At 41.2% G+C, this 246,999-nt stretch overlaps 12 protein-coding genes and 2 long non-coding RNA genes across 26 annotated transcripts; 9 read left to right on the top strand and 5 right to left on the bottom strand.

Moving 5' to 3' along the window:
• Positions 1-6,503: 6,503 nt before the first annotated feature.
• On the top strand, positions 6,504-11,484 carry LOC133001358 (uncharacterized). Its single transcript, XM_061070960.1, has 5 exons — positions 6,504-6,750; positions 7,048-9,245; positions 9,431-9,491; positions 10,066-11,364; positions 11,457-11,484. Exons 2-5 carry the CDS (start codon positions 7,217-7,219, stop codon positions 11,482-11,484), a joined length of 3,417 nt encoding a protein of 1,138 aa, XP_060926943.1. The 5' UTR covers positions 6,504-6,750; positions 7,048-7,216.
• An 8,810-nt stretch (positions 11,485-20,294) lies between these two features.
• On the bottom strand, positions 20,295-77,876 carry adamts6 (ADAM metallopeptidase with thrombospondin type 1 motif, 6). The gene is made up of 24 exons (XM_061077228.1): positions 77,777-77,876; positions 77,284-77,672; positions 75,075-75,249; positions 74,204-74,427; positions 73,743-73,826; positions 71,609-71,754; positions 68,153-68,196; positions 64,959-65,064; positions 62,703-62,849; positions 56,016-56,157; positions 51,210-51,317; positions 47,812-47,957; positions 45,921-45,984; positions 42,004-42,106; positions 40,476-40,609; positions 37,069-37,192; positions 36,257-36,337; positions 34,183-34,346; positions 31,785-31,923; positions 29,650-29,779; positions 25,395-25,599; positions 25,134-25,310; positions 22,017-22,176; positions 20,295-20,404 (listed from the first exon to the last, which is right to left on the bottom strand). The coding sequence occupies exons 1-24, from the start codon at positions 77,874-77,876 to the stop codon at positions 20,295-20,297; spliced, it is 3,402 nt and encodes a 1,133-aa protein (XP_060933211.1).
• Positions 77,877-85,896: 8,020 nt separating this feature from the next.
• On the top strand, positions 85,897-88,608 carry LOC133011451 (placenta-specific gene 8 protein-like). The gene is made up of 5 exons (XM_061079184.1): positions 85,897-85,963; positions 86,180-86,286; positions 86,686-86,810; positions 87,864-87,972; positions 88,097-88,608. The coding sequence occupies exons 2-4, from the start codon at positions 86,202-86,204 to the stop codon at positions 87,966-87,968; spliced, it is 315 nt and encodes a 104-aa protein (XP_060935167.1). The 5' UTR covers positions 85,897-85,963; positions 86,180-86,201; the 3' UTR covers positions 87,969-87,972; positions 88,097-88,608.
• Positions 88,609-89,560: 952 nt separating this feature from the next.
• Positions 89,561-94,887, bottom strand: cops4 (COP9 constitutive photomorphogenic homolog subunit 4 (Arabidopsis)). 2 transcript variants are annotated; one of them, XM_061068239.1, is made up of 10 exons: positions 94,779-94,887; positions 94,162-94,241; positions 93,898-94,049; positions 93,672-93,775; positions 93,428-93,581; positions 92,731-92,881; positions 92,470-92,640; positions 90,847-90,980; positions 90,575-90,659; positions 89,561-90,164 (listed from the first exon to the last, which is right to left on the bottom strand). In XM_061068239.1, the coding sequence occupies exons 1-10, from the start codon at positions 94,850-94,852 to the stop codon at positions 90,031-90,033; spliced, it is 1,239 nt and encodes a 412-aa protein (XP_060924222.1). In that variant the 5' UTR covers positions 94,853-94,887; the 3' UTR covers positions 89,561-90,030. The 2 variants fall into 2 exon arrangements, with proteins under 2 accessions (XP_060924222.1, XP_060924230.1); XM_061068247.1 differs by having other exon boundaries at positions 90,847-90,962.
• A 3,151-nt stretch (positions 94,888-98,038) lies between these two features.
• On the top strand, positions 98,039-108,606 carry lin54 (lin-54 DREAM MuvB core complex component). The gene is made up of 14 exons (XM_061072395.1): positions 98,039-98,137; positions 100,504-101,294; positions 102,332-102,443; positions 102,625-102,755; positions 103,360-103,515; positions 103,755-103,956; positions 104,062-104,135; positions 104,226-104,420; positions 104,525-104,616; positions 105,062-105,133; positions 105,476-105,578; positions 105,674-105,811; positions 105,933-106,135; positions 107,074-108,606. The coding sequence occupies exons 2-14, from the start codon at positions 100,536-100,538 to the stop codon at positions 107,273-107,275; spliced, it is 2,439 nt and encodes an 812-aa protein (XP_060928378.1). The 5' UTR covers positions 98,039-98,137; positions 100,504-100,535; the 3' UTR covers positions 107,276-108,606.
• Positions 108,607-109,462: 856 nt separating this feature from the next.
• On the top strand, positions 109,463-110,524 carry LOC133011649 (uncharacterized). 2 transcript variants are annotated; one of them, XR_009680760.1, is made up of 3 exons: positions 109,463-109,689; positions 110,142-110,189; positions 110,399-110,524. It is a non-coding gene; the product is annotated as an uncharacterized LOC133011649 (long non-coding RNA). The 2 variants fall into 2 exon arrangements; XR_009680759.1 differs by having other exon boundaries at positions 109,463-110,189.
• A 1,274-nt stretch (positions 110,525-111,798) lies between these two features.
• Positions 111,799-131,820, top strand: sec31a (SEC31 homolog A, COPII coat complex component). 4 transcript variants are annotated; one of them, XM_061072331.1, is made up of 28 exons: positions 111,799-111,963; positions 113,476-113,555; positions 114,648-114,771; positions 114,921-115,119; positions 115,215-115,310; positions 115,399-115,539; positions 115,637-115,779; positions 116,333-116,432; positions 116,553-116,714; positions 117,176-117,328; positions 117,431-117,661; positions 117,759-117,833; positions 117,969-118,010; positions 118,919-119,251; positions 119,733-120,366; positions 120,524-120,702; positions 120,784-120,910; positions 121,064-121,209; positions 121,559-121,732; positions 122,626-122,898; positions 123,988-124,089; positions 124,646-124,742; positions 126,264-126,644; positions 127,788-127,846; positions 128,001-128,276; positions 128,886-129,005; positions 129,103-129,174; positions 130,200-131,820. In XM_061072331.1, exons 2-28 carry the CDS (start codon positions 113,477-113,479, stop codon positions 130,377-130,379), a joined length of 4,698 nt encoding a protein of 1,565 aa, XP_060928314.1. In that variant the 5' UTR covers positions 111,799-111,963; position 113,476; the 3' UTR covers positions 130,380-131,820. The 4 variants fall into 4 exon arrangements, with proteins under 4 accessions (XP_060928314.1, XP_060928306.1, XP_060928321.1 ...); XM_061072323.1 differs by having other exon boundaries at positions 127,998-128,276; XM_061072338.1 differs by lacking the exon at positions 123,988-124,089 and having other exon boundaries at positions 127,998-128,276.
• Positions 131,821-132,494: 674 nt separating this feature from the next.
• On the top strand, positions 132,495-137,503 carry tmem150c (transmembrane protein 150C). 2 transcript variants are annotated; one of them, XM_061079297.1, is made up of 9 exons: positions 132,495-132,561; positions 132,657-132,752; positions 134,170-134,251; positions 134,446-134,499; positions 134,589-134,624; positions 134,718-134,785; positions 135,767-135,894; positions 136,036-136,213; positions 136,542-137,503. In XM_061079297.1, exons 3-9 carry the CDS (start codon positions 134,178-134,180, stop codon positions 136,721-136,723), a joined length of 720 nt encoding a protein of 239 aa, XP_060935280.1. In that variant the 5' UTR covers positions 132,495-132,561; positions 132,657-132,752; positions 134,170-134,177; the 3' UTR covers positions 136,724-137,503. The 2 variants fall into 2 exon arrangements, with proteins under 2 accessions (XP_060935280.1, XP_060935273.1); XM_061079290.1 differs by having other exon boundaries at positions 132,495-132,565.
• Positions 137,462-142,015, bottom strand: enoph1 (enolase-phosphatase 1). The gene is made up of 6 exons (XM_061079277.1): positions 141,674-142,015; positions 140,447-140,548; positions 139,903-140,105; positions 139,261-139,393; positions 139,003-139,126; positions 137,462-138,484 (listed from the first exon to the last, which is right to left on the bottom strand). Exons 1-6 carry the CDS (start codon positions 141,755-141,757, stop codon positions 138,345-138,347), a joined length of 786 nt encoding a protein of 261 aa, XP_060935260.1. The 5' UTR covers positions 141,758-142,015; the 3' UTR covers positions 137,462-138,344.
• A 2,811-nt stretch (positions 142,016-144,826) lies between these two features.
• Positions 144,827-151,800, top strand: LOC133011505 (heterogeneous nuclear ribonucleoprotein D0-like). 6 transcript variants are annotated; one of them, XR_009680748.1, is made up of 9 exons: positions 144,827-145,312; positions 145,456-145,624; positions 147,719-147,880; positions 148,121-148,252; positions 148,387-148,486; positions 149,065-149,220; positions 149,302-149,398; positions 149,741-149,842; positions 150,645-151,800. XR_009680748.1 is itself a non-coding variant. In XM_061079265.1 (8 exons), the coding sequence occupies exons 1-7, from the start codon at positions 145,146-145,148 to the stop codon at positions 149,370-149,372; spliced, it is 954 nt and encodes a 317-aa protein (XP_060935248.1). In that variant the 5' UTR covers positions 144,827-145,145; the 3' UTR covers positions 149,373-149,398; positions 149,741-151,800. The 6 variants fall into 6 exon arrangements, 4 of the variants coding, with proteins under 4 accessions (XP_060935248.1, XP_060935231.1, XP_060935223.1 ...); XR_009680749.1 differs by having other exon boundaries at positions 149,741-150,730; positions 151,551-151,800; XM_061079265.1 differs by having other exon boundaries at positions 149,305-149,398; positions 149,741-151,800.
• si:ch73-234b20.5 (uncharacterized protein LOC449923 homolog) lies at positions 151,240-153,498 on the bottom strand. 2 transcript variants are annotated; one of them, XM_061079318.1, is made up of 3 exons: positions 153,402-153,498; positions 152,508-152,678; positions 151,240-151,594 (listed from the first exon to the last, which is right to left on the bottom strand). In XM_061079318.1, exons 1-3 carry the CDS (start codon positions 153,402-153,404, stop codon positions 151,457-151,459), a joined length of 312 nt encoding a protein of 103 aa, XP_060935301.1. In that variant the 5' UTR covers positions 153,405-153,498; the 3' UTR covers positions 151,240-151,456. The 2 variants fall into 2 exon arrangements, with proteins under 2 accessions (XP_060935301.1, XP_060935293.1); XM_061079310.1 differs by lacking the exon at positions 153,402-153,498 and adding an exon at positions 153,010-153,187.
• Positions 153,499-156,671: 3,173 nt separating this feature from the next.
• LOC132999379 (aryl hydrocarbon receptor-like) lies at positions 156,672-180,842 on the top strand. The gene is made up of 11 exons (XM_061069042.1): positions 156,672-157,041; positions 162,047-162,225; positions 170,478-170,590; positions 170,682-170,771; positions 170,863-170,983; positions 171,591-171,712; positions 173,196-173,398; positions 173,560-173,669; positions 173,773-173,914; positions 174,806-176,357; positions 177,850-180,842. The coding sequence occupies exons 1-11, from the start codon at positions 156,983-156,985 to the stop codon at positions 177,943-177,945; spliced, it is 2,787 nt and encodes a 928-aa protein (XP_060925025.1). The 5' UTR covers positions 156,672-156,982; the 3' UTR covers positions 177,946-180,842.
• An 18,613-nt stretch (positions 180,843-199,455) lies between these two features.
• On the top strand, positions 199,456-240,044 carry zswim6 (zinc finger, SWIM-type containing 6). The gene is made up of 14 exons (XM_061077010.1): positions 199,456-199,882; positions 222,236-222,592; positions 224,112-224,260; positions 224,378-224,528; positions 226,047-226,226; positions 227,316-227,492; positions 227,582-227,728; positions 228,637-228,777; positions 230,904-231,164; positions 232,090-232,225; positions 233,240-233,397; positions 235,389-235,552; positions 235,631-235,712; positions 237,861-240,044. The coding sequence occupies exons 1-14, from the start codon at positions 199,456-199,458 to the stop codon at positions 238,721-238,723; spliced, it is 3,393 nt and encodes a 1,130-aa protein (XP_060932993.1). The 3' UTR covers positions 238,724-240,044.
• LOC133009503 (uncharacterized) lies at positions 208,414-213,212 on the bottom strand. Its single transcript, XR_009680545.1, has 3 exons — positions 213,152-213,212; positions 208,778-208,849; positions 208,414-208,691 (listed from the first exon to the last, which is right to left on the bottom strand). It is a non-coding gene; the product is annotated as an uncharacterized LOC133009503 (long non-coding RNA).
• Positions 240,045-246,999: the final 6,955 nt, after the last annotated feature.

The raw sequence follows: 246,999 nt of genomic DNA, 5'->3' as shown, positions 1-246,999 counted from the left end.
CAGATACAAACATGTTACAGAAATGTTCTGCAAACTGCTCACAGTAGACTCAAGCAGTATATATCCATTCTCTGATAAAGTTGAAATGAATGATTTTAACTGCACAGTAACCCTTAATAAATAACATTATTTTGATTCACAAAATCCAAATCATTATCTGGATCCACATCAAATTTCACCTGATTTTTCTTCATAGATGTCTGGATTATTCTTTATAGAAATTCACAAAAATGACGTTCAATAACCCCTATCTCTCTTTCATGTTAAAGAAAGTGAATAAAAAATCCTGGCTCTGCCCATTTATTCCTATCTGAACCAAAAATTGAGGGGATGTTTCTTGGCCCAAAACGCAACCTTCCACCAGTTTCACGTTAAAAAATAAATCTATTCCTTTCACTCTCGTCGACACTGAAATCATCACGGCCTTCATTCGCTGCTGAAACACAAAAAAAGAGGATAGGTGATATTCCAGTTAAATATTCATCATGCATGAAACAAATAGGAAATTGTGGCTGCTATTTCATAGAATATGCTTTAAACCATGAGAAGTCCAATGCAGACTGAAAGTATTGTCAGACGGTGCCCGGGCCACTAGAGAGACCGATACTAAACTGGCACTTATTAAGGGAGCAAATAGGCATTTGTTTTTTCCAAATAAAAACGTCAAACTATTCCTTTAATTCACCAGAGACCACCGCATCACTCGCCCGCTTGTTTTTGTCAACAGTATCTGCCACACTGTCGTCCTCGTGTCACCACTGGAGCAGTCACAGCTTAGAACTATTCAAACCAAAGACTCCACCTGCCTGTGGTGGTTTCTGGGGGTAAACGATCTGCCACTGCCATGTGTGAGACCAGGAGCTGTGTTTGGCCGGCACACTATTTTTTTACTGCACTTCTGGGATTATGCTTACATTTTCATTTGGAACAGGAAGGAGAGTTAATTTTACATTATGAGCCCGGCCTGGCTCGAGCTGCTGCAAATCTAAAACAGGTGATCGAACTGACTCGGTGCTGCTGTGTACAGGTCAGGGTGAATTGTGCCACTGATGCGTAACTCCCAGAAGTACTGAAATGAAAGGATGGGTTCACATTTGTTTACTAAATCTGCATCAAAATAATCCTCTCATGCCTGTTTGTGCTTGTCGCAGACCTCGGTCTGTTAAAGAACTTCACAAAACTCAGCAGAGGCTAATATGAGACTCAAGCAGTCTCTAAAATATCATCTGCATATGTCTTATTAAAAGCTAACCTGAAGAATGCATCTATATGTGTATTATTCATATTTATCCATTTCTTACACAATTGTTGAAGGAGCATTTAGATCCTTCACTTCAGTTAATGTACACCAATCTGCAAAAATACTCTATACTTGTAAAAGTCCAGAATTTATAATGTTTCTCAAGAAAACGTGTGTTAGTCTGATCAACTTCAACTTTACTTAAACAAATAAAGACCTTATAATGCAGACAGATGACTGAATATCATTACAATATTCTTGCATGCGTTAAACACAATTTCTCTGTATAATATGGATTCTAATGATTAGTTTCTTTCATTAATTGACAAATTACTGTAAAATATTCCAACACGCATGTGACAATTACAGATAGCTAAATATATATATAAATATATGTATAATCTTAGGGAAATACATGAGAGGTGATGGAAACAATTTTCAAACTATATAATAGTTTCAATTTGATGAATCAACTACACAGTTCAGCTCAAATATAATATAAAGTTATTTAGCTTGATGCATAGAAAATCTTTATATGTAACATATAATCTCCTTGCGTGTTTAAAGTGTAAAATTGGAATTTGTGAAGAAGCTTGTTGTCAGATAGATTGTGTTTACCCTTGAAATCTGATGTATTAGTACCTCACAGTTATAGTTTAGTACAGTACTTGAGTAAATGTACTGAGTTATATTCTACAACTGCACTTTCATTGCAGTTCTTGCAATAAAGAACAATTACAGCAAACAAAAACTGTTTCAGTGTCATGTCACTAAATCTAAATCCTGTAACCTTCAAATATTAATTTTCATGAAGGTGTACAGAATTGCTTTGTCCACTCAGGGACCAGGGTGGTGTAATTCTTCTCCAGCACCAGCAGGAGATCTTTATAACGTTCCCCGCTGTCACTGTGCCCGGCTCGGAGCAGGAAATACCACTGTGTGCTGCTGGTCACGTGTCTGCCAGGGATGAGATGGGATGGTAATAGCATTATCATGCTATTCTTCAACCACCGGCTCCTTCTGCCCTTGTGGCTAAGAGCTAAATATAGACAGCTAATCCTCCGCATCTCATGGAAATTCAACTAACACCTCTTTTGTGACATGGATCACTTTTCTCCTCCTGTCTTTCCTCTTGTGAAACCAGAAGTGACAGTACAGCACACGCTTTCAGCTTTTACCTCTTCCTTTTCACACTTCAGGTTTAAATGGTCCCTGGATTTATGTAAGTCATGTGTTGAAATAGGTGTGTGTAAGCACATGCCTGACCCCTGACCTGCGGCCCGGGCCATGAGTCCTCCCTCCACAGCTAATTCCCCCGGGTGTGATGGACGGAGTGTGCAGGAGAGCAGCGCTCGGTTACCTAGCGTGCGTTCATTGGAAGGATATTGATGAGTTTGTGGGATCAAAGTGAAGATGGTTTGGACAGTCACGGCAGATTTTCATGGTTAATGGCGAGTCATTCCCATGTCCAAGGACAGAGCAAAGAGTTAATTTGTCTCTGCTGCAGGTGTTCTCAAAGCCCAACAGCTTTTTTCTCTGCCTCTGTTTTAAAGGAGAGGTCTGATTCCATCCTCAAACAACATGAGTACACAGAAAAAGTTCTTCTTGATAAATACTGACCATCCTCTCTCTCTCTGTTGCTCTAATGTAAGTGATGGGAGGACGATGAGGACTGTTTGAATCTGGTTGATCATTAGTCACTTTTACCGTTTCAGAAAATAAGCTGTGACCAGCATTAACACAGACCAAACAAACAGCCCATTCCAAACAGGCAGGTTTCAAATGGCCACTGCCCTAGTTTAATAAATAACCCAATTACTCCTAATGCATTATGTCAGTTATGCTGACATCTTCTTTTTTCTAATCATTGCTTTTTTGTGAAATATCTGAGATTTCTTTCAACTTTTGGCCTCATCGGTGAAATGAAACCCTCTGAAAAGAAAGTTTACAGGGGAAATGTTTCTTTGGTGGAACTGCTAGAGCTCATCTGAATCGTTACAAGGAGCAAAGGCTATAAACTATTAATCTGTCACTATGCATTGTGTTTTATAAGATTATCGTAAACGACTAATTGAATCTGAACAATAAAATGAGTTTATTTTTTACTTCTGCCCACCTCTGCATTGGAAGCATGTTTCGAAGGGATATCTTCATGACCTGTGTGGACAGAAGGAAGAATTATTCACTCATTGAATGTACACATGGGGATGTGGCTGCTGTTTTAAGACAGACTTGCTTTAACATAAGCTTGTGCTTTAATACGCTTTACTTGGATACATGATGTGCTAATGTCACTGATCATATTTCACAGCTACTTTATAAGATTTATTTTTTCAAACAGGCCAAGTTTCTTCTCCCTGATCACACCGCTCCTGCCCTTTTTTCCCCGCCACAGACGATGGTTTTCCAAAAGTGCTTCTCCTGATACATCAAGAGAAATCCTGCCTGGGCTCTTGTTGGAAAAGACTCATATGATAGAGTATTACAATGCAGTTATTGTTCGGCGGTGCTGCAATGCTCAGTCTTAGGGGGGGGGGGGGGGGGGGGTTGGTGGAGGTCTTGGTCTTGGTCAAGCAGTGGTGGAGGAAGTACTCAAACATTTTATTTAAGTAAATGTAAAAAAACAGACAAAATGTACTGAAGTAAACATCATCAACCTCATTAACTTTTCTACTCGAGCCAAAGGAAGTATTTGTAAAGTACTAAGTCGCCTTTTGCCTAATGCAACGGTGAACTACATCATTATTGAGAGTATTACTCTCAGCCTCTTCTGAATCCATTACAGATGTTTTTACACCAGTGATGCTGCTACAACAGGGGGCGAGGTCTAATGTCATCTGCCTAGTCTGATTGGCTTGTCTCTTTATTGATTACTTTTAAAAATGTAACAAACAATGCGAACAGCATGTAACACAGTTCATTGTAAAAATGTAGTAGAGATCCCAGATGTTTGCTGATATGTGTGTCTGTAGTGGAGTAAACGTAAAAGTACCCAAAAATAAAGTACAGATACATGAAAAATGTACTCTACTTAAGCAGAGTAACTGGTTTAATGTATTTAGTTACATCCCACCACTGATTTCAGGAGTCAGCGAGATGCCAGCCAGTGCTGTGTGATGCAGAAACTGTTGGGACATTGAAGATAATATATTCATTCCTGCACATCTTGCCAAACATGAGGTGCAAGCGAGGCCTGCCCATGAAGTTTCCAATACCACAGCAACTGTACGGGACTGATCAGGAATGAATAGTATTTCTCAGAAACGGAGTGAAACTAGTGTAAACAAGAAATTAAGCCCAGGACTACAACAAAGACCAAGGTTAGACTCAAACAAAACAAACCACAGGAATACAGCACTCTGCCCCAAACTGAAAGAATATTTAGCATTGAGTTACATGGAAGGTAGTTGTTATCGAACCCCCTGGCTGGACTTAATAAAATATTTCCATTTAAGGTCTTGGTAAATTTATTCCTTATTGTGAGCGATTATTAGACAAAGAGTTACCATAAGTATAATATTGTGTTTTGGTGAGAGCCCACAAGTGGGTTGCTGGTAGAAACCATAATGTGGTTTGGCTTTAACCTTGAATGTTGATTCCAACTAGTTACAGACTACAGCAGTGCTCATGTGGCCATGCTGATTAAAGTAAGTATGGATTCAGTTTGCAGTTGTCACCGGTAGAAATCAGTTTATTACTTTTTGATCAGTGATGTTTTTTGTGTGGATGTTGGTCAGATGCACCATGATGGTTTTAGCATCCAGGTCAAAGTACTATGGTGGCCAGAGAGCTCAAAAACACGTGTAAATTGTTAACCCGTTCAGAATCCAACTCATGAGATTGGCCTTCAGAGAAACCCCTTAGTATTCCTGCTGCTGTTGTGAGAAAATGTTCCCATCTTACTCTCCTGAAAGATTCATTTAAATCTGTAAGTTACCCCAAGTTGATAGATAATAATCACTGTCCCACATGTTTCCCTTTATCAACCTCTCAGATCCTCAAGACCCACATGGAACTTTTTCCAGCCTCCATGTTTCCACTGCACCTTGGCTGAGCACACTCTACACCTGATAAAAGCCGCAGTGCACTCTCTGACCCGCCTCACAGTTTGTAAATCAGGATCCTCCAAATGCAAATCAATGAAACATTGACGCTTGTGAGGGCAAAAGGTCATGTATTCAGAGTCATTGTTTTTTCCTGCTGGATCTGAGGTATGTAACCTTACAGCCCTGGGCAGAGAAGATAAAAGGGAGTCGTAGATGGGAAACAAGTGGCTCGCTATCTGCCATTGGATACCCATAAACAAACACAGGTCACGTTTGTTTCTGAGTCAGCTTCCTCCATTATCACATTCACTCAACTTGGTTTTCCCCTCCAATTTGTGTCAGTATGAGTTGATGCATCTCTTTACTTTGTAAGTTTGTCTGTTGAAGAAAAAGCCAATTTGGGATAGGGGGTGGGGGGGTCGATGACACTCCCAACACGCGACGGACGCAAAAAATGAAAAAAAAAAGAAAACAAATAACTGCGTTAAAAAGCGGTGTCACACACATTGAAGACACCAACGAAGATAGGTATGATCAGAGGCAAGAAAAATGTCCGGTACACAAAAGGAACAGTAGGAACATGATTTCTGGAAGTAGGAAGTAGGAACCGAGTTGACAACGTTCTAGCGACTGCACGAGGGGAAGACACAGAGTCAATAGGTTACCAAAATAAAATAGGAAACACGGAATGTAATGACAATAAATAACTTAGGTAGTCAAGCGAAATGTAACAATAAGAATCGCTGAAGGTGTCTCAAGGCTTTAAACATGATCACATGATCTCTGCTGCGGAATGAATATGTCACTTCTTGACTCTATCTCCTATGCCTCCCTTTAGCTTATTGTCTTTGCCTTGCGTCATGTCAAATGCACATTTACTTTCCTTTTCTTGATGAACTGTCTAAGAAGGTATACAAATATATATATATATATATAATATATATTCATATGTTTCTCTGCATCTTCCAGATAGATAGTGAAATGGAACCCATAAGCCATAGCCGTTTTATGAGCTGGTGATATGTGGTGGTTCTGTCTTTCAAGCCCATATTTCTGGAGGAAAATAAATGAATTATATGAAGTTGTTTTGGGATTTCAGTAACCATGACGCAGAGCGAGGGCAATTTTTATGGTATTTTCAATATGCATGCACAGTCTTGATAAGGCACCCGCAATCATATTTGTTGTCCCTACAAATGTCAATTTATGATTGTTACGTGTGTGGTTGTTTTCCTGTGTCTCCCCTCTCATTCTCTGCAGGTCTCACACCATTGGCTGTTCCTCCACCATCGTCCAACCCCCTGTCCAATCTGGGAGCTGTCTGTTGGCCAATTAGTGTCGTCAGGCCTTGATAACTTGCACCTGTTTTGTCTCCATTGAGAGAGGCCATTGTCTGCCTGTGTGTGGGCTGTGTGGAGCTGTTGCTTTTTGTTTGTGAGATGCCACCGGGGTTTAGGTGAATAGGTAAGACACCCTTGGGTTTACACTGCCCTCACGTAGACCATACTCTGTTATCACATCAGGTTAGGAGCGGGGCCACCCTCTGTATGTATTAGCTAGGTTGTATGTGTGCACTAGTTAGTTGTCACTTTATCTTGTTTTCTTTGCTTTGGCTCCGCTTATAGTTCCCTATTCCCCTTGGCGGATCGCTGGCTAAATAAAACACACTTACTGATCCAGTTTGCTGTTGTGCCCTGTTTTGTTGTTCTCCGAGTCAGCCTAACAGTAACATGTGTTATGGTTCCCCTACTCCCCCCCTAGACGTAGCAAGCTAACATCCTGGAGCCGTAACATATTTGGGGGCTCGTCCGGGATCCTCATTGTAGGACTCCACGTCGGGCTGGCTTAGAGGTGTTCGATGCAGGTGTGCACATAGTGTAGCTGGTTTGTGTGTATAAGATAGGCAGTAGTTGTTTTTGTAGGGCTCGTTATGGAGGCTTTTGATTTGGGTGTCTTTTTGGCTGATCCGTCTATGGATCGAATTGACAGATGCCGGAAGGCTGATTTATATGCCATAGCGGCTCATTTTGAGTTTCCAGTTCAGGGGACCCTGCTCAAAGCGAGACTTAAGGAGTGTGTCGTGGATATGCTGGTGGGCAAGGAGGTGCTTGGTGTGAATGCGGCTTCTCCTTGTAGTGATGATAGGGAGGACATGCAGGCTGGGGCAGAGGCTAAGCCACCCGCTACCTTACCACGCTTTAATCCGTTGTCACCTACTTTATTAATGTCGTCTCAGGACGCCCGTCTGAAAGTAAGGTTGGCCCGCTTGCAAATGGAGGCTGAGCGTGGAGAGAGGCAAGCTGAGCGTGAGCACCATCTGGAGATCCGACGGATTGAGGCAGAGAAGGAGGTGAAACTACGGAGGTTGGAATTGGAGGCTGCAAGTGCAGCACGTTCACCCCAAACCACCCTCTCTTCTCCACTAGCTAGCTCATTTTGCACATTGGATGTGACTAAACAAATGGCGTTGGTTCCGCAGTTCCGGGAATCGGAAATCGATTCTTATTTTGGTGTGTTTGAACGCATCGCAGTTTCTATGCAGTGGCCTAAAGAGGTGTGGCCCCTCTTGCTTCAGTGTAAACTAACTGGTAAAGCTCAGGAGGTGTTGGCGTCCATTTCGTTGGCGGACAGTCTAGATTACGAAATTGTTAAAACCACTGTTCTTCGTGCGTATGAGTTAGTACCTGAGGCATATAGACAAAAATTTAGGAGTTGCAAAAAGTCTCCTGATCGTACTTTCATGGAGTTTGCTCGAGAGAAGGCCACCTTGTTTGATCGGTGGTGCACCGCCACTAAAACTACAGATTTTTCCTCTCTTCGAGAATTAGTCCTGCTGGAGGAATTCAAGAATAGTGTATCAGAACGTATAGTAACATACTTGAATGAGCAAAAAGTGGTGTCAATGTCCCAGGCAGCTGTATTAGCGGACGAGTTTGTACTCACCCACAAGCCCGCTCATTCGTTCTCTACCTCTCCAACCACTCAGTTTCGCAGGTCAGTTTCGCTACCTTTACGTTCTAGGGAGGAACGGGAGTGTTATTATTGTCATGAATTTGGCCATTTAATTGCTGACTGTCAGCTTCGTATGAGAAATCATCCACCGCCCGTTCAACAACAAAAGGGGGTTGGGTTGATAAGTACAGTTTCTCGCTCTGTGGCAGTTATGCCGAATGTGTGCATTTCTGACCTTCCTGACCCCAGCTACAAACCATTCATTTTGAGTGGTCTTGTGTCACTGACCGGTGATCCAAAGGAACAGCAAAAGGTTCAGATTCTCCGTGACACTGGGGCGGCCCAGTCGTTTATCCTCTCTGATGCAGTGCCATTGTCAGGTGATTCATTCTGTGGTTCCAGTGTTTTGGTTCAGGGCATAGAGATGGGATTTGTGCCAGTCCCCTTGCACCTGATACATTTAAAATGTGATTTAGTCAGTGGAATTTTCAAAGTCGGGGTATGTCATAACCTGCCGGTAAAAGGCGTTCAGTTTATCATGGGCAATGATATTGCTGGAGGCAGAGTGCTGCCTATGTTGGAGGTATTGGACTGTCCCGAAGCTAACGCTGAGGATGAGTTAGCCGAGAGATTCCCTGGGATTTTTCCGGTGGGGGCTGTTACACGGGCGCAGTCCCGACCATTGAGTAATGTGGTTGACCTGTCTGACTCCTTTCTTGTCCCAGTGGGGGACGTAAATGAGGTTACTGGTTCTACCTCTGTGCCCCCTCCACAGCCTGATAAGAACAGTGCCGTTGAGAGTGCTGGCCTTAGTCTCGACCCATTGCCTCTACCGATAACTCGTGATAAGCTGGTTGCTATGCAAAAGATAGATTCTACACTGGAGCAGTGTTATGGGAAGGCTGTTACTCCGGGTGGGGATATCGACGGTAAGGTGGGTTACTTCCTAGATAATGCTCTTCTCATGCGTAAGTGGACTTCATCTCTTGATTCAGAACGTGCCTGGAGTGTGATCTATCAGATTGTAGTGCCTGTTGCATATCGACAGGATATTCTATCACTTGCTCATAGTCACGTATGGTCTGGTCATTTAGGTATCACGAAAACCTATGACAGGATTCTAAGGCACTTCTTTTGGCCTGGACTGAAACGTGATGTAGCTGCATTCTGTCGTACTTGTCATACCTGTCAGGTCACAGGAAAACCAAACCAGGTTATTCCACCCGCTCCTCTCTGTCCGATACCCGCGTTAGGTGAACCTTTTGAGCACGTGTTAGTTGATTGTGTTGGCCCATTGCCTAAGTCTAAGACTGGTAACCAGTTTTTATTGACGATTATGTGTGTTGCTACACGGTATCCTGAGGCTATTCCCCTTCGGAAAATCACTGCTCAGGCAGTGGTCAAGGCTTTGGTTAAGTTTTTCTCGACGTTTGGGCTCCCGAAAGTGGTGCAAACTGATCAAGGAAGTAATTTCCTTTCTAACCTTTTTGAGCAGGTGCTGACATCTTTGTCTATTACACACAGAGTTTCCAGTGCCTACCACCCTGAGTCTCAGGGTGCTCTCGAACGTTGGCACCAAACGCTTAAATCCATACTGCGAAAGTACTGTCTCGAGACCGGGAGAGACTGGGATGAGGGTGTTCCTTTTGCCTTGTTTGCGGTTCGTGAGATCGTTCAGGAGTCCTTAGGGTTTAGTCCGGCTGACCTTGTTTTTGGACATACGGTACGCGGCCCTCTCAGAGTTCTGAAAGACCAGCTTATCTCGGGTAGTGCTTCTTCTCAAAATGTGTTCACTTATGTGAGCCGGTTCCGTGAACGGTTGCACAGTGCCTGTGCCCTCGCTAGGGAAGCTCTGTCCGCCTCACAGAAGCGGATGAAGCGTCACTTTGATGAGAAGGCTGTCCCACGTTCACTGCAGACGGGTGACCAGGTTCTAGTTCTGCTTCCCATTCCCGGATCCTCCCTCTCTGCCCGTTTCTCCGGTCCTTATTGTGTGGGACGGAAGTTGAGTGACACAGATTATGTGATACAGACCCCAGATCGGAGGCGCAAGACAAGAGTTTGCCATGTTAACATGCTTAAGTTGTATCATGCAAAAGTTACTCCTCCTGAGGACTCCGTAGAAGGGTCTACGGGTCCCACAGTCAAGTCTGCCGTTCCAGCTGTATTGGTTCCAGGCTCCTACCAGGTTCCTGAGGGTGACGAGGATGGATTGGAGTTGCGGAGTGCTCCTCAGCAGACCCCTCGGTTGTTGAACTCTCGGATGCTGTCATCTCTGGACTCGCATCTGGCCTATCTGGATGAGGAACGTAGGGCTGACATGGTAGCCCTAATACGTGGGTTCCCTTGTCTGTTCGGTGATGTTCCTTCCCTGACCAACGTTTTGAAGCATGATATAGATGTGGGAGGTGCAGCACCTATCAAGCAGCATCCATACCGCATTAACGCTACGAAAAGGTTGATCATGTCGCAGGAGGTGTCTTATTTAGTAGAGAATAGTCTGGCGTCTTCGAGCTCTAGTCCTTGGAGTTCACCATGCCTCTTGGTACCCAAGCCTGATGGCACGTTCCGTTTCTGTACGGATTATAGGAAGGTGAACGCAGTCACGGTTCCTGACTCGTACCCGTTGCCGCGTATTGATGATTGTGTGGACACCATTGGGTCTGCCCGGTATGTGACAAAGCTGGATCTGTTAAAGGGATATTGGCAAGTCCCACTTACTGCTCGTGCTTCGGAGATCTCCGCATTTGTCACTCCAGACAAGTTTCAGCAGTACTCAGTGATGGCGTTTGGGATGCGGAATGCACCTGCCACTTTCCAGCGCTTAGTGAATATTGTTTTAGCTGACGTCCCACACTGTGCTGCTTACCTCGATGATGTAGTTGTGTATTCGTCTGATTGGGCTGCTCATGTAGATACCTTGACAACAGTGTTCCAGCGTTTGGCGAGGGCTTCCTTGACGCTGAATTTGGCAAAATGTGAGTTTGGTAGGGCTACCGTTACTTACCTTGGTAAACAGGTTGGGGGTGGTGAGGTGCGCCCCGTGGAGGCTAAGGTGACTGCTATCACTGCCTTCCCAGTGCCCATCACCCGGCGTGAGCTGCGCCGCTTCTTGGGTATGGCTGGGTATTATCGTGGGTTCTGTAGGAATTTTTCCTCTGTTGTCGCCCCTCTGACTAGTCTGCTGAGCCCCTTGGTCCCGTTTGCGTGGTCTCCAGATTGCCAACACGCTTTCGTTTCTGTTAAGACTCTGCTATGTAGTACCCCTGTTCTGGTGGCTCCTGACTTTGAGAAGCCATTCAAGATGGAGGTAGACGCATGCAATGTAGGTGCCGGTGCCGTTCTTATCCAGGAGGATTCCAACGGGCTGGACCATCCGGTCTGCTACTTCTCACGGAAGTTCAATGAGTGCCAGACACGGTACTCTACTATTGAGCAGGAAGCTCTGGCTTTGCTGATGGCACTCCAGTTTTTTGAAGTTTATTTGGGATCGAGTTCTAGGCCAATTGTGGTCTACACGGATCACAATCCGCTGGTTTTTCTCCACCGGATGTATAATCAGAACCAGCGCCTCATGCGGTGGGCGCTGATTGTGCAGGGGTACAACCTGGTGATTCGTCACAAGAAGGGCTCCGAGAATATGTGTGCGGATGCCCTTTCTCGTGTGTGATGTTTGCTCTTATGGGTGGGGGTGTTACGTGTGTGGTTGTTTTCCTGTGTCTCCCCTCTCATTCTCTGCAGGTCTCACACCATTGGCTGTTCCTCCACCATCGTCCAACCCCCTGTCCAATCTGGGAGCTGTCTGTTGGCCAATTAGTGTCGTCAGGCCTTGATAACTTGCACCTGTTTTGTCTCCATTGAGAGAGGCCATTGTCTGCCTGTGTGTGGGCTGTGTGGAGCTGTTGCTTTTTGTTTGTGAGATGCCACCGGGGTTTAGGTGAATAGGTAAGACACCCTTGGGTTTACACTGCCCTCACGTAGACCATACTCTGTTATCACATCAGGTTAGGAGCGGGGCCACCCTCTGTATGTATTAGCTAGGTTGTATGTGTGCACTAGTTAGTTGTCACTTTATCTTGTTTTCTTTGCTTTGGCTCCGCTTATAGTTCCCTATTCCCCTTGGCGGATCGCTGGCTAAATAAAACACACTTACTGATCCAGTTTGCTGTTGTGCCCTGTTTTGTTGTTCTCCGAGTCAGCCTAACAGTAACATGTGTTATGGTTCCCCTACTCCCCCCCTAGACGTAGCAAGCTAACATCCTGGAGCCGTAACAATGATATTACCTACAGGCAGATCCTTTTGCCTTCATAGTCCTTTTTTTACTGTAAAAAGAGAGCAGAGGCGTAGCACTATTTAATAAACACACAATAAAACAGGATGACTAATTCCTTAATTAAACAGTTTGTTATGTCAGACCATAAGAACAGTTACAAGCTTCTTACAGAATATATATCAAATAGGGTCAACATCACAGTGGACCATCAAGGTCGCCGTCGATTCCTAAATGGGATCTACTAGATGTCCTCCGTACGGCGAGAGTGAAGGACATGTGGGCTATGACACAGTGACAGAAGTGACATTTCCATGGAACTGAACAGAGCCGTGTAGCTTTCTGTGCTCTGACTACAGCCCCATTATCATTTGTCCTCATTAGCCTGCTCTCATTTATTAGTTGAAGGCAGTTGGAGCAGAGGAGGCTAAATCACGGCGTAATTCATTCTTGATGGATTTCATAATGCTCTTGAGAGAGAGGATGTCCTTAAGTATGCTGTGCAAAGAATAGGCTGTTCAGCATCTACCCAAATGATGACACACACACACACACACACACACAATATTATCCAGACTTATACAACCAAGCAAAAGCTCTTGGCTTTTCTCCATTGGCCTAAGTGATTGGCTATTGATTTGTTATACACTTAATCCACTTACCTGCTGCCTTTCCATCTGGCAGAGGACGGCACAGAAACAAAGCGACGTCGCTTAAAGGTGACCCAGCTTCCTGTTGAACAACAACACACTCGGGTCCTGAAGGGTCAATGGCTCGGTATGACCCTTCCCTTGCTAACACTCGATCTGGTGTCAAAGTCAAGATAGCTTTGCATCCGATCATTTTTCTGAAACCAACAATTTAATGTTGGTTGGTGACAAGTGGCAGGCGAGTGGAAATGAAAAGCCAGCGAAAACAATTCCCATTTTTGCGAATCATTCCTAGTCCAGCAGCATTTCTTCTGATTAGCACTTTGTATTTTTCGCTAAAGTACAAATCATTTACCATTTCGGGTTTTTACCAACCTCTAACAACTATTTACCAGGTGTCAAGTTTGATGGATACCACGTAACAATGCCACACTTGTAAATCTTTGTAGGTTTTATTTACCAGATGAGGAGCAGTTACACGAAAACTTTCCCTTTGGAGACAAACTGGCCAATAGCTGCACCACCTTGTTTGCCAGTGACACTTGGAAAAACCCATCAAGAAACCATGCATAAGGTATGTTTTGGTACGGCATCTGTTTGCGCAATCCTGTTCACGGTGGAGCTCTCGACGCTGGAGGAAAAACATCTTTGAACCAGGCCATGATGCACAGCTCAAGCATTTCTCATCACATCTTTGAAGGTGTGAAGGAAAAAACACATCCTCCCGGTGTGTGTGGTGGGACAGCTCTTGCCCTCTCCTCTGCAGCCAGCACCCTTGTGGGCTTTGATCTTATCCACAGCAGTCCGGTCTGGGTGTCAGCTGTGGGAAAAGGCAGTGGGGCTTAACAGGCCGAAGCCAAGTAGATAGCAGGTGCTGGAGCCTTGACCTTCCCATCCCCAGGCCAGCATTCCTGCCTGTCAGACCCCCCCAAGTCCGTGCATGCACTGTCTCCAGCCACACCATCTGGAGCTGTTTGTCCTGCTGCACTGTGTTCAAATTGAAGAGCGTCCAAAACACTTCAAGCACTCATCGATGACACCGCAGTACCACGGCAGCTTTGATTAGGAGCGATAAGCCCATAGAGAGCCCTGAGTTATGTTGTTCATCGCTAATCCTCACACCTCCCAGCCAGAGAATAAATGCACACCCAGGCACTGGCTTTAAGTTTAGAGCTGTGGTATGTCCCCGGGACCACAGCCAAGGGTAATGCCACGGGTGTCTGGGGTCTCCAACTCTAAAAGTGGAGGCAGGTGAAGGCAGATGAAGAGACATTGTAAAGCAATTTTTTGGCCATTGACTACATTACATCAGCCTTTTCAAGCATCACAATGATTGTTAGTAGCAACTTGCAAATAGTGTGTTCTATCATGCATAGAACAGGTATTTAACTACTAACAAGCTCACAGCCAGTAGTTTCCATTTGAAGTGCAGAATCTTGCAGACAAGGAGAAATCTGTTCCCCATCCTCTGCACACCTCTTATCATAAGCAGCATGTGAGCTCCAAGGCTCAGTGGCCCAATGTACTGGGAAATCACCTTGTCACTTATTTGTTCGCGTACACATGGTGCATGTCAGGGAGACAAATATTATCTCGTCGACAGGTCAACATTCAGGAATCAGAGAGTCTAACTGTTCTGTCACATTTTCTTCATTTTGTTGTAAACAGTTGTGCTGGCAGTGCCTCACTGTGTAGTGTAGTCTGCAGGGCTGCTCTCAGCAACTATTTTCTTTTGCCTGTTTCAATTCCAATGGATTTCCAATAAATCACCACCATTCTGTTGAATCTCTGGCCGGGAAAAATAACTCGGAACAACATTTCCATTTCAAAATGGGTGAGTTTTCAAATTTGAAACGGCTGACCAAGAGTCATGATGACCTCGGAGAACCAGAGAGTCCAAAACTGAGGAATCTATTCAATCACACTAACAGACCTTCTTCTGTTGGAGGAAAAACTGCTCCACAACATCATCAACATGATGAGTAACCACACTGTCCCAATAGTAACCAAGCTTACCTAATGAGTTCACTCCGACCGTTCTTTTGTGCAAATGTTTCATGTGAAGCCACCTCAGTGTTTGTGAAGTAATCTATGAAATCCTTCAGCCTGAAGTTCTTTGTCTCTGCAGATTAGGACTAATATAATCTCAGAAACCTACAGATGGCCCGACACATGATGCGGAAGCTGGTTAGTCCGGACAGCTTTATTTCCCCTCTCGAACAGATTACCTGGGGACAATAAAGAAAGAGGAAAGATTCTCTGGAAATATTGTGACTGACTAGCTGTAGCTCAAATAACCCAATTTAGCAGTTAGTTGCCCCGTTTAACAACTCCACCAATGAGTGTAGGCACTATATCACCAAGAGTTTGTAACCAGATATGCCACCAGATGAATTTCTGTGAGCAACATTGGCACAGTTCCAGAATGAAATGACTTAAGTTATATCTGATATTAGTCAGGGCTCAGCAGCGTGGACACAACCAATCATTGCCAAATTTACATCCATCTGCAGCTGCTTTTATCTGGATCATAACATGGAAATACACATCACACGAGCACAGCGCCAGTTGCTGCAGCCAGAGGTGATGAATGCATCATCTTAATTGTCATTTGACCCAAAATTCCCATGAGCATTGCATTGTTTTTGCAGGAAAATTGCAATGCAATGAAACAGTGATTGAATATGTGCAGCCTGGTCCGTGCAGCTGCACTGGGGCGGTTCTAACCATCGCTGGAAAACCTCAACGGTTGAGGGTTAAAGTCCCGGCCTGCAATGCTCTCTCCATTTAATGATATTATTCAAATGTCAACTGAGCTTTTGTTCCCTCGTAGAACCTGGCCTTTTCTGGTGTGACCAGATTCTAAGACTGGCAGCGATACAGAAATTAAGATAAATACCCTTAAAGCTGGGATGTGTTGTTTTGAGCTCTTTTCCTTTAATTGCCTTATAATCTGGAGGTCTCATGGCCAAATGTGTGAACACAGTAACCCTCTGACGGTGTTAAGTTTCTCAAGAAAAACCTATTGTTTGTGTGTTTAATCTACAATGAGCTATCATCGGCGAGTGGGCAAATGTTTCATGTGAGGCGGCTACATAAGGGCTGTCGGTCCATCTGCAGATACGGGATCCCTCGGCCTGAACTCCATCACCTTACTTTTCCCCCTCTCCTTGTCGCCCTCAGCTCTGCAGGTTAGGGCTAATGTAATCACAGACCCCTGCAGACGGGCCAGCGCGGGAGACAGAAGCCGGGCCAGACATACAGGTATTCTAAACTGGTTACATTAGACCAAACAGGCCATCTGTCTCCCTCTGTAATTGGACACTGTGGATTAGAAGGAGACGGCAGGGTTTCCCAGCCAAGTGGGCTAGTTACTGTTTATTTGGAATTAATTACCAAGGAGAGTGGAAACCTCACAGCTCCCTAAGAGTGAATCCAGACACTTGAGGCCGGGATGAGAGGAAGGAGAGCGCCATATCCAGCTCTATGGCAACAAAGCAGGGACAGTTCGGAAAGGTGTTTCTGGCCGCTGACGTCTTGTCGTGTTTGAATCTCAGCTGTTGATGCAGCCGGTGTGTTGGAGATGAAGAAAGGCTTTTAGAGACTTCTCCAATTCGGTCACCCTAAACTAAGGCAGCGAATGAAAGGGTTTCTTCAGCGGTGGTAACGGGTATCCTGGTGTGATGCCACTAGCTGCTCTCATGCTGTGGGTGCTTTCCAAGAGTTGAGTGAAAGGACAAGGGTATATATCTCTTAAAGCCTGTGAGAACCGAGCATCTACCCTGGCACCAACACTTCTCATTTGATCCTCAGAGCCTGTTGGGCTTTTTCCTCTCACAGAAATCACGGTGTACATCATCAGAAAAGTTGCACAGACATGTTTTGGTGTGTTTGGACAAGCAGGGAAATGAATGAATCCACTAACGCCGTCTCTTTAAAAGCTGCTCTTTTTATTGTATCTACTTAAAAAAAAAAAAATGTTGGTGAAGGGCTGTATCACTGCATTTTGTTCACTATGCTAAGTTTCAGTTTGCATGCAGTGAAATAAATGTACAAGTGAGACAACGCAATAAATTAGCATATAATTTACATTTGAAAAAAAAATTAGTAACAGTGTACCAACATTAATACCGAATATAAAATATACGCAACTAATCACATGATGCTTTTCATTTCTGTTGCAATTTAGGTACAGGTAATAGCAATGTGACATTCAAACATCCAAGTTCACAGCAATGAGTACCAGTTTGATTGATTTCACTTCTCTTGTTCTGGAGGCTCCATATCCCACAGCCAGTAGATGAGTTAGTCCAAGCGATTTCAAAATGCCTCTCAGCATCCACTGTCCTTTCACACCTGCCTCACTCGAGGCTCGGCAACCACTGAAATCTGCCTGACGTCGTCATACTGAAAGTGGCCACAAAAAAGTAGCAGCAGCAAAAAAATTAGAAATAAGTTGTTAACAGCTTCGATGAGATCCTGGCCCACTCCTACATTGTCTCTCAGATTTCTCAGACACGCACTGTACCCCCACGACAAGTGTGTGATGGAGACGTCTCATAGGTTGTTCCCTTTCATAACCCCTGCACCAGCAGAAATGTCACCTGGGTAAAGGGTTCGGTTACAACTGGGCTGAGTGTCCATTTTGCTGGTAGCACAAACAACAATACGCGGTTAACAATGAAAAATTCCCAGTGTGAGGTATAAACAGATACAAACAAAACAATAACATGACCAGCATTTACCAACAGAGATATTGATAGGATATTATTTCATATTGTTTGGATCCAGCCTCACTTTTAAGCACACTGGAGAGGGTTGAATGGAAGCACCTACTTGATAGCACCAGAAGCCTGGGAAGGCCGTAACCCTTTAGAGCAGAGCAGGAGGAAAAGAAGAGGTAAACACAGTACTCCATGGAATAAAAAAAAAAAGTAAAAAAAGGATGGGAGGGGGAGGGGGGGGGTGAAAGCACCACTGAGTTGGCTGTTTTTGTCTTTTTGCCGATGCTGAGAGAAAAGGGAAAGACGATGAGGAGGTAACTTTATCTGGAGCGGGTGTCTGCAGCCTGGATACGTGGTCTGGCAACATCGCCGCAATTAATCTGATGGGTGAGTATATTTAGCACTGGCCCCTTTTTTAAAGGAATAGTCAGCTTATTTACTTTTTTGCAGACTTAGATGAGAAGACCATTACCACTCTCATGTGTGTACCCTGAATGTAAAGCAGCAGCGACTTTAGCTGGAAGACTGGAAACATCGAGCCCGGCAGCACATTAAGATACAAAGAAGTCTGAAGTTCTAATTTACAACTGTACTGGACATTGTACATTTGAGCTGGGATGTAAGTTATGTTTGGTGTAACAGCCACATGGGCTGCTGCGTTCATCACATGACGCACTGGGGCCTTGTGAAACGGTAGCTAAATTTTTTTTAAATCCCCTGAAATGTCTTTTGTTAATTTCAAAATTAGATCTGTTTGGTTTAAAAAGAGTCTTTTGGAGATATATAATTAAATAATTTTCCTCCGATTCATATGTGAGGGGCCAGCACACTGAACAAGCAAATGAACCTCAGTGAACTGAATGATGGAAGTCACCAACAGGATGTTACTGCCTTGTTGCTGACCATATAAAAGCATATAATGTGATAACGCATTGTTGACTGTTGAGCTGTTAATAAAATGTATATATAATAAACTTATACATGGTGCTGGTCTCGGAGAGTTTTGCGTTAAATTTGCTTGAACTTGCGCTTCCTTCCTTTTCAGGCTACATTCCACAAAAGGGATATTTCTTAACCTTAAGGCCGAGCCAGGCTAGCGACTACAGCTTCACTTTTAGTGCACAGACATGAGAGTGGTATTGATCTTCACCTCCAACTCAGGGCAAGAGGGCAAAAAAGCACATTTTCCAAACTATCCCTTTCACTCTTATCAGTGCTGAAACCGTGACGATCACATGACCAAACAAACATCTGATCCAAAAACCCTCCAGCCTGAAGATATATAGGAAATAGTGACTGCACTGTGATCCCAGCAAACAAGCTGCTTCATAGCATGTGCTCCTTCAAAATGAATCCTTCAATAGTGAACTGAAAGCTCCTCAATGGGATGTTTAGTAAAGGCCAGTTTGGTAACAGTGTTTCATGCGGCCCAGGCACCGTCTGACAATATCTTCATACTACTGTGGACTGACACTGGGTGAACTTTAATTTGAGTAACTAAGGCACCCGACCGGGGAAATAATAAGATGGAATAAAAGCTCACCTATAACCACTTGGTATTTTCTGGTCCAGGATAAACATTATATATAATATACAAATCCTTACACTATATAAGGGTTTAACATATCTTACAGTATGTAATATATCTTATTCCAGCACAGAGACATTGAAACTCAATCACATTACATTCCCTTCCATGACAGTAGGCTACTATCTGACAAAAACATGATCAGAGGACAATATCTCAGCTCTGTTTGGAATTGTACAATAAATATACAGTACACCGATGGGGTTTCTCTGTCGTATTTGAGCGGTAAATTGTAAATAATAGTATTTACACGAAAAAGTGCACCGAAGCCAAAAGTCTGCCTGCCAATAGCACCATCACAGTCGTCCCAAAGACACGAGTCTGACACTTTCAACTCCCGTCCCCCTCTTCTGTTGAGGGGTCCTCCCCCCCCCCGGTCGTTCCGTGTCCGGGGAACATCCTGTGTGAGCGAGGTGTCCAGCACTTTGGATTCATAGAAACAACAAACACGGAGGAAGACTAACAATGATATCAATAATTATTATTATAATAAAAATAACATCACCAACAAATAATCTTCTAAATTCCACTTCACAGAAGTGAAAAAAAAAAAAAGTTTGTGTCAGCGTTATGAGCTGAGCAGTGGTTTGGATTCCACCATGATGGAGGGCAGGAGGGTCAGGTGTGGTAGACAGGGATGTCCTTTACTTCTCTCCACCTCGTTCACCAGCAGCTCCTCTTTGTCCATCTTCCACTGGTCCAGAGTTTTATTTTCCAGTCTGCCCTGTTTTCTTCTCCTCTCCCTTTCAGTGCTGTGTCCGCCTCCCTCCACCTTTGTTCCTGCCTTTCTCTCCGTCTACGCCTCGTTCTTGTGCTCCGGGGGTCAGTGTCCCTGGCAGGTCTTGCAGCACATCTGTCTGAAGTACGCTCGGCTGCAGAACTTGAACTTCAGCACCAGCGGGCAGTAGGCCACTTTGTTTACATCTTTGCATTCTGGGGAGAAAGTAAATGAGAAGTGGGTTAATTTAATGTTTTTAAGATTTTAAGAGGTGAACTGCTTCTAGCCCCAGGTGTGCCTCCTATGTCATTGCACATGTATCTCTGTCCGGTTGTGTTTTGTTGTGTTGTTTTGCATGTGACTGTTGCAAATGGATGAACCCTCTAATTTGAACTAGATGACGCTGATCTTGCGTTGGCACAGCTCGGAAGATCTGGTGCTCTGGAGGTATTTCTAGAAACGAACGCATGTTAAAAACACCACAAAAGAAACAAAAAGGCAGAGGATGATATGGCTGAATATGACTTATTAGTTAACAATAAATTAAAATGTTTCAGTATTTTATAGCAAAAGTTTACATGGTGATGATTCCTCATGACATAATTGATTAAATAAACATGGCCTGGAAAGGTTGGTTAAATAAAAATGATTAATTTATGCACCTAACTTTAAGGGTTTCTGCTAGCCAGTTTGCTGCAGGTCTGACGTTGCTGACTGAAACTCCACAAAACACCATTTAAAGACCAAAAATGTCCAAACAAACACGTAGTTCATAGGTTTGTAATGTCTCCTGACATCCTAATACTGGCAACAGCTGCCAAGACCTGTTTTTAGAGGACGCTGCATTAAAAGTCCAGCAGATCCATTATTAACTCATGTTTCTTTGTAGGCTAACTTTTTATTTTTAAATAAAACCTCACTGTACAACAGAGAATCAGGTGCTCAAGGTAATACACGAGAGGCACAAACTTGGTCTAACCTGCTACATCAGTGCTGGTGCATCTCCCTCAGGCCTTAACATAATAAAACTATACTTGGACGCGGAGTCTGAAGCTGAGACAGATCCTGGCCTCGTTCAAAAACTGGGCTTTCTGCCATCCCCACCATGCAAACTCAAATACACACACAAACTGCTCGCTGGATGCCGGACAGGCAGTGCTCTAAATGCCTTATCACGATCAGAGTGTCTTCCCTTATTAGGCTTTGGCCCCTGCCTCCACAGAGCCAAATGAAACGAGACATTGCCTCACTGCTGTCCGTAAAGGAACAATTAGCCTACAGCTAATCCCATTAGCCAGCCTGTAAACGCTGCTCACGTTTTCCATTCAGCCTAATCGAAAGGGCCTTCTCTATGCATCTGAATAGCCATCCATCATGTGTAAGTGTATATGGAGGGTTGAGCTGTTTCGCTTTGACCAGGAGCCAACCTCACTGGAAAGATTAATGTAGCTGGCAAAGTGTAGAAGAGTGTGTCATCCAAGTGTGTTTAGGTCATAGTAGAACAGTGAAGATGAAGATAGAGACAGTTTATAACCTTTCCAGTCGGGGCTCTGCACATATTGTACAATGGGTATTCACATAAACCATCTGCCTTCGCATTTGAAGGGAGCTGCAGGTTTAAACAGAGACCTGCGTCTCTTTGGTGACCACACACTTTCTTCTTGGCTGTGATGAAAACTGAAAGCCGACAGCTCGTCACACAGACAAGTCGAGCCAGAGCTATTAGAATGTGATGGCAGGCTCACACATGTGCTTGCTGTACAGCACAGTGCACTACAGTACAGTACAGTACAGCGCAGTACAGTGCAGCATAGTACTTAATCTTACCGTCGCCATTGGAAATGGGGGAAATGGCATCACACTTGCTCTCACACTGCTGCATGGTGGTGGGCCGCAGTGACTCTGCACAATCATTCGATGGCTGCCCGGTGTAGGACAGACACTGCACTGTCCTCATCTGCTGGCCCAGGCCGCACTGCGCCGAACACTGCAACAGAAAAACACCATAGTAAGACTCATTGCATATGCAGGAGAGAATTCATCAGCAGAATGTAACAAAGTAAGTGAGAACCATCTTTTCCTGCGTGAGAACTGGGCAGAGTCGGAGCCTGCCTGCACCCAGACACACTTTCAGTCAGTCTGAGGGATCCCACCACAAAACACTGCACGACAATCAACCAATCATCAGCAAGTACACAGCTAGAGTCCCTTTGCCTTTTTTACTTAGTCCCCTGGCTGCCTGTCAATGCTGTGTGATCCAACCCATAGTAACCAGGTCAACAGCTTCCTTACAAGTTTTCTCTGTGCACAAAAAGACAGCCTTTTATGTCTGTGTGACATGAGTGGAACAGAAAATTACCACTTGTTTCTCCTTGGAGAGAGAGGAGCTTCTACCAACACACATAGCGAACATTTTTTTTATTCTCGTAATATGTTTTGTCTTTAATGTGAATTCCCGTTATGGTATCCCCAAACATAATGGTTCTATTTGTTTTTCCTCCACCGACCCATCCAGTATCCATATCGCTTATCCATTGTACTTATTTTCTAATGTATAATTTATTCATTATCCTTTGTTACAATTTTTAACAGATGCATGGACAGTCAACATTTCAAGGTCTTTTGATAGCGACTAGATTATTTGTTTATTGCTGGTGGGTAATAATGCTCTATGGTGTGGAACAACAGACCCCATAATTTGTGGCCTTTGTGAATGTAAACAGGAAGTATAATGTTGCTATGGAATTAATGAGTTATGCTGTAGGCTGCAACTTAAATACCCCAACCCCCTTTTGCCCTATATTTGGCAAATTGGCACCAATAAAAGTTTGCAGATGAGCTATGAGCAGTTCCAGTTTGTAATGCATCAATGACTGTAATGACAAATATCACTGGATTCTGTCTCTGAGCGAGTTGTGATCGACAACGTCACTGCTGAGTCCCAGCTGCTGCTGCTTCAGAGCACTGATCATCTGTTCTTTCTAATATCTTGCATGTCCAAATCACATTCATTCAACTCTGCACCTCGTTGTGGCCTTAACAAAACACATGTCAAGTGTCAAACCGACAAGGTGAACGCTTCTAGAGACATGTGTTCCACATACAGTGTTTTCTGGAATTATTAGATTAGATTAATTTAACACTTTATTGTGCTTGTTTTTAAATTGTCGTCCCTAAATATTTCCCCCCTCTTTTCATGCTGCTATATTCTATCAAGTGCTGCTTCAACATATCGTCCATGTTGGCTGGATTCCCTCAGAGGAGTCTCGGTTTGATGGACTCATCTTGACAGCACAACTAAGAGAGAAAATCATTTCTGAAAGTTGTTGTACTTAATCCAAAATGTGCACCTGCATGCCTTTTGTCTGACTCCTATCCATGTGCCAGTCGTCATAAAAACTTGAGATTGATTATATGGGTGGCCATTAAACTCTTTTGCAATGGAATAAAAAAAAAAAGAAACAAAGACAGACTATGAAAACAACTCCAGGAGGTGCCAGCACACATTTGGCAGAACAAAAGTCTCAAATAAAGTGGATCTCCTAATAATGAATCTACTTTGGAAGCGCTGAGAAATAACACACCTGTCAGCCATCGCTATGTGTGTGCCCACGTTGGAGTGTGTGATGTGAACCCAACCATCAACAACCCGCCGCCTCCCGCTGACGAGAGAACTACCAGGCTTTCTGTCACCTTTGCTGATCCTCTCTGGCTGCCTCAGATCAGTGAGCCCGCATGTCATCCCTTCCCAATTAGAGAGTCTTTATTAGGGCCCGCTGCCAGCCATGACAGATGGTGTACGTCAATGGCGTGACTTAAGTGGGATTTGAACTGGTTTTGGCCTGAGAGACCAGGCTTTGTGTAACTGGCAACAACCTCCTCTTTCTGATGCTTCAGGGCCGTCCAGCGAGGGCGAAGCTTGTAATTACAGCCAAAAACAAAAAGAAGGAGAAGAAGAAGAGGTGGATACAGGGGGAGAGGGTTTCACACACACACACACATACACACACACATACACACACACCTCTGCGGTGCATGAGAAAGTGCTGCGTAAGAGCAGACTCCAGCTGTTGCTCTACGAGGCGTTAGTGTTGGCTCGGCGTGGCGAGGAGCCCGGTCTTTGATGGACCACGCTGAGGTTATCAGTCAGCTCGGCTTTGTTTATGACTGTTATTGGCACTGATTGAATTGTAAAAGTGTCTTATTGATGTTTGCGAACGCACATGTGGCCGTTATGAGGAGAAGCCAAGGGAGTGCTGCGACCCAGACTGCCTGACTCCTGACCTCTAACCTGAACAACACAGCACTGACACCATGACATCTCCTCCGCCGGAGTATTAGTCATCCGCCCCACCGTCCTCTAAACATCAGAGCACACTGTTTAAAAATTCCACTTTTACACTAAATTATTAACAAATTCTGCAAAATAACAAGCCATACTTTTTGTAGATACAACTTTTCCCTGACGCACGTTTTGCTGGCGTCCTCTTGCTAACATGAGTCAGCTGTGTTATAAAGTTCAACAGCTTTTGCTGAGCGCTCTAAGCCATGTCAGGGTGAACCCGAGAACGCTACTCCTCGGTCTTCCCCTAAATCCTGTTCCTGGAAGTGATAGAGAGGCCTGGTCCGAGGCAGAGATAAACTTCAAACAGCCAGGAGTATATTACTGCCACTGATCACACACTCCAGGCCTATGGGAGCACTTGGACTCCAACACACAAACACAGCCTCTACGCACACACACACACGTCACAGGCCTGCTTACAACCCCCCAACCTCTGTGTGTCACCCTGGTGTAAATTATATTAACCATTGACCGACACATGGAATATATCTGTGTCTTTTAAACATTCAAGCTATCCCTTTAAAGGATTAACCAGCGTACTGCTGTTTGGGAAGATCACTAAAATCTGTTCTGTGACGTGAAGGAGGTTGCTGTCCGACCTGTCCCCATTCCCCAGGGATCCAGCGAGGAGGAGGACATCGTCCCAAACTGCAGCGGATTCGAACTGGAGGTTTGTTGTGGCTCGGGCAGTGGGCGGGCGGGAAGGTCTTTGTCAAATCGCTGCTCTTGCACAAGGCGATGCGGTGCTTATAGCCGGGCCCACATTTAGGTGTGCACTAAAGAGAGAGGAAGAGGTGTAAGAAGAGGAAGAGGGTCTACACAGCACAATGAGGCCAAAGGGTTTCAGAATGTGGTCTTACCTCGGACCAATCCAGCGTGACCCACTTAGGAGGGCAGGACTGGTTGTTGCAGGACTCTTGCTCGATGGGCCTGTGAGTCAGACAGTGGGTGTCCTCCAGCGTCTCCTCCTCGGCCGGCCCGATCTTCCTGATACACAGGACTGTCCTCGTCCTTATCCCGCCATCGCACGTCTTCCCGCACTCCGACCAGTCGCCAATAAACCACCTGAAGGAAGGGAACATGACTTCAAACAGACGAACCAAAGATAACAGCTCAGTCGTAAAACTGTAACGGACGAGTTTTTCAGAGTTGTTATTCTAGTGTGTTACTGTTCACAACCCGTGGTTACTTCATTGCAAGAAGGATTTTGATAATTTAGGAAAAAGTGTAGAATCACATTTAATAACACCTAAACTCTAGGCTAGATTTCCAAAAAGGGTATCAGTCCTAAGTACTTTTTGGTGCCAACTGAAAAAGTGGGTTAGGGTTAGGGTCAGTGGCGTTTCTACCTAAGGGGCAGGTGGGGCAGTGCCCCCCCTGGTGGCGCTGGTGTGCACAAAGCTAAATACTGCATATCTGAACTTTGTGGCAAAAATATATTTTATTTTATTTTATATGCAAAAAGAGTGAATGTGTGTGTGAATAAACGAGACTCACAAGCATTATAGTCTTGTTTTGGTGTCATTTGATTCGTTTATGTTTCTGTCTGTGAGTTTGATTTGTGAAACGCTTCCCTCTTGCCGTACGTCTCTGGTGTGGGCACACAGGGGAAGCTGCAGACCAGTGCTATGGGAGCACCAATCAGCGTGAAGCACACAGGCCACTGTTAACATTGCAAGGTTGTGATTATGCAGATGAGCCCCACGACGTTCCCAGAGAGCTACTCGCTCCAGCGTCAGCGTCACCCGGAAACAGGCTGACGCTCCGGTTCGACGTCACCTGAGCTAACAGGCTAACAGGCTACCTCGGCAGTGAACACCAACCGGGTCTGTGGACAGGTTCACTCACATCGGATGAATAATACGTTTTGAAGTCCTGCTTGTTCTCCTGGCAGAGAGGCTGAAGACGTGTGAGCTCCCGTTTCTGAGGTTAGTCAAGTTTAGTATTGTATTAATCTGTAATTAGTGATTCAAAGGGACGTGTACCTGGTGGTTAGCTTAGCTCGGCGGCTAGCCCGCAGTCAGGCTACATGATCCGGTCCACCCAGCAGAGAGAAGCGTTAGTTTATGAGGATGAGTCGTTGGAGAATAAGCTTTGCAATACTAATAATGTGGAAGAACTCCATACAGTAAATGCATTGTCTTGGTAGTGCACAGTTTAATCCAAAACCATATTCAAAATCAGTAGTTGAATATCCACAGAAAATAAAGATACAAACTTTGTGTAACACTTCCTCTACAATAATGCCATATTTTATGTTTCCTATCATTTTATTAGGGACGGACGAGCCTGAAGGACACAGCTGTGCTGAACGTGTTCTGCCTCTTATGGCAAAGAAGACAAATAAAACACTGGGTTCTTATTTAAAGTGTATCAAATCAGGAAGCAAAAGATAAACATGGTTCTAATAAGTGTTCATTTGAATATATCATATATAATGAATATAGAAATAAACTCTTTTATCCATAACACTAAGCAATGACTGCCAACTCTAAACAGTTGCAGGCCTTCTTTAGTTAAGGGAGGAAAACACAAAGTGTTGTGCAGATGAAGCTGATGCATGTCGCCTCATGTTGATAATAATAAATTCTGCAAGTTATTTGAGCTATGTGTCTGTCTAATCTTTTTACTTTGTTGCAATCATTTTACTTTAATGCTGTATTATAGGCAACATCTTTGTGTCGGGCTGAGCGCTAAAGCATGTGAAATGTATTTGAAATAGGATTTCTGCTGCCTGCTGGCACTCAAAATGCAGCCCATAATATATCTTACTGGTGGTCTATATAGGCCTACTGCTTATAATAATCAGCTACCTCTATTTTTGTGACGGTGACATGACGTCATACAAAATTGCCCCACCAGAAATTTCAGGCTAAAATCGCCACTGGTTAGGGTTAGTATCAAAAACGGTCCAGTATAAAAAAACGGGGGATGAATCTTCCGAAAATACATTTTTATACCTCTCAAAGTTAGAAACTGAAATTAAAATATTGAATCTGCACTAATAACAGAAACCAGGGCCCCAAATACCCAGATGACCCTAAAGGATCTACTTTATGTCGATTATATTGGACAGACTAAACACCTTTTGAGTTTTTATGACAACTGAAGGCTGCCACAGGTTCTCTTTCATGTTTGGAAGGGGCGGTTGAGGTGAGGGGGATTCAGCTGAACATGAAACTTCACCACTAGATGTCACTACATTCTACACACTGAACCTTTAAGTTGAACACTTTTAAATGACTCTGATGAGTGTTATCACTTGTGACCGGGCAGACACGTCACCACCATGTTGCTGACTACGCTCGAGTGTCACGTGTTGGGCCATGCCAGCCCGCTGAGCTTCTGACCTCCACAAAATTAGACCTGGTGTTGTTCTATCCCCCGTCCACACACTCCAGAATTAATATCATAAACCTGCCCAGACAACGGCCTTCCAAACACATGCAGCCTGTAAGATATTACATCATCCGGAAGAATGTATACAGAATTAACAACGTGTTCAAACATCTGTTCGCTTTCATTACTCCAGCCCATAAAACTCGGGCTTTTCTAAAACAATCGTGTTTACATGGTCGGCTTTTGTCGGCCTTTCCTGGGGCTGCATAAGAGCGTCAGCCTTCCTGACAGGCACAAATGCCATGTGTGCAGTGTAACTCAACACACACGTGCACCTCCACAGTATTCAAGTATTAATCACAACAAATGAGATTGCACAAGTCTGCAACCACTGGATACAGATGTGGAAATACATAACATTTAGACTGTGATTAGAGGGAAACTAATGACCACTTACACAGTGGATTTACGATACTATCAGTTGCTTTGGCCGACGCCCAGAAGAAAGACACCGACGCTCCCTCTCGCACACAAATAATCGTTAGATAATATGAAACTAATTAACGTGATGTATTGAATCCCTCTCTCTCCAGACGTGATTGAAGTGAGTCTGGCCCGTGCTTCCAGCTCCAGCGCGGGGTTTACGGACATTTGGCCACCAAACACGAGTTCATATTCCACCTGTATACGTGTATATTACCCCTCCAGGATCGGCAGAGACGCCAAAACAATCAAACACAGGTGGTCATTTTCAAGGCTCTTATTTTTGGCACGAGGCAAACACTGAAAATAGTTAACATATGCAGTTATAAATCACTGCCCTTTTATTTTATTATTTTCTCCCCAACACGTTTTCCAACAGGGCTCATTGAAGTTGAATTAATATCAGCAGTCAGACACACTTTTATGTAGGGTTTTCCTTTTGAAAGCATTAACTTAAAGCTGCCAGACTCCATATTTGAATACGAACAATGGATCAAATGTCCATGTGTAATGTGACAGGTGTTTGCTGGGAGTGACAAACCAACAGAGCGTTATCAATCGACGCAGTATTCCTCAGTGGTGCGTCGCATTTTAGCATCTCTTAGCTCTTTGTTTTGGTTTTAATAGTCAGACTGCACTGTTTTGGTTTAGTCCCACTGCTGTCAGCAGCCAGACTTCATGTCTTTCAAATACAAAAGTTCACAACTAAGCAGGAGAAGAGGTCTTGGATCAAATTGATAACTGATTCATTCAATATTTTAAAAAACTGCTGATTTAAGTCTTTCATAATGCCAAAAATCCTCTGTTACTAGCATCTAAGGAGTTTTTCTGTGATTAATGTAAATTTAACTTTAACAGATTTTGAATTTTCAGCCGGACAAAACAGGCAGTCTGGAGACTGTTTTTGTAAGCGGCTGTGGCTCAGGAGTTATGGCGGGTGGTCCACTAACCAGACGGTCGACGGTTTGATACCCATCCTCCCCATTCCGCTTGCCGAGGTTGCTAAGCCCTAAATTACAGCTGAGGGCTGTGCTGGCAGTGGGTGAGTGTTGTATGATAGAGAAAGTGCTGCACATAGATGCACTGAATGAATGGATGGGAATGGGTGAATGGCAAAACTGTGGAGTAAAGAGCTTTGAGTCGTGATCAAGACGAGAAAAGTTCGAAATAAATACATAGCATTTACCATTTTCACTCGTTTCTGACACTTTACAAACAACTGATATGAATAATTAATCAACTACAAAAGCTGTGAATTGATACGGGCAACATTTAAGGTTAATTGAAACGTACTCTGGGGGACACGGCTCAGTGTTGCAGTCCCTCTGGTTCTCTGGAGGTTTGCCGTCTTGGTCACAGTAGCTGTTCTGCACCACCGAGTTGTCGTCCAGCCTCTTACACACCACTTCCTGCTTCTGGGAGCCTGCACGGAGGGAAAGGACTGATCAATAAGGCAGCAGAGGGCTCAGCTGATCTCGCACATTAAATCACCTCAGAAACATGGAAGCCGGCCGTCGTGTCGAGCGCTGTGTTTGAGCGGACATGGTATCACTTTCAGTCTGTAGCAAATCCAGACATGTAAATTCCTGATTCTTTGCAGGATATCTTGGCAAATCACTTTTACAGAGCAGAGAGCTCTTTACTTTGGCTTCTAATGGAGAGAGCGAGGGCTACTGTATCTGTGTCACAACTCCCACTGTGTGTGTGTGTGTGTGTGTGTGTGTGTGTGTGTGTGTGTGTGTGTGTGTGTGTGTGTGTGTGTGTGTGTGTGTGTGTGTGTGTGTGTGTGTGTGTGTGTGTGTGTGTGTGCCATAGCAACTCAGAAAGGGTCTGTTTGGACCCTCGTGGGACATATCCCACAGCAGACTTGTCTAGCAGCTGTAATGAGATATGGATGCGTGTGTGTGTGTGCGTAGTATAGAAAATGTACCCATCTGTTCCAGTGAAATACAATTTGGAGGAAAAGTGCGAACCATGGGGTAAAGGAGTTTCAGTTGTAAGGCTGTCAAAAGGTGTTTTTCATAGATTTTATTAGCGCAGTGATATATTAAGCAACACTCCATGATTAGCTGAGTTTGCTGTATCGAATGGGAGCATGATTAAATTACATTTAACAGATTTAAAGCTCTGTGCGATCAGAGACACATAGTAGACACAAAGTAGATCATTTGGATCAACAATGCAAAGGCATGTTTACGACGCTGGAAGGCCATGTGTGCTTCCTCGTCTAAGGAATAGCTTAAAACTTCTGCTCTGGTCTTGGAAATCCTTCCTCAGAAAAACCCACATGCTTATTCAGTCATGCTTTTACAAAATATTACAAACCCATCCAGGCCACGCTTGACAACTGGGAAGAAACACTGTTTATTGTTACATGAAACCCATTGCTTTTGGGCTAAAAGGTTTGGTTTAGTCATTTTTGAGGCCATGGTCAGCATTTCACTGCGGTTTCAGATTTTGAATGTTTGACTTTGGAGGACAAGCGTTCTGGAAGAGCGGCCATATCTGTGTGCAGCTCTGGTAAACCAGAAGCTATGCCGAGCAGCTCATTCACAGAAATTACACCATATTCATTACTCTGGATAAAATATGGAAAATATACATATTGAATTTATTAGAGGGCTGAATCTCCAGGCTATAAAGTAATGATTTTGGAAACCCCTCTCAAATTATGATACTGGGTTTCAACACACTGCTCTTCAGCATTTGTGGAATTATTGGTTGGGGGAGATTTACAGAATGACACACACACACACACACACACATACACGCACACACACACACACAAGATGTGAAGTATTAAATATTTTAGAAGGTTGGAAATATTCAAAAAGACTTTAAACACCCACAGCATGTTAGGGCATTCAACACCAAAATGCTTGGAGTGCTATTTTTCAAAAGGCAACGGGCCACCGGAGCTCAGCAGAAGGTCGACACTGAGAAGACAGTATCCTTCCCTCATAGAAAAATAAACTTTGATAATGAAAACTTACACAACAGTTTTAGAAAATCTGTGTTTATGAAGAAAAAAAGTCATATTGTATGACATGTAACTGGCGGCTAGACCGCGCTCTGCTTAAAATAATCTGTAAAACGTTGGAATTGATTAAAAGATAAATAACAAACTATGTAACATGAGAATAGAATGCAGTAGGTGGAATGATTCTGTGTTTGGCACCTGGCAGAGCTAAAGAAAGTAGCTGTTATTTAATCAAGAGTAGTTTAAAGATCTTTGGAAAAATGAGCTGCCACTGTAGAGGTTTTGCTTTTGACAAAGTGCATCTCCATGCACCTGTTTAATGCACAGTTTCAATAAAATCCATATGAAAATAGGAGTTGAAAAACAAAATGTAAATGTCCACTCTGCTGAATCTGGGTGAAAAGGAGTAAATCGATAAAAGCAAAGTGCAAGTTGCAGTGCGACTCACCTCCAGCGCAGGTAGCCGAGCAGTCAGACCAGGGCAGGTGGTGCCAGGAGAAGCCCACCTCATTGTCGCCACTTCCTGTGCGCTGGATGGGCACGTTGAACTTGTAGCGTATTCCCATGTTCTGCTCCTGAAGGAGGACCTGAAATAAGGAGAGACGCAAAAGAACAGGTGAGGACAGAGAAGGAGAAATAGTCTGGTTGAGCCAGGAATGAATTAATAGTAAAATATCTATGTTTGGTATGACAACATAAAAAGTTATTAAATCAGGTATTTGTGTGCATTCCTACAGAGCTGAGTTGAATTGCTAAAGCTGCATCCGATGTGTTTGTTTGGATTTTGCTTTTGTGCAACAAGGACAGAGCCAAAATCTGCAAACACAACACTGACTTATTATGAGACAGTTGTTATGACTGGAGTGTAATGTTTAGAGTTGTGTTTGACACCAGACCAATGTCCAATCCAATGAGTTCATTCTTTTTTGATGGAACCAGCTGAGGAGACTGTTGTGTTCTGTAAAACCAAAACAATGAGGTGAGCGATGCTAAGAATATCTGTGGAGAAGAGAGGAAGTACAGAATCAGGTGTTAATCCCCTGTGGGTTTCTCACTATGAGTGAGCCCTTTCACATTACACATATTAATGTGATGCATTGTTAACATACAAATATTGATCACTGTAACTTTAAATGCAGTTTGAACAGTCCAGATCAGTGGGCCCCTGTTGGGCTCGTAGTATTCTGCTGGATGCAGAAACCGAGGAAGTGAGGCACAGCTTTGAAAGCCACAAAGAAATCGCTAGTGGTGGAGTGGCTGGTCTATTCCAAACCGTGCTGTGTGGTCTGGTATTTTCAGCATTCATTACAAGGCAGAAACCACCGCACATCACAGCCAGAAAAGGCTCAGTTGTCTCGCATCAACACGCAAAAACGTCACGAAACCCATTACAAAAATAGGTGTATCTATGGTTCTTAACATGCACGTGCACACTGTGCAACCACACAGTAGACACTCACGAAGCCAATTGACACTGCGTTTGTGCTCAGCAAAATCGGCATACGAATAGCTTTCAACCCCAAACCGCTGGCTGTGGGTGATCTAAGGTTAGACCCCGATTAGACTGACGCAGACCAACAGCATCAGGGCTGCCTCACACATATCAATGCGGAGCCGCAAACTGAGGAGTCACTTAAGGTTTCCCAGTTTACAGAAGTCGTGAAGAATGTGTCGCGGGTCTCAGGCGAGAGTGACACCAAGTCAAAAAAAGTGGTGTGATGTGAGGAAATAGGATTTAAAGTATTCAAAGTTATACAAACATTTGTTTCTGCCGACATGTTAAATATGAATGGAACTTTTTTTTTTTACACCAGCGTGCCTTAAAGAGAGAAGTGATCTGTGCCTAAACGATGAAAACATCAAATCACTGAGCTTCACATTCAGTTGTGTGTCTGTCGCTGACAGTGAGCAAAGAATGAAACATCACGTTAGTTCTTGCAAGACACGGAGTTATGTGCTCAGATGTCATAAGTTGTCAGCTTCTGATAGGTTAATGGGTGCTCGCAAGTCGCCGACCAATCACAGCCCATTCTCTCAACAAAGTGGTCCCTTAAAATACGACCCCTCCTCACCGATCCCTGCTCAGCTACACTACCACTCATGCTCTGCTGCCAGCAATTACCTCCACCACCCCAGCCTCCACCTTTTTGCACCAAGTCCAACATGGTCTCTGTAAATGGTATTTATCTTGCCTGCTTACGCCCACCAGGAGGTTTTTTTTTGCACATGTTCTCTGTTTTATCTTAGCATGCTGCTTGGCTAATTCAGGGAACATCCAAAGAATGGAGCCATCCACTCCAAGCATAACTGTATTCCCATTGTGCAATAAATGGTTTAATCATGACAAAGTATTCCTGACTGAACTAAACATTATGTTTTGGAGAAACCTGATTAAGAACTCTGGTCCCAAAAGGAGATCATGGTTCATTTTTCTAACTACGATGCAATACTTTTGTCCAACATCTAAACACCTAGGAAGCCTAGAAACATGGGTAGTTGTAGTGTAGTATTTGGAGTCAGCTGCCATGCCAAAGCTATGCCAACATCAAGTATCCAGGAAACCTGTGTATCTCTTCAGTCGTTTTCACACAATTGGGTCCAGACTTTCCCTGGATTTGCCTTTCACACAGCAGGATTCAGGTTAGGGGGGGAGTGGGAAGCAAAGGCATTATGTGGCTGGTAGGAGAAACTCCCGAGTAATGTCAGTGCAGAATAGTGTCCGGAGATTATCGGGAGATTGGTGCAATTCTGAAAGCAGTTTAAGTTAAAGAACTCTGAGGAAAATTTTAAAGAAAAGAAGAAGAAGTAGGAATTTACAGTGAGGGAAATAATGAATGTTATATTACCATGACGACCAGGATTTCAGTGGTAGCTCCAAGCGATTCTAAAGACTCCGGTTCATCAGTGGGTCTCTTATAGTGGAAAGCCGTCCCGGCGATGTCGAACTTCCTGGGCCAGTCGATGGTCCACGCTCCATTGATGTAATAATCATCCCCTTCAGATTTCAAAGCTGGGTGATCACAGAAAGAGAGAAACACTGTGAAAAAGGCTTGAATCAAAAGCAGACAGGAACGGTAGCTGAGGCAACAGGTGAAGACAATCATTCGGTATGATGTCATTGCCGCGTTCGTCTTCATCACCATCATCATCATTTTCAGCCTCCCTGAAGCCACTGACAACTCGCTATCCCTCGACAGACTGAGCAGAGACACGCTGTATAATGAAGACACTCACGTGCACCGACACGTACATTACGTCTAATTTAGGGAGAGAAAGAAAACACACTTCAGGTGAAAGCCTGGACGAACCTCATGAATACCACTCTGTCTGGTTGTCAAAACAAAAGTTGGTCTCCAAGCACAACAGATCTGAAAATATCCACATTTCCCTGTATTGAAATGGGGCCAAATTGGGGAGAAATGATCCAAGCGCTCTCTGGCTCGCGCTCTCCAGACTCCCCTGCTGTATTTAAGTGAATGAGATGGGCAACAGTTTACTCAACTTTAACGCATCGCAGTCTTCTCGATAAATTAATTATCAGCACATCTGGCTCAGATAGTGAGCATTGTGATTTTATTATTCGGAGCCGTGCAGTTAACGCAAATCCTCACAAGACGTGTACTGTGTTTTGCAACGTCTCACTTGGTTTTTGCTTTCACAAAATACAAAACATAAGAGAAAAAAAATTATGAAAACCTGACCTAAATAGCAAGGACTCAGACAATGCTACAAAAGCAAAACATTATCTTTATCACCTTGGTCACAGATGATATTCATAACAAAGTTACAAATTGCTTGGAAGGGAAAATCAAGTCCAACACAATACCCAAAATTTCACTCTTTAAACTTTGATATATAGACATCATATCCTCCATAATCCTGGTGGACCAGGCAGCTGTCACCACGGCCCTATAAATCTGATGCAGCTCTCCGGTTCAAAGTGTAACCTAAGCCCTCCATCAACACCATCCGCTATAAATTCAACACGCTGTCACATGTCTTTCTCTGGCTAATGAAAAGACACAGAACTGGCCTAATTTAATCCGCTCGTTTGATTGTTTTGGTTCTGACGCTGCCAGTGTTACAAATAGTCTTTGTTTAGTCTGGAACAGAATGGGTGAGTTTGATGCCAAGACCATCATCATCACAGATTTTTCTGTTTTTGTTTTTTTGTTGTTTTTTGTAACAGACTGTGTTATTGCTTCACATTAGGCAACGGGAGAATAAATGATGGCACTTTCAAATTTTTTCTTGACAAGGAAATCCCTGGAAATGTGGTTGTCACAGAACGGAACAGATAATATGAAACAGCTTGATTTTGCAAATTGCCAATTCATAACACTGCAGAGTTTGCAGTGTCTGCTGAGATTTAGGGATAAATGATGAAACAAGAATAAGAGTCTAAAAAGTTGAACGCAGTGGTGAATTGAGCTTATTCCAGATTTAAGGAGGGTATGATGTGTTCAATATTCACAAACTTACTTTCGAGCTAGCTAATAAGCTACATTTAGAGCTATCTTAAGTTTTGCAGATGCAGTATTTGGACACCAATAAGGATAGACAACTATACTGTTCATACTGAAATTCATCAAGCAGATGTTGAGATATTTTACTGGAGAGAATATTTTGACCTGTTAATAGCACTTGAGAAAATGTAAACGGCCCAATTAAGTCATTAGTAAATGTCAAATTCCATGCTAATCTGTCCTAAACAAGAGATTTTTACTGGAAAGCAATATTGTCAACTTTATCATTGCATCGGAAGACAGGTTATTAGATTGCGAAAATCATCCTCTGATGGCCATGAATGTTTGTACCGATAGTTGTAAAGATATTTTGCTTTAAGCCGCAAGTGTCAACCTCATGTTGCTGCTTGACGAAAGGTTTTAGTAAATAGTGTATTTAGAGGCCACTACTTACCAATATAATTCTTTGACATGGCAACTTCCTTAATCTCGATATGCACTGATCCTTTTGGGATCTGGACCACCTCCATGTAGCCTGGAAGAGAAGAACAATTCATTTATGTGTTGTTTCGCCCACACAAACCCAAATCCTAATTCCCACGTGACATATTAAACATCAGAGGAGACAGAAAGTCACATATCATTTTAGGTTGGAGCATCTATAGAATAAATTCCAAATCACCGAAAAAGGACAAAGAAGGCGGACAAAACAATCCCCTCCTTTTTTTCCACACACACATGCACACACACAGTATTTTTAGATGGTTTACTAGCCATACCATAGAAGGAGAAATATGTTTTCTCTCTCCTTGGCCCCTATAGACGATCTCAGGCTACAGCCAACACCAAGCTCGTATCTCTACTTCTGATTTCTTCACTCGATGAAATGAATGGGGGAAATATTATGTTTTGATCTTTATTCTAACAACCTAATTCTAAATAGCCCAAAAGGCATGCGCTGTTGGTGAGAGACGAGGTGAAAGGTGAAAAAGGCACTTTTCCATGAAAGATTATCTTCCTGGCTCCTGGGATGTGTTGGATTTCGGGCAAAAACTATTTTACCAAGAAGAGCGATGAGTTATTTAGTTTCCTTTACGGTCATCCTTGGTTTGTCAAATGTGGTCATCAAACCTAAACACACTCTCTGCTGCTCCTTTTTCACACTGAGCGACTCAAAGACGTCTGAAAGCGGCTGGAGCTGAGGCGAAAGAACATATTAGTCCCCCTAATCCTAAAACAGCGTGTCTGGAGTCAGGTATGTTTTACCTCCTCTGGGTAAAGACTCGTTAAAGAGTCCCTCTGTGGCCTCGCAGGTGCTGCCATCCCCTCCACACACCCGGCACCGATCTTCTTTAGCATCAGATCCCAGGATGTTGTCGCAGCCCACGTGCTTGAGAGAGACAGGGAGCGTTGTGTTAATTTCAGACAGGACGATGTATTCAGGAATCTTTAGGTCCAATTTCAGAGCAGAGGCTTCAATACATTTGTTGTTGTTTCAATGTGGACTAAACAGATAGAATATAAAATAATACATTACAAAATACTGAGCCAATACTGCAAATAGGAAATACTCCCTGGAGCAACAAATACATATTGATCCACAGCTAGAAATAGTCCCCTGCAAAGGTACCCAGTTGTTTTAAACAAATTTTGAATCACAATATATATTTATGGCATTTAAACACGCAACTTTTCGGGGACAGACAAACACATTGTTGTGGTTATTTTTAATGGTATTTGCTGATAGTAGAAAAAACATCCTTATCCTTTCTATAACTACACTTATACATCTGTAATCACTTATTACCTAGCAGGTTGATTATAAGAGAGCTCATAAAAGATGATGGACTCAAAGTGTTGAAACTCGCCCATCCAACAGATAAAAACTTGTTGACTTCAAATAAATTTTAATACGGAGGCCGTATGCAGCCTATTAAATATTCATCTGTGCTAACTTTGTTGTGATTGCTTCATCATTGCTCGATGGGAACTTCAGTAGATTCTGATTGAAGGCAAAAACTGTGTTTCTGTTATTTTCCTATTTTAAATGCTGCAACAGCAACAATCGTTGGACTTATCAGGACTGGACTAAATCATTTTGTGTCTTTAAAGTATTTTTTACTGTTTCTTTGTCTGTGTACAAAGTATGTATCCAGTTTAAACTACCATGAACAATTCAATCACCCTGCCCCTTGACATAACATTGTAGTAAAACAAAGAAAAGAAAAAAAACTAGAAAAATACAACTGATATATGTATTTCACACTTATCTAGTATATGCATTTTAATTTTTATTCTAGTGAGTATTTATAGTGAGTTAAACAGATAGTAAATTGTCAACTGCAGCCTAACCCTTTTATGAGATTTAATGGACCAAAAAACTAATCAATTGTTTTAGAAAACAGTTGAAGAGTAATCATTGATGAAAATATCAACTAGCTGCATCTCTCCACTATACAGAGCAGCGAGTGACTATACCAGACACAGCTCCAGTCTTTAAACTGTGTGATAACAGCTTTGTCAACCTAATGCTGTGTGACAATACAACTGGGAGGATCACTGCTGTCACTGACATCTCCACTCCTCCTTTGGACCTCCCAGGTTCTCTCTGTTCTCTATCACTATCTCTCCTCTCACTCCCTGGGTCATTTGAAGTCCTTCTCTCTCTCTCTCTCTCTCTCTGTTCTCTCTCTCTCTCTCTCTCTCTCTCTCTCTCTCTCTCTCTCTCTCTCTCTCTCTCTCTCTCTCTCTCTCTCTCGCTCTCTCTCTCTCTCTCGCTCTCCCTTTCTGTCTCTCCAGCACATGTGCAAGACCTTCGCAGTTTTTAGCGGTTCTGACATCTTTCCAAGTAGACAGTGTTCCAGAGATTTATCATGTTGCAGTGAACCCAGAGAGCCAGCCCCTGAAATAAAAACGACATGCTGGTTTCAGACTGGAAATAAACCTGCTATGTGCCTTTGGTAGGGAATATTCCACCACTCAGAGTTCTCTTCCCATTAAAACACACACCATGTTGTGTTTTTATATTAGAATCAGAGTAATGTTGTGGGCACGGGCGCAAGAGTTTCACGCCAAACAGGAATCAAATTGTACGGTCAGGTGGAAGTCAAAGCAAATACTTAAAGTGAGGCACCAAAAAGTTATTTCAGCTGCATCTCAGAAAATCCACGAAAAACCTTATTTCTCCACACACACACACACACACACACACACACACACACACACACACACACACACACACACACACACACACACTGTATAAGTGATTTATGCTCATGAAAACAAAGACAGCACCAGCTGCCAAATCCTTCTGATAAAATACTCTTTTGCCTTGTTATTAAATCACCCTTTTCCAAATATATATAAAATCATCATTCAATAAAAACAATGATTTTTGTGTTTTATTTATCACAAAACAATCCTGGTCGAGGCTGCAGAGCCCTGATAAGAGTCAAAACGAGCAATGCCAGTCATTCGATCACAATCAGCCACAATCAGCAGCTCAAAGTCTGATTGTTCCGCACCGGAGAATGGTGCTGTTTTTTTTGCAGCCATGTTTATGCAGTCACTATCTCCCAAACTTGAGGCACAGAGGCTGAGGAAACCTTTGCTAGGCCAGCTAACATAGAAATTAAATGTCACTCCAACTTTAACTCAACACAATGTCAGTCAAAAACATTCACAATAGGCCAACGAAGATGATGTCATACTGTGTCGTGGCAGCAGACGCATAATGTTTTTTTATTACATCTGACATACATTTCACGTCCAAATCAATCATAATATTGGATTTAGTTTGGAGAATTACTGGCATCAACTTTTCATTTCATATTCTACAAATCTGCCTCATTTGCCCTCATTTCGCAGGATTGACCAGATCTAGAAATAACATATTCTATTTAAGGAGGAATTATCATTTTATCCAGTGGTTTTCAAACCTTTGCAGTTAAAAGATCCCTTAACTGACACAAAGTAGACCACAGACTCAATTTGACTTTGGGTTTGGATGTCTTATTTCAGGAAGTGTATGAAATTCAGGACCGAAATAGTCATACATTCTCTCAGTGTGTTACTTATGGGTGAAGTTATGGAGAAAATAAATGATTCCCTTTTTGCCACAGAACCCCTGGAACCCCTCAAGGACACTTAGCGGTGCCTTGACCCCACTATGATTACCCCAGCTAAACTATGAATACAGAATTACAACTCAACATGAAAGTTCATTCTAGACCTTGGAAACAGTGGCTGAAAACAAGTTGTCTCCAAGGTCCACTTTCCAGATTTCCCTAAAGCTTTACTCTGTATCAGTTTGTGACCTGGGAATAGAACCTTCACGTGATGTCCATCATAACTATGTCTACTGAGCAAGACAAAACATAATCATTTAATTTCTATCTCGCTATTTCTTATGTTGCCGGGCTGAAGAAAGAAGAGTTTATCATAGTCTGAATAAAGTTATATTTCCAAAGCTCCAGGTATTTTGTATATCAGACTAAAAAACAGTGTACTCATCAAAGTAAATTCTCAGTTTTGTTTTCTCTTAAAAATACATTTGGCTAACCTGGCCGTCTCTTTACAACCCGTCCACTTCATCTGATCAATTCCCCATTAGATCTTTATTAATTGGTGCTCGGGTGGTCTGATATCTCGGCAACAAGGCACTGCTCCCTTACCTTACACTCTCCATTGATGCAAATGTTCAGAGAGTCAGCCTGACATCGGGTGCCATCTATGACTGCAGGGGAGCGCTCAGTGTAGAAGTTGTAGCCCTCTGCCAGGCAGTTCAGAGCGCAGGGCTTCACACCACCTGGGTTACACAGACAGAGCTCACAGTTATCCACAGTTCACTCTGCACTCATACAACACAAAAACACAGGCAACACAGCACAAACCCTAACAGAACCTATTATGCGAAGACACTCGTCTCGTCCCGGGACTTGCAGTCAGCTCTGGGAACTCCTTTCAACTTGTCGACAATAATAATCATGTGGACTAGAGACGGAGGTGCTCAGATCTAAACCCACAGATATGACGTCACTGTAACACTGACACCATCAGAGACGGGACTGGCTGCCAGCAACAATTACACTGACATCCAGGCGCAGGTTATCCAGTGTTTGTACATGACAGCTCCCAGCCCGCAGAGTGCTGTGAGGCAGGAGCTGATGGATTTGACAAAACAGACCCTAGTGATAAAAGAGATGTAACTTAAGCCTTTCCATCACTGAAGGAAAATAAAAGCCATGTTTGCATGTTTCAAACTCTTACCCCTTTTTTTCTTTGAGCTATCTGTGTTTTTAGTCAAGTGGATATTTTCCATGATCTGCAGACATCAAGGGGAAAACTTAGGCAAACAAGGCCTGTTCTCCTTCACTGCTGCCAATAGCTGTGATAGTACAATTGCATTTCCACCCATTCTGGCTCAGCTAGATAAGTGCTGATCCAGAATAGACCAAAGAATGAGCTCCAGCTCTTGTCCTGGGAGATTCATGACATGAGTTGTGTCAGGACATTGATATCTGTCCAAGATTTAAAATCTTCCAGGCTGGGCCAGCAGCAGATTTGACCAGAGAGGCTCTTCAATCATGGCACAGTGAAGAGGAATCTCAAGAATTCTTTAGTCATCAGAGACACCTTCTCTCTGTCAGTGTTAGCTGGGTACACACGCAGGTCATGTGTGGCACAAAAAGAATGACAGGGAAGCTTTACAGCACGGCACTGAGAAACATAGAGATTGAACACAACAACCTTCTCACGAGCACAAACTTGTAACATAACTGTTTCTAAAGCAAAGAGTTACATATCACTTGAATGAAGCTATTGCACCCAACAAAGTAGTTCACTCATTAATTGTTACAAACTATGTATAACCACCATAACACTATATGCAACTGTGGAGTAACTAACTAAATGACAACTGGATTTCAAATTAGTTCTGACTTATTCTATAATGCATGGAAACAACTTACTCTGTAATACCTTCAATTAAGTTTATTACACATTCATATCTGACATGTTTTATTTCGTCAGTTATATTACAGCCACAGTCACTTTTTGTTTAGTTTCAGGTAGCAGAGTTGGAACCAGCCAGACCCAGTCTAAATTGCTAAACTTTTAATGGTTCACCCTGATTTTTTAAGTTCCAAACTAAGCTTAACACAGAAACTTATCAAGATTTTACAAACTGCTGTCATGACTCACCTCCAGTGTAAGGCTTCCAGTTGTAGTACTTCCCACGGAAAGGCAGGCTGTCGAAATCGGCGCACTGCTTCTCTCGGAAGTCACGGGATCCTGCAGCACACGCCTACGGAAGGAAAAAGAGTGAACATTTTAACATAATTCGGCCTGTTTATGACTGATCAGTATATTTGACATTAACGCTAACATTTTGAAAGCCTATGCTGCTGCTCCAAGTACAGAAATGCCTTTTTTCGTTTTTTTCTCATTTTGTTGAGTCATCTACCGACGACAGTCAATTAGCTGCAAGCGCTCAAGGAGATTCATGCTAAGATACTAAGAATATATTTTTTACATTTAAAGACAGACTAAGACTGTCAGAGTGGCCTCTTTACATGTTATTCACCAACTATCTTTTTTACCAATCTTGGATCATCATACACACATTATGAAGAGTTCATTATTTGTAATATCTTTTCCTCCTGGAAGTTGCCTGGAAACAGTGTTGTTGTTTTATTCTGCTGTTATGGCCATAAACATTTTCATAAAAAACAAACTAAGTAACAAAAGGGAAAATAAACTTGCCTAAGTTGATCCATCACATTGAACATCAATCATGCATCACAGTGAGCCAAAGTTGTGAGTGAGCATTATTGTTGTAGAGTTAACAAATGAGGAAGGTTGTTCTGGTGGATTACACAGCTCAAAATGGTTTAGAGACTCTGCCAATTCATTTTATTATCATACACCAATTACCAAAACCCCATAAATGCCTCAAACTAAATGAAAAACATGTAAATATGTGGAGTATGTGTTAAAGAATGGGGGAAATGTATGCTATTTGTGTTAAACCTGCAATCACACTGGAAAGGCCCTTTAAAATCTTTACATGCAGGCGAGCATGCTGTTACCATTTGAGTAAGTGAATTAGGGTTAGGGTTAGGGTTAGACATCATTTGTATAGACAAGACTGTTACTAACCAATGCACAAAAGATGTCACAAGATGTCACATTTTATTGTCGGACACTAAAACAGACTCGTTCCTTGGAATCCCTAATTGAGAGCAGTGTGTATTGTATTCGGAGAGATTGCTTTGTTTTCATGTGTGGATTTATGATGGATAATGAAGCACTTCTTTGGCTGGGTAATTAGAAACATAAACCCAGCCAGAGGAGGGAAGAGCCCAGCACAGGGCAGGCTGGTGCAGACCTGGTTCTGGCTCGGATTGCGGACTGATTTATCTGGGATGGGACTTCACTATGTGGATGTTTCTCCAGTAAGAGGGGGTAAAAAAAAGTGGAAAGAAGCATTTTATTGGTGTGAAAAGGTCCTTAGAAACCCCCAAACACTCTCCCCCAGGACAAATAAAAGCTCTCAGGTCAAAGCTGTATTTCACATGCTGAAAGTGTTCCACGCTGGAGCGGGCCACAGGGAGGCTGGGCCACTTTCATTACCACTCAAGTGTTTTGCCAATATGGCAGCTTTAAACTTGCACATCAAACATGCAGAATGAGTCAGAAGAGACAAAATAATATTATTACAAGTGTGTGTTGAAATGACAATGTACAGCCAAATGATATTTGCATGTGCTAACAAGTGCCTAAGGGAAGGAACCATTTAAAATCACATAATCGGGGCCGCAAGTAAGAATAGTTTTCTTTTTCAATTAACCTGCTATTGTAACATTGATTCCACCCAAAGAGGTCTGCACATTTAAACATCCAGAACCAGAGCATGTTTGGTGTTTCTTCTTCATAAATGATTAAAATGATTCATAGGTGGTCAAAATGTTCATTGCCGTTGATTGATTACATATTATATGCGACAACACCAGCCTGCGATAGCTCATCCTCAGACTCAATGAGGAGCTTTTGTTACAAACTGAAAAACTATTGGAAGCAGTTCATGGTGCCCAGAGGAAGAATCTTGATATCTTTGGTAAGCCTCTGATATTTTTCCCCTAGCGCCACCAGCAGATCGGCCCTTTAACTTATCCTGTAATTATCCCCTGATGGACAAAAACAACATTTTGAGGAAATATTAATGATTAATAATAATAATACAGGTCATCTTGGGGCTTTCTTTTGCTATTTTCATTGAAATGTCTTGATAAATGTAATTTGGCACAGGCATTCACATCCATCACAGTATTTATTGTGATGATTATGGTAATACATTAACTTGCATCATTATCAGGTCAAATTTAAATTTGTCAATGACCAAATGTCTGCAAAACTAAACACTAATAACAAATACAGCCTCACAGAGCCTGTCGTGTGGCTGTAGACTCTGAGTCTTAATTCATTGTCTTTCAAGTCCCTCAACTTCATGGCAGTACGACACTAACCTTATGGATAGCCGATTAGAAAATGATCCTTCCTCAACTCTGATGTGGAGTATTATGTTAATGGGGAAGCCTTTTGATGTCAGAGCAAACACAGTACTGACAGGAAGGAAGGGAGGCACCATCAACAAATAATATCTGATGGTAATAGTGATGAGAGGGAAAATAGCTGGCATATAAACATCAAAATGTATTGTGTGTAAGAGATAGTATGTGTCATTGGATCTATAGCTGGTGCTCACACACACACACACACACACACACACACACACACACACACACACACACACACACACACACACACAAACACACACACACGAACACACACACACACACTTCCCTGGACAAGGGGTTGTCAGTGTGATGAAATAGACGTTTGGGTTGTTGTTTATTTTCCAAAGAAAACACTCAGTGCTTGGTCTCTGCTGTTAGGCTTTAGGTTGAATGTCCACCAGGACCCTAACTATTTAAAAAAAAAGGCCACCTAGAAATAGTTGAACTGAGATCTCAACTTGCAGCCATGTGAAATATTTATTTAAAGCATTGCTCCAGACCTCAAAAAAGGTCTGTGAATTGCTTTTCATGAAATGCACTCTGAAACGGCCATCATCGTTGACTCAAGTGAAATGTCACAAATAATATATGAATTATTAAGTGACAAAGAGAGGAATAAGCCAAGAGTCACAAGGGGAATATAGAATCACAGCCTTGTACATTTGTATCATCATCTATCCTGCGTTCCAGGAAGAAAGCGTGTCAGACAGCTCAAAGGTGACTGGATGCTGCTAGCTGATCTCTGCGCTCCTTGTAGAGCCATTCCTGGGATAACATGTTCTGCAGGAGGAACACAGAGCAGCAGAGAGGTGGTGCAGCAGTCATGCTGTGACAGGCCAAATCCATCCCGACACAGAATGCCTCAACAGACCGACTACCTCAGTCCCTTTACAAACCAGAGCCAATCCACTTTTCTGTTCTTTCCATATCCATATCTTTAACTTCTGGTGGATGTTAATGACTATTATAAAAACAAGGAAGAGGACACAACTTCCTATTTTTGACCAGGTCATAAGGCCACTGACTCTAAATCAATTAAAAAGTAGATCTTAGGCACAAAGATGCATTCAGCATTAACTGGTTTACTGCCTTACTGCATGCTTTCGCAGTGTATTGGCTTGATTTTTTCTGTAGTGAAATCTTTTTAGGAGAACGAAGGCTCACTGGCTGTGAGGACCGGGTCTCTTGAATGATGCAACCCCTGTATTGAGACACAGCTAATGTGACAAATACTCACAAGGTCAATAAGGTAGGGTAGCCCATAAGTAGTCTGAGTGGCAAAACCCAGGGCAAAAGAAGTCTGTGTGTGGTACGGTGACTGCTTGTCTTGCCACTCACTGCTGCTCATTACGCTCATTGTTGTGAGTGCACAGTAATAACTGAACACAACTAAGATCTTCTCTTATTTGGAATATGGCAGTTTAGAGAGGGTTTGGTAAGAATAGCATTCTGAAACTGTAAGTGATATGAAGCCCTTTGAGTTGTACACTTTCCTCTAAAAACCAAGCAGACAGCTTAGAACAAAGAAATTAAGAAACTCACGTCAGTGTTACAGGATCTGTAGCGTTTCCTCTCTCCAAGGCAGTACTTGCCTCCCCCAGACGGACTGAGAGACACAGGAGAATTGAATGAGCAGGGGATTGAAAAGTGAGAGGACATTTTCAACACATCACATCGAGCACCATAAATGCTCAAATCACAAATGAATTCTCCACAGAAACAGTCTGCGGGATGCTGTGAGTGTGTCAGGAAAGGTTTAGTGACGGCAGGTCATGAAACAGGCCTAAAAAAAAAAAAACCTGCCAGAAGTCTGTCTGCATTTGCTGCTTTGCTGAGCATCTGCGCCAATGATTCATTCATGAAATCCAAGCTGTCCTAAGAGCTTTTAAGTGTGACATGACATTTAGATTTGGGAGGGAGACTCAAGTGTGTAACCTCAGAACGATTCCCGACTCAGTCCTTTTCCCTCGTCCACTCTTCAGTTCCCATCTACTGCGTTTACGAGTTGTTTTGCTCTTATCGTCTCTTGCCTTCTTCTCATCTTCATTAGCCTCCCTTTCCTCCACTTCACTGCAAAACAACCCTGAGACCGGCTCTGTAATGAATGAGTTAATGGCTGGTATGACTGTGTTTTCTCTCTCACCCTCCTCTTTGCACTGATGCCTGAGCCGGGGCGATCACCTTACACAGGTGTTCCACATTATGCCGGTGCCTTCTCCTCTTTCCTGTCTCCCCTGCACCCCCCCCCCCCCCCCCCCTTTTCCCCATCCGTCTGGTTCGCCCTGGCTCTTTCTTGTGTCTTCCCATGACGTGTTTGACGTAATATCTAGCTTCCAAAACAGTGGAATGCAAACACTGAAGACGGATAAAGATCCCAGACGTCTAGCTGCCAGACGGAGATGCATTGGACAATGCCTTGTCTGGTGAGGACACACAGGAGGCCTTTAAACACAACCAGAGAGTAGTGTCCTTAAGTCCATCTTAAGCCATCAGACCGTCCTCTCCATAAAATCACCAAATCGCGGATGAAAACTAAAGCCAGTGCACTTGTGTCTTGATACACTAATATGGCATAACATTTGTCTTTGAAGTGATATCAGGTTAATAAGACTGATGTAGAATTATGTTTGGGGATGTGCTTGCCTTGATTGAAAGTGTAAGACATTCTGCCACACTGGTCCCCCCCTTACTTTCTACATTTTAAATCCACAGAGGCTTTCTCCCCTTCTCTCAAGAGTGGGTTTCATATCTTTGGTAAATGAAGAAGCAAATTCAGACTTTTAATCACAGCTATTATGTCTTTCTTGGATTTGACAGCTCCACCTCCTTCTACTCAAAGCAAACACATATGTACCTCGTAACTTTGGCTTGACTCAGCATTTGAATGCTAATAGCACGTTAAATCTCCCCCTCATTTCCCAAGAATCTCTTGAGAGACTAACTTTAAATCCGCTTTCAAGTACAGAACAATCGCATACATGGTGGGATCTCTGAAGCCTTATTTGAAAGACTGTGTCTTGCCTGGTGCTTGTGGATCAGAGAGCATCAAGAAAAACATATATGAAATTGTGTGAAGTTACAATTTTGGAACCAGTGTACGGTCTGTTGTACCACAGCTTGAAACAGGCTATTTTGATGGGTCGTATGTTTGTCAATATAAAAAACTGTGAGACAATAAAAGGTTAATGTTTAAGAACAACTCTTCCCTTTGAGCTTTAAATGAAAAGCTATCAAGGCAAGGAAGTACACATATACCCTTGTAAATGTTTCATTACCAATTTGCTTCTAATTATCTGTTCTAGTATCTTTACTACCACTCAGACGCACACAAAACCACACAGCATGCACATGTGCACATACACACAAACACACACCTGTAGGCAGGACCTGGATGTGTGTGTTCAGCTTGCTGTGGCTTACTTTGCCTACTTACGCTGGGCTGTCACAGTGCCTCATGGAGGAGGATACACCGCCCCCACAGGTCCTGCTGCACTCCCCCCACATGGACCAGGGGCCCCAGCCTCCGTCCACACTCTGAGGCCAGGTACCGAACCCAACACACTCCCCCTGGTAGCACCACTGGCCGGGTGGGAACAGCGAAACACACACAGAGAGGGGGTAAAGTTTGGTTAGTGTGCAGAGGGGTTGAATCTTAAACAACAAAAACACAGAGACACTAAACACTGTTTTAGAGACTTCAGCTAAGACTCACAATAACATGCAACTTATCACCACACGGAAAAGTGTCAGTCTTACTGTTTTCCATGAGCTCACAATAAATGTATGTGCGACTGCCTACAGGGAAATGCAGAATATACATACTGACTGACTGTTTTCCTTCAATAACAGCTTCTCTCTCCCTCCATTGCAAAACACACTCTAAGAGGAACTTGTGATTACACTATTACCCACCCTATTATTACAATTCTGCATTAGTCCTGTTATTTCCTACCTATCATTTTCCATTTTGTTTTTGCCTTCTTGGTTTCCTCCTTTTGAGCATCATTGTTGTACAGTTTATCTGACTCAATTAGGTTGCATCCTGCGTATTGATAAAGGATTAGTTGTTTTTCATTGCCTTTCTTTCCAAGGGTTAAATATGGATAGTGATATCAATGTTATTATAAAGGTTATATTAATGCAGGATCCTAATTGTCTGTTTAAAACTTAAATTCATGACAAATAGCTTTATTTTACTTTGACAAATATGAGCAGTAATTTGACCCTAATGTTAGTCAATGCTACAAAACTCCAGGTAAATATTGATTTAATGATTCTGCTCCAGTTGTGCTGGTGTTACAAGGTGTCATTCAATAATTGAATGTTTTTAGGCCTAGGTGAGCCGGGTCATAGCTAATGGCTTAGCTTAAAACCTGTAAGCAGGACGTAAACAACGACCTGCTTCTATCCGAAGTTCATAAACACAAACATCTCTAAGACTGACTTATTTAAATGAAAATGTTTAATCTTTAATTTTTATTTGTTTTAATGTAAAAACAAAAGAACGTTTTAAGACAGAATTATGGGTTTGAACTGTTTTACTCTGTGAGCAACATGTTTTGCTATCTTTCTGAAATTTTTTCAACTAAACTATTAATTGAGAAAATAATCAGATTAATTGATAATTAAAAAAAATCATGCCTTTATGCTAATATGTACGATACATGCAATTCATAGAGGGTATGTTGTAATGGACAATTTTGTGACATTGTTACTTTTACAAGATCACAAGTGTCTGAGCAGTGAAAAGAAATGAAGACATTTCTGGACACAGTGACATATTTCTGTGACCTGTATGATTATCTTAGCTTTTAATAATGTTCTTATAATTCACCTGCACATGTTCCTTCCTTAACCATTATGATACCGAAGCTTCATTAACCTCATCCGACTGATCAAGCATGTTTTCTTGTTCTCTTGTGTAATGTTTCCAGTGTAGTGTGGCGTGGTTTCAGAGGTAGCTGAGGGATTGAAAGCCCTGTCCATCGTGTCAGTCGTGTTTTAAGCCTCGTACTAAGCTCTCCAGAGATCCAGAGGGAAGAGGGGATCAGAAACAGCCCTTTGTCTCTCCAACTGTGTCAGTAGGTTAAGAACCCAGAGAGACGGGGACAGTCAAGGTGAGGGCTACGTTGGGCCACTGTCCTCTTTCACAATTACTCATTCACATCCTGAGTCCCTATGTAAACAAGATTAGCTGTGGGAGAGAGGAGCGAGGACACGCAGTGATGGGAAGAAGGGCAGAGGCAGCAGGACACAGAAGGAAGGGAGATGAGGTCTGCTTTCTGAAACAACCTTGGAGTATATCTGTGTGAGTCTATGTGAACACAGTAGAAACACCAAAAAACTCTCCATTGGTCAGTTTCTGCCCCTCTCCCACCTCCTGCTACCCTTCCCCCATTCTCTGCCCCCCTCTCTCCCTGCTCCTGTTGGAAGGGCCTCTCTCCATTACACGCTGGGTGAGAAATGGCTGACATTCATATTCCTTTGAAGCTGCCCCCGGCAGGGGCAGACAGGGTATGCCACCGGCTCTCCTAAAGCTGCTCCAAAAGCTGTCCCAAAGCCCCCTAGGCTCAACCTGGGGCCCCCTGTGTTGTCCAGGACCCTGTCCGTGGGCCCCGACCCTCAAAGGCTCCACTGAGCTAATGGTAATCACGGGTGACAGCTCGTGACACTCTGCTATTCTTCCCTTTTAGACCTCGGACCATCCAGTGACAATGGCTGCCATAATCCGTGTTAAAACTGTCTCCCTAACCTGGCTGGCATCAACAGCGGGCTGATGACCTAAAGCTTGGCCTGCTTGTGTGTGTGTGTGTGTGTGTTTGGTAGCACCCACTGCATGAGTGCACACGCAGGGAGCGGTACAACCTTCCCAGAGCGGAACAGATGCAAGCTGAGCCAGTGAGGTACCACTAACTGAGGCTAATTGCCTCACTTAGAGCAGAGTAACACAGTGCTCATTTCACATCACCAGGTACTGCACTATCCGAAGCTCAAAGGGTCGCTCCATCCAAATGACAAATACACCTCATGTGGTATTAGGTCATGCTGATAGTTAAGATTATTTAATTATTTCAAAACTGTAAGATTTCTGTCTCTGTTAAAAATGTCAACTCAAATCATTAAGATGAGTCGACACCATCTGATCAAGTCCCAGTTACTCGGAGCTAGTAAGACGGAGCTTTCAAGGGAAATTCATCCAAACAATTTCTTGGGTAGAAAGTTCTGCCCCTGAAAAATATTCACAGTGCGGTGTTTGCATTATCTAGACTAAAGGCCTGATCACACCAGCATAAATGTTGGGAAAAGGCATTTGAGTACAGGAGTCTTACTGAACAAGTGTGCTGTTCACATAATAAAAACAAGGTCAGAGGTGTGTGTTTGAATGTCAGCTAGCTTATTAACTTCTCCCTCCTCCTCCTGATCTAACAAGGCCTTTTTTTCAGTACATTTTTCCTCATTCATTCATCATTTAATCCAAGACACGTGAACATAGTCCATGGTGACATCAATGCCATCAATCAAAACCCCCAAAACACCAAAATATTCAGTTTTAAATCATTAGAGACTCAGAAAGTGAGCAAGTATTCACATCTGGAACCAGAACAGAAGCTTGAGCATCCCACATTTCTTCTTCATTAAATAACTTTGACAATTGATGATCAAACTTGTTGGGGATCAATACTCTGTGGATCCTCTTGAAATTCTATTGACAGGAAAAAGTTCTCCATTGTGTTTGGGTGAAGGAAGAACAAGTGAAGGATATATCAGAACCCCACCCCACGAGTTTTTCTGGTAAACCTTAAAACATCTGACAAGGATTTGATGACTTACCCCTTTCTCGATGCTGCCAGTTTGGCACAGAGTCCCCTCTGCAGCCGGGATACTGTTTGTTACACAGCGGTTGCTTTTGCTAAGGCACCAGAGCTCTCTACACACTTCCTAGGAAAGAAGGCAAAAGCAAGTTGATCAGAATAAATCAATTCAGCAGACTGGAGGGTAGATTGTTGAATCGGGGTGAGACAGATTTATCAGTAGCCTTAGGTGATTTTCCTCTTAGAATTTTTTCTCTGATCCAACAGCTAAGAGATAAACAAAAAAACACCACAAACAGCATGGAAATTGATCTACCCAACTCCAGATCAAATCAGAGGACGAGAGGAGTCGATGAGACCACATCAACACTGCTGAGAGGCAACTAACTGCAAGAGCCCATATGCTTTGGATCATGTGCATCTTGAGTACCTAGTGCCAGGGGTCACTAGGTGCTCTTAATGTTCTCTTATGAGAAATGAAGAGTCAGCTGGATCAACACCATGACTAACATTTGCTCACGTTCAGCTCAGGACCACATGAGACCGTGACATCAGTTCAAGAAATCCCATCTCTCCTGCTTACGGGAAATCAAGAGTGAGCAATAGGCCTCCCAAGTCTTAGATAAAGACGAGTTGTAGGCCGAACAAATATCTTTAGTATTACTGAGTGGTCTGAAAAAACATCATATCTCTGTCTTCTCCTGCTCACCCCTCCGTTTAGGACGTAAGGAGAATCCATTTAGATTACTGAAGGAATGGTGTGTGTGTGTGTGTTCGTGTGTGCGTGTATGTGTGGGAAGATAGCACTAAGTTGCCCCCAAATAAATAAAACCATAAAGTGAACACATGTTACAAGGACAGCTCTGCACAACCTTGCATTAGATTTCCCATTAAACTGAACTGGGTTCCCTCGCATCTCCACTTCAAAGGCTTTTACAGGACAATTGTGTGCGGCAGAAGAGCAGGCCCATGAAAAAGAGTTATGATCCCACGCATAGATTCTGACCCCCAGGGTCAGTAAATATGCCACGGCCCTGCAGCTCCCTGAGCCTATCCAGATTAAATAAAGCAGCAAACTGCCACTCTCTGGTTGCAGTGACTCCACTCTGCCAGCTGGTTTCAATAACCTGACCCACTGCTCCATTCACTATCTGGGCCCAGCTGAAAGGTCAGCAGCCAGGGCCTTAACGAACATGGATACGTGCCTGATTGATTTACGCAAAGAGAGAACAAGCTGGAGCTGAAAAAAACAGGCAGAGGCAGTCAGTAAGGATTTTTGCTAATAAAGGCCAACAAAGGTTTTTTATTTTTCATACGTTCAGCTTGATCAGGTTTGAAAGCACACACACAGCTTTGTCTGGAAGCTTTGAGCACATGCAGGCTTATAGTCAAACTGAAAAGTGGGAAGAAGTCACTAAAAAACTAATTGTCGCTATAAATTACACAAATTTCTTCTGTTGATGTCTGTGTTACTCTTTTCACCTCTGACTCAGTCTCGTGCTGTGATTCAAAGTCTGAAATACCCCTGGGGTTTAAGGATCTTTAAAGTCTCAGAATTTATAGCAATCTTTGACGGCTTCAGGGGCCATATTCAGTGAAATATGGCTTGTTATAGTGTTCTGCATGAGTGGTTCCCAACATCTTATACTAATGTTCCCTAAATATAAAACAGTTTATATTGAGGTTTGATTTTTGAATGGAGTGGTTTATTTTCACTCTTAAATGTTCGGTTTGATTTGATACTGATTTGAGTCAGTCCCAAATTTTGCCACAGCTCTGAACATTGTAGCGTCCGAAACTGCTCGTCTGGTGTCGTCCAAGTGTCCGTAAGCCACGACATTCATATTTGACTGGAAACTATGTCATTTTCACCATGTTTAAAGCCTAAAAGTCTCCCAGAAGTGGCTAAGCTAGCTGACGTTAGCATTTCGGACATTGGAAGACATCAGTGGACATTAAGGCTAAAAACAAATGACGCCGTTTCGAGTTGAATATGAAAGTCAGGACTTACGGACACTCGTATGACCCCACAGGAGCAGTATGGAGGCATTTAATGATTTTTTTCTGCTGTTTTTTACATCTGAAGATAGTTCACAAATTTCTTCAATTGTTTTGGATTTGGCTGCAACACTGTTTATCCCTGAAACACCAAACGTGTTTTGTGGACTCAAACTCTTCACCCACCCCTCCATTGGTATAGTGGTAAGTAGATAATGGGTGGACTTTCATTTCTGGGTGAACTATCCCTTTAATGTGTGAAAGGTAAACTCTGGAGAAAGTCCAGACCCAATTCTGCGACCATCCTCTGTACTTTATGTCTGAAAACGGCTTGGAGTATGAACTGAATTAGCAGCCAACTAACATGCTCACCACAATGATATGAACAAGAATTTATTAGTTTAATGTTTGTCATGTTCGCCATATTAGCTTAGTATATTAGCAAGCATGCTAACATTCGCTAATAAGCATCTAACACAAAGTACAGCTGAGGTGGATGGGAGTGGCATTAGTTTTGCAGGTATCTGTTCACAGACGTAAGTGCTAGACAAAGTGAAATTGTAGCCAAAAGAAAAGTCGGCAGAGGACCTAAATTATTAGGCACGTATCCTCAGAGAACATGAGTGTTTGTACCAAATAGATAGAACCATCCATCCATCAACTCAATACATCCAATAGTAATAGATATTTCAATCTGGAACACAGTAGGGGACCAGTCAACATGTAGACATTATCTTCCCTACAATCATGCAGCCTGCACAAACACACACAATGACACATGTATGATCACAAATGGTGTAATCCCATCCTAAATTATGGAAAAAACACCAACTCCCAAAAACATAACCACTCAGATTCACTGGTTTTGTTACTCAGCTGCTATTACTTGTATTTATGTGCCTTTATAAAAGATGTCTAACAACTGTTTGGGTTGGGAACCACTGCTGCACATCGCTGCTCACACACCAGTTGTACAGGACACACCAGGTCATGTGCGGTGGTAAATTGTCCACCCTGTCCTGAGGATAAATAAATATGATGTAGATTAAAGACCAGAATATCAGTTTGTTCTGGTTAAAAACCTTACAAATCATTTTCTTATCTTTCTGCATGAAGCCATAGGAATTGCAGGTTGCGCAACATGTTTTTTAAGAGAAAATATTAAAAGGACATTATGACTGTTTGACATTATTTATAGATATATTAGAGATAAACTTTGATTTGTTCAGGCTAAACTTCTCTGCCTTTCCCATCACTGTTCCTCTGTATCCTCTGGAGTCCACAACAGTTGGAAAACAAACAAAATACTCAACTCATCAATACTCAATGTGGAAAAGTTCAACAGGTTATGCCTGAGTGTTAGATACAGAAACCAGACTATTCCATTCATTCCCGTAAGCAGTCACAGAGGGCATCTCTTTCACAGATGGCTCTATGAAACAGATCTGATTGTCAGATGAAAACCTCCAATCTAGCCCCATTGAATCATTGCTGGAATCCAATCCGCTCATAAATCTCATAAATGTGTGTCTTTCATGCTGATCTAAAACCACAATTATGAGCTTATGTGCCAAAATGACAGGGCTTGATTTGGGGCCTGTTATAATCTGCTGTCAGATACTTTTTTCAATGAAATGAAATAACTACATGATCTCAGCTAATCACTGCCCCCCCCCCCTTTTTTTTCTTTTTCCATCATGTGTGCAAATATTTATGTTGAGCAAAACAATGTCGCATTATTGTTCATTATATTGGATGTGGATTTCTGCAACCGTTCATTTTACCATGTGGTTGCTGCTTGTCTTTCACTGCCTGTTTAACTTGTATGTATCAGGGTTTCCTCATTATCCAGGCAAGAGGGTGAATCATTATCATCACAGGACAAAAAAATTGAAAAACTCAGACAAGGGTCATGTTGACTTTTATCCATCATCTCTCTCTCTCTCTACAGGAAGTTTAGGGAGACATAAACTTGAAGAAAAACTGTTAATATCAGCTACACATCACTCACATCTTCAAATAAGAGACAAGACAATCACATTCCTTTGATACCTGTGCTCTCTTTGTCCCAAATTTAAAATCTCTGTACTAAACTAAAAGTAGTTTAGTGTCATACGTTAATCAGGAACGGTTTTATAATTGATTAATTATATATGTGATTTTCAAGCAAAAGTGTCAAAACATGTCCTGCAGCCAATCAAACTTCTTTCTTCCCCATTTCCTTTTGTTCCAATCAATTGTATAATATCCACAAAGGGCATATCACAATCTGCTCTCTGTATCTGGATTTGCTTTTGTCAGAAATATAATCAGAGTAATGCAGAAGGTAAAGTTCCAGGTGAATGTCAAATTATTCTGCAGTGTCATTGATCAATAATTAATAATAACCTCTGAGGTAAGATGAAAAAGGAAGCTATTAACAAGATGGTCCCGCACTTCAACTGCTCGGTTTCCCATTCACTGTGAGGTGCTTCATCCTGCACAGCCAAACAAATAAAGTGAATATGATGACAAGAATTTGATGAGGAAGCATGATGAATTTTATAGACTATATGTACTGTTGGCTACCTCGGATTATTATGATCTGATAATTAGCTGATATTAGATTGGACCCTATGAGCATTATTTATTCATATTTGTGCATGACCCTCCACTGGTTTTAAAGGGAACACCAGTCCAGTGTGTGTGTTTCAGCAAATCAACCTTGAGATTTCTTTGTCTACATCGTCCTATGTGAACTTGTTGAACATGTAAGAAGAGTCGCTTTGGCTCAGTGAGAAGAGAACATGTGACCAGTAGAGTGGCGTGAAAGATGCTGGTTTCTTACCCCATACTTGCACTGGCGGGAGGAAGTCCCGTACTGGAAGCGACACTGCTCGTCTGCGTCGTACACCTGCCCCGGGGCCACTGTTGGGTACAGGAAGTCTCGTTTCAGAGGTTCATTGTCCAGACACGTCCCCCGACCTGAGCTGTCAAAAAAACAAACCTATAATAGGATTGTTTCTTACACAAAGGAACCTTTCTATACCAATAAAGTCCCCCGCCCCCCGCCTCTTCTCTATTAGACCTTGGCAGGTGCTGTTTGACTCATTTAATTTGACCACCAAACTACCACTGTAGGAAGCTTGTCAAAGATTGAAAATGACATGTAATTCATGTTGATATTACACATCAACACCTGCTAATCAAAGGGAATGTTGAAGCACAAGCCGAGACATTTTACCGGAGGCGAAGGGGGAAGGCTGTCGGCTGATCTGCCTGTCTCAAAGCACAAACTCTCTCTGATTATATGGCTCTGCGCGCGTGTGTCACTGGTTGTGCTGGATCCACGGAGGAGCCAATAAAATGACAGAGCAGGGAAAGAAGGAGAAGAGTCTGGAGTGAGCTATGGGTCATATGTCCAGGGCCTAGGATAATGTTTAGTCTGTTTTGTCAGATAGAAATATGTGCACTCACAGAGAACTCTCAGAAAAAAAAAACACACACACACACACCAGTTTTGTATTCTAGCAGAAAAAATAGTTTTGTGTCTTTGGTGTGTCTGTTTGTTTTGGGTTAAGATGCATGTCTGTGTTGCTGTATGGATGCTTTTTCTCATCCCATCACCAAGGGCCAAAAAACGACTCACAGATTATAATTCTCTATTATTCTTTTGACCTTGTCACCTTTTCTGTGTAGGAGACTGAAATCATACAATAAAACAAGTTCCAATAAACAAACACAGATGTATTTCATTTCAAGCTCATCTCTACTTCTCCCTGAGTCAGAGGATTCAATCAAGGCAGAAAATTTTACTACAACTATTTACTATTTTCCAGCTGTGGCAGCTGCAACATGCAGTGGATTTCTTCCCATCCCTCGAAAGGAAAAGTGGGCTTGGTGACAACAAAAACGCAGAGCTGGGCTTTGTGATTGAGCAGACCGAGACTTGGGCCCAGATTACAAGAGAGGAGATGATTGAGGACTGAAACTAAGAGACCTTTAAACAGATGATTCACTCAAATCCCCCAAAAATATCTCCTTATCTCACTTACTTTTAGTTATATGCAAAGAGACTAGTTCTTTGTTTATGTTTTCATCTTTGAGTTATTTGTCAAGTCATGTCTCATTTGCATTACTTGCATGTCTTGTAATTTGAGATATATTGTGATATTTGTTCAAATTATCTTTTAAAAACGTCCCAATATGCATGTATTGTGAGTAGTAGAAAAATGTATTTCAGAGGGAGTTGCAGTTTAGATTGATTGGAAGTGTTTCAAACAAAAGTAATCTCACTATTTAGTCTGATGTCATCAGCATAACATTTTATAATTTTAGATACTTTGCCCTGGAAAGTTCTGTATATATTTATCACAAACTGTTTAAAAAGATGGATGACGCATCTCCACTTCCACTAGAAAACATAAGAGCGCGGCCATCTTGCCCATTTGGAACCAGAGTCTGCACAATTGTGAATTAGGGGATTGAGCAGCATTGTCTAGGTCCTGCCGATACACACCCTCGACCAATCATGACTCAGTTCTCAGCTGTCAATAATTAAATTTTTTACATCATCAAATAACTAATTAAAACCAAACTTAAGAAAATTAGACATTTGACATTTTTGGTTGGTCCATGTCCCATCAACTAACAGTGTGGAGGTGGGATTTATGATACTGAAGCCAGCCACCAGGTGGCGAATGAGAAGCTTTGGCTTCACTTTTGGAGGGGCCATCATGTTCATCTTTATATCTAGTCCATGTTACATAACATTACTTTATTAATAAACAGCATTCCTAAAAGGTAATAGCAAGCTAGTTAGCCTTGTAATTTACCTACGTCACATTTACCTAGCGCTTGTAGCCCATGTGCAATTATTTAGTAACAGCTACACTTATTTATGTACTTTTTTTATTTAGTGATTTGTCAGTCTCCACTTATTAAACACTTACATCATAAAAAAGCAAAGTGTTATAGCTGGAGTAACAGTCTTCTGGTAAACAGTATGCATCCTTTACCTATGCAACTTTTTTTTCAAATATTATTCATTGTTAAGTGATGAACTGCACTGTCTATCAAATATGTTCTCTGGGACAATATTGTACAAAATAAATCAAGACATCTGGAACGTGCTGTTTGTTTTCATTTCAGAGCGGCAAATTCAAGAATGCATTTTAAGCTAAACATAAAAGCTCCAGACTGAGAGGAGCAAACCTTTTCTCCCTTCCTTTTTTCTTTCATTCTCTTGTCTTCCTCTCTCCATCCACTGATCTCAGTTACTGAATGGAATAATCCTATTTCTTGGCTCTTGTTCCCCAGAGGACCCTCTCATCACAGAGAGAGCCTCTGAGGCCCCCAGACTCCCTTTGCACTGAGGGCAAGCCTCACTATTTATTGGTTTGGAGGGAGACAAAATAGTCAAAGTTTAAACATAGGGGCTATTATTTGACACAGTCGCAAAGGCTTCCTGTCTGGTGGATTCAGCCAAATTCATTATGCTGAGCGGAAATATCCTTTAATATGCAGGAGCATGGGCGTCCTTCGGACTCTGACACCGGTCATTCATGTAGATATTAACCGTCCCGCTTGGCTCCAACCAATGATGACACAGCAGCATGATTAAATCCAACTGACCTAATAATTATCATAAGGCACAAGTCACCCAAGTCTATTATCAACAGAGCACATGGTCTCAGTGAGTTTAATAACCCCTAAACCGCCTGCCTTTTAACATTTATTGCAAACTGGCATGCAGACCTGAGAGAATAAACTGTGAGTGAACTGTGAGAGCATTCAGAAACCATTACTAAAAAACCCAAACAAAGCCGCACATATTGCTCGAGCAAGATGGTGAATCTAGGCCAACACCACAGCCAAAGTTGTTTACTTGGCAAGGAGAAGCACGAGCGATATCCAAAACCCTGATTGAGGGAGAGAAAGGGAGGATAATTGGAGTTTACAGACAGAACCCTTTTGTAAGAAACATAAAAGCTTAAGGCAATAAAACCCAAATGAAAAGACAAAACTCAAGCAACAGAGTGATACAAACGGAGGTATATTAAACAAAGCAAAGGGTGACGCTGCTCTGAGACGCAGTGAAACAACTTTGTGTCTCCCTGTCCTTGGAGCACAGCCTCGGTCGTCCTCAGATACTTGAGCCAGAAATGGACGGGAACCCGACGGAGCGGCAGAGAAGCGGCTCTTTGTGTCCCAGCTGGAAGCTGGCATATAATACTGTCATCTCTGTCACAAGTGCTGTTCACTAACGCTCCTTTAACAGCTTTCAGCCGGAAACATCATCTGACAACCGCAGCCGCTATTATCCGCTTTCTTGGAGGGCCTTGCTAACTAAACACGAATGCACAAACACACACACACACACAGAGAGACACACCGCAGACTTGCAACACATCCCATCAATACTTCACCACAGGGTTGTGTATTATTAGGATTTGTAAGCCGCATTCAGGTCTTAGTGATGAGCGATCAAGCTAAACACTAGCGAGAAAGGTCCTCTACGCAAAGACTGAAAAGGAAAGATTTCTGTGTTCAGTGTTTCTGGGTCTGTGACCAAAAAATTTAGATAGTTGGAACCCTGTCTGGTTCTTCTTTGCAGGGGCAAGCTTAAATATATGGGCTCTATTATCAAGAGGACAATAAAAGACAAGACTAAAAGGGAATAATGTGCTCTGCATCTTTCTACCACGGGCAGATCAGAGGAAGCCAGAAACATGTAAGTCTTTATACATGAGCAGACATATTAGCACAGCAGGGTAATGGTTTTAGAGGAGTGGACTGGATGTTCCTGTTCCCAGCTCCTGAGGTAAGACTCTCTGTCACTAGATTGTGACCTCTGACCTCATTCGTAAGGCAGGTAACAGTCCAAACAAAACCGTAAACCTCTTAACATCTCCTTCAGATTTCAAATCAGGATCAAATCAAACCTTATTTTTGATACTATGTATGGTCAGCTTTTAATTTCTAAACTAGACTTTCACTGTACTTACATTCAGAACTACCTCTCTTACTTGGTAGTTATGCCAATAGGCATGCATTTACATTTCATCAATAACTTCTCTGGTCATGGAGTTTTTTATTGTGAAGCAGCCACAGGAACTTTTCGTTCCAGCAGCAACTCCACCAAAAATGTGGTCATATTCTGCATTTTTCAACGGCATATCAGTTTTACATCTTGCAGGGGGTCAGACTGCGGTTGCAATTATTTTTGACTGACATCTGCATTAAAACAATGTGATTTTGTTTGGGTGCACTGTAAACGGACACATCAGCTGCTCCTCTGTTCGCAGACGAAGACGTTGCTGAAGGAGCGTTTTCTGTAATATTGAACATGGTGTCCTAACATCAACCAGGACTGAAATCTAGAGGATTACAACTTAAACCACACCTGTTATAGCATAAAAATCCGATTTAAGTAGAACTTCCTTTCAGACAGTGATGTTGCCAATGTTTTTAAGTCAGCAGCAGTGTCCTGGCATGAACCTTCAGCTGTTTCCCTCTCTATAGGATCCTGTTCAACTTCACTTGGAAGTAGTCTGCTCTTTTAAAGGCAATTACACCAGCCACCACACATACCTGACAGTATGTTCAAATTTATAAGTTGATTTGGTACATGTTTGAGCCAACGTGCCTATATTTAAATTAGCATCCATTTGGAGACATATTTCTGGACACCAAGTCTAGTTTTCACACTGCTTGTAGCTGTGTTTTGTTCTCCGCCAATTCTTTAGGGGAATATTTGTCTCTTTAACTCTTAAGTCCACTCTTATTCTCACTAGTAAGTTTTTAGCGCCAAACCACTGGGGTTATCAGAGCCTTTGTTTCCACTTTAACAGCTGCCTGATAGAATCAACACAGATGACAGCAGTTGGGCTGAATCAAAACAGTAAAGTTGCAAAGAATAAAACAATGAGGTAAGACACTGAAAAACTCAAACGGAGGAATTGGATTATGTGTCTTTCTCACTACAAGTGAGAAACACATTATACACGCCAATTTTATCCATTGTTAATACAAAAATATTGATTAGATCACCTCAAATGACACCGTGACTCACTCGGAGCTTTGTCTGGCATGTTTTTCCAATTTCTGCTGAACAACTTGGTTCTGTCCGCTAGTTCCACTGAGTCAGCGTGGCTCTTTGCAGCAGTTTACAGCCATCATGCCATTGCTGCGAGCAAGCCATTTCAGAGAGCTGCTGAGGAATCCTTGACCTCATTCTCTGATAGTTAAAGCAGAATAGCATGCTTCTCATTTGAGAGAACAATCCTGACCACTTTCTGATTGTTATTCCCAAACAATGAAGCCGTTTCCCAGCAGTGGCTGAGCCCTCTCAGGGAAAAAGTATAATGCACTTTTATAATTCACTTTTCAGTGGAGCAATGTCCGTCTTCACTCAACAGCAACCAGCCGTCCCCAACGTGAGAGCAAAAAGAGAGTTGTTTGAGACCAGGCTGTTGGGATTCAGGGATTTTGTGACTAAATGGGTTGCCATGATTAGTGGAGAAGAAAGAGAGAATTTAATTTGTATTATTTATTTATTTATTTCCTCTCTCCACTTGAAATTAGCTGAGGAACCCAATTTAATGCTGCTCATTCAGACAAGGCAGTTTCAGCCAATGATGGTTAAAGGTAAGACATTCTTGTTCAATCAAACTTTGCTCAAGTTCTTCCACCAGTTCTCTTCAGGTCATAGTGCTACCCAATGAAACAGCCCATGTTTCTTACAGTATTGTGCAGAACCAATGAAATCAAGGATGCATTGAAATCAACATGGCTGTTGCAAAGTGTACAATGCAAATCCACTAAACGGTATAGGTGTTTGTAATTGTAATGCCTTCCTCAATGTCTCCGTCTCCACCCTCTCTTTCCCACTGATGGTTCACAACATCTGGTTGGTAAAAAGGCTCAGAACGGTTCAAAATAAGTCCTGCATACTGGCACAGAACCGGCTCCATGTTGGTGTAAAGGCGTAGGGGTGTCAGTACTACCATCGTCACAGTATCACCACATCCTTCATATCCTAGACTCTGGAGGCCTTCTAAATGTTTTTTATCATTCCAGACTGGCAGGACTACTTCTACTGAAATGTCACGGTGTTACTCTCCTGTTTATTTGTGTGCTCCAATGTGTTGTCGTCTTTGACCTATCCACTAAACAGTGGGGCAGTGGTTGAGGGCAGCTGGCCAACACGTCACCACCAAGGACCACACGAGCTCTAACATCACCCGCCTTGTGGTGCAGGGATGCATGGGTGGAAAGCACCCAGTTATCATACACGGCCACAAGGAGGTCTGGCAGGAGTCTGAGTGATGACATGGATGTGAATAAGTGGGGAAGGACTTTCATATAAGGCAGGCTAGCGGGTCACCACAAGGGCCCGCCAGTGGCAGGAGGGTTGTGAAGCGAGACGGCTGCAGGCTGCACCTTTTTCTGTACTCCACACACACAAACACACATGGAGGCAAACCCAAACACACTCAGACAGTCCCACTGGGAACAACCATCATCCACTTACTCGAGAAAGCTGGTGATGTAGTCTTTGCTGCAGGCAGACCAGGAGAAAGGGTTGGTGTTGGCTGTTATGTGAGCGGCCATCAGCTTGGCTGTCTCGTGGCCTTTGGTACCGCAGGAATTCCCGATGCCATCATGGTTCATCCCAAAACTGAAACACACAAAATAAATGGAATTAATGTCTTTGGCAGTTTACTGCTCAGTTTAGATGGAATGACATTGGAAAGTCCAGCATGCTAACTGGAGGATGTCTCCCTCACTGGCCCCGGCTGTAATGTTCGAGCTCTGTGGCACTGAAACAGCTGTGTGGAGGAGAGCCACGGGTCAAGGGTCAAACTCTGTCTGGAGCTCGGCAGGAACGAAAAAAGTTCTAATCACTACTCTGATGCCTGCTTGTCAATCACCGCCTGCAGGTCTGAGCAGGCCGTGAGGTGGGAGTCTACACCAACTGGAGCAGGGTTGGGGATGAGGTGAGGAGGGGGGGGGTCCTTTAGATCAGTGGCCTCACCAGAGAAAAGAGAGAGAGAGGCCCAAAACCCAAACACCTCCCAACCCTGTGGTGTGTTGTGAAAGCTCCTCAAGAATTTATTTTACACTGAGGGCTGAAAATAAATCATTTTAACAATTCATTAAAAAAAAGCTTATCTGTCTGGATATCATTTGAGAGAAAATCTCAAGTTTCAGCAGGATGTCAAAGCTTACTTTTCCTTGCAGTCCAGGAGCACAAATCAGGTCTAATGTATATAACAAACCCAACCACATCGCACAGTCTGAACCTGTTTTTCTAAGGCTGGCGTTTATGACATTTTACCCTACTCTGGAAATAAATCAGCCGAGTTGAAACCCCACTGCAGTGTGTTTTTTTTATACATCCTCTAGAAGCAGAGACTATTTTTACAACTGCCCCACAACAGAAGCAGACATGAGACATAATAAAGGAAATCGCCATCTTGCTGAACTCTCTCGAGGGGGATATGTAGACTAATACATCATCATTATTTTGCTTTATATTCAGGAAGAAAGAGCCAGAGGTATGTAGACACTGACATTTACATGAGGAAATATGTGGAGATACAGTTCAAGTCGTCTGCTGGGGGAAAGAAGGGGCTACATGCAGGTCTGGCGAGACCAAGCAGTCAGCTATGTTTGTTTAAGAGCAATTATTAGAGCGCACAGTCGTGAAAGCGATAGAAATTTTTACAAGGATCTGAAGCAAAAGAAGGAATCTCATTGGTAGTAGTGTGGACACAGGTCCAATGAGTTGGATTCCAGTCGAGTCATGAATCTGATGAATGTGGACTCCACTTGTCAAAATCACAAAAGACTAACAATTTGAATTTGAACTTCACCAGCAGTGCCTTGTGATTTCACTTGGACTTCAGGGTTTTTGACTTGGAATGACTTGATGTCCCACACTGTGAGGCTACACCCCGTAAAAGTGGTGTCTGAGCTCATTATTAAGTAGGCATGTTAACTGAGTTCACTGTCTTCTTCTAGTGCGTTACCTTGCTAATGTTTGCTTATAAGTACCAAACAATTAGGAATATTGGAATGCGTTAGTTTTGCCTGAGCGGGACACAAATGTAAATCTGCTGCACTAAACGTCAGGAGACAATCAAAGTCATTGGGATTCCGAAGATGAAGACAAAACAATTGGATTCAAGCAGGAACATCTGTGTTATCTTTTCCTAAATGTGTCATACAATTTTTTTATGTCCTGCTCGGTCCAAGTCGCATTCACCATTCTCTCTTAACGAAAATGTGACATTTGATAACTCACAATATCAGATGATTAATTTGCCATAAAAAGGTTGCCTGTTCGTTCTGTCTGTGTGAAGGTGGCATCCGTAACAAGAGCAAACACCATTATTCATATTTGAGAACCAGGGAATTCAGTGAAATTTTGGGAAATCGATTAAGCTTAATTATCAAAATGTAACCATAATCCGTCAAATGAAGTGTGTTTAAACTTCAAATTCACTGATTACAGCATTTTATTTGTCCAAGTGTTTCTCCTCATAGAGAAAAGCAGATTATCTGTGCATGGCCGTGCATTTTTTAAGAGAAAATGTTTAACATGTGAAATTCAGTGAATGTGACAAGTCCTCCTTTTTCTCTTGTACATGAATTTGACCTGTGTGGATGAGTGCTTCTTGCTCAAAACCCATTTGCGTTGTCCCACCTCTTCCATTTGTATCATAAAAGTAAGGTCAAGTTCGATATTTTGTATTGGGATATCTTAAAAAGTCTTTAAACTCACTTGTGGCCAATCTCGTGCGCAATAGTGAAAGCGGAACTGAGGCCGATGTCTTCATTGATGCTGCAGCTTCTCTCCGGCTCACACATTCCAGCCACTGACGCCAAGCCTGTCAACAAAACACACACACACACACATGCCAGACAAACACACAAACACAGGGTGAGGACGTAGCATTCTTAGGAGGCATGGTCATAAAATTGGGATTCCACACATATGATCAACTTCTTTACAGCAGTGCTGAAAGACAATATGCTGCTATACATTCACTTTGGGGGTGTTGGAGAGTTGAGTTAAGCATCATTGGCAAGACAGTTTTTTTTAAATTATTTCTTGCAAACTACAGAGACTGCAGGAAAATGTCTAGACATGGGTTAGATTTATACATTTCAATTCACGGTAACAAGGATCACCAGAACGCAAGCCAAGGAAGGGAATATAAGAACCCCCTGACCAACACCGTGCCCCAACAGAAAGCCGTCAGAAAATATACATGTTTTCCTCATTTTTCAGAAGTGGGGGTAAGAGAACGAGGGAGAGGGGGAGAGAGAGAAAGGGAGAGGAGAAGGGGTTTAAAGTTTAAACCTCTTCCCAATCCAGGTGTCGCAAGTCCTATTTCTCCTAATACCTGACAGGTCAGATAGGGAGACAGGAGGCAATCCTTCACAGATTACATCTACAGGTGACTGGAGAGTGGATCATATGACAGCCCAAAGCAGGTGTGTGTGTGCGCGTGTGTCTGTTTGTGCGCATCTGTTTGCATGTGTGTCATAGGAGGATGTGTGTAACTGTGGGAAGGAAAGAGCATTTCAATTTTTTTGTTTCCACGTAGTAATATATTTCATTATTTTCAGGCTAAGGACACTAGAAGACCTATAAAATGTAAAAAACCTAAAAGGTCAGTCCACAGTATTTATAACAAACACCTCTCACTTAACTCCTTACTCTAAAAAATCTAATTTATTTGAATTTCCATCTAATTTGAAGATTAGGAACTGGTTGCATCAGGATTAACAGCCAGTGGAGTTGATCTCTAGTCAGGTGTTATTAAAGCTGGAGAGCTGAATTTCAACAAATTCAAGTTCAACCAATACTGGTTAAGCCGAATCAGCACCGGGTAAAGCGCTTTGTATTTCGCATCATGCCAAAGTTAAAATCTGGTTTCCATGGCAACGTTTCCACACTGTGATGTGTTTTTAGGTCATCTAGTGATGATTGGTTTGCCAGAGCTTAAGAGGAGAGCAACTATTCTCAAGACGTGGGCAACAGGCACTAGGAGGGCGGTGGAAAGACACAGGTATTTTTAAACAAAGTTTCCTTGCTGGACATAAAAAAGGGGATGAGGGCAGACACAGATTTCACCTTGGTGCTCTTGGACAAGTTGGCATTTGTAAAATATCTAAATCAGCAGTTGTTGCATTTAATCTACCCCGAATTCTCAGTTCTTGAAACTGCAGCTTTGCACACCACTAATGAGATAACACAATTAAAATCAGACCAGTGCATGGAACATGATGAAACTTACGGTCACCACTTTTCAATTGGAACTAATTTCTCCTGAAGGGGAGGAGGCATATAACAATAAAACTAGATGTTTAAAGTTAGGTTGTTTTAATGTATAAATAGGGCAGATAAAACGATATAAACACCTGTCAAAACCCAAACAACAAAAAACAAACAGATTTGAGGGTCTCCTTTGTAATTTGTGTCGACTGACTTTTTAAATTGATCTCAAGAAATTCAAATTCCAGTCAGAGGCCAAATGAGCGCTTTCTTTCTTTGCAAAGCGTGATATGGATAAACTTGATGAACCATCCCATTTGCCTACAGTGAGCCAAGACATAAATCATGTTTTCTGGTCAGCGTCCCTGTATAGTTTGCATGAACTCTGGCTCCCTGTTAAAGTGGCATGGCTTTTGTATCCTCTTTGCTAAGAGGCTAAACAAGAATAGACTCGCAAATCAGGAGGCCACTGAAACCATTACTGCAGGGAAAGAGGGAGCCTGGAGGTGAAGAAAGGAGGAGGAAAGGGAGGGTGGCTACTCTACGATTAGTTTAAGAATGTGTGTGTTTGTGTGTGTGTGTGTGTGTGTGTGACTGTGTGCACGCACAAGCATTGGGTGAGCGCAGACACACACAAATCGCATTGCAAGGGTCTTTCTTTCTTAACACTGGGGTGGACTGTGTATTATCTCCAGCCCCGTGATTACTCGCCGACCTTAAAGGCCAGTGAACTGACCTGGGAGCATGATCCCCGAGAGGAGAGGGAGGACGGGGGGGGGGGGGGAGGAGGGGTGGGGTCAGGGTGGTGGTGGTGAGACTACGAGGAAGCCAAGCAGATGCCAGGGCAATTAAAGCGACCGGGGAATGTGACGAATGCGGTCAATCTGTCAAACCACCCCTGAAGTCACAATATTACCTTCAAGATATACTGTGGTGCCTGCAGGGCCTTTACAAAGATAAGATGTGGAGAGTGGAGGGCCTGGGTCGGTGGGAGGTTCGAGATGGGGTGGCGTGGGGGAGTTGAAGAACAGAGGGAGAGAGATGGGTGTGTGTGTGTGTGTGTGTCTGTGTGTCTGTGTGTGTGTATGCCATTGCCTGCTGTCCTTCTTCCACCCCCATAACCTACACCACCGGCATATCACCAACTCTATCTCCCTCCTGCATACTCTCACACTCCCTATAATTGTCCTTTTCCCCTTCCATTTTCCTTTCAACTCCTCCCCTTCTTCTTTCCCTTCTCCTCCTTCTGTCACTACTCTCCTCTTTAGCCACCTGCCACCCCCCCCACCCCCCTGAGGTAAACACCTCAGACCAACTGGGGCTGGAGGCAGAGGAAAGAGAGAGAGACAGACAGGTTTTATAAATTGGAGGCCATGCAAGGAGGTGACCACGGCTGTCCGGGATCGGCACTCCTGGCCTCAACCAACAGAGGAGAGCCACCGAGGACCTATAATAACCCAAGTGAAAACATCCCTCTGGTTCTGTCTGGTGCTCTTCTAAAGGGAGACTGCATAGGCTGCAGAATAAGGTTTGTCTGAGGACACGCTGGAGGTGAAAATGAAAACCTCTCCAGAGGGGGAAAAGAAAAAGAATGAGCTCCTACACCAGAGAATCATATAGTATAAGATTACCTATTTGGCAGGAAAACACATGTTAAAGCAGTGTATAGAAACTTTGCTCTTCAGTCCACTCACCTAAGGTTCCGCAGGGTTTGTTCTTGTAGGTGCAGATGTCATATCTGGAAAAAAAAGGGGAAAGAACAGAAACAATTGCATTAACTCTACATTTTTTATGTGTACAGTATTGTCTTCCACTGGCACTTTGCCGCTCATTCTTTCCATGTTTAATCACAGTCTGACCAGATATAATCTCAACCTTTAGCATAACAATAGCATGTAATGAAAGCTGCGAAAACACCTGGTTCACTCCTTCCATCTATAGCATGAGCCTTTGGCAAAATGTCACACGGCTAACACAGCAAATGTCAATGAGAATAAAGTGAAAAGCTTCGGTCATGCCGTGTCCCAACTGCTAACTCCCGTAACTCACACACAGGTAATCCAATAGAGCCAAGGGGGAAAAACAAGGCCTGAACACTGTGGGCCACATCATACATTTAAAATGAAAGATCCAATCATTCCTAAAGCTTTTAATCTATTAAAAACAAGGGCACAGCTGATTTAATTTCATTCTCCTTCCTAGCGCTCCTGCCATAAACTCCTCTTCCTTTCTTCGTTGCTTTCCCTCGGTGTCGCTCCCTCTTTCACATCGGATTAGCGAGGTTCAACCATGACCTCGTTCAGGACATCTATTTGTTTTGATGTATTTCCATAGTTTCCCCTTGTGATGGGACACATTCCAAATAAGGCAGAATGGTAACTCAAACTACCAAAGAAGCAAGAGGGGTAGAGCGGGTCGTCCACTAACCAGAAGTTCAGTGGTTCATTCCCAAGCTCCCCCCATCCCATGTGCTGGTTTGTCCTTGGACAGGAAACTAAACCCCAAATTGCCCCTGTTGTCTGTGCCGGCAGTGTGGGAATGACGTGTGATGGAGAAAGTGCTGCATTTAGATGGCCTGTCAAATGGATGAATGGCAAAACTGTGATCTAAAGCTCTTTAAGTGTTCATCAAGACCAGAAAGGTGCTACAATAATACAGACAATTTGCCATTTACTGCTGCGTTGATGAACAGAGTTTTGAGGAAGGTTGAGTTTAGTGTGTCCTGCTGGTCCGTCTCTACAGGGGAGCGGCACTGATCGGTGTTGATGGAGCAGTAGTAGACGTAGAATATAGTGATACTTAATGCAGGAAGAATGTCCACCTCTGTGAATCTAACTAGACCAGGAAGGCCTCAGTAAGTAATGATTAGCATGTGTATAATGACGACCTGTGGATACATAATTAGAATACACATCACTAGAAGTATGCAAATAGTGACCCTTCATACACATAATTCGTATTTTACATCAGTGCTTTTACTTTATTTTTCACAAATCTATCCATACACTCTACCAGTAGATAGCAAGTGAAACATTGCTATCTATCCAACACAAAAGATACATGCTCTTACATATGTCGCATGTTCCCAAATTAGTATTCACAATAGTATAATCCTATGCCTTGAATCGGAGGCTGCAAACACTTGTTTTCATTATCAATTATTCCAGTGAATATTTATTCATCATTTAGTCATAAAATGCTTTTTCTTTAAACTGCTTTTTCTAAAAGTGACATGTTTTCGAATGACAAATACAATGAGTTGATGAATCTTCAACTTAGTTTATATTTAATCCAGTGTTGAATGAAGAAATTCAGTCACAGTTTCAGCTCATTACTAAAAGTCCTCTGAGGTGAACGCTGCAAGCATCCGCCATCTTTAAATCTAAACCTTTGTAAACGCATTCCTCGAAGGAATGTCAGACCGCTCCTCCAGACATGGTGGTTAATAGAAGCTTCCTGGTGTCGACCATCAGCTATTTATACTATCTCCAGTGTTAGCATCACTGAGCTCAGCTGGGGCCTCCTCCCCGCAGCTTATTATCTCATTATCTCTCGCCTACGCTTTGCCTTGGTTTCACGGTTCACCAATGCTATATTTACTCAAAGGTTACCTATGTCCCACCATATTGGAACTGACTCGAAACACTGAGGTGAATCAGGGGTGTGGCTACCCACCAGCATAGAAAGTAACTGCAGTGTTGATGTGCGCCATCTACCGGCAAAAAATATTGTACAAATTTAATGTCTATGCCACCTCCAGGCAATGGGGAAAATTGCAGTTTGGGAAATTTCAACTGAAATTGTTGATTTGATGATTGCACTAGATTAAGGGTTATGAGCTATTACAAAACAGGTCATCACTTAAGTTATAAGGCGCCATTGTCTGGTCCACAAATATCTACGTAAAATTTCAAAAATATCTAGAGAAAATTTTAGCTCATTTGTTTTGGCCTAGGCTTTTTCCTTATAGCACCTAGCAAAACGTTTTAGCCAGTTGAGCTTCGGACAAGACTGAGTTAATCCTAAACTTAAATTTTCCAGGTCTCGATTGAGATGATATTGTTAGTCTGTGCCTGGTTAGTGTAGAAATAGGCTATTATTGCTAGCACCTTAGCTAAACAAGGTTTTAGGGTACTGTAAGTGGCGAACTTTACATGTGTACATCTGTAATGCTAAACTGTTGCTGCTGCTGTTACTTTCTTCTTGTTATGGGTGGTGCAGGTTGGCATGTGTAGACCTGGTCTAACAATTACCAAATTACCCTTTATGGAGAATATGGCTGCTATATATGGATGAGTAAGCTACAAAACAGTTCCAATAGATGTTTGGTATCTCTAAGCGATGAGAATAGGACCATGTTATATCATGTTCTACAGAAGGACTAGAAACAATTACAGCCCCTGAGATAAATCCCATGACTGTTGTCTGTAGACACCGCTAAGCTACTAAGTCTTTGCTGCTGGTTCTTACGGAGTGACGCTAACACCAATAATAAAAACGTGAGCCAAAGCAGCTGGAGAAAATCAACTGACAGACAACAAGCATGAACACACTAATGATAGAAAGGCTGTTTTGTGCAGAGCCTACGGAGTCAAACATCTTGGCTTTAGCCCATGTCAATCATAGAACGCCATCCTCTCTTTAAACAAAACCAGTGGGGGGAATGTACTCTTCAGTTGCTAGGTTATGTAGCCAAAACAGTTCTGGCAACAATGAAGCCTATTCCAGGTAATGACAGAGTTTTGCTGTTTTATGGTAACACCCTTAACATAAATTGCAGCGTGACAGGTAGAGCGAGTATGAAACAGCACATTGTATTTTCAGAACTGAGGTGTTTACACCCATCGGATTTAGCGGTTACAGGTTGAGGGTGTGCACAAGAACCGGACTTTTGGAGGTTTCACTGCCGTACCTGCTGGCCACCTCTATTAGCAAACACACACATGACTACACTCTGAAGCTGAACCGTGACTGCACAGCTTTTATGAGCCAACAGTACAGAAAACAACCTGCAACCTATTTGCTCAAAATTAGGAAATTAGCACTACTTCCAATGAAAGTAGCAGCCGAAAGAGCAACTCAGCAGCATCATTATACTGGCATGTGAGGAAAATGTAGTCCATATCCCGTAGATGAGAGCCTACACTTACCGGGTGATTAGGACAGCGTTGTCATGATGAGCCATCCCATTTTCAGGAATACTGTTGCCGTCGCCGTGATGAGACAAGATGGACTTCTGCCACTTACAGAAACTGTCCAGAGACTTGTCAGCATGATGGTTAATCTCCAGGTTAGGCTGCAAATTCAACACAAGCAGCACATGCAACCGTGTTACACGTGTTACAACTACCATAATATCAAACCTTTACAGTCTCTTCCAGTGCATTACAATATCACATCGTAGGATAATGTCATGTCTTACTACGTCAAAACACATTGTGTCATGTATCATGGGGTGTTGTGTTACGTTCTTTAAACTGTATTGTGTTGTGTTGTGTTGTCACATTCATTATATGATTTCCTTTTGAGCGTGTTGTATTGATTCATATAGAATTGTGTCATCTTGTATTCACTGTGTGAAAGAATGCAATTAATGGTGTTGTGTCATATAATTTACTGACGTTATTCTGTTGCATCGTGTGCCATGCCATGTCTTATCCTGTCTTATCTTGTATTGTATCATACTATGTCATATTCGATTGTATTGTATCTTAACATAGCGTGTAGAGTCAGGTTGTATCATTCGGGATATTATTTAACTGTGTCATGTTGTCATGGCAGATCCAGGGGTGGGGCCAAGGGGGCAATGACCTGAAATCTGATTGACTCCCCCGAGGTGCGCCTCTCCTGTCAGTTGTTTGTTTTTACTAGTCACTTAATAACAACAATAACAATTAATATGACAATTTGTATATCCCTTATAGTAAGGTTATCACGTTGTGCTACATGATGTCATATCATGTAGTGTCTGGTTGTATAATTTTGTGTTGTGTTATAATAACATGTTGTACCCTATTCTGTTGTATCATGTCATGTCCCCTTATATTGTTTCCTATTCTTCTTCACATCACTCTAAAGTACTAAATACCCACAAATTCGAAAAGATATTTTTCATGGAGAACACTTGTGGACTGATTGACAGCAGTTGTAATAAAGATCAAAGCGTGTGGCATGGTGGTGTCACATAGCTGAGCGACCCTAGTTCAGTTTTCAATCACAGGCAGGGACCTTTATTCCATGTCACATCCTTCTCTCTCTCTCTCTCTCCTCATTCTCTGTCCGTCACAATCGTCTACTGTCCAATAAAGGTAACATCGAAGACAAAGTGACACTGAACTATCATGTGTTGACAACGCTGACAACACTTGAACCACTCCAGCCGCCTGAGGGGAACGGTTGTGTGTGAGTGTGTAATTCTGGATGAATTATTTGAAGGAGGACTGAACTGGGATCAGAGGGAGGTTGGAGAACAAGTTTTTGGCACAGTGTAAACTTTTTTTGTGTTTGATTTACGCCTATATTCAGTACTGGTGGAGGTAAAACCTTTTATAGCAGGAGAGAAGATACTCTATTTGAAGCTGAAGCTGAGATTTTATAAAAAGCAGAAGTGGAAAGTAGGAAAAGAACTGGGGAAGTTGTAGTGGAGTCTGCAAAATGAATCTCCTTATGTACTAGTTATAATTATATTAATCTATTACAAGATGAAGATGAGCTGAATTCAGCTTGCAGCTCAACAGCCAATGAGTGATTCACTGTCACCATAATATGTTTTGAGGCTGTATTTTCTATTGAGCTCATCCCAAACCAGGATTGACAGACGAGCCATCCTTGTGGATCAAAGTGCGGCTTCACTTAACATGAAAACTGGATTTTTGGACCTGATGCTACATAAGGAGCTTCTACGACCCCCTTCTGAATAAAACAGATGCCAGGACACTGTTTCTCCCATCACACATACATACACATGTACAGTGCATGTAAATGCTCCCTGAGGGAAGATGCTTAAGCACATCTTTTATCTTAAGCGGTGGCCATATGGTGAATAGTCTCTCCTGTCTCCCCTTCAGCCACAGCAATCACATAAAAAACTGCAGCTCAGTCACGCCAGACGTATCAGTTATATACTCATAACACATGAGGTTACAGACGCTATTAAAAAAAAAAGGCTCATGGTAATAACTGTGGTAATACTGCATTGACAGTTCAAAGTTATGGAAATTAATAAATTAAACTGTGACACAGAGAAGGGTTCAGGAGGAAAATGTGATTTTTTTTTTGTCTTACCTGATCTTCAGTCAGAACAATCAGCCGGGTCACAATAACGTTCACAACATTTCCTAGACTGGCATCACGGTAAAGTTTGGCAACCTGACCTCCAGAAAAGAAGAAAAGACACAAAGTCAGACAAATTGTGTCCATATGTCACAACATCCAATCTGCCTTCATAACGTACTTTCAGTGGCCACACTAGTACAGTAATCAGCAAATATTTTGATAATTGAATAATTGTTTGAGACATTATTAAGAAAACTGCATAATATTTGCTGGTTCTATCCTCTTCATTGTGAGAATTTGTTGTGCATGTTGTTACACTGAATGTTTATCAGACAAAACAGGATATTCAAAGCCCTTACTTTGGGCTGCTGGGTGACATTTTACAAACAATCAAACAATTAATCAGATAACCTCAAATGAACGGATAAATAAGACAGGACAACATGACCAAAAAGTAGGATCAAACTTACAATATTCATTACAGACAAGATGTAGTGCTCAATGTCTTTGCGTCCATGGTAACCGACCATCATTTTATCAGCGACCACTAGCGTCTCCACAAAGCGCTCGGTGCTGACAGAGCGTCTCTGTCTGTGAGTGCTGTTCGAGCGCTCGCTGTCGGTTTGGGGAACAGGGGACGAGTGGACAGGGGAAGTTGTGTTATGCTGGAAAGGTGCACTGCTTTCAATGAGGTCTGTGGACGACAGGGAGACAACGACAGATTATTGTAAATAATGAAACAACAATTTACACCAAGATCATAATGCATCATTTTTGTGAGAGAGCTAGTTTGTGTGTGGTTGATGCACATAGGGAATCTGCCCCTTTGAACCTTGCGGCTAAAGCTTTTTGCTTTATGACCCAGATGCTCTGGGAAAAAGCTATAAGGTGGTACATGTTAGGGCATGTTAGCTTCCTGGCGATGACAGCCTTTGCTGTTTCTTATAAGACCTTGGCCCAAATACCTAAATATCCACCTGGTTCTTTTTCCAATTCGTCATATCTCAGCAGTCCGAGTATTTGGGGGCACTGGGTTGTCTATATTTCAAAATCTGAACATGATTATTGGCTCTATAAATAGTATTTGTTCTTCAGTAAAAGTCAGAGCCAAGTTCGCTTTATGCAGCGAAGTGCTTTTTATGAAAGCTGGAGGGAGACTTTCTCCAACAGGTTGAAAGGTGTCCAGGCCAGCAGCAACTATAGCACACAAGAGGCCCGGTCATGTCTACCAGAACCTGGGCCTAGAACCAAACCAGCACTTCCTCTAACCTACTATGTATAGTTCTTCCTTTACGTCAGTTCTACCCACACAGAGTCCAACCCAGATGGAGGTTCACCAACCTGAAATGCCACAGCTGAACTCCTGGCTATGCTCTTGCGGTGAGGGAATGGCAGACATTTTATAAATAACATGTTGCTGTGCTTCTTCCAGGTTCCATTCGCTGGAGGTGGTGGAGGATATGTTCTTTAATGGCTCTATTAAATACTGTTCTTCCTCTGTTGTTATAACACCATGCTTGGAAAGAAAACCAATGAAAGAAACAGGTTACAAACACAAGCAAACATCAGCATTGAGGTGAATGCATATATCTAAACAATGCAGTGGGGGGGGGGGGGGGGGTACATGTTTAGTAGTTATTATTTTGTACTTTCTATTAGAAGGAAACCAACAATTTTACACATGACGTTCAGTTGTGTGTGTTCAGACAGACTGCAAAGCAAACTTTAGATTCGATGTGATGCATACAAACTGCAAAGTGAAAGCTAAAGTCACGAGTTCTGTTACAAAAATCCAATTTTGTAGCTACGCTAATAACTCAAATTTAACTACGACATAATTTTGTAAATGTTAGACTGCATACATACAACTAAAATAGTTGAAAAGATGGGATTTATAAGAGTGTTGTCGAGTTGTATGAATAAAACTGACAATGATGACATCATTAAATCTACTGTAGGGAAGATTTATTGAGAAAGTTGATTTCAACAACTCACATTGGATGCTGTGCTCAGCAGATAGCTCACAGGCTACTGATAGCTAGCTACTGCTAGTAGGCTATTGTTGGCTAGTAGCTAGCGGGGTGAAAACAGCCTTTGCTTTCACACCCTCAAGAGTTGTAAAAAATTTCCTCTGTGGATAAATGTAAATTATACATTTAAATATACTATTATACATTTCCGTAACTCTGACAACTTAAGCTGAGATAACCCTGATCATTCTGATTCTTAATTTTGATGATGTCATCTCTTTACAGCAATCTGACACTAAAAGTTGTAGCCATAATGTTTGCCATATGTGTACAAACATGACAAATGTTATTAAGTTGCATTTTGGGAAATGTAGGATACAGCATTTTTTAAGTAAGACTTATACTTGGGGCTAAAGATCTAAATCTTTTGGCATTCCTTGTACATTGTATCTGCTGCATGACTCAAAGTCTTATATAGCTGGAGTACCTCTTCGAATAATATATGTCCATTCATGTAATCTCCTCTTTCTGATAGGGCACATGCACTGGTACCCCAAAGAACCTATATTAAAACATTGTTCTCTGCCTTCCAATGCCAATAGAGAGAAGTCCTTTACAAAAAACGTTTGTACACAACAATAGTTTGATTTTGTGAAACCCACAATGACAGTAATAAACCCCACATCACACTAGCAAACAGAAACATATTAGACTTTTTAATGGTGAGTGATGTCAAGATCCCAAACTGTGCAGATCGCTGATTACATTAAAGTGCAGACACATTTTTGTCCATTTTTGGTGTTCTTAGAAAAAAGGGCAAACACTAATTCAATTTATGATACTCGTGTGGGCCTTGCCAACACATTTGGCTTCAGGTTTTCTCCACATGATTACATTTGACAATAAGAAGCAGGGCCCTTTTTTTCCTTCTTTAGAGTTATTCTGAAGCAAGGAGGGATAGCGGCTATTAAAATTTCTTCCAATTCCTTGATTAGCAAAGAGAAGCTGGACAGTCACACAGTCTGAGGATAAAATCCTGAGGACTAAACGCTTAGACAGGATAATTAGATGCCTTGTTAGTGGTGTTCAGTTTTGTTTTTGAAAAGACGCTTCGAAATGAGGTAATATGTATGAGTTAGGCACGTTATTTTACAGATCACAAAAAGGATCAACTGAAGAAATGTGAGCTGAACTACTGAGGCTTTTAAAATTAGAGCCTCAAGACTGATATTCAATGGACGGATTGGAGAGAAAAGCCCTGATGCAGAACACTCACGGATAAGCGTGATGATGTGATTTCTCTACATGAGCATCACCTTGTTCTGAGCTGCAGACTCGGTGTGCCAAGTGGAAAGAGGCCAAGATCGTGTTAAGCAAACTACAATTGGTCTAATCCTCTGGCCGTGCCTCTGAAAGATTGGCTGACATGAGAGCAGCACAAGCTAGGTATATATTCTGACATTAGTATTAGTAGGGCTTTGTTTGAGGTAAGTAGTCGGTACTCTTTGTAGCACCAAGGGCTCTTAGAGAGTGGGAGCTGATTACATTTAATAATAATTCCAACACCACATTGTACTTACCAGGCCCTTGCAGTTGCTGAGTGCCACTCTGGTCGTACTGCGCTGATTTTGCAAGAATCCCACATAGTGACAGTTATCTACCATGTTATGACGCCACTCCAGCCCTTCTTTGCCCCAGTACTCCACTGTAAAATGTTTCGACACCAGGTGGGGGTTGAGTGTCAGGTTTAAGTGAAAGTGCTTTCCGTAGGCTGACAGTCTGTAGAACAGCCGGGACTCTGGAGGGTCCGGGTCCAATGCCGGCACTGGTCCCATTATGGGGTCTACGGCCCCCCGTCTCCGTCGGCCCGGTCGGTGGTGCTTCACAGTGTAGCTCAGGAACTCTCCATTTTCATCCACCCGCACCGGGACAGTCAGCTGGAAGTGCTGCAGGTTGGACAGGAACTCCTCTTTTAGAGGAGAAAAGGAAAAGAAAGGATAGAGACGAGAAGATGATGTGAAAATGAACATACAGATACAATAAAATCTCCCTGTCCACATGTCAGCATCATACCTTGAGAGTTGTGCGAAAGTCTGTTGACGCTTTGAAATTCAGAAGCAGCCATCACCACCAGGCTCAGTGTCCAAGTCAGCGTCTTCCACAAAATTTCCATAATTCAGGGAAAGATGTGGCATGGGGTGGGGGTAGAGGGTGCTACAAACGGGTTAAAAGCACAGGGTCGGTCCGATGCCACACCATAACAAGTCCATGGTTTATCTCCTTCACTTAAAAGTTCTCGTTGTGCTCGAGGGCTCATCCGAGTCTCAGATTTCTCCTGAAGGCGAGCATTTCCACATCCCACTGGCCTCTGAATTCATGTCAGCAGCTGGTAGAAAACACCGTAATCCATCAGACACAGTGACTCTCAGGTGCAACACCAAACAGGAAGCTCTATATTGGGAACTTGTCTTGACCAATCCATCTGCATTCCTGTGAAGAAAATCAATCAGAGGTTAAATGATCTTCTCTCTCTCTCTTGGAATTATCGCTCACTCATTTTCAGATTGTCGTCTGTTGTGGAATTGAGACCAGCAGTTGATTTGTCGGTTTGTGGATCAACAGAAAATGTACTGGTATCAAAATATTACTACCAAAAATTCGTTTCAGCTTTTCAACATTTAGACTTTGCTGCTTTCGCTGTTTGTGAAACATGTAAAACATTGTTGTAAATGTAATATTGGTTTCTGATGATGACCTAATGCACATTTTCCACTCTTTTCTGAACTTTTATGGACCAAATGTTTAATCAATTAATAAACACATAATTGGCAGATGATCAGTAATGAAAATTAGGGATATATCTAATATTTATCTTCAATATCTATTAATCCAGGAATCATTTTGTCAAAAACAAAAGCCACAAAATCTTGAAAAAACATGCCAAGATCTGACCAAGACCCACAAACCCAAACATGTTTCATTTACAATGTAACAAACCCAAAAATATCATATCTTCACATTTATTTGGCTGGATTGCTGCTTAGAAATTGACAGAAACGATCAGGTGATTAATAAAATACATTTTCTGTTAGTCAACTGGTCGATTAATCAACTGATCATTGCAGCTTTAAGGGAACAGTCACAGCTATATAGTCTGTGGTAAATGAATGAAAATCCCTCACAAAGTTCATCATCATTGAGTTGCAATTCCTCAGTCACCACGTCTTTCAAATCCAACATGAAATGTGTCTCTTCAAGAACAAACGACCAGACTCTGGCGACTTTCCTGCAAAGTGACGCTTCCCTATCAATTAAAACATCGATCACTGGAGATGACAGGTTCATGGCCAGAGACCTGTATGTGACAAAAAGCAGGTTCCACCGAAGCGAAACAACCACACTATAGGAGAAGCATAAATCTGACCAGTCGACACGATCCTAATCTGTGCAGGTTGTGGTTTTACTCACTGACGCGTCTCACGGCAGCATGCGCCAACGACACCAGTATAAACAGACGTCAGCGGGATCCGGGCGATAGAGGGATGGTGGCCGGCGGAAAAAGTGGCCGGCTGACAGCCAGACAGCCTTTTGGAAAGCAGCAGTCTGTGCTGAGCCCTACATGTGGAGCTGTGCACGGAGCTGCAGTGCTCCAGACACAGACAGCGCTACCTACTTGGCCACTCTGACCCAGACAGTTGGCCGCTGGCCCGTGTGCATTGCACCGGTGCCTCCTCAAACACAACCTCCGAGAAGCGTCTGTGGACCACAAACCGACCGTGGGGTTTGCTGCAAAAAAGGCGTGAACCTCCCTTTGTCGGGAAGTTTGGGTTTCTGGTTTGTTAAAGTTAGAGCAGCCGGACGCGGACTGACTTGCAGACCTGCAACGGTGCAAAACTGACACCCTGCAGCTGGAGAGACTGTGCGTAAATGTCTCCAAAAGTACACCAACCCTGACACTGCATGCAAAGGAACTCAATGAGCGGGTCAATTGGTTTGCAAACAATGTCCGCTTCCCTGAGAGGATTTAAATGCTCACACGAATCTGCCTGCCGACTAGAAAGAAAAGTGCCCGGAAAGAGACCGTCCCTTACTGAACAGACGGGGAGCGTAACGGGAGAAATGTTACCATGCTCATCTTCCTAGTGTCAGCTCCGGTCCAACTGGGCAGGGAGAGAGCTCAGGACACAAAGACTGGGACGTTTCCGCAAACAGACAGACCTCCTCAGCTCTTCTCATCTCCTCCTGGACTCTGCCATCCTCTGGGATTCTCCCTCTCAGTCCAGCAGCAGCAGCAGCAGCAGCAGCAGCAGTATCTCTCACCACACACTGTCCCACGCACACACACACACACACACACACACACAAAGTCAGCCTTTCAAAGTGTTGGATCTCCTCCAGGGTCTATTTCCAGCCCATCAGTCGTCTATATAATCTAGACTTTGTGTTCTTGCTGCTGCTGGTGGTTGTTGTGCTGCTGCTGTTGGCACAGATTGGCTTAAAAAGTTAGTTGAGGTTGCGGAGGGTGTTGTGCCACAGTCTCTCTCTCTCAGCGCGCAGCAGCAGACCTGCCTCGGGGAGACGTGCATGCAAACACCAGCACAAGTTGGCTCGGGGCTGCTCCTCCTCACTACATCTGCACCGGGCCGGGTGTCCCAGTCCAGGACAGCTTCAGATTGGCAGCTTTTTTTTCTTCTTCTTTTTTTTTTTTTGTTGCGGCTGGGTTTTGGGGGGGTAGGAGAGGGGGTGGGGGGGTTGACGTCAGTGCAGATGTGCCTCTCTCCCATCAGCTGTGCGCATGTCTATCTGGGCTGCCCTGAAATAACACTTCAACCTCAGCGCTGGAAGAAAAATAACCCTACACGAGGAGAGAGGGGTTTAACTTTCAGATCATCAAGGCCACCTGATTACTTGAGTTAAAGTGGCAATAAGACATAAGTACATTATAAAACTTTATAAATACACAGTATATTAACATTATACATATGATGATATAGAAAAGTACAAAGATATATTTGCAACACTCTCAGAGGTGTGAGGTAGCTGATTACCAATGACCACAATTGATTACTAATTACAATTTGAAGAACTTGAAGTTGAGCACTGCACTTGTACTTGAGTAGGCTAACCTTATACTTCTGGTCCACAACATATTTTACTTTTTTAATCCCCGACATTTGTTCAACAGTTGTTTGATTGCTGCTACTTCAGACAAAAGTTCAAGTTTGTTCATAATTAATATCATAAATATGCTGGCTGGTCATCAATCAAAGAACCCAACTGTATCTATTGATATTGAGAGAGTCAGGTATCTCTTAGTTCAACAATTTTGTTTGTGTTTAAAAAATAATTGGACTATAAATGCTACTATAACAATACTGTATCAGTAATAATAATCTACTGAGATATTATACAGTATAAAATAATATAGAAATGTCTGAGTTACTTTAACCACATTTAATCTAATACATCTTCTTTAATTAAAAATAGTCCATAGCAAATATAACTCTTACATTCAAAATGTAAATTAAGTTAGAGTACTGAAGTAGTGATGATAGACAAGTATTGACGTATGTGTATTCAATTTCGAGGTACTTAGTATTGTAGAGCTTTGCTACTTTCTACATGTACTCTATTACACTTTATTTACCTGTCAGATAAAGACTTTTCCATAGCAGACATATCGTGATCCCATATGATTCCCTGTTGCAGACTAACTCATACTTACTGTAATATTAAGTTGTTAAATTTGGCTCCATCTGGACAGTATTTAATGCTGCTCACATTTACTGCATCAGCAAGTAATGTAGTTTGGCATCTGCACTTTACTTGAGTATTTTCCATTTTTGCTATTTGTATGTGTACTCCACTTAAATTTTCAGGAAAGTTTTCATTTTTTACTCAACTATATGAAACCAAGAATATCAAACCCGCACCCTGTTTCACCTGCAGCGGTGGAGGCAGTATTCAGATTAATTTATTTTGAGCAATATAAAAGTACAAATATTGCCTTCAAAGTAAAGGTCCTGTACTGAAAATGTTGCTCAAGTAAAATTGCATAAGATTCATAAAACAAAAATGTGAGAAAAAAAATCTCCCCTTTAAATGTTATTGTAAGATGAGAATATTATTACTGATGAGTTCATGTGAAGCTACCACTTTACTGTTTAGCTGGTAAAAGTCAAGCAAATTCTTACGATTCTATACACTCTTGGGTGCTAAAATCTCTAGTAATGAATTATAATAATAAGATAATTATGATGTAAATGTATCATGCTGAATGTAAAATTGTATTTGTTTCTAGAGTAGGTAACTAGTTGCTGTGAATACAAAATAAGTCAGTGCAGTACAAAGTATAATATGTCCCTCTGAACTTCAGTGGAGTATCAGGTATGAAGTATTAGGCAAGTATTTATATTGAAGTTCATAAGGACACTGCCTAAGTGAAAACACTTAGTTATATTACATCACTGTTTATTTGAGACTCTAAAATCCCAATCAGTGTGTAGTTTGGGTCCTTGTCACATTGCAGATGGTAATCGCTTATTTCCTGTTTCACCAAAGAGACATTTCACCTCTAAACTTCTCATCACTATGATCGCCTCAAGCCCACATGCAGAGATAAACATCAGGGGGAAAAAAGATTAAAAAATGGAAGTAAAAATCAAAGTGAAGGGAAACCACTTTTGATGTTCTTCTTTCCTCTCCCTTTAATCATCTCACAACCCCTCAGACTTATCTGGTGACCCTGTGGAGGGGTCTGACCCCTATGATGAGAACCACTGTACTAAACTGTCTAACTGTATATTAAGTAGTGAAAAGTAGCTCCACCTCAGCAGCTACAACAGTAAAAGCTGCTGAAGAATGCATGCATCAGTATTAAGAATCCTCTGATGACACACGGTATAAGAATAACCAGTCCAAGCCAATACTTCTGCAGAATAAGTATTTTTACTTTAGATACAATGAGTACATTTAGCTTATCTTTTGTGTAAATATAATTGTCAATGCAGGAATTTTACTTGAAATAGAGTATTCTTGATGAGAATACTTCCTCCACCATTGTAGGAAAAAGCAGAGGCAAGTTCAAGTGAATTAAATCTTTTATTAAAGTGAAAGTGAGTAAGTAAGCACTTGTAGCACTCTGTCTGTTGAACTATTATATTATTGGTTTGTCATTACTGATGCATTAACATATAAGTGATACTTTACTTTCTTGTAGTTGGTCGAGGAAGCAGTCATTTTTTATTATCTATGGCATCAGGTTTTGTAAAGTGATCACAGGTTTGGTTTGCAAAACCTTGATCTGAGAAGTAACTCAAGCTGTCAGATAAAAGTAACTGAGTTAGATATAAAGCAGCATGAGATAGAAACACTCAAGTAAAGTACAGCAACCTCAAAACTGAACTTGAGTAAATGCACTTGCCACCACTGGTGAACAGTAATATCCTGCAGTTTAAATCTGGTGAACCGTGATAAGAGTGACAGAGAATGATCACCCAGCAACCACAAATATCAACAAGTAACAATATCAGGGGGAAAAAACCTATTCTGACATTTGTTTGGCACCAACTTTGAATTTAATTAATGAAAACTGATGTCATGCTAAAAACAACAATACAACACAGGTTTGACTGACATCAACTGTGTTGTATCTTGAAATAATCAATTAAATCAACGTATCAGGCTTCTCAGAATACACCCATTTATTGGCAATAAGGCCTCTGGTTTTAAAGTGTGGTGTCTGACACAGTGGATACATGCCCTCTGGGGAAAAGTCGTTTTGAAGGGTCTGCTGTAGTGCAGGCTAATGGCAACCCCGTGCATTTCAGTGTAATTTAGCCCTCGTCTATCTTTAGTCTGTCGGAAATTGAAAATCATGCCTATTCCTGAGCTGCAGTTACAGCTGCTCATTATGTAGGAGCCTGTATCATTACAGTCAGGCCCTCATTACTGTGCTCCTCCTGCACAGCCTGAGTGGGAGGCAGCCCAATGGTGGGAGGCAGCGCCACCGTGTGTCTGAAAGGAGCACAGCAAGGGTTTGAAATGTGGAAAGTTTAATAATAATGATTTGAATTTGTTTTTAAAAGAAAACCACCCTCAAACACTGAATTACATTCAAGTCTTAAACAGTGTGCCATGCTATTTCAGAAAGAATTTCAGTCCAGGTCACTCGCAGGGTTTTTCTGCTGATGTATGTAAATCAGGTCATGGTGTGTTGGTCATATAAATGTCCCTACTCTGAACATTAGACACAGTAAAACAATCACAGTGTCACTTTTGTTCAGCAGTGGACAAAGTATCAGCACTATGTAGAGATACTGCTATATTATAATTAAAAGTACGGAAGTGCTATCAGTAATAATAAATATCCAGAGAGTCAAGGTCATATTGTTATATATTAAACTACATTAATACATGACCTTTTATGGTCGTGGTTAGCACGGATGGAGATGACCGTTTTGTTTTTGGAACATCTTACACTTGGAAGTATTCCTGCTCATCACTGACTGCAACCATGTCAAACTGTGTCAAAAGTGTCTCGAGACATTGATAATGGAATAAGATTACTCTGACTTTTCGTCAAACGCCATATTAGTGACTTGGCATCAAAGTTCATCAATTTGCCGTTAAACACGAAATTACTGTAACTTCATGGTTCATGCTTCAGTCTCCCTCAAAAAAATACATTTGTGTAACAACATCACCCCCCTGAAAATATTTATATGGTTTTAAGGAATGTGCGTGACTAAATAAATGACTAGCAGCCCCTAAAGTGAAGCCCCGGCACTAAGATTGGCCGACATATACAAAAATCGATAGGGACATTTGTCTTTTCATGACAGAGAAAAATAAATCTGATGAACTTGTCCCTGGGCTTTCATTAGATCAACAAGATGGAGACTACCTCGGTATATATGATTCAATCACACGGTGTGACTGTGGCATGACATTTTGATGATTCGCCATTAAGAGGGATTTATTATAACTCCTCTGTGCATTGTTTCTTTCAGCCTCAAACCTCATTCACACATTCACAGTCAAGCCCTGATCAGATCCATATCAATATTGACTCATCATCACTGGCCACCTGCTGGCTACAGGAAGTGACATGTTTTAAACTTTGATGAACTGCTCGTGGCTGCTTTACAATATATAAGAGAACACTTCAGAGGATTCAATTAGCTAATAATTCTTTGTTGTCAGTTTGCTTTAATGTCACAGTGTCAGAGATGGTAGAATCCTTAAATGTCTTAGATGCAAAGACGAAAGCTTTTAGGGAAAAGAATGTTATTACCTGAACAGATCTATTAGTCTAGTATAGTGATAGCGATAGCTCCACCTACTGCCAAAAGGAGGTAAGCCTCGTGCGCTTGATCAATGATCTCTCTCTCAAATAACCGACAGGCTTCAAAATGCGTGTGCTCGTGCCCGTTCAGGTGCTACAACTTAGCCGTAGTTTATATAAGTATTTATATTGAATAGAATCATTTAAGTAATGAAGTACATCAGAATTGTACTTAAGTGTAATTTACGTTCATCGTTTCCTTCTCTCTTCACGCATGAGAAAAATAGTTTTTAAAAAAGTCCCTTTATTACAACAGGCTACTATGACGTAGGTTACAACTCATAGGTCTTTATCACTGTGGATATTTCGACACATCCCATATAGGAAAAGTACTGGTGTAAATGATGAAATTAATCACAGCTGAATTTCATTTATAATCTTCGGTTACAGGGGTCTGGCTCACTGTGACACTTATACTACAAATATCAGCTATTTAAAAATAATTTAATATAATATTGTTTGCTAAAAAGCTAAGCTTATTTTCCTGAAATGGATCTCTACTTGAAAAATATATCATCATACAAAAGCAATCAACAAAAAAAATATTTGAATTGCACAATATTAATATAATTGCTGATGCAATAGACCCAGTTAATAACGTTTTCATGTAACTTCTGCATTTTCAGAAAGCAGAAGTGCTTTTATTTACGTTAAACATTGTTCCTGAAGTTCAACCACAATGGAAATTTGCTGAGGTGTGTGTTTATTGCTGTATGTTTTCTGGGCTTGGTGTGTGTGGGTGTATGAAGGTGACTTCTTTGTCGGGAATATCTCTGCCCTATGAACCAATGATTACTCTGCGTTAGTCCCTCACTTTGACTGGTTATAAAGACTCACACTCCCTCGCCTTCTCAGTCTGTTGTCCAGTAGCCTTCGCTGTCAGCTTCACCGTCCTCCACCTCTTCAACCATCTGGTAAGATTTACCTTGTAACGACCTGGCCTGGCTGAGAATCCCAAATGGATTTACTTTCCTGCATGTTCCTTTCCCCTATTGTTTCATGTTCATAAGAGGTGTAATTTATAGTTATCTTTGCTGGGGGAAGAAACACAAGTAATGACCACATAACAGGCCACAGCTCTTCGGCATTAGGCCCAAGATCAGTGATAACAAACCCTTTTCTTCCCACAGAGAGACCTTTTTTATCCCGATCATGGCTGTGACCAGCCAACCAGGCGCGTTCCAGCCCTCTGACTTCCAGACCGGCGTGTGTGATTTCTGCGACGACTGTAAAACCTGTAAGTATTCAGCAGTATGAGTAGGGTTAGGACTGTACTCCACTCTACACAGCCAACCTGTGCTCCAGTGAAGAACAAAGGGAAAAAGCTTCAAGTGGCACATAACGATGCATTCAGGATCTTGCACAAACTACATGTTCCAGAGTTGATGCTGCCTGTCATGCTATGTTGAAGAATTGTATATATTAATATATTTGTTGATAAACTGACTTAAAAATGTAGTTACGGTACTGAACTGAGACTGTATAGGGAAACATTGGAACAGATCCTTTGTAATCACATGGTTTTATTTTATTGTTCTGTGTCTGGTTATTTTAGTTTTTTTTATATGCTGATGGAAACTATTTGTCTGAAATAAAGCTAAAGTAAGTAACACGTTTGTTTTTGCTCTTGTCACAGGCATCTGTGGTCTGTGCTGCTACATTTGCATGGGCTGCTCCATCGCCGATGACATGAACGAGTGCTGCCTCTGCGGTCTGGGGATGCCCATCCGCAGCGTCTACAGGACCAGATACAACATCAGAGTAAGTGCAGCACTCCCTGTTAACAAAGTAATAAAAAAAACAGAACTGTTAACTGTTAGGTAAGGTGTGGTAGTAGGCATGTGTTTCCAAACCAAGGGGCCAGACTCCATACTCCAATATCTGGTCACCAGATAATACTGAGGAAGCTGGAGATAATTAACAGGAGAGGAAATTATCAAATCTGTTTCTTTCAATTTCTGACTGACCTTCTCCTTTTTTCCGTTTTACTGTTTTGAACCGGGAAATTTTAATTTTTAAAGGATAGCTTTTTTATTTTCAAGTTTTTTTTTTATTATTATTTTGAGGACAGTCATCAAAACATACTCATGTGCCGTTGTGAAAACGTAGACACGTGCTGTTAAAAGATCACTTTACATAAAATAAAGCAAATGTATAGAAAGAAGGAGATAAAAATATAGAAAAATATATGTAGTTCTCTGTAGCAGCATTTATTTTGCCAGCCATGCTGGTGCCAACTTGCTGTGTATCTCAATGTTGGCCAGCTATGTCCGCTGGTCCAACACTTTGTTGTGGTCTAAGATATCTCAACAACTATTAAATTGGAATGGAATATGAAAGACATTTTGTAGAGACACTCATGGTCTCCAGGGGATGAATTCCCTGACTAAGCACCATCATTAGGTCAGAGGATTTATTCTTTAGCTTGTGTGTTCATACCAAACTAAGACAGTAAACATCATGAATATCATATCTGTAAAACCTCAACATGTCAGCGTTGTACTTGTTCCCCATACCAGTAATAACCTTGCAACTCATTTGATTCTTGCCACGACATTGTGTGCGGATCCTGACAAAAAACAAAAAAGGATTCCAAAGAACATATATGCGTATTCACATAGGGAATGACCTGATTAAGCCTTGGAGAAAAAAGTGTATAATTGCCTTAGTTGAGATGGCTGGAGTCACATGCACCAAAGGTTGGGTGTCAACCCAACCCCAGCCAACATTCACTCCCCACCTACTTTAACTGTGTAAAACACTGATAATCACATCCGGGCTGCACCCTCTCTCACCCACGCTCTTTGTTTCTAGGGTTCAATGTGTAACGACTTCATGTGGTCGTGGTGTTGTCCAGTCTGTACTACCTGCCAGCTGAAGAGAGACATTGACCGCAGAAAGGAGCAAGGCATTTTCTGAATGGGTGAGCGTCTTGGAGCCAAAACACCCCCACACATGCAACGTTTACCACCTCATGATGAATCAGTATGTTACATTTAGTTTTATGTAGCAGTTGTAAAATCATGACTCTCCTTTGTGCCTTCTAGATGCTGAGAAGTCGAGAATTTGCTTGGCCGCCATGTTGCTAATTCAGCCTGCTCTGTGTCTGCTGCAGTTGTTGATTTAATGCTATATTGCATTTTATTGCAGGATATTTACTGTGTGACTCTTTTAGTATGATTTAATCCTCTGAGGTCAATGACTGTCACATTCTCCAGCGAGTTAATCATTAGTCAGCTGGCCCCTTGATGGTGGAGAAGAAGCTACACAATCCGAAGTTACAATAAAGTCTGAATATCTGCGTTGTCCTGAGCAGTCGACTGTATGAGAAGATTCCTCTTGACTTCAGTTGTGCAGCATTACCATGAGGTTGACTGCAGACTTGAATGTAGAATGCAGAGACTTTTTTGCAACTTAGGGAGGGAAAATGTGAAGGAAATGGATCCTGATGAACTTTTTTTTTTTTTTTTGCTTTTACTTTTAATTTCACACAGGGCTGGTTGTTCCTTGTTTTGGTTCCTGTATTGTCCAATGCTGCGTGATTAAATCCTCGTTTTCAGTTTTGGTTCTCCTTTTTCACTGGAAAAAACTTTCTTTAACTAACCACACTTTCAGAGTGGATGTTGAATAACAGATTCATCAGTTTAGCAATAATCTCTTTTATTTGTTATTAAAAGCCTCTTTTTTTTTTATCTATGTTACAAGGCCTCGGCTATACAGATGATACTGATACATTCTTAGTTTTGGTGTCTTGAACTTAATAATAATGAAATTATGATTATTATTTAAAGCTACCACAAAATATTCTCAATTTGTGCAGTAATTCTTATTGTAAATGTAAGTTCAGATTTAAGTCAGAACATCTAATTACGATATCAAATAAATCAAGTTTGAACTTGATGTAGAAAAAGGAACTTCCATGAAATAGTCCTCTAAAGGTTCTGTCGTTACACGGCTTAACCAAATCTGTTCGGCTTCTGTGAGGTGAATGTGTACAAATGTAGGTAGGAATATTTGGAATATCAAAATAACTACAAATGGGTAAAATTATAACTCAGCTGGTTTGATATGTTATTATTATAAAGAAAGCTGTAGCCCACTAGGTGCAACAGTAAAGAGCTTTTTAAAAGCTGAATTTAACAGAAAAGTTGTGTATGAAACGTAACAACCAACTCACACTTTTCAGCATGTATAATTTCAACCTTGATGGTAACACCTGTTTGTGGATTCTGATGGAATCACTAACCCCAAAAAGTGTTCCTGAAAGTGTGTCCAAAAGATAAACTCACAAAGTGCATTTCATGACATTGAGGTGTGGGTATTAAATTTAGATTGTCTAGCATTTCAAGTAATTGTTACTGATGTAGAAAATGAACTAAAAGGACCTAAGGAGTTGTACATGTCAACATACAGTCATCAACCGGACCTGATTTGTTTTTCTCAAAGTTGTTTCACTTCTCATCCAAGAGTCTTCTTCTGTTCTGAAGAACTTAAATGACACGACTGAACCCTTTCTCTCAGCTTTGAATTTAATTCTTTGTGCTGTAATTTCATGAGGGTGGACTGAGAAGAGTCCTTGAGTACAGATGGACATTGCTGTGTCATTACATTAAGTTAACAAAACAATGTTTTCAACACAAAAGCTTAAACAGACAGACTTTTCACATCTTTTTGACCCTAGGACATGAAAAGTTTTTAATGAATCATATCCAAAGTCAAAGACAAACGTTATATAATATCTCTCCTGTGAATACAACAATTGCAATTACAGATCTGAAGTATTTGAGAAACATTGAACTATTATCCCAGTGGGCAAAGTTAATAAAACAGTGCTCTCTGAAAATTTTTCCAAAAGAGAAAACCAGAGGGTTTTGTGTTGGAGCAGACGTCAAGTGGTGACGTTGTTGAGCAGGCAGATAGAACTTTGGAGCAGGCCGAGGGAGGGAGTATCTTTTCTTTTTTTAGGGCAGGATGGGAATGTTTACTGGGTCATCTGGTTTTCCAAAGCCTGTGCAGCCCACTCTGGAGCAACTGTACGGATCTTTTCTAAGAGGTTGTTGACTTGGAAACACAGAGACTGGATCTGTTTGTCCCAGGTAGGAAGAGGTTCACGGGCTGAAAAAAAAAGAAGGCAACATTAGGGAGTCAAACATATTTCCAATTTATGTTTCACTCTTGAGGAACAGATTTACGTGTGAATGACTGCTTTAACTGACCTATCACCACACTGCCCTTGTTGATGAACTGGGAATGACTTTTATGTTGTTTAATAAAACTCGTGTTAGAAAAGGCTGCTCCCTACTGGCCACAGATATACATACATCTGGTTAGTAAATTGACTCAAATAACCACAATATAAACAAGATTTTTACAAAATCAAATGAAAACATTAAAAAAAAGATTATTGTATTGTCATAAATACGTTTTAAATACTAAATGTGTTTGAATTTATTGGATTGTAATGTGAATTAAAATTTCAAAAAATCCCTATGAAATGTAAAAACACAGCAGCTGTCATTACTCACTCTCAAAGTGTACGATGCTGTCTATCTGGTCGATGAAGCCATTCATGCGTCCTTCGGTGATCATTTGGGAAGCAATCTTCTCAGCCTTAAGACAAAAAACAAACAATATAATCTCCACAAACAACATGGAAAACCAACAGCAACACAAGCTATGTGTGTCACGCTAAATAATATTCATTACCAGCAGAATTAGTTTTTATTTTGGAAACAACTTGTTCAGTTAAGATGATTTTACCTATTTTGTTTATCTGCTCATCTAATCCATGTCTCACCTTTGCTGGAGGAATTTCCAACAATGCTCCTAGTTCTTCAAAAGTGATGTTGTTGTAGAGTTTACTTGCGGACAGGAGGTTGTGTTCGATCACAGCTCGGTCCAGGATGCTGGAGCCTGAAGAAGTGAGAACACCTTAAAAAGCCATGTGATATTATAGTTGTTCTTTATCTGTTCAGATACATTTTGCAATTTATCAACAAAGAAATACAAGTGTGCCTCAAACATTTGAACATTCTGGGGGGAATCATGCAAACAATGGCAAAGCCTAAGTCTGGCTAATTCTGAATTCTACTGAGAGAATTGTGTGGAGCCAATATAAAGACACTGGCAATTCACGGGCCATTAAAGGGAGGCTCCGTAAACTCTGGTTGCACATTAAGGTCTTCACATCAGCGTCAATTTTTCACACAAATTCCTACTGATTTGGAACTGAGACTAGTGTTTACTGGACTCTCCACTTACATCTACTCCCTCTTTTAGTGATGTTCCACCATGAGCAGCGATTTAGAGAGACGTTTTAAAATCCAACTGTCCCTACTTTTAAATTCACTAGATCCAGATTGTTTTTTAATCTGTACCAAATTGCACACACTAATAAATATCACTCCCTATACACGTCACCATTTCCAATCAAGATCCATGAATGGTTCTATGAATTTGAGAGAACAATGGAAAATAATATAAAAAGCCCCATCTCTAAATGAGAGATTTCTCTATAGTGTGTATGTAGTTCTCCCCTGACCCAATGTGATTGACAATTATAATGAGAATTAATGATATTGACTAATATGAGAATTTCTATCTTTATATCATTTTTGGTCATTTTGCCCAGCCCCATCTACCACTTATTATAGGTATGTCCATTTTAACATGAATTTTCACATTTAGATTTTCCTTTCCTTGTGCTTCATCTTGGACCAGCTAGCCACAGTTAACTATGACAAGGTAAATGCTGAAGTCTTCGTAATTCAAATTTTATGTGAGGTTTGGTTCTGACCTTAAATTGTAATAAGATTTTAGAGAAGAAAAGTCTTTCATATTACAAGCATTATCCTATGCTGAACGTTGGAACCAGTTGGAGAGCGAAATCCGGCTGGCTACAGTAAACAGGCAGGAAGGTCTTGACGAAAAATACGTGCTTTGATTTCTGCTGCTTGTGCCAGCTCACAAGAAAGACTTGACTTTGCCATGTCGTGTTTACTCTCCCCAAATGTCCTTGCATGCTACTAATCAAGATACAATCACATATATTGTGCTGTTTTACAAAAGTCTTCACAAAGTTCACATATATTAGAAGTAAATAGTATCAACACAACTCACAAGCTACATGCAGATAATACATGCAACCTGTGATGGATGAGGGATTCATTTTTTTGCTGATTTAAGTTACTAAAATAAGCATCTTGCTATTTATACAGCCACAGCATTCAAGCATAAAACATGACACAAAAATAAACAATAAACTGGATCAATGGATCTTCATTCACTGTTAGTGTCTACACTGGCCAAGACAACATTACAAGCCAGCAGCAATTATGTGATTAGCTCAAGTGTAATTAGCGCTAGTGATAACAAGCAACTCTGTGTGGATGTGTGAAGACATTCATTGAGCGCCGCTCACCATCTCCTGTGGTGGCCTTCTGGTGAGGCATCAGCATTGCAGCAAACTCCTGGAGCTGGTTTCCTCGGATGATCCGGTCAAGATACATCTTCTCCAGGATACCATAGGCCGCCAGCTGTTGACATCGCTCGTCCTTAAAGAGAGTAGCCAACATACGGGAACGCTGCTGGCCTACAAGGAAGGAGGATGTACAATAGTTTTTGTATGGGGAACATCCTATTTTTAAATACATGAATCTAAGCACCTTAGTCTAAGTGGTACCTGCAGAGGCCAGTATAGTGCAGTTGAGTGCATGTTTCAGTGCTTCTAGACGTTCACTCTCGTGTACAATTGACTTATAGGACAGCTCGTTGTATCTTTGTGCAGCTTCAATGAACTTCCTCCTGAAGTCTAGGACTCTCGCATAGCACACCTAAGAAACAAAACAGTGTGAGGAGTTGATCTTAATGACAACAGGCTTCGTTTACTGCAATGTCCTCATACAAGATGCTTTCGATTTTGGACAGCAGCAACAACAGATACAGTTTGAACCCATTCTGAACTGGTATTAACATCCGTCCTGAGAGAATGATCACAAGTGGACAGCGCCAAGTTCTTCTGTTCACACCTGGCATTACAATAAGTCTTGAATGTGTCTCCTATGAGCACTTGTGTTCAGATCTCAATTCCTCGCTGTAATGTATCAATGAGATTCTACTATGAAGAAAGACCAATTTTAGTAGCATATCAATCCTTATGTGGTTTTCAGTGTAGATATTGTGTCATTGACCACAAACATACCAACATATGGGCACTGAGATGACTCTGAATGTGGTCTGAGTGTTCAAGAGGCATTGAGGATGTATTTGGGGGCTTTCAGACATTTACTTAGCGCTGACCACTTCACTCAGGACAGATGTGAATACCAGATCTTAATGGGGTCAATGTGACCCTGAATTCACTGAAGTGATTTGTGTACCTTATAGTGTATCTGCAGCTGTTCATTAGAGGACTCATTCTGAAGTAATGAGGCTCTGTTGATGTAGGCCTCAGCCTGCACTGGATCGTCATCTTCCAGGTAGAGACGGGCAATTTTCAAGTATGTATCCAACTTATAGTCAACATTGTATTGCCTAAGGAGAGAGACAAAGAAGTGTGTTAAAGACATGGGATCGTCAAACACATTCAATTCCAAGGAATAAATCTGCAGCTAGCTTACTTACTTCTGTCCTGTTTCCAGGGGAATACCAACTAAAACCTGGGCAGCGTTCCTCCAGTCTCCCTCCTTTTCATAAATGGTTGCTAAGTGCTGTCTGATTGAAGCTACCTGAGGACATGTATGAACATAATTTAATGATACATTTGAATAACTTCCACTGATGTCTAAGCGACTGAATGACAGATGGCAAATTCTCATTAGGGCTGTGAAAGAGAGATAGAGGTATTCACCTGCTCCTCGAAGGAGATGACCCTCGGCTGAATCTTTTCCAAAGTAAAGTGATACACTGCTTTGGCCGTGGCATCTGGCAGGTTGGGCAGATGTGTGCAGAAATCTGTGAGCAGTTGTCTCGAGATGACCAAGCTGACATTTTCATTGACCACTGAAATAGAAAAGGTACAGACTTTACTGTGAGAAATCCTGTTTACGTGCAAATGCACTATCCATGCTGAAGAAAGCGTGATCAAATTAAAGAACAAAAAGGTCCAGCATACTTGCTTCAACAAAACCCTTCAAGGATTCCAGCTGATCTGCATCTGTAAAGTTAATGGCCCTCTCCAATATTTGTCGATATCTGTAAAAGATTTTACAGGTTAGAAACAACGTTTTGACCAAAGCACTTTCAATTTTAAGAGACATACACTGTAAACATGTGATTAAAACTATATTACAACTAAACAACAAAAACACATTTACTACATCAGACATCACAAACTAAATACCACAATGACAACACAAGTTAAAGAGATATGGTGACTGCTCGAAGTCAGACTCCTCATGTATGTGGTTGCTGTTTAGCCTCGGCTGTGTAGCTACAGACAAGTAACTTATAGATGCTAATGTAATGAAATGTAACAGAGACGTGAACGGCACACTGTGCGTCATGAGAGTTTAACGGACACTTTGCGCAATAAAGTGGTTTAACGCACATTCACGGTTTGAGTCAGTAAATCCAACGTTCGCCTGTCTGTTAGGCTAATGCAGCTAGCTAGCGATAGCCTAGCTTAGTGTACCACAGCTATCCCGCTGCTACACACTGCGTCGTTACTCTCTAGTTTTTTAAAACAGGCGTGTGGTGGGTACACGCCGCTGTGTAACCGGTGCTACGTACTTGGCAGCGAGGTCTTTGTGGGATCCGGTTGAATTCATCAGCTGTGCAAGCTCCTGCCTCACTTCGGTCGCCATTGTCGCCTGCGAAGTGTCAACAAGCGGCGGCTTCCTCCGCCAAGAGGGGAAGTGGCGAGTCAGGGCGCAGAGCTGGATCGGTCCTCCGGCCGCTAGAGGGCGCCTGAAGCAACCACCCAGGAGGAGGAACGGTTAGTTCACCTTCAACCCCTCACAATGAACGACGGCACTTAATAAGAAATAGAGAAAAAATAATACTCAGGGACAAATAAAGTGCAGTGAGTAGTAAACAAGTGGGTAAATAAACCAGTCAATAAACCAGTCAATATAAAATACGTAAACGTTAATGTAGAGAGTAGAGTGGGGATTAGTTATCCCACTCAACTAATCAATCAGCCAACTAGTGATAATAATAATACTAATAATCAACTATTCAAGAATTGATTAAACAGTCCTTAGAAAATGGAAACAGTTGGTTGGTTGGTTACAGTTCTGTTATAATGGAATAATAATACTTTTGTTAATTACTTGTGACATGAAGAGAAAATGGCACCAGTTTGATTAAACACCACTTTACAAGACAGAAGAATAACAGAAAATGAAAAATTCAGTATTGAAACTAGATTTTCCTGTACAAGAAAAGAACCATTACAATGGAGATCAAAGTTGATTCCTTAATTCAGATGGCTAGTTTAAGTTTGCCATAAATGTTGATGTTGTTGTTGCTGTTGTTGTTGCACCCTAATTCTAATTCAGCTTACTTGACAGAGAGTAAGGGCACAGGGCACTTGGTCTCGCAATAAGATATGCACAGCTGTTTCTATAGCTTCAGCTTACCAAAATAGCAGCAACACCTGTCAACATAACATTCAAGTTTAGTTCCACAGCAACACAAGCTATGGCTGCATTTAAAGCTCGACACAGTTGAATCTACAAAAATAAAAGCCACAGAAACCTTTTTTAACGAAAAATCAACCTTCGGATTAATAGAATGTATAATGAAAATAAACCAAATTGATTTAAAAAATATATATATTTACAAAGTGCTTTTCAGACATAAAACATAACCCAGGAAATACATGCAGCACAATTATAAATTTTATATAAAACAATGGATGAAATAAAGCAACAAAACGAACAAAAGTTAAAGGGCATCTCAAAAGAGTTTAAAAAGAGGATGCTGACGTCTTCTGAGGCTTGTCTGATCAACAGAGGGAGGTTGTTTTACAGCTGTTGAGCCATAATGTCCTCCTTACCTCTGTTTATAGTCTTACCCTGTGTTTACTGAGAGAATAATGAAAGTTACAAGCAAGCAGGGGTGGACTGGCCATCTGGCATACCGGGCATAATCCCGGTGGGCCGTTGACCCAATGTGGGCCGGTCTGGTCCGCTATGTTGTTTTTTTTTCTCTTCTTCCTCTCTAAATTCCCTCCAATTGGGCCGGCCAATTGGCTACAGAGGGCTAGCAGTGTGTTGCCAGCATCGACACATATTATTGGTCTATTGTTTGTCATTGTCAATCAATCATGGGCTGACAGGCTCAGAGAGCCCTGACAGTGCTGTCAATCACAATACAAACCGGGGGCGGGGGGGGGGGAGTCGCGGGACTGGCTGCTGCTGAGACAGAAACTTAACTTAATGGATAATAAGAGTAAAAAAACGCCCGGGTGGCGCTGAGAAGCATCGGGAAAAAAAGCAGAAGTCTCTGGAGGTGGAGGCTGCTAAATGTGCCAAACTGACGGACCTATGTGGTGCCGGGTTCACCAGCCCACCAGCAGCAGGTGCGCCGGGAGACGAGCGAGGAGGACTCGACAATGATGAGCGAGTGGAGGCAGACATGTGAGCGCGCATTTTCAATTTTCAATACATTCTCCAAACTGGCTCGTTACTTGAGCAGCGGAGGTTGGCGTCGCACGCCTCTACCCACGGCGCACCTCTCTCTCTCTCTCTCACTCGCTGCCCCCTCCCTCCTGAGATGTGCAGGTCCCGGTGGCGTGTTTGCCGTCGGGGGGGGGTTGGTCTATCCCTCCGCAGGTTCACCTTCAGAAATCTTGTTACGACTTTTACTTCCTCTAGAATAGGATAAGAGATAGTGTCTTATTTTGTGTGCCTAGATCTGGTTTCCCTTTGCTGAGTTATCATAAGGGGCATTGTGTATCACTCTTGCTACTGATGAGAGGTCCATGTTTAGTGATATTTACAGAATGTTTTAGTGGTTATACTGCGGTTTATTAATGTTCTTGGGCAGACACAAGAGGCACTTGTTTATAGTTAATTCTTTGTTGTCTCTAGATGCACTGGTCCATTACTATTTGAACCTCAGCATCTAGGGTTCAAAATTGGTAAAATTATACATTATATGCATATTGTTGTTGTAATTTTTCAGTCAGTTGAGATAAATCTTGAGGAGAAACATTTTGGGTTGTTTTGTGTCTGTATAGACCTACTATAAAAAGAGCTTTGCATTTTTTATTTTAGTTCTTGTACTTTTGATACTTAAGTACATTTCAACACCAGATACTTTTGATACTTAAGTACTTTTAATATGAGCTACTTTAAGACATTTAGAAAACATAAGTTACGTCAATTTAATGGCAGATGTGCTCGGCTAATTATGTGGGCCGGTCTGAGCCAAAAAATGCCCGGGCCGTTTTGTTCTCCCAGTCCAGCCCTGCAAGCAAGGGTATAAGTTGTGAGGTCTGCTAAGTAAATTGTTGCAGGGCCATTCAGTGATTAAAAATATATTTTAACATTTTTTAATCAATTCTAGAAAAACATTAGTAAGCACTGCAATGGGGCGAGGATGGGTGCGATGTGCTTATATGTTTGACTTCTTGTGAGATCCATACCTGCTGTGTCTTGTTCAAGTTGGAGGTGGTAGATTGACTTCTGGGGGGCTCCTAGAGACTTGCAATAATCCGGATAGGTGGAGACAAAGGCATGAATGAGAATCTGTGCATTACTGAATGAAAGTATTGATCTGATTTTGGCAATAATTCTGATTTGACTGATCTTGCTAAAATATCCATGGTAACAAAGATTACCGGCCTCAGCATAGGCGTGATGCACAAGGTAATGAGTAAAAGGCCACTAGTTTGTAAGAAGAAAACAAAAACATACTGTGGGGTATAAAAAAAATGTAATTGAAATGTAAACGTTTTTAATTTGTGTACATTTTTAAGTTGTCTGCGCCTTTAAATATTACGTCCCGGTGACGTCAGGCTCGGAGGGCGTGGCCGGCCTGTGAAATGTCAGGGAGGAATGGCGCTCGGCGCGGTATTTTGAACAATCGCCCTTTCCTTTCCTCGCTTTATCTGGATCCGTCGCCCAGCGTCAAAATCTCGGGTAAGATCGACCACCCGATGCCCCGCCGCGGAGCCCACCGCAGCGGATCCGGTGGAAAGCCGCACACTTGAGAACGTGTTTAAATGTTGAGGTATAATGTTGTAGCTAGCTAGCTCGGGTTAGCAAGCTCAGCAAGTTTGCTAGTACAGTTGTCCTGCCCGCTGGGCTGCTGGCTGGCTGAGGTTCATGGTGAGGAGGATCATGGAGAAGATGCGGGCAGACAACAGCACAGGGGCCGGGCTACTACCTGCAAGCGATCGCTCCTAATAGTATTGAGCAGAGATAAAGTTTGGTTCAAACTAACATGTAAGTGATGAACATGAAGTGTCCGCTCCCTGCAAAGTAAAGGCTAAGTTAGCTGCTCCTTGACAGTTGTTTTGCTGGCGCTGTGTCCCTGTGGGTTCCTGTGTGCGCCTGGCATGTGCTGTCAGAAATGATAACAGCACAAGTCACCAGGTTGCCTCCTAGCTTCCTGGCTCCAAACTTGTTTTTTTAGGTCTGTGGGGGTTTTCTGATCTAGAAACAGCTCTTGTGTCTCACCTGGGTCAAGGATCAAGACTCGCTGTGCGTTTACTAACGTGCAAGTGGCCTTTATACCGGGTTAGTAACACGCTCACTTAAACCATAGCTCCCAGTCACCGGTTATCCGTGTCCTTAGGTGGATGTAAAGGTGCAGTGGGTAGTCCAGTCCGTGTGGATACCTGAAGAAGTGACAAGGAGGGGAAGGGGGGGGGAGGGATCACTGAGAGCTAGCATTGTTTACGTTGTCAGAGTTAGTTCCTTGCTATTAGCTTCCTGCTAGCAGGGGCTGCTCCCTCCGGCTCCACTGGGAACGCACTGCTGGGTCTGCGGGTAAGTGTCTTTGTGATGTTAAACCACGGTACACCATCCTCCACAGCTCAGTGTTAGCCGGGCAGCTAACTGGGCTGATGACGAGGTAAAAATGGCGGATCTTTCGAAATCCAACCCCGGCCTGAAATAGTAACGCAGCCAACAGACAGCTTGTCGTATTTTCCCCAGTCTTTGACCTCACTGGGACCAGTCGTGGGGGGTGTTTTCCCGTGGATGAGAGGAGCACCGTTTCTGTCGGTGGCTTTCACACGGGGACGTGGAGACAATAGGATCAGTCCACTGAGTGTGTGTGTGTGTGTGTGTGTGTGTGTGTGTGTGTGGGGAGGGTTCATATGTGTTTTTCGGTGGATAATGTTGAGCAGAGAGCAGCAGGACAAAGATCCGCCTGCGATGATCGGTGCGGCCTAGCTAACCCACCATCAGCTGTCAGCTTCTGTCAAATTCACCAGATCTCAGACTCGACTCTCGTGATTGCTGAAAACTTATTCACAGGTTTTTGTTTTCGTGTTGAGAAAAAGGGTAACTCGCTCACTTAAGCTGCCCGGCATATTTGTTTATTTTCCTGGCACAGCGTTCTGCCAGCAGCCTGGATTCGTGTCCGTGTTTCCTTATCTATTAATCATCTACTACAGCAAATAATCTAAAGTGATCAAACACACAGTGCATCCTGTGTGAGAGAGATAATCCACATTTCTTGGTCTCTGTTAAGCTACTTTTTTTAGTTATTATAACTGTACATCCTAATGTAATCTAATGCAGCTGTACTGCCATAAGCTCTATTTGGTATGATGCCTTTAATGTGCAGGCTTTTTGATCACTGTAGAGACCTTAGTAAAATAATCAATTGGCCCGCAATAGCTGATTGGAGATATATCAGTATTGACGTAAATATGTCAGCTCATAAATGACAAGAAATGTAATTTTTTTGAAAGGTCCTCTTTTCATTCATTGTTTTCCCCCTCACAATGTCATCATATAGTGGGCATCACAGTTTGCAGTGGAAAACTGGGCTAACTACAGATTGGGGAGAAAAGCATAGCATCTTTATTATTCATGTGTAAATTAGATTTTTTCAGTTGGGCTGTAGAGGTCAGAGGTTATAATGGTGTCAGACTTGGCTGCATTATGTTGAGAAATTTTTTCCTAATACACATACAAACAGGAAGTAAAAAGACACCTCAATGTACAATTAAACTCCCCCTAAAACTATGATTTCAGTGATATACATATACTTTAATTTACACCTTTCCAACAATGTCAACAAAACCTGGTCATCAGAGACTTTTTAAAGTTTGAACATACAGCAGAGCTATTAGAGATCCATAAGGGGGAACCTAATAAACTGGTCATACGCCCATAATGTGTCATGATGTGCATCGACAGCTAGTACCATGTTTAGTACATTCATTTCTTAAGACATTCTAGGTAATATGTGCATACAAATGTGCATAGTTGTACTTTTTTTTACATTTTCCAGTGACTATAAAAAATAATTGTGTAACTCTTCTTGTCAGTATCAACAGAGAGCTGACACTTGGATGCAAGGATGGATGTGGTGTCACCAGAGCTCAACAGCCTCCTGCCTGATGAGATCATGGATACTGAGGCCATAGAGGACGTCCCTCACACACAACCTGAAGCCACCGCCATGGTCCAGTTAGGGGCCAGTGACGACACATCGGTCCCCATGGAAACGGATACGCCCATGGCTTCAGAGAGCTTGGGCCTGTGTTCAGGTGCCGCTTCAACAGAACACACTCGGGCTCTGACCACGACCACAGACTCTGCACTCAGCATCATCTCGGGGAGTCAAATTCCGATCTCAATTTCCAGTTCATCGTCGCCCCTGCTTACCCTCAAATCGGCCCTGTGTACATCCACCACCAAAACTACAGACTGTGTGACTGTGACTGCGACTGACTGTACTGTCTCTACGAGTGGGTTAACGAGGCTCACAGCCCCGTTCACTATCTCCCCCGCGAACCACCAGATCATTCTCAACAAGGTGGCCTCGTCTCAGGCCACAGAAGCAGCGAAGACTGCAGGCACGTTGCCCCAAGTCATCAAGCAGGAAGGACAAAAACTCTTGGTTACATCAATAGGAAAGTCGGGGCAACCTATATTGCTGCAGTTGCCCCACACGGGCAGCAAGCCTGGTTTTTTACAGACTTCAGGAGACACCAAGTCTCACGCCCCTCAGTTTAAAGTGGTGACCATCGGTGGGAGAACGGAGCTGAAGCCGATGCTGGGCGGTCCTGGCCAACAGTTGACCACATTACAGGCTCAGCAGCTGAAGGCTGTACAGGTAACGCTGATTATTTTATTATAAGGTGCAATATTTAAATGTTTGTATGCTTATATTTGATTAAGTAATACACTTGTGGTGTTAGGTTGATCGGTGACTTTTAATTGTAGATGTGCATGTGAATGAGAATGGTTGTCTATTTTTGTGTTTCTGTGATTCGCTGGTGACATGTCCAGGGTCTATCCCCCGACTCGCCCAATGTCAGCTGGATTGACTCCACTAGAGTGTTAAACATGATTACTATTATGTGGTGTGCAGGCTGATTGTCAATCATATGACTATGTCAGCAGTACAGGAACATCTAGCTTTCCTGAATTAGCCTCCCTGCCGGGTTGGTAAGTAATAAAGTAACTCTCAGTTGTTTTGAACAAAAGACAAGTCAATAATCTTTGTAGACTGGATTTGATGCATTATTCTAAGTTGAGCTCACCTTGGTTATTTTTTCTAATCTGTGTATTAAAAGACACAACCTGTCAATTTAAGACTTTTGAAGGTTGAAGTTAATTTTTCCTGCCCATCTTTTGCGGCTGTATGCCATGACCTCACAAGAAAAGAGTTTTGCACAAGATGAAGAGCAATTGACGAATAAAGAAAAAAAAGTTTGGCGGGGTTTGACACTTGCACAAAGCTGAAGAAAAGAGATAGACAGAGTACAAACCAACACGGAAGAAAACATTAGAATAATGAAAGCTGGAGGATTTGAGATATGTCAATATCGAATAAATCTTCATAGGCCATCCTCGCTGTTTGACCCCAAGTTAAAATATCTGCGACTAATCAGTTGAATATATTTTTCCCAATTGCCTAAATGAATAATTGACTAATAGTTGCCTGTTCAGATACTATTTGATATCTTGGAGTTCAAACTCCCAAATCACTTTCAGTATTTGTTTAAAAAAAACCTGTATCAGTCAAGCTTTACTTTGTTATAAGACAGCACCTGGAGCTTTTGTATTGGTAAATTAAAACACAAATTTCAAAGTCTGACATCAGGCTAAAAGAATGGAGTCACAAATTAATTCTGTATATCTCCACAGATTGCGAAGAAAACACCAACATCATCGGCGGCACCAATCAAGTACATCATCACGAAAACTGTCAATAGCAAAGGTCTCAGTCCTCAGACATCAGTTCCTTCTGTTATTACTGGTAAGTCTACTTAAAAAATCGTGTTCTATAACTGTACACTCCTGACTTTTTATTTGTTGTTGTCTGTTATAAAAACCACTCGGTCTCACTGTTTAAACCCATAAATAAGTGCTGAAATGTTGTCTGTTAGATTAATGTTATTGAACTATCTTCACTTAAATCGTGCATTGCGTTGTCACAGGACGGGTCCTGACACAGAACTCCTCGGGGATGCCTTCGAGGACCATTACTCTCACTGAAACCCACAACACTAGTATACAGAGCCTCCCTGGCAAAAAGATTGCTATTTCACCCCTTAAGACTCCCAGCAAGGTAAATTCTGCTCACTCTTACTCATTTTCACAACAGCTTGTTTTCTCTTCTTTTTTTTTAAGTAGCTGCAGTTTTATTGAAAATGTCCAGTAACCGGGGCCTCAAAGTACCTCTAATACACAGTATTAGAGGTAATAATTCAAGCAGTAAGAGGACAAGTGTCATTAATAACCTAGACCTACACAACCATAGAACAACAAAGTGCTGCTAATAGATGCACTGTATGAATGTGTGTGTGAATGTGAATGGGTGAATGTAAAACTGTACTGTAAAGAGCTTTGAGTGGTCATCAACACCAGAAAAGCGCTATATAAATACAAAACCATTTACCATTTAACTGTATGAAACAGTGTCTGTGGCCATGTCAGTGGACCTGACACGCCTTCATGAAATACAGCCGTCATTTATGTTTCTGTGTACACATGTGTTTCCCAGATAAAGATGGCCACTGTAGGATAGGTAGATGGATCACACATTCATCATTGATTGTTAGAGATCTGAAGCGGGCTAGTTTACAGTGTTTGTGTGAGAAAAACTGGTATATTTTGTATCTTATTAGTATTTGATGAGGTGAATAGTTCACACTCTTCTTGTCTCTCACCAGGTAACTGTTGTATCTGTGGCCTCACCAACCTCCAACTCCACTCAGAAGTCAGTAACGCTGCCTGTCAACGTAGCACTCGGCCAGCAGATCCTCACAGTCCAACAGTCCACGTCTTCCTCTCCAGTCAAGGTGGCCACTAACCAAGGCACTGTACAGGTAAGAGCATGTATTGTGTGCAGGAGTTAGGGAACATGGGGTCAGGGCCTGATGAGTTGCTCTATCAATGAAGCACATGTTAACAGTTCAACAGTTTCTGCTGCTGCTATGTTGCAAAAGCCACAGTCACATCTGATGTGAAAAGCGACCGCACACAAGAAACACTGCAAATGTCATTATGATGAATGTTGATTGTCCTATTGCCATTCATACTTCAACGTCTCTATTTTCCTTGTCAGAATCTTAAAACAATGCAGTCTATGACTGTGGGAGGAGTCGGTGGCTCCCAGTTCAAGACCATCATCCCGCTGAACACCCAGTCGAACGTTCAGCAGATCCAGGTGCCAGGGAGCAGGTTCCACTACGTCCGCCTCGTCACAGCGACCACGGCCAGCAGCACTGGACAGGCCAGCGGTCCCAGCACCAGCTCTATACAGACAGGTGACTTAGGAACAGACCTTTTCACAGTCAAGAAACCCAGGTGACATTTAATGTTGTTTAGCAAAGACGCGTGTTGAAACTCATGATGATTTTGACATTCCTCAGCTAAACCTATGGTGGTCAGTGCAGGAGCAGTGAGGATGTCTGTCCCTATGATCGCAGCACAGACCATGAAACAGGTACCTTTGGCTTCCTGTACAAGTATGTTTATGTCCACACTTTGTGTGAAATCTCCCCTGAGCTTCATTCATGGACTTAACTCCCCGTAGGTGGCACCTAAGCCCTTGACATCGGCAGCACAAGTAGTAACCACTCAGACCCAGCAACGCCTGATCATGCCTGCAACTCAACTCCCCCAGATCCAGCCCAACTTCACCAACCTCCCTCCAGGCACCGTCCTAGCACCAGCCCCCGGGGGCGGGAATATGGGCTATGCGGTGGTGCCAGCACAATATGTTACACAGGTTGGTCATGATATTGGTGTATCGTTTTATTGGTGTATAATAAGCACTTCTCTTCGATAGGCATGTGTTAAGCTTCCTCTGTTGGTTTTTCTGGCCTCCTGTAGCTCCAGCAGTCCCCCTTTGTGACCCTTGCCAGCAGCTCTGGTTTCCCTGCGACCACTGGTATCCAGACTCAGGCCAGACTGCCACTTAATGGGTAAGAAGTTACATACCTTTTTATTTATTGTGTGGAAGAAAAAACTATATAATTTACCATCAGTTTAAACAGGTGTTCACCAGATTAGAATATAAAACCTAAGTTTGACACAATCTTCATCAAGCAACTAACTAAAATAGCCATGAAAAGCATCAGATGTGCGATGTATAACATGCACGCACTATACAGCTATACCAAGTGTTTCCCATTAATTATCTAGACTGTCCAATTTTTCCTGCCAAAGTGTCATAATGAACCAAATCATATTTTACACTTCTCATAATAATAAAAAACCACACGGTGACAATGAAGTAACGCATCAACCACAAAGTTAATATTTTGTAGTATTTCTATATTATGACTGAGATGATATATTTTCCAATCGACTAATTAAATGTGTTGTGATTCGATTCTAATCCCAGCCATATTTCTCATTGGCCCACAGGTTGTCGACAGCAGAAGCGACCTCAAGACCAAGGAAACCATGCAACTGCACCAAGTCACAGTGTCTCAAACTGTAAGTACAACATATCAATGTATATGTTGGAGAAACAGTTGGATAATCAGATAGATAAAAATGCCAAATGGGCATGTTCTTGGATGTACAGTTTTTCTTTTTCTTTCATGATATTATCCTGAATGAGTTTAAGAATGATTTTGATTAATTTGAAACTTTTTTCTTACATCTCATGAATCAAAAGAACATTTTTAAATCCTTACAAATCCTCCATAGATGAACCAATAATGCAAGTAATCATTAGTTGCAGCCATGTTCCTATTTCACTCTCATATCTGCTGCTGACTCAAAGTCCTTTTTAAGTTACTTTTATTAAGTAGAGCTCTGTATTTCTTTCTCCAGATACTGCGACTGCTTTGCAAACGGAGAGTTCTGCAATAACTGTAACTGCAACAATTGCTTCAACAACCTGGAGCATGAAACGGAACGTCTTAAAGCTATAAAGGTATGGACCAAGTTCCCCGAACTAGTTGTTATATTGAAGTTTCTCCATGACTGACAGATTAATGAATATTTGATTGTTAATATTTGCTTTCACAGACGTGTCTGGACCGGAATCCAGAGGCCTTTAAACCTAAAATTGGTAAAGGCAAAGAGGGAGAGTCAGACCGTCGGCACAGCAAAGGCTGCAACTGCAAGCGCTCAGGCTGCCTTAAGAACTACTGCGAGTGCTACGAGGTGAGTTTTCTCTGTCACTGCATTGATTCAAAGGATCTGATAACTTTAATTTATTTTTCTTCTCATTGACAACATAGCCCATTATTTACATTTGTGTATTTCCTTTGTTTCATATTTTCAGGCGAAGATCATGTGTTCGTCCATCTGTAAATGCATCGGCTGTAAGAACTTTGAGGAGAGCCCGGAGAGGAAGACTCTGATGCATTTGGCTGATGCAGCAGAAGTGAGAGTACTGCAGCAGACTGCAGCCAGGACCAAGCTGTCGTCACAGATCTCCGACCTGCTCATGAGGTCCACACCTGTTATTTCAAGTGAAAGCGGGAGGTATTGTTACCCTTTTACCCTTAAACAACAAAAACGAATTACAGGAGCTCTCTGAAGAAAAGTATATTCCGATATTGTTTAAATGTATAAAGCTGTTGTGATGATGATGAGGGTCGACCTTATTCTGAATAAGGCATAATTTTCATTATGACATTAACAAGAGGTACTAATAGAATATTAATTTTAACATGTTACATTTACATGTTACAGAGCCTAGTCTGATTATGACTTCAAGCAGTTGGTAACTGCAGTACACGTTAATGAATGCTGTGAAAACTTCCAACAGGATGTTATGATGCATTTAAGATGTATACATGTCTAACTAATGTGACTACGGTCAGAATACTCTGTACCTTCTTTTGATTATTGCTTATCCCGAATACGGCATTATTTAGTATACGGTAATCAGAAAATGCTGTTTGCTCGGCAACATCTTGTGTCAATTGGGTTAATGCCATATTATTGCTGTTCATGTAAACAAAGCTACTGAGAAAACAGTTTTCTATTGGACAAGAGCAATTTGCTTCTCAAGCGTCAATGAGGCGGCTCTATGTAAAGTTAACAATGAACTTTGATCATCCTCAAGTGCATAAGAAGGAAGGAAAGAGGTGGTTGAGGAAGGACATCTGTTCACAGCAAGGCAAATGATTCGAGTCAGAGTTGTCACTTCAGGCCAAGGATTAACTCAGGGGTTGGATGAGGTGGAAATTGGTATTTACATTTTCCTCATGGTTCATGTTTTTCTTATCTATTGATAAGAAAAAACTCACTTCTAATGTCTCTGTCACCTCAGAGTGCGTCTTCTTCTATTGCCCACACTGACTCTGAAAAAAAACTTTACTCAAATGAGTCGCCACCTCTGCTACAAGAGAATAATGTCTGATGACATGAAGGATGCTGTATTGTCTTTTCAATGCCTTGTTTTTGTTTCTCCATAGACTGCCATACACGTTTGTAACAAAGGAGGTGCTTGAAGCGACGTGCGAGTGTCTAATGGAACAGGCCAAAAAGGCAGAACAGACTCATCAGCCTCAGGCTGAAGCAGAGAGGGTGATCCTGGAGGAGTTTGGACACTGCCTCATGAGGATAATTAGCTCCGCTGGGAAGGCAAAAGCAGACTGCGCCTCTATCAACTGCTAGGCAGAGCCCTCCCAAGGCCCTCCACCCTCTAACCTGCCATGGCTAAGAAGCTAAGAGGCACAGATTACTCTGCATTCTGTCTCGGACCCCTGGAGTTTCTCTCCTGCAGGAAAACAGGTTGTCTCCCTCATCAGGAGGCAGAACAAAGTAAAAGGATCCCCCTGCCTGGGCCGAGCTAAGGCCAGCTGGAATAATAAACATGAAACAGTTGTTTGCGCTGTTCACCCTCTTACTGAAGGACAAATGGACGCCGCATATGGTGGATCTGCCTTCAGAACTGTTGATCACACCCATTCACCTGGCTGTGATGGATAGAAATGACTGAGAGAGGAAGTGCTGAACAGAATTATAAACATCTCCTCACTTTATTTTCCCTACAGGGCCCTATCAAATCTGTGTTCTCCACACTTTCTTTGATCCATTTTTATTCTATTTTTACTTTCTGTCTTTCCCATGTCGAAGTTTTTGAAAAGAATGCCTGTAATTTTTATGTAATCCGTACATTTGTGCTTACAGTAGACAAGCAGTATCTTTTGATATTTATTTTGACAAATATTTGTGAGCGCTAATATTGTGTGGCTTATAGTGCTGCAAACTGTTAATTATTCACTGCGGCTAGGCTAAATTGTTTTAATGAAAATGATTAGAAGAGGTTTTTATCATGAATCCAGTTGTAATATAAATGTGCACATAATGCATTTTGCTATCTCACACACACAGCACTGCTCAGAATAGTTGGCTAGACTGGCAGAGGTACACATTTTTATCTGGTGCTGCTTTCGGTTTTAATGCTTACTGTACATTAAAAACACCATCAATTAGAAAATAATTGAGACTTGTTAAGTTTGGTCCCTGAAATCTAAAGTTACCTCATCCGTCCAAAGCTGCTCTGATGGGGCACAGACACATTTCCAAGCAGGAAAAACACAGAACATTAAACATGGCTGCTTCTCATTTACATTTTTTCCCTTCCAAAGTCCTGGTATTGTTTGCCGGCTCACTTTAGGTGCCTGAAAGCTCTGTCACAACTGTTGAATAAGGCTGCATCTAATGGTCATTCTCATTATTAATTATTCTGCTGATTTTTTTTCCTCAATTAATTGTTTTGTCTATAAAAATGTAAAAGAAAAAAATTGGAATGAATGCCCAAGGTTACATCTTCAACTGCCTTTTTTGTTTGTCCTTTTTTTTTTTTTTTTTTTTTTACCAATCAAAGTTTGATGACGGTGATGTTTTTTTGACAGGTTACTGACAATGAAACCTAATCAAACCAGTCATAAAGTCATTATGAAGCAAATTAGCTTAATTTTGAAGTGTTAAATTATAGATAAGTCTGGTTTTATTAAAAATGTTTATCCAAAAGTCTCACTTGTTCTTACGAGGTATATCAGTATTTAATGGTATAGAAAATCCTGAGTATGCTTAGCATTATGTCTTAAGCGTTTCTCTATAACTTGAAACATCCAAAACTAAACGAAAAAGAACTAAACAAAGTTTGAAAAAGCAGCAACATTTAGTTTCTGACACTAAAGCATCTATTTTGTTAATCAATTCATTGTAATTTAAATTGTTTTAATGTTAAATAAAAGGGTTCAAACTTCTGTGTAAACAGAATATTTGGAAATTTGACTGGTTGAATAAAACAAACAATTTAAGTGCATCATCCCAGGACATTGTACACTATTTTCAGTCCACTTTCCACAGATGATAAGATAAATCAAGAAAGCACCCGGCAGATTAATTGATACTGGAATTAATATTTTGCTGCAACATACTTAACTGTTAATTTATTCAGAAGTGTTCCTCTTGGAACTGCTTCATCAGTTGTGTTTGGTTCTAGTTTGATCAGATTTCTATGTAATGTATGATTTCAATGTGGCTGAATTCTCATCAACATTGACTCTTGACTGGTGCATCCAGGAATTGACTCGCTCCTGGAGCCAGACTCCTGTGGTGATTTAGGACCTGGTTCTTCGGCATTGGCTTCATATTTCAGCCCTCCCTTCCTCATCGTATGTGTCCCAGAAATTACGTGACATTATATTACACCCTTGTGTTTATGATTCAGGAGCAAGGGTCACAGTAATGTATTGTAGTGTTCACCCCGTACCCTAGGTGGCAGTGTCCCGTACACTAGGTGGCAGTGACGTAGAGAGAGTTTAAACTAAAGAAGAAGAAGAAGGCTCGTGTTAGTAGCATGGTGGGGTTCAGGAAACGTGTTGAGGGGGTCAGAGCAATAAGATTTTACTCACAAGCGTTAAATTATCCAGTTTTTGTATTAAATTTATCTAGATGCTGTTGACAGCTACTTAGCTTGTTTACGCTACTAGTTTAAGCTCCTTTTTTTCACAACGTTTCGTTTAGCAACTTTAGCTGAAACTGTGAACACGTGGAGAGGCTCGATAGTCCGCTGGGTGAGTGTGTCTTCAATTAAATGATCAATTACTCTAGTTTTTATCGTTTGCGTGTTTCAAACATCACCATCGATCCTCTTGATGGGGTTAACCCACCGCTGGCAGACACGTGGCGAGGAATAGTCCTGTTGTTCAAGCGATACGCCAGACCCCGGTTCGAATATTGGTGATTGTTAAATTCTCGAAAATTTAGGAATGATCCGAACACGATAGAATATCTTCTGAAGTCAAAACAATGTTTATTTTAATTCGGCGTATATTCTATAACATGAATTTGATTTTTGTGCATTATTTCGGTGTATACATGTATCCCAGTGTTTGTGTAATTCCACAAACGCTTAGACTATTGCACAAACAAATTTCACTTTTGTTTTGTCTCTGTGTTTGTTTTAAAGGTAAAATGTCGAATCTTCATTGTGAACATCTAAAAATCTAAATGCATCTTCTTACAGGCCTCCTGAACAAAATGTGTTCCAGTGACTGAGCTCGTGGCCTCACATGTAGGTATTGCAGTCATTGAATCTAATAAAGTGAGCTGCCATCCCAATGATTATTCCAATCACTACCCATCTGACCCATTCACATGTCTGGGAAAGATTATCTATGAATTTTTAAATGAGGGTTTGGCACTCATTGAGTTTACTGCAGCTGTTTGGTGGAGAACGGATGTGAGAGTAACTTTTCCATTTGCTTTGTCTTGTTCTTCCAGGGTCGACCTGCTGATGTCACCGCAGAGCTTCTGTTTCGAGTCAACTACCACAATTACTAAAAGGGTTTGTCTTTGTTTGTTTTATTATTAAAAAAAACTTCACAATAAAATAAGTTGTGGAATAAACTTGGCGTGTGTGTGTGGGTTTTTGGTTGATGGGGAAGTTGTGTTTCAAAGCTGTTTTAAGACACTTAGTACATTTTTCACCTGACTACCTGCTCACTACAGGTTATACAGGTATATTTGCTTTAAAACAAAACTCGTTTATCGTAGCATCTTATCCTCTTTTCAATATCTATAGAGAGTTGGGTTGCACGGGTGAATTTGACACATTCAATGTAATTAAGGTACTTTTGTTGTGTTCAATATTGAGATACTTGAAATCATTTTTTTTTAATGTAATGTTATTTACACATTTCAGACATTGTACTTAATTTATTTTCAATTGGTTGTAATATGGGTCTTATCTATTATATTATAGGATTACTACCACTGATGTGTTAATTTTATTATTGCAGTTGGTAAAGATGGAGCTAGTTTTAATTTACATACTAGTGTAGGATGCAAATTCCTCACTCGGGAATTAATTAATTCTGTATCTTAACCATTACATGATACATCAGAAAGTATTTGATTTTACGCTGATCATTATCCTAGATGTCAAAAATAATCCAATCAATGCAGTTAACTTTTAAAATATCAGTGAGTAGCGGTATAACTAGCAAAATGTGGAAAAACTTACAGTATTCAACTGTATTTTAGTTAATTTGTAGTTTAGTTACTTAACATGTTGGATATGGATGATTCTGCTCAGGCACATTAGATTTTGTGTTTAATATATTTTGATGCTCATCTAGAAGGTGTGAATTAAGTATTTCTACACTGTGGTATTGTTACTTTAACTTAAGTACCTGATCTGAGTACTTAGAAAGACTTAGAAATGCATCTATGTGTTAAATTACAAAACTTGATCATAAAAGTATATAAGTAACAGGAAACAACACAACTGAATTATTCCGTATTTAATACCTTCAAATGGTTTCACTTGTAGTATTCTTTTAGAATTTTATATTTATATTATAAAGGTGAACTATATTACCTTTTAAATATGCAACATGAGAAACCAATTTATAAAGCACAAAACAAGTGTCAAAATAGCATCATTACATTAAACAAATGTATTTCATAGTGCCTACTTTTGTACACTAAAGTCTGGGTGTTTAGGGATATTTGGTACCAGGATAAGAGTTAAGTTTTAATCCAGAACAGTCTGCAGCTAGCATCGTTAGCATGGTGCTAGCTCTGAGGAGGTGGGTCGTGGCGGACGTCCCCCGGAAGCTGTCGTTCTTCTTCGCGTTTGGAGGAGGTGGTTGCTCCGGGTAGTGCCACGTTGATGGACACCAGTGGGGACGTGGAAATCCTGCAGACCTCCGCCGGGACCCGGTAGCCTCCTCTCCTGGTGTTCTCTCAGCCATTAAACCCTGAGCAGGTCCACAAAGAGAAACTGCGTGTGTTTGTCAACGTGTTTTATGTCTGTTCGTGTGAGACGGAGCACAGAAGATAAGGTAAGCTGCTTCAATGAAGTACGGATATCTCTGTGTGTGTATCTGTCCTCACTGGTGTTTTGCACAGGCAGCTAACAGGCTACTATAGTATGTATCAGCCTATAGCATGTACTAGTACACACAGTACCGGGTACAAAAGGTGACATCACATTACTATGCATTTCCACTGCTACTGAGAATAGTAGCTTCATGCTAACTGACTGTATTTGAACGCAACACTCAGGACTCAATCTCTGTAGAGGTAGTTAATACATTTACAACGTCCTGGGTTCGTAAGGTCCTAAAGGGATTAAAAACACTGGTGTGAGATTTAAAACAGCACTGGACTGTAATTTAAATACTTAGATCTCATTTACAAAGCAGTGTACATTTCCAGTGCTGCAGACCGCTTTCCTTTATTTAATGAGATATTTGTCACTTGGTTAAACCCCCTATTTCTTCTACAGGTCACGTGTGATGAGGCATTACGGTTTATTTTACATAGGGCTCAATAAATAATTATAGGTCTTATTATTTCAACTGATTTTCATTGATAGACTTTGAATATCATTCCATTTGTACAGCTCTATGGCGAAGTGTTACCCACAGAACCAACTATTACATTTATGACAGCAGAATACTTTACATTTGAAGTTAAAAGACTTTCTTTGTTAATAACATGTCCAATTCATGTAATACTATAACTTTATTATTACCTTATAACCCAACTTGTATGTATTTTTCTCATCTTACCTTTAAAGTGTAGATTCACATTATTTCAAGTAGATATTAACATAAAACTGGCATGACCATGTGTACATTGAATGAGTTAGTGTTTGCTGGTGCTTTCCAGACTCATTGAGTTCCTGTTCCAAATGGGATTTCAATGCAAATAGTGGAGAGATATTGAAACAAAGAGGGATTTAAAAAAGTCTTTAAAGACTGTAAAGATATTGTCTTGATTTAACAAACTCAGCACAGCACAGATCACAAAGTGGAATCAGATTAAGAAGGAATCTTTCCACAGCCCATGTATAATGTTAAATGGACTGTATTTATACATAGAGCATGTCTAGTCACATTTACCACTCAACACATAACAGTATAAGTCACCTTCCCCCATTATCATACATTCATATATAGACAATAACAACTACAGATACCCTACATATCTGTCAATGCTATTCAAGGCAAGTTTATTTGAATAGTACATTTCAACAGTGAGGCAATTCAAAGATCATACATGACAACTCTTAAAGGCATAAGAAAATACTAAAAATAGACGCCTATATTAAAAATATATCTGTATGTAAGGGTTGTATTAAGTCAGACTTGAGAAGTAGTGAACATATGCTAATACCCAATGTAAAACCCAATAGTCAAGGCTCTTTTTTAAATTCATCCTGAAATATTGTATGCTCCGTCATCTGTGGTGATTCTCCCAAAAGCCACATTAAATACCTTTATGATTCACTGTAATTACTCCAGGAATTACTGCACAGTCAATTACAGTCTGCGCCCTTTCCCCTTCAGGATGAAACTCAAAGAGATCAACCGCACGGCCATCCAGAGCTGGAGTCCTGCTCAGCACCACCCTGTCTACCTGGCTACAGGTAGGAGCATGCAGCAAACACCGGCACAGGCCTGCTGCCGCTGCTGATACAGCCTGGCGTTTTGACAGGACATTATGTAATTCTTCAAGCCATTCATGCAGCTGCTCTCACTCAACTGATTTTCCCAGTTTTATTTGTTTGACTTTTCACTGGGAAATGACAGCAACAAAGAAAATTATTTCCAACTTTAAATGTATTTAAGTTAGTTGACCCTAGGAGATGGAGGACAGCAAAACTACAATGTTCTTAAGGATAACACCAACACATTTAGGACTGCAACAGACAAGTACTTTCATTATTGGTTAATCAGATAATTATTTTCTTTGATTTTAACAATAGAATGTTATTATTTATATTTTGTGTACATTTGAGTTTGACGATATGAGAATAATAAAAATGCTTGTTATTTTTCCCCAAGACCAGGGTGAAGCCATCAGTTTATAAATACGTATGGCAAAGCAAAGCCCTCACATTTAAAATGTTTGCTTTATTTTTTTAACTAAATTATCAGAGCACTTTCTTCAATTGTCTTATCATTCAAGTCAAAGATTCAATTCCCAAACATGAAAAAAACAACGGTGGCTGCCCTCAGTTTTCATAAAAACTCAAAAGGTGTTTAGTTTGTCCAGTCTGGGCTACTGTAAAAAAAATGGCAGCCTCCATAGAGAGGACACACTCCTGAAGAAAGTATAAGGTATTTAAACATAAAGGGCCCATTCTATGGTAAAGAAAACAACAATTTCTACAATTTAGATGAAACACACGAGGGAAAACATCACTAAGATTATATTATATTCGATATCTGCTAATAGATCCCTTTAGTGCTACTCTCTAACTTCAGAATAAAAACTGTTTATAGTTGTGTGATTGCAAATTAGTTGTATTAACAATTACAGGCTGCGAGTAGTCTTGTCATCAAGAATATTAGAGATTCTCACAATTCAATAAATGTTTGTGTCAAAAGTTTGTGTTCGCTTGAAAATGTCTCAATTGATTATGCAATAAGAGCCAACCAATTTTCTGTTGATTATTTAAGTGATTATTCGACTGACCACTGCAGCTCTACATTAAATGTGCTCTGTCTCTCTGCAGGGACATCAGCCCAACAGCTGGATGCCTCCTTCAGCACCAATGCCTCTTTGGAGTTTTTCGAGCTGGACCTGGCTGATCGGTCACTGGACATGAAGTCATGTGGCAGCTTCTCCTCCACTCACAGGTATTAATCACCACTGACTACACTCATTTTGTCGACTGTTTTTATCATTTGTGAATCTGTTGAGTTTTCTGTAACCTGAAACCAAAGAATTACTAGTCCCCCTTTCTATGAAATGTCTGTCTGTTCATGTTTTTTTCTTCTCCCTGCAGGTACCACAAATTGGTGTGGGGTCCCTATGGCATGGACTCCGATGCTCACCCATCTGGGGTCCTTATCGCCGGAAGTGAGAATGGCAACGTCATCCTCTATGACCCTGCAAAGATCATGGCTGGAGAGAGCGACGTGATCATTGCTGAGAGCGACAGACACACAGGGCCAGTGAGAGCTCTCGACGTCAACCCGTTCCAAGTATGATCCACTTCATCATGTGTCGCTGAATTTAACATTCACTGTGTTTAAAACTGCTGTTGCTCATGTTGCGCTTTGTTCTCTGTTTGTTGCAGACAAACCTGTTTGCATCAGGTGGGAATGAGTCTGAGATCTACATCTGGGACATGAATACCTTTGGTTCTCCAATGACTCCAGGACCTAAAACACAGGTAGATCTTGTAAATCGGCTACATTCTCAGCCCTTCTGATGACAGAAAAGTTCTTGAGAACAAAAGCTCATAGTTTTTTGTCTTACAGCCTTTGGAGGACATCAGCTGCGTGGCGTGGAACCAACAGGTCCAACACATCCTGGCCTCTGCCAGCCCGAGTGGCCGAGCCTCAGTTTGGGACCTCCGCAAAAACGACCTCATTATTAAAGTTAGCGACCACAGCAACAGAGTACGTTGGTCTTTTTCCAGTCAGATGAAACCTTGTTTTTTCACAATCCTGAGACACTGAATACTCAAACTGTTTATGTGCGTGTCTTTGTTTGTAGATGCACTGCTCCGGACTGGCCTGGAACCCAGAAGTGGCCACTCAGCTGGTCTTGGCCTCAGAAGACGATCGGATGCCAGTCATCCAGATGTGGGACTTACGTTTTGCTACCTCTCCTCTCAAGATTTTAGAGAATCACACACGGTAAACAGATCTATGATTGTGCACACTAAGCAGCACAGCAAGCTTTCATCTATCCTTTACAGTATTTAACGATAACCCTGCTGATATTTAATATTAGGTTATGGTGAACAATCCCATAAAATTACCAAAACCAACAATGAGGAATCTTCTTCTTCTGTGCTGTGAAGCGCCATTGGTGTTCAAAAACCTTTTGACTGAGCCACATAATTACACCAGTTGACGTTTTCCTTCATTATACACACTTGGGATTATTATCTTTCTGCCCCGTTTTCCCAGTAGAGCACAAAAGGAATAGCTCCAGTATCGAGCTGTTTAAGGAAATTACTTAGCTTTTTAAAAAACCCTTACATGTTTTTTCAAAATATTTTTTCTCCAGTCGAACATTATAAACTTATGCCACTGAAAGACTGAAGATATCAGAGTATTAAGAGGCTGACTAACACACAAAACACATGGTTTTGGTCTTTTATTGGGATTTCTTGACAGTGAAAAATTTAGAATATTGCCAGCCTGTTCCGTTTTAAGTTGTAACAGTTCTGGTCTTTTTGTGCAGGGGTATCCTGTCCATCGCCTGGAGCTTGGCTGATCCCGAGCTGCTCCTGAGCTGTGGGAAGGACAACAGGATCCTGTGCTGGAATCCAAACACAGCCGAGGTAAAAGTTTACTGCAAATTTCTTTAATACATAAAGTAGGTTATCAATGTAATTGATGCAGCTTCACTTAGACTGTCCTGCTGTTGTCCTCTTTAATAAACATCCTGCTGTAATATGCAGGTGCTCTACGAGTTGCCCACAAGCAGCCAGTGGTGCTTCGACATCCAGTGGTGCCCCAGGAACCCTGCGGTGCTGTCGGCTGCCAGCTTCAGCGGACACATCGATATCTACTCCATCATGGGAGGCAGCAACCAGGCGGAGAGCAAGAGAGAGGCCGACCAGGTAAGTGTCAATCTCGTCAGACAAAAGCATGTCTGCTATAAACTGAGATGAACAAGAGGCAATTAGTGTTTGATGATTTGTATAATAGAACCTTAAAAAAATGTCAATGGAAAAAGGTGTATTATACAATTATCTGAGGATATGACAGACATAAGCCATTTTCAGACATGACCTCCAGAGATTGCCACAGAATTACGTCCAAACTTTCTGCTGAGTTTTCCTTCAACACATAAACAATACAGCAGGAGATTATCAACTCAAATGTATTACACAGAAGTCCAGTATAATGTATACATTCTGCTGGGGAGATCACATGTTATTGTTTAAAGCCTATCAACACCGGCGTCAGTGTTGAGTGTTTTTTAGATGCTGATGCTTGGATTCTTCTAATCCCAACCACCTCTAACTCCATCAACATTTCATCAAGTCATTTTACATTATCTCTAACTTGAATGTTACAGATAAGCACCTCATTTGGGAACATGGATCCTTTTGGGACTGGACAAACGTTGCCTCCGCTTCAGCTGCCCCAGACCCCTGCCCCTCCAGCTGTAGTAAACCCCCTGAAGAAACCACCCAAATGGATCCGCAGACCTGTTGGGGCCTCGTTCGCTGTGAGTCCTGTTTCTTTTGCCTTACATCAGTATATGGGTTTGTATTTTATAGTTTGTATGTGACCCACTTACATTCTTGTGGTTTTATTTGGTTACTCGCAGTTTGGTGGAAAGCTGGTGTCTTTGGAGAACCCAAAGCCGAACCCTCAGCAGCTGCAGCAGCCCGCTTCCCACGTTGTACACGTCAGTCAGGTTGTAACAGAAACAGCCTTTTTGAAGCGCTCCGATCAGCTGCAGGCCACTCTGAGCTCAGGCAGCTTCGTGGACTTCTGCCAGGAAAAGATCGATGCAGCTGCAAATGAATTTGAAAAGACAATTTGGTCTTTCCTCAAGGTATGAAAATCCGAAAGAACCCTCTCCTAGAAATTAAAGTCAACTCAGAAATGTACATTGTAGTTTTTTTAACAGAAACTCTTGTTTCTTTTTTCAGGCTAATTTTGAAAGTGATATCCGCAGCAAGTTCCTGGAACTTCTTGGTTATAACAAAGAGGAGTTAGCTCTAAAGGTGAGACATTTTCTTGGCTATTGTTCAACCATTATGATGGTATTTATATTTGTTCAAAATACATTCTTTGTCATACTTTAATCCAGTGTTTCAGTTTGAGTACATCTCCTGACAAATGCGTCCATTTGTGCTCAGATTTCAGCAGCCCTAGAGGAAAAACCTGCTGATCCTCCCAAGGTGAGTTTTTTAAGTTCAGGTAATTTGTGGTATTTTAAAGGAATGGTTTGACATTTTAGGAGGCGCAACTTTTTTGCTTTATATCCAACAATTTGAATAAGAGAAAAGACCACCCAAATGTCTATCGGCTAAATATGAATCTAACTGGTATAAAGCGGAATAGATTGACGCAGCATTATGTTTTGCCACCTGAACGCTAATGCTACCTGCTTCACAACAATCCGTCCACATTCTTTCTGTGACAGTACAACAAAACTGACTAAGTGCTATTGGCAGTGATTGGAGCCACATTTTTAGCTGAATTGCTGTTAAGCATCTGTCTTACAGTTTTTAAATGAGGAAGTGTCGCAAGTCAGAGGAAGCTGGAATAAAGTGCACTGACACTATTACACACATTTGACGCTCTTCTCTTACACATGAACTGTTCCCTCCCTGAGGTGTAAACGTATCATCTATTCATATTTACGTTCCACCACTTACCTCAAACAACTCCCGAGTTAGTGCCCATCTTTCTTCTGTTAGAGGTTTCCTGGGCCTGTTGCTGGACTAAATGTTACTCCTGCGACTACCTACAAAAGTTCTCTACCTCATCTCATCATCTTAATGTGGACCAGAGAGAGGACTGAGATGTAATTACCCACAAATTGAAACCAAGTCAAATCTCAACCAGCTGATCCCACACTGTGCCAACCTGATCTAACCTTGCTGCACAAATTCCTCACTTGCAAATAATTTATGCAAGAAGTTTATGTTAATTTCAGACTCCTCTAACAAACATATCCTTGTGAAAACATTTACTTTGAAAATAACCAGAAAATATGAGTATTTCTTCTAATAATTGACTGGGCTGGTATCTCTGGAGTCCAGAAGTAACTTGACTTTTTTCACCATACTACTATTTGAATTAGCCACCAGCTCCTGTTCAGATTGAGGCGCCTGCTCCAGTCAGCCTGCAGCCTTTACCAGACCTCAGCCTCATGCAGCCTGCAGACACTCCGGAGGCAGTGTTCGACATGATCGCTGCAGCAAACCTTCAGCCAGCTGCCACACTTGAACTGGACTCCACTCCTGAAGCAGAGGGTGAAAAGCCAGAAGCAGTCGAAGATTTAGAGGAAGATCTTCTCGCTGATGAACCAGAAGAAATTGTTGAACAGGTTCTCGCACTGGGAGACGCTGAGGACGGGAAGGAGGAGGTGGGGCAGGATATGGAGGTGGAGGAGGAGGAGATCCTCTTGGATGCGGTATAATGCATTTTCATATATGCCATCTTATATGTACAGACATTTCCCCCTAATGATTAATTATAATCACTTTGCTTAAGCCCTGACTACTAAATTCTATCAAGCCGCACCAAAGTGCACACACTCATAGATATCAGTCCCCTGCCTTCATCTAGTTGCAGGAATTATTCTCTGGTAGAACAGAGTGGGAATGTTGAAAAATGCCCTTTCTTGCAATGTAAAAGGAAAAAAATATCCTGGATCTAGATCCTTACCAAAATTGAATTTTCCTTGACACATACCACATCGTTCCACCAAGTTGCATGGTCGTCTGTCCAGTTTGTGTATTGCTGCTACCTAACAGTCAAGCAAAGGCTGATGAAAACATAATATTCTTTGAAGAGGAGGTAATCCGAATCTGATTACAGGCCTGGTAGCATTACCATAGAGTCTAGCCTTTGAAAACTGTTCAACATTGATTAAAGTTTCTCTATTGATTCAGGAGACGACAGCATCAGTGGAAGAGGAGGAGGAAGCGGAGGAGCACATTCCAGTTGAGACCCCAGTTCCAGTTCAGGAGGCTGTTGAGGTCCCCGCTCCAGTTAAGGAGGCGGCTGAGGTCCGAACTCCAGTTCAGGAGGCGGTTGAGTTCCCAGTTCAGGCTCCAGTTCAGGAGGCCACTGAGGTTCCAGTTCAGGCTCTGGTTCAGGAGGCCACTGAGGTTCCAGTTCAGGCTTTGGTTCAGGAGGCCACTGAGGTTCCAGTTCAGGCTTTGGTTCAGGAGGCCACTGAGGTTCCAGTTCAGGCTTTGGTACAGGAGGCCACTGAGGTCCCAGCTCCAGTTCAGGCACCAGTTCAGACTCTGGTTCAGGAGGCCATTGAGGTCCCAGCTCCGGTTCAGGCTCCAGTTCAGGTTCTGGTTCAGGAGGCCATTGAGGTCCCAGCTCCAGTTCAGGCTCCAGTTCAGACTCCGGTTCAGGAGGCCATTGAGGTCCCAGCTCCAGTTCAGACTCTGGTTCAGGAGGCCATTGAGGTCCCAGCTCCGGTTCAGGCTCCAGTTCAGGTTCTGGTTCAGGAGGCCATTGAGGTCCCAGCTCCAGCTCCTGCAGGAGGAGTCAGTCTCAGCATCAGTCAAGGTAACAACACTTTCAGTGTTTAGTGTGTGTGGACACAGAATAGTCGTATTTATTAAATTTAAATTGGCCAGTGTGATTATCATTTTTTTAGGACTAAATCTGTGGCTGTAATATTTGGTTACTGTTAAATATTTAAACCTTTTTGTTTCCCTGCAAGATGTAGACGGGCTGATCACGCAGGCTCTTCTGACCGGAGACTTCGAGGGAGCTGTGGACCTCTGTCTCCATGACAACCGGATGGCGGACAGCATCATTCTCGCTATCGCAGGAGGGGCCGACCTCTTGGAGAAAACCCAGAAGAAATATTTTACAAAAGCACACAGCAAGATAACCAAGGTTTGTAATGGCCAGTAGGGAAATGTATTTTATGAGTTGAGAATTTATTGCCAGTGTCATAACTGTGTGTTTGTCCTGCAGCTGATCGGTGCAGTGGTGATGAAAGACTGGCATGACATCCTGAAGACGTGCGACCTGCAGAACTGGAAAGAAGCTCTAGCTGCTGTCATGACCTACGCTCAGCCTGAGGAGTTCTCTTCCCTCTGTGGTTAGTTTTGATGCAAATGGTTGTTTGTTGTCCGTGGGTCATTCATTCGTGTGTCTTTGTTCTGGGTTTCATCAGTTCCTTCTTTTTTCCTTTCCTTAAATGTCATCGTCTCTCTGTCTTGTGTGTTTAACCTTGACCTTCTCTGTTTGTCAGACATTCTTGGGAACAGGCTGGATGCAGCAGAGGTCGCTCAGCTCCGAGTCCAGGCCTGCCTGTGCTACATCTGTGCCGGCAACGTGGAGAAACTTGTGTCTTGTTGGACCAAAGCTCAGGCAGGACACTGTCCCCTCTCTCTCCAGGTGTGATGATAGAATGAATCATATTGTTGACATTTCATCACTTTTGAGGCTGAAGCATTGAACTAGTTGGCACTTACACAGCTACCCAACAGGTACAGGACAAAATTATCAATAATAAGTAGTTGTGCTTTTGATCTTTCACAAAAAGTCCAATATTGAACCTTTATCTTGTGTTTTTGGTATCCACCAACTACCGAGGGAAACTGCTAAATGCTCCACAATGTTCACCTGCTGGTTACTAACTGTGTCTGCCTGCTGTTTGCTGCTGAGCAGCTAGTGGACGGTTCACAAATCTGTCCAAGTGGATTTTCTGTTTCAGCCATGCTAATGTGCTGTTTCCATTACTCAGGACCTGGTGGAGAAAGTGGTGGTGCTGCGTCGTGCAGTCGAACAGACCCAGCGCTCTGATCCCGCTGCTGTTGGCATCCTTTTGGCCGAGAAGATGAGCCAGTACGCCAACCTGCTGGCCTCGCAGGGCAGTCTGACCACCGCCATCTCCTACCTGCCCGACAACACCAACCAGGTATGAAGCAGTGCTGAAACCTGTTATGCAAGGTTATCTATAAGTTCATTAGTACTTGTGTTGAAGGTCATGTTGAAGTTATGGTATGACTTAGTAAGACAAAGTGAAGAACTCATTTAGAATGTGTATCACTTATTAACTGTAACCATGGCAGAACAAACAGAAGATTCAAAAGATTGTCGAAGCAATCGGACCAGAAAGAAGAAGTGATGTCCCTGTTCTTATTTCTTTAATAAATGATTATTGATAAAAAATAACAAACTATGAGTATATGAGGGGTTTGGAGTCTGATGGTGTGATGTATGTTAAATAATGAAAAACACGCTGGAATAATCTCCATTTTTAAACACATGCAGCAAGCAGTATTTCTATCAGTCGAGAGAGCACAGTCAAAGTTATGTAAAGATCATATCTGACTTGTGAATCCACCTGAGCTACCTCTTCTTCTACTTAAATTTGTAAATCTGTGATGATGGTGAATCAGATGTCATGTGATCCTACCGTAAGGTGCTTCTCCTGAGACTTTGGTTGCCATTTTTATTATTCATGAATGATATAAAAAAATACAAACATTGTTTATTAACATTTAAGCACAAACACATATTACAACTGAAGCCACTGAATGTTCATATGTGACAGGATACATCATACACTTTTTTCTTTCTGTCACCAGTAGATGTTACTTTAGATAATACCTGAATGATGTACTAGGTGAAACATCACTATGCGACAATAGAGGGAAAGTAGTGCTGATGTAACTGTGTAAAGTGCGAAAATAACTAGTTTCAATATAACAGTCTATGCTCGCTGCTTTAAAGCATTTTTTACTGAAGACACTCACGGGAGACACAGAGGTTAACCAAAGTCCCCCTTCTCATGTTTTGTCCATGCAGGTTTCCATACAGCAGCTCCGTGACCGCCTCAGTCGGGCTCTGGGGCAGCAGGCGGTGGCTCCTGCAGCTCCTGTCCAAACCCAGAGAGCTCAGTCTCAGCGACCTGCTCCTCAGGCTCAACACAACTCAGCGCTGCCCCGCCAGCCTTTTACCCCGGTCCAGCCCACCATGGTGCCTCAGCCCACTCAGCCCACTCAGCCCAGTGCAGCTCCAGTCCCGATGCAGACACCTGCCTCTGCGCCTGCACCTGCCCATCCGCAGTATTTCCAGCCAGTATGTTCCACCAAATTTCCATCGTCCCACACAAGTGTTCACACAAGGATCCACATTTTATATTTATTTATTCACAGTTGTATCCTTTGTAATTCTATTATTCATTAACTTAATTTTGAAACTAGGGACCAGATACATAAAAAATCGTTTTGTTGTATGATTAATGAATCCACACAAACAAAAGGTTCTGTTTATACATCTTAGACACTGGAAGTGGGCCAAACACCCACACAGGCCTTATTCCCACTTCCACAATTAGACATCTCTAATGATTAAAAGAAGGAGAAGATTTATGTATATAGTTGAGTGAGTCACACCATTAAATTATACATGTACAAACTTGTATGTATGTATAACCAATAATAATAATCAATAACAGGAAAATGAAGGCTTGTATGTAAATTAACAAAATATCATAAAAAAGGATTTAAATTAAGTTTATAAATGTGTCATCGAAATTTTACAGAAAGCTGTGAAGGATTAAAAAATTAACACAATCATTATAACAACGTGTTTCACGATAAGTTTACATCTCCCACCTCCTCTCAGTAATATCACCGGCAGATATCTGTAGTAAAAATGTGTGCTTGGAGTGCAGACATTGCTCCATTATAAATACCAGCGTTCGTATGGTTTATACATTTAACCCCGGGAGCTTTTATCTTCAGACTCTAAACACCACTCATCAATACTCAAACAGATTTGAGTTTGGTGTTTATTAAGCCTCAACACAGGCTGCTCCGCTACCTGTTCTCTCTCTGACGAGGAGCACCTCTTCACACTCACTAACCACCTGTCTGTCTGGTGCTCATTGCAGTCTTCCATTGTGTTGCTTCAGTTACTGGAATTCCATCCTAGCCAGGGTTTAAATTACACAGTGATTGCCAAATATTAATGATAAATGTATGTATGTATGTGCAAACTTGGTTTCCAGTATCACTGTTATTTGAACCCTGGCTCCTCTTATGTCTTCTCTCTCGTGCTCGCTGGTCCAGTGCTCGTGCGCTCTAGCATTTGTTGTTGGGTGTTTTCCCCCCTTTGCGCCGTGGCCATCATTAGTATGTGCCGTGTTTCTCTTGTGTGCTTCAGATGAGGGCTGCCTCCACTGTCACCTCCTGGAGTAACCAAAGTCCCACATCCCTCCCCAATGTCCCTCCTCCTCCTCAAGTAGGCAGCGCCTCAGAGCCACAGGTACAGGCACTGACCACCCGTCCAGCCTCGACACACACCTCTGCTGATGCTCTTGAATACAGTCAACCTTAATAGCTGCAAATTACTAAACTGTTTTCAATAATAGGACCAATGCCTGAAATCCTAAACTCCTCTGTGGCCACTTTGTCTGTTGTAGTGCCTTTCACCGTACCAGCCCACTTCCTGTTTCCTGTTTCTGCTTTCTCCTGTGATGCATGTACTCCATTTAGTGTTTCTACTTGCTGCTCCATTATTAATGTGATTTATTGCATGACTCTTCACACTCTAAATCTGCCTGCCACTCCTGACATGCATGCCGTTCCTCGCTACTAAACAAAATATGACTGAACTATAGTGAAAATGCTTTAACTTCCTCATAGGTGAATGAGTCTCACTCACAAAAAAGCAGAATAGGTAGATTTAACACACATTCTGCCCTGTTTGTAAACTCTGTCTGGCTTCATCCGCTCTTGCAGAGCTCAGTGCACAATTTTCTCTCCTTTGTTTTGAAGGATGGTTTCAGATCTCTTTTTTTTTCTTGTTTGTTTGTTTGCAGGCGGAGCCTCCAAACTCCATGTACGGGATGCCAGCCTCCTCCACAGCTTTTGCTGCACCTCCGGCCTCCTCCTTCATGTACTCCCAACAGTACCAGCGTAAGTTTTTTACAGGCCACTGAAGAAGACTGCGCTCTGAAGCACCAGGGTCATTGACAACCAATTTGTTTGAACCTATTTGTTCTAACCCTATTGACCACAGATACATTTAGACAATGAAAAGCAAAGGTTTTCAATATCTGACTATTTGCTGCTAATATTAAACCTTAAACCTTTTTTTGTCTACAGTTCACATCAGTTTACTTCACATTTCGGCAAATTAATGTCTCATAAAAGTGCTGTTAGCAGTTCCTGTTTGCAATGTAGCTAATGATATCTAAACAACTTTCAATGTATTACTATGAATTGAAGACATTTTTAAAATGTGATGATTCTTAAGCATTTATAAAGTATACATTGCTAATAAGATTTTAAAAATCTATAGCTCCGGAAGTTACCTGGGAATCATAACATTTTTAGTTTTTCACCAGTTTCAGAGGAATGCAGTGATAGTTGTATGTACACTCTTGAATACTTCGCGAGTAATAGTTGCTAGTGGCTTGTGTATTAGCAAATGCTAAAACCATTTTACTTTCAATCTATTCTGGGTTACCTCGACAACATGTGACTTCAGTCTTTTAGATAATTTATAAGCATGCAGTTAGAAGACACACATGCAGAGATTCTCCACTCAGACGCGTTCACAACAACATAGAAACCACTGCGGAGATTATGTATACAACATGTATACATCGACACCGGCGTCAGACGTCACCAAAAACTCTCTTGACATCTTCATTAGTGTTCTTTTCGTGTATGACACTGCTTCTGCATCCTGTTTGCATTCTTTTAAAAAAAAATGTTTTAGTCTTTTTTTTTTTTTTTAATGTCATCAACACATCCACTCGCCTGCAGTGAATCCTGCTGTGTTCTAGATCGGTTCATTCAGGCTTTCTCCAAAGTTTTTTTTTTAAACAGGGGACTGTTTGGAGAAACTCCTGAAAAGTTTCAGGGCGTCTCACTAACACATTTGTGTTTTCACTCCGAGCCCCTCCGGAGAGAAAAGTTCATTGCATGTCTCAAAGTAAATGAGCTCTAAGTAAACTGTGTGTGTCCTGCATTCGAATGAGACTTTGACAGAACAGAAACCAACTACAAGCACCTCTTCTCAGTGGAATGGTGCAGCGCCCTCGCATGGATTTATTTGCAGCTAATCTTATGTTGACAAGTTGAGCGGAGGCGGATTTAAAACATCTATTCCACAACCACCTCACATTTCCTGTCTTGACTTTAAAACATTTGCAAACATTTCCTTGTCGAAAATGTTTGAGATATCTCATCTTCTGTGCTGTTGTTTTCATTGCGAGTCACCAACAGAACACGACAGTGTCCTGGTTCAATAACTATTCAGCTTGTTTTATCTCTTTGCCTGTTGAGTCTTTTGTATCCTACCAGCTAAGAAAATCTTTGTAGCATGCACTGTAACTTGTATTAATGGAATGTTTCTTGTTGCATGAAACAGTATTATAGCATGCAGCAGTTTTCTCTAACAGCATCTGTTGTTTCCTGTGTGACCCCCAGCTTACCCTCAGGTCAGCCAGTATCCACCTGGAGCTGGGGGGGTGCCTGTCTATCAGCCTCTTCAATACTCCTCCTCTCAAGCTCCTCTTCCACCTGCTCCTGCAGAGCCCTACTCCCCTCCGCCTCACCCCCCAGGCTTTCTCTCTCAGTACACTCAGCCCGTCCCCTCTCAGCAAGCACAACACTTCTATCCCGGACAACCTCCCACCAGCCACTGCCTGTCCTCCTCTCCACCCTCACATCCTCCTTTCTTTCCCCCTGCCGCCTCCTCCTCCTCCTCCTCTTTCTCTGCTCCTCCGTCCTCCGGAGCGTCTTTCCAGCATGGCGGGCCAGGATCTCCTGTGTCGTACATGCCTCCTCCTCCAACAAGCGGATTCTCAGGTACACTGCTTGACCCTGACCCCTAGCTGACCCCTGCCTCTCAGGGAACAGGTCTGCATGGCTCTGATTGCCCTCACTGTCGTCGCTCTCCTCCTGTCCATACAGAACTCAATCTAAAACAACTCTAGAGAGTGTGCCATACAAATACTTACATACTTTTACAAGGTTTCATCAGAATCAAATAAGTAAGGATAAATTAGATTTTTTTTTTTTTTTACAATATACAACAGAACTGAGTACACCCATGTGAAATAAAACTGAAATATTAAATTATTGTAAATATAACCATCTTGTTATATATTATTACTATTTTTAAGTCGAGGATATTCATTACATCTTATGTTTTGTTGGATGGGCGACTTTCAAAATTAAAGTACAACCTCAATGCAACAACAGTGAGTACACCTTAAATCCAATGTTGATCAATTTACACTGTTTCTTTAGAAATCATCAATTGATTATTATTCATCTGTGTTTGACACAAATGAATAATAATTTCATATTGTGCGTTAATATGAAACAATGCTAAAGTGTTATTGTCTCTGGCACCCTTCAGCTTGCAGACAATGACAAAGGCAGGTAATGACGAGTACAAGAGAGTGCAGACAGAACTGAGTCTATGAGACTATAACTTTAAAAAAAAGATTCTGCTTCAAAATGATCTGCAACATTTAAACTGAACACAAAATTCTTATAAATAATGATGATGGTCATCACTGAGATCACCGAACAGCACTGACAGCTCATTAGCGTTCTGCACATTAGCAAAACCAGACCGCACATAATAACTGCAATTGGAATTTTAACATCATTATTTATGTTTTAAATTGTATGCAGAACATAACTGGAAGCTATTTGGCATATGGATGAAACTTGTGACCTGTTAAAGACGCTAAAGACAGAGTCAGGTTGGCTGAGAGATGTGTGATCAGCCTCTGTAGACCCACAACAGAGAAGTTGTCACCAGTGTGATGATTATAATTAAACTGAACCTTGCTAGAAACATTTATTTGGAAAAAGTCCCAACTATTCTGAAATAAATATTTCACTGCTTAACGTGAACCAAAAAGTTTGCTAACACCCATATACAGGTAGGGTGAGAGAGGGTGAATCATGAGGATTTTGTTTGGTTCTGTTTTTTAGGGCCTCAGAACGGCTGGAATGACCCCCCGGCTCTGAGCAGAGCAACAAAGAAGAAGAAGGTTCGTCCCCTGATTGAAATATAACTGCATTCTGTCATAGAAGTGTATATCTGTAACTGTTGTTCTTCTCTGTATGTGTCCAAGCTGTAGAAAGAGACAGATAGTGGATGTCGTATGTTTCATGTCAAATCTATTAATTTATATAATTCAGCAGGTTCCAGAGAACTACACTCCCCCTGCACCCATCACTGCTCCTATCCTGTCTCCACTGGGTGCTGATCCTCAGGCGCAGATGGGGTCCTCTGGGGCCCCTCAGGCCATGCTCCAGGGCCCACAGGGTGCCCAGATCCCTTACTCAGGAATGAGCCAGCAGCATCATCATCAGCAGCAGCAGCAGCAGCCGCCGTTCTCCCCGACAACCATGAACCCTGCAATGCCCAAGACAAGTATGGAGGGTGCCCCGGGAGCACCTACTGGAGAGGTTATTCAGGTACACAGAATGTAAACAATACAGCTTAGAAAATGTGAGGTTGCCTCAGGTTCCCTTAAGGTTTTGACATTGTAATGGATGAGGTGTCTCCACTTCCTCCAATTGTACAACAGTAGTCAAGTCATCGTGGAGTTGAGCTATTGACTCGATATCGAGCTCTTGCCGATGCACGTACACATACACGCACACACACACAACCAATCACAACTGAGTCTCAGCTGTCGATCGTGATGTTTCAAAATGAACACGTTATCAAACATTAGTGGGATATGAGTTTAAATAGAGTTTCTCAAGGCATCGCAAGGCACCTTACATTGTAAGGTTGAGACCTTACAAACTCACCGGGTTTTCATCACGCCAAGAGAACTGGTTTAGACGTCGACAACTATTGTATTATTCTGCAGAGTTTATAAAGCGTTACCATTGTTTATTTTTACTGTTTTACAAGTGTATCATTGTATTTTCCCATCCAATCTATTTTCATCAATTTTGGATAATATTTTTGGTTGAAAACGTTTTTTAACAGTTCCTTGAGAGACTTTGATTTACGGCTATAAAAGGTCCTTATCTGTGGATTTGCACTATTCACAACCTCTTCCTCCCTTTCAGCCTATGCGGTCCATCCCTGCTGAAAAAATCATGAAGAAGCCGATCCCTGATGAGCACGTGGTCCTGAAGACCACCTTCGAGGGGCTCATCCAGAAGTGCTTGGCTGTAGCCGCCGACCCCGTGAGTCTGTCTGACGAGGATAAATAAATACAGAGTTCATCTCTGCTCTAAGTGGATCATTAGATGTTTGACTGTTTTCTTTTTTATCTTCTCACAGCAAACCAAGAGGAAGCTCGATGATGCCAACAAACGTTTGGAAGCACTTTATGACAAACTCAGAGAGCAGACGGTGAGTACCAGGGTTGACCTGAAAGAGGTCAACAACAATAATAAGAAAAACATGGAGAATAAATGTGGTTTAGTCTCATATTCACCTCATTAGGCTTAAAATGCTTTATATGAATCTTGAATCTAAATATTTTACATGCATTACTGAAGTAACTATGAGATGTGAGTTTAGGATATCAAGTGCAGATGACATGGTGGCTCACATGAGTTAAAGGAATTATCATCATTATTTGGATTCTCAGATCTACTTCATTGTTCACGGCTCCTCAGAACTAAACATCACAGAGACGAAAAGTTAGTTTCAGTTGAGTTTATATTTATCTGTCGGGGACCATTTACAAAAACAAAAACTCATACAAAGAGAAAAGAAGCACTGTAGCAGATTTAGCCGCAAGCTTAATTAAATAAAAAACACAAATTTCAATCATTAAAATCACACAGCTTCATCGTACAGTGCCTCTCAGTGGCGGAGGCGAAAATGAATATACATAATGTTCATATACTCTGTGAACAAAGCAACCCAGCAGTGCCTCTTTAATCATACATTGGTCAGACTTTTCTCTGCGAAAAAACAAATCCTAACCCGGGTGTAAACAACCCACATTACTCAAGACCACTTACATGTTTATTTATCTGATTTGATCAGAAAATGGATGAAAAATCTCCCAATTCTAGTGTTGCCAACAACTGATGTAAAATTCATATGCAGACCTTAAATATATTGATTATTATTATGACTTCCATACATGTTCTGCTGCTTCTCCTGGTCCAGGTCAGGTGTTTAATTATGAATTCATGGTATTATTTAATAATAATTTAATTATTTAAGTATTTATTGTTACACAGCTCTGAAGCAGCAACAAAAATGTTACATCCACATAAATAAACTCCTGCACTTAACAAATAATTCTAGGCTTCCATTGCCGTTTCTCATGCTTTGATGGTTATTATTGAATTATTTACAAATGATGACAAATGAAGAGCGCTGACTTTTCACTGACACTTTCTGCTTTTCCCTCTCTCCAGCTCTCTCCAGCCATCGTAGTAGGTCTACACAACATAGCCAGGACTATAGAGTCCCGAGCCTACATGGAGGGCCTCAACATCCACACCCACATCGTCAGCAACAGCAACTTCAGCGAGACGTCAGCATTCATGCCTGTACTCAAGGTGGTGCTGACACAGGCCAACAAACTCGGGGTCTGACCGGGCCAGGATATAAAACCCCACCACCTCGGCACTCCTCCGAGTCTTTGACTGGCGGACAGTGGAGAGAGAGCGGTCAGGGGTCGAGCTGAGGATGGGCGTTATAAATTGTTGGCCGTTGTTTCACAGGGAGCTCCATTTGACTCAAATGAAAATGATGAAGAATTGTGAGATGTATGAAGATGCAGTTAAATTCTTCTAAGTGCCATTCACCTTTTCTGACCCAACTCAAACACAAGCCATAGTATCAGTTGCACTCGCCTGACAGAGTCTGATTAAAGTTCCACCTCAATCTGCCAGAAAGTGACTCTAAACATTTGTTTTTAATTCAGAATTTTACTTGTATGGATTAATACGTAATCTTAAAATAAATGGGCAACACTCCCACAGAAGCATAATTTAATCTCCAAACTGACAAGCTAAATATGAGGAATACAGTTTCAACATATTGGATATGGAAATGAAAGTAGATGGAAGTGGAAACAAATTTGTTGACTAAGTTGAATGCAAGGGAATGAAAACAAATAGGAAAACAACAACAGATTCAGGAATTTAAGGGCATTTCTATCTATTTGTGATGATCAGTACAAATAAATGTGGTAAACCCAAAAAACAACAACCCTTCTTTAGTAGTTGTGCATTAATAGATGACAAGAATCATGGAAGAAATATTAACTTGTTTCATCTGTAAAGTCTTTCAATCGTTGTGCAATACAACAATGTTCAGATCACAGTTAATATAATTTTCTCTTAAAAGTACAAAATCATGTTTCACATATGAACACATAGGCAACAGAGGGATGAGAGCAGAGGAGAAGCTTTTATTCCTTTAACAGCAGGAGACAGGAAATGAATTCATTTGAAATCAGAACATCTGATTGGCTGTCATGCTTTGAACCAATAGTCCCTCCCACAGCATTTAAAGCAACATTAATGCCTGTTTTATTTTCTTAATGTGCTTAATATGACATGTGCTATTACTCTAAACCTGCTTCTAATGTCTTTCTTTCACCGCTGGTGTCACTACATGCAACACTTTGGACCAATACGTTGACAGTGTGTGGGATATGTCGACTTAGAGCAATGCAAGCTGTGTTTGAGGACATTTTAATGATGTTTTATTTTTGTTGTCTTCTTTTGTTGTCTTCTCTATGTAATCAAGAGGCTCCGCTGAGTGCAATGGACTTTTTTTTTTTTTTTTAAATGAGACCGTGCTTTTATGGAATTTGAAAGTATGCATGCTTTAACACAACACTAGAAGTCGTCTGTAATGGCATTCTAGGTGATTACCTGCTAATTAACCAGACCTCAGAAGGAAACTGGAAACAGACTTGATTTTCATTCCAATGATGATGAGGGCTGCAGTCTGAGTGGTCAACTTCGGTTGGTCTTTGTTTTAGATGGACTACATGCAATATTTTCAATAAATTGTATTTATTTACCTGTGATGTGGTCTTGATTTGACTTGCCATCTGCTGTATTGTACAGTTCAACCTTATTTGGGTAGAGTTTGTGTAACATTTCATTCAATTCACTTCACTTTTATTGATGTACCCAAAATCACAACATACATTGGAAACTCCTGAGAGGAACAGAGGAACTCATACTGATCAGGTCTCGGAGAACCCATTCAACTGTACTGACTTTAACATGTGATAAAATATACACAACAAAGGACAAATGTGCAGTACACTTGAGCCATATTCAGACATGACCTCTGGAGGAATTCCGGAGATTTGGGTCTTTTGCCTTTCTCACATGAACGAGGCAGCACGAGATTCTCTGCTCAGAGTCACACCAGCACAGAATTCTCCTGAGAGTTCAGGTGAGGGGCGGTGCAGCAGGATATAACGTATCAATTCTGCTGTGGAGATTGCATGTTTTTTGTTTACAACACAACCTGTCCTGTCCAACCCCTTCACCTCCATTCCCTCCATCTCCAACCCCTTCACCTCCATCTCTTCTCCTTAATACCCTTCATCCCCTACCTACATCTCCATCCCTTAACCTCCATCCCCTGTATGTCCAACCCCTTCACCTCCATACCCTGTATCTTTAATCCATCTATTTATCATTCCGCGCATTAATTTTGAAGGGCCCAGACCGGAAGTGGTACCTTAGATAGTCTTTGACTGACTGCTCCATGCGTATATCTGCTGTGATGCTGAAACGAAACTACACAGTTGGTATATATACAACTCATGTTTATGTATCGTGTTTGTGATGTGTATGTGATGTATTTGTAAGAGTTTCGTTTTTCCATCGATCTTAACTCAGGGCAGTAAATTAAACAGCACCGGAAAGGAGTTTACAAACGCGCAGGATTGACTCATTCCGGACGTTAGGCTTGTGCCGGATCCACCGGAAGATCAGGTAGAGACACGTCTATTTATTCACTAACGCTGATTTAATTCCCATAGTGTTTTTACTGTGTGACTGTTTCCCTGCACTCACTTCCTGGTGCTGTCAGGTTGATGGCGCAAATTTGTTCCCACCCGAGGTTGGCGAACACCAGTTAACCACCAATCAGAACGCGTCTATCCCCAATCTAACAAATCAAAGGCAAGATAGGGGCGGGTGTTCGCCCACCTCGGGTAGGTATCATTTCTGTAGAAGCATGGGTAACTAATATAAGTTACTATTCGTCAAGTCGAGCCAAGTCAGAGTTGGTAATACAGCACTTGATGACAATCTATATAAGTTTAGTTTAAAAAAAGAAACAGAGTGAGAAAGATGCAGTAAAAGACAAACAAGATGAAAGTACTACTCAGTACCTAGTATTGATTAATTAAATAATAAATAAATAAATAAAAACCATTATGATTATTATTTTAATTATTTAATCATTACTATGCATGTATTGTTTTATTAATTCATAATAATACTTATTATATATATTTTAATTTTTATTATTTTCATTTGTATTATTAATTTAATTTAATAAATAAATAAGATGAAATAATAAAAGAAGACAGAATTAAAAACAAGATTTGAAAGGACTTAATATTTCTAAAACAAACTAAATTGGGACAGGGATATTATTCCAGATAGGAGATAAAAGCATAGATGATGTGTACATGTCTTAGAGTTAAGGGTTACCCTTACCATAATAATAATAATAATACATTTTATTTATAGGCTCGTTTCAGAGCACTCAATGTCACCTTAAAAGGCAGACATAAAACAAACCACAACAAGCTTTTTTTGGATAAGCAGGTGCAGCTGTGGTTCTTAGGCCTTCACAGCACTTCTGACCTGTTGCTCAAAATTTTGAAAACACGTCCAGGAGGACCTGCAGTTTTTGAACCACTGTGAAATGATGGACAGGAGACCCAGCACATTGATTGGGCTCATTGCAGAACTCATAATAAATTCTTCTATTAATGGGTAATGACACATTTACTGATTTTATAGATCATTCACAAGCTGGGGTGGGCTACTCACCTGACCAACAAAATAGGAAGATGCAGAATGACAACAAAGAGACAAAATTACTTCTTGGTTTGCTGTCTTACTCCTTATTCCTATTGGAGGAGATGGAGGCTTTAAGCATGTCTCTGCACAGGGGTTTCATCATATCATAATCTTTCCATGGTTTATGAGCTGTGAATACCATTATTAACAGTTAATAAACCATTAGATTTTGCTTTATAGGGCAGTGAGATTAACAAAATGTTTTATCAGAATTGTGATATGTATCTGCCTTTTTAAATACATTTTGTCTGTTTCTAATCATCAGTCAGTATCTTCCACACAAACTAACACAGCTTCTTCTTCTGTGGTGTCCCAGGGAAGACGATGTGGAACTGCAGTCTGTGGGCTCTTCTGCCTCCTGTCTACTCTCTGTTCACAGCCGCTGGACTGTGGGTGGTGTAAGTTCATTACAGGACTGCATTTCACCACCACGTCTGTTTCCATGGATGAGTTACTGAGTTACTGAATGGGCCGAATAGGCCAAGGGGCCCCAACCAAATCTTATACAATATTTGTTGTATGTTTTCTTCATAAAAAACTTTAAATAAGATACAGTAAAATTATAATAAAGTATTCTGATGCATTTCAATAGATACTTTGTCGCTGTCAACGATGAGCAGATCATGCCCCTGATCCCACAAGGAAGGTAAGAATGTAAACAATATCCATTTATCGCAAATAATCATTTTTCAATCCCTTTGTAATAATCATATTGTTTGTTACATTTATTTTTAGCATTTTAAATGATTCTAGGTTACCCCCATACATAAGGTACATACTCACATTTTCCTTTCACAGTAAACGCACAGTGACTATGTTTATTTTTTAAAGCAAATACAAAATGTCCCTGCTTCCTCTTCTCAGTGTTGCAGGCAACTATCCACCAGCCAGCTGCATCTTCAGCGAGGTCATGAACCTGGCAGCATTCGTGGGTAAGAGCAGTGATCACAGTTAACACACTGTAGTTATAATACAAGACAGTTAAACACTGTCTCAAAACTCATTACCAGAGGTAGCAAAAATATATGCTCACTATACTCAAGTAAAATTACTGATATTTGTGCTAAAAACCACTCAAGTAAAAGCACACGTACCGATTTGGCTACTTGAAAAATACAGTATAACAAATTTTCACCAAATTTCAATCTGATATGTCTGAATGACGGTGTGTTCTCCAGTCTGGTACATCTTTGAACAATGTATTTGCTCATCCCTCAAAGTTTACAGATTAAACGGCACATGATTTAATAGACAGGATCAAACCATTGACTGTAAATAAAGATAGATAACATGTCCATCTCTAGTGTTAGAAAAATGAAGATAAAATTTACTGGATACGGGGGCTGCCATCTGGCGCCTGTGACGTCTTTTGGAGCCAGAATCTTGGCAGTAGTAGAGTTAGAGTATCAAGGTCCAGCTCTTACATGTGCTTGACCAATCCTCTGTAGCGTCAAATAACTAACCAAACTCGTCAGAAACATGAAAAGAACTTGAGCAACATCAGTGTAATAAGAACTACCTAAATTTACCATTAAAAACCATCCTTAAACCAGAAGAAATTATTTGACTTGCATTTTGACTTTTATTTTGGTCCATGTCCCATCCACTAACATTAAGGAGGCAGGGGTTATAATCTATACAGAAGCCAACCCACCAGGGGGTGATCAAGATGGTTTGACTTCACTTTAGAGAGCTGTCATGTTGTCAATCTCTGTACACAGACTATGAGTCAAACAGGCAGAAGACATTCGAAGATGTTTCCCCTGTGAAAACTGTGAGGCTACAGAAAATAACATGCCACCAGGAAGAACAACATATTGTTGCCATTCAACATGCATGTGATGTGCTGTGAAAGTGGAATAAAGCCAGCTCTTTATTTGTATTCACTTCTACTGGTTCCTTCTCTATTACAGGTTTGATTATTGCCGTCCTAAGATACCTTCAGCTGAAACAAACCACAGTCAAACCATGGCTGAATATCAGTAGTCTTGGTCTTTTTGCTATTTCCTGCTTTGGAATGACACTCGTAGGAAACGTCCAGGTACAGTAGTGCATCAGCAGATACATGTAAAGCGCCCTATCTAATTTTGTCAATTCTTCCACCAAGTTTCGAGGTAACACTTGTTCATAGGATGGATTCATCTCCAGCTTCAAGACTTGATCTTTGTTGTTTTGGTTTTAGTTATTGACTGGTAGGTTTATTCACGAACTGGGTGCACTTCTGACGTTTGGACTGGGAACAGTCTTCTGCTGGGTGCAGTCCTACATCACCCTGAAGGTGAACCTCAGGAACGAGGGGAGGAAGGTTGGAATCAGTCGTTTCCTGTTGTCTGGAGCTGTCACTCTCTGCATGATCATCCGTATCCTTTAACTCAAACCAGCTTCAAAGAGTAATGGACACATTAAAATGGTAATCGCCGAACTTTTGTATGTTACGAGTTTGAATAGTTAAAATAGCTGCAACATGACTCGTACGAAAAAATGATCAAAGTGACCATTAACTTTGTGGGATTAACACTGGATTTGATTCATTTCATGATTCAAACTGCTGAAGAATCATTGTAAACATATCATCAACCCTCACTGCAGATTAAGATTGGCAGTATCGTCTCGCAGGTTGTTTACTTCTTCTCCTGTGTTCTATAATTGTGTCCGTTGCATGTTTTTCCCTTAACTCACCGGGTGCAGGTATATTCCCATTGATGGGTAGCCTCGATGGACCCCGATGCCAGTGGGCGCTGGTCATGTTCTTCCTCGCCTTCATCGGCACTTTTGCCATTGAGTTTCGTCACAGCCGCTTCGAGATGGTGTGCACAGATAACATACAGACCCACTCTGAAATGTACAGGAACGAGCTGGACCAACTGTAGGGACGTTACACTGACTCACATCTAAAGATCATCAGGATCAACTGCCCGAGGCGCATGTGTCTGAGAGGCCTTTACACCATCCGAGGGGTTTCTTACTACAGTGTTACCAATAGTGACACTTGAGGGTCTGTATTTATGAGCTTTTCCTCACTCAAAGTGTTTTACACTCTAATCCACACAAACTATATGCTGGGTTTTTTTTTTGTAATCACACATTCACACGGCAATTTGGGGTTTGCTATTTTTCACTAAGGACATTGCCATGTGAACTGGAGGCACTGGGCATCAAACCCCCGTCCCTCTGGTTAATGGTCGACCTGCTCCATATTCAGAGTCAAATACACCATCGTCCCATGTTCACTTTTTTTTAGATTTTCATATTTTTAATTAATAAACATTTAAAGGTTTACTTGCTTTATGTCACACCAAATATCTGTTCTGTACAATCATTTATTTCAATTATAGATTTCTAATAAAAATACTGAATGCTGACAATCAATGAATGCTGATATGCACAGTAAAGAATCAAATCTATACAAATACAGAAACATTTGTCTCTTGGTGTCAGTGTCTATAAACCCAAATTTCATGAGACATTCTTGTTTCAGTTCTGTCTATTTCCAATAATGTTGAAAAATGTCCTTTGAAATGTTTGTCACATTAAAGCAACATGACTATCTGCATGAATCAACACTAGTGACAGTGTGAGAAACGTATTTGATAAATTGCGAACGAGCCTTTCAGATGAAGTGTCTTTAATAAACAACCAGGTGAATTACAGCTACAGTATTTTTAGACTTGGCTGAACATGTAAACTGAGTGAGGAGACTGGCTTCTGTGTGAGCCACAGCACTTTTATTGGAAGTAATTTTCCTGAACAGTAACAATGTTGTTTCACACATAAATTAGAGATTTAGCTATTTCAGGCAACTCCAGAAACCGACATCACATATGAACTACGATGGCACAGTTAAATATACACATTCAGACAATCCAGCACGTTTTGAATTGAGAACTCTCTCTTGGCAGCACCTCTGCTGGGTGCATCTACATGTACACTGTTCTAATTTCTACAACATCACACTTTGATTACAGGATATAACATCATACATGTGCAACGCGTGTACACGTGGAGGGAGGAAACAAGTGGACAATGTATACAAAATGGTGACAAAATACAATATGCTTGCTTGCACACAGTTGGGACGTTTCCATCAACACTGATGACGTTCAGGAGTGGCGAACAAATACAGTTCATCTAAAAAGGTAAAAAGGAAGGGGAATCTCACACGTCATATCTACAGCTTTCTGTCGTCTTCCCAGTCAAAGCAAAGGTCCAATGTGAGTGCTTTTCCACTTCAGCTCCTATTACACTCTGTGAATGTTTCCATTGATGTGAAAGGCGTACTGAAACTGGAAAGATGGACTTTGTTATCCCTGCTGATGGCTAACTGTAACTCCAGCAGCATCCGCTTCACCTCCGGATCGGTCAACTTTGACCAAACATAAAAACAACAGGGTTTCAAAAAAAGGGGTTTGCTGGGAGGAGTGGGGGCAAAGAGGAGAAGGAAAAGGTCATTATGACAAGAAGTCAGAGGAGTTCCACTCGTCCTTCTCTGCGTTAAACTCGACCCATCAGTTCAAGTTGGTTGAAGGATGTGATGAGTTTGTAGTTGGCCCGCTCCTCGTCGGTCAGCTCCATGTTTCCAGCTCTCACCACCACCAGCACGTTCAGCCCAGCTTCTTCGGCTGCTTTGGCCTCTGCAATGACAAATCCATGAGTAACTTATTTACAGTGAATCCAACATTGAATCCAGACTTGAATGACAAACTCCTGCTGTAAGATGATGCATTTAGACTTTTCTCCTAGCTGTGCCAATCCAACTAAATAGAATCCAGAATGTTTAGGCCTACCTAAAGGTTCCCTGTAGAAGTATGACCTCTAGTTGCTCTTTTTCTAAACAAGGTTTGTTTAATGATGTGATACAGTCCTTCCAGAGATTTCACACTCCTCGATTAATCTACAGTGACCCTCTTCTGGAAGAAATCAAGCAGCATTTGGTTTGACTACCAACAGTGTTGCTTACCTTGTTGTCCCACCAACACACCATCTGTGTGTTTACATGCACAAAAGGTTAGCTATTGTTTGAGAAATCTGTGATAAAACCTGATCATATCCAAGTCTTTCAATATGTTAAGAAGAAAAAGGTGCATCTTCTCCTTGAAAAAAACTCAACTCTGACACATATCCTTAGTGCAACATGTAATAACACACGTACCTCGAGCGACGTCTGTCAGGAACGTGATTTCCTCCGGTTGACAGCCCATTTTTGCTGCAATTTTCTCGTAGCTTTTTCCTTCCACTTTAGTTCCTATACAGGTGTCAAAGTGACCATCGAATAACTGAAAACATTAAAAAGCAAACATTGCATTAGCCACAACATAAAAACACGACATTAGCAGTATTGCAAAGATGCCTTTAACCAATCAAGACAATCGTCCAAGGCAGAAAATGTTAACTATTGTCGTGTACTTACGTCTAAAACATCTCCTTCAACAGAGTGTCCGAAAAGAAGTTTCTGGGCCTCCACGCTTCCAGAGGAGTATACGTAGACTTTAAGGCCCTGTCCTTTCCATCTTTTGATGGATGGAATTACGTCCTGATAGATCCTGTTGGCAACAAGCCCAGCGTCAGAAAAAACACCCCAATTTATTTATTTTACAAAGCCAAAAAAAGCTTACACTATTGCAGTCTTTAAATTCTTATAAAATCTGTCATGAATTTGCACTTTGTTTAAAACCTGGATTTTATCTTCAGAAACTTTGTCGATTGACAGGAAAATAATAATCTGACTTATCTCAATGACTTATCTTTCTGCTAACTGTCCAAGTTTGTCATTTGTGAGGATTTTCTTCATTAGTTAAATTTCATTGACGCTAGTAGTACAACTGAAGTCAGCACAAATTGAGCTTGATGGAAAATGTGACATTCTCTGTATGGGATTTAATCACTTTTCATAACATCTGAGTCGTCGTGTTTTCCAACTTGCCAGTTTTTAATGTAATAATGATGGTACTGGTGGAGTAAATATATAATCGCCTCGACTTCACCGTCACATTGCAGATCATCTGTACAAATGCATACATTTTGAAGAAAGGAAAATGATCAGTGTACTTACTCGCCTTTGATTCTCCCTGAAGCATACGCTGACCTCCACATGTGACCCTGGAGTTGTTTGAGTGCTGTCGACTTCCTGTCTGCCGCCATCTGCCACAGCACATTATCCACCACTTCTCTAATGGCCTTCTCCTCATCTGTGTGTACCGTCTGGTCCACGGCATGGACAGGACACGCCCGGTTCTGTTTCATGTCTTCTTCAATCTGCCACAACAGTACAGCAGCATTGAATTATAGTTAACGATATTTCTGGATGTAATTTCCGGTATTTGGAGTTCAGTAGTGGGTCCTGAGGCAGGAGCTTTCCACAACCTTTTGTATTAACATTTACTTTATCTTTTCTTTTACATAATAACAAAGAAAACTCCAGATTTTTTAATGTACAGGCACTAATGTATAGTGCCTGATGTATTCATAACTATTTGATAAATGTTAATTTTAAAGAACTATTTGCAAAGTCCAACCTTTAAAGACCTGAGAAGAAAGTAAAACTTGCTTTTGATTCTGTCAGTGAAATCCCACATGGAAACTCCTCACAACTTTACCTGTTTTTTTAGGAGATGAACATCTTGCTTGCACTCGTCTTCTTCCCAGTGATTCGACAGGTGATCCTCAAGATGCTCCCTGATGTATGGAAATAAGATATCCTGGGAATTACATAGACAGTTCATTAGGTGTGTTATTAGAGCCTCCGTACACAAAATGTAAACACACTTTCTACTTAACAAAAACACACTTTCTACTTATCCCTTCTCATTTTAAGTTCTCTTTTCCCTGGAGAAATACCCCCAAGGTTGTTTAACAACACAAACTAGTGTTCTTTGACTCTTTTCAAAAGCCTTTAATACTATTCTAACCATCTACATAGAAAAACAGCTACAATGACTTTATATTCTAATCCAGTTTACCTAAGTAGTATTATGTAGTATGGCGCTGATGTGTCATTTCTGCCTGCAGTCTTTGTTTTGACAAAGATACAGTAAACAATTGAAAAACCAGTTCAAAGGTGGAATTATTTTCCATCCACATAGTTAGATGAGAATTCTGTACCTAACACCTAGTTTTAGACCACCTTGGTTTTTCAATTGACACCGGGGCTTTATCTATTTATTCTTTTAAGACATCATCCGCAAAGTGGGGCATTTTTGAGGATGAAGTGATGGTGAAAATAATAGTTTGGTAAAGCCTACCTCAAAATTGAACTGTGTTCCTATTTACAGAACACGTGAAAAGGCTCTCTGTCAAATCAGATTCTCCCATTTACAACTACATTTCTATTTTTCTGAAAGATTCAACAAAATAAGATTTTAAGTTAGTCCTACCAGCCACAGTATACAAGAAGGTTGGAAAACCAGAGGAGACCATATAGATTTCACCTATTCAATGATCAGTAGATCCAAACAACTTTAAGCACAATTTTACTGACCAATTCATAATTTTAGTCCCAATTCATAATTAGAAACCAAAATGTGAAAATTGTTGCCAATACATGTTCTGAGATAATATTTCATTTTAGACACTTCAAAATGCGACTATTAATGCTATAACGATTCCGGACCTTTTAAACCATTATAAGCGTTCCTTAAACAGCTTATTAATTTATTCATTTCACATTTGACAATCTTAAGAGGGCATTTATTTATTTATTTGTTGAGGAAAGATTTCAGAAAAGACAGCCGGGTGCTAGCATGGTGGAGGAAGCCTAATTATGCACTAGCTTCCAAATTAGCTTGTTAAATGAATATGCGTTTCACCCTGAGAACATAACGTACCTTCACAAACGTGATGGGTGTGGTGGTGCCTTCGATGTCCAGTAAGAGTGCACTGGTCCCAGCAGGAATTGGAACAGTGGCCATTTTTGGGGGAGCCTGCAAGCAGCTGGTTAGCCGCTAGCTAAGGTTAGCTGAATTAGCAGCGGCGCGGTGCAGGAATCGGACCGGCTGTGGCTGTGCAGCGGAGCCGGGCAGGAGAGCAGGAGGGACGGAGGAGGCCTCGGAGAACACAAGCGGGACACTTCAGTCTGTGCGGGGCCGTCGGCTGGCTGTTGTTTCCATCACCTGGCAGCTGGAGCTGTGACGCGGCCGTAGGAGCGGAGAGATGCCCACATGTCCAGGTGTCGGTTCAGCCTCCAGTCCGGAGGGGGCGGTGCTCACTGTCCGCCTCCGCAACGACCACAGAGACACGTTACCGCCACCTAGTGCTCGGGAGTGCGAACCGTTCAGAGGTTCCACATGGATCATACAGTAGAGCAGTGGTCAGATCAGCTGTGTGTCGGTCGTTTCACACGTGCTGTGTGAGTTGCAAGTTTATCTTTTCTACTGCATTCTCTTCAAGAACAAGTTGGTTTATGTACTAAAGTTATTGTCAGGACTCTACGGTATGAAGATGCGCATCTTTCGGTCTGTCGATAACAATCAAAGCCTCGTTAAGAACAAATGAGTGGATTCAGAAAGTGAAACGCTGTCCTTTTACCTTGAAACGGGCTCGGGAAGTGTTTTAAATACATTTGTGTAATACACAGATACATATTGTGGTTCACAGCAGCATAAACAGAGAAGATGATCTTTCACCTGAGTTTTAATTAAGATTAAGATTAAGATACATTTATTTGTCCCAAACACATGCACAGACATGCACAAGCACACTCATGCAAGGAGGGAAATTTAACCTCTGCTTTTAACCCATCTGGTGCAGGACACACAGAGCAGTTAATGTTTATCTGATGAATTTATGACACAAACAAATGGTTGCAACACTTTTTGTGTTGCAAAAAGTGTTGCCTTTTAAAAAATTAAAGCACTCCAGTGAAATATTTGCAGGAGCTGAAGATACACTGCTTCATACTGTGTAGTACTGTTTTTTATATGAGTACAAGGGACTTCTTTCATACAGGGAAATAATCATATTTGTGGCCATATTCAAATCAAAGCCAATATGTAAAAACATTGCGCTGCAGTAGGAGCTCCTCTGCAGATCATGTTGTGGAACTGAGAAGCTACATATTGTGCATTGTAAATATAAATTGATATTAATTAAATTATCGTGCATTGAATAGAAAAAGTTGCACAACTTTTTTTTTTTTGGAAGATATCAGGGTGGTAGATCTCGGCTTAAGTTTGGAATTAATAAGTGATCTTGGGCTCGAAAAGGTTGGTGACCACTGCAGTAGAATATTAGGAGCAGAAACAACTTTATTGGCTTTTTCAGTAACACATAGCAGATGAGTACAGTTTTGGACGATTCAAGTGAGGCTCTCTGCCAAAAAGGGTGTTTTTCAATATAATTCATCTCTGCGTCTAAATTCTAACGGCCTTGAATGCAACAAGATATCTGTTGAGAAATGCCATTAAAGGGATAATTTACCAAAGATTCACACATTATCTACTCACCACCATGCCGATGGAGGGGTATGTGAAGTGTTTGAGTCCACAAAACGCTTTTTGTGTTTCAGGGGTATACAGTGTTGTAGCCAAATCCAATACAATTGTTTATAGTTTAAAATTTAGGCATGGTATATTAGTTTTGAATCAACTAACTAGATACAGTTGCAATGTTTTATGTATTTTCAATAGAATCCAGGGTATATTCCCCCTATGCCTTCATTTCCATCCATCAGATGTACAAACTCTGAACATATTATTTTCAAAGACACAGTCTTCAATAAATGTAGATTATTTTTTTAAGTTTAATATTTGTTATACCACAATGGGAGATTGACACAGACCAGTGCAACAACAGGAACAACCAGGTTGAGCAGAGATAAATACATATAAGCCTATGACTATTGTGTACAAGCCAATGTGGAAAGTTGTTTATAGAAAAACCAGAGGTGAAGGGTCGGGGGGGTGGAAGGAGTACACAACAGGAGGACATAGGTATTAAATGGTTACTAAAATACAGGAAGTTACTTTCTTCAAACAGGAGGTGAGTACAATATGTGCATGTATAAACAACTATACAGCCTGCTATAATTTATATTTGGCAAGTGATGGATGATATACTTTCTGTTATCAGGGAACACCTGGCCAAAACCAATAAGTCTTATCTGCTATACAAACCCTCCCTTTGTGTCATTTTGTGTTGACAGTGTTTTTAAGACTTCAAGATTAAACTGTATGATCACATTGAAGGCAGCAGTTTGTGCTGCTGTCGAACTGCTGTTGATTTAAGTGGGGCTGAAAAGACACATTAAAAAAACTGTCAACTGGATAAGGTAGTATAATTTCATTTTTATTACAAACAGGATTATGACTTAAAATTGGTTGGCCTGAACCATACTGTTCATTCTCTGTAGGGTAATTGTAGAAATGTTGGACATAAGAAACCACAATGCAAACGTTATAATTCATATATAGGTCACAGTGCTTGCAGCAGACTGAACATACCGTTACCTAACAGCAGGTGCCGTTGGAAGGTGATCCCTCTGATGTATAAAGACTAACCCAGATTTCAATGGTAAATGGTTTTGTATTTATATAGAACTTTTCTAGTCCTGATGACCACTCAAAGCTCTTTACAGTACAGTTTTACATTAACCCATCCACACACACATTCATACAGAGCATCTATTAGCAGCACTTTGTTGTTCTATGAGGGGCAATTCAGGGTTCAGCATCCTGCCCAAGGACACTTCGGCATGCAGATGGAGAAGACTGGGGATCGAACTGCCGACATTCAGGTTGGAGTAAGACCACTCTACCCCTCAGCCACAGCTGCACATGGGTCACCTGATAACCCCCTTCGTTATCCAGGATAAGAAAGGTTAGGTTCAATGAAGCCAGATTAAGAAAACCTATCCTTGGTGCGTTGCTTCATTGTACAGGCCCAAGTTTAGGATTCAACTGGTGGTGTTCTACAAATTACCTGTAGGGGGCAGCAATGTGCCTTTGCTGCGTTAAATCTGCCGCAAATCGCCGCCGCCGAAGAAGAACGACGCACCGATTAAAACATTCGACTATAAAAAAAAAAAAATCTTTAAGTTTGCAGCTCGTGACAGTGTTCCTGCCTCAATGAAACTAACTTAGACTAAATTTATACCAACACTACAGAGTGCTGCATTCAGTCAAACCTTTTATCTGGCTCTTGTTAGCGTGTTAGCCAAAGATAAACAACATCAGAAGATCAGCTAGCATAGCAGCTAGCTGTCATTAGCTCGCAGTTAAGTCAGCTTTCGTCGGGAATTTCGACGCCTTGTCATTTTGTCAGTTTAAGTGATAGTATCGTTTATCATTAAGGAACCCAAACATGTCGGACGATTATGAATTCAGCGACGATACTACCATGATGAGAATGGAGGAGGACGGAGAGGCGAACAGCGACGACCCGATGTCCGCGGCCGGGGACAGTGGCCTGATGGGGGGCGAGGCCGAGGGATCCAGAATCGACGCCAGCAAGAACGAGGAGGACGAAGGGTAAAGTGACATGGCTTCCTCTCGATGCTGGGACCAGTTCCCACGGTTAAACACACCTCACTGGGTGATACACAACTCCCAGGGGCAGCGCCTGTAGACACGCTCCGTTATCTAACCTGTCATGTCCCCCTCCTCCTCCACAGGAAGATGTTTGTCGGGGGGCTCAGCTGGGACACCACCAAGAAGGACCTGAAAGATTACTTCTCAAAGTTCGGGGAGGTGGTGGACTGCACTCTGAAGCTGGACCCCATGACCGGACGCTCGAGAGGGTTCGGCTTTGTGCTCTTCAAAGAAGCAGACAGTGTTGATAAGGTACCTCCTCTGTGCTGTTTACACTTAGGCACTAAGAGAAAAGTGAGGATGCTTTCAAGGATGCGGCACACATAGGTTTGTATTTGTCAGTCAACAAACCACTGTATTGTCTTCCATTTTTCTCCTCTCTGTTTATTTTATTTTATTTATTTTATTGATGTTTTTGATACGTTGTTTCTTATGTTGTTGTTCTTTTTATCTGTCGTGCAAGGTGTCCTTTATAGCTCTGAAAGGCGCCTATAAATAAAATGATTTTTTTTTATTATTATAACTACAATGTGCAGACAAAAAACGAAAGTGGTGGTTCAGTCTATCTCAGTGTCTTCTGTCTTTTGATGTGAACCCTGACTGACTCCAATGAGGCTGAGATCAGGGCCTGTCTGTGGGTTCCAGACCATCTGTTGCGGGACTCCCTGTTCTTCCTTACAGCTACTTTCAGACATGCACTCATTTCTGGTTAATCTCCTGAAAGTCTGTGCAGGGGCAATACGTGAGAATGAAAATGTCCAAGTGAGAGGCTACGGAGTTTCTCCTGCTCGCGCCCTGGAGAATATCTGAATGAGCTCATGTTAGAGCACAGCAAAAGATCTGTGCTGCAAACATAAACATGTCAACGACTAAATAGGTTACATCCTGCCACCGCCTGCAGTACCACCCATCACCTGAGTTATTTACATGCTTCCCTGAGGCGATGGATAATAATCTAAATGTCTCCACCTTCTAAAACTGTTGCACAAAACACTTACAATGCTACACAAACAGTACTCGCTATCATTGTAAAATAAAGTATTCAATATTATTTGTATAGTGCCAGATCATAACATACAGTACATTATCTCTAGGCAGTTTACATTCAAGTCAAGACCTTATGGGATTAAATCATCTGTATCATTCGACTGACATATGAGAAAACCTCCAAGATTATTTGAAAACAATTAATGTTGACCTGAAAGTATTTCCAGAATCCTGAATGACATCTCTAAACATCTGGATAGAAGAAAATGATAATAAAGTTTTTAACCAGTTTCTCAAGTTGTGACTGTATTTCCTCATCCAAGCAGCCTTAAGTAACCTGCGTCTTTTTCTGTTTTTGCTAAACTAAAGCATATCAACACTAATTTTGGATTGGAATACAAAACCTTGGAAAGAAACACATACCAGTGAACCTGATAATAATATCTTATGCGAATATAATACGTATTTTTCTGCTGCCGACTTTGTTTTGGCTTAAGAAATACAGTCGCAGGTTGGGTGCCAGTCTGTACTTATTTTAGAACAATCAAACGCTTAGCTCTCATTAGAATGTAATAAACCTTTGACACCATCTCTGACTTGTTCAGCAATTCATATTGTGAATGAATAGAGTAAAGCTGAAACTATTAATTGATTGAACAATTCTTCAGAAGAAATGAAATGCCTATTAGTTATATTATTATAACTATTTTGATAATCCACTTACCCTTTCGGTTATTTGTCAAGGAAAAACAATAAATTAAAGTTTGGACAAAACAAGTTCTGAGTGGTTTTAGCCGTATCCTGACATAAACTTCAGAAAATGACTTTTTTCCAGACTTTGCCTTTCACATTTGAATGACGCAGCAGGAGATTGTAGGGGTGAGACGGGTTCACAACAACAGGGAAATCTCTGGAACATTTAGGTGAGGGGTGTCTTATCACCAAAAGCTCTCAGATCTTGACATCTTCTTCATTGTCTTCTTTGTATTGGACTTTCTCTTGCATCCTGATATTGTTTTTTGTGTTGTAAACGCACCCACTTTCTCGCGGGCAACTGACATTTGCGCTCTCACATAGGAGTATGTCCGAAATTCAGTGCATGTCTGAAAGACTGCCATTCCCATTGCTTTACAATTTTATAAAATTGAATTTAAAGAAATAATTGAGCAATGAATGAGCAGATTTAATTTATAATAGTCTTTTTTGCAATCTTAAACTGACCTGGCACTAAAAGCAGATCTATTTAGATTATTAGGCCTTTGAATTGGGCTCAGATGCCTTTAATATAATTCACATATAATGAATGAGTTATGTATAACAAATACATTTTTTGTGTCATTTGATTCTTATGTTGTGAAGGTTGTCTCACAAAAGGAACATAAACTCAACGGGAAGGTCATTGACCCCAAAAGAGCCAAGGCCATGAAGAGCAAAGAGCCCGTGAAGAAGATCTTTGTGGGCGGCCTCTCTCCAGACACTCCTGAAGAGAAAGTCCGAGAGTACTTTGATGCCTTCGGAGAGGTGCTTGTCTTTTTACATTTCAAGTTTTAGTTTATAGCTGTTGATGTGACTCATGAGGATAATATTATTTTATCAATTATCTGAATATGTTTGTAGTGGCTTTACATGACTGTTTAGGACTAATGACATGTTTACACATTCATCAAAGCCACAGTGATTCAGAAATAACCGTCTCATTGCCTCCCTTTGTAAACACAAGCTACTGAATATTATTTGTATATACTTACTGATAATATAAAGGTGGAGTCAATTGAACTTCCCATGGAGAACAAAACAAACAAAAGGAGAGGCTTCTGCTTCATCACGTTCAAAGAGGAGGAACCGGTAAAGTTGATCATGGAGAAAAAGTACCACAACATTGGATTAAGTAAGGTACAGGCACCCGTTTCTCTCAGATAAGCATTGTTTCCTAATTAATTTGGCATAATGTTTTGGGGATTCTTACACAAAAGCTTTGTTCACTTTGGAAATACATGTATATGCAATTTCATTGATTTGTATTTTAGTGTGAGATAAAGGTGGCGATGTCTAAAGAGCAGTACCAGCAGCAGCAGTACTGGGGAGGCAGAGGTGGATACTCATCCCGGTCGCGAGGAAGAGGTGGTGGTGAGTGGAGAATACATTTCAACGTTTTGCAGCTCCTCCAGGGGCACCCCAAGGTGTTCCCAGGTCAGAGAAGATATATAATCTCTCCCATCATGCTCTGGGTCTACCCCGGTCCTTCCCACCAGTTAGTGATTGGAACATTTCCAGTTGACGGTGCCCTGGAGGCGTTCTAAGCAGATCAGTAAACATCTCAACTGACTCCTCTTGATGGGAAAGAGCATCAACTCTACTCTGAGTCCTTTTAGCCTTGGGAAGAAAGTCATTGCAGTCGTTTGTATCTGAGATGTCGTACCTTAGGTCATTACCCAAAGCTCATTATTTTTGAGGGTGGTCCGGTACAGTGTCTGCTTTACTGAAATGAATGTAGAAATGAGTTACTTCCTAATGATTAAAGCTAAACTTAATGAGAATCAAGAAGGATTCAGAATGGAAACCCAACCCTACCCAGTTACATGTGTCCATTTCTGAAAAGTCTTATGGTGGAGGATCAAACGCTGCAACTTTATCTTAGTTTTTTGTACAAAGCAAGTTTGAGTGAAACTGTCATGTGAATTTTATGGAATTCTATTTATTTGCAGGTCCCAATCACAATTGGAACCAGGGTTATGGCAACTACTGGAATCAAGGCTATGGAAATTATGGCAACTATGGTTACAATAACCAAGGGTATGGAGGATATGGTGGATGTGATTACTCTGGTTACAACAACTACTACGGATACGGTGACTACGACGGTGAGTAGACCAGCCTGTGTCATGTCGGCTTTTCCATTTATCTTCTGTCCCGTTTGAAATGTCTAAAATGCAGTTTTTCAGCAGATCAATCTGGTGGATATGGCAAGTCGCCACGGCGGATCGGTCACACCAACAGTTACAAGCCATATTAATGGGAGAAACCCTCATCGTCAAGTAGGTATGCAGCAACAAAAATATATACCATTTCATTTAATATTGTAAAGTAGTTATATTTACTTTGCTGTTTGGTAACATTATGAATAATTTGCTCTTATAAATTTCTTTTTCTCAGCACCCTCAAGTGCTTTACAGTAGTGGTAACATAGAGGCTACACTCTGTGGCGATTATTTAATCAGCCGGCCTTCTGCTGCCTCTTTTGCACCTTCTTTCTTAAACTGTAAAGCTAACAGGTAAAGTACTGCTACTACAGTAAATGGATGCCAAAGTTAAGGATGTGCAAGGAAACCAAAGGAAGAATGTTGTCTCCTAACTCTGACATACCTTGTTTGTACCTGCCAGCGGAGCTTCCTTGCAGGCCATGAGCTGACTCCCAGATACTCTCAGGGCCCGCTCAATGCGGACTGGGTACGAGAAGCATACGCTCTCGATTGCTGCCATTTGGTATGGTCTTACAACATCCTGTATCAGCATTTCTAAACTAAACAGTATGGGACACGTCCAGCTTTGTCATCTTTCTTTCCATTTTAATTTCTTTGCAACTGTATGTAATGTAAAAGTAAAATATACACATGTAATTGTCATTTTTTACAGGCCCTTACTCCCCCACAAGTAATGATTTGTAATATAACTATTTGCTTTTCAAAGGATACGTACAGCATTCTCTGGACTTTCCAGTTCCTAATGTTAATATATGCATTTCTAATCTTAATCTAAAATGCTTGTTTCTTTATTTAGCTCTTGTAGCCTCTAGTCCATGAGCTAAATCCTGGTTCGTATTTGGACTCTTCTGTGATGGGGGATAAAGTGCTTTACTTTGTGTACATGTATTGTTCTGTTTTTTTTACTGACAGTGATGGAAAAGACTCCTCTTTTCTCAATTTTCCTGTAACAAATTTTCCTCTTATAAGCTTTTGTAAAACAAGAAGAAGCCTTAAGTGTCACAACATCTCCAGTAATTTGCATGTAATGCTGTCTTTTAATGTGTATTTTTGACCAGCCGAAGGTTTCTTCCATTTAGTATTTTTGGCTTTGACTTCTTCAATTTATTGCACTTCAGGATTTCTAGCTTATGGACTAACTTTTTTTTTAAACTGTAAAATGTTAAAATAATTGTTCTCAGTTTGTTTTTTCTTATTGTTTATTTTACACTGGACATTTTTAACACGGGGGATTCCAACTTTATTGCAATTTCACCTGCCTTTTGTGTGACTACAGCTGATTTGTTTCTGTTTGTTTTCCATAGGTTTCAGAGTGATGAAAGTCTGCAGTTCACTTGCGGTTCATTGGCCAAAGAGATGATGGTATCCAGCAAAGGTCACATAATTGATTGTAAGAAAGTATATGAAGAACACTATGAACTACGTTCTATTTCCTCTATATATTTACCAGAGTATTTGTTGTATCCTAAAAGGTTTGGATTTTAATGTTTTGCATTCATTTAGTTTGCTGCAAAGTTTTAGCAGTTCCCTGTTCCTTTCTGCTTTTGTATTTAATGTTGTCTATTGCTATTTGTGAATTGCTTGAGTTATCCTATAACGAAGAGTTTAAATTGGTCGGAGCAGATCATGCATATATTCACGTACAGTGGCAGCAGAGATAAAAGTGCTTTGTTATGCCAGTATGTTCCGTTTATCATAGGCATCAGTCATATATTACATTTATTACAGAGTTTGACAGTCATTAACATACAGTATATATATATATATATATACACAAGTGTCTTGGACATAAAGAAATGTGACATAAAATAATAAACACTTATTTGGATTTATGGTCCTGTGTGAAATATTAATATGTCATCACATGGAGTGTTAAAGGAAATATTTCAGCAAACTTGATTACAATTTGAACTGTTTAACTGTTCAGAATTTAATCTTTACATCTGATGATTTTGCAGAGAAAACAAATGCAGATATTTACGTATACATACAAACGCGTCCTTGTTAGAGCTGAATCATTCTTGAGAAATCAAATTAATTTACTCAATAAATGTCGGCTGTATAAGTGAACTTTAGCCACCATCTTCATTGCTTTCAGTCCTGAGCCTGTAAAGATTTATATAACCTTAGTGGCAAAGAGGATGATGAGGATAACTATGATCAGCACAATGATGCCGATTATAATCATCAGTTTGATGTTTTTCCACCAGTATTTCCTGGCCACACGTGTGGATGTTTTCTGGAAGCCTTCAGCCTGGAAAGAGAACAAAACAAAAGTATTAAAATCCTTTGAGGGGTGGGAGAAGTTCTCAACTCTTCACGAAAACGTGAACTACACTGATTTTACCATTGAGTCTGTTTACTGGTGTAGAATATAACTACTGCAAAAGATGATTCGTATAATGAAGGTGCCAGTTTCTGACAAAGAATAAAATGATGTTTCTGGTTCTGCAGAATCAATTTTGTTTTTTTTTGTTTTAAGCTGTTATGTGTCTAACAAATTTACTGGAACACAGTTCTAAATCACTGCAGTACGTTTACGTTTGCTCCTAATGAAAGTCCTGGTTTCAAACCCCACTCAAATAAAAGTACATCATTTAATGGTGAAATGTATTTGATTACCAAAAACACTTGTCATGTATAGAACAATAAAAAGGTCTCATTGAGATCTGTCGACCATAGTCTATAATGAATTGGAATAAGATCGCTTAATGTGGATAAACTTTATAACCTCCAACAAGGAGGCTTCACCACTTCACCACATAAACAAAATTAAAATATAGAAGTACTCATAAATATATATGTTGTTTATATCTATATATATATATGTGTGTGTGTAAAATTTGTATCAAATATTAATATTTATTTGTTAGACTCGTAGCTTAACTTTTCGTCTTAACATCTGGGAACTTAAGAGGGAAAATTCTTCTCTTTGTACACCTCAGACATCAGGACTATGATAGGGACCCCAAACAAGGTTGAAAACCACTGATTTAATCTTAAACAATGTTTGGTATTTTAGAGGTTTATCGTGTGTTTGTAAATATAGAATCTTAATCCAAAAAGATGGATCATAAATCATTACAAAGATCAGATATTTTAAGGGAGTCCCCCTAACTCCACAAACAGAAGCACAGTGAGCTTGCGGTGCATGATGGAATACTTACAGAGGCCTGCAGGTCGTCAGTCTTCCCGATCAGATCATCGAGTCTGTCCCCCCTCTCCAGCACTTTGTTGATGTTGTCTTTCAGAATAACTTTTACCTCGTTCACCTGACCCTGCACCTGGTCGAACTTGGCAGACGAGCCATCGGCCGGTGACTGAGAGTTTGTGTCAGCCTGTGAAAACAGTGTCCATTTCAGTTCCATGAGTCACCATCTCTTAATATTTACAACCAGGCAAACTCCAGTCGCAGTCTACCAGCCAAATGCAAACTGTAATCAAAATTCTTCATGTCCCAACCTAACTTCCTGCAACTGTGTTAACAGGAAACCGAGCGATCGTTTTACCAAGGCCTGTGTCACATGAAAACATCCAGTACTGTTCTCACACAGTAAACCAGGTTAATAAAATGTCATAAACACCTATACAGAGTTATTTCACATGATTGGAAATTAATCTGTTTAAGGTCAATATGGAAACTAAAAGAAAGTAGGTCTCAACACTCACCATCGCAGCTCTGTGTCTTAGTCCAAACCAACAAAACAACTCAGCTTCAGACACTGAAACTAAACTGCTCACGAAGCCCTGTTCTCCTCTCCTGTGCTTCCTGTGTTTTCTTGTGACCGAGTCACAAGAGCTGAACAAATGTCTGCTGAAGGTTGCACCTCTGCCCTGTTACACATTAACTACCTGTTGCCTCAATCAAAGTCTCATTGGCTTAGCGAGAGACAGTCAGCAGCACCACAAAGACTTCGATTTAGTCAGATCAGGAACACGCACTACATTAATTTCCTGCTTTTCAACAACTACTGTACATATTCATCGCACAAGAACAGAAATAGAAACTGTACTAGAGGCACTACGAGTTCCCACTTCCCTGTTTTCTGAGATTTACATACCATGAGCAGTCAGAGCAATGGATGCAGGCCAGCGTTGAACTGATCCGTGTGAGCAAAGGGCTCTGTGTTTTCAACTGTTGGATATCTACAAGGCAGTAAAGTCAAGGGGGCTAGTTCCCTCATTTCATTTCCTGGTTCTGTGTTGGCAGTTTGTTACCTCAGCAGTTTGTGGGCAGCCGTGGGGGTGAGAGTTCATTTGTGTTGTTTTAAAGCAAGAGATAAAAACAATAACGAGCTCTATTTACATAGCACTCTTAATAATACACAGATATAAAACAAGAAAATACATGCAGTGCAATTACAAAAGTAAATGCTGCAGACAATGGATAAAATAAAGAAATAAAACCAATAAAAATTAGAGGCCATTTTAAGTGAAAGCGTTTTTAAAAAATGTCCACGCTCGCATGTAAACTTGTGAAGTAGCAGGAAAGGAAACATGTCACACCTCCTAGCAGCAGTCTGTCAACTGTGCTAATACAAATGACAGCATTGGTACTTTTATCAGTGTCGTTTGGATGTGAATGTAGCATATTACAGTCGTAACATTCAACACATCATATCACAAATAATATTGTATTTGTAAAATATTTATTTGAAATGTCCCTACTAGTGACTGTACCTGTCAGATAATGCAGTGGAGTGTAAATAGAAATTAGCATTACATGGAAATTCCATAAGTAAAGGACAGGTACCTCAAATACTTTGCTCATTCTCAGTCCTTAAATAAATTAATACCTTTCACTACTAAAGCTTAAAATGTTTTCTTACTTTCAACATCTTAAAAATACTAATGTAGAATGTGAATTGGGATTTATTTTCCTCGCCTGCTTGAAGGATGTATCTTTGTTTTTTTTTAAATGTTACAGAAAATTTACACACATGGTTAAAAAATGACCCATTCACTATGTGATGTATTCACTACGGAACACCTACCATTCATTTCACACAGCTGCTTTTCCACATCGGATAAATGAAGGCTTATTTTACAATCAATTACTAGTGAGAAAGAGAAATACGTACAATACAACTAACTGTTAGCTAGTTAGCTTCTTTTCTGGCTAACTAACCATAGCTAGATCAACAAAAGAAAACTCGAAATACAACAGTGTACTAAATAGACCGATTCATATGCATTTGAAAATATGCATTTGATTTCTTTATCCAGAGTGTTGGTATGTCTGGTCCCATTAATTTCAGACTTACAGTTGACATGTTCATAGAGACGCTGGATGAAGAACAGGATGAGGAAAATGAGGCAATTCTTGGTCTTGATTCTGAGTCTGAAATCTCTGAAGCTGAGGACCTAGACTTATTCTACAGGATCAAGCTGGAATTGTGGGTGTGTCTTGGAATCCAGCTGTCAAAAATGAAGAAGGTTCCTTTGAGGACATAGAAGACTCATCTTCCTGGCATCTTCCTGGCTTATCAAAGGAGGACAAAGGCTCCTCTGATGAGTCAGTTTGGACCATGTATGTCTGAGATACAACAACTCATGTTTTGATGGAAATGACACTCACCGAAATTGAAGTTGATCTGATGAAATTTTGTTGAAATACTCAATGTGTAAAAACGGCCAAAATGGCCACAAAATCCAAATTGGCTAACTTCCTGTTGCTTTAATCAAATTGGTGCCAAGGACTTTTTCTTTCTGTCTATTGCTCAATTCAGAGGGCGCTGTAGAGCCCTTTTACCACTCACATTCTGAATTACTCCAGAATACCTACATTTTCATGAGGCCTGATGTGCCCGTAGTTTGGTGAGTTTTCAAGTAACTTCAAGCCGTCAAGTCAAGACAAATGCGATTAATTTCCCTGAATAATCAAACAAAAAGCAAAAGGGTCTTCGTACTGTTAGTGCTCGGGCCCTAATTATATTATTACATTAATTGGAGGAAAGAGTTCATGTTTTCAATCAGACAGAAGTGAAATGTTCTAGAGTACATTTATTTTTGATATTTATTATTATTAATTACATTGACCTACATTTTTTAACATATATTCAAGATTTATAAATAAATATTTATACATTTTTCACAGTATTGTATAACTACTTTTACTTGAATATAGGGTATGAATGCTACCTCCACCACTGTGCTTTATGTCTTTTTTTGTAGGTCCCAACCTGCAACAAGATGTCCCTGATAAATGTGTAATAAAAATTAGCATTACATGGAAATTCCACAAGTCAAGGACAGGTCCCTCAAGTTTCTTTCTCAAGTACAGTCCTCAAATAAAATAAATACCTAATACTAAAACTTGACATGCTTTCTTACTTTCATCATTAAAATTAATATTTGTAAAATGTGAATTGGTATTTATATCCCTTGCAGGACCAGACTCAATGTGACCATCTGCCTCGACCGGTTGGGGTGAGCAGGGAAAGATGGGGAGGAGAGGAGAGATGGGTGGAAAAGAGGGGAGGGGGAGAGAGAGAAGAGGGAGACCAGGAACATTTGTGCAGCATCAGGTATCAGGTCTGACTAGTTATAATGAAAACCATAACAGTGTAAAGACGCTATTGATCGTTAATGGTAGCCGGAAAAAGTTAATACATTAAGTAATAATATGTATTATTGTTAATAAGAAGAATAAGAATAAGAATAGTGGTTATCCTGCAACTCTGGAGTCGGGATACCTGCAAAGAGACAGAGAGACTATGGGAGGAAAAAGACACAAAGTTAGTGACATGTGAATAAATGAATGTGGGGGCAGAGAGACAGAAGGAACTGCCCAGTGGATGATGGGAATTCCCTCAGCAGTCTAGATCTACAGCAGCATAACTAAGGGATGGTTCAGGACTTACCTGATATATAACGATATTTACTTGAATAAAGGGCTCAAAAGCTTCCTCCAACACTGTTCATTATTTTCTTTTTTTGTAAGTCCCAATCTGCAACAATATGTTGCTGCCTCTACGTGGCAGTAGAGGTCAGGGGAAACGCAACAGTTTATAATAGGAAGGAAAACATTTAAAAAGATGAATGAAAGCTGAGCTGCTGTCACTTCCTGTGAGCCTGAGCAGCTGCAGAGGAAAACAGGAGGAAAAGGTTGAGCTTGGACTTTTTGTCTGTGAATAACCTTCATGTGCATAGTTTGCATTTTGCAGCTGAGGACGAGGAAGGTAAACAAAGGGCAAAGGTTTGGACCAATTACAGACGGCGAGACGGAGGGAGCCACACGTTACAGGGCTGCTGATTGGCTGAGGCGAGGAGAGGAACCAGACGGGTCGAGAGCTGAAGCACTTCCCCCTCAGAAAGTTTCACCACTTCTCTAAAAAACAAGGAGCCTTTGACCCACAGAGAGAGAGAAAGTGACTCTGAATATGCTGCCTCACCTCCCATGCTGGGATTGTACCTCCCCGGGGTCGTGTTGAACTGGATTTACTGTCTGATAAACTGGATTTTTTAATCTGCTGCAGGAGCCTGGCAGCCAGAGAAGAAGAAGAAGAAGAAGAAGAAGAAGAAGCCAGGGTGTGTCTTGCGCGGACATAAAAACAAACACACATATCTTTTATGGTGGTGTGAAGGTGACTTGGTTCGTTTCTTCCGAGTGAAAGGACGGACAGAGAAAGTAGGCAGCACCATGCAGGGGAACGGAGGAGTGTACGCAGTGAAGAGGAGGAGGAAGCCCGTCCAGAAAAAGTAACTCTTAACCCTTTAGAAACGTATTCTTCTTTACGATACACTGTCACTTTTTGTTGTTTGTGTGCAGAGATTTGTTTTTATACACAGTCTATGGTGCAGAGTGAAGTTAGACAACTTTGTGTTCAATCCTACCTGGTTTATCTGCAGTAGACATTTTATAGTCAGTGTTTATGATGAGATGAACTTGAGTTTCCTTCTTCATTGTCCACGTGTGTGGTCTGAGTAATTAACTGAACTGCTGGTATTGTTTCTCATACGTAGCTTGTCTGCTATTTCTGCTTTTAAGCCAGAAACACAATATTCACACCCAAGTTCACAACTTATAAAAATATATATCTCTGATCGTTTACTTTGTAGCCTAATGTGTAATTTATATGAGGATTGTAGAAGAATCTCCATAGACTGAAGGCCCACCTCCCTGCCCCCACTGCATAGCACTGGTGGCCTATTTATTACATTTTTATTGATATTGAACCTATAATGTATCACGTGTACGAATTGCAGCCATTGCATACCATGAATGGTTTTCGAGATATACGTTCCATATACAGACAGACTGATGTTTGTGGAATTATAGGTATATTATATTATATTATTGTTTCCCAATAATCTTGCACTGCCTTGTCAGGATCAATGCTCAACACGATCAATCAATTACCATAAAGATAATGATCCCTCTGTAATATCGCACTATTACTAATGATTCTAACAATTCACTGACGCTCCCCTCGTGTTTGTAATAACACATGAGCCACTTGGGTTGTAGTTGTTATTGTTTGTGTTTATCTTTACTTTTCTAGATGTGCGTGTGCTGACAGGTGGGTAGTTCACCTGCAGCAATGTGAAGGCAATGACATCAGGAGGAGATGAGGTGATGATAGAGGTCTTTATCATAGCTTTGGAACGTTAGATGTAACCGTTGGCTAGTTTTGGAGGGAACTGCTTCACTACATTCATCTAACACCTTCAGTTACTCTGCAGATCCAGATTATTGATTTGTACAAAATACAATTGACTAATAAACCATAGATGACGGTACTCTGCAGTACTTAATATAATTACCAGAAAAATAAGATACATTTTTCCAAAATAGGGGAATGCACTTCTTCACAGATGACGGAATAATAACTAACAGTCTGCATTGTGTTTATCTCTTTGAAAACTGCACATATTTTAGAATACTTTCACTTATGCACTTTTTGTAGTAGCTAAAATATTTGTCGGCTACTTTTACTGAAATACGGTTTTGAAGAAGCAGAACCTTCACTTACAACAGAGCATTTCTAAGGTAAGGTATTTCTGTTGCCCCTCATGGTGGATATGGAGGACATTATTCTCTCTGTAAGGTCACAGCCATCAAAACAGCCAGTGGTGGTAGAGGCAGTCATAGGAAACACATTTTACCTCAACTTCATTTTTCAAGCTCCCAAAGATAAAGATTTGCTCCTATTATAATTTTTTACATCATTTAAATAGTATTTATGAGATTTGGAATATTGTACAAAACTAAACATCATCTTGGATCTTATGATGGACTTTTTAATGATTAATTGATTAGTCAGTAGATGAACACAACACATGAGAGAGCAGATCATATGGTGCTTTCACAGTTACCTGAAGTCCCATTTCTTCTCATTTCTCTCATGAAACCCAAAGTATCCAAACTTACCACTCCTCTATTGGATCATCATTGTTAACTGTGTCATGAAAAGAACAATCCAAGTGCTGCTCTGGAAATGAAATGAGTAACAGCAATGGATTGACATACTGATTACTATACCCCCCTGCTTTGACTGCTCACAAGCTGTGTAATGGTAAATGATCTGTATTACATAGTGCTTTCCTACTTTTGATGACCACTCAAAATGCTGTGTAGTACAGTTTTGCATTTCACCGATGCACAGCCATTCATACCGTGCATCTATTACCAGTATTTATTTCAGCATCTATTTCTCTATCTTGTGAGAAAGTTTCAAATTTGCTACCTTGCCCAAAGACACTTGGAAATGCAGAATGGGATCAAACCGCCAACTTTCTTCCTAGTGGACGGTCCGATCTACCCCCTGACCCACGGCTGGTCCAAGGGGAAAGCAAAGAGTGACACCATAACAAGCTACTTTACTGTTTTGGGCAACAAACTCTGAACTTCGAAACAACAACATTTTCTTCAGCATGTCTTGGACCCCATGTCATTGTGACAACACTGTATGAAAGAGCAGTATGACACGTTACCATTGAAGGAACAAATAATCTGCACACGTAACCTGACTCACCTGAGACTGGCACTTCTTGCTTCAGGGCAGTGATCACAGTGATCTCTGGCCAAAGGCTCGATCTAAGATGTGAGATAAGAGTCACCATTCTTTACAAAAGCAAATCTTAGGATTACATACTGACTACTAATGGAAGTCGTTAATCATTATTATTCAATTCAAGTATTTTAGTTGGCATTCAGAGATGTCTTCAAATGTGTTGCCAGCTGTCCAAAACACAAAGAGATTCAGTTTACTATCATGTATCACCAAGAAAAGCATTGAGTCACGTAGGCCCTGTACACACCTGGTATAAACAAGTGGTTTTGTGAAGTGGACTGCTCTGAGTCACACCTGGCATTAAAAGGCGGCCCCACGTGCGTCTCGCGATCGGATCTCACCTGCCCGCTCTCTTCAAACAAACACGTACGTCATATCTGTTCATGAAGACCAAGTTGTTGTTTTTTTTACCCAGTTTGAGGCCACATGTGCGTCACTGCGTTTGTGTGAGTGTCGGCACGAGCGGGCGAAAGAGAGGAGGAGAGACGAGTCGGGAGAAGCTGAATGAATCTCGTGCAGTTGTGCTGTTAAGAAATATTTTACCAATTAAAGGAAAGTATCGATCATTGTGTGGCGATCAATGTTGATATTGTCACAAACAAATCAACGAGAAGAGGAAATAAATGTTTGATTAATCGTAAAACTACATCAGATGATGTCAGGTGGGTAGGAGGTCCTTCATATGTGGCCCAGGACGGATTCACTTTTACACTGCTAAAAGAATAGAGACACTCCGAATGTGGTCCGGTGTGATTGGATCGTTGTCTGATCTGATTGCGTTCACACCTGTACCTAGAGCTGTTTACTTGTGATCGGATCACAAAAAACACATGTTAATACCAGGTGTGTACAGGGCTGTATTTTCAAAAGTTGTAATCAGCAAATATTTGACATTTCTATTTGAGGAAAATGACAAAAACAATGATTTTATTATAATAAATAGCTGCCGGTAAATTTTGTGTGGATATCCTCATTGATTAATAGGATCATTGTTGCAATTAGCTTCCATCATAGTCAAAGAAAACCCAACAAACTCAAATAACAATAAACTTTTGGCTAAAAATAATTAAAACGATGAATCAGTTAATAATTGCATATTGATCTATTGCCAGTTCAGTGAATCAGTCAGTCATCTGTCAGTGTCTAGTTCCCAAATACAGTCTGAAGCTGCATTTGTTTCATTCAGAGACGACTTTTAAGTTTAAAAAATGGAACCAATGCAATTGTTGTGTTTTTGAGAGTTTCGTCTCTTCATTCCCAGCTGCTTTGTCCCCTCCTCTTACGTCCGTCTCCTGTGTCAGTTCAGTGTGTATTGTCAGGGGAGGGATGGCACACAGGACGGCTGCATGTGCTGACATGTTGCAGAGGAATAGCCTTGTGATAATCTGTGGTAAAATGTGGCCAAGATCATCAGACTATATAGTCAGGGTGTGTCTTGTATTTATTTATTTATTTATAGACAGATATGTCTCAACAACAATATACACACAGACGATCCTGTGCTCCAGAGGATGAATCCTAACCTCCTGACTCCTCCATTAACTCTGACATTTGTGGTTTTGAGTGAAATGTCACAGCAACGATTGGGTGGATTGCCTTGACATTTGAAGGACACATTCATGCCCCCCTCCGCAGTATTATAGTCTTTCCTAATAGCCTCTGACCTAATCACACCCTACTCAAGTAAAATTTAATTATTGGTTATCAGCAAAATGTCCTTAAACTAACCGAAATTCTGCATAAATATATTCCCTGCAACTTCTTTATTATTATATAATAATTAATAAATAAATACAGTTGGCAATGATAATGGCTTTTTTTGTATTTCAACATTTGTCTTTTTATTTCTAAATTCGTCCTTTCCTATTTTTCTACATTTATGTTATTTATTCATTCATTTATTTCCACATTATTAATTCTTAAGTTTATTCATTCATTAATACATTTCTACATTTATTTATATATTTCTTTATTTCTACATTTAATAATTTATTTCTACATGTATTTCTTTTTTTCTGTTTAACATTTAGTAATTTTTTTAATTCCACATATTTTCGGTAATTATACATTTATTTATTTAAGTAGTTTTACATTTATTTGGTTATTTTTCTACATTAATTCATTTATATCTGTATTTCTCTGTCCATACGTTAATTAGGTAGGCAGGTTTAATTAGGGTGGAAACTATATTCAGATTGGTTATAGTGGTGTGGTCATCAGATCTACTACTTCTGTCTTGAGTTATGGTTGGGTTGAGTTAGGTGCTCAATACTCAGTATACTGAATATTTCTCACTATGTATTCCACACATAATAAACGTTAACAATTCTGTGTGTGTGTGTGTGTGTTGCCTAGTCTTGTAATTTTAAAAAGTGTTTTCAGCCTGTGCAGGCTCTTCAAAGCCTAATGTTGAAGCTTTGTTTGATGTGGTTTAATTGGGACATTGTGTCTTGGAAAAGCAACACTTAGATCTTTTGTCTTCACGAACAGGAACAGTCGGTATAATCTCTCCTAAATACACTCATGCAGAAGTTCAGATGTTTTAATTGAAGTTGTTTACAGGATATGAAAAATGTGTCTTGAACCCAAAACACCCACAATTCCCCTGTGTTCTGTGTTGTGATTGTCTAGAATAGCAGACGTGTCTTAGCAGGCAGTGCCACTGAACATAAACTCCTATTTTGTTGTAGTGTGAAAACTCCACCGGTGAAGACCAATCCGTCCAAACGCCACCGGGACCGTCTGAATATAGAGCTGGACCGACTGACCGGCATGCTGCCTTTCTCCGAGGAGGTCAGAGGTCGCCTGGATAAGCTGTCGGTGCTCCGGCTCAGTGTGGGATACCTCAAGCTTCAGAGCTACTTTCACGGTCAGTGCAATGAACGTCTTAGTTTTCAATGCACACCCACATAGCTGTAGTAACTAAGAGTTACAGAAACACAGAAAAGGTCATATGAAACTCGAATACGTGTGTGAGATATTAAAAGTGTGTGTGTGTGTGTGAAGTGTTTAAACATGGTGCTCCAGACATTTCTGTGGCTGAGCTCTGAGTGTTGGGGGCGTCAGAGCAGGAACTTGACACTGTGAATAATGAGTGGTATCCCTGCTGGGAGGGAAACAGGAGAGTGTGTAGCGGGGCAGATGGAGCCTGGGCAGATGAAACATGAGACAGGCCCAGTGGCACAGTAGGTCCTTATTCTGAGGCTGATCAAATACATTATTCTGAGGCATCTACATGCAGGCACAGTTGTCTATTAAAAGTCTGGGCAAGCCTGGTAAAAGCATAGTTAGATGATTTTTCAGTTGACAAGAAGTACATACAACCCCATTAGCAACAGATTTAATGCTACATCCACTTAAATGGAGAGACGCCTGTGAGCTAGTTCAGGCAGCCAACTCGAGCTGCGCTGATCCAATCATGTGACATACAGTACATCATGTGACATAACTCACTCTCCACAACCATCTATAATACACACCCACCTTATCAGGTGGTCTATTTGAGCAGAGAGAAACTTCCCATTATCCCTTTTGCTCGCACTGCTGCTGCAGTATTGCTACCAGTTGCTTCAGGCCCTCCACCCCCCCCCCCCCCCCAGCATCCACATGTAGGCTCCGACGGGGGGTTACAAGTATTTGCTCATCACTCCCATCATTCCTGTGTAGTAATATGGGGGAGTGATTTAGTTGGTGCCTAGACGCCAAACACTAATCCTGTTCTACTGTTGCAATAAACGTTTGATCGTGAGTCGTCCGACTGAACTATGTTTTATTTGAAAATGCATCAACTCTGCTACGGATACACTTGACGCTTGGAGTTCAAGAGATGTTTGGAAACAATGGCTTAGAAATCAAAACGGCTTGCTGATTGGGACTTTTTCGATAATGACGTAGCCTTGTGATTTGTCAGGCTCCTATTACATGACCGGAATAAAAGTACTGGCATCAGCCTCGGCTACCAGTGTAGAATGCAACATTGATAACCAATTACAAGTGGTGCTGACCCTGTTGTCTTTGCTAACAGCTGTTGTGCAGTTAAATTCTGCATTTTACAATGTTACAACACATGTATTGATCGATATCAGTAATGGCCAATGTGTATGCCTTCTATAGCATTAAAAAGGAAGAGGAAACACTTGTTCATTACAACATTTAGCACGTCTGAAATCTACTTTTATCTGTTTTGAGAAAATGCAAGAGAAAGGGACAATACACTGCTTTTTTCAAACTAAGATCACATTGGAACAAGTCATGATCAAAAGCCTCTGTGGAATGATTTAGTCCAGGTTTGAAAAGTCTAGGTTTAGTGGGTTGCACAAAAGCTGTGAAATGTTCCTTTTTCGGGTATTTTCACAAAAATATAACATTTAAATTTATAAGATATCAATAGAAAACTATTTTGGTTGCAGTGATGAAGCATACAATTTCAATTTATCATCATTACTATTATCATGCAAGCTTGCTCAACATATGGAACAAAATTACGAGATACCAAAAACATGGTGGTGTGGCTACAGATTTGACAGCAGAGTCCTGGAAGCCTTCCCTGTGTGTTTGTGCCTCTGTGGCTCTGCTATCAGCCACCTGATCGCTGCTGTTGATGGAGAAGAAGGGGGCTGCAGACGGAGGAGGGAAGAAGCTCTGAAGCACAGTGGCACGACATGAGGGCTCCTGACAAGGCTGTGCAGATGGGAATGTTGGTGAATGGAGACGTTTGTACAACTAACACACTCTGCACCATTGCATCAGAGTCATTTTTATTCGTCACAAACCAACTGACCCTTTTATAAGTCTGACCAGAAATGGAAAGAGTGAGTGGATGTAGTGTAATGAGGGAAGAAGAGAAGTAGTTGTGAAAATGACGAAGCGAGGCTGCTTGAGCTCCTATCAGATGAAGACTGTGTCTACACCAGCACATTCTGCTGTTGTATGTCATGCTGTGAACACGTTATCTCTTAACTTTGATGTCCGTCAGACCAACATCACACACTAGCTGTCGACCAGCACCCTTGTTGTCTTATGTAATGTTACCTTACTTAACCCTTCACCCATGTAACAAGCATGCCTTTTTTCATGGGTTTAAAGGGGTTTGAATTGACAACTTTTGCTCTTTTTGCTCACCAATCTATGGTACAGATTGATGATTGAACTTTGTGTTCATCCTTCCTGGATTATCTGCAATGAAGATATTATAATTTTCTATAAATACGAAAAAAATATTTATAACCGTTCGTGTGTGGTTTATATGATTTACTGTAATTTTTTCATACATTGCGTGCTGACTATTTCAGAGATCTGTTAAGAAATAGCCACAATTTTCGGAACCAAGTTCACAACTTTTTCAAACGAAAATTCAGATTGATATGAAGCATTGCAGCAACAAAATTGTGGTGCTTTTACTTTGAAGTCAAATCGACAAACAAGAAGTGATTCTATGAATGTTGTTGCCATGGCAGAGATCAGCAGCAACCGTCACAGTACTGTCCATCTGTGTCTGTCAGTCAAATATGATTGAATATAAATAATCAAGTTTTATGAATAAGGGCTGATTTTGACCCAGTTACCAACCACTGCTGTAGTTTACCTCAGGACATAGAAGAAATTCATCTCGGTATGCCCAGCCCCCCACAACTGCTACACAGTACTGGTCGCCTGTTAATTCCAATTTTATTCCAATTTAACATATCCCGTGTCCAAACTGCACCAAACTTGGAACTTGACTTCTTACCTGGGACATTAATAATTAACATGCCAAGTGTGAAGAGAGACGAACGGTTTGCGAGAAATGCGTTCCAGATACAGACACACACTTGAGGATAGTAGGTATTGGACAAAATGGTGGGCTGAACGACTCACCACTGTCACTGGTGTTGCTTAAAATGCTGTCGATTACGTGTTCTTCAGGATCAAAGCCTTGTACTTTCATTGTCTTTAGAGAGAAGACCTCTCTGTGGCCGCCTGGGTTTCTGCTGCTTCTCCAGCTAATCTTCCACAGCAGTTTCCTCTGATTGTTGAGGATGTTTGTTCAGGGCTGAAAAATGCTTAAAGCCTTTTACGGCTGATGCTAAACACAATAAGGACTTTCATACGGTACTCACGCAATCGTTGATGTCTTCTTTATGTTGATAATTGAAGTGTTTGGATGTTTTGAATATGGTTTTACATGAAGAAGGAACGAGCACAGCGAGTGGCAGTTTTATGATGTGCCTTGTTGTTTTAGTTTGAGTGTAAGCTGAAAAACAAACCTTGTTTGACCCATTATGTGTCGCCTCCAGTCCACATAAACAACAGAATATCAGACAAAGAAGGTTTGTGATCACAAGTATAAAATATACTTAAAATGGAAATATCCATTCAAAAATAACCTTTCTTAAACCGATATATCAGATATTGAACCTTCCTCTCACTTGCATCTCACAAAAATAAATCAGCTTTTTGGAAGGCCTCTGCAAACACAGTTAGTTCAGTAAGTGTAACTAACTGACGTGTAATACGTCTCCTTGGCTTCACTACTTGATATACAAACTTGTGGCTTCTACAGGAATATATAACATTGTTTCATAATCTCTTAGCTTGTGGTCTACCTTGGATTGTTAAAATATTACAGACAAATATTACAGACAGTACTTGTTACAGACACAATGAGATTTCACGATTCTTGATGCCTAATCTGATACGATGACAATAAACTAAATACAAAACATCTCTATAATAACATTTGTTGTGTCATAATCGGCAGGAAGAACTTCTTTCCTGTCTGCAGGAGTGTGTGTTTGTGTGTCGGCTTGTCTCTGTTGTGCTTCACTCAGACGATCACATTTATTTAATTATTAATGGATGATGTCGGATAGGGCTGCTCGATTATGGAAAAAATCATAATCACGATTATTTTGGACAAAAACGAAATCACGATTATTCAAACGATTATTAATGTGCCCTTATTTTTTTAACTGACTAACCGGAAGTACCAGTCACTTCCGGTTCCGGTAAACACTGATTACGGCTGCGTGTCTTATTCCTCCGTGAAACCATGCAAGATATTGGTGCCTGGTTATTCAAACCCTTAATGATGGCAACATTAACACTCCATAAAAACACTTTGTAACTGAGAACTTTGAAATTTCCTCTCAATATTAAATGTCCCCATCTGCCCCCCCCCCCCCCCCCCCCCCCCCCCCACTACAAGCACAGAGACAGAGAGAGAAAGAGAGGGGGGGGGGCTATGAGGACCATCATCATTTACCCCCGAACCCCGACATTGAACGGGTTCCATACAACAACAAGCGGAGAATCGCGAGCTGGGGTCCGTTGAGAACAGACGTAATCACGATTATATTTCGATTAATTGAGCAGCCCTAATGTCGGATCATGAATCCGGATCGCTCTGGTCACTTTAACCCTGATGTGCTAGCTCTGGGTGTTACGTTACATCTCAGGTTGTGTGTTTTGGACTTTTTTTGTGTTACGTGTTTAAATACGTGTCTTGATAACACTAGGTATAACAAACACATAGTAAACCTGTTCAGATCCAAATAACTTCTGATTAGTGTTGGTATTTACTGTTGATGTGTGAAGTGAGCGCAGGTCAGCTGGGAGTGAGGACATGTGGCCGGGTAAAACAGCACGGTTAAATGATATTGGACATGCAATGTGTGTCTGCCCTGATCCTGAAGCAGGGGCGTCAATAATTTTGCAGTTGCGGGCCATATTGTTTGGTACCTACGGTACTATGGTAACCACCAGACCTGGTGGTGCAGCCTGGGACTGATTGAGACCGTGATGCTTTTAGAAGTATCGGTTCCTGTGACATCCCTTCTTGTCTCATACAGTTCACTGCTGCAGCACCTCTCTTACCCTCTGTCTGTAATATTCAGTTTGACCTCTTGACCTGCCTCCCGAAAAGCTCAGTATACTCTGATTGGTCAGCTGGCCCTCTTAAAATGTCACACCTCTTACCCTAAGACACTCCAATCAGCTGTCGCCACGGTAACTGTGACACCGGAGTTAAACCAATTGAAGTTAAACCAATTAGAGTCATACTGATCAGACACGTGATATGTTACTGACTTTGAAACTTAACAGAGCTTTTACATTCACAAAAAGCTGTGACCTACTATAGGAAATGATAAAAAGCATAATACGAGCACTAGATCTGCACCACTGACTCGATGTGCACACAGAAACTGCAGCAGTGTCAACAAACTCTTCATCACACAGTCGCCTTGTTTCCTGCTCTCAATCAGTCCCAGGTGATGCTGCGGCTGCACCACCAGGTTTGCTGGTTACCATAGTGATATTTTGTCACCATAGCAGCGCAGTCTGAACTTCTCAGGATGTCTGACACCAGCGGGTTTGCCTTGTGTGGCTGGCGAGCTGACTATTCAGGTCTGCTTCCTGTGTTTGTTGATAACGAGGAGTGAGTGAGGTTGCGGCGAGGTCAGTGCTGCCATTAACTCGGCCTCCGGCTGCTTTTTCTGTGTCTCCTCTGCCGAGGCCTGAATACAGCAGTCTCTTGTTATAGATTAAATACCCAGCAGTATAAACAGTTTAAGTAGAGTTGAATATGTATATGTGTGTGTATATATATATATATGTATGTATACACGTGTGCGAGTGCGTGTGTGTGAGAGAATTTAGTTGCGCAATGTGCTACCCAAACTTTCCTTGGGGCCCCTCACAGAGACCACACACCTCAGAGCTCACGATAAATAGTTGATGTTCATGTCGCTGTTACACTGACTGAACATCCATCGTCTAGACCTACTGTAAGTAGCCTAAGACAAAAACAGTCTTAGTGTCAAGATCTTGAAGCTAGACAAAGAAAAATTTAAATTTAATTGAAAACAGGTCAAATAATCTTGACCCAGTGCTTTCATATCGGATTTATGGACTAATGGTGTTGTTTTATTATTTTTTTTATCAAAATATTTCCTCTAGCCTTTCAAATATTAAGATTGATATTCAGCAGAGTATTTCTAAATTTGTGTTCTTTTAGATGCAGTTTTTAAAATGTATACAACAACTGTTGTAATTAACCTGTGAGATGTAAAAAATTCAGTATTTTGTTCAGTCTCACTCTTAACCAGATGTTGGCTGAACAGAGGGTGAAAGAGATGAGAGGTTTTTATGTTGTTCAGGAGACCCAGTTTAAATCATTGAATGGCCATTCAGTCCAGTATGTTTAGTCTTTCACATCTAATTCATGTGTTGCATATTGTGTGTAGTTTTCGGTGTCACTCAGAGCTTAATGCTCGGAGACATTTTTATGTATTACACCAATTTGATTGGATCCCTTGAGTTGGTTAGTGCTCATGCAATAATAACAAACCCAGGGTTCCTTCAGTCAGTCGTCTGGGTTTGTAGAAAGCTGCTCTTGACCGAGATGTCAGGGAAAATTCCTGGGTTTGTCGAGTGGAGACGAGACGCAGATCCAGTTGGTTTGTTTTAAAAAGGGGAGGGGGAGGGGAGGAGGTGGGAGGCGAGGGAAGTTTGTTAGCGTGCCACAGAGTCATTACTGTAAGGAAAGGAAAGGAGGTTCTGCTTAGCTGACTGAATGCCAGCGATCACAGATTAGATTATAAAAGAGTTTGCTAAAGCCCCAAAAAAACACTTGTTTTTAACACAAAGGAAAAACGCTGTTCTGTAAAGTTTGATCGAAATAAAACCGACGAATTTCTATAGACAGCTGCAGTTTTCAGGCTCATGGTTTCACTGGTGAGCAGATTCTGAAATCTTTGTATCCCATCACAGCTACATTGAAGTTGTGAAGATGTTTATCCTTGGAAGAAAACACATGCTCTCATTTTCTGTGGGATTTCTGTTACCTCCTGTCGTTCCAGCTAAAAGCTGCCCAATGGATACCCAACAGTGTTTTGCTTTTCCTTCACTTAAGCTGCTTTCAAACATGTGGTGGCGCTGTATGCGTGAACGCTTATGAACGAGGGAGTTTCTCTGCCCAGTCCCCTTGGTAAACAAGTCTGAAGGAGCCGGTGTGAGAACGAAGCATGATTCACAGGTGTTGATGAAGCTTCTAACACACGACAGACACAACAAGGAAAAATATGAAAAGAAAACAAACATCTTAGGATGAATATTGGAGCCACACATATAGAAGACAGTTTTTGGTGATAAGTGATTTGATCAAATGTGCGATCTCTACAGAGGAATAACATTCGTCCTCTGTCTGCTGCGCCCCGCCTCACATGAATGCTCCGGAGATTTCTGTGTTGTTGTGAATGCGTCTGAGCGGAGAATCTTGTGCTGTATTGTTCATTTGTGAAAAACAATCATTGGAGAAAGTCCAGACCCAAAGCTGTGGATATCCTCAGAGGTTCATGTCTGAAAACGGCTTCTGAATAGACTATTATTATTATACTCATCAATACTCATTAGCCCCCTCTTTTAGCTCTTTTTTGGTCTCCTCCAATCCCAGACGAAAATATCTGACTCTTAGCAGCTAAATGTCTCAGACTGAGTGTGAGACTCACTTACTTTCTGCTGAGTATAGTTGCTGACTGCTCCGTCTGAAAATGGCACTATAAGGAAGCAAAACATTGAAGTTTCAGTAAAACCAACTCAGTGAGCTCATAGTGCCTCGAAGAGATGAGCAGATATGCTGTCAGGTGATCATCCTTAGCTGGTTCATCCCAAGGTTTGTCATCTTCCACATCACATGTAGTCATTTGATCCGAGAACATAACAATATTTCCAGTTTATAGTGGAAACAAACCATATACAAACAGTCAGCTTCTTTTAGGAGTTCACTGCTGACATCCACATGGCTCGGGATAATCTCCCGACTTCACTGTAAAATGTCTCCCAATGCTGCAAATGAAAGGGTTTGTTCACACAAATAGTAAAAAAAAGGCTTCAGTTAGATTTGCTTTGCGCTGCTACTTCAGGACAATGGAGGTGAATTTTGGTTGTGAGGCATCGAAATGTAGTTATTAAAACTGTTCTTTCCAACGTGGTTCTATTGAATTCAAACTACAATAATAAATACTACCATACTAAAAGCGGTCCTGGGAGTTTGGACTGTTTGAATGACTAATTTTGCATCTGAAACAGCTTAAATATTGTGTGCGCAAGAGGCTGACGTGTTGTTATTTTTGTACACTGCAGCGGTGCTCCGGAAAAATGTGAGGTCAGCTCCTCTCGTGCCTGCAAACGGCAGAAATGGACAGACTGTATCCCTGGATGGAGTCGGTTTCTCAGAGGGAGAACTTCTGCTTCAGGTGCGGTAACAAAACGCAGAGTCGGTTCACATGTGTGCAGAAGTGTTTGTTCAGAGTATGAAATGTGTATGCATTCTCATTATTTCTGCAGGCTCTGAACGGTTTCGTGCTGGTTGTGACGACTGATGGCACGATCTTCTACTCGTCGTCGACCATCCAGGACTTCTTGGGCTTCCATCAGGTTCAACTGTTGCACAGTATAAATATATTTCGATGTACCGTACTGAAAGAAAACCCCAAGAAGTTAAACAAACTCCTTCCTCTGTCATCAGTCGGATGTCTTCCATCAGAGTGTGTTTGATCTCGTTCACGTGGATGACAGAGAGACGTTCAAGTGTCAGCTCCACTTCGCCCTCAACCCCAGCAAAGCCGACGCAGACATGAGAGCAGAGGGTAAATATTGAATCAGCTGAGATTTTAAATCTTAAAAATCCTAGACATGCATCTTAAAACTAATCAATCTTTTCTTGCAATCGCTCATGTACTGTTGCATTTGAATTGTGATTTTCTTTTCTCTGGTTTACCTGGATCCTTTTAACAGGCCACAAGAAAAATTCATTTATTTAATTAAATTATAATTACATACACCAACTCAAACATGCACAACAACTCAAACTACTGAAATGATGGGCACTGGCTCCTTATCACTGCTTTCATCAGTTGGGAGCTTAACTTTGGATTTTGGACTTGCAAAAAACGAGCATGAATGTAGTGATTTAAGAAGTTCTGAGGATGATATTTCTCCCTTTTCATCTTATAAACGAATAACACAGAAAAGTATCCAACATAATTGAACGGAATTTCAAAATAGCTGTTAGTCTTCTGTTAGACAGTTATACCATAAGTGTGTGTTTATGAATCAAATGTCTGTCTGTTCTGAGTGCCGTTCGGACAGATACAGTGTTGGAGTAACAGATGCTGAAGAACCCAGAAGGCAGGTTTGTTGGGATACAGTGTAAAGACCTACCAGACATTGAAACTAAATATTGTTTCTCTGCAGGCGGACAGTCCAGCTCTCAGAACTTCTTGCCTCAGTACCTCCCTCCAGAGAACTCCTCTTTCCTGGAGAGAAGCTTCTGCTGCCGCGTTCGCTGCCTCCTGGACAACACCTCTGGATTCCTGGTAACACTATCAAAACATTTGTTCAACGGGAGACTTCAGCCATGCTATAATCTTTACCATGTTCCTCTTCTTAGTGTAATGTTACCATGCCAATGTGCAAAGTACAGCTGAGGCTGAAGTCAGAATGTCATTATCTCTACTACTACTGGGTCATAAAATATAATTTTGACTGGATAATGGTGCTAGATGAAACGTTAATGGATGTTGTTACAGTTCATCCTGAGGGGACCATGATTGTTTGCACCCAAGTAAACTGGAGGGGCACTCTGACAGCGTATACCTCCCCCAAGGCTAATGCTATATATCTCCCCATGTCAAAACAGTGTTTCATTCATTATTATCTCGACCATGGCGGCCTGACAAGAGATCTCTAACTTGGCGTTTTGCTCTTTTGCTGAATTGTATAGCTGAGTGCAGCGTCATTATCTGCGTGCTTGCATAGATTGAATGAATTCTGTGGGAAACAGTTTCATGGTAACCTGTCCAGTAGTTTTTGCGTCATCCTGCTGACTAACAGACAAATCAAATGAAAATATACTACAGCCGTTGTCAGACATGACCTCTGGGTAAAACCCCAACAGAATTGGCTATGGAGTTTACCCACAGTCCGCATTACTCGGGCGAGAGGTGGAGCATCCGTGTGCAGCAGGCAGAGGCAGGAAGTGACTTATTAAGTTAGCTATGTAGCAAACGTGATCATGTTTATGCAATGTGTCTGTTGCGTGTCAGAAGCTTCATCAACTCCCCCCACTTGCTCATGGTGAATTCTGTGTACTCACATCAACTTCTCCTGGATTTCCACAGACTTAGTTCTTGGAGGCCAGGCAGAGAAAGTCCGTAGATACTGCGGAGCGTCTCACTTGGACTTTTTTCTTTAACAATCCTGCTTCACCATTTTCCCAGGGAATAATTCATGGATCTTGAAATCAATCCGACATATTTAGGGAACTCATATCTATGAGTGTATGACATTTGGTGCAGCCTGATAGAATTAAAGGGGAGTGTGGGGTCTTGGTGGAGATATGCACTCAATTGTGTGCCATTCTTGATAGTTTGTATGTGTTTTGGGGGGGTTTCATATATGTGATAATAGAAGTTATTGAAGTGGAAGATATCCCAGATGTATTTGCTGTGTGACTGTTAGACAGCCTATATTTATTCATAAAACAAGGCAAAGGTCATTTGACAATAAATTAAAATGACTTAGACACATTGTAACTGCTCAGATTTCTTCTAATCTGGATTTCGGCAGAAAAGGTAAATAGAGGGAGCAACCTCTGCTCTAAACCACAAATTTCAACCTCATTGACATACAAGAGGTAAAATACTGAAAACAACGATATCACAAGGGTTAAAGAAGTGAAAAACATGGTTTAAGAGCCACATCGCTAGTCGGGATATCCCATTGACTTGCATACTTATTGACATGCTTGTATGCGTGACAGTTACATTTTTTTATGTAACTGTGTCTCCTCCACCCCAGGCTCTAAACTTCAGTGGGCGTCTCAAGTACCTGCACTTCCAGGGAAATGTCGGGCCCGATGGGACTGTGGTGCATCCTCAGCTCGCTCTGTTCGCCATCGCCACACCTCTGCAGTCTCCCTCGGTCATGGAGATCCGCACCAAGACCTTCATCTTCCAGACCAAACACAAAATGGACTTTGCTCCTATGAGCATTGACACACGGTAGATCCTGTCGATTTTTTTGATTACTCTCCATATGTTGTCAAATGTCTCCTTCTCAAAAGGGACATTGAACCAGAGAGTGAAATTATTCCAATCCAGTCCAACATTTTCCACCTCTAACAGTCTGTCCTTTGTTCGCTCTGTGTTTGTTTTCCTTTCAGGGGGAAGCTGGTGTTGGGTTATACGGAGGTAGAGTTGGTCACACCACGCTCTGGGTATCAGTTCATCCATGCTGCTGACATGATGTACTGTGCTGACAACCACCTCAGGAGTGAGTTACTGCCTTCATCTTTTCATCTCTGCATTGTTTTTTTTCATAATTTACCTTATCATCAGCCTTATGTGCGTCTGTTGTCCACCTGCTCTGTCCTCAGTGATGAAAACCGGAGACAGTGGCTTCACGATCTTCAGGCTGCTGACTAAAACAGGACAGTGGCTGTGGGTTCAGGCCCAGGCTCGGGTAGTGTTCAAGAAAGGGAGACCAGACTTTATCATCGCTCGGCAGAAAGCCCTCACGTAAGCGCCGCTGTCTGATCTTTGTCAGAAATGCAGCAGACGAGCAGCATCTAGGTTTTTTTTTTTTAATCAGGGGCCATAAAGGGGCCGCAATTTACTCAATTTACATTTTGTCAGGTTGTGCTCCCTCCACACACTCACTTTACAATAAACACAAACACTACTCACAAGTAATTAGGACCTAAGTAAGAAACTGTCAACTTTGTAACTTTGTGTAGTTTGATTCGCTTCAGAGTTTATGAGACAGGTTTTTAAACACACAATAAAAGTCCAACATTTTTTGTGCACTCACTTCACCTGCTACACACAACACAAGACACACACAGCCAGGACATCAGGGTTAAAGTGACCGGATCGACCTGGATTCATGATCCGACATCATTGATTAGAACTAAATAAACGTGATCATCTGTTTGTGAAGAGCGACAGATGATCATTGTTTTGGTTGTGTGGTTTATTTCATTGTATCTTGTCAATAATTAAGTTGATCGCTCTATGAAAGGATGTATTTGCATGCTTATGCTATTATATTATCATTATATCAGTGAATTCATCAGTGGTATAATATGGATGACAATAATATGATTTATCGCAATTACTTCTGGGACAATATATTATCCAACAAAATTTGTTGCTGTAACAGGACTATCTTCATATTTTTAAATATGGCATCATGTTTTCTTGCAGAATTTACATAACAAATAATTTATTTTTATTCAAAGCGACTTACAATGAGGTTGAAATATAAGGTCGCAATTTACTTAACTGAATCTATGTGTGTATATGTACATGTACAGCAAAAGTCGCATTGCATTTATTTCCTGTGTGTAGTGTCGATTGGATTGTGAAGAGTAGTATTAACCTTTGCTTGTCACTTGTCATTTTCTGTAGAAATGAAGAAGGAGAGGAACAGATGCGCCAGAGAAGACAGCAGCTCCCGTTCAACCTCGCCACCGGTGAAGGTGTCCTGTACGACGCTCCTCTGGACCCCCTCTCCATCGCTAGTTCTCCTGACACCGGCACCTCCGAGCCCACAGCGGAGAAACCTCTGGACCCAGCCTCGATCCTGGGATCCCTTCACCGGCAGGACCCCTCTGTTTACACGCAGTCAGAGAATCCCAGTCCTCAGCTCCCATTCTTCTCCCAAACAGAGGACACTGATTGTGAACAGCCCCAGCCGTCCCTGGAACAAGCCTTTCTGGACAGCCACGCTCTGCTCAGTGTGCCGGGTCAGAGCCAGACTTTGCAGAAGAGGTCCAGCACAGCAGACCTCGCATCAGAGGCCATGATTGAATCTTTGGAGCAGATTTTGGGAGATATCGGGGACGGAGGGATCGAGGGCCTTGAGGTGGAGGAGAGCGAGCTGAGGGAGTGGGAGAAAACCCTCATCAGGATGAATAAAGAGAGGGAAGATACATCGAATGATCTGAATCACATCCTGGCTAATGATGTGTTCTCCTATGTGGAGGAGGCTCTAAGGAGAGAGACTGGTGGACCTGCTGTCCAGGCTTCAGGTCAGACTGGGTGTCCTGTTTCTGGCATGATCAGCAGTTTATCCATTCAAGGTGAGCATCCTGCGTTGTCAAATAATGAGCCACAGTGGCAGCCAGTGACGGACATGGAATCTTATCAGAGTGGGTTTGCAGGAGAAGCTCGGTTGGGAAATATTCCTGGTGGTGTTGGTAGTTCGAACAGACTGAAAAGTGCTTCACAAGCTGCTGTTCAGGGAACGACAAGCCCACTAACACCCACTCAGTGTCGAATCACTCAGCAGGGACACTCCTCTTGTCTGTGGCCTCCAATCAGCAGCAATCACCACTGTGGCAATGAGATGATGTCAACACAGACACATCTGTCATGGCTTCCATCCACACAAAACACTAACACTATTCACAGCCGACTTCAATCTGGCTTGGAGGCGATGGACCAAAGTGAGCACTATTCTCTAAACCACTCGGGTTCACAGCAGACCTCCGTGGAGCTGCAGCCTCAGGACCCCGCCGAGTGGCAACAACAACGGCAGCTGTCGCACAGTTTTCACCATCGCACACTTTCACATTCTTCACACACACCAGGCAGTGTGAACTCAACAGCTCACCCACGAACACAGCGATTATCCGGCAGCTGCATGTATGAAAAAAGAGAAGGTCACATACCGAGCGCTGAGACTGTACTCAGCAGACCGACCGGGCCCCTCCTGGGACCCGCGTGCGCCAGAGGAGCCACACATGTTGCAGGGACCACCACAAACTGTGCGGCCTTCACCCTGTCCCACCTCGGCATCAACCACGGGATGATGACCAGTCCCAGCACAGATGTGGGCAACATCAGCATGGGTCACCTGAGTGGACATGACGCACACGTAGGGACGCATCGACCGGAGCATCGTGTTGAAAACGGATCATTACAGTCGTCATTCTTCTGTTGGAACAGTGAAGCTCAGGTAAGATGAGTTTTAAGTGATTTATTGTGACTTATGAAAAAGAGGGGAAAGGAAAGTGATTGACCTTGTTAAACTTAAGTCTGGCTCAGATTTCAGGATTAGTGGTGAGTGTTTCTCAGCTCTTTGTCCAGATGGTCATGATTTGTCTTGGGGAACAGTTTGTAAAGGCTCCTGAGAGTTTGGATGAGCCTCTCCTTCACCTCAGCAATCCATCAACTTGTTAAGTAAGAGGAGCTAGGTAAGGGACTGATAGTGGGAGCATTTCTGAGGCCTTAGTGGAAATAAAACTCTCCAGGCTTCATCATCGATGCAAATGATGAGCAACTGTTCAAAAATATCTGCTTTTTTATTCAAAAGAAAACATGTATATGAGAAAAGAATTGAGAGAAGTCAAGGTCTGAAACTAAGTTTAAAATAATGGGCTTAGATTTAATCTGATGAATCACTGAGCATTAGAAATCACTTCATCATCAGATTCTGGGTTTGTGTCAGATGAAAAGTTAAATCCACACAATTCCTCAGGGACTGATTTAACGTTTAGTTACAGTAACAGTGACTACACAACATAATGCAGATTCAACCATTATATGATTCAAGTGTGAAAAAAATCTCCTGTTTGGTCTAACATCTTATGAACAGTTTTTTACTTCTCTCAAGGAGTTTATATTTTCACACCTGTCTGTCAGTTTGTTGGTTGGTTTGTTTGTTTGTGAGCAAAATTACAAATGGTGGAATCAACTTTTCTTACAGATCCAGATAAGGGGTTGGATCCAGGAGTTTTTTCCCTTTTTTGTCAACAGATAAATGGGGTCTTCTTTGTTACATTTTCACAGTTTTCTCAGAGAATAATTTATGGATCTTGATGGCACATTCATGAAATGGATATTGATGAATGTGGGTGATTTAGTGAATTCAAAAGGGGTATAATGGCGATAATGGGACTGCTGGGCCTTGGTGAAGTGTGTGCTCTACTAAATGCCATTCTAGTTGTCATGTGTATTTTTCACCTTTCTTCTTATGTTGGATGAATTCAACAACTATGGAGCTGAATATTCGCAGCTAATTTCAATAACTGAATTCACTGCAGCTCTGACTGTGCAGAGCATGTGAGGTTCATCAACTGTGAAATAATCAGTCTCACTCTTTTTCTATGAGTCTATGGTCTAGCTCCAACTAGTCTGCCAATAGTTAGGGATCAACTACTATATGAACTCCTCATATTTACCAATTTATATACATTATTTGTACAAAGCTAAAATTCCATATTTTCATTTTGTAACTGTATATCTTATCACTGGACCATCAATTTAGAAAAAAGGAAAAAGACCCAGCAAACCAAAAACTGTGGACAGGCAAAGAATCCCAGACCAGGTTATTCCACTGAACTCTACGTAGGGATGACTTAAGATTCGTGGACCTGAACCAGCTGACGATTTGAATTATCAGTGTTGCGTTCAGATAATCACAGCCTCTCTACACTTCTCTTCCACAGATTCCCAATGGTTCCCTGAACGGCGTTGTCGACCAGTTTGCCTTCCCCGTCATTCCTGATGGGACCATCAACCTTTCCCAGAACACGGGGCTATAGAGACATCAGTGACTGAGAGAGAACTTCTGAGATCATTCCTTCACTGAGAGGAAGAGATGATTGCTGGGTCTGCTGTGGCTCACCAATGAATATGGACCTTCTCATTTCAATCTAAGAAAACCTCTGCTGCACAACGGTCTTGTTCTCATCATGTAAGTGTCCCATCGAATATTGACCTGAACAATAATTAGCTGTTTTACATAAATTTGGTATGTAGCAGAAGTGTCCTGTCAGCAGAGATGAAGCACGAACCAATGTTTTTTTGAATAAGTTAGTCTATCAGAAGCAGATCTGTCATTGAGGTGCTGTGTCACCGTGTCAAACCCGGGGCACAACGAAAGGTGCCCCTGCAAAATAGTGTCAGGCTGCAGGACTTGTTTTGGTGGAACATGTGCAGGTGGGAAAGGCAGAACTGTACTTGATTGGTTGAACTGAATCTTCCATCAAAACGATACAGGCTGGAAGTGAGAGGGGCGGAAAATGCCACCTGTTAAACTGATGAGTCAAAAAAAGACTTTGGAGGATGGAGGATGAAATCATCTCATCTCCATCATTTATAATTTCTTGTATTTAGTCTGCCTGAAGAAATGGATCGTGCGCAAATTACAAATCAACAGATGGTATAAGAAAACTGAAACCGTTCTAACAGAGTCGTACAAAGATGACCATGAAAGGAAAAACTACAGCTCCCATGAAAATGAACTACAGATGTGACAGAACTCACAGTAAACGCTACATTTATGAATAACACCAGTTACTCACAAAGTGCAGCGCTGTGGCTCCAGAGTCCTGAGCACTTCTGCTGAATTGTGAAAGTTTGCCTTTTATAACAAGCCACTAAAACAGAATAAATATGTAATAAAGAATTATATAAGCTATGGTCCTTATCAAAACAAAGTGTCTGAAGTCCTGGTTGCACTTTGGCGCTCTAGAAACCAGAGGAGATTAAAATCTAGTTCTTTGCTGCACTTTGCCTTCGGCACTTTGTCTCATGGAACACATGCAGTACTTAGTCCAGCTCTATATTGTGCTCAAGCTTTAGTTTTGTCCACCAGTTATAAGATGCTTTGGCCAAATGAGTAAAATGTTATGTAAATTAAATCATGAATCCCCTTATGTGGCTTTAAAAGCCAAGAAAATGTTATTTGCATTAATGTTGTGTGTTGTTTTTGCCCTCCAAAGAGATAATTTGGACTTTACTCAGCCATGAAATGAAAGAGTGCAATGTAGAAAAACAATCTTTACCAAAAGATGACGCAGGTTTGTTGGGAACAACTGTAATCGCTGAGAGTTACAGTTTTATGTAGACTCGTATTATCTGGCAATTAAAAAAAAAACGATTATTTAGTTTTGTATGTAACACACAAAACACACACGATGCTGTGTGAAAATATTGTGGAAGTCATTTCACAAGATAATTTCTTGTCACTTCCCTGAATCCTGTTGTTAAGGTTTTAATAAGACCACCCACTGAGCAATAACAGGTTTACGACACTATAACCTAGTTGTAAGCAGGTGTAAGGACATTTAGAAGTGTTTATGAACTAAGGCATTTGTCAGCATCAATAATAATCCAATGTTTAAAGAGATGTAGACATTAATAATACTATTAAACAGATACTTTGTTTTTGATAAGAAAGTGAAAATAGCTATAATCATATTAGATGATATATATGACTCCACAGATGAGCACATTTTTCAGTGCTTTTTTATTGGTCGACTGATTCTGGATTTTTGAGGCAACTCCTGAAAACAATATTAGAGATTTTTTAACAAACCTGATAAGAACCTGATATATTTATTCAGTATCCAGTCACAGCTGCGTCACAGGCGGAGTTATAAAAGCTGTAAAAATGTCTTAGCTACATAAAAAGATGTATTATAGTGTATTATAAACATGTACAAAATATTGGGGACGTCAAAATAAAGTGTTATCTTAGAAAAACACTTTATTTAACCCGCAGTGTAGTCTTCATAAGCAGCCTATATGCACCAGATTATACACTATACACTCAAAAATACATTCAAATATTTTTGTTGTAATTATTGATAGAATTATAAATATATAATTAATTTAAACATATTAACAGGCATGCCAGCTTGTTGAGCTGCATAGTTCATTCTCAACCTTTAACCAAGAAAATGGAATAAAAAAAATAAAAAAGCAGAACTCAAAGTCCACTTGAGCTTTCAGTCGGATCTCAACGCTTTCAACAGGAGATGGAGTTTGCTCAGTTATCAAAGAGCGTAAGGAAAAGTATTTTTAAATAAATGAATGAAACAGTTAATAAATATTGATAGAAAATATGAGGACATATTTTATAATATACAAATACCACTGTGTTATACCATATTTTAACCAGTTACAGATGCTTCACACAAATACAAATGAAGCAGCTACATTGTTTTGTCTTATAAAGCATTTATTCTTTTTTTTTTTTACAAATGCCAGATACTGAAAGAAAGAAGTGATTGTCCCAGACAGCCTGTTAGACTTTATACTTTATGTTGGATTCTTGGCACTTTTCTAATGTTTTCATCTGGCATTTTTATTTTGGAGACATGGGAGAGAGACGGCAGATCGAGTGCAAACTGTGAACAGATTTAAATTAGGCAGCGTGACTCAGAACTGTAAAAAGCTATTGTATAATTTCACCTAAAAAATCCTGTATCAGCTGTATCAACATGGAAATGTGGTTTTGTTTTGTCAAGTCATATTGATAAAGTAAATATGCACCTGAATACATTTTGTTGTACTTGTAGAAGATTATTATTGCCATATTATTCTGTGTCTGGATAATAAACGGTAATGTAACACTCTGTATTCTTTGTGTGCAAAATATAACCACTGGGGACAAGTGTAATTTATTTTTGCCATTAAAGAATTGTAACCCCTCGGCCGGTCTTGGTAGTTATTCCCTGTGCTGCACCTGGAGCGTTATCTCTGGAGGGGTTCGCATGAGGACATGGTGTGATTGTTTTCAAACTGGGTCATCTGGCGACCTCAGAAATGAAAAGGTGTCAGGTTCAACCCGGTGAGGACCAGCCCGAGTGCCAGCTGGTATTGTTTTCTATGGAGTATCTGTGGGCATGATGTCACATGTAATGTTTGTGTTCCCGTGTTCCTGCTCCTCTGAGATACCATGTGTTCCCACAAGACATTATGTAAGCTCCCTCCTCTGTCTGCCCTTACGCAGCGTGGTCCCCTCGCTCTCTCCAGTGTCTGCTCTGGGCACAACGGCCTCTTTATTGGATATAAAATCTTAAAAACAGAAAGAGCTGACTGGTCTTTGAATTTCCAACAAGAGTCTACAGTCATGCTCGCAGCTCTATGGGGGTGCACTGTATGCTGTGTTCACATTACGTCATTATATTTGTATTCACGAACAGCCAAGAGGAGAAAACTTCCGGGTAAGCCACTGACTCGTACTTCAGAGTTGCAGGTTATGACCAAAAACGAGACAGGTAGGAAACGCAAGACAACAACTGAGGGACAAAATATCTGCGAAGGTGCAGAAAGACTTTGAATTTCAGGAAAAAGAACCACAAAGACATGAAAAACAACTACAAACGATGCACAACATCATGTGGAGTTGTCAAAAAAAAAAAAGTTAAACCATCACAAAGGGAAGTAAACACTTTTTTTTTTAAAGATGCAAAAAGACCACAACCCACATGGCTTCTTGGTTTGTGGTCGTCTTGTGTGGTTATTTGGTAAATAGGGGTAGGGGAACAACTTACATTTCTGAACCCAGGGGTCCTCTGTGTGCGATTTGTAATTCTGGTACAACTGTATTATTTTAATTCCTTTATTCCTTTTATCTCACTTTTAATGCAACCACAATTTATGTAGTTTCTAGAATATGACAACTTCCTATGGGAGTAGGTATTTGGTTTAGTTTTAAGATTGCATAGAGGAAATTGCGTCTGATCTACTGAGCTACATGGCTTTCATAGCTTGTTACATTATCGCGATCGAATGGCTGAAACACCTGACGACGCTAAGGTGCAATTGAAGACTATGATTTTCATTATAACAACCAGTCCCACAGAATTCAAATGTGATGTGTCTTATTGGCCGCTTTATCACAATATTAGGAAAATAAATCTCATGATCATTATTTGGATCAGCACTATTTTTCACTTGTTATTAGGATTCTTTACAATGATTTTTTCTTTTTTTCATAAAGATGTCTGCATTGTTCTCAAACATGTTGAAAAACGCCCCTTGTCTCAAACAAAAAATTATTGATTTTCTTCGTTTCCTTTGGCCCTTACCCCTCAATAAGTTTAAATCAAATCTGATCAGTAGTTTCTGCATAAACAGGCATGTAAGCATTGAAAACATAATAAAAATGGTTCAAATCAGTCCTAAGCTATTATTAGTGTGTTACCATGTTCACTGACCGAAAGATGAACCTTTGGTATTGTTGCATTTCCACTGGGGCTGTTGTTCAAAAAATATTCATATGGGAATTCATAGAAATACTCCTGTAAGATCATCCCACTTTACTTCTCAAATTGGCCTCGGTGTGCCTGTGTCTTTATATGGACAGGTAATATTTTATTTTGGCAGGTTGTTTATATATATATGGACTATTTTTTGAACAATAGACCTTTTCCACAGCAGCTGATTGTACAAAAAATAGTATTTTGATATTTTGATTAAAATAGTAGACAAACGTTTACTATTGCCTTTCAGAATTGTTTGTGTATATCTTTCTGGTCATTTTGTGTCTCTTTCTAATCATTTTCATTTCTCTTTGTGGACATTTCAAATCTTTCTGCTCGTTTTGCACCTCTGGGATCATTTGTCTGTCTCTTTGTTGTCGTCTTGAGCTGTGGCCCCCTGACTCCTTGGGCCCCTGGACTTATTGTCGGGTAGGTCCCTTCAGTCCATTCATTCTGCTCTTAATTTCTTTTATGATATTGGTTGTTTTGAAAGTACTGTGTATATACTGTGTCTGATGACTACAGATTTCCTTCCAAATGAAGTTGTTGAATACTAACTAATAATCCTTCATGTGGGCTGTAGACACTGACTCTACTTTTCCTTTTGGAACCAAAGTGCCTCTTGTTTGACTCCTCAAACACATTAGGAGTGGTTTCTAATTGAGCAATCACCTAATGCAATGCTACACCATTATTTGGCTTTTGGAACATTTGCTTGAGACCTCTAGTTTAGCTGTTTTATTTTTTTTAAAGGCCATCTACTTCCTGTGCCGAAATCCAAGCTGTCCCTGAAGAAAAGGCGGCCTGGTCTGTCTGAATGAGGGATTAAACACAAGGAAAAATAATGTAACCCAATATCACAATCAACCAGACCTAACATGACGCTCTCACGCGAGGAATCCGATGCTCTATTAGGAGCAACAAGAAAGAGAGGAAGACGGACTGGGAGGGAGGGAGGGAAGGTGGGAGGAAGCAGCTCTTAAAACAAATGACTGCTCTGGGAGTTGGCTCATAAAAGTTAGTGAGAGGGGAAATAAATGGCAGTGATATTAATGAACCTTTGTATGAACTTCCTGTCCTTTTGAGTCCGGTGTATAAATATTACCTTGGAGTGTGTCTGCATTGAGACCAGTAAATCTTTTGCAGGCAAAACATGTTAAGGTTTTAAGAAAATGTACTGTTTATTCACAATAAGAGATACACAATATCTGAATCCTTTCCAGACCAGTGGTGGAAAGTAGCGAAAGTACATTTACTTGAAGTACAACTTTGATTGAGTTTTTCCATTACTACTACTATTACATTATTGCATTTCAATGGGAAATGTTGTACCTTTTGCTTTACAAATACAAATACTGCACTTTTTGTATATCTGTGTTAATTTCACTGTGACTTGCTGCTAACTTTTTGGATTCAGCTTTATGAACACTTGTACATAGCAGTGTCTGGTTTCTGTTTATGTCTGATTGAGTCTGTAAAGTGTTATAGGAATAAAGTTTATTATCATTCGCACCACTTGGAGCCCTGTTTTCAACTGTATAACAAGTAGTTAAAACTAGCTCCACCTCCAGCAGCTACAATAATACAAAGCTGCAAAAGATATATTATCTACTCATCTAATTAGTAACAATATATCACTCAGAGGGGACATTTCAGCAGATACTTTTCAGTCAATTTTACCGATAGTACTTCAATGCTTTAACTAAAGTAGGATTTTTACCTGTTATTGAATATATCTACCTTGTTGTATTGGTACTTTTATTTTAGTGAAGGTTATGAATTCTTTCTCCACCACAGGTCTTGGCCTGGACCTACACTGTATCACATACATCGTTACTTTGGCTCTACCATGTGGCAGAGAGTTGTCCTACAGGTAATATCAAAAGGTGATAAATAAATCTAATATTCTCATATACAACCCTTGAAAGATCAATATAAGCTTAAGTGTAGGAGGTGCGACACAATGTATCTGTCACAGACAGTAGATCACACCCTGGAACAGACATCCATTAACACTCCTTTTAAGTTGGGGTGGGCCACGTCACAGAGTTTGGTTTTGAACAAGTTCAACCAGGACCTGGATATCAATATAGATAATTTTACTGTATACTGTAAAATGTTTGCTGGTATGTTTATTTGTAGACTTTGAATAATTCATTGAGATAAAGACGTGTTGGTAAAATAAAAAAATAACGGAATGGATTGGACTGAACCATTCTACTAGGCCAGGTCGGGGGGGGGCGGGGTTCTTCTCCTGTAAATCATCCCAGAGAGAGACACAAAAAGGAGGAAATATATTAATATATAACAACCTTTATGAAGCGATACAACTTGAGTGGTTGTTTTATGTTACAATCCAGTATCCTGACTGAAACATTGTGCTTAGGTCACTTATTGTGCACATAGATGCAAAAGGTACAAAGTGTGATCGTAGTGACGGCTGAGTTGTAGTTTAAACACTTGAATTTTTTTTTTTTTTTTAATAATAGATAACTGTTATATTCGCTGTTTCTGCACATCCACCATATATTTCATGCTGCGTTGAAGATGCATGCTATCTGTGAATCACGTTATGGGATAGAAATGTACAACAGAGTAGTGAAAATCATAACCTTAGTGAAATTCTTTCATCAGCTGATTATTTGGAATAAAATTAATTTGAATTCAGGTTGCATCAAATAAAAACATTCACAAAGCTGTGTGAATCATCTCCAGATTTATTCCCTTCTCTGTCAATTTTATTCTTGTCGATGCAAGTTTTAGAAATACAACGTTTGTAAGCGAAGAGATTGCGTTGACAACGACATTATGATTTACTGAGCTTTGTTCTCATAGTATTTGCAGAGGTACTGACGTACATGAACCTGTTCTGCAGCTGCACCGCCTGAAGGTGGCGCTGCTGCAACACGTGTGGGATGGACTGCTGCTCTGGCCTTGTAGTTACTGTACTTGTCCCGAGAGGAAATTCGTTTTTCAGCGTCAGGGCAAACACATGGCAAACACCTACTGATGGAGCGGTTACATCAGCTGTTTTCACCAAAGTGCAGCGCGGAGAGGGACGAATGCTGTTCTCACATTTCACTCCAGAGGGGGAATCTGTGGAAAATGCGGGAAAGAGAGAACCACTCTAAGTGACCTTGGCCTTCAATTTAGTGCAAAAGTCACACAGAAATATTGACATCTTACTCTGCAGTTTGTAACATATTGCATTGTGGCTTCGTTCCATTAAACTAAAGTACAGAGAGAAATTTAAAGAATGCTTTTTTTTGTCATCATTTCATTTATAGTTTTGTTAATTCTGCTTTCTAGTGGAGACGGTTTTTGTACGGAGGGGGCACAATGTGACAATTACACTTAGGACACCCATTGGCTTGAGGTGCTGAGGTGGGAATATAGCCAGGATTTTACCTTTGCTGTCTGATTGAAGCCCAGCAGCCAAACTTCTACACATTGTATGGGCCTCTGTAAACCACAGGCAGCACAGCATTAATCATAAAGCATGTGTCCTCTATGCGAATGAAAAGAACAAGAGGGAAGTTCATTATATTTCTAAAGAACAAAGCATGGCGTAACATCCATTAATTTACACTTAGATTCGTTACTATAGCAAAATTGTAAAATCTACTTTAAAGATACAACATTTCTATGTACTAGTGCAGTACCTGTAGTAAACCTGTCTGTTTGTAATTTTCTTTTTTCTTGTCCTGTGTTAATGCTCCAAAACTACTTCAGAATTATTCCTTGTCATTAGTGAGTCCTACTCAAACAGTTCTACAATATACTGTCAGTTTTTATTGTTTGTGGACTGCATGTCATGTGCAGACCTTTTTATAAACAGTCTATGGTGCAGAGTGAAGTTAGAAAACATCCTATGCTGGTTTATCTGCAATGAAGAGTTTATTATTGAATCCATCAAATGAAACTCAGTTTGCTTTATTACGGTTCATATGTGCGGTTTATATATAAGTTTGAATGATTTCCTGAAATGCTGTTGTTTTATCGCACATTGCATGTCAGCAATTTCTGAGTTCTGTTCCATATAAAGCACTTCTCAAAGCATCAGCACATTTGTTTTCAGGACAAATGACCAAACAGAAAGTTATTCTGTGAATGTAGCCACCCATGACACAACAATGTCTGTGTCAGTCCACTATGGTGAAATAAGAATAATCAAAATCATCAGATTGATCTGGCAGCGGTTTTGACTTGCAGTTTGATCCAGTTAACGACCACCGTAGTTGATCTGAGGACGTAGAAGAAGTCGGACAGTTAGCATCCTGCCCGGCCCCACTGACTGAGTCAGAGCCCTGGTCACCAGAACGTGTCTTAAGTGCATCCAACTCAGCACTGCACTATTTTAGGCATTTTGCAATACACATGCAAAGTATGAGGCCAATGTGACGAACAGTTCTTGAGATGTGCCTTCCACATACAGACACACAAGTAAGGTAGGTAGGTAGGTGTAGATTATTATAATTCTATAGTATCATTCAAATTTATCATGAAATCTCTTTCATGGTTTATTTTGTGCGTAATTTTAATGTGTAAATATTTCACATGAATTCAGCCTGAGCAAAACCAGTACAATATACCATACAAACTAATGCATCGTTGCCATAAATACACACTTTTTGAAGCTTGATCTGAACATACTCTGAATCAAAAGTACTGATTATTGGTGTCTAACGCTGTGTTATTGGACATTATATTGAAGGTTGTACATCATAATACTACATTTGTTTCTATATTGACATTTCCATGGTAACTCACTTCAGTTCCTATACATGAACTTAATTATAGATCTTTTTGTGGCAGATACCGTGTTTTTTGTTGTTAAATTATCTGGATATAGATCATGAAGCATATTCATACATCCTTTTCAGGGGCCACATCAAAATTCATCTGAAAAGAAGACAAGAAAGTATGAAGAAGTATTATAATATGTTATTGTATAATTAAAATGTTCTCATGAATAAACATACAGAAAACATACATTCAACCCATTGTTGATCAGGCACAGATACGTGTGAGTATAATGAGCTTCTGTTTGTTTGCTGGTCGGTTTGTTTGTTATTACACAAAAACTACTGGATTGATTTTTATGAAATTGTTGGAAACTTGTTTTGGGTCAGAGAAGAACTCATTAAATTTGGCAGGATAGGAGGTTTTTCAACATTTTGACTGATTTCCCAGAGAATATTTGTCTTGATTAAAAAAAAAAAAAAGCATTTTTAGGGAACTGATATCTAAGAGATATTTGTGACAGCTTGATTGAATTTTAAGGCTGTTACAATAAGAAGACTGTTGGGGGAGGTATGTGCTCTACTGCGTTCCATTTCAGTTTGTACTGTTTTCATCATAAGGATAAAAAAAGAGACCTGCTCCTTTTAATGCACACAACTGCATGAACAAGAAAACTGACAAGCACGCCCACTTCACACTGCCACAGGCTAGGTGTGTTGAGGGAATAACACCCCCCTCCCCCATATATCTACATAGCCTCGTGTTAAATAGGGTTACTATTGAAGCAATACTATTACAGCTTTTACCCATTTTAAAGTGCATACCTTAATATTTAAAGATAATTTGCATATGCTAAAATCATAGTTACATTTGCTCATTTTAGTACATGCATATGTTTATTCTATACATTCACAAATCTCAGTACACTTGCGAGTACAACACATTTACAGATCCTCACACACATTGAAAACAGTGTTTATAACACATTGAGTGTTCACATGCAAACGAAGAGAAATGTTCTACAACTTATATTGCTACAGTAAAACCCCTTGATGACAGATATTCAGAGAAAGGTACAGGTCTGAGGTGAAATAGCGTGCTTTTATTGTGAAATCCTCCTTTTGTAGTCACATTTAAACTCTCAGTCCTTCTTGAGAGAGCCACGTTTTTCTGTGGGACTCATTGTGTCAAAGAAATTATTCATAATTTTCAATCAGTGATTCATCAGTGTTTAACAGTAATTGAATTTTGATATAGGGCAATTATTCATCATTTAAGGTTATTTGCATTAATTTGAAATATTAATGGGTTCTTTTGGAGCGAGTGAGAAGATGAGTATTTGGTCACAGAGGAGCTCCACCACTCCAGGCATATATCCCAGCATCCTCTGCACTGTCTGCACGGCTGGCGCAGGTCAGAGGAGGGAGGCGACACATTTTCTTCCCAGAAAGAAAGGAAAATGGATTCTTTGAACAGGCAGAGAGGAGCTTAAGTAAATCCTTGAATGTGTTTTGAAAGTGTCTCTTCAAAATTATAATTGCAAATGATGATTTTCATGAAATCCAATGTCCTCATTCCAGTGAGGAGCATATACGTTGTCATGGTAACACTTGCCTATCAAATTCAGTTTCTTCCACTTCCACTGGTTTGTGGTTAATTTATCACAGTTGATCGTTGTGGGAACTGTAGGCTGAGACGTCCCATTCATGTTCTGCATGTGTAAATGCAGAACATGACTTATCTCAACAGCAACTCGATGGGCTGGTACAAAAATGCGTTCAAACATTCATGGTTTCCAGAGGATGAACCCTCATGGCTTTTGTGATTTTCTGACTTCTTAAGCGTTGCAATGAATATGTGCGGTTTCTCCACATCGATTGGATGGATTACTGAAATTTAGAAGCGACTTTGAGGCCAGCTTTGGGATGAATATTACCAGTTTTGGTGATCCTTAGACTTTTCTTTTAGTTGAAACAGAAGGTCAAAGGTTTTATTTGTTGAAAACTTGGGCTGAGGGCATCGAGGTGTAACTGTTCTCTACAAGTTCACAATAACACAGAAATCTCAGGTTTGTTCAGGTGAGGGTTTCAGCAGCAGGCAGAGGAGGATATGGCAATAAATTCTACTGCGTGTTTTTATTTATAGCAAATCGACACTGGTGCTCGCTCTTATCACCAAAAGCTCTCTTGACATCTTCATCAGTGTCTTCTACAATGTATGGCACTACTTTTTATTGCAGAGATATTTGGATTCCTTTTGTTTGTTTTTTCCTTTTTAAACGTGTTGTGTGTTTATTTGTCATCAATATGCCCACTCGAAAGCGTTGAATCCTGTGGAGGAGGATCATTCGAATATTGGAACCTCAGACAGTTGCATTCTCACATACAGCCCCTCTGGAGAATGTCTGGATATTCTCAGCTCAGTTCAGTGCCGGTCCAAAAGCAGCTTGACTGCCATGACATTTTGTACAGATGTTCCCAGGAGATGAATCCTACTGATTTTGGCGAAGTGCCACAAGCGGGCCAAATTTGTTCACTTATCCTGGCAAATATCTCTAAATCGACCAGATGGTTTTTTTATGGTTCTCCAACTTTGATGAGTCTCATCCAGCAACATCAGTAACTCAAAAATGTCAACGCTTCCAAATCCGCCCCATGAGTACTTAACTTGCTATGAATAAGCTAATTACCTTGGTCCAGTTGCGCTTAATAGTATGTTAGGCTTGGAGTTAGCTGGAATCAACACAGAGCTCCATGCATCACTTTAGACTCTTTTTTTTCTTTGCGATTTCTCCCCCAAGTGCCAGATGATAATAGGTAATCCTATGGTGTAACATTTTCCCCTCAAATTTCCAGTATAATGAGATTTTGGGGCTGGACGCAGAGAGATGGAGAGATTGTGAGGGTGTGAGATAAGAATAGATTAATAACAGAGAGAAGAGGGTTTCGCTCTGAAATGAGCTGATTTTCTGATTCAGCGCTCAGACTGTCACATGTCTCTGTCGAGATTGTTTTGACACCACGCTGAGAAATTGAGGAGGAAGACGGCCAGCTCATGAAACTTGCAGATCCCGGCTGAATTTAGGATATTCTTATACGAGCCGTGTGGCTTTGGATGGGGGTGGGTTTGGTTCTCTTCTAGGATTTGAGAACGGAGGGGGGGGCTGACTCCTTCTCTCATGTACGTGCCCTCTTACATCAAGCAGACAGACAGATATTGGATTTTTTCTTGTCTCACACACGTCTCTGTTTGGTCACGCTTGGCTTTACTTTTGGCTTACTATAGTCTCTGTGATTTTGACAGACCTCAAAGGCTTCTATTCACCTGTGAATATATTGTTCTGCACAGAGCTGTACCGAAATCTGTACCCAGATTCAGGCATATTTAAGGGCTTCATCACAGTTATGAACACGTGGATAAGGTTAGGAAATGATCGTGGCCGTACTTTTAGAGAAAAACTATGTTGGCTGTCAGTGGCAATCTGGAAAAAGAACAACCGCCCTTGCAACCTGACTTCCTCCAACGGTTCTGTCATACTCACCGCAGCCAATGGGGGGCTTTGTCATTAAATTGTATCTGATCTATTCTGCTGCAGCTGGATGAGACGCTACTGAGACCAATAAGAGGGAATAAAAGCATAAGCCTCAGGATGTAAATCAAAACAAGGAGCTGAAAGATGATAATATGCTGCCAAGAAATGATGAGACTTTCATCAAATTTGGCAGATTTAGATCATGTTCACATAAGTGTCATGCTATTTTTTGATGATGGCACTATAGGTAAAAGTAAGGGATCACTATCGTAATTCTATGTAATTCCACCTTATTATGGCACTAAATGAAAAGCCATCAGGGAGGAGACATTCTGGAGTATCCTCATTAATGTCTGTACAAAGGTTAAGTTTAATCCACCTAATAGTTGAGATATTTCACTCTGGACCAGGGTTGTGGACTGACCAACACTGAAAACCACATCACTATAAAAATCTTTTATTATTGGAGCATCCAATGTTAACTTCTCCCAAGTTGTTTCCGAACTGACCTCAGTGTCCTCAGTTGTAGTTACTGTATGTCCCTGAAAGTGTATTTTTCCTACATGACAAAGAGAAATTATTCATTTTCACGTTCTAAATATGCCATCCACAAAAAAAAACAAATCCACTTCAAAAGTATCCCTCAGACTGTGCTGAATGAAAGATGTGGCTAATGTGCAGGTCGGGGTCCGGAGCGGATACTTTCCCCTCCTTTTAACTTCACTGTTTTAATGTATCACCTTGAAATCCACAGGGCATCCTCCCTGGAGTCCCTTTGTCTATGAATGCTAATGGGGTCTCTCTATGTTAATAATAAATAGCTGCTGATAAAATAATAAATTTCTAATGTCCCTCTCAGACCTTTTCTCTCCCTCCTCCGTCTCAGATTAGTTTATCAGGGCTTTGCCGCCCCAAACACTTTGGACTTAATTATTTAAAATGCCTGAAAAATTCATATCCTTTCTTTTGGGGTGAAAAAGCCATCATTCAGCCTGTGAAAATTTGGAGAAAGAGGTGGAGGGGGATGAAATATTCAGCAGCGTGCAGGCCCTTCAATTATTTTTCAGATGCACGAATGTTAAAAAACACATGCATAGTGAAATGAGCGTTTTAAGGACGAATAATTCCTAGAGCAATATAATACAGCTTTGTCAATTATTCAACGCTAAATCTCTCCATGCACCGACCCTTTACACATTTATGTTTAATCACATTCAGGGAATTTGGATACTATCACTTTTTCGCCCTGAAGCACTGCAATTAATAAAAAGAAAGTTGGATAAGGTTTTATGCTGCAAATATTAAAAAACAATAAGTTGTGTCCATTTGGGAGCAGAGCCCAGAGCTCCGGTTTGTTGCTTGCAGGCTTCCATTGCCTTTACTGACTGTCCTGACTTTTTTGTAATTATTATTTTTGGGATGGTCAAATGCTCCCTCCCGTCACCGACAGTGCCGGTATGCCTCCTATCAATGTCCGACCCACGACAGAACATTTAAAGGGGAAATTCTCCTTCTGTTCTCATCTGTAATTTAAGCATTCCTCTGTGTTATATTCTATCCCTGGTATCGCTCCTCGCTACACAAATGCTTTTGTTTGCTGGCTGTCATTGTGCTGTATTATTTAGAGGCAGAACAAACAGAAAGCCCTAGCCGTCTTCCTCTCCTCTTCCTAATTCGTTTGAACACTGGCTCCTCTGGCCTGTCAGTGTATCTACCACAGGGATCAATTTCACCACTGCAAGCCCACTGGATGAGATCAGATGGGGCATTTTAACGCCCACGCTGTCTTTGGCTATAGTGGGTGTAGGAGGCCTCTGAGGAGCAGGGTGAAATCTTCACGGGGCCCCGTTCACACTGAGACGAGACAATTAAATAAAAAAAAACATTCTTTTTGAAACTTTGTGATTGATTTTTGAGAGAAGAGGTTGCGGTTTAATGACAGTTTAAAACTACTTAATATAAATGAAAAGAACATAGATGATGGTGTAAGTGACAATGATGGGCTTGGAGACGTATTTAAGTCTCAAATTAATTTAAATTGCTCCATGACATGCCCAGAGGTTCTGGATCAGTTTTTTTTTTCTCTTCCCTCCACCTTCATCTCCTCGTCTTCCCCTGTTTTACCCAGAAGTGGAGGAAGTCTTCCATTCCTTTTGTTAATCTAAACAATCAGAGTAGACCTTTAGTTACGGTATATTAACGTAACTCATTAGAAGGTGGGTAGCTGGAACTTATTTGGGTGAAAAATATAAGCTGAATAGGAGGGAAGGTGAACATTTTTCTCAGAGTCAGACTTAACAGTATTATGGGGCACTTCTTGGAGTCAAACATACAAGAAGAAATCAATGTTCATTTTGTTGGCTAAAGTTGGAAAACTTAACTCAGCTTTCCTCGTCTAACAGTGACGTACAACTGGAGGTGAATAAAGAAGAGGGCAGCAGAGATCTGCACATCATCTGGTGGACAGATAAAAGAGCTGAAGAGACACAGACTGAGAGCAAAATATAAGAACAAATGTTTTAAACATAAACTGTCTGCAGCACCGGTGACAAGTTGCGGGTAAAATTGTTAGACTATAACTGCGTGTCCACACATACACACCTATGTTCAGTGGTGGGTTTATAATCCCTACGGGCCCCGGGGGCTTTGCTCTCAGGCCCCTCAACTGGGTGAATACAAACCTGCCTCTCTGAGTTATGGAAAAGCAGATAGAGATTATCATGCTCCCTCTTGACACACACACACGCACACACACACACACACACACACACACACACACACACACACACACACACACACACACACACACACACACACACACACACACACACACACACACTCCTGGATCCAGGTAAACAAAGGACAAAGGGGGTCAAACACTGTAAGAAAAGTGTCAACGCTGCAACAAAAATGATGACTGGATTATGGACTTTGTGTGCGTATATGTTTGAGTGTGTGTATGTGAATGTTTGTGTGCTTGTGTGTGTTTTTTCCTGTACTTATATATTTGTAAATACCATTTTAAGCAAAGCCCCCCTACAGGGTGAGGACAGTTTTGGAGGGTGAGGACATTTTGACAGGAATGTATTATGTCTATGAGTGTCCTCACTAAGATAGAAGGTAGAAACGTGTGTGTGTGTGTGTGTGTGTGTGTGTGTGTGTGTGTGTGTGTGTGTGTGTGTGTGTACATAGCCTTCATTTACTGTATATATGTGTGTTGGCTCTTTGCATAATTCCAGCACAGCTTGACATTTAATTGGTGTAATTAAAATGTTTAAGGACATAAAAAATTATACAGTATTTTAGGCAGCTAATCATTCATGCTCAGGTCAGTGTGTCACCTGCATGTGATGATTATTTAATGTTGTGTCATTTTTGTCATAGTTTGTGGTTTATATTAATGTTTTTATTCTGCACTGGTGTAAGAAGTATCCAGATTTAAATCCTCTGTAAGTATCAAATTAAATGTAAAATGTGCCCTTGGCTTTTATATGATTTTATATGACATTACTAGATTGATAATGGTGACCTGTCAGTGTATACAAGTCATTTTTACGAGAAGTACAGCTGACCAGAGACCCAACTAATCATCCAATAAGACCCAGGGGATGGATCAGTTAGGAAAGTAATCAAGATTTTTTTCAAACTGCACATTAAATGTCAACCGATGAGGCAGAAATTCAGCACAAGTGTTTCTCACGTCTGCCCTAACTAAAGGTCACAAACCAAAAAGACTGGAAGCCACTGGGTTAATCTTCAGTGATATGTTGTGGAGTAATCATGTGTATTTTTTTTAAGTCGAATCTTAATTTGACAGATTATAGTCAGGTGTAGTGGAGCATTTCCTTCTGAAATGCAAAGAAGAAGAAGTATAAAGTAGCATGAAGCTTTACTTTCTTACAGTTATGAGGAGACATAAATGTACTTAAATGTAATTTTCCAGCACTGGTTTTCTGTGAGTGTGGGCATATTCATAATCTTAGTTGTGTTTGCACAACCAATATCTGTATGACTCATTGTGATGGTAAGATTTCATGAATGCCCAACGGCACTACTTCTACTGACAGCAAAAAATCTGAAATCACATGCAACACGACCAAAGAGGAGAATACAAATTTAGAGCCACTTATTGACTGTTGTTTTGGGGGAGAAGATCAGGGATGTGAGGGATCCAAGTGAGATCACGGGAGCATCTGTGAATTTTTTTCATCTGAATATTCATAACCTTCAGATGATTATTTGTGTCAGAGAAGGGAAGGGACACGGTGGGGGGATGTGAAGGTGCAGAAACTGCTAATAGAAGGATGAATAATAAAGCTGAATTTTTAAAAGGAGCACAAATGGGAAGAGTGGTCATTTGTTTGTCCAGACTTCTCAGATTAGAAACACACCAGTCACTTGCTGTCTGCCAGCCTCAACACTCAGAAATATTTTTTTGTGCTCTTTCCCAACCATCCACTCCATCCTGTCTTTAAATTTCACTTCAATTTCTTTTCTCTTCCCCCCACCATCCTCTCTGGAGTGATCTTTATCCCCCCCAGTCCCCAGTATCCTCCCACACCCTCCCTCCCTCCCTCTATCGCCATACCCCCACATCCCCGCCCCTCAGCGTTTAGTGATTAATGCGATTTTTTAATTGTCATGCTCACTTTTATGCTCATTAAAGTGTATTATGCAGCAGTTAGGGTATTAAAGTTCAGTGAGAAATTTCATGCATACTGATGAGAATGCAAATGAGCCCAGCGTGAAAAGGATACTATGGTTTGTGTTGTAAGTGTGGGTGTGAGTGTGTGTGGGTGTGTGTGTGTGTGTGTGTGTGTGTGTGTGTGTGTGTGTGTGTGTGTGTGTGTGTGTGCGTGTGTGTGTGTGTGTGTGTGTGTGTGTGATTATCCCCAGGAGTGAGCGTCGTGTGTCATTATCCCCCATGCTAGCCGTCTTAGCAGAGCAGAGAGTCCATCCATAGAAATCATTTTAATGGGGGTCTTAACACATTCTTTCTGCTTGAATACCTGGACTGTATAGAACATATGTATATGAAAGAAATGTTGCATGGGCTTTATTTTAAATTAAAAAAATTTAAAACAAAATTAAAACAGCTTAAGTATCTGCTGGAAGATTTGTAGTCTGTGTACCATGTGTGTGTGTGTTGTCAGCAAAGCATTTTAATGAGCTTCAATTTGAATAGTATAACTACAGCTGTACTTAAAGCTAAATGCTAATGTTACTGTAGTTCACATGTTTTTGTCTGTAGTACATTTACAGCCCTTATCACCAAAAGCTCTCTTGACTTCTTCCTCTGTGGTTTTTAGAGCTGCATTTACAGAGTGTTGTGGCAACTACAGACACAACTGCATGCTCTTCATGCTTCGATAATTGTATTGTATCATATTTGTTTCTTTCATTTTTGCGTCTGCCACGTATTTGAAACGTCATCAACACGCCCACTTGCTCCCAGTTGAATTCTTTGGAGGCTCTCTGGCTCATTTGGACATTCTCTGGAGTTTCTACCAGGGAGATATCTTGAGTAAGTCCATAGGCAAGCTGAACATTTCCAGCTAATTCTGACTCAAGAGTTCAATCAGAATGCACCAATAGATCCATTCTACGGTATATTAATGAGGCGTCTTGATGAATGTATGAACTCTGAAGATAAGAACCTTATTATCATAATAGGCGTTTGAATTTTAAATCTAACACAGTGAAAGTGAAATGGTGAAAAAATAAACACCAACTCAGCTGGTAGAAGACGGCTCTATCTTATTCAAGCCAGTGTGTGGTGTGTGTCTATGTTGTTGTCTTCCTCTCGCAGCCCTCCTACTGTTACCACCATGCTGAGTGAATAGGCTCAGTCATTACTTTGCTTCTGCTGTGCTGTCTGTAGGGTAAAATGAGACAATAGTAAAGATTTTTAACCGGCGGCCTAAATCATTTACACAGCATGGAGTGAGTGTGCTGAAATGAGGCTGCTGATAACGCTGTCCTGCAGGAGCAGCAGGTGGCACTGTAACTGGAAAATTATGGCAAGAAAAAGAGACAGATGAACTCATTACAGTGACAAACAGCGTGTTTATGCACAAATAAAACTGTTTAAAATCACGTCTGAAACGTTCCCCTGGTGCTGATCAAAAGGAGATACCAGATATCATCTTCAGATTGGGAGCTCTTTTATTTATTTACTTCAACATCACAATCTTTGGCTCCGTATTATAAAATATAGTGTCAAAGAACTGATTGTTTTGTAGTTTGTATCCTGGGAATGATAACTGCTCTCTCTCCCTGTCCAGCAAATCAGGTGGCAAAAGTATATGTAGACTTTAAATCTGGTAACTGGTGTTTAATGTTGTGGCTGATCAGTGTTAGTAAAAATAGCAAACACACAGCGCAGAAATACTCTATAAAAGTGGAAGTACTGCATTCAAAATTGTACTCAAGTGACAACACTTTGTCACTTGAGTACAATTTTGAGTACAAATTTTTATATAATGAGTTATAAAATATATTTAAAATACCTAAAGTAAGAGTACTTGTTATGAAGAATGGTGATTATCAGAATACTATTAGAGCATATTTTTGTATTGTAACCATGGACACAGAAATGAGTAAGCATTATTTTAAGGTTGTAGCAGGTAAAGGTGGGGCTAATTGCTGAGTAGCTTATAATGTTAACATTATTAGATTCTAGTTGATTATACTTTGAAGTAATGATTTATATATGCAAGGTAACTAAAGTTGGCAAATAAAAGTATTGGAAGTCAACTATAAAGTAAAATATAAATGAGGAAAAACTTGAGTAGGCCTACATAAACTCTCCGCGAGTGAGTCCTGGGGCAGAGAGCATTAAATGACGACTGTATCACTCTGAAAATGTTGCACCTCAAACAATTGTTTGTACTGTTAGACAGGAGGTTATTTGTACATGGTAATAAATTTGGTCACAGCAGTTTAAGAAGATAAACATTTTCATAATGAACCCTTTGTTTCAACCATCGTCATCTATTTTGGGACTCGTCTACACCTTTGTATAACTCTAGGTGAAACCACATCTGATAAAAAGAAATCCAGCAGTTGGTCCCCCGAGGGCAACTGGACGGAAAACAACATGACCATTGTCCAAAGTGAACTCTGTCCAGTAGTCCTGGGGTGACTCATTTTCATGTACAGACAATCAGGGTCAAATAATCAGTTACAACTCCTTTTATTGGCCGATAGCTAACTTTCAGTATCACTACCACTAACAGCACCGTAGGATACACACTAGGTTATAGTCAAGAGTGTGTTGGACTGGTTCTTGGCTGGAGTGTATTTTTACATAACCAATAATGATATTCAGAATTACTTTATGTAAATAAAAATAACACACGTCAGTCTAAAACTATTCCATCACAAGGAAAAGTCCTAAATTTTAATTCTTACTTATGTAAAAGTGTAAAAGTATTATCAATATAAAACTATTTACTGAAAAAATATTGGTTAAATGAACCTTTTGACAATATATTCTTGATTGGTTAAAATGTTTATGTTAATCTTCTTTTTGTTTCACAGAAAAGTAATGACACTGTCAAGCTAATGTCAAAAGTACAATGTTTGCCTCTTTAATGAGCAGAAGCATCAGATTACTTAAAACTGATAAACTCAAGTCAGGCCACACTGTGTACATGGAAGAAATAAGGGGATATTAAAGGACAATTCTTTTCGAATGTATGGCAATAGAAATAGTCTATGGTGGCAGCCTTATGATAATAACGATAATCATTATAATATTTTGCAGTTTCAAGAAAATGACGGATAACAACAGGCACCAAATACATCAATTTCAAGAGCACAAACACCAACATAAAATGTGGTACAGATGAAAACATTGTAGGACAGTATAGTACTTCTATGGTGGGATTAAACAAGCTTAAACTGTTTTTGTGTGCGTTGATCAGTTGATACAATGGGGAAAATGCGAGAGATAAACGAGCTCAGTGTAAATCCGATGGTTCTGGAGCTAAACTAAACTTGTTTCATAGAGTTGAGATATGACTTCATTGGGGCAATTGTCCAATAAAGCAGCTTCGTGCCACTGCGGCCTTGGACATGTGTACACCGTGTGTCTCTCCTCGTGTTTAACTACATTATTAAAGCCGCTCTTCGGGGACATGTCCCGGCTCTTCCCCTGCAGCTCTCCCGCTCCTCTGCTCGGGCTCTCACACACACCGGCTCCCTGTGCATGTTCCACATAATGAGCCGTGTTTTCATCCGACCGGTCCCCCACATTCCTGCGGAACCTGAACGTCACACGGGGGCGGAGACGCGTTCACTGCCCCCTCCCCCATAACCACGAGGCTCCGGTGTTGACAGGCCAATCACCGCCCCCCCCCCCCCCCGGGCACAGAGAGCTCACTCCGGCTCCACTCCGCGGCCGCACAAAGCCTCCTCTCTCCGGCTGTAATATCTGTGAACGCCCGCCGGTCAAACCCCCGCGCCTGGGAGAAGAGACGGTCGTTATCGCGGCGACCCCCTCCCGCCATTTAAAGCTTTTTATTCGGGGGGCTCACAAAGGATTAGCGGCCGTGCGGGAATTCCGCCCTCTCGGAGCTCAGCGGCCAGACCCCGCCTCCCCTTCATTTGTCAACAAAGGGGTTTGACGAGCCCGGAGAAGCCCCGCCTCCATGTTCCCATAAAAGGATGATTTGGCCATACACGGCCGACAACCGAGCCGTGGGCAGCCGCTTTCCCTTCCACCTCCACGTTCGTATGCTGCGTTGACTTCCTCCGTCGCCGTTCAAAGCGGAGCTATCATGGCGGAGCGCGGACAGCAGCCCCCGGCCAAGCGGCTCTGCTGTCGACCGGGATACGGCGCGACGTGTCGGCAAGGCCAGCGGGCCGCGTGGGCGCCGTGCTGCGGCTCCGCGGCGGCTCAGGGCGACTCGAGCAAGACCCAGAACCCGGAGACCCTGCTGGACATCGCGGCGCGGAGGGTCGCGGAGAAGTGGCCCTTCCAGCGGGTGGAGGAGCGCTTCGAGAGGATCCCGGAGCCCGTGCAGCGGCGGATCGTGTACTGGTCCTTCCCGAGGAGCGAGCGGGAGATCTGCATGTACTCGTCGTTCGGCACGGCCGGGGAGGAGGTCGGGAGTAGCGGGGAGAGCGGCGACGACACGCGGCTGCCGTTCCGCCGGGGCGTCGGGCTGCTGGAGAGCGGCTGCGTGGACAACGTGCTGCAAGTCGGTGAGTGACGCGACGGGAGCCGGCGATCGGAGTGCAAACACAACCCGTACATGTCTTTAAAACCACCCGGAAAACAAACAACTCGGGCTGAGTTCGGTCTCATTTGTGTGGACGACGAGGGGAACGTAGGCAGATGAAGTGACAGGCTGTGACAACAAAGGGTGAAGCGGTCAGGCGACAGACACACAGAGGCTACAATGGGGCTTTAAATCTGCTGGCTGCATGAATGGCAGTGTGTGACTGGGGCATTTAAATCCTGTTTTGCTCGGGGGCAGTTTGAATGTGAAATGCAGGGAGACTGCAAAGCCTCCAGATCCACTAATTGCGTAGAAAATGAAGCTTGTGGCTTCAAAGGGAACAGGAATCTCCACCACTGACCCAAACCCAGCACCATCCACTGAGAAACCACCCGAGAAACAAGAGAAATCCACTCATCCACTGTCTGCTGCTGCTGCTGCTTTACAGGCGACAATGTGAAATACAACCACGCCGGTCTGTGACACAAAAGTCCCAGAGATTTGAGGAAGCAGTTTCAGCATTAGAAAGCACCTAAATCTAACCAATGTGTCTTTACTCCTAATATCAAATTGATTCAAAAATTGCCTTTGGGTGATATTTAATGTCCCGATTCCTCCCTGATCTGCTGAATTGATTTCATCCAGAATCCACAGTAACACACAGTATGACCCTTTAAAAATCAGTGTGAACATGATTACATAAAAGTATTGAGTAATAAGGGAAGTGCCCAGCGTTGGGTTGGGTCTCAACTGACACACATTCGTTTTGAATGAGCTGCTCTGTGTGGCACGGCCGGGTGCTGCTGAATGATAATTGTATGGGCACATTGTGTGTTTTGTCTGCCTGCCTGGAGTTGGATCTGTTGTGCTCTGCTGCTAGAAGCTAATAAATGTGAGCTGCTGAAATGAAGAGGAATCAAATATGGAGTCTCGCGTTATTGTTGTAATATATTTAGACCAAGTGGAGCTCCAGTATGTTATTAGTGGAATGTTGTGTTTTTTTTAGTCCAGAATAACAGTAACAGGACTGAATTCACTTGGTTTTTCCAGAGGCTAAATTGGGAGCAGACCATCAGAGTTGGCACGTCTCCATGGTTACAACCCTTTCTGATAGCAGGCGTGGATGGACATGGAACAGACACTTGTGTGCTGAGTTGACAGTTCAACTTTTACAACACCAACAACATGAATCAGTGACTCAGCGACATTTGATTCAATGTCATTTAGTTGCAGCCCCCACCCCCCCTTCTCCATCCCCTATTTTTCTGTGCTTTTAAAAGAGCACAGTCCTCTTTGAGATTTTAATCACTCGGCACACATATCAAATACCCAGCATTCCTATTGTGAATTTGGCACTTTGTTCCTATTTTCATGTTCATTTGTGTCTTTCAAGCTTCCTGTTGCCTCCAATAGGAAGGCAAACAAAAGCATCTTTTCACTCCCTTGTTAAGTAGAGGAGATTTGGAAGGAGGAAGCGTATTGAGCTCGACGGTTCTTTTAAATGGGCCACGATTCACGCCAGGCTGCAGCCAATTGGTTCAGGTTTTCTTGTGTGTGTATCTATAATTGAAAAGAGAAAGAGAAAAAAAACACAGAGTGTGCTTGGCAGCGAGAGAAGCAGATGTGGTGTTGAATTGAAGAGATAGCTCACTTTAATGAAGACAGGCTCGAGTTTGGAGCCTTTATCAGTGCGTGGTCAGCCGGGAGTCTTTGACCGTGTTGCAGTCTGTCACCTGTGAGTTCAGCGGGCTCGGGGACACCTTCCCAGAGAGGACTGTAATCCCATTACTCTCTGCATGGTTAATTTGAATGGTAATGCAATCTGAGCACATGAGTTTCTGCATGACCCGCCCCTCTTTCCAACCACTTTTAAATGCAGGAGGTTCATGTGGGCTTTGTGTACTCACTGAAGGGCCACAGGGGAAACACACACACACACACACAAACCCCTGTCCTGCCAAAGAGAGAGGCCTTTAATATATTCCGACATATTGGGAAATGTTTCTGTTGGGAAGAAACTGAATCTGGGTTGTTATTCCACAAAATGAGGGGGGTGGGCATGCTTACAAAGAGGAATAACAGTAGTACACACACAGACACACACACACACACGCATGCACACAGGGAGGGTTTCTTGGCTGATTGCACTCCATCCTGGAATTTGCTGGAAAAATAGAGCCAAGGAGTGATAAATAAAAGATGTAATCTCCCCACGTGTGGGCTGTACCAGAGCAGGGAGGTTTTCTCGCTGCAGACCTTGAGGAAATGAATTGGCACACATTGGCCGTGTGGACTGTCCACAGCAAACCCGCGCTGTTAATCAGCGCAGAGATAAAGGAAGCTATTTTTTCCTCTGCAAGAGAAAATGCTGCAGCTTCTTGAGTTTAGACTTGAGGGCTTCTTCATTCCCATGGTTGGAGCCAGTGTCATGGTTGTTGGCGATGTAATTGAGCCAAGAGCTTCCACCCAAACCAAACAATAACAAAAGTATTTATTTGTTGCAGAGATATTTGTCCAATAGTTGGCTTTCTGGCGAATTTTTTTTTCATACCAAAAATTTCAAATAATTTAATGTTTCCAGCTTTTTAAATGTGAGAAAAGCTTAATTTCTTTGTCTTGATAGTAAAGCGAGTCTTTTGGGTTAAAAAGAAAAAGAAAAGAGTCAGAAAAAAGGTCAAGTTTTGGTTTTGCAGTTTTATCTGTTGCTGAACATTTCATTATTCCCTTATAACTGGACATAAATGGTTGGCATCAGTGGTTTAATTGGCTGTAACTTTTAATTGAAAGTAAGACTTCTAGGTCAAGGACCTTACACATCAAATTTCACTGAATAATTAATAAAGTGAGATTACATTATTCTGTTTTTATTTTGTATATGCAATCAAATCCTGTAGCTGAGGCAGTAAAATATTCATGGCTCATAAAAGACAGGGTGGAGAAAAACGTGTGAACTTCAGGGTGCAATTAATTTAGGTTCAAAAAGAGACTGTGTAAGTAAAAAAAACAAAGGAGTTCTACAGCGTCCAAACCAAACCAGATCGTCACCAAACAAAGCTCAGACAGACAGCACTTTATTCAAACTTATTCAACAGCATCCATATTATTTTTAAGTCCTCGCTGTGAGATTCATGCAGAGAAGCAGCTTTCATCTAATTCAGATTGCACTTGAGGGTCATAAAGCAGAAATCTCTGTTTGCAGAAACTGGTGCCAAGATCCCTTGATGTCACGGAAAAGATAAACAGAGCATATTATAATTGGCTTTATGCAATAATTCGAGCTTAGCAGCTTTTAACCACCACAACACTGTCTGAGGTACAAGGATACATTCAGCACAAAAGACTTCTTCCAACTATACCATCACAAAATGTCCTCCACTGACATGTTGAATAGAGACAACCTTAATTTGATCTGTCCCTAAGATTTAATGAATAACTTTTTTGACATCTGTTGTTAATTCTTTCTATAGCTACATACTGTTTCCTTCTCCGAATGATGAGTCCAGAACCTCCCACATCATTAATTAAATCATTGAAATCAAAGAAAAACAGCATGTCCTCAAAATTATGATGTACATTGTATAATATTACTCGTTGTCCTGGATGTAAGACAGGAGTCTATAGTGTTGCGGTCACTATTAGAGGTCTTACTATTTATAATTCTGACAATTTGTGTTTACTGTGTAACTAAAAAGGTTAAGAACCACTTTCTCACACTGCAGAAAGAGTCTGTATCTCAGTCCTCGATGACAGAAGTCCATCTCTGCGTAAGGATGTTGATGTGTAGGTTTGAGCTGAAGTATAGGCTTCAGCGGCAAGTTGAAGTATAGGCTGCAGTGTTTATGTGCACTGAGCATGGTTATTTCAGTAGGAGAAGTTGCATGCGTTCAGACAAAACAACTTCATAACAGAGGGGGCAGAGATGTAAAGTAATGTACACTCTCACATTTACCGTAGCATTGAAATACATGGTTTCTATATGTGGTGGGAAATGCTGTAATGTGTTTGTTACCCAAGTTCCTCGGTCATTAGGTCACATTTTACCTGCCAGCGCTCTACATGAGGTCAAGTTCAAGCTTTTTCACACTTTATCTGATGCTTCATCTGTTCTTCCATCTGCTGTATCAGGTGAAGAGTCACTAGAATATCAATGCTGCTAATCTTCTGTGTTTGTAGTCGATGAAATCCTCCCCCTCCTTCTCTTTCCCTGAACCGCAGTGAAAGCACCTCAAGAGACGGAGGACGGTTGCAACTAAGGATTATTTTCGATATCAATTCATCTGCTCATTTTTTCTGTCGTTGGATCAATCATTTGGTTTAATGATGTCAAACACTTTCCCAGAGTCTGAGATGATCTTCAAACGTCTTTGTTTAGTCCAAGATGCATAGTTTATAATTATAGAAGAATGAGTAATTACATTTAGAACCATTACAGAGGCCGTAGCGTAGCATTTTTATTGCTTGAATGTGAATATAATTTAATAAATTACCCAAATAGTTGCAGGTTGAGCTCTAATGTGAACACAATACAACATTTAGAAAACGTTGATTTTCTTTCAAAGGTAAATCTATTAAGGGCTCTAACGTGAAATATATTCCTTATAGATTAATCTGCTAAATATTTTCTATTTTATGAATTTAAAAACTGTGAAAAATGTCCATTATAATTGACCGGTGGCATTAAAATGTGTCAATTCTTTCAACAAACAGACCAGAATGCAAATATATTTTCTGCTTGCTATGATTAAACAGAGAAAGTTGGCATATTCTAAGGTCAAACTGGAGAATAGTTGGTCCTTTTAGTGTGAAAAATGGAGCTGAATTTATTTTCAGTATCTTAAGTGCACATCTTAAAGAGGCTCAATTCATGGTTTGAAAAAACTCAGTCATATCTGAGCAAATTGACATCAGACAGATAGTTATATTTCTACTGTCCACCATGAAACCTGCCAGAAGGTGCCAGTTTGATGAATGCAAACAAATATGGGAAAATAATCAGATTGTGTGTGTTTATCAGTTAAATCTCTCCTGCCCCTGAAATGGTTTTAACTGAGTTAACATCAATATTACAAGCCTTTTGTTCACTGTAGTGCAGAATGTGAGACCCTGTGTTCAGGTCTGTCACTGGCCTGTTGCTTCACACACACAGAGGGATGACAGGGAGTGGTAGTCTGCGGCACGTCCACCAAGATCTAATGTATCTGTAGTTTTCCTCACGTCCCATCATGTGATATTCAAGAAGTGCCCCACTCTGTCTCTGTTGTAAGATGTGAGGTTGGGTTTGCCGGGAGCGTTGCATAGTTTCACCACACAGTGAAATCTCACCAGGTCTCTCTGGTGCACTTCTGTCATCACTGGAATGAGACCAACCAGATTCCAGGCAAAACTTCACCTGTTCTGCTCCGTTAAAGGACTTTGCGGCTCAGTGATCGTCCAATGAGGTGCGGCGTCCAAAGACAAGTGTTAACTCCCTCTGCAGTCAGCATTACGACCTCCTGGCTGTCAGTGGGAAGAAATACTAAACCGTAAAAGTATGAATGAATGAGTCCTCCACTCAAAATCTTTATTAAGTGAGAAGTGTGATTAAAGTATCAAAAGTGAAACAACTCCTCTGGTAGTAAAATCTCCTCTGTGACTGCTATTTGATTATATTTGACATTAGATCATACTGATGTATCAGTGTGCAATTAGAATTTTACTGCTGCTAGATGAAGGCAGTATAAAGTACTTTATACGCAGTTCACGCTGTCCACCCAGTGGGTCGCAACCAAGGGGTGGAGCCCTTCCAAAGGGTCACCAGATAAATCTGAGGGCTCAACAGATGATTAACACGAGAGGAAGGAGGAGAAAACAAAGTTCTGATGCGCAAATGTGTATTTTCGGTGCAGCTGCTGCCAACTCAGGGACGTCTGAAACATGATAAGGAACCTCAAGGCACAACGATAAGCAAATACTGGTTCAGATTTGACTGTGCTTTTTTATGTTTTGTTATGTGAAATTGTAATCTTAAAAGTAAATCCAGCTAACGGATAAATGAAGTATAAACTCTATATTTACATCTGAACAGTGAAAGAGGAGAAGTATTAACTAGCATAAAATGGAAATGATGATTTGTTGCTATAGTTTCAGCTCTTGACATAAGAGTCAAAAAAAGAGTTAGGTGGTGTTTTGAGTTTGTTGCGGGGACCAGTGAGGGGCAGGATTTGCAAAATAGTCAGATATGTCATACTAAAACCTCATCCAGAGAAGAAGAAATCCCTCTTGACACACGGCTACTTGTTTTATCTTGGCTGGTCGGAGTCATTCTATTCAGAATTACTCAGTTAAATGATATGATATGGTCTCGGTTATTGAAACAGAAAATGTAATTGATAACTTTATTTAGAATCAAGTTAAAATGCAGGATGTTGTCTGCATGGTTCCAGCTTCCCAGATATTAGGACATTCTTATTGTTCTTGGTTTTCTTCAGATTTAGGATTGTTGTTCAGGAAAAACAGACGGTTTGGGCACTTTTAAAGTTGAGTTTTTCTTTTTACTATTTTGTGTTATGTGGATAAAATGAAGATTTTTTCCATGCTTAAAGATTATCAATCATACGTCCCTTTTTCAGACAAAATATCAAAGTCTGGTTCCAGCTTCTAAAATGCAAGGATTTGCTACTTTTCTCCATTATATCATTAAAAAGTTAATATTTTTGGGGTTAGGACAGTTGGTTGGTCAAAACAACCAATGGAAAGATGTGATATTGAGTATAAGGAAATTATTATTACAATTCTGTGAGAAACAAACATTAAGTTCCTCTATCAATACCAACATTTCATATGGGCAGCTTCTACTGATGTTTTAAACATATCAAAGCACTAATTTGTACACACACACACACACACACACACACACACACTGATGCTTACATGTAGCCCCAGGCGTCTTGTATACACTGATTACTGCCGGCTAGCTCTCTCATCTGCAATTTTATGAAGAATCAATGAATCGGCAGGAGGAATGCAGGAATGCTGAGGGGACGTGTGCACGTGCACACAGACAACGTGCTCAGGCTTTTAGGCGGTTGATCAGCATTAATGGTGTATGCATAGCACCTCAATATGCTTCTGCTCTGCAAGATCGAATTTTATTGGAGCAACATCGGGCGATTGCTTTGATGCAAATGCCTGCATGAGGCCAGCCCCTGGCTAACCCTGCCACTTTGAAGTATGGTTTTACACTACATTGAGCATACTTGAATAAAATTAAAAGCGAAGAAAGGGAGATTGTAACAGAGGCACTAGTTGTGTATATGTCCTTCAGCTGAATCAATTTTCCTGTTGTTGCTGGTTGAAGTCTTGGAGTTCTTCCCAGGTATTTTCCAGGTCAGCGACGGACACCACATGGAATTTAGATGATTTTTCTTTTTCATTTCTGCATTTCTGAAAGTTTTCAGGGGACCATTTTCAGTGACAGATTAATCCACATTTGGTTCTCTAGTAAGTATCTGGGACAGCAGCACACTTGTGGCACGGGGGTGCAAAGACATGGTATTTTTGTTCATTATGATTACAGCATTGACAATTATTTGATTGAATTGATAATTGATAGCTTCCTTCATTCATCAAGCAAAAATGCCAAAATGTTTCAAGACCCTTTGTGTGTACGATAAATGTGTTGAAAACCGTTGGGTTTTGGTCTCAATCCGAACAGCACCTAGAAGTAAAAACCTTTTCAACAGTCAGCACATTTGTTAGCTGCAGTTGGTTGCAGCCTTGATGAAGGGAAACGTCTCCCAGTGTCACTGTTACACTTGTTTGTACAATGGAGCTCTATGGTACTGGGGAATAGGACGTATAGGCTGTGCAACACACAGTCTGTGTTAGTTGGATATAGTCCGTGTTTGATTTGTTGAAGGTAACAAACAACCACCAATGACCAAGTTTGTATTCTTTAAGGGTCGGGCTGTAGTTAGTCTCCCACCAAACCTGCTCCCATATGGTTTCTTTCTGTCCACATCCATCCATGTCTCCCTGATCTGTATTCCTCTGCTGCGTCCCCATTAACCTTCAACTGGAGGGAGAGGAGGGGTGGCGGAGCAGAGAGGTGGGTGGGTGGTTGGAGGAGGGGAGGGACTAGTTTTCCTCCGCCTACCTATAATCGACTCGATAAATCCTGTTTTGTTCTCATTGGCACATAGCTTGTCCAACACCACCTGTCCATCGAATGCTGCTGATAGCGTGAACAACTATTGTTTTCATTTATGATTGATCTGCTAATTATTTTCTTGATTAATAGTTTGTAAAATACTCTCACATTTAGATAATCAAGTGATAGTTTGACATTTTGTTTTACTACTTTATGCAGTTTTACAGACAAAACAATTTATAGACTAATCAATTTACTCAAGAATATAATTGTCAATTTAACTAATAATGAAAATTATTTTTTGTTGCAGGCATATTCATGTTAACTATCACATTAGACAAAGTAAAGCAACATATTCCCACAACTGAGAAACTGGAGCCGAAGGAATATTGGAAAATGACAGAAGAGACTGATTTCTGGTTTCAAACATAGCCGCTGATTATTTCGTGGATGAACAACTGATTGACTAATCCACGTATTCTCTCAATATAAGACTGACCTTTGCCTCTCAGGGTTCGTCAAAGCAGTCTCTTTTCTTGGGGGCATTTGGAGAGTTTTATAAAAACTGAACCGTCTCAGCAAGTCAAAGCCTGCCCCTGTCCTCACCTCATCGGGCAATCTGGACCTCATGGGGTGGTCTCTGAAGAAGAGCGCCCTCAGACCTCTGCAAACAGAGCACTTCAGTAAACAGGTGAAGTGCTGCAAGCATTTCATAAGCATTTCATCATGTTACATATTGGTGCTACTCACGATTTTCTGAGGTCATCATCGCCAAATGTCCTTTTCCTGGTGTTTTTTCTTTATTTTCTAATGAAAAGTAAGCTGTGGGCACAGAGAGACAGAGGGAGAGGACACGAAAATAAAGGTGTTTGCTGAAGGGCCTGTGCTGAGTGTTGCAGCCTGAGAGAGAAGCACAAGCTTTTGTCTATGTGCAGCAGAAGGCTCACTGCTCCCAGCCCCAGTGTTTAATCAGAAGCTGCTTATGAGCAATGCTCACCTTTTAATGGGAACTTAAAGGTGCCATCCATCAGAGGCTGTTACCTTATAGCTCACCGCCAGACCATGTTTAATGAAGACTGATGGTCCTCTGCCCTCTCCTCCTCAGACAGCAGAAACACATACATCATTGCAGTTAAAGAAATCCACTGTATTTGGAGAACCGTCTTAAGCTGCTAACAGCTAACAACCAGCATGTTGACTTGTTTCAACGCTTGTACTGCGAATGTCAGTCAACTGTCCCACGGAGGCCTGAAGCACAGAGCATTCAACTTGGGCTTGAGATACTGTAGCTTTCCCTCCTGCATGTGAACCTGCTCTGGATAATTAAGTATCTGTATGTCTGGTCTTTTTTCAGCACAGAAAGCAAAATGATGATAAATTCTCATTTCTTTCATTTAATTTGATTCAGTCACTTAATCACCACATAATCATTCTTGCTACTGCTAATTCCAAATGCCTGTCCCTAGAGGCGCCTTTACAACAAGACAAAGACCATATTTACAGACAGAGTTGAACTGTTTCTTAGTTAGCTTAGCCAAATTCACAAGCAGATCCATTTACTGAACATATTTAGATTTCCTAATCAGCGTTCTCACAGGACATGTAACCATTAACTTCATTCAGCTCTTTACTCAGGGATCACCTCTCTGGTTCAGGTTTATTTTTTTCTTGCTTCACATGCTTCACCTTCTGTACTGGTATCTGCATCAGCAAGCACATAATCTTGCTCTCCTGGTCCAGCTGTAGCTGCAGGCCTTTCCCCAACCTCCAGCAGAGCTCCCTGACTCACATGATATGTTGCTGCTTTTGGGCGAGTGCCTTGAAGTTTCAACGGGCACAGCATGTTAAAGTTTAGACAAGTAAAACCAGGTTTCGAGACGCGTCCTGAAACTGTTTGATCATGGATCCATTTTCTAAACACTTCCAGGCAAACCGTTGCACAACTCTGTCGCCACATTCAAATTCCTTTACTCCTCACGACTTCATGGTCTCATTGGTGATTGTTGATAGAGCTGTACTCATAAGGGCTTGATATTATTAGCAACCAAAGCCATTTTTGTTACTTCTCAAGCAAAAATGAACATCTCAAGTTTCTGGCTTCTCTATGAGTTACTGCTCCTCTTTATGTTCTGTGACGGCAAACTTAACCTTGGCTTTTGTACATTGTGAAGGATTTTATCTTGTTATTTTAGACTTCCATCATAAAGACGGGGGACTTGCAATAGAAAAATAAAAAACATTGTTAGAATCTAAGCAGCAGAGGCAGAGATAGCCTGACCTTTAGTACAAGTCAAAGCTAAAACATGCTAAGTCCTACATATCCCCTAATGCAACACCACAACATCTTTCATGTAGATGAGAAGAAGGAAGAGCAGAGATTACGACTAAAATGTATCATTATTGTCATCATGGATTAATCTTCAGATTATTACCTTGATTTATTGTGTAAAACATAAGAAAATAATCAATGTTGCTGTCACAATTTTACAAAGCCCATATAGATGCCTTGTAATTTCAAGTTTTGCCCAATTAACAGTCCAAAATAAAAATACATTTACATTTCTATGATGCCTATAAGAGCAAAAAACACATTCTATCATTTAGGAGCTGGAATAAAATGTAATGTTTGGCATGTTTTTTTTAAAATGACTCAAACGATTAATAAATTCTCAAAATAGTTGCAGATGAATTTTAAGGCAGACCTTAATAGCTTTGTCTCTGCAGTTGTGATTTGTATTCATCTGAGACTGATCCAAAATCCTGGTGAATTCATGTAAGCTGTCATTTTTTAAATCAGTTTTCTCCACACTGTTTCTTGTTAGATGCACTTTGGGAGTGGTAGTTTATATCTGGCCTTATGTAAACAGACTCTGACCTTTATCATCTTTATCAGAAAACCAGATATTTTCTTTTCTACTGTGCAACAGTAGAGTGATCTAACATTGTCTATGTGAGACTTAAATAAAAATGATCTTTCAGGTTCTCCTCCCTCCAGAGCCAGCCACTACTTTACGTGTGTAGTCAAACTTTCCATGATGAGTAAAGTGACATTTTCTTTATGAGTAATATTAGCAGAGTGTCTCTGTCCAATAATAAAGAGATGATATGGTAATAAAGATAATAACAACCCTGTATTATTCTGCTCAACTATCGTTTTTTTCAAAGAACCAGTTGCTCTACAAAGCACACACGCCTCACGTTTGACACAAGCTCTCACAAGCCCGGCAAACTCATCCGGGATGTTTCTGCACATGCCTGGCATGCGCCTGCACGTTGAGTCATTGTTTTCATCTGTTGAACATGAGCAGTATCGGTACGGGATGTAACTGAGAACTGTAAAGACTTGGCTTTAATGCATTTTAAAGCAGGGAGGGGAGGCGAGTGCATGGAAGATGATCAAATGTGCGCTTGTTGGTGAATTTTAAAAAGGAGGGGAGTAGAAAACGCAGAGAACATGGGATGTTTTATGTCCTGCTTTCAAAATAAAAGTTTTAGTTCTGCAGAATATATTATTATATTCTAAATACTTGTGCACTAGTGTGATGGAGGCATTTAAGCTGCTGGATGTGCAGCTAGTTTTACCTAGCCTTATGTGCTTTGCATATAATTTTGTAGTTGTTTCCAAGGAGTGATGGTCATTGAGAAACATGAAACAGTAATTTGATTACTTTTTTCATAATGGAGTCATATTAGGGTCGGGACCACAATTTCTAAAGTATCTTAGTAACTCTTAAGCTGCCTTCAGACATGTAATGAATTCCGGATAATCAAATAATTGTTTCGTCCTGGACTGCTAGTCAGACGAAAATATAAAAAAATCCCCTTTTAGGATTTGGGAAATAACAATTGTCAATGTTTGCTATTTTTCACCACTCAAGCTGTTCTAGATACGCACAGACCTTCAGTTGATGAGATAGTCGGTTGCTACAGACATTCTGTGGAGTTTCATCTGCCCGACTTTAATTAAAACCTCCAGATAATGTCAGAGTTAGCCAATGTGAAACAAACGCAGGAGATTCTCCGTAGGATTCAAAACGAGTTAGGGAGCATGTTTATAACCTTTTTAACACGCAGCAGATGTAAAAAAACTGCAAGAATACAAATGTTCTAGGATAAAAAAGAGGTGCAATACATGTAAAAGACACTGATGAAGATGTCAAGAGAGCTTTTGGTTACACGGGGTGATGGCGGTATTGTTGTGATGTAAACAAAAACAGAATTTATATTATACGTCCTGCCTCCTTCACCTTCTCTTGTAGATGGCTCTAAGCTGAGAATCTCCTGCTGTGTTGTGCATGTGTGAAAGGCAACCTCCAAAGAAAGTCCAGGCTCAGTTGTGCAAACATCAGACGGACTTCATGTCTGAAAAGGCTGTCGGTTACTTTGACAGTTTAATAGTTAGTGTGTTCATTGTCTTGCAGTGCATTTCAAGAAGGGCTAATATAAGCCGGGTGTCTTTGTGTAGTAGGCAGAATGGTGTGGTATGCTTCAGGTGCGGGACAGGCCCTATAGGTGTCTCTGTCTACGCGTGGGGCTTTGTTGAGAGCTGTGTGCGGTGACTGAGGAGAGGCTGCCGTGTCCTGTACTCTGCTTCTACATGCCTTAAGTACAAAAGATGCAAGGAGTAATTGATTTATAGTTTTTAAGTTACCAGCGTTTTCCCACCCTTAAAGTCGGGCCCCTCAATAAATCTCATATGACGTGAGATGATTAATGGGGGAGGAAAACTTCAAGGCTTTTCTCTCATGTTTGCTTTATTGTGAAATATTGGATCAATTATTCACATTGGACTTCAAAATGTTATGTAAACCATCTGTGAAGTTTAGAGGGGAAAGGTGTCTTTGGTGGAAGTGTAAAAAAGCTACAAATGATCTAATTTGAGAAGCTGACATAATCAAAAATTACCTAAATGATCAATTAAGTGGTTGCCAATAAATCAACAAATCAACTGATCTGAGTTGTCATGGCTGCGTTATGATTCAGCTGCACATTTGCTCAACTTGCTTCAGCTCCATAACTGAAAAATCTGCATTCAACAGTCCAATCAAGTTGATGTGTGTGTGTGTGTGGGTGGGTGTACATATTTGTGCGTGTGTGTGTTGAACAAAGAATCTATCAACATACCCAGGGCTTGTCTTTGTCTCGGTGTGACTGAGAGTAGCCGTTTAACTGTCAGCGGTTCGTCATAATGCTGTGCCTATGAGAGGAAAGCATACTTTCCTACGGCGTCACAGAGGAGGAGGGGCCCCTCGCTGTCCAAACAGGATGCAGGTCGCACCTTATTGTGGCTGTGCATCAAACCAGATCTACACCCCCTCCGCCCACTTTCTATTAAGGTTAAACAGACAAAACAGCTTGCTCAACATTTTCTGCTAGACAGCAGGTCTGACTGGACTGGTAAATAAACAATACTACTACTTAATCGTTCTGAACTTTCGTTGTCAGGACACAAGGTTACTTTAGTTTCTGTTCCCCCACGTTATCTGTCTGTCGCTGTCCAAACCAACCAGCTCTTTTCCTCTCTGCATCTCATCGACCAGCTGGAGGTGCCTTCCTGTTCAGCTGTGATGTGGTTCATTACGTCGCCTCGCAGTTTCTGAGCGTCCTCGCCATGACTGAGTGGCTCAAACACACGCGACACAAGTAACAATCATGGTCGGACTCAGATGTACAGATATTAATCCTCCTCCCTCACACAAGTGGGCAATGAAAATTCTATATTATATCTTGTCCGTTCAGGAAAGAAGCTAAGGAGCCAGAACATTTAGGAGCTATATCCGCATGAGTCTCTCTTTGACATCTCTGGCGTGACTCTTGTATTTAAGTGTATGCAAAAATAATATGTGAATAATGATATGAAAATACACTTACTGGCAGAGGCTAACCCATACCCGATCTGTTTGGTCTTGTATACTGTTACTGCTGGGAAATCAGTTGCTATTTTTGCTGAAATGTTTGTGTTTTAGACGAGAGATCTGAATTCATCTACTTGGGCTTTAGGAGATTGTGAAGCGCAATTTCCTTATCTTAACTAAACTTACAACTGGTTAATCAGGATAGTGCACATGGCGGCACTGATGGTGTCATCTGCATATAAATAAAGAATCTTCTATTGGAGTAGCAGATGAAACTGCCTCAACTGTGGCTGTTAATGTGAGTTCAGGACTACATGTATTAAATTGCCGCAGTGAGACTGTGGAAGAGTTCAGGCTGTAATCTCAGGAGAAAGGAGTTCAGTGGAGGGAAACGGCGACATTAAAGGGAAATAAAATGCAGAAAACAGCTGGGGCCGCACCACCACACTCCCACAGGAGGTGAAGGGACATTCAGGTTGCTCCCAGTTCCAACTTCATTCACTCACGGACCAGACGCTTCCCAACGCATTTGTTCCCACAGTGAACTTCTCCCATCGGCCTTTTGTTGGCCGGCTTCACCGATGTGCTGCCTGTTCCCACATGCATTTTTTTTTAATCTTTAGCCTTTTTCCCTTTCTGGTTATTTAGGTCACTATTACAGCTGATGTGATCAAAGATAGGATGTAAATAATTTAGAGGACTGAACTTAATCTGTTTTTCCTTTTTTTATTCAGACCAACTTCAGCAACATATCATTTTCAATTCATAACCATCTTGTCGCCTTTTCAGCAGAACATTTATGGAAATATGCTTTCTTGCTGACAGTAAGAGAAGTAAATTGAAGCTGGAACCATGAGATAGTTAGCTTAGCTTTGCATTAACACTCACTGTTACACTTTAACCTTTCTATGGATTAAACGAATGAGATGTAATGTGATAACCTTTGAGTTTTAGAGGTACTCGTCAATGGATTTAGCTTTATATAGAGATAGACCAGCCCTTTATTCTAAGCTATCTGGCTACTTGTTGTAGCTTCATAGTAACTGACTTGCCATATTCCCCTGTAATTCCAAATGTGGATTTACAATTAACCATTAATATGCTCATCTATCTACAATAAATCATTATTACATTTTGGCTGAAGTATTGATTAAAATTAAATAGATATTATTTGTTGAATTTTGAGCTTTATAGTTGCTTGTTGGTGGATTGTTTTGTCATCTTTCGAATAGCTGTTTTCCTCTGTTTCTAGTCGTTATCGTAAACTAAGCTTACTACCTCTACAGTTTCATATTTAATGTACAGCCATGTGAGCGTAGTCGTGCCCATCCCTGCTCTGTGGGAAAACCTCAAACTATTCCTTCAATGCAGATGCTGTGTATTCACCGACACAGCTCGCATCTTGAAAAAGGTTTAATAACCTACAGCAGAGCAAATATGTAAGCAAACACTTAAAAGTTTTTATTTGATTTTTATTTGTCTTTATGGGGTTCCTGGGCTCATTAGATGTAGTGGTGCAGCTCAGTCAGGATGTCTGTGGAGACTCTCTGTGGTGTATCTCAGGAGTGGGAATAAATGCATTTGGAGAGGAGAGGCACTGGCTGGCCTGCTGATGGTCCTCAGAGGCTAAACAAATGACTTTCACTGAGCACGTCGGCAACAGACGGCACTCAAACAAATGCTCTTAAATGGAAGGGAAGACGAGGAGGGGAAGATCCTCTTCGGTCCCTTTAGAAGCTTGTTGACAAACCTCTGTTGGCCGTTATTAGTCTCAGCAAAGGCACAATGACGTAAAAACTTTGCGAGATTGCACGTGTTTCTCTGTCTATGTTCCTCCACGGCCGAGCGGGTTTGATCAGGGAGCCGCGTGTAAAGTATTGTCGTTAGTTTCCTCATTTATTCTAAACTCTGGAGCTCAATTTGAAATCAAATTTTGTCCTTTATCGACATGCACCGTACGCTGTGCATAGATGATTGTACCCTGCATTCTGTGATGGAGGAACAGCTCTGAATCTTTACCCTAAGGAAAAGCACAACAATGCAAAATACCTTCATTTAAAATGTAAGGATTATCAGCAAAATGGTCTTAGAGCATTAAAAGTAAAAATACCTGTTTATGCTGATGCATCATCTCATGTAATTTTACAGTTTATTACAGTTAAGTGCGGTGCTAGAGGTAGGGACCCATCTCCACAGGAAACCTGGGGCTACAACGAAAGGTGTGTCACACTTATGCAAAGCAAAATAAGCAAGTGCTTCTCAACTCTATGAAGTGAATTAGCCTTTCAGGATGGAGGAAATACAGAACAGCAACATCAGGTCACTGGGACTTTGTAAAAGTTTGGCATCAAATTAACTGTTGCCTTCGTGTTCTGAAAAAACTTTGGTTGACAATAGATGACAGTCAGATTCTAGTATTTCTACATTCCTCTGCTGTTTCAGTCTTGTATGCATTCATCAAATCTAATAATTGATAAATAAATCCTCATGCTTTTGGGCTTATGTTAACATCTGACTTCAGGAATGTCCCATTCTAAAGCTTTTTATAAACATCGTCTCTGGCACTTTGTAGACGCTGACCGTTTAAAGTGCTTGTCTCTTCATCTCTACCAATATAAAACGGTCCATATTAAGTTAATTAAACAATTACATTGTTGCATATTACATTAGCATAGGCATGCAGTAATTGTTATATGGATTCAAAGTTAATTGGCAGTCATTTTGCTAATCAAATTGGCATTACATTTTCCTCTAGGGCAAAAACAAATCCAAAACATTTGCCAGTTCCTGCTTATTTAGTGGGGCTGCTTTTCTCTTTTTCTATTAAATGTCATGTTGGTTTGCAATGTTGTGTTTTGGTCGGTTTAGTTGTAAACAATCCTCAGACGTGATCTTTGTCATACATGATGATGAACTTTGAGTTTTGGACTGTTGGTCCAACAAAACAAGATGTTTGAAAACTTTCTTTAGAGCATTTCACAGACCAACCAATACAACAATTAACAAAGACACATTTTTAATCATGGATTTAGAATTTCCTGCCTACACTAACTCGGCAATGTAAAACGCAACTGCCTCATATGACACCTGCCTTCATGGTGCTCACATTATATAAGTTGCAAGCAGCAGCGAGTGCAGGATCTCTGAGTGCTTTGATAGTTGTTTTTGTAATCGATTCATGTGCTGCTGCCGCTGTCTGCTCTGATAGAAACCACTGAGAGGTTTCTACTGGAGTGCTCGCTCTTAAAAGCCCAGTCTTTCTCTCTCCCTCTCTCTCCTCTCACTGGCAGATTGAGTCATTCTCATAGAAGTGCAGGGACCTGTTTCGTCCCGGTGCTGACTACAGGCCAGACAGGCCTGCACTGGAGCCTGAATGGCAGCAATGAAAAGACGCTGTAAAACAGCGGCTTCGCCAGTGCTGAAGAAGTTGTTTTCTTGTCTGATTGACGAGACCGTTCACAATTTCTCATGCGTTGTAAAGGCGGCCCCTTGTTTTTCTGACAGGGCTGAGGAATTTCTGTTCACTTGGTCAGAGAGGACTCCTTCTGCCTTGTAGTATTTCATTGCAGTTTGCTATTTCTAGAGTTTGGTTTCAAAAGCAGGACAGTGGGTTGGAAGAAGAAGCAGTCAAATGTCTGTAAAATGAAAGAAGCTGCAATTCCGAAGTGAATTGAAATCTGCATTTTAAAAATAAATCAAATAAAACCAGTTGCAAGACATTCAAAAAAGAAATTGGCAAGAGGGAACACCCTGAAAGATAAAAACACAATAAGTATTCTTCTTTGATAAAAAGTTTACAGAATAAATAGAGTTCCTTGATTAGCATGGTCATACTGTAAGGAGCTTAAGGGACACAGATTGACCCAGTTAACTCAAATCCTCATTGACCTCATTCTGTGAATGCATGGAGGTGCATCCTCCAGCTCACAGGACATCCCCCCTCCCCCTTGACACATTACCACACGAGCGCTGCCTCTCAAACCCATCTGACCCGTCGCTAAGCCCTGTAGCCCCCCTTAGTTTGTACAGTGATAACAGTGGTAGGTTTACCACGCAGAATCTGCCGCTATGATTGAACATGATTCAGACAGATTGGCGAACACCACAGAAACTCTGTTTTACATAATTGGTACCAGGTCAAATAGCGATGGATGATTCAATCAATGGCCAGAAATATGTTTCAGTCGGGTCCGTTTTCAGTCGGACCCTAACCCACATGAACGAGTAACAGTAAATACTCCATCCTAAAGTTGTATTTAAATGCACTGGGAGGCTCATCTGAAACCAGTCATTAAGGACAGATGGTAATCAGTGCACAGTGACTATTGATTGGTTGTTTACTTCACCTTCCTAGAGCCCCAGAGGTGCCCCTGCATCTCCATGGGTGAGAGATTAGGTTCCCCATTGTCATCAAAAGCACACACACACACACACCTTGGTTGAGAGGCTCTCACTTCCGCCTGAGTGGCCGGCTTTGGAGGCCGAGCTGACTGAATGGCTGACTGGTGTATGCCTGTGTGTAATGTAGAGTGGAGGAGGAGGATGGGGCATGTCCGCCTTTTGTGTGTGCTAGTCCTGTTAAAGAAGGCTATGGCCACAGAGCAGAGAATGACGCCCTGCAGCCACAGAATTCAGTGAGCAATGTTGCACACAGCCTCTGGCATGAAGGTCTCCTCAGGCTGATCTCTGTAGGGAGCTGGGCCACTGCTCTTTCACAGGCTAACGTCCCGGCTTTGTTTTCAGCCACAAAAAAAACCCACCCCCTCATCCTCCTCTCTGAATCCTATGGAGCCGGCTTATGTCACCTACCACGGGCTTAACTTGAGTGAAGCGTTGAACCTTGTTTTCCAGTGTTTCCAGAGTGGTTAAGCAGACCATCTGCACGTCTCGTAAAGTCTGGAAAAGACTTTAATGTACTTTCCTCAACAAAACCAAAAAGGCCAACGTAGGTGTTGAAGGTCTTAAACTCACTTTACATAGTCCTGAATATTTTCTCTTTCCTGCAGCAGGCAGTCATTTTAGCTATAAAAATGTTCTTGTAACCGATAGCAGGTTGCCAGGACATAATATATACCTATAGACTAATCCTCAATGGATTAATTGATCATTTGTTTAAAATAAACGTACTGAGCGAATAACATCGATAATTGAATCATTGTTTTCGTTTTTTCCTTAAAAAACATTTAGACAGTAATATTGACCATTTATAAAAGAAATTCACCTACATACTTTTATCATACTACATTGTGATGGTAATACTTTTTTTTCAACCTAACATCCTGTTAAAAGCAGAGATTTATTTGTTCTGTAGTGTTCGTGCATTGGTACTTTTATTGAAGTAAATAATAGGAAGTACTCTCTCCACCACCTTTATTTTAGATACAATAAATACGCATACGTTTTTACTTAAAATACTTTACAGTACAAAAGTATGAGCATTAAAGTACCAAAACCTAACATTCTCATTATGCATGGTTAATGGCTGATTAAGGGTTAATTTTAACGGTCCAATAGAATAATGCATATTTTAGGATTATGATTATTGATGCAAACATGTGTCAGAATGACTGCAATGTTGCAGCTGCTTAAAATGGAGCAAATTATAAGTGGACAGCTCAAACTCTAATAACACATTATAATTAATTTGCTCTATATATTTTCTAGAGATTGTCAAAATTTGCAAAGTAAGCAGTTTTTTAAACTTCCAAATAAAGGAAAAAAGTGCAGTATTCTCTCTAAATTCAGTGGAGTGAAGGTAGTTTCACAAAATATCTCACATGAGTAAACTGTTACTTTGCCCTCAGTTGTGTCGCCGGCCTGAGATGATGCTGCGTTGGGAGGGAAGGAGTTAAGTTTGGTTGCTATGCGGTGCACAGAGAGCTGTATTATGCAAGCTGTGAAGCGCAGACACACAGAGAGGAAGTGCATTACAGAATGCTGAGCTCAGGGCTTTGGCCCGCCGCCAAGCATACACTCCTGCATGTGCACACGCACTCACACTCAGCTGAGGGCATACCGATTTTTCCAGCCTCCTCCTCCTCCTGGAGTCACCCTCTCTCTTTCTGTTACGTCAGTAGTTCAGCTGTGGGCCAGGCATGACTGGGGCAGGGCTGTGAAACAGAGAGTGCCATGCATTTCTGTGTGTGTGTGTGTGTGTGTGTGTGTTTGTATTTAAAAAGACAGGATGTGGACTGGTGGTTGAGTGGAGTGTGCTTCAGTGTGTTACTGTGCCGTGTCTGCTGAACTGAAACACAAGTTTTCTCTGTTTGTAACATGTTCCTCTCTCAGATTTGGTGGAGTTGTTGTTCCGTTTCTTTTTTATTTGCTCAGTTTGAGGGTGTCACTGAGCCCCACCACATTTGCAGAAAAAGAAAAAACCCTACTCTGTTTACAATCTTCTTCCACCCACCAAAAGTGATATGCATCAGCTTTGTGGTGTGTGTCACATGTGTGAGAACATCTGAGCAATGTGGAAATCAAATCTCCCAGATAATGTTCCGCGATGAATGCTGCTGCTTGTGTCTGGTGCACATGTTGGTTTTTCTACATCGTCAGACTTTCCTCACACGATAAACTGTACAGCCAGTGGTCAGTTTATTAGGAACACCAAGCTAAAGCTGATGCAGTCTTACTCAAACAGTCCAGCAGTGAATCTCCTTCATGGTTTATAGTAATTAGTTTGTGTTCAAGAGAAGTTGAGTGTGAGGCTGCAGGTCCGGTTACTGTTCACTGGCAATATACTGACAGGCGTTACTCTTATTTGGTTCAATGAGGACAGATGGAACAGAACGACCCCTCCTGTATAACGCATCAGCAACATAATCAACATCCTGCCGAAATCAGAAAAACACGAGGCAAATCAAACTGTACATCCTGCTCCTGGAAGTCAAAACTCAAAGGACAAACGTTCTCGCTGTGTGTTGACTTGTGAGACAAACAGTGAGTTGTGGACTGTATGTCAACCTGCTTTTGTTAAACCTTCTAGGAGGTGATAACTGATGGAGTGATTCTCTTTGAATCAGTAACTTGACATTGTTTGAACTATGTCCTGGAAACCGAAACGGCACACACACTTTAAATGTTAAAACCTGTTAAATGTACGTAAACAGATGATAAACTATCACTGATAGTATACTTTTACAGCATAATTACTCAAATACTACTTTAAATACCAATCTGATGTATTTATACATTCCTAGTATTTCTACTTCCTTCTACTGTAAACGTATGTTCCACTACTCTTTCAGCTGCTGATACTTAACAGATTCATGTTTTATAGTAGAATATATAGTGGTATTTAATAGTTTTTAATACTTTCAGTAAATTTTTCTCATTGGAGTCCATCTTCCACCACTGTTTTCAATTCCATTTATTTGTGATGAGTTATTAGTTAAAACAGAAAATGTGGGTACACTTGCCCTTGGGTTTATTTTCATGTCAGAAATCCCAAACACGGACTCTTCGAGAAATACAAGTTCAAGACACACCCACATTCAAATCTGTTTCTCCTACACACACACAGACCTACAGGTTTTTGACTTGTGAGAGGGTAGTATGTTCTCTGTATTATGCGGTGAAATGATCCTGTCAGTCCTGGGAGCGGGAGGAGGTGTTCAGGGTAAGGTAAGCACCGGAGGTGTTGTGGAAGGGAAATGAACAGGAAATGAGAATATTTGGGTCCCTGCCCTCTCCTGGCTTCTGTCTCGCTTTTACAGTTTTCTCCCTGCCAGCTCTTTCCTGACTGGATGAATGTCAGGTTGAACCACACGGGTACTGACAGTTGCTTTTGTCAGATAAAGTGACCAATGTTGATTTCATTATGTGTAACTTTTTAATTTGAATACCGTCACAGCTTGTGGGTAGTCACTGACTGAAGAGAAATAACGAGTTTCTCGACACCTTCAATAAACAGTTAACCGTTCTTCCACCCTTTTGATTACAGTCATTACCCTGGTCTGCGTTGAAAAGCAATTCTTTGAATTTTTCAAGCACATAGTCAGAGTGAATGAAAGAGATACTGCACCCAAGTTCTAGAGGCACAAACATGGTAGAAATGTTAGGATTCTTTTTTGTGTTTATTATTTTGGCATAAACAAGGGAACATAAGGCCACAAGTCTGGACCAACTGTGTGTTGACAGCTGTTGCTGTGATACATGGAAATCCTAAAATACTTTGCACAGAAAGAAACTGAAGAGTTGGAGTTTTAAAACCATGTCCAACTTCTCAAAGTTCTGAGAAGATTGAATCTGGTGCAGACCAAACCAAAGTATTGTTTCAAGGCCAAGTTGTACCATGCATTGAACAGTGTATATTTAAAGATTAACACTGATTATTTTCTCTGTTTCTGTGCAGGCTTTCACCTCAGCGGCACAGTAAGGGAGCCTGCCACGGCCTCGGAGCCCGAGCTGGTCTGCAACGTGAGCGTCAGCTTCGATCGTTGCAAAATCACAGCAGTAACATGCAGCTGCGGCAACAAGGACATCTTCTACTGCGCCCACGTCGTGGCACTGTCGCTGTATCGAGTACGAAAGCCAGAGCAGGTCAAACTGCGCCTGCCCATCTCAGAGACGCTTTTCCAAATGAACAGAGATCAGCTGCAGAAGTTTGTTCAGTACCTGATCACAGTGCATCACACGGAGGTGCTGCCGACGGCACAGAAGCTGGCAGATGAAATACTGTCGCAGAACTCCGAGATCAACCAGGTTCACGGTGAGTGGAGGTTCTGTATTAATGGCTGTTTTTTTTGGTGATTTCAATGAAATAACCGGTTTCGCTAGAGCTTTGATGTGCAAGAGCAGCACAAGCACAAAATCTCTCAGCAGCAAATGCAGGTGCCTGTGTTAGATTTCCTCCGTCTCACACCAGTGGTAGTCCAGCTGCAGGCTGCTGTCCTGAGAGAGAACTCAGGGAAAACAAGCTGTTTAGGACACACACACACACACACACACACACACACACACACACACACACACACACACACACACACACACACACACACACACACACGCACATACACGTCTCTCTTTTGAGAGGACACTCATTGACACAATGCATTCCCTCCACCCCCCACCCTAACCTTAACTATCACAGCTGAATGTCTAACCTAAACCTTAATCTTACCCTTACCTTAAAAGCAAGTTAACCCTGAAACAGCCCTTTGAAAAAGTGGGGACCATGTAGCACCTCATGTATTTTATGAAGCACTTTGTTTTACAGTCCCTGTAATATTCCTCTTTCATGTTTAATCGCATGTGCACATGTTTCTGTCAGCGACGTAAATGATTTAATCTGATAATATACAGTTGCTAAATTACACAGATGCAACTGTAAAGTCGGTCTGAAGATGTTTAGCTTTGCAGCCTCCTGGTTTCCTTGTATCCTGCCTTAGGTTGCAGTTTGACTGCTTTTATGTTGACTGTGGAAAATATCAGAAGCTGTTTTGTCTTATGGATGTTATCCTCCACAGTGACACATATTAGATTCATGAAATGTACAGGATGTATTCTTCACTAATGGAGACCAGTCATTGCTGCAGAATTCATGGTGTTGTGTTTAAAGCTTAACCAGCACTGCATCAAAGCATTAGTGCAAACAGGGAGCTACATCATATACTGATGCAGACATGGTCGTGTCCACACTTTCCCAACAAGACACTTTTATAGTTACTTGTACTTGAGTATTTACATCTGCTTCTTTATATTTCTCCTCCACTGCATTTATTACATAAGTTAAGGAACTTTGGAGACTATTAATAACACAGAATATAATTTATGATGTGATTATGTTGAGTGAATGATAATTATTAAATTATTATTATTAAAGTTAAACGTGTTGATCGCCACAGAGACATTTACATGAGGGATTTCTGTATGAGTACCTCTAGTCAAGTAAAGTAAATATGGGACTTTTTCTTTATAATTGATTAAATATTAATTACTCAAGCAATTTGACAATTTTTTTTATTTGCATCACATATTCATAATAAGGTGTAAATCAGACTAAAAACAAACATGCTCACTTTATACTAAAGAAGTAAGCTGTATAATAATTATCACCCTTATTCTTAACTCTGTGGTTTTGATGATAATCAACAACTCTGCCTCCTTTTCTAAACCCTTCTCCCGTCACTGACTGTAGTAAACTGATCGATGAAAATCAGGGTCATTTGATTGTGATGTTGTTTTGCCTCCGTAATAATTTGCTGTCTGATTTCCGTCACTTGGTGCAGGAGCTCCAGATCCGACGGCAGGGGCCAGTGTGGACGATGAGAACTGCTGGCATCTGGACGAGGAGCAGGTTCAGGAGCAGGTGAAGCTCTTTCTCTCCCAGGGCGGGTACCATGGCTCGGGAAAGCAGCTCAACTTACTGTTCAGCAAGGTAACGATTCCCAGAGCGGATAACTGCGCTCGGCCCTCAGCCCAGCAAGCATCACATACACCTCTGTGGCAGGTGACCTTTACCCACAATGTCCCCCCCCCCCCCCCGTCTGTGTAGGTGAGAGAGATGCTGAAGATGAGGGACTCCAATGGCGCCCGCATGTTAACGCTGATCACAGAGCAGTTCATGGGCGACCCCAGACTGGTGCTGTGGAGGCAACAGGGGACCACCATGACTGACAAGTACAGGCAGCTGTGGGATGAACTAGGTATGGTGTGAAAGCAAGCGCACACACACACACACACACAAACTCACACTATAGGAATACAACATAGTTTGCTGTGGGTTTAGAGAGAGTGATAGTATCGAAAGTATATACTGATATTTTCCCTTTTTTAAAAAAACAGAAATATTCAAATTTCCCCTGAAATATGATTTAAATTACAGAACAATCCATATTTCTTCAACAACAATTGCAATTTAGGATGAAAAGAGCTGTAGAAATATCTTTGCACTTGGCAAAAAAAGACCACAAATATAATCAGGGTGAGGTTCAAGATCAAGGTTCTTTTCTGTAGAAAATGTAGTTTGACAACCTGTTAACATTCTGTGCGTGGCTGCTTTGTACTGAAATCAGGTATGAGCCATATCACTTGTAGAAAAGGAAAGATTCAATCTCCGGCTGCTAAAAACTGCCACGACTTAAAATTCCAAACATTTTAGGTTACAAGCCAAAAACCCACGGTATAAATCTTTATTAGTGTATTGTAAATGATTTTTATATAAAAGTGTACTAGTAACCGGGGTGTATGCTCATCTGCAGGCTGCCAATTCACATTTATATTCAAAATATATAACAATGCTCAATAAATCTTGAAACTCCCTCCCCCCCGCCACCTTTCCCCTCTGTGTTTTTTATTTTTATTTTCCCAGTAAACCCGGCCCCCCCCCTCAGATAGTTGCTTTGCATTTCGTCACTCTCGAGTCTCTTCTGTTATTCCCTCCTCGTCGTTGTCCTTGGTGCAGCCTTAACAAAGAGACGGAGGATATAGCCTCTCTTCTCCTGTCCCCTCCCCCCGTTTCTCATTCTCCTTCCCCCATTCGCTTCCTCCCCACCTCTCCTCCGTGTCTTTCCTTACCCCCCCCCCCCCCTCATTCACTTCACCTCCTTTTTCTTTTCTTCTCCCGTTTCATTTTGTCATCTGTCATCCTTTATTTGTCCCTCAACATTGTGCCTTTATCCTCCGGCCTGTACCCAGTGTCCTCGTGTGCTCAGCCGGCAGTGCAGTTAGTCGCAGCAACAATTAGATCGACTAATGGAGAAAATACCAGCAAATAAATCAATATATTTAAAAACAATCATGAGCTGTTGATCAGCGCTGCGTTATCCAACTCTACATCTGGTGAACAGAAAGTTGAGTTGAAATTTAGTGAAAATACAGATGTTTGGGAAAAGTTTTCAGCAACATCTGTTCAGTCCATGTTATCTCAACTGCTCTGGAGTAGTTTAGAGAAAAATTATAAATGGTTGATTTCTGTTTCTATCAAATGTATTTGCTCCTTTTTTTAGTTATTTGCTAGTATTACACGTAAGAAATGCTGAACCAAAAGTTGGGAGAAATGTCCTGTATATTGTACAAACAAAGAAATTGTGGTGTGATATGAGGATGGTATAATGGGTTGCACAGAACAAATAAGGCCCAAGAGTATTCATATGGAGCCGTGTTCTGAGGCAGGATAACAGCAGAGTGTGTGTGTGTGTGTGTGTGTGTGTGTTTCTGTGCAGGGGCTCTGTGGATGTGCATTGTGTTGAACCCCCACTGTAAAACCGAGCAGAAGGGATTCTGGCTTCGACAGCTTCGCAGGTGGAACAGTGTGGACGTCTGTCCCTTGGAGGATGGTAACCATGGCAGCGAGCTGACCAATCTGACCAACGCTCTGCCCCAGGGCCTTCTCGGCAACCCAGGTGAGATGGCACCTGGCTGAGGCCGAGATTTCTCCTTTCTTTTATTTGTTGTTTTCCCCTGAAATCCTCTCCCACATCTCTTCTTTTCTTATCCGTACATTTCAGTCTGTGCCACCTCTTCTGTTCAGCTGTTGTATTAACACTGTTGAGTCTTCTCTCTTCCCCCTCCCCCCTCTCTTTTAATCAAGTCTCGTTCTATCAATCTTGTGCCTAGGAGTTGTATTACCTTTGTACCGAGCTAATAGAATGACCCTAATAATACAGTTTTTCTGGCCTGTAATACTGCGTGTGGTTGCACTGAAAAAATCCAGACACGTTTTTTTATTAGTTAATCATGAAGATGTTCCGAACGAGAGGGCAGATGGTGTTACTACTGCTGCCCTTCTGTCTGCAACCGCCCTGCTTTTGTGATGTTATTAACATTTTCAATTCTGCTACAACAGCAGTTTTCAAGTCAGTATCATGCTGAGCCTTACTCGTGTCAAGATGTTTGTCTCGTATTTTGGGCATTATCATCCTCTTATTTGTTAAAGTTTTTATATGGATACTGATATATATGAGAATTATTTGTTTGCATTTTGATCAAATTGGCACCATTTATTTTGCCCAATGATGAATACTAGAACCTATTTGCAGCATAGGAGTGGATGTACACACAACCATCACTGGATGACTGTGGTACTAAAGAAAAATTCTCAGAGAAGGTCTACGATTACTAACGATGGTTATTGGATGTTAATTCACGACTGACACGGAGGATAATGATGTCACCAGAAAGTATGAGTTACACCGAATCTAAAAGTATGTGAAACATGTCTGACTTGACTGAGTTGTGAGTCAGAGGAGGAGCATGATTATAGATACTAATTGCAGGAAAGGAAGGTAAATGGTTTTTCAAGCACCCTAATTGCCTCTATGAGCTGTTTGTCATAGACACTGCAGCCTGATGGTGTTGCTACTACAGGAAAATCAGCAGCTAAACTGCTTTTGTACTGTGTGCCACCCACCCACCACCCCCACCACAGCCTGAACACCTCAGTGCCACCACATGGGATTAAAAACTGACCTTGTTGCTTGACTGACCCTCAGACTCACTGACTCGGCCTCACCGGACCGTGTTCACGCGGGCGATTGAGGCCTGCGACCTGCACTGGCAGGACCCCCACCTGCAGCACATCATCACGGAGGACCACTACACCAACTACTGTTACCATGACAACATTGACAGCTCCCTCTTCGATGCCCGAGGGTGGCCCCTGTGGCACGGTGAGAGAGCGGGTTCGAGGTCAGACAAGTTGAATCAATAAAGCTGAAAATGCCTCAAAACATCTTTTCTTCTCCTCCCATCCCCGCAGAGCACGTACCCACCGCCTGCGCCCGAGTCGACGCCCTGAGATCACATGGTTACCCCAAGGAAGCACTCAGACTGGCCATCGCCATAGTCAACACACTGAGGAGGCAACAGCAGAAACAGCTGGAGTTCTTCCGCACTCATAAAAAAGGTCAGTTTATTCACCATCAAGCTTTGTTTAACCTTGAAGCAACAGATTAAGGAATCCATCCTTTGTTTCCTTCCTTCTATTTTCCCCATTCAAGCTTTTATCGGACTGCATGTTTACTGCTGTACATATTGTTAAGCTCTAATTTCCATTTCCCACTCTGTTCAAAAGTACATAGAACTAATTGCAGAACTCTTCAGTGAGACTCTGATCTCTGATGATAACAGCAACCACATTTTACACAGAAACGCTAATTATTACGCCATTAACTTACCCATATTCATGATTTCAAATTTAACATGTGCTTTTAGAGATGTGAGAAGGCTTCTGACAATCATAATACAATCAAACTATCGGAGACACTTTTGCCTGCAATAAAAAGTAAAGGTAGAATTGACAGTTTTAGCTTGAAATGGCTGTATTTTTAATATGCTAAAAGCTACAGGGCGATTAACAGTAATAAAATACATTAACAGAATGCACAAACTGGTTCAATTCACCCACGGTGTGTATTATTTTCTGTATCTTTAGCTTAAAAAATTCCCCAGACACATTTGACGACACATACAAATATATGTCTGAAAAAGATCAGGTACCTCATTACAAATCTATTCCTTCTCCAGAATCTATGAATAATGCAAACTAGTTTTCACTTCAGAAGTTCAACAGCTGGACACAAGATGACTAGTCTGTTCTCAGTGTTGCAGTATGAGAACTGCAGGTTTCAAGTTTCTACATCTCTCTAGTGCAAGGAACTTGCTGAGGAACTTTACCTTTCTACTCATGAATGTGAAAACAATAAAATAACAAGTAATGCGCCTTAATGAGCCGAGGTTCTGTCTTTAAATGAAAGTCTTTGTCTGTGTCTTTGTCTCCTTACTCATTCTCTGTGTGTTTGTGTTTCACTGCAGAGCTGCTTCATAAAGGCATGACATCAGTTACCAACCTGGAGGGCTGGGTGGGCCACCCTCTGGACCCCATCGGCACACTGTTCAGCACACTGATGGAGACGAGGCAGGGCAGCGAAGAGAGAGTCCTGTTCGACTACTCAGGTACACACACACACACACACACACACCTACACACACCCCTTCGCACTTACACACACCTACACACACACACACACAAGAAAATGAAGGAACAAGTACTAATATCCTTTATTCATATATGGCAAGGAAAGTATATTTATATAGCATATTTCATACGTAGAGGCAGTTCAAAGTGCTTTACATAATGCAGAGAAACCATCAGAAGCTTAAGAAAAACAACACTGAAATACAAAGTAAAAGCATAGAGGCCTTTTTTGTGAAGAAAATGAAAATGTTAAAATTAATAGAAATAGAGGGAAGGAGGGTAGGCTGGGATTCAGTCAAAGGCCGTACAGAACATGAATCCCTGTGTGAAGTAAAGTAAAGTAGAAGTGCTAAAGTATGTCAGATAGTACATAATGTATTCAAGTAAAACATCGACAGAAAAATGTCTAATGTGACTGATACATTATTAAATTATCGATACGGATGCATAATTTGTAAAGTTATAGTTGTTAGGTTTAGCTTAACTTGTCATGTAGACTTAAATCGTCAAGTCCAGTGGTTCCTAACTGAGGGGTCGAAGGATGATTGACAGACAACTGTGAGATTATATGGACATGGATACTTTTACCTGCTTGAGTCACAACAACTATTGAAATATAAAAACCATGAGAGAAGTTCAGAGGATAACAACTCCTAGAGATCTTAACTGTGACAAGAATCAAGTCACATCCAAAACGGGTTTAGTAGTTAAGTATACACTGTATGGTGTATACTATACTGTTACTGTTTACCATTGCAGATACATTTACACTGCAGTGATTGTGTCTCCTTGACGGACCTGCAGCCCCTCAGGCTGCAATCAGCAGTGATGACACAGACGTGCTGATTGGCCGGCAGTCATCCTCCAATAACAGCTCATGAATAAGGAATGCAGCAGGAAGAAGCACTCCAGTTAAAAAGTATTAATTATGCAGGGAGCTCAGCTAGACCAATCACATAGTACAGTTCTCACAGAAACCAGGAAGGACACGGTCAGGTTAGCGCCACACTTTGTTTCTGTCGTAAATTAGGTGAAGTGGCAACATTCTGAAATCTCTGCATGGGAGAAAGTAGTGACTTTTCAATTAGGACTTTGCTGTTTATATCTGATAGAGAGTGTGTGTGTGTGACTGTGTGTGTGTGTGTATATGTATTCATTAGGGACTGTTAACCCTCCTGGGATGAACTGTGAGGTCTGCCAAGACATCATTAAGCCATTAAAACACACGGTTACCATCCCCAGGAGAATACACACTGTGAAAAAAGGAACAGCAGAATGAACAAATAGATCAATAGATCTATCAGCACTCTGCTAGGTCCACAGCCCAAAGGGAACATTCTCCTCCCTAAGTCATCTCTCACACTTGAGGATGGAGGCTCCAATCTCTGAGCCCTTTATTGAATCTTTTTCAGTAGCTTGTTTGGAGGGAATCGAAGAGATGTAAGAAACAATGTAACATTAGTAGTAAGTTTTATTTATCAAAAGATGAGACTTGGGGGTGCAACACAAGCTGAAGTAAACACAACATAGTGAAAATATTAGGTCTTCTTTATCATTCAGTAAATAGCACAAAAAAAGCGCAGATTTTTTTGAGGAGACTGAGCACTCGTCCTTCTCAGGTTATCAAAAACATTGTTACATCTTAAAATGACATGTGGGATGGAAGATTAAAAAAAGACAATGTTTAGATGTACATAAAGAAATAACTTTTCGATGGTGGACCAGCTCACTACTTGTTATTAACATGAATAGTTATGATAAGGAAAGTTATCTCTTGTTCCCGCATTGAGTGAACTAAAACCATAAATTGTTCTGAACCAATAACAGATGTCTTTGTTTCCCCCCCAAACAAACTATTTCAGCATATTTGATAAAGCAGATAGAAGGATATGGATTTGATAAAATGCCATTACACTCCATCCCGGGTCATCAGTCAGTTTTTCTTTGCCAGTTTCTGTGGTGTCCAAAAAAGTTTGAAATAGTGAAAGAGTAGTTTTCCACGGTGCTTAATGAATCCTGGTATTTTACCAACTTGGAACCAGATCTAAAGTGAAGCCCATCCCTATCTCTCAACCTGCCTCTCGCTCCGCTGTTTCACCCGCAGGCTCATTTGGTCCAGGGAGGATGACGGAGCATTTCGCTTTCCCGGCGCAGCGTTTCCTGGAAGACGGAGAGTCGTTTGTGTCGCTGGCTGTGGAGACGGCGCTGATCGGGTTGGGGCAGCAGAGGATGATGCCGGACGGCCTCTACGCCCAGGAGAAAGTGTGTCGCAACGAAGAGCAGTTATTGGCCAAGCTCCAGGAAGTCAATTTGGACGACTCGTTGGTGAAAATCTTTCAGAAGCAAGCCGTTTTCCTGCTAGAGGGTGAGGAGGGCTCAAACATTGTGAAGCAACTGTTGATTCTAGATTCTCTAATGCGACGATTTTCATCTTAGGTTAGTAAACTGAAAATCTAAAAAACAAAACTGAAGACGTCATCGGTGACTCAGCTGCAAATGTGGAAAAATGCCCCACTACATTTCCCCTTTAGTTATTTCCATTATTGATTTAACTGCTGTCTATTCTCTCAAATAACATTTTTCTCTATGACAACGTGAAAAATGTCTGTTGTAATTTCCCACAACCTAGGGGGCCATCTTTAGTTGCATTTTAAATTGTCATATTTTGAAATGATGATAATTTTGGTGCTACAGACGAGGTAGAGAAGTCAGGACGTATTGAGGGACAGACCAACACATTGTTGGTTTTGGCCTTTTTACTTAAAGAACAAAAGCAGAATAATGAAAAACCTTATCTTTTATGATATCTTTACACTTTGGGCTTTAATTAAAATTATATCCAGCTGCAGAGAAAAACATACTGTATATAGAAATTAAGGTTAGATTAATCTTAATGCCTTTTCCTAGAAGCCAGACACCTTTAAACTCTTCTGCGATTCTTGTAATTTCCATCTGGACCTATTTATTATTATCATTGTTTGGGGCTGCAATGTGACGCTGCTCTAAGTGAAGTCATTGCTGAGACGCTGAGACAAAAGTCTCTGTACGTTTCTGTTCTGTTGTTCTGTTCACATCAGTGTCTGTGAGTGTTTAATCTGTGGTATCAAACTTGTGGACATATCAGGCAGGGAAACATCTCACACACAAGGTCACAGTCCAGTCATTTATGAGCTGTGCTGCTCTTCACTGTGCTGCCTGCTGAGATCTGTGATTTTACATCCATCTCTCCTTATGCAAACTCTGCGGACTGAACTGATCTTTGTCTTGTGTCTCTGTGCATTTCCTTCCAGCTGGTCCTTACACTGGTCTGGGAGAACTACTCTACAGAGAGAGCGTGCCCATGCACACCTTTGCCAAGTATCTCTTCACCTCGCTGCTACCTCATGAAGCCGAACTGGCGTACAAAATTGCACTGAGGGCCATGAGGTGAGTCAACTGGACAGAGAAACAGAGAAATAAAGAAAAAGAACGGGAGGTACCGTCCTTCTCCGTCTCCTTTTGGTCGGCTCCTCTGTTTAATGTGTGAAAGAGTGAATCTACCGGGGGTGTTATCAACAGCCGCAGGCCAAAATGCTTCTGGACACAATAAGACCTACAATCAGTCGAGCAACGAAACATAGATGTAGCGGAGAAAAAGTAAATTAAACTTCCACCAAATTAACAAACACTGGTCTGGTAGTATTGTTGGAGTTTCGACATCAGTGGCAGCCATTTTTGTTTTATAAATATACATGCTTCCTGGGTGCTCCGCTCTCAAACGTTCCCCTTTTCAGATAAATGGATGGAAAACTATCTGAAGGAGGGGGAGGTGGCAGACCCATCTGCGGGAGTGAATAAATATGAGCTGGCTGATTGGTCTTGTTTCCAGGCGCTGAAAAAGCGTCTGATGATACAGACATGGAGGAACGGAGGCAGATTTAGGAGCTATCTGGGGCACTGTTTAATGACAAAACCTCCTTTTGCTGGAATATTCACTAAATAATTCAACACTGCTGAAAACCAGTTTTATAAAATGTGTGAATAATAAATACATGCTGTTGGTTTTCTCCCTGACCGCCACTGGAAACTTTATCTCCTCTTGCCCAAATTAAGCCCCTTGGATTTTTACAATAATGTTTATTTTTGAAATTCCACACTTGAAGCATTGTAGGAGAAATATTAATCTTGTATTATCACAGCAGCAGCTATAACAGGAGTGTGGAGGAAAAAGGAACCAAGCTGTTATTTTTAAACCCATCCTTATTGTGGCCTGAGGCAAAGATCCACCTGAGTTTATTTGTGCCGACAGACAAAGGAAAGCTATCGATTGTTTCTGTAACAGAAGCATTGCTCTCTAATAACTTCTTTACCTCCATGAAATGTTCATTTTAGTGAAGAGATCAGTTCCTGTGTGATTACGCTTCTCTGTCTGTGTCTAATTGAGTTTTCCTCTGTGCTCAGATTGCCAGTCCTGGAGTCCACGGCCCCCTCTGGCGACATGTCCCGGCCTCACCATATAGTGTCGGTGGTGCCCAACCGCTACCCTCGCTGGTTCACGCTCAGCCACATAGAGACCCAGCAGTGTGAACTGGCCTCTACCATGCTCACTGCTGCTAAAGGTACAAACAGAAATGTTCTGAAATGTCCATTTGTATGGGAACAACATCTCTGGCTTTAAGGAGAAACTGTGTTTTATTGACTATATTCACACAACAATGATTTATTCACAATTTGTTGTGCCATAATGACACTCAATCAGTTCTCATTTTATTTGGCACTCCCTGTTTACAACTTAAGTTAAATTTGTTCAGCTTTAGAGAGGTGTTGTCAACTGTGTGCTCATTTTAGAGCTGTAGTCTGTGGAGCTGTTGAAGAATATGCATTATATAGAAAGGTGATTCTATTGTTTAGCATACCCATATTGTTATACAGTAAATACGATCCGAATAATAGAAGCACCACCAGTAGTGACTCCTTCCAAACTGATCAAATACTTGAATCAACTCCCGTCTAAAGCAGTTTCAGCACAAAGTCCACATTATAAGCTTCATAGAGGAGGATTTATTCCAGGAGTGATACATTAGACTGTGAGGAAAACTAATGAACTGACAACTGATTGTGTTCTAAACCCTATAATTCACTTTTAACAAGAAACTTGAGGATTATTTTATATTCAATTTCTGCATATAGATCCCTTTCACCTAATTATTACACACTGAACCTTTAAGGAGATACGTTATTTGTGTAATTATAGGAAACAATAACAAGATAAAGTGACATGTCACTATAACAGTTAGGGATGTTGTCACTAGTGTGCAATCATCTAAATTGTAAAATTTTTGTTTTCTTAACCCTAGAATGGCCCTTTATATTTAAATACTTTATATTTACACCGGTAGCCGGTCCTCTCTATACACCTTTTGAGTTTCTATGACAACTGAAGGCTACCACAGGTTCTCTTTCATGTTTGGAAGGGGAGGGTGAGGTGAGGGGGATTCAGCTGCAACATGAAACTTCCCACTAAATTCAACACACTGAACCTTTAAACAGGAAACGTTTCTGTAACACTCTGTGTCGCTTTGTGCAGTGTTAGCCTCAACCCTACCCCGAAGTCATGTAGGTTATTTATGTGTCTGACCACCTACAGCATGAACCACCTCCCCTCCCTAACCCGCCAACACTCCCTGGGTTGTTCCATGTTACACACTGTGTCATTTTAAATCTGGACAAAATATATGTATAATCACCAACTCTAAAAATATCCCATAGGCACGACTGTGGGTATGATGGTGTGTGTGTTTGGGGGTATGTATGTGACTGTATAAATGGATGCTTATTTACAGCCACTTTTTAATTCCATGCACAAGGTCTTCTCTTCAGGCACTGACTGGATATTTGTCTTGCTCGAACGTTTCTTGCTCTAACATACCAACTTGTCATATAACAAAATAGTCTGATGTTTTATCAAAGAGGTTGTAACATTTTGTATGTCACATCATTAGTATGAAACATATTCGAACATGAAATGGATCATTATAAAATGAGAATAGTTTTGGAACATAAGAAGACTAGAAGGGCCTCCTGAGAGCGCACACCCCCTCCAAGGCTAATACCCTATCTTTCCACTTCAAACCAGTGTTTCACATTAGTTATCTAGACTGTGACATGGGCCATATTCTTATTTGTCCTGCCACAGTCTCATAATCAACCAAAACATGTATTCACTTCTCATAATAACATGAGAGGGTCCTGACTTTACTACGTAACCTGAGATAATGGGATTTGAATAAGAGATTTCTAACTTGCTGGATTGAATGTGTACAGCACAATTTGCCACATAGTTAAACATACACTCACATCTTTGTCCCTTATGTTGTTACCATCCGTGCAGACAATCAGACCTTGTAGTTTCAGCTGCAGTTGTGTGCGTAGTTGCAAGGGCATGTATTTGCATTGCGTAATCTATCTTACAAATAGACAAAAAAACACAGATGTCACATAACTCTTAACTGTATTCATATAAAAAGGAATTTACCTCTGTGATAAAAACCTGTTTCAACACAAACTCAACATTACATCTGATATCATTGGCTGCTTGTTGTGTTCACAGGTGATGCTCGTAAGCTACAAACAGTGTTAGAGTCCATCCAGAAGAACATCCACTCCTCATCCCACATCTTCAAACTGGCCCAGGATGCCTTCAAAATCGCCACCCTCATGGACAGCCTGCCAGACCTCACGCTGCTCAAAGTCTCCCTGGAGCTGGGCCTTCAGGTAAACAACACAGACACACAAGCAAACACACTTCATGAGACTCACGTAGACTCTGAGCTAATACCGTGTTTCTTACAGGTGATGAGAATGACCCTGTCCACCCTGAACTGGCGGAGGAGGGAAATGGTGCGGTGGCTCGTCACTTGTGCTACTGAAGTCGGTGAGTAGGTTTTTCACCAAAAAACGTGTCTGACCTCAATATGGCAGACACACAGTTTACAGTAATAAGGGTAAAGGCAGGGGCGGGGCCTCAACTAAAATCTGATTGGCCCCTTAAGTGCTTAGTCACTTGACTCTTAAAAGATAAGTAAACACCATAAAGTACTTCTTATTTATTTTCTATGTTTATATTTTCTAAGATTTTTTGGACCTGATTCTTCAATTGCGTGTTTTTACTAAAAATTGACAGCAAACAAGGAAAGATATTACTGAATAGGGTACTGTCAATGGTTCATGTATGTTGGACATGTACTCTGCCCCTTTATGGGTACTTATTCAGCAAAATCATAGGTCTGACCTTGGGTGCAGATTAACTGTTCCTTATTTCTTAAAAAAAATCACCTTTTTTTTATGAAAACCTTTAGCTGAATTTCCATAATATATATATATATATATTATATGGAAATTGGACTAATGTGGTGGAGAGTTGGTTAATTCTGATATTTCTTTCAAACACAAACTATAAACAGTGGAAAGACTTTGCTCTTGTTCATGTTTTCAACAAGACAAGGCGGCTTTTACTGATTTATTTGGCAAATGTAACGTTATCTTGGGTAACGAGTTCGGCTGGTGCAAAGTGTAACTAATTTTTCAAAAAATATAAAATGAAAATGTGCTTGGAGTTGGTTCTTTGAGATTTTATGCTGCAATGAATAGTCTTATTTTTTAAATCTTTTTGTCATGCTTTCACGTAAGCTAGTTAGCTTGGGTTGCTGATGGTTGCAGATTAAATTAGAGCAGACAAATACACAGGTTCTGCAGAAAGAAAGGAACGTTTCTTACACTATTGTTGTGTTTTGGGTTAATTACTACCTCCCAGCTTCTTGAGTTACTGAATATTTTTCTTTTAACAGCCCCGTATACACAGCTTCAACATGCAAGGAAATCTAGAGCTTGACAGGCCTACTGTGCTCAGCTCTTGTTTGGGGAGGGGATCAGCAAACGTTGGCAAATGTCAGTTACAAATAATTTAGACGGGCTTATGTGGAGATGTGAGAGATTTTTGAGAAACACCAGGTCGGTCTTCACAAGACCTTTAGAAGTGGATTCTGGAGGCCTCTCAGCAGGAGGGAAGGAATGACTGGCAGAGTAGTAATTATGGAAGATTGTGGGCTTTGGGCTGATTAAGTGGGCCTTATGTTTGGACTTGAATACTGAAACCCAGCGGCTGATTTCCCTGAAGTGGACAGGAAGTGGGGTCCAGAGGGGAAAACCCTCCTCCCAGATGATTTCTTGTGAATGTGGGGGAGTGACAAGGAGCCCCTGTTTCTGTGAGCACAGTTTGAATGGATGCATTGAGAACATGCCAGTTGGTGATGTAGAGAGGGGCCATGCCATATAATGTCACTGCATTAAAAATAGAATATTGAATTAGACGGTTAGAAGCCATTGTAGGGTCTGTGACGCACTTTGTTAGAATTCCGGAACAATTGAATGATTTCTGAGTACAAACCCTTGAGTCAAATAGGATTTAGTCTGAACAGAAACATCCCAGAGACAATCATTAAACAAAAATATGTTGTTTTGATATTTTATGTTAATGAAATCCAATTTCTAGTCATGACTTATTCATTCATGGTTGAAGTTGGATTAAATATCTTCAAGGACTAAAAAGAGCATTATGAATTCCAGCAGTGAAAAGTTGACATTACTAATGCATTTTATATTCTTGTGACTGCAAGATTTAAAGGACAAGGCTGGTCAGATTTTGTTATTTTGTTTAACAAATCATATAAAAATACATAAACCACTGTATGCCATGGTAAAAAACTCTTTGGCTCCTAGTAAAATATAAATATTTAGAAATACCTCTTAACCAAACTGGATTAATTTGTGCATTTTGGGGACTCTCTTTAGTTGCAGATAATCTACATTTGGTTTATGCTGAATAATGTTAGGCTATGAAATGCCTAGTGTGAAAGAGGATATATTTTGGAAAAACGGTATCAAATGGTAAGGATGTAAAATGAAAAAGTTAAAGGACTTAAAATTGAGCCTTGGTGCACCCCATAAAGGTCTTTAAAGTGGGTTGAAGACGTTCTACTCAGATGTAAAACCTTTACTAAGATGACTTTTCCTTTCTGCCTAGGTGTGTTTGCACTGGACAGCATCATGCAGAGCTGGTTCACCCTCTTCACCCCCACCGAAGCCACCAGTGTTGTGGCTAGCACTGTCATGTCCAACAGCACCATCGTCCGCCTGCATTTGGACTGTCATCAACAGGAGAACCTGGCCAACTCTGCTCGCACCCTGGCCCTGCAGTGTGCCATGAAGGACCCCCAAAACTGTGCCCTGTCTGCCCTGACGCTTTGTGAGAAGGACCACATTGCCTTCGAGACAGCCTACCAGATTGTACTGGACGCAGCTGCTACAGGAATGAACTACACACAGCTGTTTACAATAGCACGCTACATGGAGCACCGTGGTTATCCAATGAGAGCGTACAAACTAGCAACATTAGCCATGACTCACCTGAACCTCAGCTACAACCAAGACACACACCCGGCCATCAACGATGTGCTGTGGGCATGTGCGCTCAGTCATTCGCTGGGGAAAAATGAACTGGCAGCCGTCATCCCCCTGGTGGTGAAGAGTGTTAAATGCGCCACCGTCTTGTCGGACATTTTGCGGCGGTGCACGTTAACGACGCCAGGCATGGTGGCACTGCACAGTCGCAGGAACTCTGGGAAGCTGATGTCTCTGGACAAGGCTCCACTCAGGCAGCTACTGGACGCCACTATCGGGGCCTACATCAACACGACGCACTCTCGGCTGACCCACATCAGCCCACGCCACTACAGCGAGTTCATAGAGTTCCTCAGTAAAGCCAGAGAGACGTTTCTCATGGCACAAGACGGACACATCCAGTTCACCCAGTTTATAGACAACCTGAAACAGATCTACAAGGGCAAGAAGAAACTCATGATGCTCGTTCGAGAAAGATTTGGTTGAAAGTGGACCAAAAGACTATTGCCCTTTTTTTTTACTTGAGACTCCTTTTTTTATCCTTTCTAACTTGAAGTGAAAATCCACTTAAAACAACATTCATATTCATATGATTTGGGACTACTGGGTCTAATGTGATACTGAACTGAAGGGGTGTAATTATATGCACATACCATAGAGATGTAGGGCTATTTAAAAAGCAGCATCAAAAGAAAGAAAGTCTCCTGCACACTGATTCCAAGCCACAAAATGTGAAGAAAAAAAGCCACCGTTTCTATCCCACTCTAATCTTTGACGGGTCAAAATGCTTAAAAATACCACATCCACATACATATGATTATGTAACAGAAATAATAAGAATCTCAAAGCAAGAAGATAAATCTCAACGACAAAATATCAAGGGTAAATGCTATTATTATTAACATTATCATTATCACCATTATTATTATTGATTGTAAAAATAAAAAGATTTTTAGAGCAGTTACCACTGCTGAGTGGACATGTCTTGGATTAAGTATTACATTTTGCACTATATCATATTATAGCGCTGTGAATAAAGTTAAATACACAGTAGTGAAAAAAGACTAGAAAACCAATATTTTCTACCTCTACCTCTCAATAATTCTCCTGTTGGTCGAAGCAAATTCCCTATTGTAAGCTATTTATTTTAACCTGAAATTATCTTTCCATCCACACACAAGACTGGAATAAAATTAGGCTATACATTTTAAAACATGTGAATAAATCCATGTCAAGAGTTTTGACCTGACAAATTTTCTGACTTTGAAAGTTTTCTAAATGTTGTGACTTGGAGTCACTGTGCAGTCTCTCTTCTAACGAATGTGATAATAAACACAGGTTCCCGAAGGCAGATCCTTAGACTTTATTCAATTCAAGCCGCACCAAGTGTCAGCCAAAGCACAGACAGATCCTGAGTTGACTTCCGTGTTGGAGGAAGAATTGGACAGTCCAAGGTGATAGGGTTGAGATATGAAAAATGCTGCAGGGTGAAGGTTCTCTCTGAAAATTGACACGTTTGAAATTGAAGAAAAAAAACTGAGCCCTGAAAGCAACAGCTGGTATTGATGTGTATAAAACTATTAAGTCTGCAGAAGCAGAGAACTGTTTGTCCCTTTTTTATATGTATGAAAGTAAGAGAGGAAGAGTTTTACACTGAGTATATACTGTATTGTCTAATGGCAAAAAGTCCATCTTGCACTCCTCCTGTGTCCCTCTGTTAACATACACAGCCTCAAAGAGAAAACAAACGGCTTTAAACCAAATGGAGCAACTCCATCTGAAGTATTGAGTACCTCTTTTTAGGGATCCAGCTTTACCCCCCCACCCACCCCCACCAGAAAAACTCCAAATCCATCATCAGAATTCATTAAATGGGTCGATATTTGTTCCTGCCATCTTTAGGCTGATTGTTTTTGCTTCGCAGTCTCAAATGTTCAATATGCTTCGTTTACAGACTATTTGTTACGGACACACAACAAACGGTCACAGTGCTCGCTCTTGTGGAAACTTTGCAACTGTCAACATACATTCTCAGGGATTTCTCTTAAAAAAAAACGAGACAAAAAAAGAGAACAAAAGCATTTTAATGTCCTGTATATATGAAAGTATATGTCTGAATATTGAAAAAAAAATGTATATGTTAAGTAATTTATGACAGAATATTCTATGTAAGGCACAATACTTGAAGCTGTAGTACTTTTGGTTTTTGAAACAAGAAAAGAGAAACATATCAGAAGGACTTCAAAACGTTTGCCTTGCATCGCATCAGGGGCTGGTGGAGACAGTAGTACACACAGAGTACATGCTGGCAGGTCTGGCTCTGCAGACATGTAATGAACTGCAGGCACTGGCCACGTGAAGACAGGAAGTGGACATGCAAAGAGTGAATTCTCCTGAATACAGAAGTGTATTGGGGGATGGCAGACGTGTGAGAGGACTGTGGAGGTCGAGCAGCGACGACGTTCAGATGCCAACTGCTGCGACAACCCGATGGACACGTCTCCTCCTGCAGTGATCCGATCACTAGACCAAGCTGCTCTACGCCCAGTGTCCATGCCTCCTCTGCTCACATCTGAACTTTGAGCGGGACAGGAAGTTGGGTAAAGCTTTATTTCACGAGTCCTGTGTTTTACAGCTAATATCCTGTGAACTTTTCTCATAACTTTCCTAAAGATTTACTGTTGATTACAAATTTACTTCAAAGAAAGGCCCACACAATTTGGGATTCGCCTCGTTTGGGTCTGTGAATTCCAATTTATTTCCAAATGGTCTCCCATGAAGTTTCCTGAAATCATGGTTAAAATAGAGACCGAACAAACAGCAAAAATCAAGAATAAGGTTTCCCATTATAAATTATAGAATAATACATATTTGTTGATTTAATGAAAATGAATCTGGAAGTTTCCAGGAATTTAGCTGTAAAATACAGAACCTGTCAAATAAAACATTGCTCTAGTATACCATGGATTTTGACTGTTCCACGTTTTTGTGCGTTTTCTTTTTATTTCCCCTCTCGTTCAAGTTTTTTCATTTCTCTCTAGAATTCCTCACACAGGAACAGCCTTCTTTCTTGCCTTGTCTTAATGCTTTAAAACAACCAAATGGGAGTTCTAACTACCAAACCTTTTTCATAGGCCAGCCGACGTTTGGTTACAACTTTTCTTAGTGTCTTTTTGTTTTTTAGCTGAACTGTATTCTGTGCTTTAAAAGCTCATGTCATCCGTTTTTCAGTGTCGTCTCTTAGAGGTCTGTTGGTAGCTCCTTTTGTTTAGAAGCGAATATTACTCCCTTTTATTTATTACGTTAGGTAAATGATTGTACAACCATGTCGACATGCTCATGAAGTTGAAACTAAGATTTGATACACTGATCGATTTATTTATGTAACTAAATCACTGTTTTATAAACTTGTTATTGAATCAACATTTTGTTTGGATTAAATTAGTTTTTTGACAGCAGGACGACCTCTGTCTTCTTTCTTATTTAACTCTTGTTTGCTACGTTCAGTTACTTCTGCACTAATTCTTAGTGGTGTCCCGTCTCTAAGGTGCTTATTTCAGACTATTAGTTCACTGAGAGGAATTTGTTCTGGTCTTGTGAGGTGTGGGACAAATGTTTGTTAAAATGTCTAAAATCAGAGTTTTTTGTTTATTTGTATTTCCAAACTTTCATTTTAATTACCTTGTTCCCATCATATAATATCAGTACCAGTTGTATTTATGTATCATATATATATATATACAGAGACATAAACAGGTTTCAATGTTAAATTCTGTAGGGCTTGTCGGTACAGATTAGTGCTCTCAAGGAGGAAGTCATAATTTCTCTTCCTGCTTATTTGTCTTCCTGCAAAGATAATTTGGGAATTTTAAGCTTTGCTTATCTACTTCCTGTCTCTTGTCAACAGAGAGCAGGGAGCAGGAAGCTCTTTAAAAAAGGACTTTTTCTTGAGGAAACAAAGGACCATTAAATGTTAGAAATATGGTGCAAACTAAGGGTCAGTAAAAACCTTTGAGTGACTGAATTAATGTCAACTTCTGGGTTCTATAGAAACTCCCTACGCCATCACTCATTGTTTTTATGCTATGACTGTGTTTCTACACATTCTTCAGTCGTTCTGCTTGTGTTCACCGTTTTTATGTCTCTACATTTAAAAGGTTCAGTCCTAATCACTGAATCGTTTTAGTATGACATATTTTCCAAGAGTTAGCATTTAATTAATCAAATGGGTTATTTGAATCTGACAAGAAATTCTTAGAACAAGGTTACTGGAGTTCACTGACTGCAAACTGTGCAGCCTCTTACTGTGACGCCTGCTGTATAACTGAACCATTAACTTTTTTCATGACAAATTCCATCCAACGATGAAGGACACAAGATGTGGTAGAAAGTTCACAGTAAGTGGAGTTTGTGTGAGGTGACTGACAGGCTCAAGAGCAGTAGCAGAAACACATGGAAACCTAGAAAAAAAGGTTTAAAAAGGTGATTATTCAAATTTTTCTTTGCTGAGAGTTATGTGAAGAGATCAACACCTATTTAAGCTGCCAGCCGCTGATTAGCTCGGCTTTGCACAAACACTGGGAACACGAGGTAACAGCCCATCTCTGTCTCTGTCTAAAGGAAACACAATCTTCCTCCCATCGGCTTGACTGCTCATCTACCTACTGATTCCAAACCTCTCTGTCTGTATGTAGAACGCACATCTCGCAAACTGGTCATCCTAGCGTCAGCTTTTCCCTTTCCTTGAAACTGCAGTCGTATATTAAGTGTTTTTGTTCACCCATCAACCCATCACATGTTTCCTTTAGCAGCAGATTCAGACTTAACACACTCAACAACAGGAACACCTCAGCCTCTTCTACAGTATCTGTCGTTCCCACACCTCCACATAAACACATACAGTAAATATCGTATTGTATCTGTGCACTTACTCCTAGATGCTATTATTGATACTTCAGGCTATTATCTGGATCAAATCCAGCAAAATGTCAGTCAGAGTATATCCTGTACCCAGGAAGCAGCTTATTTCTGTAAGCTCATCTGTGTAACTGGCACCACAGATAAATCTTATCACCATTAATCACACATATCCTGTGTGGACCAGCCTGTTATTCCACTTCTGCTACAGAGTTAGTGAAGCTATCTGCTCAATATAATCTATCTCCAAAAAAGAAAGTTGTATCGGAAATCAGAATTTAAAACAACTGATTTAACGCTGACTTAACATAACATATACATGAATGTAGACTGTATACAATGGAAAACAGTGCATTGTATTTGATATGAACTGAAGGCCCCACTGAATGAAGCTGTAAACAGAGTCTGACCCTGGATCATCGGAGCGGTAGATCACTGCTGCTCGGTTTGGAGGCAGAAATACGAGGGTTGCACAAAGCACCTTGGTGAAGATGACTCCACTGCACCAATCATCCATCACGCTCAGGCCTGTCCTTGGAATATATAATGTAATGATAATCTGATCCGGTATGCAAATCAAGGCACAGTGGGGTGACTGCAGGGAGAACAGTCCACCTGCCCCGCAACACGAGTAACCTTTATCTGCTGATCTGCTGCCAGATTACAGTCCTCAGTGGCTTTACAGCAGCAGTGACGGCAAACGGGAGCAATTGGGTTTAAAAAACTGTTTTCTAGACAAATTAGTCAACCGGCAGTTTGACCTGCAGGCGGGTGCTGCGTGATTCAGCAGGCAGCTGTGGCTCCGGGGGGGTGGGGAGAGTGGGTTGTCATTTCACCAAAAAGTCGACAGTTTGATCCCAGTGTTCCCCGGGCTGCATGCCAAAGTGTCCCGGGCAAGACACCGAAGGCCACATGTCATGTAAACCGCATGTGTTAACATCAGTCTTCTATGTTTTCAGCAGCGCCGTTTTCTAAATCCTGTCCGTGACGGTGTCCACACAAGCAGAGATGCATCACGACTAGGGCTGAACGATTTGGGGAAATAATCTAATTGCCCAATATTGCGATTGCGATTTAATATGCGATTTTTTTATTTGATCCAATTTTTTTCCCCCAACAAAACGTAATGAATGATTTAAATATGACCAACACAATATTAGATACATTTAGTGTTAAATAATATTTAAAATTATAGGTGTCTTACTGCTCCCAAGTCAGAAACATTTCACACAACTGAAACATAGAATTTGCCTCTACTATACTTTGAAAATATTTTGTAAAATCAAAGTAAATAAAGTTATAAATAAAAAACGGAGAAATGCACAGGCCACAAAGTCAAACAGTACAACTGCATGTATGAACAGTTTCCTGAAGTTAATGAAATGGTCCCACTCCTCAGACTGTGATTTTTAACCCGTTCGAACACAAGTCACGTAACAGACAGAGTGTGTGGAGCCACAACACAGCAGACATGAGGCACTGTAAAGACCTGGCGCATCCCGTTCATGTCCGGGTGGTCGTGCAGCGGTACGGAGGCGCCGGGCCTCAGCAGGAAGACCCCCATGCTGAACACCTCCGTCTCGCAGATGTGCGTGTAGGGGACCGGGGGGCTCTGGAGCCCCGCCTTCCCGGCGCCCGGCTTGCTTTTCCGGGGAGCGATTTTCAGGTCCGCCGCCGGCCCCGCGATCCCAGCGAGATGAGCTCGCTCTATGTTTGCGCCACGTAGGTGACGCCGGCCTGCTTCGCTATCTTCTGGATCAGCGGAGTTGTGTTGTCCCGCGGCATTCTGGCTGCGGGTGCGGACGGCAGCCCGGTGCGCTACTCTCGTTCGCACGTGATAATCGCGCACGTTGCGATTAGGAAATCGCGTTTTATCATATCGCGATTAAATCGCAAATGCAATTAATCGTTCAGCCCTAATCACGACTGTCAGTCACACAGGGAGTGTGGCACTGGTGGGACCACGTGAACACACACATCCAGGGAAGATGAGTAACGTTTGTGGAGGGAAATCAAATCTTGATTATTGTTATAACAATGTGAGAGCTGACATTATCAAGTATGTCACTCACTTTGCAAAAACCCTCTCGAGAGTACAAGCATTTACTGTATCATGTTACCTAACAGGATAAACTACTGTGCAAGTACATTGGAAGTGCATGCGTTCACTCTGTCATGTAGCCTCATGTTGTCATGTATAGGCCTGTCGCGATATGCAATAAATCAATTAATTGCGCGATAAATTAAAATGAGCGTTAATTTTTTGCCGGCTGCAATAAATTCAGGGACTAAAGTTTTCCGTCGCTATGACGGATGTCCGTCAACTCCGCTCGCATAAGGCTAAAAATGAGATCGATGCAGATCCCATCCGGCAGTCGGCCGCGGCTGCCGGTGGACAGACTCTTGTCTCCGCGCTGCCCGCGCCCCGCGTGCGTCAGGGCTCCCGTGCAGGTGTGGGAGGATCTCCTCGCGAGCCCTCTCCCAAGCGCTGGCTGGCCCCCGCCGGGCGCATTTCCTCCGTGGTGCGCCGCGACAGCTCCGGGTCGGCTTGGAAAGGCTCGGGGCGGATGGAACGGAGACCACGGCGAGAAAGGTTTCACAAAAGCGTTCGGGGGGACGAAGGCGGGCGGAAGCCTGCCTGCGACAGCCCCAGCCGCGGAGACACGGGGGTCTCCGAGCGGTCTGACACAGGGGTCTCCGCGGAGACACGGGGTCTCAATTGGCTCAGGCACCAAGTCAGAGTCACGAGTCAGAGTGTGTCTGTTTTGTATTTATTTTTATTTATTTAAGTATAGTGTAAACTTTTGTTAACAGTTCATATATTATTCATAGTTTTAAGTTAAAAAGTTTTTGTATTTATTTATATTTATAATCTACTTTAAACAGTTCATATATTTGGCAATAAAAAAGTCTTTCTTAAATGTCTTCCAGATGTCCAGTTCCAGTGTTCTTTAAAAATAAAAGTTTATTGATCTTCGAAAGGGTGTACTTGCATTGTTATGCCATTATCATTATATAAGTTGAAAATGGTGTCAAAACGGCAATATTATCGCTTATCGCAATAATTTCTGGGGCAATTAATCGCACAGAAAAATGTGTTATCGTGACAGGCCTAGTCATGTAGTGCATGAGGTGCTTGTCATCGACCACAAGTAAAGTTGGCAGGTAGGAGGAGCAATAAGAAACAGATACATCAACAGCCTCACAACATACTGAACATGATAAGATCACATCACTGGATGTGGATCACTTTCACTGACATGCTTTCAAACAAGGTTTAAATACTTGAGATTAAAGATACACATTGTCTGGCCCAAAATAACAGCTCTGGCTATAGTGTATGATTCACATCGTCAAACTTTAGTAATGGGATATTAATTGTTTTTTATTTATCAGACGTTTACAAACACAACCTTAACAGATACAAGATATTGTCATATATCTAGACACATAACTCTGACAAGGCCAAACAATCCTACAGATGTCTGTCCAGATTTCCAGGAAAAAGTAAGTTCTATTATAATCAGCATCAAACTGTACAAACTCAAAGACACCTTGAATATGTCCGATATTTTCATTTCAAAATTAGTTTCTTAAAAAAAAGAAAAGAAAAATGTCCTATCTCAAAGCATCAAGGAAAGTGATGAAAACACTTCCTGCAACAAAATAAAACAGGTTTCTCTCTGGTTCATACTTCATCTTTCCAACTTTGACAATGAAACAGCCCTGTTAGTCTAAGTAAATTATTTTGATGGAGTGAAACTGTCCCGGTTTCCAAAACATTTGGAGCCAGTGCATTGGAGCAGACCCATTCAGCCAAGTATCACACCTCAGCACCTTTTCTA

The sequence above is a fragment of the Limanda limanda genome, chromosome 1, assembly GCF_963576545.1.
Source record: "Limanda limanda chromosome 1, fLimLim1.1, whole genome shotgun sequence".
In the NCBI taxonomy this organism is placed as follows: domain Eukaryota; kingdom Metazoa; phylum Chordata; class Actinopteri; order Pleuronectiformes; family Pleuronectidae; genus Limanda; species Limanda limanda.
Note: the sequence above shows the minus strand (reverse complement) of the source record. Positions and strands in the feature narration are given on the sequence as shown.

What these genes read in the sequence shown, in the direction of transcription:
- enoph1 (XM_061079277.1), bottom strand. Translation starts at nt 141,757, where the DNA reads ATGGCCACTGTTCCAATTCCTGCTGGGACCAGTGCACTCTTACTGGAC. An exon ending in CACCCATCACGTTTGTGAAG is followed by an intron (nt 140,549 to 141,673) that starts GTACGTTATGTT and finishes TGTAATTCCCAG; the next exon opens with GATATCTTATTTCCATACAT. An exon ending in CCTGACAGACGTCGCTCGAG is followed by an intron (nt 138,485 to 139,002) that starts GTACGTGTGTTA and finishes TTGTCATTGCAG; the next exon opens with AGGCCAAAGCAGCCGAAGAA.
- si:ch73-234b20.5 (XM_061079318.1), bottom strand. An exon ending in CTGACGACCTGCAGGCCTCT is followed by an intron (nt 151,595 to 152,507) that starts GTAAGTATTCCA and finishes TTCTCTTTCCAG; the next exon opens with GCTGAAGGCTTCCAGAAAAC.
- lin54 (XM_061072395.1), top strand. Translation starts at nt 100,536, where the DNA reads ATGGATGTGGTGTCACCAGAGCTCAACAGCCTCCTGCCTGATGAGATC. An exon ending in CCCTTAAGACTCCCAGCAAG is followed by an intron (nt 102,756 to 103,359) that starts GTAAATTCTGCT and finishes GTCTCTCACCAG; the next exon opens with GTAACTGTTGTATCTGTGGC. An exon ending in CTAACCAAGGCACTGTACAG is followed by an intron (nt 103,516 to 103,754) that starts GTAAGAGCATGT and finishes TTTCCTTGTCAG; the next exon opens with AATCTTAAAACAATGCAGTC.
- adamts6 (XM_061077228.1), bottom strand. Translation starts at nt 77,876, where the DNA reads ATGGAAATTTTGTGGAAGACGCTGACTTGGACACTGAGCCTGGTGGTG. An exon ending in TACATCACCAGCTTTCTCGA is followed by an intron (nt 56,158 to 62,702) that starts GTAAGTGGATGA and finishes TTTTTTTGACAG; the next exon opens with CTCAGGTCGGGGGACGTGTC. An exon ending in CGAGTCTTTACCCAGAGGAG is followed by an intron (nt 36,338 to 37,068) that starts GTAAAACATACC and finishes CTTCTCTTCCAG; the next exon opens with GCTACATGGAGGTGGTCCAG.
- cops4 (XM_061068239.1), bottom strand. Translation starts at nt 94,852, where the DNA reads ATGGCGACCGAAGTGAGGCAGGAGCTTGCACAGCTGATGAATTCAACC. An exon ending in GAAGGGTTTTGTTGAAGCAA is followed by an intron (nt 94,050 to 94,161) that starts GTATGCTGGACC and finishes TTTCTATTTCAG; the next exon opens with TGGTCAATGAAAATGTCAGC. An exon ending in CCCCTGGAAACAGGACAGAA is followed by an intron (nt 93,582 to 93,671) that starts GTAAGTAAGCTA and finishes CTCTCTCCTTAG; the next exon opens with GCAATACAATGTTGACTATA.
- sec31a (XM_061072323.1), top strand. Translation starts at nt 113,477, where the DNA reads ATGAAACTCAAAGAGATCAACCGCACGGCCATCCAGAGCTGGAGTCCT. An exon ending in GGAGTTCTCTTCCCTCTGTG is followed by an intron (nt 120,911 to 121,063) that starts GTTAGTTTTGAT and finishes TCTGTTTGTCAG; the next exon opens with ACATTCTTGGGAACAGGCTG. An exon ending in GAGCAACAAAGAAGAAGAAG is followed by an intron (nt 127,847 to 127,997) that starts GTTCGTCCCCTG and finishes TATATAATTCAG; the next exon opens with CAGGTTCCAGAGAACTACAC.
- LOC133011451 (XM_061079184.1), top strand. Translation starts at nt 86,202, where the DNA reads ATGGCTGTGACCAGCCAACCAGGCGCGTTCCAGCCCTCTGACTTCCAG. An exon ending in CTGCGACGACTGTAAAACCT is followed by an intron (nt 86,287 to 86,685) that starts GTAAGTATTCAG and finishes CTCTTGTCACAG; the next exon opens with GCATCTGTGGTCTGTGCTGC. An exon ending in GGACCAGATACAACATCAGA is followed by an intron (nt 86,811 to 87,863) that starts GTAAGTGCAGCA and finishes CTTTGTTTCTAG; the next exon opens with GGTTCAATGTGTAACGACTT.
- zswim6 (XM_061077010.1), top strand. Translation starts at nt 199,456, where the DNA reads ATGGCGGAGCGCGGACAGCAGCCCCCGGCCAAGCGGCTCTGCTGTCGA. An exon ending in CCCTGGAGCTGGGCCTTCAG is followed by an intron (nt 235,553 to 235,630) that starts GTAAACAACACA and finishes TGTTTCTTACAG; the next exon opens with GTGATGAGAATGACCCTGTC. An exon ending in CACTTGTGCTACTGAAGTCG is followed by an intron (nt 235,713 to 237,860) that starts GTGAGTAGGTTT and finishes CTTTCTGCCTAG; the next exon opens with GTGTGTTTGCACTGGACAGC.
- LOC133001358 (XM_061070960.1), top strand. Translation starts at nt 7,217, where the DNA reads ATGGAGGCTTTTGATTTGGGTGTCTTTTTGGCTGATCCGTCTATGGAT. An exon ending in TGATTCAGAACGTGCCTGGA is followed by an intron (nt 9,246 to 9,430) that starts GTGTGATCTATC and finishes CATACCTGTCAG; the next exon opens with GTCACAGGAAAACCAAACCA. An exon ending in CGCTTCTTGGGTATGGCTGG is followed by an intron (nt 11,365 to 11,456) that starts GTATTATCGTGG and finishes CGTGGTCTCCAG; the next exon opens with ATTGCCAACACGCTTTCGTT.
- tmem150c (XM_061079297.1), top strand. Translation starts at nt 134,178, where the DNA reads ATGTGGAACTGCAGTCTGTGGGCTCTTCTGCCTCCTGTCTACTCTCTG. An exon ending in GAACCTGGCAGCATTCGTGG is followed by an intron (nt 134,786 to 135,766) that starts GTAAGAGCAGTG and finishes TCTCTATTACAG; the next exon opens with GTTTGATTATTGCCGTCCTA. An exon ending in CACTCGTAGGAAACGTCCAG is followed by an intron (nt 135,895 to 136,035) that starts GTACAGTAGTGC and finishes TTTTGGTTTTAG; the next exon opens with TTATTGACTGGTAGGTTTAT.
- LOC133011505 (XM_061079248.1), top strand. Translation starts at nt 145,146, where the DNA reads ATGTCGGACGATTATGAATTCAGCGACGATACTACCATGATGAGAATG. An exon ending in ACTTTGATGCCTTCGGAGAG is followed by an intron (nt 147,881 to 148,120) that starts GTGCTTGTCTTT and finishes GATAATATAAAG; the next exon opens with GTGGAGTCAATTGAACTTCC. An exon ending in CGGATACGGTGACTACGACG is followed by an intron (nt 149,221 to 149,301) that starts GTGAGTAGACCA and finishes GCAGTTTTTCAG; the next exon opens with CAGATCAATCTGGTGGATAT.
- LOC132999379 (XM_061069042.1), top strand. Translation starts at nt 156,983, where the DNA reads ATGCAGGGGAACGGAGGAGTGTACGCAGTGAAGAGGAGGAGGAAGCCC. An exon ending in GCTTCAGAGCTACTTTCACG is followed by an intron (nt 162,226 to 170,477) that starts GTCAGTGCAATG and finishes TGTACACTGCAG; the next exon opens with CGGTGCTCCGGAAAAATGTG. An exon ending in TGCTGACAACCACCTCAGGA is followed by an intron (nt 173,670 to 173,772) that starts GTGAGTTACTGC and finishes CTCTGTCCTCAG; the next exon opens with TGATGAAAACCGGAGACAGT.